Source organism: Aotus nancymaae, unplaced genomic scaffold (genome assembly GCF_030222135.1).
Source record: "Aotus nancymaae isolate 86718 unplaced genomic scaffold, 86718_ANA_hifiasm-v0.15.2.pri h1tg000016l, whole genome shotgun sequence".
Lineage (NCBI taxonomy): Eukaryota > Metazoa > Chordata > Mammalia > Primates > Aotidae > Aotus > Aotus nancymaae.
In genome coordinates, this window is record NW_026988428.1 from 64,940,782 (window position 1) to 65,184,781 (window position 244,000).

Sequence of the window (244,000 nt, forward strand, 5' to 3'; positions counted from 1 at the left end):
TGGCAGAAGGCTGAAAGGGAGCCAGGCTTCTAACATGATGAGCAAGGTGTGCAGGAGGTGCTACACACTTTTACATAACCAGAACTGGCAGAACTCTATCATGAGAACAACAGCAAGGGGATGGTGCTAAACCATCAATGAAGGATTCACCCCCATGATCTAATCACCTTCCACCAGACCCCACCTCCAATTCTGAGGATTACAATTCAACACGAGATTTGGTAGGGACACAAATCAGTAATACAAAGAAAAAGTGAAAACAGAGAAATGAAAATACATCAGCCATAGCAGTTATTAAAGCATTTTATTAAGCTACAGTAATTCAAATATTTTAATCCTTATGAAAGAACAGACCAGGTACTCAATGGACTAGAATAGACCATTCAGAAACTAGCCTTAGTATACATGATAATTTATTATGTGATAAAGGAGGCATTGTTTATTTTATTTATTTATTTATTTATTTATTTATTTTGAGACAGAGTCTCACTATGTCGCCAGCTGCCAGGCTGGAGTGCAGTGGCGCAATCTCAGCTCACTGCAACCTCCACATCTCTTCTTCAAGCAATTCTCCTGACTCAGCCTCCCGAGTAGCTGGGATTACAGGCACACACCACCACACCCAGCTAATTTTTGTATTTTTAGTAGAGACGGGGTTTTACCACGTTGGCCAGGATGGTCTCAATCTCTTGACCTCGTGATCCGCCCACCTCAGCCTCCCAAAGTGCTGAGATTACAGGCGTGAGCCACCACACCTGGTCCTTTCTTTTTTTTTTTTTTATTAGCAGGAAAAGATTGAATTGGTTAATCAGTGTTAATAGGACCATTAGAAAGCCACATGGAAAAAAAGTCAATTTAAATACTCACTTACTCACCACCCAATAAACAAGAAAATAATTTGAGATGGAATTAAATCCAAAAATCGGAAGCAGGATTTTGCTTCCACACATGCAGGATTTCATCACCACAAAAACTCTTTAATGCTACCCACTTACAGTCACACCCATAAAAGAAATCATACAGACTGTGACCTTTTGGGATTGGCTTTTTTTTCCCCATGCAGCCTAACGCTTCTGAGACGCACTCAAGTCGTTGTGTATGTCAGTCGTCTGTTCCTCTTCACTGTCCAGCAGAACTAGTTGTAAGGATGAGCCACAGACTGCCAAACCGTTCATCTGTCATGGACTTATAGTTGTTTCCAATGTTTGGAAAAACCATTTTCTTTTTCCTTTTTGTGGGTTAGTTGACATTTTTTTGATTTCCACTTTAATTCATCTGTAGCATTTTTGAGTGTACCTCTTTGTATAGCTTTTTTGCTATTTAATAAATGCTATGGAGAATAGATACATATTCAAGAAAGGGAATATGATATTGATAAAGAACAAAAGAAAAGCTAGAGTTATAAATGCCATAAATTTATTCAACATACAAATTTTATATATTTCCAATGATCTTCCCTTCTTTCTCTTACTGTCCTCTCTCGGTAAGTCTGTTCTTCATTTCTGAAGAAGTTCATCTGATGAGATCCATAAGTTCCTGTTTTCAAGCATTTCCTTGTTGAGATTCTAAATAGTAAAAGAAAAGGGAGAAATATTAGGAAAATTCTGTGACCTATTCAAGAATAATTCTTTATATTTCAATTATAAATATTTGAACTTAGTAACTTTTAATGATAGGGATGTTCTCCGTTTTTTCATATTTAAAAATAGAGAAGCAAAGGTTTCATGGCAAATTCTGTGTCAAAGATGAACACTGTCAATCAGCCTAAAGGAAGGTCTTATAGATCACACCTTTCATGCTGTGCTATATGCATAATTACAGTGACAAATTTCTTGACTTTAACTAGTGTACACTTAGAAATATCCTAGAAAGGCTATTGGTGTGAATTTATCACCACTGGGTATAGAATGGAAACTACATATTAGATAATTTAGTTTTTATATGTGGCAAATTCTTGGATTCATCTTCAAACAAGTCATCGAAGACACCAGTAATTCTGTTTAACTTGCATTTTTTTTCTGAGAAATTCTATAATACATTTGATATAGTTCAATTTGTATATGGTACATCAGGGGATTTTAGGATTTGGAAAGAATACATTCATCACAAGAAGCAGCCGTATGCGGAGAATTGAGATGCTTATTTATTTTGAAGTTGGGATTAGACTTTACTGTTTAACTGAAACGCTTATTTAGTTTCTTTCAACTGGAGTTACATTGAACCATTTATACTTTACCAGCACTGCAAGGGGCATTGTATTCTTCAAAGGTGAATTCATCTGAAACACAGAAATTATTGGACAGAACGAGTGAAGACATTCAGGCATAAGCACCTAAGATGTGAATCGTAAATAAACTGTGTAAGCTAAGAAAGTAGAAAGCCTCACTATAGAGCCAATAAAAATGGCTTCTCTGTTAAGCTGTTTGGGATTGGTGGGAGGAAACTAAAGAAAATCTGGCTTGGGAACAGAATTGAGAGGCAGGTGCGCAGGTGGTGTGCCTGAGTGTAGTTACAGGACTCTGTAGATACTGCCTTTTCACAGCTGCGCTTTTCTCATTGGAATTGCACCTTCCTCTATGAACCTTTCCTTAATGAAAGAAGAAAAGTTTTAGCACTACCATCGCGCTACAATGCTGGTATTTTCTAGCTCAAAGCCATGAGTAAATGAAAATATTTCCTGCTATATTACAAAGTTCTCCAAATTGTGTGAGCCTAATCGAAGCACAAGTCAAAAACAGATTTAATTTTAGATCTCATGTCGCACATCAACACTGAGACATGTTTTTTCAGTTATTGTACTCTTCTTATCTCTTTGGAATAATTCAGCCCAGGACAAACAACTTTATAGGGAACTGTAGACAGAATGGACCCTCTCATTGCCTTATGGTCAATTCATAAGAATGACTCTAAGACTTGTTTGCAGCAGACATGAGAGGTTGATATACAAGAACATGATTATCCAGTGCCCACAAACTCACTTTTTTCCCCAGTGAAAGATTGTGAAGCTTTGCATTAGTTAAGGTAATCCTTTACTAAGTTAGTAGTTTGTTTGTTTGTTTGTTTTTTCATTTCAAAGCTCAGCATGTCTGAATCTCACTCACCTGTCTCATAATAATCATAGGCTTTTACCATAGCTGGTTTTAAATTCTTCACTTGGATGTCTTGTTCCACCAAGAAGGAAAAATGCCAGTTTTGATTTGTTAGCTGGAGAGACAGGAAAACAATTGAAATCAAAGATTAACTTAGTTGTTAGTTACTGTCCTCTCCTCATAAGATATTATCAAACCCTGTAGTTATGCTATGCATCTGTACCAAAACCTGTGAAAAGAAAGCAGAATTCTGGAATCTGCATAACATACTCAATGATAGATAAAAAAAGGACAAAAGAGACAATTTCGTGGACAGCCAAATGCAATAAATCAAGCCTGTTGACAGTCCACGTTTCATTTCTTTTTATAGCCACTTTGTCCTCTCTCACTTGTATATGTGAACAGCACTATTTGGAATCTGTTATGGTTTGTTAGAACTTCTAGGTGTTATTCCAGATCTAGCAGAGTCACAGAAAGTCTTACCTTTTCAAAGTAGATTAGGACATGGTTGGTGCTCACTTCAGTCCTCTGAATCTGGGGCTGTGTCTGGAGCTGTTGATCAAGAGGATAAGCCAGAAATATGGAATGAGAAAATTTTATACTGGCAGCAGTTTTCAGGTATTCATGATCTAAACAGCTTCTCGGACATCCAAATGGATAATTTTTATTTCTTCAAGAATAATAATGATAACAATAGTAATACTTATCGAACTTATATTCTCTATATATGCTATAAGTATATATGCAGATACATATGTGATATATATATGCATGTATACACACATATATCCTTTTCTCTTCTTATATATATCTGGAAAATAATTCAATACCATTCCACATAACTAGGTGTCTTGGGCCTGTTGGAACATTATTTATCGTGTTTCTGACTTATGCCTACACTTGACACCATATAACCAAGACACCCTATTAATATGATAGAGATGCCTACTAGAGAAGCAATTTTGAGGGAAAACACCTCTTGAAAAGTCCATCAATAAAGTCAAATTGACAACGATAAATGCCAGCATTTATCATGACTTTACTATTTGCAAGGGATCCAGGGATTACCTGTTTAACTGATTGTTTTATAGGAATGAAGCCTGATACCATCTTCACATCAACAATGACCATGTTGGAGCTGGGTCGGTCCCCAGTATAACTATAAAATCAAAGCATAGGAATGAGGGATTCAAACAAAATTTTTTGGGATTCATTCAAGACAAACTCTCTTTACCTTTTATTTCTAACACTAAGTTACTACATCTGCTGTATCTGTTTCTGTTACGGTTGTTTGGAAAAACCATCACTTTAAGCTCACACTCATCAGATATTGCAATATCATATTCTTAATGTGAAGGCTTTTCCAGAAAATTTTCTTGTTAATAAACACTGCAAGAATTCCATATTCATTATGTGTGGCTTAGTGGAGTTTCCCCACATAAGAAAATCAATTTCTCCATACTCTATTAGGTTGGTGCAAAAGGTCTGGTCATGATCTAGGAGTTACCTAATGTTGATGTGAATCTGGAACTTTCTGTGAGCATCCGCTCCATCACAATTCGTGGGGAGAGTATTAACCTGCAGAGCGAAGGGTTCTTTGTCTTTTTTCTTGGGTAGGATGTTATATCTCAGGGATATCTAAAACAAATGAAAAAAATCCTTCATTTTTTACACTCAAATTGTCTCATAATCTGTTCCAGATAATTCATACCTTCCCTTAACACACATTTCTTTTTCTTGTTCTGAAATTCAATTATAACTCTTGAGACTTTCTCTCCCATTTGCAGCATATCCTAAATCCCAGAGTCTCACCTGGAGGTACACACACCCTGACCCTGACACGGTTGTGGTGTACTCCCCTGGAACCTTTGGCAACTGGACCTTCTGCAGCAGCAGGCAGTTGGCATCATCCACTTGGAAGTCTTTAGAGAAGCCTTCGCTAAAGTAACCTTTGACAGTAACCAAAGCTGCTTTCTCACTGTTGGTGAAAGTTGCTGTTCCATATTTGGAGAGGGCTTGAAGAGCCACCACTGTGTCCTGAAAAAATAATGGGTATAGAAATCACAGGTGAGGAAAGTAACAAACCCACACTGGATGTAAACCAGAACTACACTTATTTTTCAGAATTATTTAGTCACAAACACAGTCGACTAACTCGATTTCAATTCAGTTCAATCTGGTTAGTAATGACAAACTATTCTAGGTACTTTGAAGGTAAATTTATACAAAGTTCAGCTAGTTTTTTATAGCATTCAGCTAGATTTATACATCATTCAGCTAGTTTACAATATACATATGGAGATAAGACTCAGATATTTGACACAAGCCCAGGCTATTTCATTTATGTAACAATTTATACATTTATGTAACAATATTTGTTATAAAAGTTCAGAAAAGAGAGAAGAAAATATGGATTAGAACAGTAAGAGAAGACTGAAGAAGGTGAGAAATAGGATTATCTCTGAATAATGAGCAGGGTTTATGTAGACAGAAGAGAGGCATCAGGGTGGGGAATGCTCTATGCGAAGTCATGTAAACTGCAGTGAGCCAATTCTGGAAAAAGCAAAGGGATCCGCCTCATCAGGTTGGTGCACTCATGTTTACCGGGGGGAGAAAATATTTTGGATAAAATACTAGGTAATTTTAGGCTTTGGGTGAAAAAGAAGATTTATTTTCTAAGGGAAGTAATCCCATGAAGACATTGGTTTGTCAAGACAAACCTACCTGCGTGGCTGGGGGTCCACTAGAGAGTTAAGAGAGGAGGGAATATAAAGAGGACAGAGCAGTAATCCATTTATAAGATAGTAAGACTGAAACTTGTCTGCCAATGGAGGGATGGAGAAAGTGTGAATTAGAAATACGATGTATTCCATTAGTCAACTCCCAGGAGATGCTTATGTCTTCATATTTGTTAATAAATTTATGTTTCCTTCTAGAGTCTTCCCACAGACCTGAGTGGAGGAGAAGCCCCCATGGGGGTTTTGCTGCTTGGTAATCCACTTCACAATACGTGATGCCACAGACAGGTCCTCTGAAGATGGGGCAGGCTGGACAGTAACATAGGCAAGGAGCACATAAGATGCCATCTCCACTTCCACAGAGGGAGCCCGGAATTGAGAATAGAGTGTCTCAGCTTCCTGAAGTTTCCCAGGATGTTGCCAGTGGATTGAATCCTCTTTGACATGGAAAAGGGTAGAATTTTAACTTAAAGAATGGTTTCAAAATCTAGTCCATGAGTGATGATTATCATTATAGTTCACCTAATAAATTGACCTTTCATTTTAATGAAGTGAAAGCATTAGTCACCATCAAATAAATCTTTATCAAGAAAGTAAAGTTCCAGAGAATAACATTGAGCCTGTGTGTCTGTTACATGTATGTGATATTAGAAGCTGGGACTGTATAGAGTCTATACTGTGTAGATTACTAAAATGATCCATGCTATCTAAATAATTCCAGTCTTAGATCAATGATAATTATTCTCACTGTCACTAAATTAAGGTAGCATGATAGGCCTGAGCTCAGTAGAGGTATCCTCCCTTCTTCTGGTCACTGGTGGTTGTTAGAAGTAAACTTTGCAGTAGCAGCTCTTACCTTCTTTCACGGCCTCTCTGTTTAATGATTCAAGCAGCTCTCTTCGCTTGACCTGGTTTCCTGCTAGGGCAAAGGCATAAGCCAATAATGCTTTGGTATAGACAAGACTTCCTTGGGCCTCTGAGGTGGATCTCCAGGCCGTTTCAAGGCAGAACAGGGCCCTACTGACCCTTGGGCTCTATGAAGAAGATGAAAGGCTGTTGTTAAATAGCAGAACCAGGTGAATGAGCTTCCCCAGGCTAACTGTAGATTAAAAACCCTAATGTGCCTGTGTAACCTCACAGTTCTGACCAGAGAGGAGTTTCCTCTGCTGCTTCCAAAAGGATCTGGTCCTTTATATTCCAGTGAAATATACCAAAATTAAATTCCATAAAAATCACAATTAATTTGCCTCAGGGATCCATCACATCATAATTTTGCTTTTTACATGTGTGAAGGTGGTACAGGGGGTGTGTGTGAACATACTGTGGCAGGCAGTCTCATCTCCAGCATAGCAATGGTGATGTAGGCAGAGAGTGTCACCTCATCGTCCACCCCACCCTGTAGGGATCAGAGGCAGAGAGACTCAAACACTTCAACAGTCATGAGGCAGCATCTGCTAAAACTTCTTTTCCCTTTGACATCTTCACTAGACGGTTTCTTGTCTTGTGCTAGAATGTTGATTTTCTCCCCTTCCTCCTCTACCCTAAAATTCTCACTTTTTTTTTTTTTGAAACAGAGTCTCACTCTGTTGCCAGGCACCAGACTGGAGTGCAGTGGCACAATCTTGGCTCACTGCAATCTCCGCCTCCTGGGTTGAAGCAATTCTCCTGCCTGAGTCTCCTGAGTAGCTGAGACTACAGGTGCACGCCACCATGCCCAGCTAATTTTTGTATTTTTAGTAGAGACGGGGTTTCACCATGTTGACCAGGATGGTTTCGATCTCTTGACCTCGTGATCTGCCCGCCTCGGCCTCCCAAAGTGCTGGGATTACAGGCGTGAGCCACCACGCCCGGCCCTCACTTTTTATAATGTGTTCGACTTTGGAGTTTTTTTGAACACTATTTTTATTTAATATAAAACTACTAAGGTACTGCTAGATTGCAGCAGATTTAGAGTCCACCATTCTTCCTGAAATCTATGTCACTAAGACAGGAGGACTCAATTCAGACATCATTTCCTCCCACATATCACTATCTTCAGGGACCAGAACAAAAATAGAGAAGGCATCACCATAATAGCATTGTTCAGCAGTGATCCAGAGCGTTGGAAACAGCCATTTTCCTTTTGTCTCTCTGAGAGCCACATGAAGGCATCCCTGAGGTGTGAGTCATCCACAAAGATGTACGATCGGGCTTGAGTAAAGGACTTGAGCACAAATGCAGTGAGCCTGTCCAGCAAAACAGAGACGCAGACATGAGGACCACCTCATTTCCACAGCTGACTTTGTCTACTGCCTCCAGACACTGTTCTTCACAATTAAGCAGAGAAGATCACTGGCAGGAATTGATGGGGAAATAGTATATAAGAGCTGAATATACTCTAGTCCAGCAAACATCTCAAAATCTTTTATTACCTCTCAACTTTATTGGTTTCTCCGAGTTAATGCTTTTTAAATTTTTTGTTATGGATCATTTGTCGGAGCCTCCAAGCCTCCCCACCATCAAAACTGCATTTCCAGAATGACCTGTTCTGATTTTCCTGCTTCACAGCCTCCTTCTGTCCTCTCCCTTCTCTCCTTCTTTAATGCAGAGTGTAGAAGCTTCTTCCTCTGTCATTTTATAGAATGACATTTTCTGCCTTATATTTCCATTTAGAAGATTCTTATTTCACTACTTTCAGCTGTGTTAACACAGCAGGTAAGCTTTCAGAGACGTCATGTTGAGATTACCCAACAGGAATGATACATACAGCACATGTGTTATTTAAAGACTAACAATTTTCCACAAAAACTCCAGATATTAGAGAGTAGCTATTTCTAGAATCCTGGAATGTCATGGATCTAGAGAGAGGACAGGGAAAGAATAATCTTACCAAGTGTTTCCCTTGCTGCTACCATCATGGTCCCCAAAGGTGCTGTAGGAACCATCTATGTGCTTATAATTCAATTGCCTTTGGTACCCTGAAGAGGAAGTGTTCACAGATTTACTAAAATGGCAAAGACATTGGAGGATTATTAAGCTTTTTTTCTCAGTGCTGTTAGGAATAACAGGGTAACTAATATTTAATTAAAATTTCTCCCAACCCCCAGCAACAGGTTTGATGATACTATTGCATTTTCTACTTGTATATTGGGACATTTTATTGAAATTCACAACAATGGCTATCAATCTTAATGAAAGAGATGTTGATTTTAGTTCACCATAAAATGTCTAAGAGATTAACTAAGGCTCTTCCTTTTGAGGTAATCTCTCACCACTGATGAGGTAGTTGATGGCTTTGGCCTTGATCTCCTCTGTCAGCTGTCGTGTTGTACTCAGATAGTTCAGAACATAAATGTTGGGAACAAAAAGGACCATATTCTGCTCTCCACAACCATAGGGCATCTGGAGAAGGTTCTGAAGGTTTTGTACCACAGAGCCTAGTATATCACCTGTGGAATAAAAGTTGTAAAGAAATCAGAGATGGTTGGTATTGGGCTAGGAAAACAGATTGTTAGCTGACTGAGAGGCCAAATGACCTATATAGGGAAGGACAAGAAGACTTTAAAAAGTGAAAAAACAAGAAATATGGAGGAAAACAAAAGGTGAGAAAATAAAGTAGATGGTTCAAGGATGGAGAAAGCAGGGAAGAAACTGAATGGTAGGTGATCTATCTTTCCTCATGCTCCACGTGCCTGGTAAAACTCAATCACAACCGTTTTCAAATTGACTACGAAGCAATATCACCTAGTAAATTGCTTGAAGATGAGGGCCCAGAGAGGTGACCCTTTCCTTTTAGAGTATTTCAAGGCATAATATGTAGAACAATATCTATTCAACCCCCTTTCCAACTGTAACATAGTATAATCCCTAGCTTAGTGTTTTCTCTCAATTCAGTGCCTATTGTCAGAGACCTCATGAATCATGGTTGGTGGGGCCCATGCACTAGAATTATAGAGCTAGACAGCTGCTTCCCTCGGGCTGAAAGACTCACCCAAAACTGAATATGTTGCCCTGGGAGATCCTTCAACCACATTTGAAGGAACATTCAGTGACACCTTTTCAGATACTCCAGTATCTAATGAAAGACAAACACATGTAAAGGAGGGGAAAATGAGAGAAATGTTCTATTTTTGTCATGAATCCTTTTCCTCTCCATCATCTAGATCCAACCTTGTATTTTCCTTGGTCATTATATAACGTCTTCTTCTTCTTTTTTTTCTTTTTTTGAGATGAAGTCTCACTCTGTCGCCCAGGCTGGAGTGCAGTGGCACGATCTTGGCTCACTGCAACCTCTGCCTCCCAGATTCAGGCAACTCTCATGCCTCAGCCTCCTGAGTAGCTGGGATTACAGGCGTGTGCCACCAAGCCCAGCTAATTTTTTATTTTTAGTGGAGACGAGGTTTCACCATGTTGGTCAGGCTGGTCTCAAACTCCTGACCTCGTGATCCACCTGCCTCGGCCTCCCAAAGTGCTGGGATTACAGGCGTGAGCCACCACGCCTGGCCTTTTTTTTTTTTTTTTGAGACAGAGTCTCACTCTTGTCACCCAGGCTGAAGTATAGTGCCATGATCTCACTGCAACCTCTGCTTCCCGGGTTCAAATGATTCTTGTGCCTCAGTCACCTGAGTATCTGGGATTACAGGTATGTACTACCATGCCTGGCTAATTTTTGCATTTTTTGTAGAGAGGCAGTTGGCCCAGCTGGTCTTGAACTTCTGGCCTAAAGCGATTTGTCCACCTCCATCTCCCAACGTGCTGGAATTACAGCTGTGAGCCATCATGCCTGGCTCAGTTATTATATAATTTATTTGAAGCAATCCAAGTTTCCCTTAAAGCCGTGATTCATCTCTCAGTGAAGTTCATATTCATCACATACGTTTGTGCTAAATTTCTACAGCTTTTCTTCTAGGCAGATACTTAGGGTATACGCGTTTCCTTCTCTTCATGATTTATATTAATTTCTACTATTGTTAGTGCTTTTCAAGAATTACACTCCTTCCATTCATTTGTATTCAGTATATGCTAGGTACCAGGTTCTGTTTTAAGTACAATGCTACTGAAACTTTCAAAACAAATATCCTGGCCTCCTGGAGATTTCGTTTGTAGGGGAGGAGTAAGATGAAGAAGCAAGAGTATATTTAGTATGCTAGATGTTGGTAAGTGTTTTAGAGAAAATTAAAGCAGGGTAAATATTTCTATGGTGAGCTAGTAAAACAAGGCAGGTCAGGAAGTGCAGGATGTGGGGAGGAGCTCCCTATGGAAAACCTCATTGATAAAAATTCCTATATGAGCAGAGACTCTAAGTAAGTCAGGGAGCCCAGATTTGCTGAAACCTGGGAGAAGATACTTCCAGGAAAAAGGAACAAAAAGTAAAAGGACTCCAGAGAATGAAGCATGCTGGTTGTATTCCAACAGGAAGAAGGAGGTCAGTGTGGCCGGCACGGAGTGAGCAAAGGAGAGATTAGGAAGATGTGAAGTCATGGGAGTAGCAAGGGTTTCTAAGTGGCATTAAAAACTGAGACTTTAACTTTGGGGGATAAGGAAGATTTCTGAAAGGGTGGAGAAGAGGAGGGACATGATCTGACACATGCTTTAAAGGATCCCTCTTGCTGAAGGAGAATAAGAAGAGATGATCAGTAGACCAGTTAGAAAGCTATTGAGAGCCTGCAAGTGAAAGGACTAGAGTAGCAGAGATGGAGAGGAGCGGGCAGATTCTGGATACAATTTGAAGGCGGAATGGACTAGATTTGTGCATGGATTGGGTAGGGAGTGTAAGGGAAAGAGCACAGTAAAGAAGAACTCTGAAGGTTTCTCCCCCCCAAGTAGAAGAATGGACTTTTCATCATCTGAGATGAAGGAAATTGAGGGAGGAGCCGGTTTGTGAGGACGAGCAGACACTCAGTTTTAAACTTGCTAATTTTGATATGCCTATAAGACCTACAAGCCTGTAAATGGATAGGAGTGTGCAGTTGACTACGTGAGTCTGAGTTCAGGAAAAAGGTGGGAATCACAGTTGTAAATTTTGGACACTAATACATAGTTGTTATTAAAGCCATTGACTAGATGGTTTTACCCAGGGCTCCTCATGTAGAGAAGAGAGATCTGCAGACTGGTCCCTATCCACAAGATGATTGAAAATGTCACAGAGTTGAATTTTTAATGATCTCTTAAATAAATTTTTACAAAGTGTTAGCTTTTCCCCTTCTCTTTCAATATAGTGGTAATTTTTATATTGTTATGTTAATAATATTAGTAACATATTAGTTTTCTATACAAGTTAGTGACCTGGAGTTCCTTTTAAAATACTTAAGTAAAAACATGAGTACATTTAAACTGTTAATTGAATAATAAATCACACTAATGTCACCCAGATATTTCAATATTTTGAACACCGTTTAGGAAAACATTTGAGAAACACAGATGTATTAGAAAGAACCATGTCCTGAGGTCAACAGCCTTAGTCCTTATTATTAGGCAAGAGCTTTTCAGTGTCTAAGCAAGTCTTTCATAGTGTCTATGCTCATTTCTTTATTCTTAAAATTTGATAATAATACTTTATCCTAAAAAGCACTCTCTGTTTATTCCGCTAAGAAAATGCAGCCTCGTTCCAAGTGATTTTCATCAGGACAACGGTTTTCATCAAATGTCCTTAGATTTGGAGGAGGGTAAGAGTTTTTTTCTCTCTCTCAGGGAAAAGCATGTCCCCAAAAGACATTCCACAACTATATACTCTGGCAAGTTACTTAACATGAAAATGTTCTCTATTTATTACACTTACCTGATGCACAGAGTAGCGTGTTGAAAGTTTCCTCCTTGGCTATTCCTTCAGGCTTTATGTTGACAACAAAAATAAAACAGTAAAGCGATACTGAATGTGCAGGAGAAAAATTAAACACTTGAAAGCAAAGGAGAAAATGTTGGTGAAAAATTGGACTGTAGATCTACCCACATTCTTGGGAATGAAATGTTACTGTCAGGTGCATATTAGATAATGCCATATGCAGTCATAAGGCCTCTGAGACTCACAGAGAGTAAACTCACGTACCTCAACTAGTAAGGGCTTGACTACAGTGTCCTTTGGTGCATGTCTTGGGACGTCAGTCACCTGATTGTCACACATTTCCTGAAAATGCACGGCTTCTGCGGTAGCTGTGAAATTCACCTTTCCTGGGGAATAAAGTTCTCAAGCAGTTAAATGGTGATTCTATATTGAACAGTTTCTTCTTTTTAAGTTTCCTCAATGTGTCCAGGGGTTGGCTTCCTCTTGATTAGTATTAAAGGAAGAGAAAAAGCATGTATTGGGGTCAGTGCAGAAAACAAATCATCTCAGCACATGAAGTGGAATTTGCTAATAGCGTTACTACTCACCCAGTGACTTTGGGGTCACAGTCCAGGACACGGTTTTCCGTCCGTTTCTACAGATACAGTGAGGTTCTTCATTCTTCTCTACTGGGACAGCCAGGAAAGCAGAAGAGACCTCCAGCTGCACAACGACCTGTCCCCCACACCCAACCACAAGTTTGTGAAGAGACACGGAACAGGGTGAACACTGGGGAAGACGCTGGGATGGACAATGTCTGTCAGTCCAAAGGCACTGAGAAGCTGAGCAAACATGGTCAACTCTACCGGACACCTTGTCGTTTAGGTGTTTGAAATAGGAAAACTGAAAAGCTGACAGGAATTAGGATAAGTGTTTAGGGTTTAGCCTTGTGCAAACGGAAGAAAGAGATGTTTTCTTTAGTCAGAGTGAAAAACATGAAGCAATCAGGTGGACATAATGTCTGAATTTAGGAATACACAGATATAGGAGCCTGAATGAATATAACCTTACCACCTTGGACCTGTCAGGTACCTTTGCTCTTAGCATCAGGTCTGTTCCAAAATTAAGATATATCACATGCAGTTCTGATTTCCTGGGTTACCTAGGAGACCTGGTAATGAAAGGTGACTATCTTCTATTCTCATTCACTTCCAGAGAAGTGCCCTTACCCGAATGCAAAAGGCCAAGTAGTTAAACACAGTGGCTTTGAGTGTGAAGGCTTCTCCTCGCACCACAGAATAAGGGAGGGTGAGTTCTAGGAAGAAAGGCTGGAAGACTTGAAGAGACACAGTAGGAGAGAGGCCAAGCCCTGTGGTTCCAGACAAGCAGAATGCGCTGGCCTTCCACTCCGTGATGGTGTCAGGGACCTGCGTCGCCAGCTCACTTCCACCTGCTGAGCTAGTGAAGGAGCAGAGAAGAGGACTGTGAGCAAGTCTTTTTTTTTTTTTTTTTTTTTTAACACAAACTATGGCTGATCCTGGAAAATGATAACTCAGTAACTAGTTTGGTAAATGCGGAACCTGATCTAAGCATTGGTGCTCCTAGTGAGGTCTTCAGGTGTTTCCCTTCCTCCCTCCCTTCCTCCCTTCTTCCCTCCCTCCCTCACTTTCTTCCTTTCTTCTTTCTTACATTTTTGCCTTCCTTTTGTTCTTTCTTTCAATCTCCCTCCCCTCCCTTTCCCTTTCCTTTATTTAAGAGGGATGGTAGCATCCTATTTCTACTATTTTAGTTATCTGTAGACCAAATTAGGAAAAAAATTATCACTGTTTATTGTGAGATAAACCAACTGTACACCTCAATGTTTACCAGAAAAGAGCAGAGCAGAACTAAAAGGATCAGGAATCAAGGATACCATCAGCCACACACAAGGATTCAAACCCTCTCCTAAACTAAATTCCAGGCAACACACAACTTACTCAACTACCACCAAATCCCAGATCCAGGTCTCAGGGAAGTACTTCCGGACTATCTCTTCCACTTGCATTCTCTGAAGTTCTTCATCGAACGTTTGGTACATAATTTCTGGTTCTGATCCCGGAAGACAACACACAGGCCCCAGTGTGAACCTCATTTTTATCATCAATTTCTTATAGCTGCCTTATTTCTCAAGTGGAACAAGGTCATATGCTTGGGGAATGTTTATTATTGGAACAATTTAACCTTCCAGCTTGTTATTTTGTTCACTTTCCTACAGAAAGGCTAACCCTATTTTTTCTTCACATAGAATCTAGAGCTAAATATATTGTTCTTTATAAATAAAAATAAATGAACTGTACACATACCTCCTGAATCTAAAATAAAAGTTGATTTAAAAAAGCAAATGTAGCTCTCTCTAAGATGGTTATTCAACTGGTGAAGGGCAGAATGAAGAGTAATTTAATACACCAAATATTGCTCTTACACTGAAATTATGGTCACATCTTTTCCATTTGCAGTGAGAATAAAACAAGAGGAATGGATATTAGCTAACCAAGACGATTCCGGGAATGATTTTTTGTTTGTTTCAACATTGAATGAATATGGAGACATAAACAATAAGCAAGAGGATAAGGTAAAGTATGTGGTTTAGACAATGGGAGTCAAGAATGAAAAGACAATCAACTTTAGATAGGCTGGAAAAGACTTTACCAAAGCAGAGCCTAAGGTGATCATTGATGCATGGGAAGCAGAGGTGAATGGGAAGGCATTCCCAGGAAAGGACTACATGAAAATATACACAAAGGTGGAAGGGTGCTTCATGGGGGTAATAAAAATTTATTCTCTAGGATTTTTTTTCTGATAAGGAAATATCTTTAATGACTTCTTTGTTTTCAACTAGAACATTACTCCTTGCCTTCCCAGCCAATGAATCTGCTGTATTAAAATGTCTTTACTTTTTTTAACACTTTTTACTGCCATCCTCATTTTTTTATTAAAAAATAAATTTAGTAGACATTCAAGCATGCAGAGAAAAATTTCTCTAGGCCTGATGACAGTAGAAAAGAATTTTGAAAGTTAGGCCCTTTTCAGCTTTTCCTCATTTCCAGGTATACTTGAAACACACTAAGAGACTATGCAGTAGTAGAGTATCTGCCAAAAGTTGAATTACTCTCTTTTGTTCAATGTTACAAAAATCACTTCAATTTCCATAAGAAGGTATGAGAGAGACCGTTAATATCCACATGGGCCTTCCCATTTCTCAGCCTGCTCTGCATTTAAAGCAGGAACATGGGCAGAAGTGATGTATACCGTTCCTGCTCCTGGCTGTAAGAGTCACATGCAACCTCCTTCTCCATGGGTATGACCCTGAAAGCCACATTGGTGATGGCAGAGTCACCATAGTAAAGCAACTGTTTCTCTCTGATTCACTGTTTGCCAGGGAACTGTTCTGGAGAGTGTCTGAGCTTACAAGTAGATTTTCTATGAGCAAAAATAAAACTATCATATGCTTACCCACTGAGATGTAGGAGTTTGTCTGTTACTGCAATTTAATCTAATTCTGACTAATTCAGGTATTGAATCTACCATAGATAAGGAAGATCTAAAATGTCAAGACTATTAAAGGCAAAAACAAAAAGGTAGTTGATATTGATGTCAAAGAGAAAATAACAATAAATGCTTAAAATCCTATATTTGAGGAAAAAATATTATTTGAGGTTAACTTACCAAGAAATTGCTGCAGTCTCAAGATGCAATACTTAGAAAAATAGATTTTTATCTTAAACCAACTCAATAAAGCACCATTTTTCTTCTATTCTGTCAGACAAATAAATCGCACACTTACCTCTTCTTGAGCCGTCTTGATGTGGACACAAATGTGACTTATGGATTTTTGAGTTGGTGAAAATATCTAATCCTACGGACTGAAAAAAAATAATTGTTAAAGCATACTGGCAATCCAATCTTGAGACTAAATAATTACTTGAATTTGTACTGTCCTTTCACTATTATTTTATATATGGTTTATGGCACATCATGAAAATTACACATAATGAGGAGAGCTATTTATAAATTTGAGAATTACACATAATGAGGAGAGCTATTTATAAAAAGTCATAGAGGGTGAAGTTCATTGAGCTAGTGTGTGAATAGGATTTGGAATTCAAACCCATTTCTGATTCTTATTGCTAAATATTGTCTGGTATACTCTAATACTCCTTAGTCACTTTTTTTGCCTCCATAAAACTGAGTATCTTAGACTTAGATATTTCCTTCTCCTTTTTTTCTCCATGAAACAGTATCTGTGTCTATGTATGCATACACAGAGCTCTCCTTATGGCTTTATTACAAGAGAGCATTTTTTGCTTGTTTCTTGTTATTTTAAATTGAAGGGTTGCATATTGGAGGTCGTTCTTCACAGTCTTAGTAAACTCTGTTTTGTTTATGTTTTATCAGAAGATATGGCTTTTCCTGAATGTCTACACTCCGCTCATTCCTGTGGTCCTTTCCTCTTTTTTCTGTTTCTTTTAATTGTCTCAGATGTCTGCATCTAAAACCCCTATTCAGATGCCCCCAGTTGTCTAGAGTCCACCTGTTTCCATCTTCCCTCTTCTTCAGTATTAGTCACAGATAAATATTATTTGCTATTTTATCTCAGAGTATTTGGGAAACTGTGGGACTCTTGAGCATAGTTGTCAGTGGGGGTTGTGATACACGACAGAAAGAAATAAACCATAAATAAATGTTCAATGATGAAACAGCTAGTTAATAAACTAGGAAGTGTTCTTTCCGTCCTTCTACCACCCGATTTACGTTTCTGGAAGGTCCAGAAGAGGGAGATTTAAATTGCTTTCAGCTAAGCTGTAGACCTCTATCAGACGAATGATATATCTTCCTGAAGGTATGATAGAAGTTGTTAGTGCTGTTTGATAGTGATAAGATTTAATTTCACAACCTGGATAATTCTCCTCAGTTATAGTTAATACTAAAGAATTACATTTTTAAGACATTCTAACATTTCTAATACAAGTTTTGTTAATCTTTTTTAATGAAAGACAACTTTAAGTTTTCCTGGAATTTTACTGCCCTGTGAGGACTAAAGTTTTGCACTTTATGTATTCAATCCTGAATTCGTTCAAGTGTTTTTTGTGCAAATGCTGAAATGATGGTCACCAACACAGTGCTCACCTTTCCGAGGGTGTCAGACACATTATGGAAAATATTTTGTTTTGGTTTTCTCACATATTGGAATCCCAGAGTCACTGAGAGGGCAATATGATGGTAGTAAGTAGCTTCGGGATCCATTTGGTTAAGGTTTGCAGCCTAAAAGTTAACCACTTTCTGTTTAAAGTGGCAGACAAATTCATGTGTGAATATCTGTGTGTCCACAAAGTTCTCCGTCTCTGAGATTTCTATATTTTTCTGTTACTTATCACTTTGTTGGAGGGAGGAAATTAAAAATCCTAGAGCTTAGAACCCATTGTTTCTCCACTTTAACAGAGGCATAGAAATTCATTTTTGTTGTTTTTAGGAAAAAGAATTACCATGAAGATACTGTAAAGTTCGTACCAATCCAGGACCCGCTCTGTTACATAAAGTGTTCCCTTAGGAGTTATGCCTTTTGCATTGAGACAATCTCCACCATAGTCAACCCCAGGACTTCCAACTCTAAAGGTATGTGAAGAACTCTTTACTGGTAGCAAATTATAGACCTGCAACATTGAGAGAACAAAGAAAATCTTTTTCTTTTGAGCAAATTTTAAAATGTGATAATCAAACACTGCATGTTCTCACTCATAGGCGGTGTTAACAATGAGAACACATGGACACAGGGAGGGGAGCATCACACACTGGGGTCTGTTGCGGGGGGCTAGGGGAGGGACAGCAGGGCGTGAGGAGGTTGGGGAGGGATACCATGGGAAGAAATGCCAGATATAGGTGACGGGGGGATGGAGGCAGCAAACCACATTGCCGTGTATGTACCTATGCAACAGTCCTGCATGATCTGCATATGTACCCCAGAATCTAAAGTACAATTTTAAAAAATTAAAAAAAAATTAAAAATGCCTGCTTAAGTTGAAAAGAAAAGGTGATAATGTCCCAGAGGGGATTTAAAAGATTATGGTGTTTATTTAACATTCCCATGCTTACATGATGAAAAGCAACACAGAGACTCATGGAATGATATCAAAGGTCATGGATCCTAATTCTTTTTGTTGTGCAAAAGAAAGTAATATATAGAGAGCTGAAATGAATCGGTCAAAATCTCAAAATTCATTTTGGTTGAGTAAAAATAAAACTGTCTCTATTTCCCAGAAAAAAATGCCTACTTTTAAAAAACATAGAAAATGTTGACATCACAGAGACATGTAATGAAAGAATAAAAGCCACTCCCAGCCCCCTACCTAAAACAATCCCTGTAAATACTTGTTTCATTTCCTTTTTCCATTTCATATGGCTAAGGCTGTACCAAGTTTTCTTTTTAGTCTACTATATTAGGACCAAGTTTAGCTTAAGAAAAATTGAAGTACAGGGACAAAGGAGAAATAATTCAATTCAATTGTGCTTTTGCCCAGAGTCTAGTGTAAGGCCACCTGCTGAGGTACACAGTGTTCAGGCCGTTAAACACACATGCAGATCTTCTGATCTGGCTTCTGTCACCTGTCATCTGTGCCACTGTAGTAACCTCTTAACTGTTCTTGTGCTTTCATTCTTGCTCACATACTTTCAGCAGCAAACATGATCTTTTCAATAGATTCATCTCAATTGTCCACTCTCCTGCATAAATTTCCTCATTGATTCACCATTGCACTTACTATCAACTCCAAATTCCACACCAAGTAAACAGAGCTTGCCACGATCTTCCCAGTTTTCCATCCTACCTGCAGCCTCTATCACCCTCCCCTCTCACTGCTACATATTAGGTGATTACCTTTTCCTTTTCAGTACACTCCAAATTCATTCTGACTCAAAACCTTTGGCATGCTGCTTCCATTTATTGGTAAGTCTGCTTTGGACTCCCCACTATTCTCCAATGTAAAAATTTTAAAATTGCTCAACTATTTCAAAAATTTCTCACCACCTTTATTCTTGATATCAATACTCTGTTTATTCTTTTTATAGTATTTATAAAAATCCAGAATTTTTATGTTTATATGTTTTTGTTGCTTGCTTGCTTTTATATCTCACAAGATCATAAATCTGTATTGGTAAAAGACCAAATCTCAATTGTCCTTCATTAGTAATCCTGCTCTCAAAACAATGTCCATCTTATAGTCAAGATGCAATAAATATTCCTTAAGTAAATAAGTGAACCATGAAGCCAGCAAAATATACGGCTGTTCTGAAAGTGCTTCACTGCAAGAGACATTTTTAGAGACAAGATTGAATGGAAATTCTCTTTTGTCCACACATAAAATCAGTGAATCAGTGCCTGGATTTTCAGAAAAGCATAACGATTTTGCATAGTTACTTGAAGATATATTAGTGGTGGGTTGGGAAGTGGACTTAAAAGAAAAGAAATTAGAATCAAATTCCTCCTTTAAAATGTATTGTTTTTATCATCAATGTCTTATAGCTGCCTTATTTCTCAAGTGGAATAAGGTCATATGCTCAGGGAATGTTTATTATTGGAACAATTTAACCTACCAGCTTTTTATTTTGTTCACTTTTCTGTGGAAAGGCTAACCTTATTTTTAACATATTGTAGTTGTGCTTTCCTCATTCATAATATTAAAGTAATAATACTCATCTAAAATAATTATTATTCATTTACTCACTCATTAAAAATGTGTTGATAATCTGATGCACATAAGATTCTCTGTGGGGCAAGATGGATAGAGTCAATATCTATCAGTATGCTGTCTTCAAGAGACCCATTTCATGTGCAAAGACACACATATGCTCAAAATAAAGGGATGGTGGAAAATTTATCAACCATATAGAAAACAGAAAAAAGCAGAGGTCACAATCCTAGTTTCTTTTCTTTCTTTTTTTTTTTGAGATGGAGTTTTCACTCTCGTTGCTCAGGCTGGAGTGCAATGGTGTAATCTTAGCTCACTGCAACCTCTGCATCCTGGGATCAAGAGATTCTCCTGCCTCAGCCTCCCAAGTAGCTGATATTACAGGCATGCACCACGATGCCTTGCTAATTCTGTATTTTTAGTAGAGATGGGGTTTCTCCGTGTTGGTCAGACTGGTCTTGAATTACCGACCTCAGGTAATTCACCTGCCTTGGCCTCCCAAAGTAACTTTGGAAGTGTGCCACCATACCAGGCCCCTAGTTTCTAACAAAACAAACTTCAAACCAAAAAAGATGAAAAAAGACAAAGAAGGGCATTACATAATGGCAAAGGGTTCAATGCAGCAAGAAGAGCTAACCCTCTTATTGGGGTGCATAAATATATATGCACCCAATACAGGAGCACCCAGATTCATAAAGCAAGTTCTTAGAGAATTATAAGGAGACTTAGTCTTCCACACAGTAATAGTGGGAGACTTTAACAATCCACTGACAATAGTAGGCAGTTCATCAAGACACAAAATCAACAAAGATATTCAGGACCTGAACTAAGCTCTGGATCAAGTGGATAGATATCTCTGGAACTCTCTATCCAAATATATATTTATGAAATTTCAGTTCTTTTCAGTTCTTTTGCATTTGCTGAGGAGTGTTTTAATTCCAATTATGTGATCAGTTTTAGAGAAAGTGTTATGTGGTGATGAGAAGAATATATATATATATAATATATATATTACATAGAATATTATATATAATATATAATAATTATAATTACATATAATATATAAACATAATATAATATATAATGTAATATATGTTATGTAATATATAGTATAGCATATAATAATATATATTTAATAATACAATACATAATTATATAATATATAATTATGTCATATATAAGATATTTTTGTATTATATATAATATATAATCATTGTATAATATATATTCTTCTCATCACCACATAGCACTTTCTCTAAAATTGATCACATAATTGGAAGTAAAACACTTTAGCAAATGCAAAAGAACTAAATTGTAACAATTAGTCTGTCAAACCACAATGCAATCAAATTAGAACTTAAGATTAAGAAACTCACTCAAAACCACACAACATGGAAATTGAATAACCTGCTCCTGAATGACTCCTGGGTAAATAATGAAATTAAGGCAGAAGTCAAGAAGTTCTTTGAGACTAATAAGAACAAAGAAACAACATACCAGAATCTCTGGGATGCAGCTGAAGCAGTGTTAAGAGGGAAATTTATAACATTAAATGCCCGTATCAAAAAGCTAGAGAGATCTCAAATCAGCAACCTAACATCACAACTAAAGGAACAAGAGAACCAAGAGCAAACCAATGCTAGCAGAAGATAAGAAATAACAAAGTTCAGAAATGAACAGAAGGAGATGGAGACACAAAAACCCTTCAAAAAAGTCAGTGAATCCACCACCAACCCCACAGAAATGCAAACAACCAGTAGAGAATACTATAAACACCTCTACACACATAAACATAAAATCTGGAAGAAATGGATAAATTCCTGGACACATACACCCTCCCAAGACTGAACCAGGAAGAAGTTGAATCCCTGAATAAACCAATAACGATTTCAGAAACTGAGGCATTAACAAAAACCTACCAACCAAAATTCCAGGACTAGACAAATTTATAGATGATTGTTACCAGAGGTACAAAGAAATGCTGATACCACTTCTAATGAAACTATTCCAAAAGACTGAAAAGGTGGGCCTCCTTCCTAACTCATTTTATGAGGCTAGCATTATCCTGATACCAAAACCTGGCAAAGATACAACAGAAAAAGAAAACTTCAAGCCAACATCCCTGATGTACATCAAAGCAAAAATCCTCAATTAAATGCTGGCAAACTAAATCCAGCAGCACATCAAAAGCTTATCCAAGACAATTATGTTGGTTTCATCCCTGGGATGCAAGGTTGGTTTAACATATGCAAATCAAGAAACGCAATTCATCACATAAACAGAGTTAAAGACAAAGTCACATGATTATTTCAATAGACTCAGAAATAGCCTAAAATAAAATTGAATATCCTTTTGCATTAAAAATTCTCAATGAACTAGGTATTGAAGGAATACACCTCAAAATAATAAGAGCCATTTATGACAAACCCACAGCCAATATCACACCAAATGGGCAAAAGCAGGAAGCATTCCCACTGAAAACCTGCACAAGACAAGGATGCTCTCTCTCACCACTCCTATTAAACACAGTATTTGAATTTCTGAGTAGGGCAATCAGGCAAACAAAAGAAATAAAGCATATTTAAATAGGAAGAGAGGAAGTCATATTATCTTTGTTCACAGATTACATGATCCTCTATCTAGAAAACCCCATCATCTCTGCCCAAAAGTTTCTTAGGTTGATATGCAACTTCAGCAAAGCCTCAGACACAAATTCAATGTGCAAAATCACTAGCATTTATTCCTATATACCAACAATAGACAAGCAGAGCCAAATCATGAACGAACTCCCATTCACAATTGCTACAAAGAGAATAAAATACCTAGAAATAGAGCTAACAAGGGAAGTGAAGAACCTCTTCAAGGAGAACTACAAACCACCGTTCAAGAATTCATAGCGGACACAAACAAATGGAAAAACATTTCATGCTCATAAATAAGAAGAATGAATATCATAAAACTGGCCATGCTGACCAAAGAAATTTATAAATTTAATGCTATTCTTATTAAACTTCCATTGACAACTTTCGCAGAATTAGAAAAAGCTATTTTAAAAATCACATGGAACCAAAAGAGAGCCCAAATAGCCAAGACAATCCTAAGCATAAAGAACAAAGATTGAGGCATCATGCTACCTGACTTCAAACTCTACTGCAAGTCTACAGTAGCAAAAACAGCAGAGTCCTGGTACAAGAACAGACACATAAACCAATGCGACAGAATAGAGAACTCAGAAATACGACCACACATCTACAGCCATCTGATTGATCTTTAACAAATGTGAAAAAAGCAATGGGGAAAGGATTCCCTATTTAGTAAATGCTTCTGGGAGTGCTCGCTAGCCATATGCAGAAAATTGAAACTGGAACCCTTTCTTACACCTTATACAAAAACTAACTGAAGATAGATTAAAGACTTAAATGTAAAACCCAAATCTATAAAAACCCTAGAAGAAAATCTAGGCAGTACCATTTAGGACACAGGCATGAGCAAAGATTTTATGGCAAAATCTCCAAAAGCAGCAACAACAAAAAATTGACAAATGAGACTTCATTAAACTAAAGAGCTTCTTCACAGCCAAAGAAACTATCATCAGAGTGAACAGACAACCTACACAGTGAGAGAAGATATTAGCAATCTATTCATTTGACAAAGATCAAACATCCAGCTCCACAAGGAACTTAAACAAATTTACAAGAAAAAAACAACCCCCTTAAAAAGTGGGCAAAGGACATGTGCAGACAATTCTCAAAGAAGATATTCATGAGGCCAACAAACTTATGACAAAAAGCTCAATCTTACTGATCATTAGAGAAATGCAAATCAAAACCACCAGGAAACACCCTCTCACACCAGCCAGAATGGTGAATATTAAAAAGTCAAGAAACAACAGATACTGGTGAGGTTGGGGAGAAAAAGGCACACTTTTACAATGTTGGTGGGAGTGCAAATTAGTTCAACCATTGTAGAAGACAGTGTGGCAATTCCTCAGAGATCTAGAAGCAGAAATACCATTTGACCCACAATCTCATTACTGGGTATATACCCAAAGGAATAGAAATCATTCTATTATAAATGTTCATTGCATCACTATTTACAATAGAGAAGACTGATAGACTGGATAAAGAAAATGAGGTACATATACTCCATGGAATACTATGCAGCCATAAAAAATGAGATCATGTCCTTTGCAGGGACATAGATGGACCTGGAAGCCATTATCCTTGGCAAACTAATGCAGGAGTGGAAAATCAAACACCAAATGTTCTCACTTACAAGTGGGAGCTGAATGCTGAGAACACATGGACACATGGCAGGCAACAACACACGCTGGGGCCTGTTGGGGCGGGGGCAGTGGGAGGGAGAGCAGAGGAAGAATACCTAATAGATGCTGGGCTTAATACCTAGGTGATGGATTGATCTGTGCAGCAAACCTCCAACCATGGCAAACGTTTACCTGTGTAACAAACCTGTACATCTGGCATATGTACCCCAGAACTCAAAAGTTAAAAAAACAAAAGATTCTGTGCCAGGCATGAAGGTTGTTTTGGCAAGCAAGATTGCTCCTTCAATGAGAATATAACAGAGAATACAATGAGATAAAATTTGTAAATTACTTCATGCAATTTACGCTTGTTGCAGAATTACACTATGCCTGTCACGCTGAAGAACTTGCTTTTTGCAAACATTTTTGAAGTTCCAAAAATGATCTTATCATGTGAGCATTTCATGATCCCCAAGGTTGAAATGGGACTCACAGATTGAGGTGAGAGTTCAGCTTCAGGCTTCATTAGCAGCACACTCTGGTCTACAGCACGGAGGGCACAGAGGGAGAAGGGGGTGGCTGTCACCTTCAGGCGGTTGTCTGAGGCTGGCAGGCTCTGAGCTGAGGAGAATCTCAAATTTACCTATAAAGAGGACATGATTAAAGCAGACGCTTTTATAATTATTACAGTAACCAGCCCTTCTACTCCAGAGTAAGAGCAGGCTTTTCTATACTTCCTTTCTCTTTGTTCATCTCAGAGCAGAATTAAGAGGTGAACAGCTTAGGAACTACCAATTCAGTGTTTCTGGAAAACCTGGGAATTTGATTCCAGTTAACCCAGGTTTTCCATTCCTTGTATAACTGGTGAAATATAAATTGACTTTAATCGTATAGAAATAGAACTCTGAATAGAATTGAAAACACACATACAAGAAAGATGCATCCCTTGCTATCACTGACCTATCTCTGTGCCGTGTTTTTGTCATGACTGGATGACTGTGTGTAGTTTGCACAGTGATGTGAAAATCACATTCCACCCCTGGGACCAGCCAACAGGCATCTCCTCCAGTTGGCAGTCTCAGTCATCTGAAATTCTAAAGCAGTGTGGGACTGTTCATCATGATTGGGGATTTATTGGTCTATTTAAAAAGTTAAATATCTAATATACAGCCTAAGAGTTAATTGGTTCAGACAATTCAAAAAATGGTGAATGAAAAACAACAGAAAATTGTACAGAATTTTCCCAAAGATTTGATTCCACTTTGGCCAAAAAAATTAATTGGTAAGTGAATCTATTAATTCCTTCTGTGGATATAGACATTTCTTGAGAAGAATCTGAGTTATATAGTTGTAGCATTGGGTAACTTCCTTGATTCTTGGACTGAAAACTGAGTTGTATTGGAATGAAATATCAGAATGTTTAGCTAAATTCGGTTGCTAAATTTCACTATGACAATCCAGCTTTGTGGTCTACCGAATTAATATAGCAGTTTGGAATCGCTTATCATAAGACATATATGAAAAATAAATCAATAATTATTTATCTTCAAGATGCAGTAGTATTCATCTTTCTAATTTAAAACATGAAAACCTTGCTTACAGAGAATCTCTTTGAAATATACTTGTTTTTATTTTTAGAAAATTTCAGTTCATTAAAATGTGTTAGTGACTATGTCAAAAGAACAAGTAATTTGCGATTATAATAAACTAGAAACACTATTAGCAAGAAGTGAACACTTTAGAACATAGAAAATGTTTTACTGATATGAAAACCGAAACAGAACTTTAAGGTATATTTCAAAGGAGTCTGTACCTCATATATTATATTAGTTATTACCAATGTTATTCTTAATGAATAACTATATCCAATTGGGTATAATAAACAATTCCAACTATTACATAATATTTAATGTGTGCACTAAATCTGTTGTTTTTAAGTGGAGAAATAAGTATATGGAGTTTGAATAGAAAACTATTTTCTCTGTCTCAGCAAAGATTTAAAAAAAATTTAAATGTATCATTTTGCAGGGATTCGTGTCTGACTTGGGATCTTTCCTCACATCCTCTGTGCACTGTTTATTTGCTCATCGTCTCACCAAGATGTCTAATTTTTAAGGTGCTTAATTTGTAATTTTAATAGATCTACTGTCTTTTTTAACTTTTGTGGTAGTCAACTTTCTTCTGAATCATCTTATGAATTTTTGTTCATGTTATTTTTTATAGCTGATCTTCAATTCTGATCAATGATGATTTAAAAGGTATTTAACATGAAGTAATTGAATATAATGTCCATGGGCTTTTGTTTCTCTAGTGAAGTTTTATACTGTTGCACAGGGACGATCAGATGTTTTGCAAAATCAGAAGTGTTTTTCAGACTGGAGTCTGGGGAGAGAATTACTTTTCTGCCAATTCTGTTTTATAATACTTCTCTAATTTCCAGAGTCTGAAGAGGATACTGATCCAGAAAGAGACTCCACTGCTAGAATGAATGAGGTGTGCTGAAAGCCAGAGCATAACATGGCCATTCCAAGACGGAACAACCAACTACCCACCCACCATTAACAGTAAAGGTATTGAAGCATGAAGGAGTCTCTTCTCAGTGGCTGTGAAACACACAGAAATCCAAACAGAACAGACACTATGCTTCTTGGACACACTGTCCAAGTTTAATAGCACTCTTTAGTAAAATGGAGTTGAAGGTTTACATCAGGATCTACTGTGTATTTTTCTTATTTCACTGTATATTTAAAACAAGATAATCTAAATATAGGTCTCAGGGCAGAAATGTTCACTTGCTATAAACATATTTTGTTTTAATTTCCACAAAGCCCATGTTAAAAAAAACATCCTTCCAGGTATGTTTGAAAACAGGCATCTAAAGTCAGCCAGCAACTGACTTTAGTACTCCCCGCCTTCGTACGGAAAACCAGAGGACGTCCTAAGCGTCAGGCCCTCGCCGCCGCGCCGTAGGCCGCGCATACCCGCCCCAGATCTTCCCCCGCAGGTGTGGATTCTGCAACGCTGCAGAGAAACCCGGTGCAGAGAAACCCACTGCAGCCTCAGACCGGCGGCGGCGGCCGCAGCGGCAGCTTCTCCCAATGCTGAGTAGTAAAGTGTTTGACTTAGTAGACTCCACAATGACCATTCATTAGGTGCTTGCTTATAAGAGAGGAGGCGGAATCTTTCTTAAAGGAATGGGTTTTGTTTTTCCTCTCCAGTATTGCTTCATAAGAGGCAGAGAGGGTGGAATCAGTGATTTTTTTTTTTGTGGACTGAGTAAAGCAGTACAGCTGTGGGAGGTCAAGGTTGAAATTAACTGGGTGATTGAGGAAGGGAGGCAACGATTTTAGTGTAAGTCAATGAAATGCTAGAAGCCCCAGTTTTAAAAAGCCCTGCTAACTTCAAACATTGGGGTTAATGGCAAAATAAAGCTGTATGCCTTGAAACTGATGAGTAATTTGTGCTAATATTTAATTTCCAATCATCGTACTAAAATGATAACTATGTAAAGGAAAGCTATTTAGTATTTAATTCAAGAATAAAAAGAGAAAGGAAGTAAAACTTGTTTATGTGACTAGGAGAAATGGATTCAAGTCCTACCTATAAGCTATTAAAATATGACGTGTCCACACATGAGAATCTGCATTATAACCTTAAATGTTATCTTTAATAATATTACTTGATTTAAGCATTGACCAGCTATGTTTTTTTTAACCTTACAGGTAAATGAAGAGATGTGATCTCAAAATATGAATAGAAAAAAAATACAGAAAATATTCTGCCTTTGATTTTCTTTGCATAGCCTTTGTTAATTATGTACCTGTGTGATCTTGACTAGTAAATAACCTTATTTGGTTCTTAGTCCCTATTTTGTAAAGTGAGGAAATTGGATTGGAATTTCCCAGGGTCCTTTAGCATTCCAAAATAGTGTGATTTTATGACATTCATATATTTATATTTTTGTTATTTAATGCAAGTATGTCCCTCTCTCAATTACTTTTTCTGAAAACTTGGATTAAAAGTAAATCTTTATTGTAAATGCTTAACCAGAGTATGTTACTTGCCACTATTCTGAAATATTTTGGCAAATTATTTTGTAAAAACAATTTTTTTGAAAAAAAAAAAGAAATCCTTCCAGGTATATTTGAAAACAGGCATCTGAACTAGGCAGCTCTTATCTGATTGCTAATGTTATGATTATGCTGCTAGAGGAGTGAAAATCAGATAAACAGCACCAAATTCTGTTGGAATAAAGCATACTTATATCTCAGAGAGCTTCACATGGCAGCTTTGAATTCCTTAAATAAAAAAGATGTCATTTGAACCTATGTTAAAATTTTAGGCTATCATTATTTTTTAATTTTATTTTTATTTTTTGGAGATGGAGCCTTGCTTTGTTGCCCAGACTAGAGTGCGGTGGTGTAATCTTGGCTCACTGCAACCTCTGCCTCCCAGGTTCAGTCATTCTCCTGTCTCAGCCTCTTGAGTAGCTGGGATTACAGGTGCGTGCCAGTATGCCCAGCTAATTTCTTTGTATTTTTCATTAGAGACGGAGTTTCACCATGTTGGCCAAGCTAGACTCAAACTCCTGACCTCATGATCTGCCCGCCTTGTGCTCCCAAAGTGCTGGGATTACAGGCATGAGCCACCACATCCATCCAAAAATATTAGTAACAAAATATTAAAAAATTAAAACTATTAAAAGTTTATAGATTACTTGATTTGGAAATCCATATGAATTTTATAACAAAACAAGAGATTTAAAAATTGTGTTTGTGGTGGCCTGTTTCAGATGTCAGCACTAGACTTCTCAGTATGGCATCACTCTGCCATTAGAGGTAGTTGGGAGGAATGTTTTAGGAGCACTGTGTGTCCATTTGTCTTATTTCTTTCTTTCCCACACATCACAATGGGAGAAGAATAAAAGGACTAGTCTTAAACAAAACAACCCACCTTGTTGGCAAAACAGTTTTCAACCTCAAACTTGTCAAGGTCTGCGACAATCTCTCCATTAGGTAAAACGGTGTAAACAAGCAGATGGGCACTGGGAGCGAGGACTGATTCTACTCGAAAGGAGAAGGAAAACACCCCTTCCACTGGAGAATTTAAAAAGAAGAACAAGCCCAGAATAACACATTAGGAACAGAATTATCAATTTTTTGTTTTAAAAAAAAGGCATTTCCAACTATGGACTTTATTTACATTTGGAGCACACTGAAGTAAGAAAAGACTTGCATTTACACCACTGTGCAGGAAATAGTGTTCAATGAATATATGCTGAGCTAATGACATTTTCCCTTAAAGATACAGGTTTAATTGTCCATTTCCTCTGCTTAAGTAGGAAAAAGACATTTAATGCATGTCTCTGTTTCTAAATTTAAAAACATTATTCAGAAAGCAGTCAAGAGAGAAGAAAGAACTTCTAGACACTTTTGGTTATAATTCTTGTGTATATGTAAGGACAATACAAACAATGCAACACAGTCTTTTCCTTCAGGCCACTTATAATACAGCAGGGATACAGATACAGATCACATACAAAGCCTGTGAGCCTTTGATTTTTAGAATAGAATTCTGTGTGTTCATCTTAGTGGTTGTCCTCTGTGTGAACTCCATAGTGCTTATGTAACATTCCCCTTGAGTTTTTTCATGAATGTTCTAAGTTTGATCTTTGTAGCATAAAATTATTCTCTAAAAATTGTACCCTTCCTATATATATGAAAGATTTGAAGACAGCTTTCATGAAAATACAGAGAAACAGCAGAGTCAAAATAAATCTGAAACAGTAAGATGAAAGCCAAATAAACGTGGAATTCTGGAGCAGGGTTAGACATAGGCGGGAGTTAATTTTATTAGGAAGCTGCAATAAATGGTTATTACACTAGAGTACTTAAGATTTTCATTGAGTTTCCTAAATCTCAAAGACAAAGTCAAAAAACCATTTACATAGCTGTCATTAAATAAAATAAAGTATATTTTTTCTTAAAAACAGGGCCACTTCGGCCGGGTGTGGTGTCTCAGGACTGTAATCCCAGCACCTTGGAAGGCTGAGGTGGGTGGATCACCTGAGGTCAGGAGTTTGAGATCAGCCTAACCAATATGGTGAAACCTTGTCTCTACTAAACATACAAAATTAGCTGGGTGTGGTAGTGCATGCCTGTAATCCCAGCTACGTGGGAGGCTGAGGCAGGAGAATCACTTGAACCCAAAAGGCATACAGTGAGGTGAGCTGAGATCGCACCATTGCACTCCAGTATGAGCAACAAGAGTGAAACTCTGTCTCACACACACACGCAAAAGAGAGAGAGAGAGACACTTCTCCCCACCCCACCACCTTAGTATTCAGTCCATACAGGATTTAAACTCTTCTGCAGAAACAAACTTTGAAGGCATTGCTTTGTGAGGCACTTTATTTTTCATATGTTATGAGAGACAACCTTACCTGCTCTAAAAATATCAATATAATGTTCAATAACATAAAATCAAAGATTAAATAGAAATTTAGAGTCAATGTTTCATATTTGAATGAACGTATTCAAATTTTATGCTTTATTTCAAGCAGAAAGAAAACAACCAGTAAGAGATTATATAGACCTAAGAGATGTTATAGACCTAAGAAGAACCTACGGTGAGCGGGGTTTCAGAGTGTGGGTTTTACATCCTTATCATGACCTTAGAAGCCTCTTGCTGGCTCAAAAAGACTGGGAGAAAGTCTATGAAAAAAAAAGTTTTCATCTAGAAGTAGAGTTACAGGAAATTTACTTAGAGGCTAATCTGGAGCTCAAAAAAATTACAAACAAACATTCATATTTTGAAATCAAACTTAAATTCATGATTAATTAAAAGAGTATTTTAATCAAACTTTACATGACTATTTAAAGGAAAAGTTGTAAATAATTGAGTTAGGTGACTAATTAAAAATCAATTTTTATTTGAAAACATGTACAGGATATTAGGGTATAAGTTTTGCTTGATGCTGCATTGAACTACTTAAAAGAGGCAAAGGGGAGCTAGAGAAATATAATGACTGAGAGGAGAGTCCTCTTGGCGTGGGCTTTTACTAAGTTGAGCACGTTGAGATACTTTTTTAGGTATCAACTTTCACACAAAATAAAGTGTACGGAAAACTCTAGGGTTTTATTTAGCTCTTCTATTAAGAGCATTTAGAAGAAATGGGATTTGTTATAACTTGTAAGTGTTTAGGTGCTTAAACAGAGGCAGCACCTCGTTATCTCTACTCGACTGTGGGCATCTTGAGGGCGTAGAGCATGCTTTATTAACACTGTTATCCAAGATTTCTATTACAGAGATGCATTAAGACAGGAATGTATACTCCCTTTGGATATAATTCTGGTGGATTTTTTTTCACAATTTGGCTCTGGTAAATTGTAAACCAAGAGATAACTTATCCTTGATTTATGAATTCATTTAAAAATATTTATTATCTACCCACTGTGTGCCAAGTGCTAATACAAGAAACAATGTTTCAGAGTTAAAATATAAAACACATGCCAAATCTTAAATATATATTCTTCACTTTTTCCTGGATATATTAACTGACCCTGGAGGTACAGGTGTTTTGATCTTTCTAAATGAGCTCTGTTAATAAAAGTTGCTTTAGTCAAATGATAGCTCATAAATATTCAATTTTGTTTTAAATTTCAAAACAAACTAACAAAAAGAAGTCTATTATTTCCTTATGAGATTTAACGTGGGGACAACAGGTAACAAGTAAATAGGTCAGCTGTACTTAGTTTTTGTTAAAAAGAAAATTTTACTTATCTTTCTATGAAATGTTAAACATTCTTCCCAGGATAACAAATTAATAAGATATTTATGACTCAAGGAAATAAAGAAGAAAAGTGTGATCTAAGATAGAGAAATTCTATTAACCCAGTTGATCTCAGTGACATTCAGAGAACACTTAACAGCAGCAGAATACGCATTCTAACATTTACCAAGATAGACCATATTTTCTGAGCTATAAAATGTCTCCATAAATTTAAAAGTAAAGTCATACAATCATAATGGCATTAAATCAGAAATCAGTAACAGAAAGATCTCTAAAATGTCTCCCATTTAGAAACTAAATAACACGCTTCTGAATAATTCATAGTCCAAAGAAGAAATCAAAAAGGAAAATAGAAAATGTTTTAAATTGATTCAAAATTAAAGCATCACATGTAAATGTTATGGGATGCAACCAAAGCATTATTAACAGAAAAATGTGTAACACTAAACACTACATTAGAAAAGAAGAAAGTTCTCAATGACCCCAGCATCCTCATGAAGAAAGTATAAAAAGAAGACTAAATTAAAATCAATCTTTAATTGATAAAGATCAGTGAATACCACTGATACAAAAATGAAAAAAGAAAATCAATTAAACCAAAAACTAGCTGTTTGAAATTACAATTGAGAAGCTTCCAGCCACACTGATCAAGAAAAGACGTAAATTATAAATATCTTGAATAAAAGAGGTGCTGTTACTATAGAAATTACAGATACTTTAAAACTATAAAAGAATGTTATGGGCTATTTTATGTCAATGAATTAAACAGTTTAGAAAAATAGACAAGATTTTAAATGACATATACAACCAAAAATTTACTAAAGTAGCAGCAAACTTATATTGCACTTAATTAAAGAAAATAAATTTGTATTTAAAATCTTCTCACAAAGAAAATTCTATGTCCAGATGGCTTCACTGGTAAAGTCAACAAAATATTTAAGAAAAAGAAATACCAAATGTTAATGAATTTAGATATTTAGGGAGAAGCTTTTAAAGAAAAGTGTTAAAGGGTTAGTCTGACTCTTTCTTCCTGTTTATAATAAAACTGGAAAGAAAAAACTTAAATTGAATGAGGAATTAGTCATCAAAAACGAACTAGGACTTGATAATTTGGAAATTTCTCAGCTTATCTAGAATCAGTAAAATTAAGACATTCACTGTCAGGAAATTGTGCTCTAGAAAAAAAGCTATGATGTGACTGGACAACAATTGTTTGCTAAAGATTTGCTTTGCAGAAAAACAAAAATGTCAGAGTAATTTAGTCACAGAATAGGGCTATTTGAAAATATTAAGGGCATGACTCTTAGATACCCTTACTCATCTCAGCAAAAGCCAAAATGGGAGATAGAATGATCCAGCCAAAATGGGAGATAGAAGAAGCTTTTTGTTTAAAAGAAGAATTCTCTGTGAACACAGGAGACCTACCTGGTTCTTGAAAAATTTATACTAACAGAAACACTGTCAGCTTCAGCTAAAAGGGACAGAGAGAGCATAGAGTAAAAGAAGAATGTCCTCTCATATTATGCAAGCAGGAAACAAGGTCTGATAAAACAATTCAGCTGCAAACACATTCTTCATGAAAAAGGGTGAATGATTCCAAGAGTGGATCCTGGCGCCCAGAGGACAGAGACGTGAACTAAAAGAGGATTATTCCCAGGTGTTGAAACTATGTTGTTTTCCCAGCCAGATTTCAGCACTTCTTGGGACTAATGACTCTTTTTGCCCTACGATGGATTATGTCCAGGGCCTCATTAACACCTAATTGAGATGATTCAGATGATGAGATTTGGATCTTTTGAGCTGATGAGACTGTGAGCTTTTAATCTTGTGTTAATGGTGTAATGGATTGAGGCTTCTAGGGATGATGGGTAGAGTGAATGTACTTTGCATGAGGGATGAATGTGAATCTTGGGCCAATCGGAAGATAGTGGTAAATAGAATAATGGCCCCTGAAGATATTCAATTTCCAAAACTTATGTATATGTTACTTTATATGGCAAAAGGGCCTTTGCGGAAATGATTAAATTGAGGATCTTGAGGTGTGAAGGTTAGTCTGGATTATCCAGGTGGGCCCAATGTAATCACAAGGGTCTTTCTAGGAGGAAGACAGGAAGGTGAGAGAGATTTGAAGATGGTATGTAGCTGAATTTGAAGATAAAGAAAGGAACCACAAGCCAAAGAATGCAAGAGGCTTTTAGAAGCTAAAAAAGGCAGGAACAGCCTCCCATCAAGCTCCAGCAGGAATGCAGTCGTGACACCTTGAGTTTAGCCTAGTGAGACTTCTGACCTCCAGAACTAGAATATAGAAGTGATGTTTCAAGACACGAAAATGAAGAACTAGAAGTATTGTTTTAAGCCTGTAAATTTGTGATACTCATTTACAGTAGTAATAGGAAATGAATATGCAAGCATAAGAAGTAAACTTTTTCTGTGGTTATTTTCCACAGTTTTTCAGTTATTTTCTGCCTTTTAAAGACATTTAATTATAAAATAAATATATATTAGTTTAGGAATACAATTTAAAATGTAGGAATGCTATAAAAGAAGAAAAAATCTTAACTGGGCTAAAGCGAACCCAGTATGTCATCCTATTACCTCAGCTTCTTCATCTTTGGATGAAGAGGTTGGTGACTGTTTCTTCTAATGTGAAAATAGCTCCAGACTGCTAACTTGTTCAGAATTTGACAAGGTGATAGGGGAAAGAAAAATGAAATATCAAAAATACTTACTATTTCCTTGTTCAATGGATAACACATGGATTCCTGATTGGGCGATGCTTCCTCTTGCTTCGATCTGAAGACAGAGGGAAATATGTTCATTACTGTTTTAAAAAATACATTTTAACCTAACTTTAAAACAGTCATGATATATTGGTGAACCATAATTGTATTACCCCAATCTATTTTGCTCACTAAACTTCCTTTTCAATATCTTCATATATGTGTCTTTACCTACTTTAAACAAAAAATATATAATTTTATAATGTTCTACTATTTAAAAATTTTCACTCCTAATAAATGTATTATATGTAAATATGTAAACAAAATTTATGCACTTTTTTAACAAACATTTCAAACATCTACCTTATGCAAACATATAGTGAAGGTAGACATAAAGTATACATCAATATTCTCTATTATTGCCTCTATTTTTAAAAAACTAAATGTATTGAGCATTCTCTATATGCCAGGAACTTAAGTAATTTAATATTAATTTGTGTAATTTACACTATAATTCCATGAAGTAGGTATTAATATTATCTACAGGACTAAGTTGAGATGACTGACATTTCTCTTTCCAGATGAAATTAGTAAACTATCCAAGGTCATATATCTAGGAAACAATAAACCTAGAAAATTCAAATTTATTGTTAATTTTTCTATTTTTCATGGAATGAAGAAAATGTTATTGATAATTAATGCTCTTATACAGAATTTCCTATATTTAACTTTTTCTTCTTAAAATGACTTAGTTGAGTTTTAGCCTTGGACATTTTAAATTTTGGGGCATTCATAGGAATATTGGCCTCAGAAGTTTCACTCCAACTTATAGTCTGCCTACTAATGTACATTTTCTCTGCAATCACACCAGTCATGAGCTTTGTAAAATAATTAGAATTGAATATTTTTCCAGATAATTGTTTAAAAGTTTTGTTTCCTTTTGAATTAGTTCATGGTTCTTAGCCTTTGGTTATTTATCTACTGAGTTCTAAGAAAAATTTTTCTCTTGGACTAAAATTATTTTATCCTAGGCTCTTTCCTCTCCTGCTCAATAAGTTGCTGTTGGGACTATGGAAGGAAAAATTCTAAAAGTTTTAGTGGTGACCAGAGCGTAGAGGAGATATTAAAGCATTCATACTTGTTAGGAAGTAACTTCTCTTCAAGCATAAAACAACAAAAAATGTATTATTGATATCTTGTAAATGGCATTACTTAGACAGGGACCCAGCAATTTTGGAGTCTATACAATCAGAAAGAGTTACAGTGGCTCTTATTCTTACCAAATAGTAGAAGGTGAATTCTTTTTCATCCTTGAGAATCTGTTTATTCAGGAGGTAATGTGCTTGAATCTCCTGGGTTTGCCCACAGATCAAAGTACCGATAATAGGTTTAAGGTGAATATAACTGTTGCTTGGGGAAACAAAATGCTTTGCAACATAATGTGTTTGTGTATGAAATTCTTGAACCCACCAGTTATCAAAACGATTGTCATTATCTTTGTATTTGACCTAATGGAAGGAAGAATAAATAAGCTGTTTATATATATGTATATATATGTAAATATATAAAGCAATATAACAAAGCCATATCAGAAGCTGCTTTCTTAAATATAGCATAATCTATAAACTGCTTCCCCTTGAGATCATTTAAGCTTATGCTATACTGATTTAGTAGATGTTATTCATTCACAAACAAGGTCAATTACTTTTTCTTAGCACCCTATGGCTGCAACTTGCATAAGGAGAACATTTAAACATTCAACACAAAACGAAAATAGTAGTATGCCAAAGAAACCAAGCAAGATCTAACTTGTACTAGAATCATAAAAATATTCAATTTTTCAAAGGAATACCAAGATGATATATTCAATGTCTCTTGAAGCTAAATCATATTGTCAACAGAGTTTACATACAAGTAAAAGATTTCTGACAGACTTTTCTGTTTTTTATAATTTCGGTCTCCACATGGCTTAATTTACATTTTACTCGTTATCACTTTTTTTTTTTAATTCCTGAAGTTCACGTGCTTCTCAAATATCTTTAATTCTAACCACAGTCATCTCTGTCTGTTTGATCCCAGATGCCCCTTTCCACTTACTGAAACTATAATAGAAGGTGATGTGTAGTTGGTGGTGTCGAGGGAAATGTTCACTAAACCATGCTCATCAGTAGTTGCACTGGAATGGTATCTAGCTTCCTCCACACTAACAAATACAGTTTTGTTGGGGATTGGCTGACGCTTTTCATTGGCTAGAAGAACCTAGAAATATAAAAGTCATAGCTGGTTAAAGTGTCATATGGCGATAACGTCTTCCACTCCGTCATGCTTACCTCCAGGTCACTCCCTGTTATTTACCGGCAGTCTTAGAATCTGAAAACAAAACTTTTCTGAGCTCTATACTTTGGTTTTTCTTTTTAATACTACTTCTTAAAAATCATTTTGAAGACAAATGGCAGTTTATTTTCTATTATTATTCTAAATTCACAAATCATAATTATATACATTTCTGGGGCACGATGTGATGTTTTGATATACTGTACAATGTGGAATGATTAAATAGACTAACATATATATCACCTCACTTATTTTTTCAGAGGAGACATTTGTAATTTATTTATTATCTTGAAATATACAACATATTATTACTGACTTTAATCATCCTGTTATGTGATAGATCTCAAAATCTTGAATCGTTTTCTTGGATATCTCATGGGCACTCAAATTGAGAATATCCAAAAGTGGGATCATCACACTATCATCTCAAACTTTCTCCATCTCCAGTGTTCTCTCTTTCAGTATATGGTTCATCCGTTAGACAATTGATGCAGGAATACTGAGGAGTTGGGTTTTTTAAATGAGTCATTTTCCTCTTTCACTGCTTGTTTCCAACTCATTGTCAAGTGCTGTCTCTTCTCCACATCTCCCATCAATACACGTTAATTCTATCTACCTCTCTCCAAATCTGTTGCTACCATTCTAGTTAGACCACAATATTTTTTCCCATCTGGTTTCCAGCAGCTTTCTATTTGATCTTCTGCATTTTCTTGTTGCTTCATTCTTGTCTGAACCATTCTATACAGCCTGAGCTAACCTGATCATGTTACTGTCTTTCTTAAGACTATCAGTCACTTCTCAATCCAAAATTCTTACCATATCTTAAAAGGCCTTAATAACTGTTCTTGCTTGCCTGCAATTATTCAGTCAATTCGGTCATGTTTTTAACCTTAGCGGTCATTACACTGGTTGCTTTTTGGTTCTTTGCTCTTGAAAAACTGTTTCATACCTAGAGCCTTTGGCATTCTCCCTTTTATCTTACATTTCTGGCCATGTCATACTCATCCTTCAAATAATCAGTTCTTCTCATCATCTTCTCTGTACCTGAAATGGCTATATGAATCTATATCTGTATATTTATTAATTTCTTGATAATTTGATATGAAGTACTAGGATAAATGAAGAAAATATAAAATCCAAGTATAAAATATCAGATATACAATTCAAAATATAACCTGAAGCATTTGCTCATGAATTGTTAATTAAAAGATTAGTTACTACAAAAGATAATTTAAAATACCTAGAAATCTTACATCTCTTATATGAAAGAAAATTGATAGTTTACTAAATGATTGGCTCTAAAATGTGTCAATATTGATATCTGTTTTAAACTTTAAAATGAAAACTACTTTAAAAAGTACCAGTAATAAAACATTCAATCATCTAGACGAATGTTTGAATTCTTCCTGTAAAAATTATGTTATAAAATCATTGTTTATAAAGAGACAATCAAACAGTATGCAGCTGAACTACACAAATGTATAACAGAGGCATGTGAGGAAGTTAGTAAAACATGCTTTGTTTTTCTGAATTTTGCACTTATATTTGCTTTTAAAATTATAATTTGCTGTACTTTTTTCTATTTGAAATACTATTTTTTAAAGTAAACTTTGATTTTGTGATTTAAAACTTAGTTTCTTAAAAACCTCATGCCCTGAACACCAAGTGAGAATTTATGCTGCCTTCGCAAACTGTTGAAAGAGGCACTCCCTAGGGAGAAATAACTTTTGGCACATTGCATAGCAAAGCTAAAGTTACAAAAGCAGGCTAAAATAGCTCTTTCACCACACATATATTTTTATTTCTCCCATGTCCTCTATAGGAAGTCGAGTATGGGCACAAGAGCTGTCTCAGAAGATCCTGACTTTAGGTTCATAGTCTGGAAAAGTTTTAAATTAAGTATATGAAGTTTTTTTTTTAAGGACTGTTTCCATGTCATTGAAAATATATTAACAAAACTCCATATTGATTCACTCAAAAAAAAAAACACACAGAAAATAATTATCAAGAGTTTCAAAGACTCTGTAGTCCTCCACACTATGAAAAATAATATAGCTGTCCTTTTGTGTCAAGAGGCTGAAAGAGTGGAAAACAATGATTTTATGTGACAGGAGAAGGGAGAAAACTAACCAGGCACTGTTAATTATTTTATGGTTAGTATTTTATTTAATCCTCCCAGCAAATCTAAAAGATAAGCATTATCCACGTTTTATTTGCAAATGAGAAAATTCAATCAAAAAAAAAAGATGAATAATTTCCCCAAGGTCAAACGCTATTAGTTGCAGACCCATAATTAAAACCCAAGTCCAAAGCTCTTCCTGCTATATACACACACTGCTTCTACTAGAGGAGAGGGTGGGGAAACAGCTTTTAGTGACACAAATTCCCATGATTCCAGACCACATGGCAGTTTCCCAGGGGTGGCAGAAAAAGCCTAAAATGTAAAAAGTACAGGCTGACACCGAGGCCCGTGGTAAATGCCTCATTGTATTGTGGGAAGTCTGATGGACACTTGGTAAATGGGGAGGAAGACGCATTCCCTTGCCTAGGGAGACGAATGTGAGAGCGCCTTCCTTTAAACTTTTCGTCCTAAGTACGTCTGCTCGTAGAAAAAGCAGAATAACATCTTCTAGAAAAATCGCACGAGAGAAAACCGCAGCAGAACTCCTGCCGCTAATATAAATGCCCTCCCCCTAGATCTACCCACAAATTTCCGTTAAAAAAACAATACAGCAAATGGAGCAGCCATTCAACCCACCGAAAATGAGATATTTATCAACAATAAAACTGCGGAGACTAATCAAAATATCTAGGTTCTCTGCAATCAGTTGGAATTGTGTCAACTCATTTACTGATCCAACAAATACACACTGAATGCCTGCTACGTTCCAGTCACTGTTCTAGGTGCTGAGGACACATGAATAAACCAAGTAAATGAAGATCCTTGCCCCCTTGGAGCTGATGTTCTTAGACTGACCATGGTTGCACAGAATCCCTTCATGCTAATCAGAATGTGAAAGTCATATTTTTTATTAATAAAAAGAAAATTAAAAAAAAAAGCCTCATGCCCCAAACTGTGATCATGTTAAAAATATTTTTTTTTTACCTGTCCATACCAGGGGAGTCCACGTCTGTAGTTTGAATTTGCTTTAGTAAATTTCAGTATGCTTAAGTTATTTGTGATCCCACATGATCCATACCCAGTTAATTCCAGCCCTGAAAAAGAAATGAAGTTGAACCATTCTGTGTATTAAAAACTCTCCTCCTACTTCCCCCCCAGCCTCACGTCATCATAGCAAAATACCATCCACATTCTCTTTTCTTTATTCTTCCCAGAGTTTCCCACACTTACAAGCTATTTGAATAGCAACTTGACATTAGCCTCACCTGCACATGAAACAGTATTGGTACCCATAATCCCTAATTCCTCTGGTTTTCCACCCATGTTATTGATTTTCTCATCTCCTCTATGATCTTGCTCCATCTTGGTTTCCCCCTCTCTCACATCCCTGCTCTCCCTCCACAACTTTCTGTACACGATTGGATTCTTCACAATCACACTGGCCTAAAATGTGCTTGAATTTCTGATACAAACTTTGTTTCCAGAAAGACCTGTCGTTTCACTGCATCACCTATCCAAAGGATGGTGGACATCTGGTGCTTTTCCATTCCGTGACGTGTACTCTGCATCTTGTTCTCATCAAACTCTTAAAAGATCCCTTACTTGCCCTCCATGTTGAATTCTCATCTCAGACTTCATCATGGATAAACTCTCAGTAGTACTCCACACTGAGTATCACTGAAACTCTTCCTTTCAGGGGCTTCCAAAAAATTATCCTTTTTTTTTTTTTGCCCCAGCTCTATGATTCTTATTTAATTATGCTGATTTATTTGTTACTTTCTATCTCCGAAATTCAGTTGTTTCTGTCCTTGGACAGAAACCTCTTTGTCCTGTCTCTATCCTAAATTTAGCAGTGCTGAATGAGCTCACTTTCAGAGTATTTGCACTTACCCTTAAGAAGACATAGACACAACGAGAATGGATTTAGATTTACATCTCTGGTCTTAATTTAACTCTGGCTCTCTTTTAAAATTATCAGCTAAATACATCCCCTTGCATTTTGATATTCCAAATTACAGTTAATTATCTTTAACACATCTCATTGCAATAGTTCTTTTTCATCAACTCAATATCCTGGTTAATGGCATTTCCATTTCCCAGGCCCCAAATTTAGAATCTTTGGGGTCACCTTTATTAATCTTCTGATGTACCACATTGTAGCACATTTTTTCATCTAGCCTATCGTCTTCAGGTCTGCTAGACTTACTTTTAAAGAACATCAATTTATTCAGATTATTCTTCTCAAATATATTGAAAGATATCCAGGCTTTTCAGAATAAATTTAAACTCTTTAGTGTATGATTTGCTTTTCTTCACATCTTAGCACCAGCCTACATTTTCAGATTCTTCTGAGATCAAACACGGTTTTTGATGCTTATCACATTTTCCCCGTCCATCATTAATCTTTCAAAATATTACCTACCTATATAAATCAGTTGAAATGCTATTTTATCTATAAGGTTTTCTTTGGGCTCCAGAAGGTATACTAGAATTAATTACCACTCTTCATATTCACTTGGCCCTCATTTTTGCATTTCTTGCAGAAATTTTATTGTGCCTTTGTGCATACACACACACTTAATTTCTGTGGTTAGATGCATAATTCCTTGAGGGCATGCACCATGTTATTTTCATAACCTCCAGAAACTATAGAGTGCTTTACATGAAATGAAAGTTTGATAAATGGGTATCACATTAATAAATATTTAAAAACAATACAAACCAGTTCCTTCCTCTTTGACTTTGGCTTCCACTTCTATTTTCATGTCATACCCTTTTTGTTTCAGCTGAAATTTTTTAGTTTTTAAGAGTTGTGTGAAACATCCTTCATTGTTTGCCTGAAGAGAAAGGAAGAGAATTCTTGGGTCTTCCAATTTGCTACTTAAAAAGTTAGCTGTCAATTTATGAGAATTTTTCATTGGTCATAAAAATAAATGTAACAAATGTTCTGACCATCTTTTGGTGCTTATCGTTTCCCAGCCCAAGAATGACATAATGTTTCTTCATTCATCATCGATTTACTCATTATCAACCTTTGGCTTCTCCCCTCTCTTCTGAAAACTGATCCCATTTCTGCCATATTAAACTTCCCAGAGTTTCCAAATGTGCCGTGATATTTCATAATTCTATCTTTTTGCATATGCTGTTCCACAAATGATAAGTTTCTTTCTCCCATTCTTACTTTAACCAACAGTTAGGCTCCTCAAAACTTAGAGATAACATATTCTGAGAAGGCGTTCATAACCACCATTACCTAGATATTGACTAAGGATTGCTATGTTTGTTTTTTTTTGTTGTTGTTGTTTGTTTGAGACAGAGTCTCACTCTGTCACCCAGGCTAGAGTGCAGTGGACATGATCATGGTTCATTGCAGCCTCAACCTCCTGGCTCAAGTGATCCTCCTACCTCGGCTTCCCAAGTAGTTGGGACAACAGGTACGTGCCACCACACCTGGCTGATTTTTTATATTTATAGAGGCAGGGGGATGTCACTATATTACACAGGTTGGTCTCAAACTCCTGGGCTCAAGCAGTCTTCCCATCTCAGCCTCTGAAAGTGCTGGGATTACAGGTGTAGGCCACTGCACCCAGCAAGGATTGTTATGTTCTCAACTGTATATTCTCAATATCTAGGACATTAATAGGAAGATATACATTTATTAAATAGATGAATCCTTGCCATAAACAAGCTTTCAACTAAACTTTGGGGTACATGTTTTAATAAAGATTTGTTTTCATTTAAATGTTTTTATAGGAAAGTATTGCATAATAAAATATAATCATATTTAATTTATTCTTATATAGATGTCATGACTCACTTGAAAATAGAAGTTAATCCTAGTCTCCCTGATACATTACAGATTTGGGCAGCTAGATTCCTCCCATGGATCTTGCTTATCAGTGTCTGCCTTGGTGTTCATTATTATATTGGTTACTCTGGCCTCTCATTCATTTGCTCTCTGCAGCTTTGATAACATTCTTTTCCATACCCTTGAGGTAAGAGGTGGGACTCAGCTTTGGAAGTGGGTCTCACACACTGGACCAAATTGAGAACTCACTAAAACAGGGATGCAGGGGAGGCTGCTTTCCATAAGACATGCCCATCAGTGTGCCAGGTCAGTTTACCGTTGCCATGGCATCACACAGAGGTAATGCCCTTTTCCATGGCAATGGCCTGATGACCCAGAAGTTACCACCTTTTTCCTGGAAATTTCTGCATAATCGGCCTCTTAAGTTCCATGTAACTAAAAGTGGGTATAAATGTGACTGCAGAACTCCCTTTGAGCTACTACTGTGGGCACACTGCTGATGGGGTAGCCCTGGTCTGCAAGGGGCGGTACCTCTGCTGCTGCTGTGCACTGCTGCTTCAGTAAAAGTTTTTGTCTCTAACACCTCTGGCTTGCCCTTGAATTCTTTCCTGGGTGAAGAAAAGAGCCCTCTTGGGCTAAATCCCCATTTGGGGGCTTGCCTGCCCTGCATCACCCTTCCAGTGTCTGTGCATACTGCCACACCCTGGACTTTTACACACTCTGCCTCTGAAATCAGGAATTTTTGCCCCTTTAGAAAAAATACATCACATCCTACTTTCAGCTGTTTCCCTTAATTATTCTTATTTCACTTCTTCCTTATGTGTATTGGGCCTCCGATCTATAGTCCATCGAAGTCTTCTTCTCTTCAGCCTTAAGCCTATACTGGTTTAACATTCCTTCCTCCAGTGCGGTTTACATTCCACGGCATTGCCATTTGATTCTCCCACTAGCCAAATTCTTAACACCTGCCACATATATTTTTCTGTTATCTGTTTGATAAAAGCCAACTTTGGATCCTTCCATATCCTTCTATGCCCTTATGTCTGGCATTTTGACTGCTGTTGGAAGGAAGTTACCAAACTGACCAAATAAATACCACTCTGCACCCTGGAGCCTAGCCCTCAAGGAAGCCCCTAACACTGTCAGGCGATCTTAGAATTTTTCCCCTACTCCTCCATTTTGCCTGATGAGTATTTCAGATTCTCTGTTGTATTGTATGCACTATTGTAATCCATGAGAAGAGAAAACCTTGGTATTAGTGTCCCGAGGAGAGCAGTTTCCACATACCTGTTGACTGAATTCTTCACAGATATCACATGAATAGTTATTGTTGCAGGTTCGTTGGAATGACAAATATTTTCTGCATACACTAAGTGTCACTAGACCAGGGACAGGCTCTCCGTATGTGTACCTATAACAATAAGGTGGTCACGCAAAAAGCTATTTAATACAAATAGTACAGATGTTTCTTCACCTGATTTGATTCATTAATACATCCACCGTAAGCAACTCTATTGCCTCCCATATTATTTGCATTTTATAAACACTTATTCTGAGAGACTGTGTCTTAATTGTCTATAACTCTAAGAAAAAATACTGGAAGAATCTTTTTGGAACAGCTCCAAATGGAAAATCACCAATTTAGTTTTTCTCAGATCTTTCTTCCCTCTCAGTAGCTGTTTTACTATTAGATGGTCCTACTTCCCACTTTCTCTGCTGTCAGACTATCTCAATCCTGATTTCAGCTTTGACAACACCTCCTACATTGTTTTAGGGCAACATATTAAGAATATGTAGAGAGTGTATTTCTGAGTTCTCCTTGATTTATAAGTACTTTAAGAGGGTAAATGAGAAGTTAGATGGAAAAGCAGTAGCTATAAAACAAAAATGTTATATCATAATGAATCAGTTTAATTCTGCCTAATATGATCGGAGAATATGACACAAAGCCATAACTAATTTGTTGTTTCTCAAAGCACATTTTGTGGACCACCAGCATTGAAATGATCTGGGATATGTGCTGACACGTGGATTTCTGAGACTTTCCTCAGATGTATAATTGGAATCTTTGGACCTGGGGCCATGGAATCTGCATTTTAAGTAAGCACACACCCTCACCCATAGATTCTGATGAATATTGATGTTTGAAACTATTGCCTTAGCCCAAATGGTGGGGCAGATAAGTTTACGGTCAGTTCCCCAAGCTTCCCCTTTGTATTGTTTTTTTCCCTGAATTCCAGTAAGTGCTGATAAAGTCATAAATCATCTACTAAATTTCAGTTACTCTTGGAATCTTTAAATCTGGATCAAAAGGCTTTCCTTTTGATGAAAAAATTTAAAGCACTGAGTGTAGTGAGAAGGATGAAAACATGTTGTTCATACTACTCCCAAAAGCAAGAGGGGACATTTCTCTCTTGTGTGTGGAGGATGCTATAGTGCACTAAAAGGCAGTAAAAGGCAATCAAAGGAAGAAATAACTACAATACCTATTTTTAACTCTATCATATGCATCCAGGACTTGAGCCTAGCTTCCTCCCAATGATTTTCCACCTTTTCTAATAGTTTAAGAAATTAGAAGCAATAAAGAAAAGGGAGATAACAGCACACAGAAGGCGTGAGCATGAGATCCGTAGTTGGATGGACTAGATTCGGTTTAGCACTGAGTCTAGGATACATACATGCTTCATAAAGCTAGATTGCTTTTTAAATTGCAGAAGCAATATAGAATAGTGATGAAGAGTTTGGGGTCTGGTTCCAGAACATTGGATTTAAATTCCAGTCTGCCATTTACTACCTGCTGTAATGTGAGCAAATTTCTTACTCTTTAAATGTTATAGTTTCCCCATTGTAAAGTGAGGATAACAATCCTTCCCATCCCACAGGATTACCTTCAGAATAAAAATGTACGTAAGCACAAGGCACTTAGAACATTGTCTGGCACATTTTAAACATCCAGTAAATGGTTTTATGATTAGCAGACATGTCATCTGCAACCGTCCCTGCTCCCTACTGTGAGCTTGGGCCAGCTACGAAATACTTCCAAGTTTAATAACTGTTATGGACAATACCTCCCCTCAAATAGAGTATGGAAATAGAAATGAGATGAAAAAAATGCAACTCACAAGGCACAGGCGATTACCACAAATTCTTCATCTAGAAGACCAATAACCTTGGGCATTTTTACTTGGACCTCAAATTTAGGCAAAACTGTTTTCATAAAAGAGAAAAAAAAATGGTGAGAGTGGGCAGGAGATCTTGCGAGTATTAGTAATAGATGCTATGACAGAACCTTTACTATGTGATCACATGAAATGACTTCAGCTGCACTAGGGAGCCCAGGGACAATACTGAGATGGAGATGACATCATTACCATGAGCAATCTGTACTACGTTCACTTGGTTAAGCTGATAATACATTACTCTCTTTCTCTGAATTTGTGCAAGATTTCCCAAAGAGAGGGAAAGCAGCACCATTAGTCCCTGAAGATCATCACAGTTAGATGTGGTAAAAAGGGACCAATAGGTTCCAATATATTCTTATTTGTTCCCTCCCTAAGCCCAGCTCTTCTTCCCAAATACTAGCCCTGCTGACTAACAGAGGTCGCAGGCCCACCATCTGACACTTGGCTATGAACCTACTGAAGTGCTAGCTATGCAGAGCGCAGAGGCAATAGCCTCGCATAGATTCTTCTGTCAGCGCCTCTGCATGGTTGGTCCACTTGGGCAGCTGAGAGTACCCGTCTTCCTAGACCTTTAAAAGCTCACATTTACATATCCGCAATCATGCTTCAGAACTGGCTAGTAATTTTCTCTCATCTGTCAAATCCTCCTGTTGGCCTCTTACTTTTCTAGCTTCTCTCACAGTTTTGTAAGGTGTTATTCCTATAATATATTCCTATTCTGGGATTCTGATGGCAGTTCTGGTGAGTTTTGGGAACCATGTTTTGTGATAGGACTTCTCAGCCATGGCATGAAACATTTCATTTACATTACAAAATACACATAACTGATGACTAGTAAGATGGCTTCAATGTCTGACTTAGTAATCGACTATGGTCGAGTATTAACTAAATCAACTGTGTTAAAGTTTAGTTGATTGCTACACTTATTTGAACTATAGTTTAGTTGATTACAAAATTCTATGATTTAGGAATCATAGTTGATTAGAGTAGCATAGGTGTAGGTTATAGACAACCATAAAATAATCCCAGGAAATACTTTCAGTTATAAAATATAAAAAACAGGCCAGGCACGGTGACTCACGCCTGTAATCCCAGCACTTTGGGAGGTTGAAGCAGGCAGATCACAAGGTCCATAGATGGAGACCATCCTGACTAACATGGTGAAACCCCGTCTCTACTAAAAACACAAAAAATTAGCCAGGCATAGTGGCACAAACTTGTAATCCCAAACTACTCGGGACGCTGAAGCACGAGAATCATTTGAACCCCGGAGGCAGAGGTTGCAGTGAGCTGAGATCGTACCATTGCACTCCAGCATGGGCAATGAGCAGGAGTCCGTCTCAAAAAAAAATGAAAACCCCCCAAAAACAGGTACATAGTGTATGTAAGTGACACAATGTATTGGTTAACAACTTATGTTTGAGAGGGACAGCAGGGGGTGGGGAGTTGGGGAGAGATAGCATGGGGAGAAATGCCAGATATAGGTGATGGGGAGGAAGACAACAAATCACACTGCCATGTGTGTACCTATGCATCAATCTTGCATGTTCTTCACATGTACCCCAAAATCTAAAATGCAAAAAAAAAGAAATAAACAGAAAAAAAAAGATCAAAGGGATCTATTCAAATCTTTCTGCCTCTTAATGACTCTGGATTTTTGTAAGTTACTAACTTTCCCAGTACTGATACGGTCATTTGCAAAATGGCATAATAGTAGTATCTGCCCCAGAGGGGCATTGTGAGAATTAAATGAGGTAGTACACAAAAAGCACTTAGCAAACATATAGGTACATTTAAAAGCTTGCTAATTTTCAATTGTCATATGCTAGACCTTTGATTCCTACATATATGTAAAAACTATCTAATATTAAATACTCTGATGTTATAAATGCCCTACACATGTAGCATTCTTACCATATTCATTCACCTCAAATGAGTGCTTTATATCCTTCCCTGACTTTCTCTGCAGTATGATATTGTAGGAACCCAGAGACGGCTCCACTGATAGCGGGAAAGAGAGTTGGCTGAGTCCCGTTTCCAATTTGAGACTTTGCCAGTGGAAAATTCGGTCACTCTTGGGGTCCTATAGGGAAAAATAGTATGAGATCATAGAAACAATTGAAATATATACCTTTCAGTAGAACGGCAGATTTACAGATAAGAATGGTATAGGGAGCTATATCACAGGTGGTTGGTAAACTGGCCCAAAGGTATTAGCAAAGGTTTATAGGAATTCCAGCTGGAGATAAGGCCAATAAGTTTACTAGCTCTGAGATATTACAGATAACATTCCATACTGATGCCGGTTTTTGGTATTATGTATGTTTAGGTTGGTCAGAAATATTGGACGAGTCACTGAATTGCATCATCTCAAGAAAAGTTCCTCCATTTATATCTTATCCACTTAGAATTTAAGGTGGTTAGGGAAAACAGTATTTGTTTAGCTTTGGTGAAATGGGGAGGGGAGAAGGGAGAGAGGCAGTTTAATGTAACTTGTAGTGAATCCTCATTCCAGCTGTAATGTACAGTATAACACTTACCTCGATATAAACCACTGGAAACTGAAAAGAAAAGAAGCTAGTATGAGCACGTGGTAGAATACAGAAGGACAAAGACATGACACAAGCACTGACAGAGCGTATGGACAGAGAAAGTGAATTTCTGTATTCCAAATGAGGAAATACCTTGTTTGCTTCACAGCACTTTATATGTTTAGTTTGGGACTTACATCTCTCAGGAAGTCATGACTTTCCTGTTGTTAAATAACGTACAATTGAGGAAACCTATTTGGATAAAAAGGTCTGAATAATAAGTTTATTATTATTTCACAATGATGTTCGTGTAAGAGGGAAATCAAATTCACACTTTTATTCAATGAAAGTAACTGGAATCTTTACGAGGACCTCAATTGCATGCTGAATTCATTTTAAGAATGCAGTGTATGGAGTACCTTGATTCTGACCTCTTTTATTCTTCTAGCAGACGTACCCTTATGAAATCTTTCTGTAGTGGGTTTAAAGTACCTCTTTTATTGGTCTCAAGTTTCCCAAAAGAATAGGGCTTACATTTTCCCTCAACCTTCACCTATCGTTATGAGACTCACCATTTCATCAACAGGGTGGAAATTGACATCCACAGAGACAATACGGAATTTCACTGAAACAGAGATATTTTCCTGTGAAATACCCCAGTGGAGCCTGAGGGAGTAACAGCATCCCTGGATTCCCAGGACTGCAGAATAAAGTAATGAAGAAGCTCCTCCCCTCTCCCAAAGGTCCGCTTGCTCATTCGATTCCCCATACCTGTTTGTCCTGGTTTGTATATGTGTTTGTCTGTCTGGACAAAGACTAGGTTCTCTGGCGTGGTTACGTATACTGGTTTCCTCTTTTTGAAATGCAGAGTTGGCCCCTTTACCTCCACAGCAATGTCCGCCCAGGAAAATGCTAATTGTGGAATCTGTAAAACAGAAATGAGCTGAAGAATCTGCCCAGACTCACTTCCAAATTTCTCAGCCATTAGGAGTTTCTGTCTTCCTGGTTATTCCCTAGAATTAGTAAGGGACAAAGTCAAGGATTATGCTCCTTGTTTTAAAAGTAGATTATTATGATGTTGTAACGTGACAGTAACAAAATTGAAGGAGAAAATATTGCAATAAAATGAGGTAGTTCTTCAAGCCAGTTATGACTGAAATGGGATGCTTGCACTTTCATAGCAAAATGGTGATATTAAAACAATTATTAAATTTTATTTTTCAAAGGTCAAAAGCATTATATATTATCTGGCTAGGCATGGTGGCTCATGCTTACAGTCCCAGCACTTCGGGAGGCCAAGGTGGGCAGATTGCTGGAGCCCAGGAGTTCAAGACTAGCCTGGGAATCATAGTGAGACTCCCACCTCTACAAAAAATAAAAAAAACATCATCTAGGCATGACAGTGCATGTCTATAGTCCCAGCTACTCAGGAGGCTGAGGTGGGAGAATCACCTGGGCCTGGGAGGTCAAGGCTGCAATGAGCCATGATGGCACCACTGCACTCCAGCCTGGGTGCCAGAAAGAGACCCTGTCTCAAAAACAAAAATTATATGTTATTATTTGTGATAATCACGTATAATTAAACACTTAATACCTTAAGTAGTAAAAGGTCAAAAGGACAATACATCAACTATCAACCATTGGTGAGATCTTAGATAATAAGTCAGTCATTTGACTTTATAGATCTCAGCGTTTCTGTCTGTAATGGCATGAATATTATTTATCTCAGAAGTTTAAGATCAGATAAAATCATTTCTGTAACTACTGTTACAGTTTATGCATGGCACTCTGTAAATATTATGTGAGCATATTCAGTAGAACTTCCATTCCTAAAATCTAATTTGAGATTCACTCTGTATTCCTTATTTTTCCTTCATTATGCAATGTTATTTTCAAAGGATCAGAAACAAAGATATCAGCTAATATGCTCTTTCTCTACCCATCTCCCTTATTTCAAGGAGCAGTACTGACAGTGAAGGGACGGCAGTAGAAAGAGTTTCTTCTGGTCACCCGGTCTGTGAGGAGGGGCCTGCTCTGCATTTCATACTTCAGAGTTACTTTCAGTGTCACCGTCTCATTCAGGTGATTAAGGATGACACAGGCCTGTTCAGGAATTCCACTGTAGAGGTGAGATGGGACCAGCAGTAGGTACTGCCTGTGGAGGAGAGAGGTCCAGATTAACTATGGAGGGGTCAAAAAGACATCATTATTATGACCATATTCTAGATAATCTTTGCTTTTGTCACCAGTCACGGAACAGAGATGTGTTTCAGCAGGAGTGTATTCTCCAAAGGCCAACCCAAAAGATCTGAGGAACTGAGAAAACCCCAAATTAAACCCCAGATATGCTTCTCTTCTGTTGTGGAAATATTCACCCACATAATATTAGAAATCCTGTTGATAGCCAGGGGTAAGTAATCCATGAGTCACTATATATTTTGAATACAAATTTCAAAATTTTAAGATATGAATTAATCAACAAATCATCATTGAAAGCATTAAGAACCTCTCTGCATGTGGTCTTGGGTTTGGCATGGATGATACTACAAATCTCTTTGTTCCAGGAAACTACAAAAAAAATACGTTTAATACATTGGGAGAAGCTGAATTGCTCATCACTGCAACTTTGGGAGTAGCCATAACTTTTCTTTCTTTAGCTCTTTGGTGATGGAGACAAGGCATGCTGGGCTAGGCTTACCACCAGATACATTGCCAGATACACCTGGAAGAAAATACCACTCTCCTGTCACCAATTGCCTCTCACAGTCACCCAAACAGACTACATCTTGGGATGCTGTAGGTGTGCACACTCTTCTCTCTCTTCTTGAGTGTCCCTGTCTACCTGGAAAACTTCTATGTGCTTCATTAGACTTATCTCAAAAGTGACTTTCTCTGCGTGGAATTTGGTGAAGCCCTCTCTCTTACATCAGGCCTCACGAAGAGTGAGGTTTCTTTGGAAGTAGTCTGTCAGAATCCTGCAATGCCTGCTTCTGATTTGTTCTATAGTTCATTCTCTGTGCACCATCTCTCTACTTTTCCATACTGTGAGGTGCTGAGAGCAGCTTCTGACTTTTGTTAAACTGTAGAATCCCAAGACCTAATGCCAGCTCCTAACGGTGTGCCAAGGATTGAGTGAACTGCCACAAAAATCCTAGCTTGTCTGTAGATCATGCATTCATCTTGACAATCCTTGACTTGAGAAACACATAGTTACTGAGTCATTTCACAACTGTTACAACATGCAATCCATTTTATGAATCAATAAAAAATGTGTCCCTTTTTGGGTAGGAATTCTGTTTTCTTTTTTGGTAAATGTTTCATAGATGTTACTGACCTATGTCTGTGAGTTTCCTGAAATTGGTGAATGTCTCTTTCCACATGAGCAGTAATGACTTAATGATTCTTCCTAGCTCTTTTGACAGCAGATAATTGTGTAGGGAATTAGGAAATACAGATCAAAGAGATAATACAGCGGGAAAAAAGGAGGACAATGTAATTTTCTGGAAATAGTGCTTACGGTTCTGCAGCAGCTGAAGCATCGCTGGGAAGGAGCAGCAAGAGCAGGATCAATACCGGCTGGGGCAGTTGATTTCCTGTCATGGTGCCGCGAGGAGGAGGGCAGAATGGGAGTCTGGAGCCCTCAATTCTTTGAACCATGTTCTTATTCCAACTCGCTGGTTTTTATTTTACCAGATGGGCAGTGAAAGTAAACTGCCAATCATTTATTTTTGTAACATATTAACTACTTCCATTATATAAAAAAAAAAAACAATTCTAGATAATTTTTATGACCATGTCTATTATTTTATTTACTTTCCAAAATTTTCTAAATTCCTAAAAAATGGTAGTTTGAGGCTACCACTAGCTCAGGTCATTAATCAGATTTTAAAATAAATCTCAAGAATTATCAAAACTTTATCATCTTAATTTTTAATTAAAAATTTTAGATGATGCATTTGAAATACTTGACATTACAGGGCAAAACAATAATTTCTCAACACTGTCAGCTAAGGCATCTATACTCTTGTGATCTTCAAACATTTTCCTTGTATTCCTTAAAAGCATTTTATTAAACATGCAATATCTTACATATACTTGACATCAAAAATTTTTAACCATTAGCAAGATGATAAAAAAAGTGTAGTACAATACTGACATTTGAAAAATAAAAGTGTAATATCACTTTTTAAATGTGTCTAACGAAATGTAAACACTGCAGATTTTTTTTTTTTTTTTTTTTTTTTTTTTTTTTTTGCCTACTACTGTTCCTGTAAAACACACGTGCATACTTTTTTCACCAGTAAGAAACTTTATATCACTCTTGTTTCTTTTTGATCTTGTGTTTTCATTCAGCTTCCTCAGGTAATTTTATCCTGGAGTTGCATACTTCACTATATTTTATTGATTACCCTATTATATGTTTCTGGAATTAAATATCATCAAAAATTATCATAAAAAATATTCTTGACCCTGTAAAGTTCTAATTAGTAATAAATGTTTTCTAAATTGCATTATCATTAAAATTATTATCAATATACTGTTTGTAAAATTATATATATCTACTATAATCTTAATAGATATTAAAAATGAGAACATGTTGTTCAAAATATTTTTTTTAGTGAAATAAATTGTGTATTTCAGCTGGCTCCCTCAAGTAAGATCGTGTATTCTTGGATGAATATTGCTTATTACTGGATTAAAATGTTTCACTTATTCTCTATTTTTTCTACTCTGCTCTATTTCAATTCTAGAATAATTCTATTATCTTTTCTATTGTATAGATGTAAGCAGTAAGAAAATTTATTCACATAAAAGGAGAAATAGAAATAGAGGACATTCTATTATAACAATGTTGTCTAATTATTTAGGCTTCCAAGTTATAAGCCAAAGATCACATCATAATCATTAAAAATTGTTTTAATGATCTATCAACTGATAAATCCTCTGTAATTTTATTGAAAACAAAGTGCTAAACCAGGTCAATTGCAAAAGGATTTGGAAATCAGTCATTATGATCATTCTTATTCTCGGTTCCTAGAAAGTATTCAATAAAGGCTTAAAAGGACTTATAAATGGCCACCAATCATTACTCTGCTACTTAAAAACACAACTTTTACCATATACTCAGAAAGTTTGGAAATTTTGTAATATCATTAACCTTAATATACTTTTGTCAATATAAAGCCTCATAAAAGTCTTTCATCTGATCAAAACCATAACCTGTACATTTAACTCATTTCATTTAAAGAAAGTGTACACCAGTAACCTAATTTACAAAACCCGTCCTTATTGTCAAAATAATCAGTCAAATTAAGCTCATTTCTGACAGGAAAAAATGTTGTTTTATTTTTAATTTCAATAAACCCACTAACATATATTCCTGGGATGACTCTCCCGTTTTGCAATTCTAAGATAAAGAGTTTGGCTGAATATTTGCGACTTAGATGAAGTGAGACAACCCTACCTTGATATTTCTTTCCATGCTGTCTGCTTAATTCTTACGGGACTCTCGGGGGAATATAAACATTGACAAGTTGGAAAAGAGAAGAGGGGATTTTAAATGTGAATTCTAACCGTATCTGTCACCTCCACAACACGTACGAGTACAGAAAGTTTCAGAACAGGCCAGAAGAACCCATTTCTAACATCATGTTTTTCTTACAGACAGATGGGTATTTGAGACCTACAATGGGCTTATGATGCTTTGATTAAGAGAGTTTGTGCAAATATCACCATTTTGATTAATCCTTTTGCAAGACATTTTTCACTCCAAGCTACATCTAAAATAGATATAACTGCAAGAGAAAATTGTTACATTAAAATGAGCTCATAAGTTATGCCTTGATTATATTACAGCATGATGACGGTGATTTTATGTCATTACCTACTACAATCGTGGGATTATTGATCATGCACAATTTCAAGGATCCCAGAAATGACATTGACATAAACTGAGGGCAAAGCTGACTGTAACTAAAAGATTTTAGCCAAATGTCAAAGTCAAAGATAAATGTCACAGTGCCCCAATAAATAGTATGTGTTTATCAAAAGCGATAAACCTGAAGACTTCATCACAACATCAAAGACAAGACAAAAGCTAATTTATGACCATAATTATAGCATTAAATATAGGGACTAGAAGAGAAGAAATATATGTGAAAAAGGTTGACTTTGTAATTACAAATAGTTTTGATATGTTAATTGTATAAAAGATTTTTCAAATGGTTCAACATAAAGCTATTTTTCAAAGGAACTCTACATTACCTTTGGACATGTTTCTAAACAAACTTTATTTCCAAAGACAAATGTGTTTACAAAGCATTGAGCAACTTTGAGTGGGTTGAGAATGAAAGTGTCCTTGCCACCTGAGTATACACTGGGGAAGGCAGAGTTGGAATCATTGGCATATGTGGAATGAAATTAATGCTTACCTTAGCACATTTGGAATGTAAATAGCAATACTTTTAACAAATTTAAAAAAAGCAGGATTCTTGGTTGTAAAATTTATCTACCATGATAATATGCTGGTTAATCCTGTATGTTTTCTCTTCTTGTGAATACTTGGTCTGGCAGAGGACAGGCTGGAAAAATCAGGAGATTGCTGACTATGTTTCCATCCTTAAAGTATTTCCCTGTATGGATTCTGAGAGGCAGAACAAATGATTTAAAAAATGATGAATGTGCTTTTTATCTTATAAGAAAGACTCACACTTAATATGACACTATGCCAATATTCAGAGATCAGGCCAGAGGGCTTGTCAGCTGAGCTGTAATTCCACCTGCCCGCTTTAGTCAATACTGAAGTAGCGCTTCCTTCTGTACACATTATTAAAAACTGCCCTCGTGGCAAAATAATATTCCACCAGCCCAGTCTTCTTTATTATATTAAAATTAAATTTTTGATTCATTAAAAACATTATTAGGAGAGCTAAAGGAAAAGTCACAGAGAAGAAAATGATATTTTCTGTACATATAATTGACAAGTGCTTATATCTAGAATATATTGAAGACTTCCAGAAATAAATTAGAAAAAGTTCTAGCATCTTGCACAAAAGAATACCCAAATAGCTAATAAATATATGCAAAGAAAAGTACTTGGTCTCCAGAGAAATGCAAATTAATACCACAATGAAACACTCTACATACCCTAAAAAATGGTTAAAGTTAAGATTCATAATGCCAAGTTTTAGTGAGCATGTGGAGCAACCGAACCTCTCATCCAATTGTGAAAATGAATCATCATTATCTACTAGAATTCACCATCACATGACCTCTGCCGCAGCAATTTTTACCACTACGTAAACATCAAGGAGAGTGACAGCAAATGTGCAAAAAGTCTCGTATAAGAACATGTATATTTGCATTATTTGTAATGGCTCTAAATTGAAAAGAACTCAAATGTCCAACAACAGGATATGTAAATTGTGGTATATTCATACAATTAAAACTATATAGTGTTTTTCAATAAAACGGAATAATGTCATTTGAATCAGTGTCAAAGAATCCCATGAATATAGAACTGGGCATAAGATTCCACACACACACGTATACACAAACACATTACAAATCATATAATCCACTTATAGAAACACAGGTGTGTTCATTCTAAGTCATTCCAGACTAGTCTTTCTTCTTCTTAGTAAGTCAGCAATCGTAGTTTGGCTCAGGCGAATGAAATGTTCCACATCTGCACATGCATACCCCGGGATGCCCAGTTACCACAACCCCAACCTGCTGACTCTTCTACCTTCGATGCCTCAGCCATACGAAACTTCTTGCTTTTCTTCGGCAGTTGAGAATCTTTCTACTTGACTTGAAGCCTTCGCATCTTTTATTATCTTCTCCTGTATTGTTCTTCTGCAGATGTTCTGACAGCTAACTTCTTCACCACCTTAAACCTTTGCTCATATATCAGCTTCTCAATGAGGTCTACCCTGATCACAGCATTTAAAATGTCAAAGTCTAACTCCCAATCTTGTGGTACTCTTGATCTTCCTTGCTGTGCCTTTCAAAAAATAACACTTGTCATTTTATGACATATTATATAATGAACTTACTTATATTTCTTATTTATTGCCTATCTCTCCTCTCTAGAATATAAGGCAGAGATGTCTTGTTTTTCACTGTTTCTTGTTATTGAAAAGTGTATTCACTAATAACGAGCATTCTATAATTGTTTGTTGAATAAATAAATGAAAGAATTATGTGACCATGAGACATAACACTTGTTTTTTCTCTCTTAAAAGTATATCATTTGACCCAGCAATCCCATTACTGGATATATACCCAAAGGATTATAAATCATTCTATCATAAAGACACATGCACACGTATGTTCATTGCGGTGCTGTTTACGATAGCAAAGACCTGGAACCAACCCAAATGCCCATCAATGATAGACTGGACAAAGAAAATGTGGCACATATACACCATGGAATACTATGCAGCCATAAAAAATGATGAGTTTGTGTCCTTTGTAGAGACATGGATGAATCTAGAAACCATCATTCTCAGCAAACTGACACAAGAACAGAAAACCAAACACTCATAGGTAGGTGATGAACAATGAGAATACTTGGGCACAGGGAAGGGAACAACGTTCACTGGGCTAGGTGCGGGGGTGGAGGGTATAGGATGGCAGACAGCGTTGGGGGGCGGGGAGGCTGGGGAGGGATAACATCGGGAGAAATGCCTGATGTAAGCGACAGGGGGTGGGAGGATGGAGACAGCAAACCAGCATGGCATGTATGTACCTATGCAACAATCCTGCAGGAAGCAGGATGTGCACATGTACTCCAGAGCCCAAAGTACGATTTAAAAAATAAGTATATAAAAAGATCAATGGATAAAATGAATTGTATGCACATATTTAATAGAGAAAGAAGCAATAATATTTCGAGAAGAATGAGCTAGGAATAACTAAAGATGATATGAAGTCAGTCTTTGTGCAAGCAATCATATAACAGAGTCAATTATATGGTTTTATCAGCATATCACAGGGCCTTCCCCTTTTATTAGTGACATAGATGAATATGTATATATGTATATACACACACACACACACACACACACACACACACACAAAATATATTCTGCAAAATCATTAAAAATATTACTTAATATAAGAAAGAAAGAATGCCATTCTCTTTTACATTCTTCTAGTTTATTATTATTTCTCGAAAAACCTTGCTGGGGATTTTATAGAATGGTGCCTGTGCTGTGTGCTGAAGAGGGCTTTGCACAGTATTGATAATGGCAAGGCTGCAGTGAGCTAACTTGCATTTTTCTATTAGCTGAGGGTGTAGTGATAGCTGGGCACAGAAAGATTGTGAGTTAGTTGAGCAAGAGGGCTATATGTCCTGGACCAAAAAGAAAGGCAGACACAGAGCTTATCGGCTTTTTCCCCTTTGCTGTCTCGTTCTCCTGCCAGCCTCTTTCTCCTCAGTTAGGACTCCATAGATAGTATTAAAATAAGGATTTTTCTTTTACCAAGGACCTGCCAACTTGGGGCATGTATCACCACACCTGGCTAATTTTTGTATTCTTAGCAGAGATGGGTTTCTCCATGTTGGTCACACTGGTCTTGAACTCCCGACCTCAGGTGATCTGCCCGTCTTGACCTCCTAAAGTGCTGGGATTACAGACATGAGTCACTGTGCCCAGCCTTTCTTTTTCTTTGTTTCTAATGGAGAGGGAGGACGTAGCTAACACCCAGTCTCTGGGTGGATACTAACTTTGCACACAGGAATGGAAGGAGGAATCCAGAGATGGGGGTGACCCTGAGAGCCAGTGGCCTGCCGAGAGGATCCGTGCAACCTCAGAGACCCAGAAAGCCAGCGACCCCACCCATTAGAGCAAGTTTCTCGCCCTATGCACTTTTCTTGAAGAAAACAAACCTGGATAAGGTGAAGCCAGTGGGCTTAATAGTTTCATTGCCAATCCGAAGCAAGGGCCACAGCTCCTTGTTAAGCCGAATAAGCATTGCAAAGAAATAAAGAAAGGTACTAAGAACAGAGTTATTCAGTGATTACGGGGCCAAATTGTGAAAAAATAGTAGAAACACAGCTCTTCACTTCATCCATTACTTCATGCAACATTTTGAGAAATCTTTTCTTCTTTTTATGGTGCAAGATTACCTTAATAAAAATATAAATAACACCCATCGTTCAATTATATTTAATTTAATGTAATGTTAACTAAATTCCAAAACTGTATGACTTCATTGTCCATTTTATATCACTGTAAATGTTCTTGTTTGTGTATTCTCCAGATTAGAACTTTGGGAAATTTCAAGTATTCGGAACCACTAGCTTTTACTTCCTAGTGTTACCAAGTTGGGAGCAATTCTGTCATGGAGGCCTCTCTGCTGCCATATAGATGGGTTCCATTTTGGGCGATGACTCTGACTCACCAGTGGCTGTTGCCTTACTTCTTTTCTAGCACTAAGCAAGTTTTCCTTAGTATCCTCTCTGTTCTCAACTCACACCCTCCATCGTAGTCACTGTCAGAAACCAAGGAATTCTTTTCCACGTCCTGATTGCCTGGCTTTAAATTTGGTCCTTCAAACAAATCAACCCTGGTGGGGGCAATGGCGGGTGTCTATTTTTCCTGACTCAGTATTAGTGATATTTAAAACGAATAGGAGTTTGAAATGTGTTTCTCTGTATTTTTGGACTGTCGCGCTAATATATGCTTTATTTCAATCCTAGTCTGAGGCAAATTCCTCCATTTGTTCAATCACTTTTCCCTAGTTTGCTTACTTTTTCCATGTTTTTTCTCTTTTACACCTAAAGGTAACCTTGAAAAACTACATGTGACATCTTCATTTCTACAAGTGTCCCTTGTTGGGGAAATATAAATGAAAGTAAAAGGTACCAACCCAGAAGTCCTCACCATAAGGGTATTGGAGAAGGAAAACACTTTTATTATTGAAAAATCATTAAGCCAGAATGTGATGTGCATCACAGGCAATCTGCTAAGAGTTTGCAAAGACAGAAAAATATCTCAGTCTTTTGTATTGCTGAGCTGATGCAGCCCATTACATACATGTTCTTAACATAAGCTCTAACTAGCCTTCAATTATGGGGATTTGACTGCACCATTTATCACACATAATTCGTCCTAGATTCACGTGGTTTTGGGGGCGATCGTGTGTGTTAATGGGATTTATCTAAATGAAAAATAAACTCCTCTTATCTTCATGATAAGAGGTAGTTTAACTTGGGACAAGATGCCCATTGAAGTTGGCCTCTTACCCTTCTGCAGAAATTGCAGATAGGGATGCTATCTCCTCTGATATTGATGTTTCAGAGAAATAGCTCCCACATTCTTCATAATGCTGACGAAAATCCTACCCAGTGTTCAAAAAGGTTTGTATACATTTCAAAGAGGAGAAAAGACTTAAAGTAACAAGTTTTCTAGGAAACTAAAAAAGGGGAGGGAAGATTTGTCTCTTCCTTTGTTTTCAACAGGGAATTAAAACTATTTAGAATTTTTATTTGTCCTTACACCCTGCAATAATGGATGCTTTTTTGTTTAATTGACAAATGGGATTGCCAATCCCATTTGATGAAGTAGCATATTAATGCTTGGAAATATATTCAATCATACTTTTTGTAGTAAAATTTTCTTTAACATGGTTTATTCTTTGGAATCACCTCTTTATTTTATTGAAAAATCATGGATAGGTCCATGGTGATGCCAATGAGGATTAAGGAAAAAATACATTAAAAAGCTGACCAAAGAATAAGTGTTTGGGAAGGCACAATTTTTAGAAATTGATTCAGGAGCTACAGGCACTCTTTATAACAACAACAAAAATGGTTAAACTGTATTTAATTAGCATTCCTCTATGATAACGCATGTCTGCTACTTAACGACTGACATATTTACCCATCTCTTACACAGAACAAGTCAAGGCTCTGTACTCAGGGCCTTTGTAGTAGTTCCTTGTCATGGGATGACAGGTACATGGATCAGACTTAAAACCAATCATCATTCTGGGCACAAGGTTAGCTAAGTCCAAGTAAGCCCAATGTAGCCACATCTGATCCATAGATCAATGAGAGGGAGAAATAAATACTTATTGTTGGAAGCCACTGAGGTTAGGGTTGGGTTTTAAAATCTCCATTATTGAAGCAATAATGAAGATACCCTTAATATCTTTTTAAAATATATTTTGTTTATAGAGTAGTTTTAGTTTCATAGAAAAATTGAGCATAAAGTGAGAGAGCTTTCATGTGCACCCTCTGTTCCCATATGGACAGGTTCCCCCACTATCAATATTCTGCACCAGAGTGGTCCATTTGTTAACAGTTGATGAAGTTACTTAACACATCATTATCACCAAAGACCATAGTTCATATTCGGGTTCACTCTTGGCGTCGTACATTCTATGAGTTTTGGCAAATGTGTAATGACACATATCCAACATACATTATAGTGTCATGCAGCGTAGTTTCACTGCCCTAAAACCTTTTGTGTTTCACCAAATTATCTTTTCCTCCTTACAACCCCTGGCAACCATTGATCTTTTTACTGTCTCCACAGTTTTGCCTCTTCTAGATATTGCATGGTTTGAATACTTGAATACAGCCAGAACTGAAAGAAGACACTGAGATTTAGTGGGAAAATGGAATAAAATAATATTTGACAGATAAACAGGGGCTATTTCATTTAAAACCTTGTACACTATGGTAAAGCCTTCATTGCTAGCTGATGTACAGTGGAAAGCTACTGAAGAAGAGATCTAAGCAAATGAAAAGAAAGTTTTAAAGCTCTGTTTTAGAACATTGATTTTGGAAGTATAAAAGATAGGTATTACTGATGAACGTAAAGTCTGTGAGCCAGGGAGAAATAAGCATAATACACAAGTCTGGGACCTGCACCATAGGATTCTGGTGGATGAGACTGCCACTAATGAGATGACTGGGTGACCAGGTATGGAGTGAGATTCTCTGTGATAGGGAGCAGCCAGGAATGACAAATGACATTTGAAATGTTTAAGTTCGTTATGTTTGAGATATTTAAGTAACTATCTCATACTTTGTGGCTCACAACAACATACATTCATTCTTTTATTTTAACAATTACATATAAGTAAACACTTTAGGTACATGTATAAAAATAATTTTCTAAAATATATCTGTTTAATAACATACTAATGAATATTTGATCTTATAATTAAATCAAGTATATAATATGTTATTGCCAAGAAAACTTTACAAATATATCTTCAGAAATGATACTCTAAGTGATTGGCTTGGGGAGGAGATCAGACGTGTATTTGTTTCATGCTAAACTTATCTGGAAAGAGAAAATACAGTTTTAAAATGGAAGTTAAAAATACATAGGTGCTTATTGGAAAAAAACAACAACCATGAATTCTGATCAGGTTTTACTAAACCGTAGTTGCCAAGGAAAATAAACATGTTTACGTTTATATAACATGAGTTCTTACTTTTTCACAATTCCCAGAGAAATTATTCAGAAACACGTACCAGAACTAAAGTATCAACACATTAGAATACTCCTTATCTAACAAAGCATTTTCTTTAGTCATTCAGTGATTGATGGGATACGCTTTCTCTGCTTGGATTGTCCTGAAGGTAGAATTTGAGGTAAGGGCTTGGATGCAGATAATTCATTTCAGAGGGGATCCCAGGAAACATGAGTGAGAGAGCAGGGAGACTGTGACAAAAACGGAAAAAAGCTAATTTATGGATTTGTTGAGGAGGCTGCTTCCTGAGAATCTGGGAGATGGATTTCAAGGGGACTTCATGAGAAGCATTTGGAATGCCTCCCACTATTCTTGACTTAAAGGCAGGGGCAGGAGCGTTTGTCTACCGGCCCTGGTCTCTGCCGGTTGAAGCTTTTGGGAAGTGCAGGCTTAACACTTCCGGAAGCAAACTTGACATGTAGCCCAGTTACAAAGTATCTTCTTTTACATCTCATTTTTCTTATCCTAGAATGAGGAGTTTTCAAAAGACATCTGACCACAGGGTGTGCTATATTCTGCAAGTGCAAATTCATCTGAAAGATAGTAATTGTTATTAGAAAGTTTTACAACATTATTCAAGAAGAAAATATCTTTATTTCTTATCTGTTTATTCTCCTAAATCTATGCTACTATAACAGTTTCTTTACTTAACGACTTCCAAATATACTGTATTTTTATTCTTCTGAATTACATCACATTGCATCCATACCTATATGATTATTCTTAAGAGTTTCAGGTATGATGTTTTGTATATGATATATATTAAAACTTAACAGAGGTTAGGGCTTTGTCTTCTAGAATAAAGTGTCTATGTAGCTGGCGGGATAGTGAAGACTTAGTTCCATCATCCAGGTTTTTGTAAAGAAGTAAAGATGTGGCCGGGCGCGGTGGCTCAAGCCTGTAATCCCAGCACTTTGGGAGGCCGAGGCGGGTGGATCACGAGGTCAAGAGATCGAGACCATCCTGGTCAACATGGTGAAACCCCGTCTCTACTAAAAATACAAAAAAATAGCTGGGCACGGTGGCATGTGCCTGTAATCCCAGCTACTCAGGAGGCTGAGGCAGGAGAATTGCCTGAACCCAGGAGGCAGAGTTTGCGGTGAGCCGAGATCGCGCCATTGCACTCCAGCCTGGGTAACAAGAGCGAAACTCCATCTCAAAAAAAAAAAAAAGAAGTAAAGATGTACTTACCAAACATGAAGGCACTCAAAGTTTGTAAATCACTGTTGATTTACACTAAACACTTAATAGTTTGTATCACTATTGATTCACTTCCTTTTTTTGGCTGAATATTTATCAAGATAGTATGTATAAAACAGGTTTTTTTTTTTCTCTAAAAGTCTGAGTCATTTATTGGCTGAGGTAATCTGACTTGAAAATAATTAACTTGTCCTTTTAATTTTTTAATTGGTAAACTTATTAGACTTATATTTTAGTATATTCACAGACATAATTTTTATCTAAGACAAGTACAGTGTTCAGATAAGCTTCGATTTCGAAACAGAAGACTTCATTTAGAGATCTTATTCTTCTACTTACTTGTTTGGTGTTATCAGTAAGAATTTACCTTCCTGAGTCTTGGTTGAAACAATAACAACACAATAAGAACTTGGCTGTAAATAAAACAACAACCAGAAACCCAAAGTTGCCTGACCAAGTAGCTCTGATTATAAATTTTTTAATTTAAAAACTTCACTGTGCTGAGCAATATATAGATAGGTGATAGCTAACTAGATAAATATAGATAGATGCCCAGCCTAGCCTGTTGAAGGATGAGAGGCAACAGTAAGTTGCTTCAGCTGGCAGTCAGCCAGCCTCCAATCAAGAGCCAGTCCAATGCTAAACGTATGAATGAGGCCTCCCAGATCACCCAGCTGGCCAACTCACCAGGTGAATTATAGGTGCAATTCAAAGAGGGAAGAGCTGAATCAGCCCAATCGGTCAGCCTAAACCAAAGGGCTTGGCTGATCCATAGAACCGTGAGGAATAATAAATGGTTGTGGCTTTAAAAATATATTTCATAAGAATATTTTCACTAACATATCTCTGTCATCTCCAATAGTGTATGTCTCTTTCTCTATTCAAATAAACATATAATTTCTATATCCTGTAATTCACACTAATACATAAATAAACCATATGGCAACCTTCATAGTCATTAACTTTATTTTGCCTAAATCTATATTCAGCCAGATAGCCTACTTCACATTTATTTTCCAATAGTTTTAATGAATATTTTAGTGAAAAGACTGCTTGAGAAAAATCATGCCAGTAGTGTCCACATAGATAGAAAAACCCTCAAATTTTGCTCTTGAAATTCTGATGCTTTTTGTATTAGGTAGTATGAAAAGTTACAAAACATCAAATAAGAGAAAAAGATTTCAAAAATAGGAACACCAGTAGAGAAATTGAAGATTGGTTTAACTATGTAGGCTGGTGCAAAAGTAATTGTGGTTTTTTCTTGAATGTAATGGCAAAACCCACAATTACTTAATGATAAAAATCGCAATTACTAAATACAATTCTTACCAGTTTCATAATAATCATAGAGCTGAACAGATGCTGGCTTGATGTTGGATACGACTGCATCTTGTTTGACAGAGAATGAGAATTGAATTTCTTTTTGAGTAACCTGAGAATAAATTAACATTGTTATGCATATTGAGATGTATTCCCTCAATTTCTCTCCATTTCAAATATTCAGAATTATTTTAGCAACACTATTTTGATACTTATGCCCTTAGGAAAACTTTTTTAAACATCAAAAACAAAGACAAAAGTAAAATCACATTATGCATCAACCATATACATCAACACACAAACCAAGTTATGACAGTAAACTTACATTCTCCAGGTAGAAAAAGACATGGGTGGTTTTGATTTCTACTCGCTGTACTTTGCCATCTTCCTGAAGCTAAAAATAAGAAAGAAAACTGTGCTGAAAATTCAGGGAATTTGGAATACAAACATCTAGTTATCCAAAGATAAAATATTTGATTTCAACTTGGTAGTTTTCCTGTATCTTTATAAAACTTGCAATGTTTCCATAAAGCTTCAACAACAAACATTAATTTTGAAGATTTATTCATTCAACATTTTTAAAGCATCTGTCTGTATAATATTAGTTTCTAATTTTAAATAAATAGAATAACAGAATGAATATAACTAAACACTAACTCAGCTACCTGTTTTTTAATGATTCACTGTTTTGACAATATAAGAATATAAATTATTTTGAGAATCTCATCGTTTTACTTTTAGATACACATAAGATTTGAATTCACTACTTAAGAATAGAAAATGTATTCCTCTTTTAAAAATAAACTTGTGGCCAACCTCTAGCGTAGAACAGGCCCCAACACATTTCATCTATTCTGAAGTTATTTCAGTTGACAACATTTAAATCTTTACCTTCTTGACTGATGATCTATCGGGTACAAATCCTGAAAGCATCTTCACATCAATGATTGCCATGTTGGAAGAGTTGCGCTTTCCATGATAACTTTATTTTTTTAAAAGCACAAAATTTAAAATTCAGATAAACTTTAATCATTACTTAGGAAAACAAATTGAAAATAAAACAAATTTTCATGCAAAAAAAGTTTATTTTATCATACCCTTTATAGAGGTTATTGTTCTGAGATCAAATAATCTAATTATAAATTGAAGTCAGTGGTGCTCAGAAATGACACAACATCCATCTTAATTCATTCTTAAGTAGACCCACAGAATTCAAACTGGGTCTGATAGTCTTATTTTAGAATTTGATGTTTCAAAATTTAAGAGATTTCAATGTGTTGATTTGCACACTAGAAACTAAGAAAACATACCTCTCCAGGAGAAATTTATAGAACTTTTTTCCTTACAACTTCCTTCTCTTCCATATTTTTACAAAGCCAGATTTATTTTTGCACCTACTATAATCTTAAAAAATTTTAGGCAATTTAAACAAGGTAAAATACATTTTCCAAGAAGATCAAGACAGGACAATCTTTCACATACAATAATTGGGATGTGGTTTCACTCTGAGGCAGAGAAAGACACTAGGCTACCTGAACTAGAGGAAGAAGGATATCTATGATTACCGAAAAAAGAATAGTTACCTGGCTGAAACAACAAGGTCAAATTTTGCATCAAATAATCCTCTGCAGAAAACATTGGCTGTATACACAGAAAGGGAAAATCCAGATGACTTCTTAGGGAGCAGGATGTTATATCTCAGAGTAGACTTGAATAAATATAGAATATGTTATTTATTAACTAAAGGATTAATTTTAAACTTATTACCTCTACATGAACATTTCAACTTGAAAGTTAATTTTTACAACTCTGCTTCTTTTTCTCTATACAATTAGTAACACTAGTAACTTTAGTTGACATATTGAACATATATTCTGTAATTACTTTTAAATGCTTTTTATATAATATTTCCAAAAACCCCTTGAGGTAGATACTATTTTTAACACCCATTTTACAGATGAGGGGAATGAAGGACAGAGAGATGAGTAACTTGTCCAAATTTATACAGCTATGGAGTTGCAGAGTTAGAATATATCTATGCTATGTTTGGATAATAATTTCAATCATCTGATTTCAGCCTTAAGCAACTGATAAAATTACTATAATGTCCGAACTTCAGGAATCGAGGTAAATATCATGAATACAATGAATAAGTTAAAAGAGAAATTATAGAATCTAAATCTAAAATAATATGACTTGATAATAGGCTTGGTTAAAGACTTAACTTGACCTAATAATCCCAATTCAAGTAACATTTCCAGAAGATATACCTGTTCAAGTATGAAGTAATATATGCACATTATTAATTTCAATTCTATATATACTAGTCAAAGAAGGGAACTACTGCAACTGTCCAGAAACATTTGACATATTGAGTATACTCTGGTATATTGGACTATACAGTATGGAAATGCCAGCTAATAAAAGTAGAAGGTGTGATAGAATTAGAAAATCACCACTTTGTAGTTCTTAATGAAATGGTTGATCAGGTAAAGGTCATCAATGCATGTTAAGACTTTTAGGTAAAAATTGATGATGAACTCAACATTTGCATGATCCCGATGTAATATTTTAAACGTTAATTGCTGGTGCAAAGAAGAAAAAAGCAGCAACATTAATGGGGAAGTATGGCTATCACTACCTTTAACCCAGGGATCAAACTTAACATCACTAATCATGATGCACCTCTGGATGTGATACAGTATATATAGAGATCTAGCGTTTAGTTACAGAAGACACAGAATGAGACAACAAATTTAATGGAGAACAATCTGATAAAGTCAGAATTATGGAAATTCTATACTACAACTGGCCTGATCTCTTCAAAAAATTAATGACACAAAAAATACAAAAAACCTGATAGATCTGTCAGGTTAAAAGAGACTTGAGAACCATGACAAATAACTGCAAAATATGGTCCTTGATTAAATCCTGGCTTGAAAACCATAAAGTATATTTGGGGATAGAGGTTTGATAATTAAATCATACCATAAAACAAACTATTGTTATTTATTTATTTATTTAGAGACAGACTCTAACTCTGTTGCCCAGGCTGGAGTGCAGTGGCATCATCTCAGCTCACTGCAACCTCCGTCTCCCAGGTTCAAGCAATTCTCCTGCCTTAGCCTCCCGAGTAGCTGAGATTACAGGGACATATCACCATGCCCAGCTAAATTTTTTATTTTTAGTAGAGATGGGGTTTCACCATGTTGGCCAGGGTGGTCTCAAACTCCTGACCTCAAGTGATCAGCCTTCCTCAGCCTCCCGAAGTGTTGGGATTACAGGCGTGAGCCACTGTACCTGGCCAGGCTATTGTTAATTTGTGTTTACTCTGACAACGTCATTGCAGTTACGTAATGGGATATCCTTTTTTTTTTTTTTTTTTTAAGAGATGCATATACAACATATTTAGGAGTGGTGTGATATCTCTAATTTACTTTACAATTCAGCAAAACAAGGTGAAGCAAAAATGACCAAATGTGAACAAACTATTGAATCTAGTTATTCAATATACTATTCTTTCTAGTTTCACTTAGATTAATAATTTTTGATAAGTTGAGGGTAAACAAGCCCCAAGTTACCTGCACATAAACACAGCCATTGCCATTCACTTCCACCATATACTTTCCCTTAGTTGTTGGCAATAGAATTTGTTGTAGCAACAAACGATTCTTATCATTCACTTGGAAGGCTGTATTGAATGCTGGGTCAGAGAAAATCTGCACTGAATTTTGTCTGCTCTTAGAGAAAGTGAGCCTCTGGAATAGAGTCAGAGCTTGGAGAGCCACAATGGTATCCTAAAATAAAAATGGCAGATTGTATTAAAGCATACCATGGGGTTTAGCAATCAGTCAAATGCAGCTGTGATTCATTTAAAAATAATTTAAAATGCCACTATATTTTTTCCATGCATTTTGCTTTATTTGTTAACTATGCTGTCTTGGGTGCTGTATAATTTTAAAAAAAATGTGGTTTGTGGCAATATTTCTATTCAATCATTTAACACAGACAAAACATCATTTAATAGAATAAAAATGTAAGAAGTGCCAATAAATTTTTTTAAATGCCTACCAAATAAGGCTTTGTTTTACCACATATTAAAACATACAAGGCTAAAACATCAATGGAAAGAACAAAAAGACTAAAAAGATGACAAAATATATATACTTTATATTTCAATAACAGCAGCATTTCAAATCATTGGGATAATTAATCATTACATAAATGACATTGAGACAACTAGTTCGCCATTTAAAGTTAGGTCTTTACTGTAAATCTATCAAAATATATCCTATAAAATTACATCTCATAAAATTATATTCTATAAAATCAAAATATATCCCATAAAATGAATTAGTAATTGAAATACAATGAATTCATAGTACAGAAAAGTCTGGTTAATATTTATATAATTTTTTGTGTGTTGAGTATTACTCTTAGTTTTAAAGTGAGAATCTTCAGTAGAATAATTACCTGGACTGAAAATGAAAATAATCTATATATTTAAAGCATGATAAAAATTGGAAGAAAAATAAAAAATTGACAAGGATAAATTTACTATATTCAGAAGTCTTATACATAAGGAAAAGATTAATATCCCTATTAGGAAATGTGCAAATCATATGACCAGGAAATTTATAACACATGAAATAAAAGAGATCTTCAAAAAATGAAAGCATATTCTATCTAAGTAGAAAACAGGAGATTCATTTTTATACAGAATAAATTATTACTTTTATTGTGAAATGATTTTGAAATTATATAATGAAAGGTACTCACACACTGCAGATGATAATGCAAATTGGTGCACCTTTTCTGATAAAATTGTAGCTACTTTTACATAGAACATTTAGTAGGTTAGTACTTAAGTTTTTATTTTAAAAATTAAAGTATCTTTGAATAAGTATTAAGAGATTACTAGATAAAAATGCTACACCTGTAAAAAACCTAAAAGACAGCAAATAGAAAAATGATAGCAAGTTTAATTGTGACAATAAGCTCATTTAATTCCATAAATGCAATATATAAATTTAAAGACCAATGCCACCAATGCAAAGCAGGTGCTCAATTTTCTTGTACTTATAAATTTAAAAAAGATATAGAGTTACCTTTGTGGAAGAGAAACCTCCACGGGAGTTTTGCTGCTTTGCCACCCAGTGTACAATCTGAGAGGCATAGGAAAGTTCTTCTGAAGTTAGCCGTGGCTTGGAAAGAAGAGCCAACAGCCCATAACAGGTCGTCTCTATATCTGCGGAGGAAGCCTGAGGATAGTAGAAAGACGATGATCCTTTCGTAGAAAACCGCTCTTCCAGTTCCCAGTACACAGAGCCACCTGACCAAAAAGTGAAAGGAATTCAACAGTGTCTGTGTCAAAGCATGGGATATACCTGTGTGTGGTCAGATGGGTGGTATTTGAGGGAGTGTAAATCTTACAACTGGTAATAAAGAAACCGAGGGAATGATAATTATCCCATTGCCAACCATTCTACTTATCCTGCATGTTACTCGAGGAAAGGTCAAAAACACTCACCTTCTCTTTTTGCTTTTTTGCTCAGCTCATTGAAGAAGAATTCCCTTTTGTCTTCATAGCCTACCAAACTGTAAGTGTAGGCTAGGAGAGCCTGTTCATAAGTAGTCATGGTTCTCTCCCTAGATACAGTCTCTATGCACTGGAGACCCTTTTGAATAACCGTAAACTGCAAAGATTAAAAAGGAAAAAATCAAATGTGCACACAAAAACACATACAAAAACACAGATGTAGACATGATCACTGCTAGAAAAAAATCAGGAATGAATCTTGTCTGTGCTGAAATGTTCAAAGGGCAAATGTAACACATTCATTTTAATTTCTATATAGTTCCATCTGCACAGTGTAATTTGACTATTCAGAAGGGTATTGATTCAGCATTATTCAGCATATGTGGTAGCTACAAACATATAGTTATAGTTCCTATTACTATATAGTTGGCATACAATGTTCTAAGTATCACCAGCGGGCTACATACCGAGACTGGGTGGCCAGCTTCAAGCAGGGCACTGATAACATAGGCAGTTAGAGAGATGTCATCACCTTCTTTTCCCTGAATGAAGTGTATGGATAACTTGTCAGTCTCATGGAATTCAGAGGAAGGGTTTTTCTAAATCTAATACATTTGAAATCTCAGATCGGTTGTTTTTTCCTACATTTTTGAGAGGTGAAGTTTTTCACATGCACAAAAGATACTGTTTATGAAAATTAGAAAATAGTGAGCAAAAATCTGAAAAATTTATAGAAATGGGAACATCACTTGTAGAAATAACTTGTGGGCCTCAAAAGGCATTTAGAATCAAAGAAGGGAGAGAATGTTCTGCAAAGTTTGAATTCAATTCTCACCCTCATATTTACCCTAGAAATAATATAAAAAGTATCATGAAAAAAAGGCATGCTATGATATTACAATGATTAAAAGAATATAGTATAAAATAGAAATATTTTATAGTATTATAAGTAGCAGACCAATCAATAGAATAGGTAGAGGAGAATGAAATCATATCAAGTATAGAAAATAATATAACAAAGTTAGCCTTGAAAATCAGTAGGAACAGAAAGCATTAAATAACAAGAGGTGGCATAAGTGGTGAACTATTTAGAATATAGAAGTAAATTATATATAAATTACGTGGCATACTGAAATAAATTCTAGCAGGTCAATAATATTAGCTATAAAGAAAATCAAACTAGTTCCAAAAGATTAAAGGGCAATTACAAAGGAGAAAAATTAAACTAAAAATAATCATACAGGCTGGGTGAGGTGGCTCATGCCTGTAATCCCAGCACTTTGAGAGGCCAAGGTGGGTGGATCATGAGGTTCAAGTGAATGAGACCATCCTGGCCAACATGGTGAAACCCTATCTCTACTAAAAATACAAAAATTAGCTGGGTGTGGTGGCACATGCCTGTAATCCCAGCTACTTGGGAGGCTGAAGCAGAAGAATTGCTTGAACAGGGGAGGCGGAGGTTGCAGTAAGCCAAGATCGTGCCACTGCACTCCAGCCGGGGCAACAGAGTAAGACTCCATCTCAAAAAAAAATATGAAAAATATTTTACTTTTGAATCAATTAACCTATATGCAAAAATAGACATTAAATATATTTTTCTATATTTTCAAATATTTTTGTTTTCATACTTATATTACTTAGAGTTAGCAGTAGTGCTATGAATCAGATACTCTATATGTTAAAAGAATCAATACTGTATAATTAAAAAATTACACTTTTATGAGGCTTTGGAGGACAAAAAGAATACCTCGCTAACATTTTTATACTAATTACATGTTGAGATGACATATTTTGGACATGTTGAGCTAAATATATTATTATAATAAAAATTACAGTTTTAGATAGCTATTCTAAGTCAATAATGAGCTAGGGTCATATTTACATATAAAAATATAAACAAAACATTATGCTGAGTTTATTAAGCATTACTTAAAGCTCAAGCAAGAGTAATAAACACGTTTTGGTTTATTCATACAATCATGTATAGGGAGCTATTAATTTTATGTTTTTTAGTTATTCTAATGACATGGCAGAGTTATTATAAATAATGTTAGGTTTCAAGAAAGGAAGACCAAAAACTCATGCAGGATAATCTCAATTATGTTTATAAAGCATAGGTAAAAAGACTGAAGAAAAATATTGCCAAAACATTAATGGTGATTATTTCTGAGTTGTTGACATATGAATAATATTTTGGTTAATTCCTTATATGAAATCTCTGAGCTACTCTCAACAAATAAGTACTACTATAACAATTATGAAGAAAATATAAGTTTTAAAAAAACCTTAGAAATAAAAGGCATATTCATTATGAACACTTAGGGATATTAGCAAGTAAGAGTGAAACAAATTGAATTCTAATAATAAAACAATATTAGTAAAGAGTTTCTTAAATTATAAAGCACTAAGCTATTAAGAATTATCCAGATTCTGTTATTTCTTCATTCACACTTTGCTAATAATCTTGTCACTGCACCCTGCCCCTAGTCACCACAATTACTGTTAGAATCTTCTAGAGGTTTTGACCTGATTGAAGGAAAGAAAATGTTCCATTTGCTATAGAGAAACATTTTATTGGTTTTCAGGATAATTTGTTTATGCTAATAGAAATTCCAGTTCAATAATTTTTACCAATTTCTTCAGTAGTACTTTGGGATTCACTAAACAGTATGATGAAAGAATAGGAAACTGTAAGGTAGAATTTCATCAGTACCTTCAAAGCATTGTTGAAGACTTTGCCAAAATTCAGGAAGCAGCCATCTGGTTTCTGAATATTTGAGAGCCAAATAAGGGTTTGGGATTGAACTTTGTCATCGATATAAATGTAGCGTTTAGCCTGTGCAAATGACTTGTAAACAAATGCAGTGAGCCTGGAAAAAATGATATACAGTGCATACTATAACAACCATTGAGAGGCAGGTGAATTCTCATTAAAATGTGTGACTTGCTTCTTGCCAGACTCGGTGGCCGATGCCTGTAATCCGAGCACTTTGGGAAGCCTAGGCAGGCAGATCACAAGGTCAGGAATTCAAGACCAGCCTGGCCAATATGTTGAAACCCTGTCTCTACTAAAAATACAAAAATTAGCCATGCTTGGTGGCAGGCGCCTGTAGTCCCAGCTACTTGGGAGGCTGAGGCAAGAAAATTGCTTGAACCTGGGAGGTGGAGGTTGCAATGAGCCGAGATCACACCACTGCACTCCAGCCTGGGCAACAGAGCGAGACTCTGTCTCAAAAAAAAAAACAAAAAAAAAAACTGTGACTTGTTTCAGTTAGATTTTTTAGTTTCACATCCTGAAAATCCCTTTCTCAAATTCAAGCCGAATGTGTCCATCCATCCAGCCCTTTGGCTTGAAGGATGATTTCAGTTATTCTAATGACTTGGCAAAGTTATTATAAATAATGTTAGGTTTTGAGAAAGGAAGACTAAAGTCTCATACAGGATAATCCCAATTATGTTTATAAAGCACAGGAGAAAAAGAATGAAGGAAAATATTGCCAAAATATTAATGAAGATTATTTGAGTTGTTGAAATATGAATAATATTTTATTAAATTGCATATTACTGATTTGTTTAATTTGTATATTACTGATTTGGTAATAATTTCTATATTGCTGATTAATAACTTAAATCAAGTCTCCATCCATCTGAGTTAAATTCTTTCTCTGAATTCATCATTCATGTCCTCAATGAAGAGTCACCTTCTCTATAATGTCTTTCCAGATTCTTTTATCTCTACCTGTAGTAAAACTAGAATTCCTGCACTTGTTCTCTCTCAACATCTAACAGCTTCTTGGGAAATTATAGAATGTTGTAACTAGAAAAATATTTTAGAGGCCAAGATGAGGTATGTGTGCCTTATTATCATTTCATGATAACCCGAGGTCTGCAGGGTTTAAATGGCTCATCCAAACAGGAGCTATAGTGTATGCTTAGTTAACTTCTCCATTGTAAACTGGCATTCCTAACAGGTAAACACTGTCAGATTTATCCATGTGTGAATATGCATTGCATTTAGTCCAAACATGTCCTCATATAGTTGCTGGAAAAGTTGCCATGCCTATATACTTCCATAGGATCATGTGCATATTTTTATTGCAACTTTCATCACGTTGTGTTTTAACTTTTTTTTTTAACATGCCTTTGCCCACTATATCCTACACTTCCCAGAGTCAAGGATCATGCACTATCAAGAGGCAAAATAATGTAGTGAGTGAAAGCTCGCATTCTGGAACAGACATTCAAGTTCTGCCACAAAATTGGCAATGTGAACTTGCACAAATTATTTAACCTCTCTGTGGGTTACGGGCAGAATTGCGTTGCCTCCTAATTCAAATTCATATGTTGAACCCCTAAGCCTCAGTACCTCAGAATTCGACTTGTTTTTAAAGATAGAGTCTTCAAAGAGGTAAGTTAAAACGACCTCATTTTAGTAGACTCTAATCCAATATGACTGGTGTCCTCACAAGAAGAGGAAATGTGGACACAGATATGCACAGAGATAAGACCATGAGAAGTCAGGGAGAAGACAGCCACGTCCAAGCCCAGAAGACAGGCTCAAAAAAAAATCAACCTTACTAACACCTTAATCTTGAATCTCTGGCTTCCAGAATCATAAGAAAACAAATTTCTGTTGTTTAAGCCATCTGGTCTGTGGTACCTAGCAAAGTATTACATAGTGTTTCTGTTTCTTTATATGTACAATGACTGTTATGATGCTATCTGCTTCACTGGGTTATTATGGAGATTTTCTATCCTCAATTAGAAAAGAAACAATAATGATTAATAAAACTGGCATTTGTCTTCTTGTATTTCAAGGATGTATTACTGTTTCCAGGATATAGCAGCTAGGCGTGGATATGTATTTGTAAATAAAAGTTAATAATATAAGGAATAAGGTTTAAAATTTAACTAGCATCTCATTAATCACCCTGTCTTTTAGGCTTACAATAATAATGTAATCTTTGCTTAATTTATTTTGGTTTCAGTACTTATTTCACCATTTGTAGCAACTATGGTTCTGCTCCCATATGGGTTTTTAATGTCTCATTAAGAGGATTCATAGCTACACAACATGATTTCTGGGTGGCACTATCAGTTATCATAAACAATCTTAAAGCTATCTTTAGGTTAGGTTGGGATATTAATTTTTCATTGGAATAATTTGCTTATATAATAAATGTAGTTTCAATACTTTTATCCTGCTCTATTGAATTACTTTGTCTAATAATTTGCTTATTTATCATATATATTTTTAAGTAAAAGATAGAAATATCATACCATAAGTCTTTAATCCAAGAGCCCAAGAATCCTACTAAAAGAATGTGCATATGTGTGTGGAAATTTGTATATTTAGTTTGTGGGGGAAGATCCATAGTTTTTATAAAATTCACAAAAACCACTTGAAAAAAATAAGTAGATTAGAAATAATTAGAAACAATTAATTAAACTGATATAAATAATAAACATTCAAACCACGTATGTCCATGTTGATCTTTATGTCCAAAGGTACTATATGATCCATCTAAGTGTTTATAAGATAGTTGCCTCTGATATCCTAAAACAAGAAGAGATATTATTTTTCAAACTAAGTCATCCAGAAGAAGTTGGATAAGTTGAATATCTGTGTTAGTTATAAGTGGATGTATACATATAGACAAATACATTCATGTACTTAACAGGCAAAAAAGCCGGGATTCAGGGATTTCACTGAGTTAAGCAAAATAAAGCTTCTAAATGCTTTACCTGTGGTCAGGTATCCAATAGCCTTGGATTTGATCTCTTCTGTCAGTTGCTGAGTCTGATTCAGATAGTCCAAGATGTAAATGTTGGGAGTGAATAGGGCCATATTCTGCTCTCCACAACCAAAAGGAAGGTGAAGAAGATTCTGTAAGTTTTGCATGGCAGAACCAAGAAGGTCTCCTGAAAAATCAATCAAATCAATATGAGGACTTTATAAAAATTGATAAGATAAAGAATATTAGTTTGTATTCAAGATCTCTACGTTATAGATATTCAAAATAATTATTTTTAATATTATCTGGATTTTACTTTCTCTTCTATTTGTGGGGCCCACACTACAGAATCAGCAAGACACCTCAGGGCCTTGTTTTCAGAACTACAGTGGAGATATGTTATCCAAAGCAGCACAGCCAAGAGCAGAAGAACCCAAAAGTCAGTGGGAATCAACATTTCTTGAGAGCTCCCGGGTGAAGTAGAAAACTCCAGGTCCATCACCAATTCAAAAACAATAGAATTTAGGCCCAAAATAAGCCTTTATAAAGTGTTTACCATTTATCAGATACTGTTCTGAGCACTCTGCTCATATTAAGTCATTCAATGCTTATAATAATAATACAAATGGGTACTATTTTTCTCATCCGTAATAAAATTGAGGCACAGAGAGGCTGAAACTTTTCCCAGCATCATCCAGAAAAGACACAGCAGAGTCAGGAATTGAGCACAGAAAATAGGTTTTTTTTTGTTTTCCTTTTTTTTTTAATTGCATTTTAGGTTTTGGGGTACATGTGAAGAACATGCAAGATTGTTGCATAGGTACACAAATGGCAGCGTGATTTGCTGCCTTCCTCCCCTTCACCTATATCTGGCATTTCTCCCCATGCTGTCTCTCCCCAACTCCCCACCCCCTACTGTCCCTCCCCTATTTCCCCCCAACAGACCCCATTCTGTTGTGATGCTCCCCTCCCTGTGTCCATGTGTTCTCATTGTTCAACACCCGCCTATGAGTGAGAACATACGCTGTTTGATTTTGTGTTCTTGTGTCAGTTTGCTGAGAATGATGGTTTCCAGGTTCATCCATGTCCCTACAAAGGACACGAACTCATCATTTTTGATGGCTGCATAATATTCCATGGTGTATATGTGCCACATTTTCACTGTCCAGTCTATCATTGATGGGCATTTGGGTTGGTTCCAGGTCTTTGCTATTGTAAACTGTGCTGCAATGAACATTCGTGTGCATGTGTCCTTATAGTAGAATGATTTCTAATCCTTTGGATATATACCCAGTAATGGGATTGCTGGGTCAAATGGAATTTCTATTTCTAGGTCCTTGAGGAATCGCCACATGAAAATAGTGCTTCGGATACTTGGACTTGACCACTTTCCTACATAGTTTCTACCAATACCAAATAGTTGTGAAGCACTTACTACTTATCTGGAGATGTCTAAGCATCTTAACTCATTTATTTTTTATAACAATCTTATGAAATAAGTAATACTATTATCTTCACTTAAGGGATGAAGAAATGAGACACAAAGAGGTTGAGCAATTTTGCCAAGTGACACAGCAAGTGGTGAATATGGAATTCAACGCAGCCTTCTGGGAAAGTCAGTTCTCAACCACTATGCTTTGCCTCTGTAAAGAACTTCTGCAGTCTGAAGGCTGATATCATATCAGGTATCTTTTTGAATCACAAGGGTATGAAACTAGAAATAAATAACAGGAAGAAAATTCACAATAGGTAGAAATTGAACACATGCCTGAATACCCACTGGGTCAAGGAAGAAATCATAAAGGAAATAAAAAAATACCTTGAGACAAAAGAAAATGGAAACACAACATACTAAAACTTATGGGATACAGCAGATGCAATCTGGAGAGAAAAATTTATCTTAATAAACTGCTGTATCAAAAACGAAAAATTATCTCAAATAAATAATCTAATGTTACACTTTAAGGAAAGACGTAACGTTGTTTTTTAGAAAAAGAACAAACTAAGCCCAAAGGTAGCAAAAGGAAATAAATAACAAAGATGAAAACAGAAATAAATAAAGTAGAGCCTAGAAAAAAATCAATGAAATTAGTTTTTTGAAAACATAAATGAAATCAACAAGCCATTACCTAAGATCAGAAAAAAAGCGTGAAGACTAAAATAAATAGGACCATAAATGAAGGATGAAACATTAGAATTTATACCACAGACAAAACAAAACAAACAAACAAAAATTTTAAAAAAGAAAAAAAAAACTAATGCCACAGAAATACAAAGGATCATATAAAACTACTATGCATGATTATATGCCATCAAACTGATAATCTAGAAGAAGTAGATACATTCCTACACACACATAACCTACTAAGACTGAACCATAAATAAAAAATCTGAGCAGACTAATAATAGTGAGTAAGGAGATTTAATCAATAATCAAAGGTCTCCCATCGCATAAAAGTCCCAAACTGGATGGCTTTCCTGCTAAATTATCCCAAATATTTAAAGAACTGATATCAATTGTTGCCACACTCTTCCAAAAAATCAAAGTAATACTTCCAAATTCATTTTACAAGTCTAGTATTACTCTGATACCAAAGCCAGAGAAGGACATTCTGAGAAAAGAAAACTACAGACCAAGATCCCTGATGAATATAAATCCCCCAAATCCTCAACAAAATACTAGCAAATTGAATTCAACAGCTCATTAAATAGATGAAAATTGAGCCATTTGCTATTAAGTACCCTAAAAATAAGAAGGGTTTAGAATGATGGTGCTGGATATAATAGCATAGCATCTGTGACTTATATTTGTTGGACATCATTTTGGTAATAAGACTTATTTGCTCAAAGTGAAAAGCTCAAGTAAGCGCAGGTCGTCTTTGGTTTTGATACTGGAAGATGTTTTTGATATAAAATGAGTGTTCGTCCCCTCTGTCATGAGTATTTTTCTGGTCTATACTACTTCTACTGCAACAGTACAAGATATAATGATAATGCCACATGGAGTGCAGCATTTTTTCCACTGTACAGTATTCTTTAGATATCCATCTTAAGTCTTTAATCTGGGCTGTGTATAGATGATGATTAGAAGGCAGGGGCTAAACAGTCCAGAATTGTTTTAAAAAATGATAGAAATAGGATTGGAGATCCAAGATGGCCGCTTAGGAGGAACTCGGGAATGCAGCTCCGAGAGAAAGCACAGAGGGTGAGTGGACGCCGTATTTCCAGACTGATTTTTACTGCCCACAGAACAGGAGATTCACACGCAGAGAAGCCACACGGGTCGCCAGCGCTGCTGGCGCCGCTGGCTTGAACGGCGCAGCCGCTGGGCCGGCACCCTGAGGCAACGGCTCACGGTACAAAGTGAGAGAGTCTGAGTCCCCTATAAGCCAGCAAGGGGAGCTGAAACGGGGAGCCAGGCCAGCGCCACGAATCTCAGAGCCGCGGCTTTAGCCAACGCAGCGGCTCCGGAGGCAGATCGGATGAGACGGTGTCCCCTCTTACCCAGCAAGAAGACCTGAAACACAACTGAAACCGGGACGGTCCAGCTCTGTGGAGGAGGGGCGTTCTCCATAGGCACCCTGCTGTTCTGTACCAAGGCAATCCGCCACTACAGAGACTCCGTCACTACAGGGGCGGGCCAACATAGCGGAAGCAGTTCTAACTACACCCAGAAGTTCACACGGAAGCTGGGTGGAGCCCACAGCAGCTTAGCGAAGCCTCTGCAACCTGAGTGTGACTAGGCTGCCACCTTGTGGGCAGGGAAAACAGCAACCGCACAGGGGAACATCAGAAAACAGTAACTCCCTGGGACAGAACACCTCGGGGGAAGAGCAGGGGGTTTATGAGTTCTGCCACAGCAGACTTAAAATTACCAAAATCAGAAAGACAACAACTACAAAGTCAGCAGGTGGAAAAATCCACAAAGATGGGAAGAAACCAGCGCAAAAAGGATGAAAACACCCAAAACCAGAACACTTCTCCTACAAGGGATCACAACTCCCCACCAGCAAGGGAACAAGACTGGACGGAGAATGAGTGTGATGAAATGACAGAATCAGCTTTCAGAAAGTGGATAATAAGAAACTTCCGTGAGCTAAAAGAACATGTTCTAACCCAATGCAAAGAAACTAAGAACCTTGAAAAAAGACTTGACGAAATGCTAACAAGAATGGACAACTTAGAGAGGAATATGAGCGAATTGATGGAGCTGAAAAACACAACACGAGAACTTCGTGAAGCATGCACAAGTTTCAACAGCCGAATTGACCAAGCAGAAGAAAGGATATCAGAGGTCGAAGATCAACTCAATGAAATAAAACGAGAAGGCAAGATTAGAGAAAACAGGGTAAAAAGGAATGAACAAAGTCAACAAGAAATATGGGACTATGTGAAAAGACCTAATCTACGTTTGATAGGTGTACCTGAATGTGACGAAGAGAATGCATCCAAGCTGGAAAATACTCTTCAGGATATTATCCAGGAAAACTTCCCCAACCTAACAAGGCAGGCCGAGATTCAAGTTCAGGAAATACAGAGAACACCACAAAGATACTCCTCTAGAAGAGCAACCCCAAGACACATAATCATCAGATTCACCAGGGTTGAAATGAAGGAGAAAATACTAAGGGCAGCCAGAGAGAAAGGTCGGGTTACCCACAAAGGGAAGCCCATCAGACTCACTGCAGATCTCTCAGCAGAAACCCTACAGGCCAGAAGAGAGTGGGGGCCGATATTCAACATCCTTAAGGAAAAGAACTTTCAACCCAGAATTTCGTATCCAGCCAAACTAAGCTTCATAAGTGAAGGAAAAATAAAATCCTTTGTGAACAAGCAAGAACTCAGAGAGTTCATCACCACCAGACCAGCTCTACAAGAGCTCCTGAAGGAGGCACTACACATAGAAAAGAACAACCAGTACCAGCCACTCCAAAAACACACGAAAAGGTAAAGAGCATCAACACAATGAAGAATCTGCATCAACCAAAGGGCAAAACAGCCACCTAGCACCAAAATGACAGGATTGAATTCACACATAACAATATTAACCCTAAATGTAAACGGACTAAATGCCCCAATCAAAAGACACAGACTGGCAAATTGGATAAAAAGCCAAAACCCATCAGTGTGCTGTATCCAGGAAACCCATCTCGCATGCAAGGATACACAAAGGCTCAAAATAAAGGGATGGAGGAAGATTTACCAAGCAAATGGAGAGCAAAAAAAAGCAGGAGTTGCAATTCTCATCTCTGATAAAATAGACTTTAAAGCAACAAAGATCAAAAGAGACAAAGAAGGACATTACATAATGGTAAAAGGATCAATGCAACAAGAAGAGCTAACGATCCTAAATATATATGCACCTAATACAGGAGCACCCAGATACATAAGGCAAGTTCTTAAAGACTTACAAAGAGACTTAGACTCCCACACAATAATAGTGGGAGACTTCAACACACCACTGTCAATATTAGACAGATCAACGAGACAGAAAATTAACAAGGATATCCAGGACTTGAACTCAGACCTGGACCAAGCAAACCTAATAGACATTTACAGAACTCTCCACCCCAAATCCACAGAATATACATTCTTCTCAGCACCACATCACACCTACTCTAAAATTGACCACATAATTGGAAGTAAATCACTCCTCAGCAAATGCAAAAGAACGGAAACCATAACAAACAGTCTCTCAGACCACAGTGCAATCAAGTTAGAACTCAGAATTCAGAAACCAACCCAGAACCGCACAGCCTCATGGAAAATGAACAACTTTCTCCTGAATGTTGACTGGATAAACAATGAAATGAAGGCAGAAATAAAGACGTTCTTCGAAACCAACGAGAATGAAGACACCACATACCAGAATCTCTGGGACACATTTAAAGCAGTCTCTAGAGGAAAATATATAGCAATAAGTGCCCACATGAGAAGAAAGGAGAGATCTAAAATTGACACCCTATCGTCAAAATTGAAAGAGCTAGAGGAGCAAGATCAAAAAAACTCAAAACCTAGCAGAAGACAAGAAATAACTAAGATCAAAGCAGAATTGAAGGAGATAGAGACACGAAAAACCCTTCAAAAAATCAATAAATCCAGGAGCTGGTTTTTTGAAAAGATCAACAAAATAGACAGACCACTAGCCAGACTAATAAAAAAGAAAAGAGAGAATAACCAAATAGATGCAATAAAAAATGACAAAGGCGATATCACCACAGATTCCACAGAAATTCAAACCATCATCAGAGATTATTACAAACAACTCTATGCACATAAATTAGAAAACCTGGAGGAAATGGATAAATTCCTGGACAGCTGCCTCCTGCCAAGCCTAAACCAGGAAGAAGTCGAAACCCTGAATAGACCAATAACAAGGTCTGAAGTCGAGGCAGCAATTAAGAGCCTACCACCCAAAAAAAGCCCAGGCCCAGATGGGTTCACAGCCGAATTCTACAAGACATACAAAGAGGAACTGATACCATTCCTACTGAAACTATTCCAAATAATCCAAAAAGAGGGAATCCTTCCCAAATCATTTTATGAGACCAACATCATCCTAATACCAAAACCTGGCAGAGACTCAACAAGAAAAGAAAACTACAGGCCAATATCCATGATGAACATAGATGCAAAAATCTTCAATAAAATAATGGCAAGCCGATTACAACAGCACATCAAAAAGCTTATCCACCATGATCAAGTAGGATTCATCCTGGGGATGCAAGGCTGGTTCAATATACGCAAGTCTATAAATGTAATTCACCACATAAACAGAACCAAAGACAAAAACCACATGATTATCTCAATTGATGCAGAGAAGGCCTTCGACAAAATTCAACAGCCCTTTATGCTAAAAACCCTCAATAAACTAGGTATCGATGGAACGTATCTCAAAACAATAAAAGCTATTTACGACAAACCGACAGCCAATATCATACTGAACGGGCAAAAACTGGAAGCATTCCCTTTGAAATCTGGCACTAGACAAGGATGCCCTCTCTCACCACTCCTATTCAATATAGTACTGGAAGTTCTAGCCAGAGCAATCAGGCAAGAAAAAGAAATAAAGGGTATTCAATTAGGAAAGGAGGAAGTCAAATTGTCTCTATTTGCAGACGACATGATTGTATATCTAGAAGACCCCCTCATCTCAGCCCAAAAGCTCCTGAAACTGATAAGCAACTTCAGCAAAGTCTCAGGATACAAAATCAATGTGCAAAAATCACAAGCGTTCCTATACACCAATAACAGACTTAAAGAGAGCCAAATCAAGAACGAACTGCCATTCACAATCGCTACAAAGAGAATAAAATACCTAGGAATACAACTAACAAGGAATGTAAAGGACCTCTTCAAGGAGAACTACAAATCACTGCTCAACGAAATAAGAGAGGACACAAACAGATGGAGAAACATTCCATGTTCATGGTTAGGAAGAATTAATATCGTGAAAATGGCCATACTGCCCAAAGTAATATACAGATTCAATGCTATCCCCATCAAGCTACCAATGACCTTCTTCACAGAACTGGAAAAAACCACCTTAAACTTCATATGGAACCAAAAGAGAGCCCGCATAGCCAAGTCAATTCTAAGCAAAAAGAACAAAGCGGGAGGCATCACACTACCAGACATCAAACTCTACTACAAGGCTACAGTAATCAAAACAGCATGGTACTGGTACCAAAACAGAGATATAGACCAATGGAACAGAACAGAGGCATCGGAGGCAACACAACATATCTACAACCACCTGATCTTTGACAAACCTGATAAAAACAAGCAATGGGGAAAGGATTCCCTGTTCAATAAGTGGTGTTGGGAAAACTGGCTAGCCATATGCAGAAAGCAGAAAATGGACCCCTTCCTGACACCTTACACTAAAATTGACTCCAGATGGATTAAAGACTTAAACATAAGACCTAACACCATAAAAACACTAGAAGGAAACCTAGGCAAAACCATTCAGGACATAGGCGTAGGCAAGGACTTCATGACCAAAACACCAAAAGCATTGGCAACAAAAGCCAAAATAGACAAATGGGACCTAATCAAACTCCACAGCTTCTGCACAGCAAAAGAAACAGTCAATAGAGTGAATCGGCAACCAACAGAATGGGAAAAAATTTTTGCAGCCTACCCATCTGACAAAGGGCTGATATCCAGAATTTACAACGAGCTAAAAAAGATTTACAAGAAAAAAACAAACAAGCCCATTCAAAAGTGGGCGAAGGACATGAACAGATACTTTACAAAAGAAGACATACATGAGGCCAACAAGCATATGAAAAAATGCTCATCATCACTGGCCATTAGAGAAATGCAAATCAAAACTACATTGAGATACCATCTCACACCAGTTAGAATGGCAATCATTAAAAAATCTGGAGACAACAGATGCTGGAGAGGATGTGGAGAAATAGGAACACTTTTACACTGTTGGTGGGAGTGTAAATTAGTTCAACCATTGTGGAAAACAGTGTGGCGATTCCTCAAGGACCTAGAAATAGAAATTCCATTTGACCCAGCAATCCCATTACTGGGCATATATCCAAAGGATTATAAATCGTTCTACTATAAGGACACATGCACACGAATGTTCATTGCAGCACAGTTTACAATAGCAAAGACCTGGAACCAACCCAAATGCCCATCGATGATAGACTGGACAGGAAAAATGTGGCACATATACACCATGGAATATTATGCAGCCATTAAAAACGAGGAGTTCGCGTCCTTTGTAGGGACATGGATGAACCTGGAAAACATCATTCTCAGCAAACTGACACAAGAACACAAAATCAAACACCACATGTTCTCACTCATAGGCGGGTGTTGAACAAGGAGAACACATGGACACAGGGAGGGGAGCACTATACATGGGGGTCTGTTGTGGGGGAGTGGGGGGGACAGCGGGGGGGGTGGGGAATTGGGGAGGGATAGCATGGGGAGAAATGCCAGATATGGGTGAAGGGGAGGAAGGCAGCAAATCACACTGCCACGTATGCACCTAAGCAACAACCTTGCATGTTTTTCACATGTACCCCAAAACCTAAAATGCAATAAAAAAAAAAAAATATATAAAAAAAAAAAAAAAAAATGATAGAAATAAATTATGGAGGTAACTATCTTTGAAATCTTGAATGAACAAGAAAGTAGTTTTCCCTTTTTAACAAGGAAACAATGACAGGAATATATTCTATTTAATTTTGGCATACATTTCATGCTTCCATGTCTAAACATGTCTTACAGTTGTTCTTATTATCCTTAAGCTTGTCCAGTTGTGGGCATGTTACTGGGGTTCTAGGCTTATAGGGCCTATAAGTTATGAGTAAGAAGCTTTGCCTGGCTTTGATCATTGTCCCACAGGGACCCTTGCCTTTGTGTGGAATGCTGTTAGCTCCTACCTGTCTGTACAATTTCAGTGCAAAAGGAGTGAAATATCAGTGTCAACCAGTTCAGCGTCCTATGCTGTAAAAAACACTCATTTGTGAGAAAACATCAAAGTTTTTCTTTACTGAGGTAGCCTTAAATGAGACATTAGCCAGAAATGCTAATGACAGGAGTAAATTTGTATGTGTCAGAGATCAAATGGCCTTTAAGAAAGGAAAGTGAGTGTGTGCTTTGGAGTCTCTGATGCTTAATTTCTTGATGTGGTTGAGTATTTAGTCATATATACTAACCTCAATTATAAAATTCTAAGGATAGAAATGGAGTCTAAAAAGATGACAAAACAGAACCATGGCAGAAATAGGTAAAATTTTTCTCTTCTTTCCAAGCCTGTGTATTATAACCTTTGCAGACTTACCAAGGACAGACCAGTAAGCTCTAGGTGAATCTTCTACAAGATTGTCTGGTAAAGTTAGCACTACTGGTTGAGATACTGTGGATCCTAGGAAACAGTAAAGTGAAATTATTAATTCAGATCTCTCATTTATTTTAAAACCCATGATTTTGACTTTGATTATAATTTATCTTCTTGATTAGTAAATCACTTCATGTCTACTTACTGACTTTTCCCAACTCTAAAATAATCAGAAAAAATGTCAAAGAGATTCCTATATTATAACTAATCATATTTACTTAAACTCTTCACAGTTACAATTTAACATATAATAAAACCTTAACTTTGGTAAGTTTACATTCCAATTTACTTTTGCACATATTATTCAATTGGATTTTCACAAAACAACTTATAGCATGAACAAACCAGATGCTTTTCCTGCCTTGGTATAGAAGAGTATGCTTAGGCCAAAAGAAAATAAATTTGGGACATCACCTAATTACAAGTAATAAAACACTGAATCTGAACCCAGTCCTTTTGAACTGGGTTCAATGTAATTTTCATACTGCTATTAAAATACTCCACTACCTGAATATGCTCCTTAAGCTGACAAAATATTGGAAAATAAAATGAGATCTCTGGCTTCTCTTAACTACAGGAGTCTCTAGTATTTCTAACATTCAAACAAATAAATAAATAGTGGCGAAAGCAAAATACATCAGATAACAGAAATAAATCCTGTCGCAGTCTGCTACTATTTGTAGGGCAATTAATTGTTGCAGTGTTGAAAACAGAAATAGTTTCAGGCAACGGATGTGAAACAAAGCCCCAGATAGGTAATGAACATCAGAAGATGTAGTAATCAGAAAAAAAGACTTATCAGAATTTGGCTCAGAGGTGGGAGGATAAGAGAAAGCTCTGGAAATGATATACATTAGGTAGAGAAAATTTTTCCCTGGTTGGGGTCTTTTGACAGAACTTTTAGAATCACAGTTATTATTTTTAATGACAAAATTAAGGTTTGGATGGGGAGAAATGAAGAGGTGGAGATAAGGGTTAAAGTCAGGGATACTTGAATACCTGAACTAGGGAACAGTCGATAAGGAAGAGCTAAAAGTTTAAAATATGCTTTGGCTTGTGGAATTATTAAATTGTATTACTTGAAAGTAATTTACTCTTTCCCAGTAGCCATGTTCTGAGAAGATAAATAATAAAACCCTTCATTCTAAAACAAACACAACAGTTTCATTCAATGTTGCCATGTCAGCAAAACTATGTAAAGGTATCTACTTGCCATTTGTACAAATAAGTGAGCCCTGTGTCATCTCCTTTTCAATACCTTCAGGCTAATTGTTGGAAGAAGAAAAGAAAGTAGTCATAATTAATCTCATATATCAACAATATTCTGAATATTCAGCATATTCATAAATTAATAATGCCTAAATAGAACAAATCACCTTCAAAATTTATTCCAGATAGTGAATCTATGAATTATTAAGCCCAAGATAATACAGAAATGAACCATTTGATTTTGCATGCTATACAATAACCTGTGTTACCAAAATGAAAGTCAAGGATTTTCATAAAGATCCTTCAGCCTCCAAAGTTCTGTCACTCTATTTCAAGAATACTGTACAGTTGACTTAAAATATTCTTTGCATAAGTGGATGAAATGTCTGTCTCTGGCCTTCTTTTCCAAATATTTGATCGAAATACTGTGTTTTTTTAATTGCATTTTAGGTTTTGGGGTACATGTGAAGAACATGCAAGATTGTTGCATAGGTACACATGTGGCAGTGTGATTTGCTGCCTTCCTCCCCTTCACCTATATCTGGCATTTCTCACCATGCTATCTCTCCCCAATTCCCCACCCCCTGCTGTCCCTCCCCTATTCCCCCCAACAGACCCCAGTGTGTAGTGCTCCCCTCCATGTCCATGTGTTCTCATTGTTCAACACCCGCCTATGTGTTTTATCTTTGGATAAGTGGTTCACTCCTATTTCCATGGGCTCTGAAAGCTATACTTCACACTTCTTAATGGAGATAAACCTTTGAAATATAGACAGACTGTTTTCCTCAAGGCCCATAAGTTTTACTCTGAGGCCATACCTCTACCAGCAAGGGTTTGATCAGTGTATCCCGCCAGCCAATGTCTGGAGCTGTGGATGACCCATTCCTGCAGCCACTATTTTGGAGGGTTTCAGCAGTGACAGTGAGGTTGACTGTACCTTAAGTGGCAGAAAATGTAAATGGAAGTTATTTGAATAAAGATACAAGGAGGCAGAAATTATTTTGAACTCTATGTTGAGGTAAATTGGTAAAATAATTGAAATTTGACAGGGAAGAGAATAATATATGACATGGAAAATAAGAACTCTTAAAGTCAAGACTTGACTTCAAGTCCCCACCCCTGTCCCCAGGCATATTGGTCTTGGGCTGTGAAAGAGTACTGTCATAAGGAACGAAAGAATGGATAAGCGATGGTAGTAAGTAATGGGTAAATTGCTTACATAGAGAAATAGTCCGACATGAGCTCTTAGGGGGATTTACAAAAGGCTGTAAAAACATATAATAACTGCAAATCTTACCCAGTGTTTGGGGGGTAACCAGCCAAGTAAAGGATTTTTTCTCATTGCCACATATACAAATATTTTCGTGTTCAGTTGAGAGAAGTCTGGCTTGGTAAACACTAGATGATCTTAGTACAGTATTTACCTGTGAGGGCCAGATAAGGAAAGAGAGAGAAAAGGGATTTAATCTTTTCCATATATAAACATAGCATAGTCATGCATGTCTGAGAAGTTAGAAAGGAAGTTCCCTACCATTCATATTTTCTGTTGTGGAAAGAATGGTTTCCAAACCTTCAAAGTCTTCCTACATAGTTATAATTTGACCTTTGGCACTTAGTGACTAATTACTTTGAAAAACCAGTACTTCGGTCTTATATAATAATGCATTACTTTATAGAACTACAGCAGAATAAGCAGATGTTTTGGCCAATTTGGGTTGCCCAAGTTATCATAAGCTCTTAGGAGCCTGTTTGCTTTTTCTTTTCTGTAAATTGAGGCCACTGTCATCCATAGCTCACACTTGTGTGTGCTACAGCAAATAACAGATACGAAGCATCTAGAAGAGCGCATCACAACTCAGGCTTACAAATAAAAACTTTACTAACAAGGAAGCAAAAACAAACTTTCCTGAATATGAAAAAATGTACTTTATTTTATTCCTAAAAAATCGCTTCCTGATAAACTGAATAGTTTTGCCTGCTTGATTTTTAAAAATAAACTGTATCACTTAAAGTAAAATGTGTTGATTAGGTCCATTACTTGGCACTTTGGATATGTCATTTTGTCACTACTCTCTACTCATGCTCACCAAATAATTGGACATCAACAAAAGGTTGGGTTTGTGGATCATATTATATTGAAAATAATTGAAAGAGATGAGCTAATGCAACAATTAAAGGCCATATTATTATTATAGATCTAGTTGAAATTTGTTATTTAGGTAGAAGTTAAAGAGAAGGGGAACAAATGTGAATGCCTATTATTTGCAGTGTATTAAGGCTCATGATTTACATTACCTCATTCAATTTTCATAAGGACCCAGCCAAATATGTATTATTAACACCATTTTACACCCGATCACTGAGGCTGATGGAGGGTAGTACCTCGTTCAAAGCAACGGAACTAGACAGTCTAAAAACCAAGATATGAACCTAGGTATAAATGTTCGTGCTTTTTCTGTTGTGAAATTGCTGTTTTTTTTTTTTTTTTTCCACAGCTATTGGCCAGCTCTCAAGGGCCTATGAAACCCCTAAGCTGTCATGTATCCTTAAGTATCCCAAAGATACTTAAAATCTAATTTGATAATATCCAGCTTAATTATTCACAATTCCTTCTGCTTCAAAAGGGTCTTATACATAAAATTACTGAATATGTTGAAGAATCAAGAGTTCTAGGGATCTTATCACCCAATCATTTCCACCGACCCTCCCCTCACACACAATAATGAAAACTGACTTACACCATAGAGCTTGTCTTAAGTTCTTTTATGGTCAGCCTGCCACCTAGATATAAGAATTTATACTTCTAAACCACACATTGAGTGGTTGGCAGAGCTTGTTAACGTTTTCTAAAAACTTAGGAAGGAAAGACAAGTTCTTACCAGGTTCTGATTATCAGACAACCAATATTTGAAGATAATTTACATAGGGAAGAACTTGCTATTATAAGAAGAGCTGGTACCTGAATACATCTGTTCAGGTAGTTGAAGACATTGGCCTTCAGAGTAAATGCTTCTCCTCGAATCACCGAATAGGGCAGAGTGAGGTCCACAAAGAAGGGCTGAAAAGCTGTCATGGAGACAGTTGGTGAGAGGCCAAATCCAGCTTTGTCATTCATGCAGAATCCGCTGGCTTTCCATTGTGTAATGGTATCCGGAACAGTAAGCTTAAGGTTGGCTGCACCTGCGGAGCTAATAAAGGAGATAGCATACAGATTCAGAGAGAAGCTGTCACCGTATAATACATGTGTAATTAGATCGTATCACTTCTTGGATCTTTGTATTTCTTCCTTTGACTGTTCGACAGTTTGCTAAACTACAAGAGGCAAATTCTCTTTTCTTTATCCCATTCTTCCTCTGTTTAGCTCTATGTCATGCCTTATCTGTAAAGAAGCTAAACTATAAGCTTTTGTGTCCAGTGCGTTAGCTTTCCTTCCCTTTGAGTCATCTTTGACTCTACTGTTTCTTCATTTTGAGATCTCATTTTTTAATTCTATTTTAAATTTTTTATTATGTCTTTTCTTATAATCCCTGAAAAATTATAAACTCTTTAAATACTTGACATAGGCATTAATCTTTTTCTTTCTTATAAAACACTGAGAAAGATACTTTCATCTCTGTGTATTTCTGTCTTTCGTTATCAGTAGACACTGAGAGTGGTCTTTAACACCAAAATATTTGGCAATGTTTGAGTGAGCAGGAGACATAAATTAATGACTCATTTAATGTACTCAGAATACCTAAATTAGCAATTTGTTTTACTTAAGCTTACTTGTAAGTAATTGCTATCACATTTATTTAACTTTACTGATAAGTATAGAAACGTGAGCCAGATAATACAGTTTTTAAGTTTAGAGTGTGCACATTAGCCTTTACTTGACATTTTTATGGCCTCTACGTAGAAATTTTTCCAACCTCCTTTTCTCCTCTTCTTCCTCCTCTTCATTGTTTCCTTTTTTCTTCCTCTTTTAGATTTCCTTTTCTCCCCTTTCTTTCTCCCTTACCTCTGCATGTATTTGTTGAGTATTATGTTCATCATGTCATACAACGGTAACAAAAATTTCAGTCTGTTTTAAGTCTCCCGTACAACTTTTCTTCCAACAACATCCAAGTTCTTATAAAACATAAGTGATATAAGGTCAGGAGTTCGAGACCAGCCTGGCCAATATGGTAAAACCCCTCTCTACTAAAAATACAAAAGTTAGCTGGGCATGGTGTCGTGTGCCTGTAGTCCCAGCTACTCAGGAGGCAGAGGCAAGAGAATCGCTTGAACCACGGAGGCAGAGGTTGCAGTTAGCCGAGATTGTGCCACTGCACTCCAGCCTGGGCAACAGAGCAAGACTCTGTCTCAAAATAATAATAATAAATAAATGACAAAAATAAGAAAAAGAAATAAGGAAAAAATAAAAGGAGAAAGTGAAAGGATGAAAAAAGAAAAGCTACAATCCTATCACAGGTGCTGCAGAACTTTTGACACACTCTTTTAGTTTTCAGTCTTTTGGACACATTTATTTTCATAAGGCTGGCAAATACAACTATCATCTTTTACTCAGATAAAAAGAAAAATTAAATGACAAAAAACACAATTAAAAATACTCACTCAGTTGTAATAAGATTCCAAACCCAAGTTTCAGGAAATGATTTTCTCAGAGTTTCACCATAAAATTTACTCCCAATCTTTGAATCTGTATAAGCCTCTATACAAATATAAAGAAATATCTATAAGAATGTTATCATCACAGAAAAATATTTGCACTAATGGAAATGCTAATTAGCATGATGTAATCATTTCACAATACATAAATGTATTAAAACATCACATTATACCTTATAAATATATACAGTTATCTATTAAAAATAAAATAAAACTTTAAAAATAAAAAAGTAAAATTTTATCTGGAGGAATGCAAAGCAACATAAAAAGTAATTAGCTATTTCATATCTAAAAAGTCAAATTTAACTTCTTAACAGATGAAGTTATGTTTTGAGGGCAAGATTTAATAATAATTGTAGCCATCATTTATTGAATTAATGCTATTTCTCAGTCATGATTGAAAATGTTTTTTAATATATAAACTCATTCAATCTTCATAATAATCTGTGAAAAAGCTCTAGAAGTCCATTTAGATATGTCTTATGTTTGGTGAATAATATATGAATATTTCACAGATGTTTATTAAAAATTAAGATATTATAAATTATTCATCCCTGAAATAATCTATAAGAGATATTTTGTCATATTGTACCTAAAAATACATTATACAAGTAATATGAAAATACACTATCCTATACAATAATTAAAAGATTAAAAACAAAATCAACTTTCCCTTGACCTCTACCACCAATTCCCACTTCATCTGAATATCTTAATAATATAATGCTCATTTTAATTTATTTTTCTTATTACTCAGTTGCCCATTTAGCCTCCAATGTAAATTCCCTGGGTTACTGTTTGTGTACCATCTTTCACAGTCTTTAAAAGTATAAATATTGCTTAGAGGTCTATAAGGCTTCACTGTGAGAACTTATTCAATAGGAGATTGCACATGTAAACTTTAAATTGCAACAGCCTTATGATTCTTTATTCCCAGATTTGGCTGTGGGCCTGCAGCTATTCCACAGTTCCAGACCCCATCATGTGTAGAGGTATAATGGTATATTTCTGGTCTCAATCACAATTGGGTTGCACAGTTTCAGCACTTAATATTGGCCTATTGGATTTGTTCAGGATTACTGCAAATCAGTGCTAGCTAGAGCTATTACTTATTTGCTGGTTTTAGGAATAACCTTGTATACAGACTATGATCTGTGTTGATTTCTTTTTCCTAATTTTTACCCATCTTTATATTTATGAATAAACAAACATATGTATATTATACATATTATATATAACATATTTAAAATATATATTATAGTATATAAAATATATTTTAATATTTTATATATAAATATATAATACATATAATTTATAAATATTTAAATATTATCTTCTCCCCTCTTCCTGAAGCATCCCTCCTCTTCGTTTTCTAGCACTCAAATGTATTTTGTATTTAACCTGGATCTGTATATGTTTTTCATCAATACGTAATTTTGCTTATTGAGTTTCTTTTAAACTCATATAAATGATCTTATAATTTAGCCATTACTATGTTTCTTACTTTTCCCACTTAAAACTTCATTCTCAAAATTTACTTATGTTATTTCTTAGTGCTTCCCAATATTCCATAGCCTGTATTCACCACATATTACTTAATCCGTCTTTTAGTCATAGTCATCTAGCTTATCTTCATCACATGCTAGCACAACCAGCAATGCACCAAATATTACATAGCGTGCATGTCCTCATATACTTGAGTTGTAGGCCTTAGTGTTTATGCTAAGAAGTTTAATTGCTGTGTTGGAAGGTATACACCTAGTAAGTACTATGAGACCCCACACAATGTCTGTACCACCTTATAATCCCATTAGTAGTACACACAGTGCTCCCATTTGCCTTGTTTGAATAACAATTACCATTTGATTTTTCTTTCTTTTCACCATTGGCATATGTGTTAACTGGTTTCTTGATGTTCATTTAGATTTTTTCCGATTATTAGTGAAGTTAAATATTTCTCCCTACAGTTCTTATCTATTTGGTTCCCCTTCTTTATATCATGTCTTTATACTTTTTGCCTATTTTTAAATATTACCAGGCTTTCTTGTACAGTCTTTAATCAGGTTTCTGATTGAAGGTCACTTCTTCATAGAGGTTTTCTCTATCTTATTTAAAATAGCATCCTGATGTTCTGCTCTTTAACTTGTTTTATTTTCTTTACAGTAGTTCTTTGAGAGGTAGTATCTCATGATAGAGAAACATAGACTTTGGGATCAGAATGCATGGATTATAATCTCATCTCTGTTATTTTGCATCTGTTGCATTGGACAAGTAACTTAACCTGCGTAAGCTTCATTTTTCTTATTGATAAATTGCAGATAATAGCTTCTAATCTATAGACTGTGATGAATGAATGGGTTAACATTTGTAAAATGCTTAGAACATTGCTTGGCACGTAGCAACAGTTCAGTAAAGATTAACTATTGGAGCACTTATTACCATCTGAAATTATGCCATTGATATAGTTTGAATATTTATTCCCTCAAATCTCATGTTGAAATGTAATTCCCAGTGTTGGAGGTGGGCCTGGCAGGAAGCGTTTGGGTCATGGGGGCGGATCCTTCATCACTTGGTGCTGTTCATGCAATAGTGAGTGACTTCTTGTGAGATATGATTGTTTAAAAGTGTGTGACACCTCTCCTCTTCTTGCTCCCATACTGGCCATGTGAGACACTTGCTCCCCCTCATCTTTCATGACTGTAAGTTTTCTGAGGCCTCCCCAGAAACTGAGCAGATGCCAGCACAATGTTGCTTGTACAGTCTGCAGAACTGTGAGCCAATTCAATTCTTTTCTTTTTCTTTTCTTTTTTTCCTCTTTTTTCTTTTCTTTTCTTTTTTTTTTTTTTTTTGAGATGGAGTTTCCTCTTGTTGCCCAGTCTGGAGTGCAGTGGCGTGATCTCGGCTCACTGCAACCTCCGCCTCCTCAGTTCAAGTGATTCTCCTGCCTCAGCCTCCTGAGTAGCTGGGATTACAGATGTGCACCACCACATCAGGCTAACTTTTGTATTTTTAATAGAAATGGGGTTTCACCATGTTAGCCAGGCTGGTGTCAAACTCCTGACCTGAGGTGATCTGCCTGCCTCAGCCTCCCAAAGTCCTGGGATTACTGGCATGAGCCACTGCACCTGGCTCCTATTTTCTTTACAAATTAACCAGCCTCAAGTATTTCTTTATAGCAACACAAGAAATGTACAAATGACAATATGCAGTCATTTGTATATTGTCTGCATCCCAAATTCAATGTAAACTTCATGGGTATTACCTCCATTATTCTCACTGTATTTCTAACATCTGATATGACAGGCACATTAAATGAATTAAAAGACGAAGCAAAAGAAAATAATTAACCTCCCCTCTTTTCTGAATCAGTTTAAAAGCATTAAGAGATCATAACCTGTCACCTGCCCTTCATATTATACTGTGACTTACCTAAGGAAACGTGATCAGCATAGTCAGGATGGTTGGAATCCTTGCATAATACTGGCTTCCGGAGGTGAGAGTTGGTAAAAATCTTTAATCCCATTGCCTTTCAAGACAAAATCAAGTGTAGATCACTTAACAATATAGACTAACAGTTTGGACCGATTTTTTCTTTTATGCATATTTTCAATTTTCACTTATTTATTTCTCCATTTCTAATTGCATATATGTAGAGATACTTTACTGACATTTCCTAAATTTTATGTCTTTGAGTTCCTTAGTATCTCTAATTCTAATGGCTTTTGCTCTATTTTCCTAATTAAGAGCACTTGATTAAAACCTTTAAATAAGGAAGGACAAAAAAGATATCTCATATCCCATTATACTTTCACTACTTTGAATCTGGCATTTTTGTTGAACTAGGGATTGTATCTCACTTATAAACACTTTAAATATAGTAGAATACTTTAAAGTAGTAGAAATTAAATTTGAGAGTAGGCGTAGGAGCAAAGTGAGGATTTATATTAGACACCAGTATATAATGTACACAATACCGTGTCAGGAAAACTCATAATTACATCATGTATTACTTCTTTTCCTAATATGATAATATTATTAGTTATTTTAAATATGATTATAGCTTTATAATAGTTATAATAACTTTATTATAACTATTATAATCATTAATAACTTTATAATAACAAATAAAAGTATATTATTATAACTTTAAAAAATATAACTTTATAATAGTTTATTATAACGATATAAAATAAAAACTTTATTATAACTTTATTATATAATTATAACTATAAGAAATTTATTAGTTTTTTGCTAATACAATATTCTTTGAGATATTATTTATCAGACATTAGTAATAATTATAAATTAGTATTCTAAGAATTCTTAGATTAAAAACCCACACCATGAATATTTCTATTTATTTATATATTGTCACATATATTCACCATTTTAAGACATAGTTGTCTTACCTTCACAAGGTCATAGGCGTCTTTTCCAAAGTCCGCCCACGCAGGTGTGTAATAAATTCCATTGTAAAGGACATGTTCATCTTTAAGACATGGCATTTTAAGGCCATCTTCTAAGTTAAGTCCTTTGAAATAATAACCATGTAGTTCCCTGGAATATAGCTTATTATACACCTAGATGGTAGAAGAGAATCAACTGTATTTTTTTTTTGAGATGGATCCTCACTCTGTTGCCCAGGCTGCAGTGCAGTGGCATGATCTCGGCTCACTGCAACCTTTACCTCCCTGGTTCAAGCAATTCTCCTGCCTCAGCCTCCCAAATAGCTGGGACTACAGGCACGTGACACCATGACAGCCTAATTGTTTTTGTATTTGTAATATAGATGGGGTTTCACCATGTTAGCCAGGATGGTCTCCATCTCCTGACCTTGTGACCCATCTGCCTCAGCCTCCCAAAGTGCTGGGATTATAGGAGTGAGCCATCGTGCCTGACCCAACTGCAATTTTTATAGAAAACAATTCATTTTTCCACACAAGCAGTGTATAAATAACCTATATAATCCTGTGGATATCCTATGTAAAACTGTCATAATACCTATACCAAATAAACACATTTTGAGAAAGTATAGGATCTTAGATCTATAAAACCTTTGAAATACTATTCAATCAGTTAAACAATTGCTCACTAAATCACACTAAAACTAACAAAAAAATACATGAGATTCAATTGGATTTTAATACAGTCCAGATAAAGGCACTGCTCAATATTCTTTGCGGACTCATTCAAGGACACTCTTAGACAACGCTCTCGGTTAATTTACTCAATCTCCCTAAGCCTAAGAATAGACGTTAGTCAAAATGGGAATACTGCATTAGTTCTACAGGGTTGATTAATATGATTAAAATTAGATAATAGATATGGGAATATTCACTAGAGTAAGTGTCAAACAGTAGACATTTAGCAACTGTTACTTGTTTCTAAAAGTGTTACTCTTTCTATTGGAGAATTAGTATAATCGGAGTAGAGTCCTTTTACATGATTTCTAATCTAAAATATTTTTTATGCCTGGAACTCTGGCCACTTTCTTTCTTTTCTAGTTTATTTAAGGTATCCTGCTTTTATCCAAAGGTAAAGACATAAAGCTATACCGTTGATTGTAAACAAAGGTGGCTTTTATCACTCACACTTTGTGCCGATAGCTGACCATAATTCCTTAGTAGCAATACACTCTGGTCTACAGCCCAAAGAGCACAGAGAGAGTTTGAAGCAGCCGAGACTTGAAGATCAATACTGGATCCTGGTAAACTTCTTTCTTTAGAAAAATTTAAGCTGACCTGAAAATGAAAATAAACAAAAGGGCAAAAAGATGGCAAGCTGTATGAGAAGAATCATCTTTTAGACTACTCTTAACTTTTTAAAAACACACATAAGTTAGAAGGGCTTTCTGTGACATACCCACCTAATGATAGCCACAATTTAGTAAAACAGGAACAACACCTAAGGTGAATGCTATAATTCTGCTACTCTTCAATCATCTAACATATTAACTTTTCCATGATAGCTTTCCTTTATTTTTCATTTTGCAATTCTATGAAAAATTGGGAGTTTAAACCCAACACTCCCTAAGTTCTCCTTAGTTTTCCCCAAAATTGAAAAAGAATCGTTTTTGTCTCCCACCTGATTTTTGAAGCATTTCTCAATTTGGAATCGGGCGCTGTCCATGACCATTTCTCCTCCAGGATGCAAGCTATAGACAAGCAGATCTACTGAGGGCGCTAACTCAGGGCTAACAGCTATAGAAATGGAAAATGTGCCCTTCTTCCCTGTGAAAAGAAAATTTCAAACTGAAAAAGTGCTTTGATGAGATAGTTAACCGTCATCTTGCAGAAACCTGCCACTGAATTTCTAGCGATCCTACCCACTGCCAATGAAAGAGACTGCTCCGACCCACTAAATTTAATTTGTAAAGCATTTCTAGGGGGAGTTCATAACCTATTCCATAAATTATGAAAGAAAGAGACAGTTGAACATTTCTTAATACCTCAAACTTCAGTCTAAATTTGTTTCTTTTTAAAAAAAATCCCTTCTCTTTGGAATACAAAAATACTTGCCTGTCTTTCTTGGAAGAGAAAGGGAAGAACCAGTGACCCTTTTCCATTATAGTAGTGTTTGGAATATAATTAACACAATATTAATTAATTATTTTTTCATTTGGCATTGTACCTAGTCACATGTCTTTACATGTTCCCCAAGGGCAGTCTGGGGGGCAGTAAAACGGTCCTAAAATGGGAGGACAGTGACTTTTAAAGAAAAATATAAATTATATCACAAAGCATTCTGTTTTTATTAAATTATATGATAAAATTAGAGGCCTCACCGTTATCATTGATCTCAATTATCTGTTGCCCATGAAGAATGATTACACCTTTTGAAATCATCTAGGAAAATGAAAACATGATAAAGTTTGGAGAACAGAAACTAAATTTCATTTAATTATAACTAATGTGATTTACCTCCTTTTCTTGTCTGAACAATACTATTGACATGTTTACTAGTAAACTCAGGTTATCAGCAAACAAACATATGACTCTAATAACTATATTCAAGATAATTTAGGAGTCATAGATAAACTTGCTATAAAGCAATTTAATGTTCCACATTCCAAAACAGTTTTCTAAGACCAATAAACAACTTTTTATTTATATTGGTAAATGCAGAATTACATCTAAATGTATTTACTTTAGTGAAACAAAGTTACACAAAGAATTAGGAGGGTCCCAGCACCGAAGGGTTTTCTGAAAGGTGTGTTTGATAAGCAAGGTATAAGAAGGCCTGTTCATGTATCTCCACCCAAAATTTAAAGAAAAGAAAATAAAGTAGCAAGCAGGGGGTACTCCAGAAAAATGCTTCTCTCACTTCACCTTTATCAGCAACCTTGTGCAAATTTACATCAGCAGACTTCTATTACGATCTCTAAAGTGCAAACAAAGGCTGGAGACTTGAAATCTAGTAAAAACTCCTTGAATTTTTAAACTAAAATTTTAGAATGTTATTTTAAAAGATGCTGAGACTTGCAGAAAACTTAAAGCTTCCATAAGATCTTGCAGCTTGAAATTGCTGGAGCTGGTACCCCTACTCTGTTTAATATTTCACTGAATATTAAAATTGCTTTAAATCTCTGAAGTGCCAAGTTCGGGTTATTAGTTCATAAAAAAGAACTGAGCCTCAACTAGCTGGAAGATATTGTTTTTGGAACTAGAACATTTGCAAAAAGGCATAAAGCTCATTGTTTAATGAGGCTTAAAGATCTGAGTACTATTGGCTATATTAACTTTGACCTCTCACAACAGAAAGACAGCTCTTGTAACAGACAAGTAAACTGAAGAGGCACACAGAGGTACTGATATTTGTCGGTTCGCCCAATTTAAATTTAGGCCAGGCGTGGTGGCTCACGCCTGTAATCCAAGCACTTTGGAGGCCAAGGTGGAGAGATCACATGAGGTTGGGAGTTCAAGACCTGCCTGACCAACACGGTGAAACCCCCATCTTAAAATAAATAAATAAATACAAAGCTTAAAGGCCTGAGTATCGAATTAATTCTAAAAGCCTGAGAATCAAATTAATTCAGCCTCCATCCATTCATTCCAAAATATTATATCGAGGGTTCTTTCTGTGATGTGCACCCTCCTAGGCAGAAAGTCCATTCAGCCTATTATGAAAGAATACGTAAGAGAAGACTTGAATTGTCTAGGAGATTAGAAAGTTTCATTTAAGCCAAGAGGTGAATGCTGAGGAGGAATCAGCTAGGAAAACAAGGTGCAGGCAGGTTGGGAGTTGTGGTAGCAAAAGGGAACGAAGGTAGTTATGGGCAGAAGAAAAAACCTGTGGGAGGCTTCTGAGCCGGAAAAGCACGTGGCTTATTCAAGAAAATGAAAGCCCTTTGTGTCTACGATAAAGAAGGCTCAAGTGTAGAATGATGCAAAATGAAGCTGGCGAGCTGCACAGTTGCAGAGCAGATAAAGTCTTGCAGGCAAAAGAAAGGAATCTGGTATTTGTTATAATAGAAATAGGCAGTCATTAACTGTATTTAAATTAGGGGAGTAAAATAATCCTAATTGCTTTTGAAAAAAGCACTCTAGATTGCCAGAATAAAGAAAGAAAGAAGAAAAGGAGGGAGGGAGGAAGGAGAAAGAGAGGAAGAAAAAGTCTTTAATTGTATTAGGAGACTCATTTAAAATGGAAATGAGACAAAGTAATTGTAAAAGCTTTATCAGATCAGAGTGGGGGGCAAATATAAGCTATTTCAAGAGGGAAGCTGATGACAAATAAATCAATTAACACCACAGACCTGCAAAATGGCTCAGCTCTGGATTGGGAGGTATTGGATATTAAGATGAACCATCATTCTCAGCAAACTGACACAAGAACAGAAAATCAAACACCGCATGTTCTCACTCATAGGCAGGTGTTGAACAATGAGAACACATGGACACAGGGAGGGGCGCATCACACACTGGGGTCTGTTGTAGGGGGGGTTAGGGAAGGGACAGCAGGGGATGGGGGGATTGGGGAGGGATAACATGGGGAGAAATACCAGATATAGGTGATGGGGGGATGGAGGCAGCAAACTACCTTGCCATGTATGTACCTATGTAACAACCCTGCATGATCTGCACATGTACCCCAGAACCTAAAGTATAATTAAAAAAAAAAAAAAAAGATGAGCAGAGGCATGGCCAGAAAAGAGGAAGGCAAAAGTCAAGGGCATGTGGGAGTGTCTTTATAAAAACTAGTTAAGGCCGGGCGCGGTGGCTCACGCCTGTAATCCCAGCACTTTGGGAGACCGAGGCGGGTGGATCATGAGGTCAAGAGATCGAGACCATCCTGGTCAGCGCCTGTAATCCCAGCTACTCAGGAGGCTGAGGCGGGAGAATTGCCTGAACCCAGGAGGCGGAGGTTGTGGTGAGCCGAGATTGCGCCATTGCACTCCAGCCTGGGTAACAAGAGCGAAACTCCGTCTCAAAAAAACAAACAAAAAAAAACCTAGTTAAGAGGTTCGGCTTTTTACCCCGAGGATGCTCGGTATTTCTCACCCCAATATGGCAATATTATTGTTGACATGTTGAAGAATTTCTGAAAAAAAAAGGTCGGGTGTGGTGGCTCATGCCTGTAATCCAAGCACTTTGGAGGCCAAGGTGGGTGGATCACCTGAGGTCTGGAGTTCAAGACCAGCCTGACCAACATGGTGAAACCCCGTTTTTAAAAAAAATAATAAAAATAAAAAGAATTTCTGTACCGATTGGTAAAGAGACACTTCCCTGAGCTCCCCAGAGTCCCTTCCCTGCTTCCCTAGAACCTCTCCTCCACAACCAGCTCCTCTCACCCGCACCCTTCTGCCCCAGTCTAAATGAGCCATGCTTGGCTTAGCTAAGAGCTTCAGTGGAATTATGACTCATACTTTTTCTGACGGTTTGGTGCCCATACCTCGCTAGTCTGAAATATTTTAATATTTGTGGAAATGATGAAGGAAAGAAAAAGTGTGAGAGATAATATAATGAAAAAGTGATAGAAACTGATGATGCAGTAGTGTGAAAAAAGAAGTATCAAAAGATTACTCCAGAATTCTAAGTTTGAAAAATGTGGGAAATCATGTGGTACTACTTTCACTCTTCATGTAGATGTACTCAAACACCTTTAGTTCTCAGAATAATACACTTCACACATCTTGGACCTCATATGTTATTTTCTAAAATAAGCTTAAATGTATTTCTCATATCTTCTAACCATCCAGAAAACTCCTATTCATCCTACAAAACCCTATTTAGGCATATTCTCTTTATGTATTTTTTCCTATATGTCTTTTCCTTAAAAATATGTACATACATATAAGTGTAAATATATAGACATATATCTTTTTCATAAACTAGTGTTTCTCAAATTTTCATTTGCTTCAGAATCACCCGAAGGACTTGTTAAGACAAGATTTCCAACTTATTTCCAGAATTTCTAACTTATTCCCAGGCGATGCTGATACAGCTACTCTAGGAACTATACTTTGATAATCACTGTCCTAAACTCTAGCTAGAGTTAATCATTCATTTTTCTGTAACACTTTAGTAGCCATACGTGTCATTTGTTATGTTTATGTCATTATAATTTATGTTTTGTCCCCAGTTACACTTTTTCTATTTCTTCTATTGTTACAATTATTAATACAGTTCCTGGAACATGAAAAAACATTCAATAAGTGTTGGCTGATTGAATTAATTCATTTTTCATTAATTTTATATCAATGAAGTATCATGCATCCATTTAGACAATATAAAATAATCCATAATACCAATCTAATATAATAAAAATTAACACAATATCTTTTGTGTGCCAGAAGTTGGGCAAAGGGCTTTATGTGTATTATTAAATAATTATCTTAACAATCCTGTGATTAGACATTATCTTACAAAAAAATTAAGATTCTCTAGAGATTTAAATGGCTTTCAAAAAGTAACACAAAGCTAGTAGTAAGTATCAGAACTATGATTTGATCCCAGCTGTGTCTAAATAGAAATGGGTAACTCTGAAGAAAGGGTCTGAGAATGACCGAGTGTTGTATGGGCTGTGGTGGCATGGCCTTTTTCCTCCTTACTTAAAAATAGAAATCAGTTTTATAAGTTTTATCATTTATGTTTACTTTGAGCTTCCTCGTGGCCTATAGGTAAAAGGATTTCATTAGGTTCAAAGAAGTTTTAAAGAAAAGAAACGATTTTGGTTGTGGAAGAATATTTTCAGTTCCTACCAAATAATTGAAGTTTGCTGTGTAGGTTTTGTCTTCAAAGTCTTCCATATTGAGAAGGTAGTGCACTAGCACCCTCTTCTGCTGGTGGCATCTCAGTTCTTCCATCTCTTGGACAATCTTTATGAAGCTGTTAGTCTTGGAGTAAAATCGGTATACAAAGTACTCGGGTTGAGGGTATTGAGGCAACACCCAGCCACGAGCCTGGCAATTTTCATTGGCCTTGTAGGCTGCCTAGACAAAAAATCAAATTTACAGGAATTTTAAGATAAAGAGAAAGGATGAGTGAAAGAATATTCAAAAAGATGGTTTATTGTCATCCTGCTTTATCTCTACAAGAAAAGTTTATAGCCATTCTACATTAAGTCTAACCCAATTCTCCATTTTCTAGTTATACTCTAGAGCAACCACTATGGTTTTTACAATTTAGTCTATTTGAGTCCTAGTTCAATAATATTACATTAAATATTTTACTGTACTTGTTACTATAATTATACTTTTGCCAGCATGTAGATTGCTATATCTCCCTCACTATAACATGAAGAACCTGTGAGTGCAAAACTTTACTTTGCTTCTGATACAATATGAAATTTTGCTGAAAGATGGACAAGTTTTTATGAAATACCAGCAAGGTGTTTATTCTAATCATAGTAATTTACCATTATCAACACAAAAAGTCTGAGGAGTCCTTTAAAAATATCTAGGAAGGATTGATATTTAATTATTACAGATAGTAGTTTCTGTCGCTCTTGAACATATCCAGAGAAATTCTTTACATTATTCCAAGGTAATAGATTACAAGCCTTCTCACATATTTCCTTCTATAAAAATTGCAATTCTCTTTCTATTTCCATAATAAAAGGGAAGCGTTGCTTATTTTCAGCTAATTATCCTCTATACACTTTATGCTATCCTTCTATCTTTTCCAGGGATTCACAAAATAATTTTTAATCTACCTTTCATAGGCCCTATTTTCTTAATATTTAACCATTTTTCGGTACTCGAGATTCATACCAAGATATATCCTTTCATTTCTTTTCCATAAATATCGTTTCGTGTAGACCTAAACCTTAGCTAGCCGGTGCAGTTTTTTGTTTGCTTGTTTGTTTTTGTTTTACTTGCTTTGGTTTAACTTACTTTCAAAGTGATATTTGGGTATGTAAACATAGATGTGTCCAAGAAAAACTGAGCAATGCCATTTACATCTGTGGTGTAGTTGCCCACAATTTTGTCCTTCAGATGCAACTGGACAACTTCATTTGGGATTGGAGAGTTGTCTGGATTAAGCAATTTAATCTGTACAAGAGGAAGAAAATACATTTCTGAAGCATTTAGTAAATCTGGGAATCCATTTTGATGGCATTTGCCAAGGTTCTATCATGGGCACTCCCCTCTCCTTGGTACGGATGCACTTCCTGGGCGGTTTCATCTACTCCTGGTGCGTGCATGACATGTACCATTCATATACTAATGAGCCAAAACTCTGATTCTCCTACCCACAAAGATCTCTGAAAACTCATGCCCATATAATTATCCTGAATATTTTTTATAATAAAAATGCTACAGAAACCCTCAAATTGGAAAGATTTATCACTGTCCAATCGTCCCTTTTTTCTCTTTCTCTTATTCATCTCAGTGAATAGCTCAACCACTCAGGCACTGAAGTCAAATATCTAGAGGTGTCCTAGACTTTTTATTTTTGTTTTCCTATAATTTCAATTGTTGATAAAGTATTTTCGATTGTATCTTTTTAACATTTTCTGTTTGCAACTGATCATATTCATTGCCGTTGCTATTCCTTATGTCGATTTCTTATCTTTTATACCTCATACGTCTATTTTTTCTTCCCAGTCTCTCTCTCCTGTATTGTTTTTCTTGTTCTTTCTCTATACTGGCATCAAATCAAATTTTCTAAAATGCAAAATTTAGCATTATCCTCCCTAAAACATTGTAGTGACTGCTCTGATAAGTCATGGTTATTTGCTAGAAATCTCTTTCTCATTGTCTTACTAGTACAGGCAATGATTGCTTTAAAGAGTCCCTTCTGAAATTGTAATATTTGTAGTAGATACAATGCTGCATCCGTATCTATGCCAGTTTGAAGCCTTTAAAGGCAACCTTCTTAATAACATCTAAGGCCACAATAACCAGAAAAAAAACTGTCTAAGACATACTCTTTTTTTAGCTCAGTCAGTTTCTGCAAAACAACTTCTGCTTTTGAGCCTTTCATGCTATTTCTGTCACTTAGCATTTTCCTGCTGGCCCAAGCAAACACAATCCTTTTTTCTTGCTCAGATCTGCAGACTGATGCCTCATTTGCACCATCTCTACAGCTTTTGAATTTATTTCATCGCAAGGCTTGATCTTGTAAGAAAAATTCAACTTGTCTCAGCAATCCACAGGCCACAGACACATGACACCATGCCTTTATGATCACACAGAGCTTTGCTCTAATTTTAGTACACCTCGGCTGAAAAGATCCTTTGAGTAATTTCTAGTCACAGAAAAACGAACAAGCCATATGATTTCTGGGCACTTTCCTTTCTTTCTTTGTCCCCAAATGCAAATAGTGCCCAAGTGATGATACCAGGCCCGTTATGAACTGCAGGGGCCAGGCATGCAATGCTTCATTAGCAGATGTTTCTTGTGGCAGTGGTATTTGTCATACGTCCTCCAATTTTAAGCAGTTATCATTTCAGTCATCCATGGATGCTGCTGCATCACTTATGAAGAAATTCCCTTGTTAGCCCACAGCCTCGCCCAGCTTTCTATGTTCAAATACGCTACTCCCGGAGTAGCATACCTCCAAAGTCTTGAAATTTGTAGGGGACATTAAAAAAGCAGATAGTACCTCTATTCTGGCAATAAAGTTTACCCTTCAAAAGTGCTCCCCAGCAATACTGAGCCATGTGTCTGATGACCTCATTACACAAGGCACGGCCAGATAAACCATTTTTAATTTCCAGTAATGCAGCTACCATAGTGACTCACTGTATCACTGAGAAACCAGCCCCCTTTCCAAAAGTAGACCAGAAATGACTTGTTTCTCTGGCACAAATTCCTGGAAGTGATCAGAGCATTTACCACTGTGAAATGGCCACAAACCTAAAAGATACTACTTTATACAACCGTATTTTTGAACTAAAACATTGTATTGTTTGAGACTTACATCTGTTTATAGCTGCCATTGGTCATCCTAAAATGATCAAGGAAATGAGAGCTCTTATGTGAGTTTTCAAGAACTAATTCTTTCAAATGCTAATGAAGAGGGTGTGTCCAGGCAGGACATTGTACCTGTATTATAATATATTAATAACAGACTACTTTGTCCTAGGATGCCTGATTCATGTCGGTACCACCTATTCCCTACCTCCATGATAAATAATTACTAACCTCAGCTTGTTTTCCCAGCTCTCCTCTATAGGAAAAGATGTCTTGGAGCTCCTGATTATAGGGTAAGATAATACTATACCTTGAAGTGTCAAGAAGCTTTGAGAGCTAATGGGAAGGAGCTGGGCCTTAATGACTAGGCCAAGGCTTAAGTTCATGTGTACACACACCACACACACACACACACACACACACACATACACACACCCCTCTCAACCAGGTCTTATCTGAGAGAAGACAGAAATAAAACCCCTGAGCTAATCTGGAGTATGACTGACTGGCAGATTTTAGGGAATTATAGCTAATTTTTTAGAGTGGATAACAGAATTTAGGTAACGTTTTTAAAAACATTCCAAATCATCCTTCATTGAGAATCACTATTCTAAGAGTGGCAAATCCTATTTTATCACTTTTTAACTTATTAGCCAATAAATTTTGCCATTTGGCAACGTCTGCAAACACTTTGGGCTATCACAAATAGGAAGGGGATGGTGCTACTAGCATTTAGTAGGTAGAGACTGGGGATATTGCTAAACTCTTACCATGCACAGGGTAGCCCTCACAGCAAAGTATTATCTAGCCCAAAATTTCAGTTGTGCCAAGGCTAAGAAAGAATGGTTTAGAGAAACAATGCATCTGAGTAATTATCGTCAATGTCTGCTAACATCTCAGTAAGAGCAGAAGAGTGCTTTCTGTGAAAAGTACACAACACTACCTATATTATATTCTTGCCTACTGCACCCATCAAAAATGAACTTGAATCTGATCAAGCTTCTGAAGCTACCTACTGGTTTATATGAAACACAGGGGACTGAAAGTAGTTACTTCTGGGGAAGTATTCACAAAATGAAGGGATTAAGGGGAGAGGTGCTCATTGTTCTTTGTATTTTGATTTATATTGTTATTTTTCTTTTTAGTATATACGTTGTCTGCGATTAAAAAATTACTTATTTTCCTTCCCGGTCATGGTAGCTTTCACAGAGCACGATGCTGACGACCGCGTCTGCAGGAGTCCCGGCGACTGTGTTGGAAAAGCAAGAGTTTTACCAGCTTCTGAAGAACCTGATCAATCCAAGCTGTATGGTGTGGAGGCAAGCAGAGGAAATCTATGAAAATATCCCAGGATCTTCATCCAATGGTGAGGGCTGCAGCCTGTGCTACACTTGGACAGATAGCTACGGGTTTTGCACCTAATTTCCAAAAGAAATTTCATGAAACAGTGATTGCGGCTCTGTTACGTACCATGGAAAATCAAGGTAATCAGTGTGTGCAATCACATGCAGCTTCTGCTCTTATTATTTCTATCGACAACTGCCCAAATCATTGCTAGTTCTGTATTTGGATAGTATGGTGAAAAGTCTACATTCCATCTTGGTGATTAAACTTCAAAAGTTGATTCAGAATGGAACTAAGTTGGCCTTGGAACAACTTGTGACAACCATTGCATTGGTTGCAGATACAATAGAAGAAAAATTTATCCCGTATCATAATATATTCATGCCCTCACTAAAGCACATCACTGAGCTTGCTGTTCAGAAGGAACTCAAGCATTTGAGAGGAAAAACTATTGTGTGCATTAGCCATATTGGTCCTGTTGTTGGGAAGGAAAAATTTTTGCAAGATGGATCAAATGTGATGCAGCTGTTGTTGAAGACACAATCAGACTTAAATAATATGGCAAATGATACCCTCAGACCTCTTACATGGTTTCAGCATGGGCTAGAATGTGTAAAACTCTTGGAAAAGATTTTCAACAGTATCTTCCACTGGTTATCGAGCCTCTTACTAAGATGGCTTCAGCTAAACCTGATGTTGCTCTCTTAAACACACAGGATGTGGAGAATATGAGTAAGGACGATGGCTGGCAATTTGTAAATCTTGGAGACCAGCAAAGTTTTGGAATTAAAACTTCAGGACTTGAAGCAAAAGCAAGTGCTTGCCAGATGTTGGTTTACTATGCTAAGGAGTTCAGGGAAGGGTCTGTGGGATATACAGAACAGGTTGTGAAGCTGATGGTTCCTTTACTGAAATTTTATTTCCATGACAATGTTCGAGTGGCAGCAGCAGAGTCCATACCTGTTCTCCTGGAATGTGCCACATCTGTGCAAGTAGAACAGTGGCCCAGAGTATCTTGCACAGATGTGGCAATCCATATGTGATCCCTTAATCAAGTCTATTGGTACTGAACTGGATAGAGATGTGCTCTCAGAAATAATGAATTCTTTTGCAAAGTCCACTGAAGTTATAGGAGATGGTTGCCTTAAGGATGAATACTTGGAAGAACTGAGAGGAATACTGAAAGCAAAACCTCAGGGCACTTTAAAACCAAGAATTGAGACAGGTTAAAAGGAAGAAAACTAAGATCAATAGGTTGAGATGTCTCTGCAAGATGAGGATGAATGTGACATTTATATTCTGAACAAAGTATCGGATATTTTGCACTCTTATTTAGTACTTACAAGGAAAAGAGTTTACCATGGTTTGAACAACTACTTCCATTAATTGTAAATCTAATTTGTTCAAGTACGCCATGGCCAGACAGACAGTGGGGATCGTGCGTATTTGATGACATCATAGAGCACTGCAGTCCAACTTTACTTAAATATGCAGAATATTTTTGGTGGCCAGTGCTTCTAAATATGTAAGATAACAACCCTGAAGTAAGGCAAGCTACTGCATATGGCCTGGGTGTCATGGCAATTTGTTGGAGATGACTATCGTTCTTTATGTTCAGAATTTGTCCCACTGCTGGTAAAAGTTATTAAGTATGCAAATTCAAAAAAAAAAAAAAAAAGTCATTGCTACAGAGAACTGTATCTCAGCAGTAGGGAAGATTTTGAAGTTTAAGCCTAACTGTGTAAATGTAGATGAAGTTCTTGCACACTGGTTATCATGGCTTCCACTGCATGAAGATGAAGATGAAGCTATTCAGACTTTGGGTTTTCTCTGTGACCTAATTAAAGGTAACCACCCAGTTGTAATTGGTCCAAATAATTCCAGTCTTCCCAAAATAATCAGTATAATTGCAGAAGGAAAAATTAACGGAACTATTAACTATGAAGATCCTTGTACCAAACGCTTAGCTAATGTTGTGTGTCAGGTACAGACGGCTGAAGATTTATGGTTGGAATGTATATCTCAACTTGATTATGAACAGCAGGAAGCCTTACAGGAGTTTCGAAATTTTGCTTGAAGCACTTTAATAAAACTTGAATATTCTCTACCGTAAAAGTAACTACAAATAAGTGTTGTGAATGGATTTTATTATAAATCAGAGAACTGTTCTGTCCCTGCTAAGCAACAGAATTAGTCAATGTTAGTCCTCTGTTTATCTTGCATGTTTTATCTCCCAGGCACAGACCTTGGTGATAACCTGTGCTTCAAGCTGTCTTACAGTGTTTGTCACCTTTCCCCTAGTTGATGTGAAGTATACAAAGTGTTGCTATTTGTTTGATGCTAGCCAAACAAATGCTATTATTGATGTAGCCAAGCAGTATACTCGATGTGAAGATGTCATGCTATCACGATATGCCAAGAGCTCACGAAAATAAGATAGAAGTTCCAGGACAAACGTCTTTGGAATTGTGAGTGAGGGATGTAGTGGAAGGTTGTCCCTCTTTGATTAATACTCTTGGTATTCGTGGTGTGGGAGGATGCTGGAACTAGGAGAGAGTTTTGAGATATTACAGTGGAATGTGGGATGTATGTGAACTTTTTCATAATGTATTCCCGGGAACTAGGTGGGATGTATCCATATTCTACTTCCCAAGGTGTCCAGCTCAGAGTCAGAGAACTTTTAAATTTCTTTAGCCAGATTCTTATTTTTTTAAGTTATCCAGGATTTCAAGAACCATGGTTACTGAAAAAGGAGTCCTGATGCATCTAACATTGGTAGCATGTAACAGTGTTTGACAAATAGTATGTAATCAATATTCTTGGGAGTCAGTGTTGTGTGTTTCAGCAGAGTATTATTTTGTAAATGTATGCCATTTCTCCCCTGCAAAGCAGTTCAATAAGAAGAGAAGCTCTGATTAAAGGGCTTAATTGATTTCTATTTCCAAGAATTTCCTAATAGATTCTAGAGTAGCACTGAAGAGTATTCCATTGTAAAAGTGAGAAGAAAGCAAATGTAATTTTCTTTGAACATGAAAAAGAAAGCAATTTTGAAAGTAGTCATTTAGCAGTAGATGTGCATTATTATGAGAAAACAGTTCTGTAAATGCAGGGTTAATTATATTAATTGGAATGTCGGTCTTTAATGTTGAGCTTATTGTAGGGTAGAAAAGAGCTTTTACTCAGCTAATTGTTAATCATGGATCCAAACTTAAATACACCTATCATTTCCTGAAGCTATTGTGAATACTGTGTATGTATTTAGCAAATACTTAAGACCTAATAAGTACTCAATAAATTGTAGCTGTTACTGAAAAAAAATTACTTTTTTTAAAAAAATACAACCATAATTACACATACTAGAGAAGAAAACTTAAAACTCTAATTCTTAGGTAAAAACAAAAATAATACAATCATCAAAAATGATTTTAATTGAACTTAAAATTGTTGAGATGGTAAATTTGATATTATGTGCATTTTTCCATAATTTAAAAAATAAAAATAATATAGAAAAACACCAGTGAGGAGGAAAGTTGTACTTAGGAAAAACTGTATAAATTTGAAAACATAGAAGTTCAAAATCAGTATTTATAACAAGATGCTAGAAAAAAAGTAGAAAAAACATATAATAAAAATAAATGATGAAATGAAAATCATTTAAAATAACATTAAAAATAAAGATATTAACAAATGCCAAAACTAATGGGAAAAAATTGCAAACACAACTAGGAATAAAAAAGGGGAAACAAATTATGGTAGATTTATTTTTCAAATCATAAGTGAACATAACTATCTTATGCCTCCTATTTTAAAAACTAAATTTAATGAGAAATATCTAGATATAGAAACTAACACATTATAGAAAATTCTTAGTAAATTAAAAAAGGAAAATTTTTTGACTTGGTAGAGTATATCTCACAAAATTCTACAGTTGCTTAATAGGCTTATGGATTAAATTTTAAAAAGCATTCCCCAAAATATGCAAAACACAACCAGAAAGTCTATTATCATCTCTAATACTCAATTTGGAGATCTTTGCCAATCGAATAAAACAAACTAATGAATAACGAAAACCTTAGAAGATTAAGTTCAGAAAGGAAGCTAAAATATATCATTTTCACACAAAATACTCTTTACACAGAAAACACTTTTACATATCACAAAAAAGATACAAGTGACAAACAGGAACCCAAGAAATCATCTTGGGTAACAATAACATAAGGGGGAGGAAATGTAGAATTCCCAAGTCTAGAGAAAATTATTTTATATTCGAAAAAAATTTATATTCTTCGAAGGTATCATATTTCTCAGTTTTATGTATTTAGTAACAGAACATGGAAATATATAAAGCAAAAATGTACAAAGCAAAGAGAAAGGTTAGAAAAAAATTATGTTAACATTATCCACAACTATTCAGTAATGGAAATTAACATATATCAAATTATCTATTTGCCAAAGCCATACTTCAATCTAAATTGGCTCATAAAATGACTTTTACTGAAATTTGTTTCGACAAGTCCCTTAAGTGATGCCGATGCCGGTTTGAGAACCACTGCTCTGTAAGATCAAAGCCAGGTTACCCACTTCTGTATTTCTTTTTTAGTGTTCTCCTGTCAACCTGAATATTACTTCCTCAGAAAAACTTTCCATGATCATTTAGTCCAGATTTTAGCAAACTTCTTTCAGAAAGCACCATGGTCTCTGATATATATTTGAATTGTTTAAAAATAATATTTAAAAAATGTTAAAATAAATCACTCATAGCTCACTGGCTGTACAAGGCAGGTCTCTGTGGGATTTGCCTATGGGCTGTGGTTTGCCAGCTCCTGAAGTAGAGTAGTTAAATGGTTGGTATTTCACTGACATAGCCCCTATCATAACTACAATAAAGAATTATTTGTAAAATTGTCTGTTAAATGCTTATTATCTCTGTTACACTATAAACTCCATAAAAGCAGTGATAAAAGTGCCTCTCTACACCACCATTTAATTCCTAATTCTGACATTGACTATATAATTTATTGTCATTTTGAGGGTAAAGCGGGATACTATTAACAGGCACAACTTGATAAAACGTATACACCAGGACAGACCTGTGAAAGTCAACAGTGGAGGACATCCTACAGTGCTTAACACAGATTCCTACACAGTAATTTCTGAGGAAAAGCTGTCGGAAGATTAATCGATAAATGAAAGAACAAATGAATGAATGAGTAAGGTATGTTTAAAAAAAAATGATTGCTTCTCTTACCTGGCCAAAATAAGGGAGGCCCTGTTTGTAGGACATATCCATATTCTTAAAACTAATCTTCACCATTGATGAGTCTATGTGTATGGACTTGGAGTCTGTAAGCTGTACACCTGCAGTCAAGTAAGCATTATTAAGAAAATGTCACCCCCAAAAATATCCAAACAGAGCTTCTGAAAAAAAAAACCACAAAGGCTCACCATTCCTTCTAATGGTTTCCCTTTGCTTTCCCAAGCAGTTTTAATATACAGGTACTTCTTCAGATGTCTTTTATAAAGAAAGTTAATCAAGATGGCACAAAACGCTTGTGACAACTGGTGTTGCTGCTTTTTATAAAATATTCAACTAATTTATCATTCCTTCATGATGGATTAGTAAACGTTAATTTCTCATTATTCCTAGGTAATTGCTTAACAACATTTCTTTTACTCTCTGCTTGCTTAAAACATGTGCTTTAATTTATTAATAGTAAGAATTGTAATATATATATATATTATTAAAAAGGGAAGTGCTTAAAGAAAATACAAAGTGCCAAACATCAGCTATCCCCAAGAGAACCAAAATTAACATTTTAGTCTTTTTCCTACATGTTCTATTTACCTTGAAATTTATCATTTATATTAATATATTTGAGATTATGTGTGTGTATATGTGTACATGCACACATACAATCAATATGTGCAAAGGTATACGTAGTTTTACATGTTTTTTAACATTATTTTATAAGGTTTCTGTAAAACTTCCTTTCTCTCTCTCTTTCTTTTTTTCTTTTTTCTTTCTTTTTTTGAGACGGAGTCTCACTTTCGCCAGGCTGGAGTGCAGTGGCGCGATCTCGGCTCACCGCAACCTCCGCCTCCTGAGTTCAAGCCATTCTCCTGCCTCAGCCTCCCGAGTAGCTGGGACTATAGGCGCGCGCCACCATGCCCAGCTAATTTTTGTATTTTTAGTAGAGACGGGGCTTCACCATGTTGACCAGGATGGTCTCGATCTCTTGACCTCGTGATCCGCCCTCCTCACCCGCCAGGCCCTTTCTTTCTTTCTTTCTTTCTTTCTTTCTTTCTTTCTTTTTCTCGTTCTTTCTTTCGTTCGTTCCTTCGTTTTTTTTTGTTTGTTTGTTTTGTTTTTTTTTTGAGATAGAGGCTCATTTTCTTGCCCAGGCAGGAGTGCAGCGGTCTGATCATGGCTCACTGCAGCCGGCCTCAACCTCCTGGGCTCAAGTGATGCTCCCACCTCAGCCTCCTGAATAGCTGGGACTATAGCTGCATGACACAACACCCAGCTAGATTTTGTATTTTTTGTAGAACGGGGTCTCACTATGTTGCCCAGGTTAGTCTCAAACTCTTAGGCTCAAATAATTATCCTGCCTCAGCCTCCCCAAATGCTGGGGTTATAGGCGTGAGCCACTGTGCCTGGCTATTTTTTTTTATTATTTATTTATTTCAGTGTGACAAATATATTTAATTATCAATTAAACATTTGTCTAATACTTGAATTTCCTCTGGATGTGACAGATACCTCTAAAACTTTGAATACTGATACAAGTACATTAATAATTTAATATTTCATGAACAGAAAGTTTGCTGAAATATCAGTTATTATGCATAAGTTTAAAAACACTATATTAAGAGAAAGAAAGTGGTCAACACAGAAAAAAGCATTTCAAGGAATAACACTTAGTATTCTGTGCTTATGGGAAAAGGGGCATTAGGTCCAGGAGACACAAGAAATTAGTCATTAGAAATATTTTTGGCCGGCCGGGTGGCTCACGCCTGTAATCCCTGCACTTTGGGAGGCTGAGGCGGGCGGATCACGTGAGGTCAGGAGTTTGACACCAGCCTGGCCAACGTGATGAAACCCCGTCTCTACTAAAAATACAAAATACAGTTGGGCGTGCTGGCGGGCGCCTGTAATCCCAGCTACTCCGGAGGCTGAGGCTGAAGAATCGCTTGAATCTGGGAGGCGGAGGTTGCTGTGAGCTGAGATTGCATCACTGCACTCCAATCTTGACAACGAGAGCAAAAACTCTGTCCAAAAAGAGAAGGAAGGGAGGGAGGGAGGGAGGGGAAATAAAGAAATATTTCCTAGTCATGAGATAAATATTTAAATAAGTATTTTTCTGGTCAGGAGGGTAGGTACTAGATTTATTTTCAGAGGCTTGGTAAAATATTCTCCCCAAACTATTTTACTTACCATGTTCTAATTCTATGCTCACCAAAAAATTTTTTATAATCCACAGCTACATGTCTTAATTATATTTATCCATGGAATAATTAAGGAAAAGGAATATGCTTATATCTAAAACCAAATACTCCCATTATAAATCAATAAATTGGCATTCTTCTATAGTAGTCTTATTTAAATTTAATAATTGACCATCCATCAACAGCTGTGTAAAAATTTTGGTTTATATATGAAACATTCAGAATTTGAATCAGATGAATGTAAAGAAGAGCCCTTGGAGAAGAAATGACTGTATTAACCAGGTAAGAATTCAAATGAGGCAGTGATATCCTTTGGGGTCTGACCTCTTAGAGAGCATTACCTGTTCCATCTTCTGTAACAAGAGCATGCACTTTGAGGAAATTCCAGTATCCTTCCCGATTTAACTCAAAAGCATCCGTGTTAATAAACTTGGAGACACAGCCATCTTTCCCTAACTGAAAAGTTAATGAATAGAACAATAAAAAAATTTAAATTTTAAAAGAAGACTGTAAGAAATAGTTCTAACAGGGAAAATGCGTAACCTCACTGAAGCAATTTTAAGAATATTGTATTACCCAAATTTTAGTTTTATAAAATAATCCATTGTGTTTCTATCATTTAAATTTTCAGTTCATGTATTTACCTCTAACTACATTTGAATTTTTTTTTTTTTTTTTTTTTTTTTTTTTTTTTTGAGACAGAGTTTCACTCGTTACCCAGGCTGGAGTGCAATGGTGCGATCTCGGCTCACCGCAACCTCCGCCTCCCAGGTTCAAGCAATTCTCCTGCCTCAGCCTCCTGAGTAGCTGGGACTACAGGCGCGCACCACCATGCCCAGCTAGTTTTTGTATTTTTAGTAGAGACAGGGTTTCACCATGTTGACCAGGATGGTCTCGATCTCTTGACCTCGTGATCCACCCGCCTCAGCCTCCCAAAGTACTGGGATTATAGGTGTGAGCCACCGCGCCCGGCCTTACATTTGAATTTTTAATAAATATATACTCTTACAATATTGTGTTTTAAAAAACTCTTCATGGTGACATTATTTTGTTAATGTACACAATAAACATATTCATCACTAGTCACATGTATTCACACATGATATTTGCAATTTTGGTAATTTCAGCCATATTCTTTTACAGTTTTGAAACTGAGTTTTATATTATATTGTTACTGTGCCTTGGACATTGATGGGACTACTTACGTAGAAGTTAAGAACATACGTTTTACAGTCAAACACCAGGATTTGAACCCTGGCTTTGCCACTTATTACTTCCTACAAAATGGGATGTTAATAAAGAGCTTGTAGAATTGTATTACATTAGATAATAACTGGAAAGTGCTTAGCACAGGGCCTGCCACTTAGTAAACATTCAGTAAGTAGTTGATTTTTACATTAGATTCCTTTAAATTTCTCTCAGTGTCTAGACAAGGGAGAATGTCTCACTAAGTGAAATTTTAAGTGTCACAATTAATAAACAAAGTTAAACAGGAGGAATTGGCAAATATTTTTAAAACGTGTGATAAATTGTATCCATAGATTACGGGACTATGATACTGGGGAGAAATGGAGTTCTTGTTCTACTCCACCTTATGATGACATGAGGAAATCTAGTTCTCAAGATGTGGATGACGTGTCAAAATCATGTGCCACTTCAGGGGATCCTTGAGAGTGTAAGAAAAGGTTTAGAGCCATTTCCACAAAGTTAAAGGTCTAGAAAAATTTCCACTATACTGAAGATGAATAATTAGATAAATTATTTAGTTCGCACTCCTGCTTGGCATGTGTAATTTTATTTATTTTTTTAACTTTTATTTTAGGTTCAGGGGTACATGTGCATGTTTGTTATATAGGTAAATCGCGTGTCATGGGGGTTTGGTGTACAGATTATTTCACCACCCAGGTAATAAGCATATTATCCAATAGGCAGTTTTTTGATCCTCACCCCTTCCCACCCTACATGCATATTGTAAATTCCCATATCTCTCAAGTCTCCTCAAGGGCATCTATATAACGTAGCCTTCTTTGATAATGCATTCTGGGATCTACCTACACTGTGTACTTGACTTGTATTGATTTATTCCCTTCTAGAGTGTGCATCTTTTAAAGATTACAACTGCTTCATAAAGTGCAAAACCCATGAGGATAGTACCTGATCTGTCTTGCTCAACACTGAAGCTTCTAAATAAAATTATCCTTACATATTAAAAGACCTCAAAATTTATCTGTTTAATGAATTTGTGGATAACATTTTTGTATTATTGATATCCTTAAAGATACATCCCCACTAGTTACTTAAATATTTATATGATCTTGGTTGGGTGCACTGGCTCACGCCTGTAATCCCAGCACTTTGGGAGACTGAGGCGGGCAGATCACATGAGGTCAGGAGTTCAAGACCAGACTGACCAATATGGTGAAGCCCTGTCTCTACTAAAAAATACAAAAATTAGCTGGGCATTAAAGCCTGTAGTCTCAGCTTCTTGGGAGGTGGAGGCATGAGAACTATTTGAACCAGGGAGGCAGAGGTTGCAGTGAGCCAAGATCACGCCACTGCACTCCAGCATGGGTGACACAGCAAGACTCTGTCTAAAAATACATATATTTATTGATATGCAATGTATTTAACCTCTGTCTGCTTTAATTCACTTATCAGTAAGGGTGCGATAATAGTACCCCCTCACAGTGTACTATGTGTTTTGAGAATCAAATGCACATAAACTACTTTGCTCAGTGACTGACATAAAATAAGCATCCATTAAATGTTAGCAATTATTACAATTGTGACTACTGTTAGTGTTTATTGTCCAAAATTTTTTTTAGAGAATGAGAAGGTTCTTAATTATTTCCAAACTAAAGTATTCTCTAAGAAGAACAGGAATATATGACTCTGTATGCGTGCGTGCCTGTGTGTGCACATGTGTGTGTGGATAAGTTGTATCACACTGTTCGTAGTAAGGGGATTGCAGCTGACAGTTGTATATTAGCCAGTCAGACTCTGGCACGATTATAGCTGAAAGCCTTGCTACGTCCTAGACCAGCCTGTTTGTGTCCATTTTCTGAATGTTTGTTCTCCGACCTTCCAAGTAGATCCTTTAGGAAATTCCTCCTTTGTAAGTTTGGAAAAGTTGATGTTTCTCTTTTTTTTTTGAGACGGAGTTTCACTCTTGTTACCCAGGCTGGAGTGCAATGGCGCGATCTCGGCTCACCGCAACCTCCGCCTCCTGGGTTCAGGCAATTCTCCTGCCTCAGCCTCCTGAGTAGCTGGGATTACAGGCATGCGCCACCGTGCCCAGCTAATTTTTTTTGTATTTTTAGTAGAGAGGGGGTTTCACCATGTTGACCAGGATGGTCTCGATCTCTTGACCTCATGATCCACCCGCCTCGGCCTCCCAAAGTGCTGGGATTACAGGCTTGAGCCACCGTGCCCGGCGTTATGTTTCTCTTTAGTGGTTAGAAACCCTGACTGATAGAGTTCTCATCTGGAGCTCCTATATACACTTATTTCCAGTGAAAATAGATTAAGAGAAAAATAATTATGCATCGAATACTCTTGAGTACACACAAACATCATCATATCTCCCTGACTAAATCCACAAAGTATAAAATAAAGAACAGAACATATGTTCCTAGTAAATAGATACGGCGTAGATTTTGATATGAAACCAAATCCATTTTTAATTAAGAATCAAAATTTACTACTTAGTTTCTGATACTATAATTTGCTTTTTGTCAATCAATAGAAAATGAAAATTATCATGAAAAAAGAAGACTATAAAATTTACAAATAGGAAAAGAAATTCAGAATAAAAGTATGTATTTTTAAGTGTAAAGAGAGAAATAAGAAGAAAGGAAGGTAAATGGAAGGTGAGGATAAAAGGTTAATGCAAACTTATTTATAATTTTGCAGATATACCCCTTACCTGAATGGTAAAATTTTTACAGAGTGAACTGAGAAGATGAGCACAGGAATGATAAGCAGTAGATTCTCTGCACACACTAAGTTGGACCTTCCCATCCACAGGTTCACCATAGGTATATCTAGTAGAAGAATATAATAACAATAAATTACAAAAGAACCAGCAATGTAACAACATTTAAATAGCTACTTTAAATTTTATTTTCTGGAGAAAATCTAAAACAATGATAATTACTAAAATTGAGTTGAATGCTTTAGGCAAAGATGTATTTTAATTAAAAAGGTTGAAATAGACAACAAAATTGCTTGTAAGGAATAACAGTAGGTTTCTCTGGGCTACATTTTATGACAATTCCTCAATTTCATCTTCCAAATTACTAATTCTCTCTTCAGCATTATCCATTCTTCTAATCAGCCCTTCTATACATATATTTTTAATTAATAATATGCTTAATTCCAAGGTCTTTAATTATTTTAAAAGTTATACTTGACTCATATCTGAGTATATAAATTTAACTTATTTCTAAATTTTTGTTCTGATTGATGTTCCACTATTTTCTAAGGTATGTATTGCTCTTTTTTTTGTTTGTTTAATACCTTGATTTCAAGTCATTAGAGTCTTCAACCATTTAGTGATTCATATTTTTGTGTTTTGGGATTCCCAACCATTTAGTGTTTTGGGATTCCCAGCTGGCTTGTCCTAGAGTGCTTTATTTTGCTTATGCAATACTTTTCCAGTAAAAATGACGAAGGAGCCAACACACAGCCACTGTGATAGGGAAGTACCTAGACATTTGGGCTTTGGGAATTTCTGTAACTCAGGGGATTTTCCAGCAATGCTGAAAATTCCCTGCCTCTATGACCCAACTACAATGAGACTTTTTACTCACTGCCTTTTCTGCATTCTCCCACTCCATCTCCGGAGGTGAAGCACAAGGTAGTGACATCAAAAAGTTAGCTATAGACTTCCAGCCTAAAGCAGACTGAGGCTGGAGGACAGGCGGAGCTTTCACCTTGAAGTTTGGCATGGAATTTTAGATTACTCTAATGAAGATCTTCTAATAACTAGAAATTACCAGGTTGTTGGGGGAAACAGCAATGGAGGAAGGGCTTACAGAGTGTCTACATAAAATGGCTACAAGTACTGGGAACAATAAACCGCAACTAACTGTGTCAGACCTCTGGGGAGGCAAACTTCCCTAAGCCTTCATGTTCCAGGTGCAGAGTGACCTTGACTCTGTTACAGTACATAACATGCTCAAGGACTTAAAACCCCTTTTGTAGCAATACCAAGTAATCAGACTTGTAGGCTCCCTGTGAGATTCACTCCCTCCAGCTGCACCTAGAATGCAATCTACAGATAACCACATGCTTCTGCTTTTCAGTTTCCCACAAAGCTGCCACTGCTAGCAATCTTTAGAATGATGCATCAGTTTCTGTTCACCGAAGAATGTTCCACCATCATGCCACCCCCTCCCCACTATTACCTCACCTTCACCCCACCATCTGCTGACTGCTCAAAGTGATTGTAACCAATAAATACTGTGGGTAACCTAAGCTGGGGGCCTTCACTGCCTCCAGTACAAAGTGATGGTCCTCTCGTCCCACTTTCATTCTTAATCTTTTTCTCATTTCTTTGTCACCACCGAACTCAGGGTGCCCACCGGTGGGGTGTAGGGGCTGGTTCCCTACACCAGGTCACTTTTTATTTTTAAATATGCAAAATTAAAAGGAAAAGTAGTACACATGAGTCAGAGAAAGAATAAATCCTCACATCAGGTTTGAGGAAACAAAGTTTTATGTTTGCACCCTGGCTGTAATTGCTGGTTACATAAACTCTTGTCTATGCTGCTTAACTTAGTGACAAGAAGAGGGGAAAGCAACCTGACCTGCCTGGCTGCTGCTCCTGCCACATGTTATTTCTCACTATTTGCCCCTAAGTCCCCGTCTGCCCTTAGTATCCTCCACAGTATGCACCAGCATTACCCTAGAGCCACTTCTAACTCTAACAGCAGTTTTCTCCATCATATGTCTTGAGCTTCAGTTTTCTTCTATAATCATGTAAAATATAAAGATTGAATCGAGAGAAGTCATTGTAAACACAGGACATTGTCCAATGGAACTTTCTGGCAGATGGAATGTTCCACGTTTTATGTCAATGCTCTTCAATTCAGTGGCCACTAGTCACATGTGACAACTTGAAATGTGGCTAGTGCAACTGAATATTTAATTTTAACTAAAACTTAAATACTCACATGTGGTCAGTGGCTATTGTATTAGCTGGTCTAAAACAGTGTGTAAGAAAGACAGTAGTCAGTTGTCTTAAACTGTTACCTAAAACCATGTGTTTTATTAAAATAATTATTGATGCATGAAAGAATGTATAAAATCAGCAAAGAAATTTCACACCTTCCTTTTTCCTTACCTTCTATACATTTATATTTTACCTGTTTTTAGTTATCTATCCCATTCTAATAGCTTTCTATGAATATATTATTCTATTGTGTACAATTTCAACTTACGAGGCACAGACATTAACTTTGAATTCAGGGTCCACAACCAAGATACTTTCTGGTGCATCCACAGTCATTTGAAATTTGGGTAACACTGCCAGTAAAAAGAAAAGTTATATATTATATTATATATGATAATGAATATATTACATATTATTAACATAAATACATTCACACAAAATAACTGTTTCTCCTTTATAAACCATCAATCTTTGCTTATGTTTGCCGTTAACAAACAGTGTGAGGAGGACACTGAAGTACGTAAGAACTGCATTTTGGAATTGGATAGAAAAATGCATATTTTGAATTTCAAATTCATCACTTCTCAGGTGTTGAACTTGAGAAAGTGTTTCTCAATATCTTCATCTGTAAAACAGGAATAATGAAACTACAATAGAAATTTCATGAAGATTTTATGAGAAAATATAAAGGGACTAATGGCTAACATATGACTAATGACTAATGTTAATTCCATTCTTTTCATAAGAAGTGCTTTACATCCCAGAAACCATCATGTAAAATAGATTCCAGATACCACAAAAGGAAGATAAAATAGATAGCCTAGGTTAACAGAGAATAGCAAAAAGATCATGGGTTGAACTAGGGGATAAAAAATCAGAGTAGATTGGGAACGCTAAAATAGTAACAGAGAACAGGGAGAGAGGAAAGGAAGAGATACTCACTTAAGAATACATTATTTAATAATCCCGCCCTTGCAAAACTGGAATGATTTTGTAATTTTTTACTAATAGGTAACGTTTTCATTGCTATTATTTACCATATTCTTCCACAGAGAAGAAGTGATATGTTTTCTTCTCATTAAGCATCTCCACAGTGATTTGATACCATCCGAGGATGGGCTCTGAGATTAACTGGAAGGAGAGTCGTAGAATACCTCCCACAGACTCCTTATTCATCCACTGTTGTATTCGATTGCCTTCTGCATCCTAAGAATAAGAAAATGTATTCTGTTTCATGCTAGATGTTTTTATTCATTACAAAGTTTCAGCAGGGTATTTCCTACTTAGAATTCTAAACTTACTTAGGATTCAAAACATGAGTGTGTTCTCACATTCCCCAAGGAGAATTGGTCACTCTCCTCTCTGGGGTCACACAGCTGCATATTACGGCACTTAGTATATTTTAGAGCTAGCTGTGATTTTTTACATTTATTTTTTCTATCAATCTCTGCTTTCTTAAGGGCAAGCCATATTTTATCCCCAGTGCATAAAACATTAAGTATACATTTATACACATTCAATAACTAAGCATTAAATGAAATAAAGTCATGTTTGCCTATTGTCTATATTAGTGGGTGGATGCAAATTGAGTCACATGGTGGCGGGGTCGGGGGACAGAAACCCACTTCTGTCCTCTTGAGGCTGTCTGCATGAAATAAATAATTCTGTGACAATTTAAATAGGCAATCTTCCCTATGAGCTGCCTTTTGATTTTGAGGTTTGGAGAGATGTTCAAAATATTAGAAACCAATTCTTCAACTAGCTTACCTTAAGGGTGATCACTGGGTACTGAAATAAAAATAAAAATAATGTTAATATATGAACTCAAGGGTTTTTTTCTCTAGATGAGTGAAGAGATTAATTACAAATCTATTATTAAGCTAAGAAATATAAACACATTTAGGACAACCCAAACAAACACTGGTTTCTGACTGAAAGTTTGAGTATCTATTGATTATATTGAAACTTATTTGCCTAGTTTTTGAGAATTTTCATTTACTTTTCTCTCTTTCATAACACACAGTCTGCAGTGTCAGTACGCAACCCTGGCCTTAGGTCTCTCGAACATAATAAAAATGCTCTCTTACGTGAATAATAACTTCTTCTTCTTCTTCTTTTTTTTTTTTTTTTTTTTTGAGACGGAGTTTCGCTCTTGTTACCCAGGCTGGAGTGCAATGGCGCGATCTCGGCTCACCGCAACCTCCGCCTCCTGGGTTCAGGCAATTCTCCTGCCTCAGCCTCCTGAGTAGCTGGGATTACAGGCGTGTGCCACCATGCCCAGCTGACTTTTGTATTTTTAGTAGAGACAGGGTTTCACCATGTTGGCCAGGATGGTCTCGATCTCTTGACCTCGTGATCCACCCGCCTGAATAATAACTTCTTTATCAACAAATTCATGGTCAGTCTTCACTCTGGCCACTGCAACGTTCTACACTGCTGGATGTCTCTTTTTTAAATACTCCAATTTTGATTTCTATATCTAGCACTAATTTTTTTGTCTTAGATTTTTGACCATTCCTATACTCCACCATTTCCTTATCAGACAAGTAAAAAAATGTCGGCATTTGCCCAAGTTCCCCTTGCTGAGTCTTCTCTACTTCTTCCTTCTCCTTCCAGCTCTTTGTATCCTCTCAGTTCTCTCCAGTGTTTACCACTCTTCCCCCCTCTAAACCTACAGAGTCAACGGTTTGACTTTCATTCCTTAGCGCGTCCTCTCAGGACCCTAAAACTGACAAGTCGAAATTAAAGACTCCTAGGTCAAAAGCCCTCATGTGAATAGGCAGATGAGAAGTTTAAAAATGAGCATGTAGGGTCCTTTGCCCATTTCCCGAGTGGCTAAGTGCTCCTTCCCACTAATTGCAGCATTTATTCATGAATAAAACATAATGTGTCTAGAGATAGGAATATGATTCATAAACTTTGTCCAGAATTCTTAGAACTGAGAAACATAACAGTTGAATTAAGGGCCCCACTTGTCGTTCTAAATTCATGGAATTGAATCTCAGTGAATTATTGAGATGGTATTGAAGAAAGCTACTGCTGCATCATTAACTCAAGCATTAAGAGAAGTCGAGCTTCTCATGATTTCCTCATGAGAAGGAAATAAAGAATATATTACCTAAAGGTGCCATGGGAAGACATTAACCATTTGTATAAGACTCTCATAATGAGAAATGAATTTAGAGTACTGTCCCTTTTTGTTTTCTATTTGTTATACTTCCAATGCAGATGGCTTCAACTGTGTCCAACAAATTTTTTATTACTTAATTTGTCTTGTTGTTGTTATTTTTACTGAGCTTGGTCTATTTAAAAAAACTAGTGAACAAGAACCTACTAAAACCTTATGTTCATTGTTCTAAGCTGCTTGATTTTCCCCCAAAAATAATTATTAAAATGAGGCTGATTCTGCTCTTGTTACTAATGACTGTCTGCACTAAATTGTGTATGAACCAGCCAAGAACCAATAATACAACTCCTTCATGTTCCCTTCTGATTCATACTATGTCTCTCTGTCCATAGACAGGGCCTCTTTTTAGAGGACAAGTAGTTCCAGGTCTTAAGATAAGTTTAAAGAAAGATTTGAAACTTCTCGATGCAAGTAAAACTGTCTGGAAAAAAAAATGTTTCAATATTCTATAAAATACTGACCTAAAGGGAAAGAAAGGCACCATCAGTAAAAAAATTGCAGAAAATGAAAGAAAAGACTGATGGGCAGAAGAAACTAGGTATATGCTTTATATCTTGGCTCATTTCATAATGAGCCAATTTGCATCATTACTATATTTTGATTATGTAGTCAAATTTATTATGAATGCCCAAACCTCATAGGCCAGTCATGCATTGAATCTATTTATTTAAATGGAATACCAAACTGGATAATGTCCAGCGATTAGAAACACTGGCTTGGAAAGATAAAACCACATAATCTCTTAGCTGTCATCATTTTTGGAAATGCTACATCAATTTCTGTCTCTATACATAAGCACATGCAGTTTGCTGTGCCATGGAAACTCCTTGCCTTAAACATTCGGTACAAATGATCTTCTCATCTATGACCCATATTTGAAGGAACAGCCCGGTAATCCTGTTGTTCTTATGCAAATGTAGTTATTACTGAAGCAGGGAGTTGGATAATCATATTTGGCCTAATTGACAACACTAAGTAATGATGGGGGGCGGTGAGAACTAATAAGGGAGTTATATAATGTTGCAACTGCTTTTATTTTCAAGAAGCCCTTTACTTCCCCAAGGTGCTTCCAATCAAGGATGATTGTCAAAGGATTGCAGTAGAAATTCTCCATGAACCAAGGAGAACCAAGTTATGCTATCATATGGAAGTGATTTAGGATTTAGATTAATACAAGGCCTTTGGAGCACTAAAAATTAGATTCCTGCTCTGGGAATTAAAATGAAGCAACAATCTAGTGAATGTGGCATAATTATAGAAGATAGGGAAAGGAGGTGGATTAAAATTGATGATGTCTTAACTATGTTAAGATGAAGTACAATTTGGAGGAGGAAAAGGCAGTAATGGAGAAACCATTCCCACAGCTTCTGTAAGCTTACAAAGCTTCTTCGTAACTGCACTTAGTTGACAGATTGACCTGAGAGACCACAAAAGAATGCTTAGTTCTAACAGGTTTCTAAACTACACGAAATGAACTTTGTTAAGTATCCTGTTGTAAAGACCTCAGTCTTTCCCAGGTCATGATTCGTTGTCTTTTGACATTTTCACTATTAATCACTTTTGTTCTCAGGTTGTCTCTAGCAGGATTGTAGTCTCCTGCTTATGTCTTAGACTACCATCACCATGTTCCCGCTATATATTTACTTCCTTAACTGTACATCAGTATCTATGAAATAACTTCTCTGAATTTCCCATTAGGGAAAGTGACGCTGCCTCACTTTCCCTAATGGGTAGCAACACTTCCCCCTTTACTACGCCGGTGTAAATAAAGAGTAGAATCTAGAAAAATTGGAAGGGGTCCTGAAACACATCCCCAGTCAAGTTATTTCTTTACTCTACACACAAACTGCTCCTCTATGACCAATTGTAACTCAAGTGCCTTCACAACATGGCACCAAGCTTCCTTTCCAAATTGTTTTCCACCGTGACTTTCTATGTTTGTTTTAAGTTTCAGCAAAGCTGGGTTATGACTATTGCCTAAATCCTGATTCTCTACCCACATGCCTTCACTAACATTTTTTCTCTGCCTACAGTATCTTTTAGCCCTAATTTATACATTTGATCATCTCTGGTCTCTAAGGAGTGCCTTGATTTCACCTACCCTGTGACATCTGTATCAGGCATGGCCAATGCTTCCCCCTTTAGATCCCTTCTTCTGGTTCTTTGTAACCTCCCCGGCTCCATTGTGTTTTACTTCTAACAGCTTTCACCTCTGAATTTTTTGAGAGGCCTCTTTTGGTACCATCTGTCAAGTTCCCAGGGGTTTACTTCTATGTTAGGGGGTACCCAGAGCCAATAACTACCTGTTGCTGGAGTACAAAAGCCCAGCTTCAGTTCCTAAAGTGGAACAAACTCTGAAGTGTAACTTATGCTCCAGAGCTTCCTGCCAGTCAGGCTGAAGACTGTCCAAAATCAATTGCACCCATGCTTGGCTTCTTTCCCTCCCGTCTCCTGCTTCTCTCCACTCTCTTACTGGTTTCTCCTGGCAGCACTTTCTTAATAATTCAGTTGTCCATTATTCCCTCTCTCAGAATCTGATTCTGGAGAAGTTGACCTAAGATAATACCTCTCCTGGTAACTCCAAATACGAAGCAGCCACAGTGCTTTCATTCACTGGTTATATAATTCACTCTTTCAGTCATTATAAAATATTATTGTGGCTCAGCTCACTGGCTCATGCCTTTAAAGTCAGCTCTTTGGGAGGCCAAGGCAGGAGTATTGCTTGAGGTCAGGAGTTTGAGAACAGCCTGGGCAACATAGCAAAACTCCGTCTCCACAAAAAAAAAAAAAAAAAAAAAAAAAAAAAAAAAAAAAAAAATTAGCTGGGCATGATGGTGCTGCTGGTAGTCCAAGCTACTTGGGGGACTGCGGCAGGAGGATCGCTTCAGCCTGGAAGTTAAGGCTGGGAGTTATAATCACACCACAGCACTCCAGTCTGGGCAACAGAGCAAGACTCCATCTCTAAAATACATACATAAATAAAATATTCACTCTATATAACATTATTAATTCACTCAATACATAATTTAATAATGGTATAATATTAAGAGCCTACTATCTGTTGTATCCTATTCTTCCAGATGTCAGGAATATAGCGATGCATGTTGCTTCATTTGTGTTCTTCTCCAACAACCTCTGTTCTAATGTAATCATTCTGGGGACTGAAAGAGTATCTTCGGTATCTTTGACTCTTGGCTTACTTAGCACAGTGCTTTATAAGCAGTAAGGATTCAGTAAATTATAGACTTTTACTTGTAATTAGGAAATATGTTTAATTGTGTTGACCAAAGAAAGACAGAGTGAGAAAGAAGAAAAAAGGAAAAAGTTTGATGATAAGGGAGGAACACATAGGCTAATAAGAATGTAGAAATAATAACGTAGACTGGCCTGCCTCGTTTTCATGGATTAATTTTAAGAAGCAAAAACATGCACAAATATCTACATATTTCTAGCTGTAACTTACCATTTCATCAACTGGCTTCAAATGATCATCCAGAGACACAACTTGAAACATCACTGAACAAAGAAAGAAAGATGATGTAAAGAAAGTAATTAATTTTTGTGTCATCACAGCTTTCTTCCTACATTGATTAACTTAGGTGGAGCAAAAAGCACGAGGTTACTACCATCTGTGATGAGGAGTTACATGCACATTTCAGGTAAGACATATTGGATTCCAGGGTTACCAGGTTGAGCTTATTAAGTTATACTGCCAAGAAAGGGTTCCGTAAAAGAACTTCCTGTCTTTCTTTTGTACTTCCATCCCTGCTTTCTCTTTCTCCTCTTACTCATTATCACAACATGTGCTCAGTCAGCCTAATGACTTCATTAAAGAAAGGAAAGAAAGACAGAGGAAGCAGGTCACTTAACTGTTAGTACAATTCCTCACAGATACTGCACACATACCTATTCAATGTGTGCCTTTTCTGTGTATCCCTCAACAACCAATCTTCTTATTCCCTTAACCCGCAGTGGAGGCACCTGCAATCAGTTGTACTCTCCCACTCTCATATTCTTATCCATCTGTGTCCTATCCCCAAGTTGGTTCGCAGCCTGATGGACCTTGTCAAACTCATGTTACTGTGTTGTCAGTAAAATTCATTCTCTTTTGAAGATGTTTCTCTATGCCCCATTTGTCTCGCAAAACACTCCACCCCTTTTTTGCCCTGAAGTTGCCTCTCTCTCCCTCTAGGTCTCTACAGTGGAGACCTCTCATCTTCCACATGGCTTGAAAAGGGAAATAAGTAAATTCCTGATTCACAACTCCGACAAAACATTTTTTTCTTGCATTTTAATTCAAAAGAGAGAAATTATTATTTTAGATGCCATTCGTTTCAGAAAATTTATTCCTGTTGATGTCATCTAATGACTTTTTGGTTGCTGTCATAGAATGTCACCTAGGTAATGGTCATCCTTTCTGTTGCTTAGATGTCAATGGGAAATTTTGACGTGCTTTAAGAGAAATGAGGATTCATGTCAAAATTGGTATCAGTCATCATACCGAGCTATTGTACTTTGGAAAAAATGTCAATTACTGATTACAAGACTCTGTTATCATCTGTCTATACATACTTTCTGTCTCTTTGTGTTTTCAGGTTCCTTTAGAGTTCAAATTTGTTAATCTCATTCTTCCAGATTATTGACTCTCTCCTAGTTTCATTTATTCACACATTAATTTAAAAAGTCTTTATTTTTAACCTATTTCATAAGTCTATTCATATGTATATGCGAGTATGGGTGTCGATGCTAAAATTTTTTTTAAAAAATGACTTGCTATTTGGTTATCACAGGATTTATAAGATTGGGAAATGCTGATCCCATTATATCTCATGGTTTTAAATGTGATCTCTACATTGATGGTTCTTCAGATTCGTATCTTCAGCCCTTTCTTTTTTTTCTTTCTTTCCTTCTTTCCTTCCTTTCTTTCTCTTTCTTTCTTTTGAGACAGGGTCTCACTCTCATTGCTCAGGTTGGAGTGCAGTGGCACAAGCTCAGCTCACTGCACCCTTCACTTTCCAAGCTGAGGTGACCCTCCCACCTAAGCCTTCCAAGTAGCTGGGACAACCTGCCCCACCACGCCTGGTTACGTTTTTTATACTTCTAGTAGAGATGAGATTTCGCCATGTTGCCCAGGCTGGTCTTGAACTTCTGGGCTCAAGTAATCTGCCTGCCTCAGCTTTGCAAAATGCTGGAACTACAGGCGTGAGCAACTGCACCCAGCCCGACCCCTTCTTCTTATCTAAAGTTTCATAAATACTGCTTCCTACTTGACATATCTGCTTGAGAATTTAAAAGATGTCTCATCCTTAGGGTGCCCAAACATGTAATCTTGATTTCTTTCCCCTTGCCCTACGCTTCCTTATAGTAAATGGCAATTCTGTCTTTCCAGGTGTTTAGACTAGAAATTTTTGACATTCTTATTCCCTCATTCTTGTCATTCCCCTATTCTCATTCCCTCCTTATATTACGCTTTACATCAAAACATACCTTAAAGATATTACCTGCTGTTTCTCTTGCCCAGAATGATTTTCCCCACGCATGATAGACATCCTCACTTCATTCAGGTCTCTGTTTAATTATCTTAAAACACTTTTCCCCTCTAATTCTAATCTTTTTGCCTAGTTTGTTAGCTCCGTCATTTAAAAATTGGCTTCTGTTTAACTCCAAAACTGTCCCTTTCTTTGTTCAAGATGTAATCATCTTTTGTTTGGACTCTCATAACTGTCACTAACTGGCTCTCTGCCATCGGTGTTGCCATAACCTAGCTAATCTTTCTATGATTATCAGAGCTACTTTCTGAAGACTAAATCTTGAATCTTGAATTTTCGTTGATGAAAACTTCCCATTGCACAAAAGTCAGTGTCTTCATAACTTAATGTGTAGTTATCATTACAAGTCACACATTACTTTTGCCTAAGTCCTGAGTTGGCCTTCTACCATAGCCGCCTCTCCAGCCATTCCCTCCGAGGCACCTAACCTGAAGCCATACAGCATGCCTTACCTGCAGTTATTTCACCATGAGCACTGTCATTACTTCTGGCATGGTTATTTCTATAGTAGCCCTTTCCTTCCCACACAGAGGGGTTGCTTTTCCTTCTAACCTGACACTGGAAGCTTGGATAGCCCTCCTTTAATTCTCCCAGACATAACTAGAATCTGTTTTGCTGAAGACCTTGTGTATCAGTCAAGTACCTTATCCCCTCTTACTCTAAATGCATTCCTATATATCCTCTTTGATATACTTTTTTTAAATACCTGAAGAATTAGTCACTTTCTATTCTATCTATTTGCTGTACTTTTTATTATATTGTGTTCATGCCACTATATAGCAGTTAACACATTGCGTTATAAATATGTGAACTTCCTGGGTCAGTTTCCCATTTATAAATTTTGTATTACTCTTCACTTGTACATTGCTACAGTGTATCAGATTATCCAGGTTCAATATCCACAAAGCAAGAGTTCAGTAAGTTGTAAATCAAATGGACTTTTAAACTGTATTAAAATATGAAGATTGTACCAGATGTTTTACTATCATATAATCTACTATTTATTTGAAGGGCAGATTTTTATGGAATCAAGAATCAATGTCTCCTAAAATGTCAAATAGTTTAGGTAGTATTTTAATTCATGGTAGTTTAATGTAAAATAACCTGTGCTCATTAAAGAAAATTAAGAAACATTTCCTGATATAGAAACAAGTTGAACTATAAATCAATTACACACACAAATCGAAAAACATACTGTTCATGGCTTGTGTGTTTGCATCTGTATGTGTATTTTCTACATAGGATGTCTTTAATGATAATATATTTTCCCTATTTTAAAAAATTCACACAAGCTACAATAGGTGTTTTAGAATTATGTCAATCCCTGGAAAATATTTGTGATAGTTGCACAGTATTAAGTCATGTACAGATAGCTTTTACTACTATTCCTTTTATAGGTAGGGTACCCTTATTATGCAATATGTATTCTTGAAAATCTCAGCTTAAAACTATTTTATTTAGGAGTTATCTTGTTAAAAGATTATATGTATTACTATAAAATATAGCCCTCATGTAGCCATAGCATAAATAAACGAAAATGCACTCAGCTTGCCCACTTTAAAACTATGACAACTGTGAATTTTCTGTCAGTTAAAACATTGGGGAAATATTTAACTAAAATTACATACAAGAGTGAGATTATAAAAATATACTTTCACATCATAAACTTTCAAAGCCATATAATTTAAATTTACATAATTCACAAATATTTCTAGTGCACTGTCAAAATAGCAAAAAATTGTCAAAACAGGACAAAACTACTTTCTTAATAGAATGACAGTGGTTGTCAGTGTAAACAATATACAATATTCTTTTCTAGATAATGGGAATGCTATTGCTTTCTCTGGATGAGGAGGTAAATTAAAATCACTTCCTCTCTGTAATTCTCGGAAGTTGAAGTTTGAGTTTTATTTGAGAGCTTAAAAAAATCTTTTAGATTTTTGGTGATTCTTTTTTCTCTATTTAGGTGCCTGGTGTCTTTTATAGATTTACCTGTAAGTATGTATTTTCAAGAAAAAGACTAAAAATTTATTGAGTTCAGTGTTTAAATAAAGAACATGTTTTACTGTTCTAAATCTTGCATTTTAGCAGGGATAAATGCTTTAAAGAAATGCAATGAAACTCTTAAAACAAAATTTCAAGATACAAGAAGTAGTTGGCTATTATTTCGGGGAGAGACTTTTTGCAACCTGAAGTTATATGAGGTAAAACCTACTCCAAATTTCTTAAGGGCTACCTTGTGCTCATGGCTCGCAAGATAGCAGAAAAACTAATTGGCTGTCCTGCCTTTATTTCTGATCTCGGAGTTAAATTTCATTATGTGCCATATATTTGATCTTGGGCACGTTTGGGCAGAAGTGATAACAATGATAAAAGCCAGTCAAACAAGTACCCAGTTTTCAGTCAGGCAAATACTTCTGGTCAAGCCAGGAACTCTAAGAAGGTGTTAATTGCAAATGTAGGAAGCTGAAGAACAAAAAGTTACAGAAACATATCTAGACAATTTCTGCATCCTCTCTTTAGAGTTTCAAATGCCTACATTTGCAATACCACAGCCATCAATAGTTTTCTACAAAATCGTTAGCCTGTGCTGACCTTCTATCTCCTGTAATTTGTCAAAGGGAGGAGGGGAGATGGATATACAAATATCAAAATGCAGGTAGCAACTTCCAGGCAAAATACAGGTAAAGGAATAGGAACAGTTCCAGCCTCCAGATCCCAGTGAGATTGACACAGAGGCGTGTGATTTCTGCATTTCCAACTGAGGTACCCAGTTCGTCTCATTGAGACTGGTTGGACAGTGAGTGCAGCCCACGAAGGGCGAGCTGAAGCAGGGTGAGGTGTCATCTCACCCGGAAAGTGGAAGGGGTTGTGGGATTCAACTCCCCTAACCAAGGGAAGCCCTGAGAGACTGTACTGGTAGGAACGGTACATTTCGGCTTAGATACTGTGCTTTTCTGACAATCTTCGCAACCCTCAGACCAGGAAGTTCCCTACAGTGCCCATACCATCCAGGCCCTGGGATTCAAGCATAAAACCGTGTGGCCTGGATACACAGTGAGCTAGCAACAGGAGAGTTTGTTGTTCATACCCCAGTCACATTAATAAAGAAGAAAAAAGAGAAGAATCAAATAGATGCAATAAAAAATGATAAAGAGGATATCACCACTGATCCCACAGAAATACAAACCGCCATCAGACAATAGTATAATCACCTCTGTGCAAATCAACTAGAAAATCTAGAAGAAATGGATAAATTTCTGGACACATACACCCTCCCAAGACTGAACCAGGAAGAAGTCAAACCAATAACAAGTTCTGAAATTGAGGCAGTAATTAATAGCCTACCAACCAAAACAAGTTCAGGGCCAGATATAACAGAATTCTACCAGAGGTACAAAGAAGAGCTGGTACCATTCCTTCTGAAACTATTACAAACAATACAAAAAGAGAGAATCCTCCCTAACTCATTTTATGAGGCCAACATCATCCTGATACCAAAACCAGGCAGAGACACAAAGAAAAAAGAAAATTTCAGGCCAATACCCCTGATGAACATCGATGCAAAAATCCTCAATAAAATACTGACAAATCAAATCCAGCAGCACATTAAAAAGCTTATCCACAATAATCAAGTCAGCTTCATCCCTGGGATGCAAGGCTGGTTCAACATACACATATCAATAAATGTAATCCATCACATAAACAGAACCAACGACAAAAACCACATGATTATCTCAATAGATGCAGAAAGGCCTTTGACAAAATTCAACATTTCTTCATGCTAAAAACTCTCAATAAACTAGGCGTTGATGAAAAATATCTCAAAATAATAAGAGCTATTCATGACAAATCCACAGCCAATATCATACTGAATGGACAAAAACTGGAAGCATTCCCTTTGAAAACCAGTACAAGACAAGGATGTCCTCTCTCACCACTCCTATTCAACATAGTATTGGAAGTTCTGGCCAGGGCAATCAGGCAAGAGAAAGAAATAAAAGGTATTCAGATAGGAAGAGAGGAAGTCAAATTGTCTCTGTTTGCAGACGACATGATTATATATTTAGAAAACTCCATTGTTTTAGCCCAAAAACTCCTTAAGCTAATAAGCAACTTCAGCAAAGTCTCAGGATACAAAATCAACGTGCAGAAATCACAAGCATTCCTATACACTAATAACAGACAAACAGAGAGTCAAATCATGTGCAAGCTCCCATTCACAATTGCTACAGAGAATAAAATACCTAGGAATACAACTAACAAGGGATGTAAATGACCTCTTCAAGGAGAACTACAAACCACTGCTCAAGAGAGGACACAGACAAACGGAAAAAAATTCCATGCTCATGGATAGAAAGAATCAATCTTGTGAAAATGACCATACTGCCCAAAGTAATTTATAGATTCAATGCCATCCCCATTAAGCTACCACTGACTTTCTTCACAGAATTAGAAAAAAACTACTTTAAATTTCATATGGAGCCAGAAAAGACCCTGTATAGGCAAGACAATCCTAAGCAAAAAGAACAAACCTGGAGGCGTCACACTACCTGATGTCAAACTATACTACAAGGCTATAATAACAAAAACAGCATGGTACTGGTACTGGTACCAAAACAGATATACAGATCACTGGAACAGAATAGAGGCCTCAGTAATAATACCACACATTTACAACCATCTGATCTTTGACAAACCTGACAAAAACAAGCAATGGAGAAAGGATTTACTTTTTAATAAATGGTGTTGAGAAAACTGGCTAGCCATATGTAGAGTAGAAAGCTGAAACTGAATCCCTTCCTTACATCTTATACAAAAAATAACTCAAGATGCATTAAAGACTGAAACATAAGACCTGGAACCATAAAAACCCTAGGAAAAAACTTAGGCAATACCATTCAGGACATAGGCATGGGCAAAGCCTTCATGACTGGAACACCAAAAGCAATGTCAACAAAAGCCCAAATTGACAAATGTGATCTAATTAAACTAAAGAGCTTCTGCACAGCAAAAGAAACTATCATCAGAGTGAGCAACCAACCTACAGAATAGGAGAAATGTTTTGCAATCTATCCATCTGACAAAGGGCTGATATCCAGAATCTACAAAGAACTTAAACAAATTTACAAGAAAAAACAACCCCATCAAAAAGTGGGTGAAGAATATGAACAGATACTTCTCAAAATAAGACATTTATGCAGCCAACAAACATACGAGAAAAAGCTCATCATCACTGGTCATTAGAGAAATGCAAACCAAAACCACATTGAGATACCATCTCAGGCCAGTTAGAATGGCAATCATTAAAAAGTCAGGAAACAACAGATGCTGAAGAGGATGTGAAGAAATAGGAATGTTTTAACACTGTTGATGGGAATATAAATTAGTTCAACCATTGTGGAAGACAGTGTGGTGATTCTTCAAGGATCTAGAAATAAAAATACCATTTGACCAATCAATCCCAATCCTGGGTATATAACCAAAGGATTATAAATCATTCTGCTATAAAGACACATGCACACTTATGTTTATTGTGGCACTGTTCACAATAGCAAAGACTTGGAACCAACCCAAATGTCTGTCAATGATAGACTGGATAAAGAAAATGTGGCATATATACACCATGGAATACTATGCAGCCATAAAAAAGGATGAGTTCATGTCCTTTGCAAGAACATGGATGAAGCTGGAAACCATCATTCTCAGCAAAGTAACACAAGAACAGAAAATCAAACACCGCATGTTCTCACTCATAAGTGGAGTTGAACAATGAGAATAAATGGACACAGAGAGGGGAGCATTACATACTGGGGCCTGTCAGGTGTGGTGGGCAAGGGGAGGGACAGCATTAGGAGAAATACCTAATGTAGATGACAGGTTGATGAGTGCAGCAAACCACCATGGCACATGTATATGTATGTAACAAACCTGCATGTTCTGCACATGTACCCCAGAACTTAAAGTATAATTTTAAAAAAGAAAGAAAAAAATGCAGGTGACAGTCATATATGAAGCAACAGCAAACTCAATGTGCAATGAGATTTTAGCGTACAGTCATAGTTAATATCACACCATGCTTTTTCTCCAAAAAAAGAAGCATGATGCTGAGTATATTATGAATTATTTGTAGCATTATATCTCAGATTATGATGATCAATTTTTTGAAAACTGAATATCTCTCAATTGTATAAGACTTCTGGCTCAATTTCTTTGCTATGTGATAACCTTTCATCAGTACATTAGACTCTTTACCAGAAAGTGGATGGATAAGAAATAAAAAACAAGCATTCATTTTATTTTATTTTTTTTTTTTTGAGAGGGAGTGTCGCTCAGTCGCCAGGCTGGAGTGCAGTGGCGCGATCTCGGCTCACTGCAACCTCCGCCTCCCGGGTTCAAGCGATTCTTCTGCCTCAGCCTCCCGAGTAGCTGGGACTACAGGCAGCATTCATTTTAAATTAAGTTTTAATGTTTCTGTGTTGTTTGAAGTGGTAGTCCCCTTCCTCACCTCTGCCTTCTACAGCTCACCTTAGCAAGAATCCTAGAAGCCTTCCTTAGACATCCTCTTGTGTCGACCACATTGTGTCCTCCCCCTCGTAAGCACCTCCCACCCCAGCATGCATTCGTGAGGGCTGGGGACAGCACAATGCATGCAGTGCATCCCTCCATCTCCAGCACATATCCCTCACCTCCGTCTGCTTGTGTTCTGGGATCACAGTGTGTTGGTGCCTAAGCAGGCTCTGATTACACTGATTCCCAGTTCAGCCATGACTGCCTCCTCAAGGCATGATCCCCACCTCTGTAGTGACTCCCCATGGGTATTCCTTAACTGCGTGAAAATGCCTCTTTAGTTCTATATTCAGGGCTTTCCTTGAACTCTTTATTCACTTCCGCTTGTTTTCCTTCCTTTCACTTGTTTTCTTTACTCTGAATAAGTCTATCTACTTCTCATTTTATGGCACAATTTTTAAATTAATTTTATCTCTATGCTTTGTTATGTACTGTTCGCCTCATCAGAAACGTCTTGCTTTGACTGCTGTAATCTGTATTTATCAACTCCTTCTGCACCCAAGAGAAGAGAGGAGGCTTTTCAGCTTAATTCAGTGTCATACCGATCATTCTATTACTTGGGCAATTCTCTAGTCACTAAGGGTATCTCATTACATGTTCATGACATACTTTGTTGCTGTTTTGTTTCTATGTCAACTATAACCTTGTAAGTTTGCATAAACTAAAATTCAAAATTCCCAAATATGTGATTAGAATGTTATTAGAATAATATGAATATTATTAGACTATTATTAGAATAATATGGATATTATTAGAAAATAAGAATAAAGTGCTCTTTAAAAATACAGTTTCTGAGGCTTCTCACCCCAGACTCACAGAAATGAAATCTCTAACATTTAGGCTATGTCATCTATATTTTTATTTTGTATTTTTAAGCAGGCTTTCTAATCAATGTTAATGCAATAAAATTTCTGAGCTTGTATTGTGTACCATAAATTCAAATATCATATAAGTGGTATTAGTTGAAGATAACCTGATTTAGGTACACTCACATTTCTGTCCAGGCTTGTAGAAAGGTTTATCAGTCTGTATGAAGACCAGATTCTCTCTGGATCTGATTGCCACAGATCTCCTCTCTTCCAGATTGAGAGTGGCTCCTTTAGCAGAAAATGTAATAAAAGCCAGTGGGTCAGATCTGGCCTGAGGAACCTAGGGAGCAAATAAATACTCCATGAGATTGATTTTTTTGTCAAGAAATCTCTATTACTGTGTGTTGGTATAACTAAAAGTCTTAATTCATAATTTGTCATATCTATTTCTTCAATAACCAACTTTCTTTATTTCTCTTGCTTTGTCACTTCCTTATCTCACCATTTAAATGAATAGTTTGCCTTTCTTAAAACTTCTATTTTCTGTACATGAGTCATTCTTTTTATATATCTTATTCCCTTCAATAATTTTCTATCATAAAATCAAACTTTTTGGCTGTTGCCCTTGTTACCATTTATGACTGCACTTACATCATCTCAAACTGAGGACTATATTATTCTTTTAAAAATTAAAATAACTTTGCATGTACAGTCATATAGCCTGATCTCTGTCCCTGAAAAGTCAGTTATGTGGGTGATGTTCATGCACCTGTAATATTCTTTTCTATATTAAGCAGAAAGAAGCATTTACCTCAAAGCTGATGCATTTGAAGAAATTTTCTCCAGTAACATTCTCTTCAAATATTTTGGTCTGGACTTCACCATAGTTGAGGGAGACTGCCAGAACAGCAGATTCGGTGAGATTAAAAAGCTGGGCACAAGCTTTATCCAAAGAGCCTTCTTGTAGAACAGAAGGAATCAGCAGAACATACTGCCTACAAAATTAGAGCAAGATTATTACAACTGAATGTGTCAATGATTCGTTACTTAGCAATTACTGTGTTAACTGAAGAATTTTTTAGTTTAAGAAAAATATGTTATTTTTAAATGTTAGAAGTACATCAAATGGCTAAATCTGTATAAAACAGAAAGACACTGGCCTAGGAATTAAATTTTATAGAATCAAAAAGGAAATCACAATTAAAAATCAGCAAGTAATTTGTCATTAGTTCTATAAAGGTTAACATCATCAGTGTTCTTATACAATGATTTTGCCCCCAAACAGACACAGCACATTCTGTTTTGTATTTGCCTACTGTCCATCCAGTTCCTTCCCCAGCAGCTGTCAGACACCTCTTTCTCAATATAAATATAATGCTGTTGTAGCTCTTAATCAGCATTCTGGATATCTACAAGGCAGAGCTGATGGTGCCATTCAAATTTGAAATTTACTATTCCCATGGGCATATTTTGAATTATATTGTTAAATGGTAATACCATTTAAAATCAAATTACTGCAATAAAAATGAAACACTTGAATATTTTTCTTTTTTTTTTTTTTTGAGACAGAGTCTCCCTCTGTCACCCAGGTTGGAGTGCAGTGGCGCTACCTCAGCTCATTGCAACCTCTGCTTCTCAGGTTCAAGCGATTCTCCAGCCTCAGCTTCCAGAATAGCTGAGATTACAGGCACGTGCCACCATGCCAGCTATTGTATTTTAAGTTTTCACCATGTTGGCCAGGCTGGTTTTTAACTCCTGACCTCAGGTGATCTGCCCATCTCAGCCTCCCAAAGTGTTGGGATTACAGGCGTGAGCCACCGCACCCGACCCGAATTTTTAAAATCAAGCTCTATTTGCCTTCCATGTGAAATAATAAACTGTGTAATCACTTACACGTTTGGAGACTGAGAAAGAGTCAGATGAAAGAGAAAAATGCCCAGAAGTATTCTCTTCCACATCATGATCCAATTAGATGAAGAAGAAGTCAAGAGGCTGTGTCCACTAGATCCATGTACAGGTCAACGTACTAGGAGCCCAGACAGTCTCAGTAGTCAGGGAAGCCGTGTGTGAGACTATATATCCATGCAGGAAATTTTGCCAGTATTTCCTAAGTCATTCTTAAAGTTTAAGGCATGTTACTTAACTAAATGCATTCTTTAAATTTTAGCCACCTCCCAGTTACATGTCATTAGGTGTGTCATCTAGTTTACAAGACAGAATTGCATCAGCACTTCCTAGACATAATTTATGATGCCTATGTGTGAAAATTTCAAGAACAAATTAAACGTCATTTCAATAAATTCAATTATTGTAAATTAATTTGTATCTCACTATTATTTCTTGGTTGAGAGCTAAATCTATTTTGAGAACTCAGTACTAATTTCTAGTTGGCAATAGTTTCATATAGTTATTACAATGGAAGCAATTTAAAAATAATAAAGGCTTAAGGAAGCGCTAATACAAAAAAAGATTAAAATATTACCATGTATTTTTATTACTAATTGTTGACGTATTTTCCGTATGACATATTTTTGCATGTCAAATATATACTTATGGTTTGAAATCCGTGAGAAACAATTAACTTCAGATCTTGAATTTTTAATATGATAAAAAAAAAAAGCTAACAAAATTTATAGTAAGAATTACCTTTTATTGTTCCAAATTGTTTACAGATAAAACAAGGCACAAAATAAAGTAGCAGTAGCACTTATTTATTAATTTATTTAGCAAGAGAAATGGTCATATTAAAAATATCCTTAGATTTTACCTTGAAATACAGATATAAGGCAAGCTGGTACTCCATGTGAGGCAAGAGAATAGGGTCTGGAGGAAGGGAACATAAGGCTGATTCACACTGACTTCCTAGAACTACATCAAATGGAAACACTTCAGCGATGACAGGAAATATCCTCTCATTTACATACAGCGTACACCGAGTAAATGAGTTTGTAACTTTACTACATTCTCTTCATTTACATAGGCCGTACACCAAGTAACCAATGGGAACCTCGAGAGGGCATTTAACCCCCAGAAAATTCTGTAATGGGACCCTTGAGCCCCTCTGCTTGGGCCTGCTCCCACCCTGTGGAGTTTACTTTCATTTTCATTAAATCCCTGCTTTTGTTGCTTCATTCTTTCCTTGTTTTGTTTGTGCATTTTGTCCAGTTCTTTGTTCAAAACGCCAAGAACCTGGACACCCTCAACTGGTAACACATGCAACAAAGCATGGAAAGAATGCAACAAAATATTATTTAGTCATTTTTTGTTACCTCCTGGGCTCCCTGACGTTACTTTGTCAAGGTTGCATCTCTTTTTATACCAAGGTTGCAGAACCCAGGGAAGTAGTGGAACAATTCATCTTAGGAGCGTAAGAAGTCATCCGGGAGACAAAGAGTTGACTTCTAACATTTGCATCTTGACATGAACAAGTGAAGCTTGTTAAGACTAATCTGAGGTAGGTAAGCCTCTATGGGTCCATGATATAAAGGTATCCTGGTAGGAAAGTTTGTTGAAGCATTACTTTTTCTTTTTTTGCATTTCATTTTCTTCTTTTCCTTTACCAAAATTATTGCCAGGTATTTTGTGTTTGTCTTGAGAGTTTTGACCAAATAAGATGCTCTTAGAAGACAATCCCATGATTGCTGTGACCTTATTATGTATCACAAAGTGGTCTCATTGGGCTTTGCCTCTGATATTGCCCTTTTACTGAAAACAGTAGGAAATCTATTTTACCAACTCTTTCTTTCTCTAAAATTCAAGCTAATTATATCACATCCTCTTTTAAAAAACCTTTAATGGTCCACTATTACCTATAGGATAAATCCCAAACTCTTTAGAAATGAAAGTTTCTTATGGTTCTTATTTACCTTTACCCCAGCCCAGCTTGCCCACAGACGTTCTGCTTTCTTCCCTGAAAACACCAGCAATGTGCCACACCCTTTCATCTCTCCATGTGTATTTGTGAGCTTAATCTTCTGTCTAGAACCTCTCTTTATATGACTTCCTGTCTATCAGGTATATATATCCTCCTTGTTCATTTATGATTCTGTTCAAACTTTCATAATTCCCAAGCTGAAATTAGTTGCTGCTCCTTTTAGCTCACGTAGCTTTACAGGATGTCATGTCACCCTGCAAGTATTTGTTTCCCACTTAGCTGTGGGAATCTCAGAGACAGCCTGAATGTTTTATTCATTGTTGGATTTCCAATGGAAGGAATATGAATGCAAGCACCTTTGAGTCATTCATGACTTTTAGTCAGTCTCAGGTTTTCCGTAGAATCTTGTGTCTGTGTACAACTGACTGTATTCTTAGGGAGCAAAATAGAAGAAAATTAACCCTCCCAGAGGAGAGCTTCTTTCTTTTCACTGAACCTATCCTATGCTGCATTTGAAGTAAGCACTCTTGACTCCCAGACTTTTAAAGCAAACCCATTATTGGAGTGCTACCTTTCTATCCAGGGAGTGTACATGGGCTTTGTAATGCGGTGAGAAGCAGATGCATCTTTCTGACTAATAATGTTTTCTGTTGGGTTCCCGCTTCTATATATTACAGAGAACTAGAAAAGATTAAAGCTAATCATCATCTGTATTTAGGGTATGGTCAACTTAATGAGGCATTAGTTTTTATTTTATTGTTACTGTATTTTCACCTAAACCTTTCTAAAAAGCCTGGTATCATGCACTTCTTTACCTATGAAGTTTTGGCCAAATCTAAAGACAATTGCCCTTAATCATTTGACTAAGATAATGAATGTTATGCTTTCAATCTACTACTTCCTCTTTATGTCCCAGTTGGCTAACAGTCTCAGATAAGTGACTGCTTGTGTTATTCTTTGTGAAAGCATCACCCAAACCTACCTCTCTTTATGTTTGCAGGTTACTGATTCCTTGGGCTTTCCTTGCCCCTTGCCACAACACTCATTTCAAAGTGTGAATCTAAAATGATCACTTACTATTGAAGAACACAGTCAGGCCTGTACTTACAGATAGAGCATCTTTATCAATTAAAATGCAGAATATAAATCATACCAGTAGTAGAGATCAAATGCTTCCTAAGACTTTATTAACCCATCACAATTTAGAAATCCAAATCTAACATCAACAACAGGAAAGCTAACATAAGAAATTTCTGAAAGACAAATTAATACATATGTTTGAATTTGTTGAGTAGAAAGCAGATCTTGCAGAACACTTATCTTTTAGAAGGAGAATTAAATTTACATTTACAAACACACATACAATCTCATGTATCTGATTTGATGGAAGAAATCATAATTATTAAATATTTGAATAATATCCCTCTGATAAATATATGTCACCTTTGAGCATACTACATTGACTTGTATATATGAGAATTTTCTAGATTGCCAATTAGCATCTAAAATTTGAAGTAAATGCCCTAACCTTCTGAGACTCATGTCTAGAATTATGATTTATTTTCTTGTTCCATGAAATCATAACACATGTGGAATGATTCTATTAATATTATTTATACTTGCCTCTGACTCTCTAAGTGACATCTAACTTAGGGTATGATTGCTTATTTTTTTAGATTTTCCCCCAATCTCAAAAGTGAATTGTATACATTAGACATTATCCAGATTGAAAAATAGGTATAAATATAGACCTCCCTAATACACCTTCTATTTATAGAAGGTGTATTAGGGAGGTCTATATTTGGTAAAAGTCTTCTAACTGTTTAAATGTGAAACAGTACAAATAACAGGAAGACATATGTACACATGAACACAGACATACATAAGATTTTTAGGATACAACGACATACAGGAGACAGAGCAGTTTTTTCTAATTCTCAGTCTATGCATGGGGAAATCCCCTTCTATTGTGGGAAAAGATTTCATCATTTACTAGAGAGGATCTGATTAATAAAGTTAAGGGTGTGGAGAAAGTGAGAAAAATGAGGGTGTGGGTTGTCTGTTAGGCAAACTGGGAATGCTGTTTCCAGCATATGGGAAAATCCCTGTTTATTCACACACATTCCATTGTTCACTTCCTCATCCTGTAAAGCAGAGATGCGTTTCATTACAATGATAAAGGTACAATGCTGGGTTAAGGCCTTCTTATAATTATTATAAAAAAGAATTCTAAACAAAATCTAAATCAATGTTTCTAACCTAAGATCAGTGTTCTAATGATCTTCTAAAAGACATCAGGGATGCCTTTTATTATAATTTATTTAACAGGAGGAATTTATTTTATGAAATTTTAAAAAATGAATTCAGTAATTGCCAAAATAAAAGACAAATAAGACATAAGTCCAAGTCTGAGTATATTGTGAATACATTGGAATAATGTTATTAATAGATATTGTCTGCTTTTATTTCAGTGAATATTCATATATTTAATATAAGAAAATATTTTATATTCAAGATGCCTTTCCCTACAATACAAAGTAACTGAAGAGTTTATAGGTAATATATACTATTATGGGGGAATGAAGGCAGCAAACCACCTTGCCATGTATGTACATATGCAACAATCTCGCATGATCTGCACATGTACCCCAGAACCTAAAGTACAATATAAATAAATAAACAAATAAACAAACAAACAAGTCATATATACTCATGAAAAGTAAAAAGAAAAAGAATAAATTATGCTTCCAAACTTAGAGAAGATCTATTTATTCTTCCAAGGTCAGTCTCAGAATATAACTTCTCTCCTATGTTTTCACCACCTTTCTTGCTTCATTTTCTTTAAAGTATGATTCTTTAGGTAGTATTGATCATTTTTGATATTAAGAAAATATAAAACTTCTGGGAATAACTCAAATCATTTTGCAACCTTTGGCTGTCATAACCTTGCATAGCATGCAGTGTTTCTTCGTAGGCAGTAGATGAAGGGCTTTGGGAAACTTGCCAGGAGCTTACCATGAGTCATGGGACAAATGGGAACTTGTCTTCTCTGCAGAACCTGTTCCTGAGCAGCCCTTTGTCCACAGCCTCAGCAGGCAGCTGGTTCATACCACCCAATGGTAAGCAATGCTCATCCGTTCTCTCCCTTAAGCCCTCTCTTTGTGTGAAGACCCACAAGCATAAGTGTCTATGGCGGGGCTGTGTCAGGAGCTCACAGTGCCCTCTGAGTTATCATTACCAAACATAATCAGGGTTTTAAGCCCTGTACCCGAATAAACTTGTTTTATTTGGCATTAAAGCTGTCACAACAAGTTATAAACATTCCAGAGCTTTTTGCCAGTAGAAGCAGAGGTAGTCTCTCAGGCAGAGTGTGGTCAGGACTCTGTTGGAAAAGGTCTGTGGTAAATGCAACCCCTTGGCACAAAAAAGTTATACTTTTGTTGCAGTGTAAACAAAAAGTAAAATTCTAAGCCCCCAACCAATGGAATGAACCCCTTCTGTCAGCCAAGAACTTTCTAAAGTAAATCTGAAACACTAGTTCAGGCCATCCTGGGAGTGGGAGGTCAGATGTATCTGATTATACCTTCCCCCTTTGGAATCCAGGCACTGCTGGCCAGCACTAACATTAAAACAGAGACCTCAAGACAAAATATTTTTTGTAGCAACAAGACACCAACATGACAGATAGCAGGTCTTGAAAGAAATTGAAATATTTTACTCCAAAATATGTTTACTTTTTTTTTTTTAACTCAAACATGCTGTTCCTATGGTAGTGAGTTTTCGCTAGATCTGATGGTTTGATAAGGGCTTTTCCTTCACATCACTCTACACTTCTCCTTGTTGCCACCATGTGAAGAAGGACAGGTTTGTTTTCCCCTTCCACCATGATTGTAAGTTTCCTGAGGCCTCCCCAGCCATGCTGAACTGTGAGTCAATTAAACTTCTTTCCTTTATAAATTACCCAGTTTTGGGTATGTCTTTATTAGCAGTGTGAGAATGAACTAATACACTGATTGATAGAGAAAAGCAAATCAAAACCACAATGAAATACCATCTCACACCAGTCAGAATGGCTATTCCCTTTGAAAACTGGCACAAGACAAGGGTGCCCTCTCTCACTACTCCTATTCCACATAGTATTGGAAGTTCTGGTCAGGGCAATCAGGCAAGAAAAAGAAATAAAGGATATTCAATTAGGAAGAGGAAGTCAAATTGTCTCTCTTTGCAGATGACATGATTGTATATTTAGAAGACCCCATCGTCTCAGCCCAAAATCTCCTTTAGCTGATAAGTAACTTCAGCAAAGTCTCAGGATACAAAATTAATGTGCAAAAATCACAAGCATTCCTATACACCAATAATACACAAACAAAGAGCCAAATCATGAGCAAACTCCCATTCACAATTGCTACAAAGAGAATAAAATACCTAGGAATACAACTAACAAGGAATGTGAAGGACCTCTTCAAGGAGAACTACAAACTGCTGCTCAAGGAAATAAGAGAGGACACAAATAGATGGAAAAACATTCCATGTTCATGGTTAGGGAGAATCAATATCGTGAAAATGGCCATACTGCCCAAAATAATTTACAGATTCAATGCTATCCCCATCAAGCTACCTATGACCTTCTTCACAGAACTGGAAAAGAACACCTTAAACTTCATATGGAACCAAAAGAGAGTGCACATAGCCAAGACAATCCTAAGCAAAAAAAAAAAAAAAAAAAAAAAAAAGCTGGAGGCATCATGGTATCTGACTTCAAACTATACTACAAGGCCACAGTAATCAAAACAGAGATATAGACCAATGGAACAGAACAGAGGCCTTCGAAGTAACATCACACATCTACAACCATCTGCTCTTTGACAAACCTGACAGAAACAAGCAATGGGGAAAGGACTCCCTGTTTAATAAGTGGTGTTGGGAAAACTGGCTAGCCATAAGCAGAAAGCTGAAACTGGACCCCTTCCTTACACCTTACACTAAAATTAACTCCAGATGGATTAAAGACTTAAACATAAGACCTAATACCATAAAAACTCTAGAAGAAAACCTAGGCAATACCACTCAGGACATAGGCGTAGGCAAGGACTTCATGACTAAAACACCAAAAGCAACGGCAACAAAAGCCAAAGTAGACAAATGGGATCTAATTAAACTCCAGAGCTTCTGTGCAGCAAAAGAAACAGTCATTAGAGTAAACTTGCAACTAACAGAATGGGAAAAATTTTTGCAATCTACCCAGCTGACAAAGGGCTAATAACCAGAATCTACAAAGAACTTAAAAACAACAACAACAACCCCATCGAAAAGTAGGTGAAGGATATGAACAGACATTTTTCAAAAGAAGACACTTAGGCAGCCAACAAACGTGAAAAAACGCTCATCATCACTGGTCATTAGAGAAATGCAAATCAAAACCACATTGAGATACCATCTCATGCCAGTTAGAATGGCAATCATTAAGAAATCTGGAGACAACAGATGCTGGAGAGGATGTGGAGAAACAGGAACACTTTTACACTGCTGGTGGGAGTGTAAATTAGTTCAACCATTGTGCAAGACAGTGTGGCGATTCCTCAAGGACCTAGAAATAGAAATTCCATTTGACCCAGCAATCGCATTACTGGATACGTATCCAAACAATTACAAATCGTTCTATTATAAAGACACATGCACAGGTACATTTATTGTCTTACTGTTCACAATAGCAAAGACTTGGAACCAACCCAAATGCCCATCAATGACAGACTGGATACAGAAAATGTGGCACATATACACCATGGAATACTATGCAATCATAAAAAAGGATGAGTTCATGTCCTTTGCAGGAACATGGATGAAGCTGGAAGCCATCATTCTCAGCAAACTGACACAAGAACAGAAAACCAAACATTGCATGCTTTCACTCATAAGTGGATGTTGAACAATGAGAACACATGGACACAGGGAGGGAAACATCACACACCTGTTGAGGGTGAGAGAGCTAAGGGAGGGATGGCAGGGGGTGGGGGATTGGGGAGGGGTAACATCAGGAGAAATACCTAATGTAGATGATGAGAGGATGGATGCGGCAAACAACCATCGCATGTTGTAACAATCCTGCATGATCTGCACGTGTACCCCAGAATTTAAAGTATAATAAAAAATAAATAGAACAAAATAAAAGAAAATGTCAAAAAATAATAGATGCTGGTGAGGTTGTGGAAAAAAAGGGAATGCTTATACGCTGTTGGTGGGAGTGTAAATTAGGTCAACCATTGTGGAAAGCAGTTTGGAGAATTCTCAAAAAGCTATAACCAGAACTACCGTTTGACCAGCCATTCGAATACTAGGTATATACCAAAGGAAGATAAATCGTTCTGTCATGAAGACACATGTACATGTATGTTCATTGCAGCACTATTCACAATAGTAAAGACATGGAATCAACGTAAATGCCCATCATTGGTAGACTGCATAAAGAAAATTGGTACATATACACCATGGAATACTATTCAACCAGAAGAGAATGAAATCGTGTCCTTTGCAGGAACATGGATAGAGCTGGAGGTCGTTATCCTTAGCAAACTAATGCAGGAACAGAAAGCAAAATACTGCATGTTCTCACTTGTAAGTGGGAACTAAATGATGAGAACTCATGGACACAAAGAAGGGAACAACAGACACTGTGGCCTACTCGGGGGCGGATGGTGGGAAGAAGGAGAAGAGTAGAAAAAAGGAACTATTGGGTACTAGGCTTATATAGTGACAAAATAATCTGTACAGCAAACTCCCATGACAGGAGTTTACCTATACAGCAAACATGCACAAGTACCCCTGAACCTAATTGTTTGTCTTGCCTGTCTTCTTGGTGACTAGAACATGAACACGACAGCTGGGCCTAAATGTCTATCTTAAACTATCAGGAGGAAGTAATATATAATATTTAAAGTGGCAGAGCCAAAAGATAGAAGGAATCTAGATTACTTGTGGTAGCTCAGCTGTTCATCATTTTGGGCAGCTTATCTTCAGACTTTGTTGATATGAGAGGAAGGGAGCTTGAGTTTTTTGTCACAGGCAAACCCAATCCTAGTGTATGTACTTAATCTTTCAACATTGCTGTAAGCATTAAAGAAGATAATGGATATAAAATGCTTAGCAGTTTGTCTGGCATGAAGTCAGAGGGCAACTTCTTTTTTTTAAATGTAATGAAGCATTTAGGTTATCGGAACTCAGTTCTGAGCATTTTGAATGATGTGGAAAGACCAAAGAAGTTGTTTCCAGTTTGACTAAAACTGGCTGATTTTATGTCTTTGAAGTTGGCTATGGTCAGAATGGTTTTGACTGCTTTTAAAATTTATGCACCTTTAGATAAAACTTTTCTGAGACTGACTTTCCTGATGTTTATAAAAGACAGTATTTAAGCTTACTTTATAGGCTTTACAGAATTAAATGAAACAGTGCTGAGTAGTTGGAATATAGCATGTGCTTAAGCTGAGTGTGTTGGTTCATGCCTGTAAACTTAGGAGGCTGAGGCAGAAGGTTCACTTGAGCCAGGAGTTCAAGGCTGTGGTGAGCTATGATCATGCCACTGCACTCCAGCCATGGTGACAGACTCCAAGCTTAAAAAAAAAAAAGCTTAATAAATGGCGTTGGTTATTACTTAGGTGTGATGGATGATTTGTCCACTTGGCTGGGCCATGGGGCCAAGAAATGTAGTCAAACGATATTCTGGATGTTTCTTTGAAGGTGTTTTTGGAATAGATTAACACTTAAATCAGTGGAATTTAGGTAAACTGTGGATAAGCTTCATCTAACCAGTTGGAGATTTGTTTTTTGTTTTGTTTTTTACTTTAGGATGATCTTCATTGCATCTTCATTGCGTGAACTGCACATGCTTCCAGGGGTCTAGATGGGAGAGAAATAGCTAAGAACAGACAGAAGAGGGGATGTGCAAATCAAAATGATAGAAGAAAGCTTCATAGATGATGAGACCAGCAAGCTTTGCCTTGGTGCCCCACCTCTGGCCACACGACTGGGCAAACGACAAAGCAGCACCCAGCATTCAGATCTGAGGGTGACACAGCTCTTTCCACTTCCCCGCGTGGCCACCGTGTAGGTGATGGGTACTCACTATTTGCTGCTTGGACTATAACTCCTGACTTCTAAATCCAGCAATATGGAAGACAACCACCTTCCCACTCTAAACACCTTGAAATGCTATATAAAATATACACTATGTATATAATATATAATATATATTTTAACATAATATGTACTTAATATATGTATTTTGTAAAAATTATTAAAGTATATATTTAATATATTTTATTAAATATATTATTTACTATTTAAATATATATTAAAATTCCTATTTTTTAATGCACAGCTGAGCTTGCAGGAAAGAGAAATCTCCAGGGAGCAAAAATGAAGAGTTTGCCAACACTCCACCTGCTCTAGGGGTTGCAGGACATGACTGGTCTCAATAACCTAGGGGCATGGCCTGGAGTATCTCCCGGGATCCCCAGCCTGCAGGCCAGGGAACCAGAAACTGAGATGTAAGTACCAGGACACAGAGCTCCAAGAAAATCCCTCTAATTTGCATTCAAGGAGTCAGAAAATTAAGCTCAAAATGCTCAAACAAAGTGGAGAAATCCCTCACTTCCTTTCCTCTCCAGGCTCTCAGGCCTCAGCCTGCAAGGAGGATCCTTGGGAGACTGTATGTGCCAGTGTTCTGAGGGGGTCTGAGGCAGGGGTTCAGGAGTGTGAAGCTGCAGTGAGCCATGGTCCTGCCACTGGACTGTAGCCTGGGCAGAGCAAGACCCTGTCTGGGGGGGGAAAAAAAGTGTGCTTAGCAGTTAGGGCATTCTCCCGTGAGAATTCCTGCCTCTGCTTTCCCACAGCTTTGAGAGTGTGCAGTGCTCAACCTGGGCTCAGGGACTCTAATCCTGCCCTTGCAGAGCTCACTCAGACACTGGTGCAGTGAAGACATCAAGTAGTACCTCCCCTTTAGGAGACACCTCCTCTGCAAACAAAACAACAGCACTCTTTGGTTCGCTAAAAACCATGGTGGCACAGTTCCCTAGACTCTTATTTCTCCAGCCTGAGAGTTGCCGTGTAGGTGAGGTAAGCGAGGCCAGAGCTCCCACCCCTTATACTGCTAGGACCTCGGCCATACCAAGAAAAGATACATCTGTCCTATGTGTTTAAAGCCTTTAAGAGAGCCCCAGCTGCTGCTCTGTTGTGCATCCAATTTCCTGGCTAAAAGGTTTCAATTCTGTCTGGTGAGTTGTTTTTTTTTTTCCTTTTGTTCAATCCTTAGTCAAGGGGGTAAGAAAAGGCAGGTGCTCAGGGCATTTGTCCTCTTCTGATGGGTTCCTCACTGTGCTCCCCTCCAGGCCAAGCCAGCTCTCCCCTGCACCCTGCCCCGCAAGGTCAGCTTCCCCACTGTCCACTCATTCCCGCGCCTTTCACCCTCACCTGTGGGAAATTCAGAAGGATGGTCCCTGTCGTTTTGGGAAGAAAAGGCTGTTGGTGAATTGGGGGATGATCAGGCTGCACGACAAATCACTCCTGATGCTGAACGTGTGCTCACAGGTCTTGCCCTTCCACCTGGGAGAGGAGTCGTGCTTGTGGTTTCAGAGTTTCTGGGAGTTGCTTGAAATTCTACAGAAAACAGTGTGGCTGGTGGATATGCCAGTGTGTCATGAGTGGTGCAAAGTCAGAAATAACAAGGTCCATGCATGCTTGTGTCTTTCCACAATGTCAGGCTTTTATTGACTCGATTACAATCGCAAAAGCCACGAGCTCCATGGAATTCCCAAGCAGGCAATTCTCCTCAGTACTTAGTACTTCCCATTTACTCAGGAGTCAGGGCTGTACATATACAGGCTTAAGACACTTCACAAGTCAGTCAGTACTGCAAACCATATATATTAGTATGCTTAATTAATATATAAATGTTAGAGGTTAAACATTCCCCAACAAACACAGTCACATTAATATCAAGAGGAAAAGAGATAGGAGAAAGCGTAAATGAACCAGTCCAGGGGGAGTAAAGGAGACAGAAGGAGTCCTGGTCTGGGCTGGGAGCTTTGCCGGTCTTGCAAGGAAGCGCCTTTGAGGAGGCAGGGCCTTAGGCAGCAAACGCCAAGTTTTCATCATGAGTGATTGCAAAATGGTGTCAGTGAAGATGGTTTTGAGTTGCCGAAGGCCTAATCTTTTATAATCAGAGTCTGCTGTCAAGAACTGATAGTGGAAGGGTGTGCTTGTTCGTGTTTTTATCTGGTCGAACAAGCCTTTTTGTTTGTTTATTAAACAAAACATCTTATCTTTGTTGACAGAGTGTCCTGTGAAATGCTAAGATGGGGTTAGTTATAATGTGTTAGGTTATTTTTCTATTTATTTATTTACTTGAGACAGAGTCTCGCTCTGTTGTCCAGCCTGGAGTGCAACGGCACAATCTCAGCTTACTGCATCCTCTGCCTCCCGGGTTCAAGTGATTCTCCTGCCTCACCTCCCAAGTAGCTGGAATTACAGGCGCCTGCCACCATGCTGGATAATTTTTGTATTTTTAGTAGAGACAGGGTTTCACCATGTTGGTCAGGCTGGTCTCAAACTCCTGATCTTGTGATCCGCCCGCCTCGGCCTCCTCAAGTACTGGGATTATAGTCATGAGCCACCGCACCCAGCCATTAGGTTATTTTTCTTAGGAGGGGGATCCATAGCTTTCATTAGACTCTCAAATGGGTCCATGATCCAGAAAAATGTCATAAACACTTCATTTCGTGGCTCCATTTTCTAAATGAACCATCCCCGGAGAGATCGTAGTTTGGGGCATCAAGAACGTTGGGGCCGGAAGAACTGCAGGCAAAGGGAGGCTACCATTTCCCACTCAGGGGTGGCGCGTGGTGTAGCATCCCTGGAGTACTTGGATGTGGTCATTGGAAACGTGGTTTAAACGAGGAAGGAAAGCACACTTACTGAGAACCTAGCTAGGGGCCAGGAGTTGGGCTAAACAGTTTGTATTTGTCTTCCTGCTTCAGCTTCAGTTTCCCTGTGAGGTGGGACTTAATATCCTCATTTTACAGATGTGAACTCAGGCTCAGAGAACTTAGGGGACTTCCCCTGTGTCACACAGCTAGCAAAGAGACAGAGCTAGAGATAGACCTGGGACCACGTGGTCAAAGGAACGTGCTGTTTCCAGGGCATCATGCAGCCCTGTCCCATCTATTGTGTCACTGAGGGGTGTGGCGGGGGTCACTGGCACAGACACGTCACCTGACCTCTTGGAGGGTCATATCTCATATGTTGAAAACGGAAATGCAGTCCTCCTCCTTCACCCCACTTTTTGTCCACTTGTTAAAGAGCAATTAAGAGCCAGGAGGACCAAGCCAAATTAGTTTAGTAGGCTCAACCCCACCTCCTGCTGACCCTCCAATCCTGGGAGAGGGTTCTGAGGTGAAGGCTCTTGGCCAGGTCTCCTGGGACAGAGACCAGAGAGCAGCCTGCTTCCACTGCTTCCTCTGTGCACACTGGGGTGGTGGCCAGGCAGCCTGCTCTGGTGCAAGTGTTTAAAGCCCACCTCAAGCTTTGTGAATATCAGTTTCTTTGATCAAGGTGGCAAAGGGAAAGGGTTCGAGTTAATTCACTGGAGGGAGGAGGAGGAGGGCAGAGCAGCAGTGAGGACAGACCCACTTCTGGAGTGGCTCCCCCTTCACTCCGTCCTGTCTGCAGACCCTCTTCACCTCAGGATTTCTGCCCCTCATGCCCAAGCTAGAAGTCCCCTTCCCTCGCCCCCATCCTCCACTTCCAACCTGAAGCCACCAAAGGTGCATTAATTCATCTGGTGCTTTTGGTGAAGGGCTGGAAGCCCCTCTTTAAACTTGGTCTCCCACTTGAGAAATGCCAACATGCCACTGTCATCCACCCTCTCTTCCATGGCCCCTGCTCCTCCCCTGTCCTCAAGGGCTGGCCATGAAGGGCTTCCTTTGCGGCTGATTTCTCTTCCTTTCCAGACCCCGACACTCCTTCCTCCAAAGCGCATTCACATAAGGCGGTCTTTCGTTAGCGTCGGTAATTCATTCCCTTCAAACTTTAAATACTGCCCATCTGGAGCGAGTGATTCTGACTTAGATGGGAGCCGTGGCGTGGCCTCTTTTGCTCCCTGTGGTACTAATACCCTGGCAATAGGCTTCACGTGGGGCTGTGCCTGAGCCGACAGCAGCCACCTTGAGGGACTCAGTCCTGCAAGTCCAATCACAAGCTCCCTCTTAGGGAGTCAGAAGACGCGGTTTCAAGAGAGAGTAAAACAAAAGCCAGAAGACACACGGAGGCTGGCATTAAGCTGCAGGAGACTGAAGAGATAGTGGGGCTAGGAGCAGAGACAGAGCCAAGTCCCACGGCCATCGGTATTTGACCCCAGGCCCCTTTGAGCCCCATGGTGCTCCAGTTCTCTAGACGAGCTAGGCTGACGCCCGCATTGCTGTGCCTGACCTTACCACAAGCCCCGCGCCCTGAGGTGACCCAAGCACATCACTGCTTCTCGAGACCTGACAGAGCTCGAGGTAAATGTGCCATGGGGAACACACGAGGTGCCTCATGTTGAGCGCTGACGATGAGGCTGCACCCCAGGCTAAAGTCATCATTTTCAATCACCAGAGCAGGCAGGCGTGGGAAACCCAGACCTAGGCATAAGCTAAGAAACAGACACAGCGGGCAGGAGGACAAGGGGTCCACAGTCAGCCCACGTCAGGGCACAGACCATAGCGGGCCGCAGATGTGTGGGTGGAACAGACAGAGAGACAGCCAGCATGGCTGGGCCTCAACACCCAGCCGATGTTCAGGGGCTCAGCTCCAGACCATGTGGTGGGGGCGCACGGCAACATACAAGCTTATGTACAAGGCATTTGAGGTCAGACATGGAAAAATACTGAGGCACTGTGTGTAGTTTATTTGTGCGTTGAGAATAAACTCCTTGACCCTGAAAACAAGACAGGGAGTGGAGTGTGTGGTGTGATAAGGAACACTGAAAACAGCCTCCTGAGAATGCAGTTTGAGTGTGTACCAGGTCACACGCGCCTCATTAACCCACCTCAAATGGCCATCTAGTGGATGTTTGTAGTTAGTACAAGCCCTTTCAACAAATACTTGGAAGACAGATGCTGGGGCGGACTCTTCTCAGAAGAGCTACCTCCAGCCCTGCTCAGCTGGAATTGTCTGAGTACTTCATTCTCGGCGTTCACTGCAAGCTATAAGCTCTGCAGACCGGCCAGAACAAGGCCTGGGGACCTCCGCTACAGCCCACAGTCAAATTTTAAAAGTTTCTTTAGTGCTCTTATCTTGATGGTGTGCTCCCTTAGTTTTTGTTTGAAATATTATCTTACTGTCATTCTTGAAAGATCACTGTTGACTCAATTCTAGAGTGACAATTGGTTTTCCTTGGCACTTTGAAGGTATCATATAGTATGGTTTTCTGGCTTTCTTTGTTGCTGTTAAGAAGTTTGGGGTCTTTCTAATTTTTGTTCCTTTGTAGGTGATCTTCTTTCTCTAGGTGGTTTAAATTTTTCTTTTGTTTTCTTTTTATTTATTTACATTTATTTTAAGTTCATTGGTATATGTGCAAGCTTGTTATATAGGTAAACATGTGTCACGGGGGTTTGTTGTACAGATTATTTCATCACCCAGGTACTAAGCCCAGTACCCAATAATTATTCTTCCTGGTCCTCTTTCTCCTCCCACCCTCCACCTTCTGATAGGCCCCAGTGTGTGTTGTTTCCCTCTATGTGTCCACGTGTTCTCAGCATTTAGCTTCCACTTATGAGTGAGATCAAGCAGTATTTGGTTTTCTGTTCCTGTATTAGTTTGCTAAGTATTATCGACTAGCTCCATCCATGTCCCTGAAAAATGCATGATCTTGTCTTTTTTTAGGGCCGCAAAGATTTTCACTTGTGTTTTCAGTGCTCTACAGAAGTATAGAAAATGGTGTCACCAACTCCCATGCGCTCATTCCCCAGCTACAGCAACTCAACCTCACCTGTGTTTTTCTATCTCCTCACCTACACTGTCTCCCTGCCAGAATTATTGTGAATCAGGTCTCAGACTTCTTATTGTTTCATCGATAACTATTTTGGCGCAGATTTCTAAAATCATATTCTTTTAAAATTGAAACATTTAAAAAAGTTGTAGTGGACAAATTATAGGGTAAAATGCAAGCTAGGCACAAATTTCTGAGATAAAAGAGATTCCGAGATTGTTTAGAACAGAGAGGGTGTGAGCAACTCATCCAGACACCAGAGATTGCCAGTTCACTCTCATTTACCCATCCTAACTTCCAACCCTACCCATTTCAGAGGCTGAGCCATTTGTCCGAGGTCACATAGAGAATGACTGGGAAAACCAGTAAGAGAATCCAATTCCGGGCTCTTTCTACAGCCCATGTTCCCTACCTAACATCGTTTTTTCATCTTCCCAAAGTCCTGAGAAAGAAAAGAGGTAGGGAGTGGGAGTTGTGGCTATGGAGAAGGAGGAGCTGATACTTCCAATGTGTATCAGAAGCGAAATTTGAACTCATCTTTCATGGCCTTCCTTAGCACCAAGAGCCAAACACCAATACCTGTGTTTTATAGAGTGCACTTCTGCTGACTCCCACCCTTGCGGTTTAATTTCTTAATTATTGAAACCCTCCTGTGTGCCAGGTGCTTCTCTAAGCCCTGGAGACACCACACTGAATTAAGCTGATGTCCCTGGCCTCGTGCAACTTACATTCTAGCCAAGGAGAGGGAGCAGGCCCTCAACAAGGACATCCATGTGAGGGAAGCACCACGGAGAAAATAATGCAAGGGGAGGGGCTGAGCAGTGTATGAGGGTGAGGTGACAGAGATGTCGTCTCCAATAAGGAGGCATTTCACCAGAGACCTATGTTAACCTAAAGGACTCAAGAAGGTCAGAATCTACCTTAAACAGAGTTGACTCAAGCACAAAGGTTGAGGACAGGCCTGTCCAGGAAGCCCAGATTCCACAGAATGGAAGTCTGTGTTCCAAAGTGAAGTTTGGGATCCTTTACACAGAGGAAGCTTGGGAAAGCCTAACAGAATTTCAGCATCTTCCTATGTAAGGCTTAATGCATTGTTTAAATGATCTAGTAAGTCAAGGTGGTCTTTTTCTTTGGGGAAAGCTAGATTTAACCTTCCTCACTGAAGATTTAACAGTCTTGGCATCTCAGGTGTCATCTGGTCTGAGTTAGGTACAGGACAGTAAAGGAGGCAGTTAATCTATAACAAAGATACAGGTTTCATAGTTGGGAAGGCCTGGTCTCTTGTCTCTCCTAGTCATTCACAGAAGGGTAACAATGGGGAAGAGAGTTCCCCTCTAATCAGAGAAGCAGAATTGGAAACAGGTGGTGTGACTCAGTCTCAGGGCTTAACATCCCTCTGGGTGTAATAAACTTGGAGGGTCCTGAAACAATATTTTCTTTGACACCTGAAGGAAGTGAGAAAGAGAACTCTATGGTTCTCTAATGGAAGAGGCCTTGGCATGTTCAAGGATCAAGAAGTCAGTATGATGATCACGGAGAGAGCAAAAAGAAGCGCAGAAGATGAGATGAGAGAAGAGCAGTGGGGCCAGAATCCTCCTGGGTCTTCTAGGCACAGTCAAGATTGAGGGTTTTGAGAGGGATGGGAGCTCCAGGAAGCCCAGTTGTTAACTCCTCTAAGCAGGAAGGGAGGGGTGACGGGTGCTTGTGATAGGGTGTGAGGGTAATCATTTCATTCTCAGACCAAACAGAAATGGGTTATAAATTATTTGTTCCTGTTTTCCATGTGACAGTTTCCTTCCTTTGATGTAGAGACAAAACAGAAAGAACGTTTGCTTCTGTAGATCATCTTCAGAGTGCCTCTGTGCTTAAAGATGCATGTGCACATTGGAATGTCCCAACACGAGTGTCCAGGGTGCTGCTGTTGCCTTTTTTGTTGCAAACACTTGTCCTTGAGGTGTTCGCCTTCTGACTTAAACCTAATCAGGGAATTGAACGCCATGCCTGTTAAGAGATCATATTTTGCATAAGCTATTTTTGAGAGAATGGTGAATGACTGATTCCTCAGAGGGAATGCCTAGCTGACCTCAGTCCTTATTTCCTGTATGTATCACTATGAGCTCTTTGACCAGACAGTCGAGTATTGAACTAAACGATATTTCGGGGTCCTTTCTCTCCTCCAAGTCAGTGGTGAAATGGAAAAGCAGGGGCTTCAGAACCAGCCAGATCAGTTTCCACACCAGCTCTATGAGTCAGAAGCCTGGGGACGTGGACGTGTGACTTAATGTCTGGGACTTTCCTCATCTGTGTCTATCAATATTAGGGTTTTTTTTTTAAAGGACTGCAAGGACAGGTATCAAATATTAGCAGTGTTATCTCTGGGGTGAGTGATTTTTCTTCTTTTCCTTAAAAAAGTTGTGATTTAATTATTTCCTACAGTGAAACAAATATTGCTTTTATAGTGGAAACATGATTCTAAGCAAAGCTGTGCAATGCTGATGTGGCATGGGGTGGGAAAGAAGGGGGTTGGGGAGGCGGTGTTTAGGGTTCAGAGTCTGAGTTGGCCTCATTCTGGTTTTAGCTCCAGGAGTCAAGAACAAGATCCCAGAGCCCATCCCATCCCTCATGGATGACAGACTGAGGGCTCAGGAAGATGCCCCCTCGCAGCCTGCCCCCGTTCCAGGCTGAGTCACCTGAGTAGCTTCCTTCAAAAAGCCTCTTGTGCCACAGGCACACCCAGAAAGAAGTATATCTTCAATTGAACAAGAAATAACATGAATAAAATATAAGTAAAATGTAAAGAATAAAAAATGCACTACCACACTGGTACGGCAGGAGGGTGAAAGTCAAGCCCCTCACAATAGGTAATGTCTATAAACGGACAACTGAGGCCAGCGGCAAAATCCACCTGCAGAAGGCGGGACTGTCTCAACACCAGTCACTGTGAACCTTTAGAACTGGGGCTGAAGCTTCTTCCAGTTGCTTGCCCAGATGTCAGGGAGACCACTCCACAGCAGATGGGGGGAGCTGTGTGTCAGGAAAGTCCCAGCCACTAGGACAAGGTGCACCCCAGGTAGACGTTTCTGCCCTTGTGCAAAGAACAGAGGAACCCATTCAAGTTCACAGCGGCAGGTGGCACTTGAAAAGGTAGGGGTCAACTTGCAGAGCAGAAGTTAGCAGGGGAAGCCTTCCTGGGGGAGTGGGAGAGCCCAGCAGAGTTTAGAAGGAGGGAGGGGCAATATTGGGACAATCCTCTGAGTCCCTCTTTCCTCCTCAGGCAATGTTCAGGAAGACCCTGCAGTCTCTGTAGGTTCATGGGAGCGCCCAGAACTGAGACAACACACAGATCCAGGCCACTCTAAGGTCTGCCTCCATTTGTACAGGGCACATTCGTGTGTGTGTGTGTGTGTGTGTGTTCTCTTCTTAATAAAGCCAGCAATCACTGGACTAGATAGGGCCCACTCTAATCCACTGTGAGCTCCCCTTTCCTTAGTAACATCTGCAAAGACCCTATTTTCAAACAAGGTCACATTCCGGGTTCTGGATGGACATGAATTTTTTCAATCCAGTACGTCTGGGAACAGAGCCGTCAAGGGCAGAAGAGATCAACCCGAGGATGAGGCTTGGATGCAGAGTGTTGAGAGAAGGGTGATCAGAGCTAGGGTCTAAGCAACATTGGTCTGCTTTCTTGGAGGAGAATTTTCCCTTTTTCCTTCTGCCCTTCAGCCGGGGCTGCAGCCCCCTCCTCTCTCGTAGCTGGCTTTTAAAAGCCAAATGGATGCCACAACCTTCTAACGCATCTAGATCTGCAGCTAAAATATTCCAAAAATTCCAGCAAGGGCAAAATAATCTCAGGCCTAGATTTGCCACCAGTGCCCTCTTCTGGGCAGCTTTATTTTTAGTAGTGTCATGAAACACTTGTTTAATTGTCAATATATGTATGTGTGCACTGTCACCAGAAAATATATTTATGTCTGTTGGTTATAGCCTAAAAAGTTTAAGAAACCATGGTTAGATGTTTTCCTGGTCAGGAAAGGCCAAACTAAAAAGGGCTCTGTGTGTGTGTTTGTATGTGTAAGAGAGAGAGAGAGAGATGGGGGCTCCCATTCCACTAAGGAGGTGTGTGTGTGTGCGCGTGCATGTGTGTGTGAGAGAGAGATGGGGGCTCCCATTCCACTAAGGAGGTGTGTGTGTCTGTGTGTGTGTGAAAGAGAGAGAGATGGAGGCTCCCATTCTACTAAGGAGATGACAGAGGCTGTGCAGGTGTTTTCTCTGTGATCTCCTCTCCTCCTACAAATCATGCCCAGAGGAGGGATCTCGAAGATTTGCCCCTGCCTCCCCAGACCCATCTCCACACCCAGGCCAGCCTGGGCAGAGGGCAGCAGAGCTCACATCTCTGTGGACAGCAGGCTGGGCTCACTGCAGGCCTCTGTGTCATTGTTCATCTTCACTTCATAGGTCTCATTCTGATGCCTCTCCTGACACACCATGGCTATCTGGCTGTCCTGGGAAAAGCATCTACAATATTCAAGATAAAGAAAATCATCAGGAACTGCCAACCCACCTCCCCTTCCCTCAGCAAGAAAGGCATCACACATGCACATATACACACATGCACAAACACATGAACATGTGTACACACATAGGCGCACACACACATGAACATGCCTGAAATTTCTGTGGCCTCATTTTCCTTTGATGGAACCATGGAAGCATTAAGATTAGGGAGAGGGTTCCATGTGGGAGGATGTCTGCTGCAGATCCAAGGAGATCCGAATCCTGACTCCAATTCACTTACCCTCTGGCCCAAGTCACTTAGCCCACCCCATGCCTCAGTTTCTCTTTCTATGAAATAGAAATGACATATGCCCTGCCTGACTCAGAGGCCTGTTGTATAAGACGGCGCTTTGAGATTGGGAAGAGCCAGCTTTGACCAAAGGGTCTTGGGCTGTGCCATAAAAGGTAAGGTAGGCCTGTGAGGAGGCTGCCCTCCCACCCCCAGCTGTAATAGCCGGGCCTTTGGGTGTTAGTTTGGCGTAACTGAGATGTCTGTGGCATCCTATTTTGATGGTGCCCTTGATACTGACACCAGCTCCCTGAAGTAAAGGCACATAGAAGAAACCTCACTTAGGAGGGTTTCTTCTCCTGAGCAGAGGGCAGAGTCTGAGTCCCTACTGAGCCTGAATCCCTCCTGAACTCCAGACCCTCCCACACCAGAACATGTCTTTCCCTATGGGTCAAGGTTCCTCTGCTCACTGGGTCCTATCTTCTTTAGCTCTGAGCCACGAGCTCTTCCTTTTCTTGTCTGTGCTCAGCTCAGTGCCTCCCTCTGTCTTTATCCTCAGACTCCAGAAGGCATCAGGGAAAGATCCCAGTCCATCCTCTCGGAGCTGAGTGCTGGATTAGTGCCCCTAGCTTGGAGCATCTCAGGCAGGGTAGAGGCAGTTCTTTGTCGGGGACGCCTGCAGATTCCCACCTGCCCTGCAGTGGGAAGGAAAGATGAGAGGTGGGAGCTCCAGGTGGACTGGGAGGGGAGGGAGATGGAGTGGGCTTTGGTGAGGCACAGGGGGATGAGCTTGAGATGCAGAGTGGTAGCAGGCAGGCAACAGCATTTCTGGGGACCACAGGGCACAGGACGTGCTGGCCTGTTCTCAGTACAAGCAATGCCAGGGCCTGAGCTGCCCTTAGCCTTGAGGACCAGCCCCGGGCATTGGAACGTGGGCTATGCTTTTCTTCACCAAACTTAACGCTTGGCACCCTGAATGTTGTTTGTACCAACTGCAGTGGGCAGAGAGAGAACCAATGCTTTATGAGCACTGACTGTGTGTTGTGCACTGTGCTGGGTGCTTTGTGTTTTGTTTCATGGAGAGATGTATTTCTGGGGAGAGGGAAACCCCTGAGAATCCCCCCATCTCTTCTAAACCCTCCCATCCCAGGTCCTCTAAAAATCCCTCTCCCCTTAAGTCACAGAGAATAAAGCTTCACAGGAAAATGCCCTTAGAAGGAGGGGATTTAATTTGCCCTGAGATGCTAAAGATGGCCATGGAGCCCTCCTTAAGAAGAGGTTTTCAGGAGACCAACAAGGAATAAGGCAGTACAGGGACCCAGCATGTCCTCAACTTTGGCTAAATAAACTTGTAATCAATTGAGACATGTCACAGTCACTTTTTGGTTAACAAGGTCAACTGAGCCACAAGCACCAAAGCTCACCTGAAGAAGCTGCGTCTATCTATGAACCAAATGTGAGTCACTGTGACTATTTAGAACTGGGGGCTAAAGCTTATTCCAGTTGTTTGTCTGGATGTCAATGAGGCCACTTCACAGTAGACTCTCCCACCTTTGCTGTCATGGGATGGAAAACTTTGGATTAGGACAAAGGAGGTAGATTTGATCTTGGAAGATGCCTTAGGCTTCTTGTCTCTTATCTCCCTAGGAAACTGTTGGGTGTCAGTATTTATACTAGGGGTAAGCCTGAGTGACAGGAACAGCTCTGGAAGTATCTCCTTGAGTTTTCAGGAAAGGTTTCACTGACACATGAAGAGAGTAGGGCAGCAGAGCAGCATCAGGTTTACTTTTCAATTCCCTTTTCCACCTCCACACGTGGTGGGTGAAATTCACAGGGTTGCCACACTCACGTGAGCATATCTGGATTACAGATGAGAACATAAGAAGATGGGCTGTGGGTTACATACAGTGGAGTGCCGCTGACTGCAGGCCCGTCATGTAAGAAAGGACATCAGATTGCCATAGAGCATGTTATGTTATTGTTGGAATAACTGGAGTCCATTGTAATTTATTTTTTAAACTTGTTCTGAAGCTTTGTCCTGTCTACCACATAGTAGTTGAAGGGTACCCTGTTTTCCCTGACTTTTTCTGTCCTAACTGAGAAAGACAGGGTGCCTCTATTGTTCTGTGACCCCACCAGCTGCACATTTTGCCCTGCAGACTGGAACCCAGGGTGAGGATTTGAACATTCCCAGACACCTATAAAGATGTTTAGGTTTTTGCCCCAAACACTGAAAGGAACTGGCCAGGCCATGAGCCAAATGCCTTAATCGCTCATCAACTCCATTCCCTGATCCCTGTGCTGCAGACCTCACCAGGTAGAGCACTCCCTTCCCTAACTGCCTATCTGGAGGATATGGCGAAACTCAGTTTCTACCTAAGTTTTCATAATAAAAGCTTTGAAACAATCACCCTGGCATCTAATGCTTCTTTCTTTGGGATTCCAATTGTCCCCATCTTGGGATGGATTGGGGTACTCCCTTGTGGGAACTCCCCTGATGCCAGATGCCACCGTTGGGGTGACTCCAGCTGTGAATCTGCCAGGAAAGAACACAGGCATTACTGACTTGTTCTTTATGCTCCTTCAAAGGTCAGAGCTTAATTTCCTTACACCTGATTTCTCATCTACGAAATGGTATTTATAACACCTCTGTGGAACTGTCCTCCAATATCCTTCTTCCTTTTTAAAAAACCATGCATTTGGCTGCCTGGAATGGAGAAAATGTTTTCCACCCTCCATTGCAGCTCAGTGAGGCCACGTAACCAAGCTCTGACCAAGCAGTGGAAGGCAGAGTCCCACATGGCACTTTCAAGAAGTGTTCTTAAAGAGCATCCATTTCTGTCCTGCCTGTCTTCTTCGTGACTAGAATGTAAACATGATGCCTGGGGCTAAACAGTGATCTTAAACCATCATGAGGAAGTGATACATTAAAAGGTGGAAGAGCCAAAAGACAGAAAGAACCTAGATCACTTATGCTAGCAGAGATGTTCATCATTTTGGACAGTTTACCTTAAAACTTTGTCCACAAGGGGGCAAGGGAGTGTGAGTTTTCTATCACAGGCAAACCCAATCCTGATGGATTCACTTAATCTATCAACATTGCTGTGAGGATTTAAGGAGATAACATAAAGTGCTTAGCAGTTTTTCTGGCATGAAGTCAGAGGGCAACTTTTTTTTTCTCAAAAGTAATGAAATATTAAGGCTATTGAAACTTGGTTCTGCGAACACTGAAAGATGTGGAAGGCCCACAGAACCTGTTTCCACATTGGCCAGAATGGACTGATATTATATCTTGAAAGTTGGTCATAATCTGAATGTCTTTCACCGCTTCTAAATTTTATGCACTATTGGATAAAACTGGAACAGTACTGACTCCATGTTAGAGAAAATCTTGTTTGCTTGAATATGGTTATTGCTTTTCTTGAGATTATAGATTATTCATTAAATATGGCCTCAGACATACAGGACCTTCAGCGGAGATAAAATACACTGCCAACTCTGGGAATGGGCTAAGCGGCTTAATAAGAATAGCCTGACAGCACCTGCAGAAGGTCACACAACATTAACTGAGAAAAGAATGACTGCCTGCCTGCCTGAGACTGCACATGTTTCACAAGAATGCTTTGATCAGTCGGTACAGTGGTTCAGACTGGTATTCCCAGCACGTCAGGAGGCTGAGGTGAGAGGATTGCTTGAGTCCAGGAGGATGAGACCAGCCTGTGCAACTCAGTAAGACCCCGCCTCTACAAAAACTAAAATAATAATAATAGCTAGGTATGGTGGTACATGCCTGTCATCTTATCTACTCAAGAGAATCACTTGAGTGCAGGAGGTCAAGGCTGCATTGAGCCAAGATAACACCACTGCACTCCAGCCTGGGTGACAAAGCGAGACCCTGTGTCTAAAAAGAGAGAAAGAAAAAAGCTAAGGCTATTTTCAGGTTAGTTCAGGTTTCATAACAAAAACTTTTTATGAAATGCTTCGATCACTGTTTGCACTTCTCCAAATTTCCCTTAAAACCTCCCAGATCAGAGAGGTGGTCTCTGAAAATGCGTTCACAGCCTCCCTTGAGTTTTTGGCTTTCTGAATATAGCTAACTTTCCCTTTCACCAACATTTGTCTCTAGTCTTTTGGCTTGCCAGCAACAGGTGGCCTAGATCTGGGTTTGGTTACAAATTTTGGTAAGCCCAGCCGGAAGCCATGTGCTCTGGGCTGTTTGCACCCTCTCAGCTCCCAACAGACAAAGCAATTGATCACAGCATCATACCAGGGCTAACTCATCCATGTTGTTGGGAGGACTTCCTGGTTCCCAAGAGGTGGAGCAATTGATGATGGCAGCAGGTCAGTGCTAACTCACTCACATTACCAGAGGTTAGCAGCAAATGCTCCGTGGCACTGGCTACTCATGGTTAAAGGGAGCTACAGAGACAGCCCCAAAGTCTGCCAAAGAGAGGCTGCCAAAACGCTTTCTGCTTCAGGGAGACTTTTCCTTTCCCCCAAATCAGTGCTGACTGCCTACTTTCGCTTTTAGTTGATGAAAGAAAACTAGCTTTTCGGATGAGCTGGTGAGGTCTACCACCAGGTAAGTCTACTGGGGTGCAAAGTAGCAGTCTACTTTCTTTACTGTTTGGGCCTTTGGACCATTTGTGGTACGACTGGTAGAAGAAATGACTCATAGTGACTACATACCAGTCTATTCAGTCTATTCCTTTATGAAAGCTTGGGTTTGAAAAGTGCTTCATTTGTTTTGGTTGTGTTTGTTTGTGTGTCACCATGGGAGGTTTTTCATCAATCCCCTCTCAGAGCCCGCTGTGGTTCATATTGGCTGACTGGTCAGCCTACAGTGATAACCCTGTGACAAAAAAGATAATCTACAGCAATACAGTGTCGCCAACGTATGTGTTAGATGAGGAACACAGGTGGCCATTACATGGTTCTTTGAATTTAATGTTATATAGCTTGAACAGTTCTATCTGAGATCAGGAAATTGGGACCTCATACCTTATATTCAAGCTTTTATGTTGGTACATATTAAGCATGTTTCCCAGAAAGGATGCTGGCTGATGGTACAAACAGGACCAAATCAGGTAAAACCTCTTCACTCTCCATCATCTGAGAAGGAACTGGAGTTTATAGGTTTGTAGTTTTGTCAACTATAAACCCTCCACAGGCAAATGATGCTGAGGCTTTGCAGGTGCTTGGCCCAACGCAGCCTGCTCTGATGCCTGTGCAGGCTCCCATGGAGGCCCCAGCTGCAGTACCAGCACTGTATCCTGAGTCACCCCCACCCTCTGCCCCCTCCAACAGAGGATTATCCAGATAACTCAGACTTACAGGGTGTGGTGGACCCTCCTCTCTCTCTCTCTCTCTCTCTCTCTCTCTCTCTCTCTCTCTTTTAAGAGATAAGAGTCTCACTCTGTCACCCCGGCTGGAGTGTGGTGGTGTGATCTCTGCTTACTGCAACCTCTGCCTCCCATGTTCTAGCAATTCTGCCTCAGCCTCCCGAGTAGCTGGGACTACAGGCGCACACCGCCACGCTGGGCTAATTTTTTGTATTTTAGTAGAGATGAGGTTTCACCGTGTTGCCCAGGCTGGTCTGGAACTCCTGAGCTCAGGCAATCCATCCGCCTTGGCCTCTCAAAGTGCTAGGACTACAGGCATGAGCCACCATGCCCAGCCCTCTCCTCATTTTAAAGGTAGCCAAGAAATAGTCTAACCTTCTAAGACCTGACAGGGCAACAACTAAATTTGGCCAGAGCATACACCTGCATGGGGCAGAACAATTTCTGTTATGCCAAATTTCTGCTGGAGGATTAAATGCACAGAGCCATGCTCCCAGACTATTATAGTTATTTACTGTTTTCCACCTTTGACTAAGTAAATTGAAAAGATTCAAGCCCATCTAATAGGGATGATCTACACCGATGACTGAAATATTCAGTATTTTTTCTACTCATGATTCCACAAGAGCAGGTGTACAAGAATTCTTAAATTTTTTTTTTGAGACGGAGTTTCGCTTGTTACCCAGGCTGGAGTGCAATGGAGCGATCTCAGCTCACCGCAACCTCCGCCTCCTGGGTTCAAGCAATTCTCCTGCCTCAGCCTCCCGAGTAGCTGGGACTACAGGCGTGCGCCACCATGCCCAGCTAATTTTTGTATTTTTTAGTAGAGACGGGGTTTCACCTTGTTGACCAGGATGGTCTCGATCTCTTGACCTCGTGATCCACCAGCCTCGGCCTCCCAAAGTGCTGGGATTATAGGCCTGAGCCACCACGCCCGGCCAGCATTATTAAATTTTATGATAAAAGGAGGTTATTTTTCTACAAGGCAAATGATGGAGCTAGAAGGCTATACCAGGAAGACCCTGCTGGGCCCTCAACACCCAAGAGGCAATTTCCTTAGTGAAACTCAAATGAAACCTTAATAAGGAGACTATATCTTGACTGGAGGACTACTTCTTAGAAAGGGATTGCCTAAGCATAATGCCTCAATAAAAAAATCCATGACTTCTGGTAGGAGGCCAATGAAAACCCAGCCGCTTGGTTGGAACAAGTATATCAGGCTTACAGAAAATATTCAGATATTGACCTAGAGGCTCTGAAATATAACTTCCATCAGCCAAAGTGCTTCCGACATTAAGAGAAAATTTAAAAAGCAGGAAGGCACTGTTGGAATGAACCCTTCCCAGTTTGCGGATATTGCTTACAGTCTTCAATGATAGAGAAACAAGAAAAGCTAGATAGGCAACCATTTTGTGGAGACTGTTCAAAGAGGCAGAAGAGAGCCTGAGAAGAATGAGGGGTGAAATAGAAAGGAGCCCCTAGACAAGGACCAGTGTGCCGACAGTAGGGGAATCTGGACATAAGAAACGTGCCCTCATAAGCTACAGAGAAAAGATGGTAACTAAAAAGACAAGGGAGAGAAAAGGGAAATATAAGCCAGAAGCAAATGGTGGAGCAGGATCGTGACTCTGATTAAGACTGACGGGGCGCAGGGCCTCCGCCTGATTTAACAGAGCAATAATAATTTTCCTACAGGAGCCCTGGGTACAATTCACAGGGACAAAATGATTGATTTATTGGTTGATACTGCAGCAATGTTTCCAGCCAAGACTGGAGTCACTGTGAAGTTACAACAGATACTCTTTCTTAAGCCCTAAGAATATAAATTGGGGGATATACAATTGAGGTATAGCATTCTGCATATGCCAGATTGCCCTATTCCATTTGTTATGTATATTAAACGCTGAAGTCACTTTTGCTCCTGAGAAACAACATCTAAGAATCCAGGTAACACCCAAACATGTCCTGTGCCTACAGGCACTGGTGATTCAGCCAGACAAAATAACTCAAGAACCATTCCTGCTGGAAGTCTACAATAGAGTGAGTAGCACTGTTTGGGAAGACAGGGAACTTGAACTAGCAGTCAAAGCTTAGCCTGTGCACACTGAATTTAAAAAAGAAGCAAGCATTCCACATAAAAACAACACTGCTTAAAAGGTAAAGAATTAGAAGGCATACAGGGGGATTACACAGGTTTCTAAAGCAAAGACTTATTCAATCATTACAGTCTCAATACAATACCTCTATCTTGCCAGTGAAGAAACCAAACTCCAATTGGCATCAATTTGTACAAATTTGAGAGCTATTAATGATATCGTTCAAGATACCCACCCAATAGCGGCTAACCCATATACCCTATTTACAGCTATCCCAGGGGATTATGGCTCGTTCTCAGCATAGGAATTAAAGGATGCTTTTGTTCTGTGGCTACTAATTGAGGAGAAAGCCCAGTTGTTTTTGCATTTGAATGGCAAGATTTGGAGACTAGAGCAAACTTCCAAAACAGCTAGACTGTACTGCTCCAAAGATTTAAATATTCCTCTACCATTTTTGAAAAAAATCTTACTAAAATATTTGAGAAACTTGCAATTAAACAGGGAATACTATTACAATGCATGGATAATTTGCTCATTGCTAGCCCCACTTATAAAGACCCTGTATACCAGTTTTTTATTTGAGACAGGGTGCTAGAGTGCAGTGGTATGATCATGGGTCACTGCAGCCTTGCCCTCCTAGGCTCAAGCAAGCTTTCCACCTTAGCCTCCCAAGTAGCTGGGACTGTGTATGTGTACCACTGCATATGGCTAATTTTTAAAATTTGTTGTAGAGTTGGAGTCTCACAATGTTGTCCAGGCTGGTCTTGAACTTTTGTGCTTAAGCGATCCTTCAACTGTGGCCTCCCAAAGTGTCTGGATTATAGGTGTGAGCCACAGCACCCAGCCAGTATTAGTTTAAAACAGCCTGGTGGAATTGGAACATAAAGTATCTCTTTGCAAATATGCAAAGGGCAGGTAGTCTATTCAGGGGTTTGCCTGCAATAAGGTAGACAGAGTCTGATACCTGACAGATAACAAGCAATAGCAACTATGAAGGCTCTCAAAAATCATTCAACTGAAAAGATTCTTAGGTATGGCTGGCTTTTGTCACATCTGATCCCTAATTTTGGTCTTATAGTAAAGTGCTTATCTGAGGCATTTAAAAAGTCAAGAGTCAGAACCTTTGTATTGGGCTGTGGAGTGCCAACAGTGATTCAATAACATTAAAGAAAAACTAAGAAAATTCTTCATGGGCCCCCAAGACGTTTACCCTAAAACAGTTCTGTTGAATTTCACCCTGATCATGTACACTGTTGACTTATCTTCAGGTATGGAATACGAGACAGAAGTCATCTCTCTTTTCACCTGAGACAAATGCGTATCTGATTGCTTCCCCTGCCCTGTTTGTAATCTTATGTAAAAATGCAGATTCATTGAGCTAGAAGAATGCTTAAGTGACTGTTCCCCTCCCCTCTCTTACATGGGAAGGCTAATCAAAGACTCAAAAGAATGCAACTGCTTGCCTTTTATTTACCTACACCCTTTAAAAAATGTATCTTCTTCTTTCCCCAATACCTGGCTTTTTCCCTTTAAATATTGGGGTCCCAAGACCCTCTTTGGAAAAAGCATGAAACACAATGTTTCCTGTGGATCTGTGTTCTTTCCTGGGCATGTCCTCAACCTTAGCAAATAAACCTACTAAAAAGTGATTGGGACTCACCTTGGTCGTTTTTCTTTGGTTTACATTTTCTAAGCTACAGACCTGTGCAGCATGTGACTATACTGAATACTGCAGATAACTGCAACATGATGGTACTTGTGTCTCTAAAGGTCTCAACACAGAAAAGCTACAGTAAACATATGGTTTGAAAGATAAAAGTGGTGCCTCTAAAGGGCACCACAGCATTATAGTATTTGTCTTTGTCCAAGGTTCCTGGCTTATAACTTCTATAGCCCTCATTATAGTCTTGTTATAGTGCTGGAACACTTTAGGCTCAGAAAACAGACTCTCTTTCTCTGACTTTGTCCTGCTCTCCTTTCACCTGCCCAAGGCAGGACTCTAATTTGATTGTGCATCATAAGATCTTCATTCCAGAGAGGTTCCTGCCCCATCCTCAGGAGGAGGGAATGCTGCACAGAGAGGCCAAGAAGAATCTGGATAGGCCTTGCTGGGTTTCCTCATCTCAGTCAACTAGTGTTAGATCATCCCCTCTGGTCCAGTTGCATTTGTATATGGTTGTCAATCATGCCTACCCAATGATGACTTCCATTGAAGGCTCCAAAGGACAGGGCTCAGAGAGCTTCTGGAAAGCTGAACACGTGGACGCTGATAGGAGGCTGACAAAATTCATCCCCAGGCCAGGATGGTAGCACACTCCAACCCCATAGAAGACCCTGGGCTAGGGACCCCTCCAGACTCACCCTATGTATCTTCTCATCTAGCTGTTTATTTGTATCACGTAAAATACCCTTTGTAAGAAACCAGTAAACAAGTGTTTCCCTGAGTTATGTGAGCACTCTAGCAAATTAATCAAACCCAAAGAAGGGTTTACTCACTGCTAGCCCCACTTGAAGCTGGTCGGTCAGATGTTCTGGAGGCCTGAACTTGCTATCGTGGGAAGGAGAGGAGTCTTGGAGACTAAGCCCACAAGCTGTGGGATCTGATGCTATATCCAGGTAGACAGTGTCAAAATTGAACTGGAGGACACCTAGCTGATGTCCCCTCCAAAACTGCTTGCTTGCTTGGTGTGTGGGGAGAAATTCCCCTATATTTGGTCACAGAAGTCTTCCATGTTGATGGTGGTTGTGGTGTGAGAGCAGAGGAAAAACACATTTGCGTTGGTTTTTCCACACACAGGCACATACCATGAATGGAGCTTGCAGGACTGGAAGTTGCTCTGGGTGAGACAGGGAGTGACTGTTGCATGCATGTGAAAGCCTAGGACATTAATGCATACTACTGTGGACTTTATAATAAACAGTGGACACTTAGGCTACATCAAATTTCTTAAAATATTGCTTTCTTCAATAAATTAACCTTAGTTTTCGTACCTTTTTCACTTTATAAACCTTTTAATTTTTTAAACTGTTTGACTCGTAATAACAATTAAAAACACAATTGTACAGATTATATAAGCTTTTTTTCTATTTAAAAATATTTTGTTTTAGTTTTTAAATTTTTCTGTTAAAAATTAGGACACAAACACACACATTAGTTCAGACCTACACAGGGTCAGGATCATCAATATCACTGTCTTCCACATGTTGTCCCATTGGAAGGTCTTCGGAGGCAATAACTTGCATGAAGCTGCCACGACTTATGATAACAGTGCTTTCTTCTGGGATACCTCATGAAGGATCTTGCCTGAATCTGCTTTTCAGTAAGCTTTGTTTTTAGAAAGCAGAGGCTGGGCATGTGGCTTACACCTGTAATCTCTGCACTTTGGGAGGACAAGGCAAAAGGATCACAATAGCCAGGAGTTTAAGACCAGCTTAGACAACAGAGCAAGAACCTATCTCTACAAAAAAAATAAAATAAAAATAATTAATTGGGTGTGATGGTACATCTGTTGTCCAGCTACTTGCTAGGCTGAGGTGAGAGGATGGCATGAGCCCAAGAGTTCAATACTTTAGTGAGCTATGATTATGCCACTGCAGTCCAGCCTGGGCAACAGAATGAGACTCTGTCTCAAAAACAAAACAAAACTAGAAAGCGTACACTCTAAAATAACAATAAAGGTATTGTAAACACAAACCAGTAACAGTCATTTATAATCATTATCAAGTATCGTGTACTGTATGTAGCTGTCCAAGCTATATTCTTATACACTGTCAGCTCAGGTTTGTTTATACCAGGACCACCACAAACATGTGTTTTTGTTGTTTTCCAGGGGCGATCAAATCCATATATCCAGCTTTTACCACCTTCCTGAGTTCTAGTCCCCCATTTTCAAGCACCACTGAAAATTTAGTTTGACTAAGTATTTCAACCTATATTATGTGAAGAAACAATAGGTCCCACACCCACTATGGTGTGGCTTAATGAGCTAAAGTATATCAAGATAGACATCATAATCTAAGAAACTAGGGTTGAGAGAAGCAAATATTATTAGGGTGCATCTTGTACTGTTCCAGAGTGAGGCATGTGGGGTCTTGGGGACAGGAATAATCTGGTCTCTAATGATGTTTTCTCTTATAGCACAGGCACATTTCATGAACCTTTCCCAATACCTAGGTGCTATAGTTTGGATGTGGTTTGTTTGGCCCCACTAAGTCTCATGTTGAAATCTGATTTCCAGTGTTGAAGGTGACATCTGGTGGATGACGTTTGGACTGTGGGGGTACATCCGTTATGAAGGGCTTGCTGCCATTATGGCAGGAGTGACTGAGTTCTCACTCTTAGTTCCCTCGAGAATTGCTTGTTGAAAACAAACTTGTACCTCCTACATGCTCTCTTTCTAAAAGAAGATCTAAGGAAATTTATTATAAAAGCAGAGGAATGCTGAAACCAAACCCAATTCATACTGGTAATAGCTACCATTGGTTAAGCTTCCACAATGACATGTAAGGTGCTAAGGCCTTTGTTACCAGGACTATCTCATTTATCTCATAAGAATTCTAGAACATAGGTCCTATTATTATCTTTATTTTATTGATGAGAAAAGCAGAGACTCAGAAGGCTTAAGTTATACACCAAGGTCATTCAGCTAGTTGAATGGTGGAGTGGGGAATGTGGGTGCAAGCAGTCAAGACTTTATTAGAACATGTACTTAAAACCAGCAAGAAGGAATGAGAACAAAAGAATTTTAAATGCTGGCCAAAGAAAACTAAAACAACGTACAATATTTAGCTCTGAGATCACTAGTAGTGAAGACAAAGAAGAATACATAATGGGTTTCTATGGCTCTCACTGTCCGGTTATATATATGTACTAATATAGAAAACATTTCTGCCGGGCGCGGTGGCTCAAGCCTGTAATCCCAGCACTTCGGGAGGCCGAGGCGGGTGGATCACGAGGTCAAGAGATCGAGACCATCCTGGTCAACATCGTGAAACCCCGTCTCTACTAAAAATACAAAAAATTAGCTGGGCATGGTGGCGCGTGCCTGTAATCCCACCTCAGGAGGCTGAGGCAGGAGAATTGCCTGAACCCAGGAGGCGGAGGTTGCGGTGAGCCGAGCCGAGATAGCGCCATTGCACTCCAGCCTGGGTAACAAGAGCGAAACTCCCTCTCAAAAAAAAAAAAAAGAAAACATTTCTATATTAGTACAAGAACTTTTCTTCCTAGCCCTGAGTTTTGAGGGGAATTTTTGAAGACGGTCTTTGAGTTCAATCAATGGCATCATCTAAGGCTGTTTAATAATAAATGCAGACGTAGTCCACATTAGAAACTTTTGCCTTTACCTTTGAGACAAAGCCCAGGGTCTCACGTTAGGAGTACAGCTCTCTAAATATAAGCCTCCAGGGCAGAAGTGAGGGGAGAATGGAGGGACACAATCCAGATTTACAGTCTGGTGGGAACGGCCTTTGTCCTCTCCATGTCTATTGCCACTCTTGAGGTCCAAGCCCTTACTGCGTTGTCTGGTTTACTGCACAACCCAACTTGGCAGCTTGCTTCTGGTCTCTCCCCACCAAACCGTCCTTCACACTGCTTCCTGATTAATATTTCCAAGACATTGCATTTACAAATCCACTCCTCTGTTTAAAAATGTTTCAGTGACTTGTAACTTGTCTACAGCATGAAATCTAAGTTTATTAGAAGTCTAACTTTATTAGACCCAGACCTCGACCGAATTCACATGCTGTCACTTTCTATTCCTCCAATGGTGCTGCTTAAACTGGAAGATTCGTCCCCTGGGAGTGTGCGTGTGTTGGACGGGGTTTGAAGCAATAGGGTAAAAAACCTAGCGTACCTTCTATTCTAGAGGTGTCAATTTACCAGACAACCGTTATTTTAAAACACTGTTTTTATAAGAAAACAAACACAGATATTATAGGATGCAATGCAACATTTTTATGGGTCTGTGAGCCATTTGTACATCTTCTTTGGAGAAATGTCTATTTAAGTATTCTGTCCATTAATTCTAAACTTAAAACTAAGAGTTCAAACACCCTCTAAGGATTTTGCTGGTCCACATCCCAAGATCCAGAAGGGTATTACTTCCTCGCCCTCTCTAAACTGCCCAAGTTGGAAACAGGTGACAAAAAAACTGACCTGGAATCATCTTTTGTAAATTCCCACCTCCAAGCTTTCGACAGCTTGTAACACTGGCTCCTCTCCCCAAAAGCCTTTCCTTCAAGTCCCGGTAACTCTCCCTGACCTGCTGGGAAGGCGCACCAGTTACCTGTCATTCCAGGAAAGCTCCTAGCATAAGATGGTCCCATTGATCATCTCCCAGAACCAGACTTTCCGAAAAGTTCTTAAGAACCAGCTAGTCCAATCCCTCATTGAAAAAAGGAGAAGCAAAGTCCAGGGAGGCGAGGTGATGCGTTGTTCTCCTAATTAGCAGGTGAGCTGCTGGCAGGGCTGGGGTTTCGTCTTCTGGGCTCCCTGCAAGGACGTGCCTGGCACGGGGCAGAAACGATTTCATAAACTCGTCATCTAGACGGCCTTTCACTGACACCATTTCTCCGCGTGGAGGAGCCGCTGGGGTGGGCAGGGCAGGTGTCGTCCGTTTCAGAGGTAAAATAACCGAGCTGCAGACCTCCAGAGGCCGACTACAGCCGGAACCAGAAGACAGGTTTCCCGTCACCGGGACAGCGCCCGTCCCTGGGAGTTACAACCGTCAAGCGCTTCGTACACCTGGCGCTAATCGGCGGGGATTAATCACACAACCCGCAGTTGGCGGACAGCAGCGGGAGGATGCACCGAGCCCTGGGGTTGAGGTCCAAGTTCCTCAGCACAGCCACCAGTCACCCGTCAGACTCAGTACTTCAATTGCCTAACTCTCCACTCTTGAGGCCGCTGCGCAAGCGCAAAGGCGCGGAAAGCGCGCAAACCACGCCCCTCCAGATTCCGGCGTCTTCTTGCTCGCGAGCGGTCCGGAGTGCGCGTGCGCAGCGGCTGGGGTGGTTCCGGCTGGCGTTCAGTGAGCAAAGCCGCCAGTTTCAAATTCAGCGGCGTTTGCCCTGATTCCCTGGACCTGGCTTCAGCGAAGCAATTTTGCCGGCAAAGAAGGTGAGTGCAGTGCTGCATGGCGGCAGGGCTGAGGACTAGGAGCAGCGAGACGAGGAAGGGCGGACTCTGGTGAAATCGCAACTAGGAGTCTGTCCCAGCGCGGGACCCTTGTATGTAGAGGGGCGTGGCCAGTCCAGAGCGGGAAAATGTTCCGGAAGTGGAGGGCGGGGCCAGCGTGATTGACAGGCGGGAACCCCTGTGCGGAGACCGGACAGGCCCAAGAAGGTGGTTCCTGCGGTGGAACTGGGCAGTGCGCAGGAGTCGGCCTTAAAAGCAGCTATGCGTTTGAGTCTTACATTTGACCCAGCTGTGCTGAGGTTTTCATCGATTATCTTATTTGGATAAAACATTGCAACAGTGAGTGAGCACTCTGACCCACCTCTCTTAGGAATGCGGAGACTGAGTCCCAGAGATACTAACTTTAGCAAGGATACAGCTGGGATCCCAAACTTGGCTATCTGAGCCCAGAGCCAATAAAGTTAAGGCCAACATGGTTCTAGCTTCCTCTAGGGCGGGAATCGAGGAGGGAGGAGCAAGGTCCAGTACAGAGGCCAGGGATGAGTGCGGTTGACCAGATTGTTGACGGAAGTGTCATAAAAGTGGACTTGAATGTTAATAAGCAGCTGGTTGGGTTTCACGCCGTATGCGAGCTCAGGATGCAGATGGGAGGGGAGACAGGGCCACAGCAAGGTGGGAATGTGGATATTATGGGCTAGGCCATCCTCCAGCTGGTGGAGCATCGCAGCATTGCGGCGTGTGGCCGGGGCTTAAAAGCAGGGCAGAAAAGCTTTTTTCTTGGGGCCGTGGTGCTTTCTATGTGTGTGAAGTTAAAGCATTTTAGGGCCATAGTTGTTTCGGCAGCGCTGGCTGCCATAACAAAATACCATAAACTGGATGGCTTAGACACAGAAATGTGTTTTCTCACAGCCCCAGAGGCTTGGGACGTCTAAAATCCATGTGGGGAGGACACAATTGAGCCTGTAGCAATAGTCTGTACTCAGTAATGAGTGATAATTGGGGGCTGAAGAAAATGAACACTTTGAGAACTAATAGGTTCCCGAAGTGCTTTCACAACTCTTACCTCGTTTTATGAGCATGCAATTTGCTGTCCTGGTGTGTGCCTGTGTGGAGGTTGTCCGCTACACAGCCAACCCGAAGAGGGCTGAACAAGTCACTGCAGATGTTTTTAGTAGGGCTTAGTGAATCTGTTATTCTCAGATTTATCCAAACCTCTGTAATTTAGTCTGTGCTGCCTCTGGAATAACGAGATCCATAATTACCACTGTCGGGGAAGTGAAATAATATTTTTCTTCCGTATTGTTTAGTGTTGTCATTCTAGAGTTTGGTAACCAAGTCTGTTTTTTATCCCACTTACCCCGGCGGGAGGAAAAGTGAGGAAATACAGAGTTGCAGGTGGCTTAGGGGTCTGGCAGATGTTCAAATCCTGGGTTCAAGCACTTGCTGAGTGACCTTGGGCAAGTCACTTAAGTTTACTGAGTTTCAGTTTCTTTATAAAATAGAGCTAATAAAAGTACTGGCCACACAGGGTTGTTGTGGGGTTATGTGAAAACAGTTTGAAACCATTTAAGAACTGACCCTTTAACTAGATAGGTATTCAAGTCATGGAACCTTCTTTACCCAGCCTTGGAACAGAAACCTTTACTTAGAGCCCCCGTGTCTGACTGGCTCCTCATTTGTTCATCAGATTTTTGTTGAATGCCTATGAGGTGTTGAAGCACCTAGTTCTGAGTCCTGGAGCCAGAGAAGAACAAAACAGACAAGGTTTCTCCATTTATGGAATTTATATTCCAGTGAGGAAGAATAAATAGGTTCAGATGGTGCTAAGAGCTATGAATAAATTAAACACAGAGTAATGTGATTTTTAAAAAGTGACTTAGAGCAAGCTAGGGGGTGAGGGATGAGGGTGGTGTTTGACCACTATCCAGTGACCAGACAGCCAGAGAGGCTTCTTTGAGGAGGTGAGCTGGGGCCTGGATATTGAGGACTCCTCCTTCCCCAGGCCAGCAGGAGCAGCAAGTGCAAGGCCCGAGCTGAGTAGATGAGGCTGGGAGCCTGATCGGTCTCAGGCTGACCAGTGCTCTGTCTTGAGAGGAGGTGCTGGTCAGCTTTTCTCTTGTGATTCAGAACGAGGAGACATGAAAACTTCTTATTTGGCAGTGGGAGCTGAAGCTGAAAGATCCAGGGGCTGATGAGGCCACGTGCAAGCAAAAGTTTGGGGTAAGCAGAAACTAAGTGCACTGAGGGAGTGAGATCGTGGCTGTGTCCAGCACCTGGCTGAGCAGGGGAGTCAACCCCGTGTGTGTTTGCTGGTGTTCCTGGAGCTGTCTTGAAGTCTGAGCTACCTTGCAGCTCTAGTCTGCTTCTGTTTTTGGCTTTCCCAGATAGTCTCAATTCTTACTCTTAGTTTGTGAACCTCCCTTCAGTGAACCTCCCTTTACTTGTGCTGGTTATCGCCTGCAACCGGATGGGCTTCACTGAAGCACAGGCATTTGGATCTGGATTGGAATCCCTGGTTTTTCACTTTTTAGCTGTGACTTTGAGCAATTTTTTAATTTCTATAAGCATCAATATCCAATAGCTGTATCCTTACAGTGTTGTACAGATTAAATGAGATAATTGTTAGAAGTAAAAGTGCTCGGTGCTGCAAAGTGTAACTAACACTCAGGCAAAAGTGTTCTTAGCAAGGCAATTTTCTTCTATAGAAGAGCGCTTCCTGCACACAAGGCAGAGGCAAGGGAGAGCACTCAGAACAAAGGAAGGCAGGAGTTTTTATCCTTAATGCAGATCTTGTTCCTGTCTCCTCCCCCTGTAGTCTGAGGTCAGACTACACAATGTAGGCTAATTCCGATTGGCTATTGTTGACATCATCAAAGGAGGCAAAGGTGGGCTTTTACAGGAAGAACAGGTACATAAGTGATAAGAAATGCTTAGGTATGTTTAGTCACAGCAGAGACCCTGTAGTGTGTTTAATACATAGCAGGTGTTCAAAATTTGTTAGGTACCTTTCTTCTCCTTTCCTTCATGTGTTAAAACTTTGTCAGTACATAACTCCCTCTCAGGATTGAATTGTCATAGTGTTTTTAAATTACCCTTCCTGTAATAATTCCTCTACCTCTGTAATCATGTTTTTCTTTTTTCATTTTCTCTTATCCCTAGAATGTCTAACAAAACAGCCAAATACACCTCTGTAAAGACATGTAAAATAATGCTAGCTCTATGAGTTCTCTCTTCTTGTGCAAATCCATAAACTACCACCAATGTGCAGTCATTTTAATTGCCCCTAAACTATAACTAGGAGAGCATCATGGCAACTACCTTTCCCCTCGTAAATACAGTGATGCTATCACTAGTCTTATTGAGGCCAAAGTTATAAAGATGGGCTCTCAGTCTACTAATATTAATAAAAACGGGTTTTGGGCTTATTAACATTTGTGCTTAGAAGAGACAGACCTGTCAAATAGCTTGGAGAAGTGACTTCCAAAGAGAGAGGTGTGGGAACCAGGATGGAAGAGTAAGGGCTCCAGATGGTGATTCGAGGAAGAAAGGAGAGGAAACGCTATCTCAGACATAATTAGGTTCAGAAGAGGAAAAAAAAAGATGATGTCAACACGAGGCAGTTTTTCGTAGACTTTAGCCTAGCAAGGAAAGAGAAATGCTTGGTCTCAGTACTGGGAAGCCATTCCAGCCAGAGCTCTGTGGCTGTGAAGACAGCTCTCCTGTCTGGAGCCAAACAGAAAGCTCATGTCTTGAGGCAAGAAAAATTATTAGGAGGTAGCTCTGGTTGAGTCTGGAAATGGAGGCTAGGATTAACTAAGAAGCAAACTAAAGATACCTGTGAGGTAGGGGCGTGCGTGTTAACTTGCGCCATCCAGACAAGCTGTGCTCGTAATTCTCTGCCTGTGCATCATGATTTTCCAGGTCTTCACAACGGGTTAAAGTGAAGTAGCTTCGGCTTGTGAATGTGCATCGGGAGAATAAAGCTGCGAAAGTAATTATAAGCAACACCCTTGATCCTAGGGGTGCATGTCTTTGAGAAGAGAGCTCTAAGCCTTTTGTAGAGGCATTAGAAAGGTGTCCGAGCAGCAGTGAAATGGCAGGGGAGATTCAGTTTAGGGGCTTTCCTGGTCTGCATTCTGTTAGAGCCATTAAATGTCCCTACATGGATTGCATGATTCTGGTATGGCCTTATGTGGACCTGTGAGGGATGGAGGCAATATGGTCTTGCTTCCAAGAAAAATATACAACCAAGGAAAAATTCGGTAAAAAGTGTGGAGACTGCTCTTAGTTACTGCTCCAGATTTCAAGCCTCTTCTTCCTGGATCGTGAGAGAGCTACCATATTTTATTTATTTTTCCTAGGTCCATGGCTAATGAAACACAGAAGGTTGGTGGCATCCATTTTCCTTTTCCCTTCACGCCCTATTCCATCCAGAAAGACTTCATGGCAGAGCTGTACCGGGTTTTGGAGGCTGGCAAGATTGGGATATTTGAGAGTCCAACTGGCACTGTGAGTATGAAAAGTGAGAGACAGTGATGAAGACAACTTAAGGGCAGCTGTGCTAGCTTTTCCTGTTTGCCTGTCTAGAGATTTTCATGGTTTGAAGTTGGGCAGAGTAGTCTCAGTTTATCTTTCCGGGTAATGGTTACTTCCTCTATTAAAGTCTTAAACATAGCTCCATGGTCTGAGAAAAATTAGGCTAAAGTCATCAGTGTCTTCCTATTACAATAGATGAGACGGCTTTATTATCATCTCTTTTCCTTCCCTTTCCCCATCCTATAAATATAATTCCAGGTTTTAGTCTCTGCTGAGTCAACGTGTGTATTATGATTATGTTTTGAACATAATTTTGTCTTGAACAATATGTCTTAATATTTTGTTTTTCTAGAGTTAATAATTGCCTTATTAAAGTTACTTAAGTTTTTAGTATACCTATGCCAATTCCTCCCATGTCATCCAGTGGCCTCTCAATATGATTTTCCATCCAGAAAATTACTGTCTTAGTTGGCCAGGACTGCCATAACAAAATAGCAGAGACTGGGTGACTTAACAGGAATTTATTTTCTCACCATTCTGGAGGCTTGAAAGTTGAAGATCAAGGTTCTGGCAGGATTCTGGTTCTGGGGAAGGGGTCTCTTCCTGGCTTGCAGATAACTGCCTTCTTGCTATGGAGCAAGAAAAAAAGAGGAGGAGAAAAACAGATCTTTGGTGTCTCTTCCTCTTTTATGAAGACAAGGCTTCCTCCCTTATGACCTCCTTTACCCTTAAACACCGGATCTGTAGTACAGTCACATAGTGGGGTTAGGATTTCAACATATGATTATTTGTTAAGATGGGGAGTCTCACTGTGTGGCCCAGCCGGTCTTGAACTCCTAAGCTCAAGCAATCTTCCCCTCTCAGCCTCCCAAGTAGCTGGAGGCTGGCAAGATTCTAGATTACGGGTGCACACCACCACACCCAGCTTCTTTTGTTTCATTTTTGTTCTCAACTTTTTTTAACATGCATTTTGGTGGGGACACAACTCAGTCCACAGCAGTGACCAATTCCATTTTACCTGGGAGCCTTCCTGGAATCCTCCATCCTTTCCCTGTCATCTTTCCCTGTCATTTGAATTAGTTGCTCCTCAGACTGACTGACTTGACAGATTTCAGCATGAGTGTTGGTGGGGACAGATAGCCACACCCACAGCACAGCAGGGTATATGTCCGTTTGGAGGCTTTCTTCAAACATCCGGTGGTCCTGGGCCGCCTGTGTATGCTGAAGAACAGGGCATAGAAAGGCTGAGTCTGCAGGGCAGGCTGGCTGTGGCTGCCAGGCTGGGCCCCTTTGTTGGGGGCCTCTAGTTGCCAGCACTTCTGTGAAATTTTCCCTAGAGCCTTGGGTTTCTCCAGGGCAGGCGCCTCTGAGCTCTGGCCCAGCAGGTACAGGGGCTGAAGCCTGACAGCCAGTCTTCCTGGAAGTGGTCTGGGGAAGGGGCTCCAGGTGGAGAGTCCCTCTCAGTGCCTGCTTTCAGCCTGGCCCTCCTCCTCCTCCTCCTCCTCCTCCTCCGTCTTCCTCACTCTGCCTGTTGCCTCCAGAGCTCTCCTAGCCCAGCCTCCACAGAGAATCCACTTCCTGTCTTCTGCAAGGAGCAGGATCAGGGACTGCAACCTGGGGATCTAATTGTTCTTGAAAAGAATTTCAATCTGTCCCTTTGTTTTCAGTGGCCTGCCATGTTCCTACCAGTTCCCAAGTCTTTCTGAGAGTCAATGGGGGAGATCTTTGGGGACACTTGAGCTTGAGTGTCTCTGCCGAATCACTTCCATTTCTCTGTTGTCTTTCCTTCTCTCCTGAAACGTATTACTCCTTCCACTTTCCTTGTTTTTGTGGGTGTAAGCCTCCATATTACTTTGGTTAATTTTAGTGTGCTTTGGAAAAGAATGCAGATGAGTGCATGTTCATTCCGCCTTGTTTATTTTAATTTTAGAGACAGGGTGTCGCTCTGTTGCCCAGGGCAGAGTGCAGTGGTAAGATCATGATTCACTGCAGCCTCAACCTTCTGGCCTCAAGTGATCCTCCCACCTCAGCCTCCCGAGAAGCTGGCACTACAGGTGTGTACCATCACACCTAGCTAATTTTTTAATTTGTAGAAATGAGATCTCACTATGCTGCTCAGACTGGTCTTAAACTCCTGGGCTCAAGCAGTCCTCTGCCTTGGCCTCCCAAAGTGCTGGGATTATAGGTGTGAGCTCCTGCACCTGACGCCTTTCACCTTGTTTTGCCTGACAACCCATCATCTCCCTTTCAAGTCTTTCCGTCTCAGTTTTCTGCACTCCAGGCTTCCATGTCTTCTTCCTCTGCTCAGCCTTTAATTGTTGATGTTTCTCGTTCGCTAACCTCATCTTCTTGTGTGCACTCTCTATGAATGTACCCTGTGACTTTATTACCTTTGACATTCTTCTGTCTTCTAAATCATCCCCTGAATAGAGTGTGTTCTCCTGTCCCAGGTGTCCTGTGGCCCACAGGAACAGCCATGCTGTGGGACACCAAGTGGGGTTTTTGTTACATGTTGTGCGTTCCATGCCTTTCCCTGTCTTGTATGCACAGGTGCCCCAGCTTAGCTGCCCGAGATGCTGTTTATCCTTAATAGTCTTTTTTTAAGCTTCATACAAGTCTATCAAGTTGAGTCACCATCACAACTTGGTGTGTGCTGTGCCCTGTATAACACTCCAGTTCTGGGAGTCCTCAAACCTAGATTCCACTCTTTGCAGGGATCTATGATGCCCTCGAATTATATGTCACATGTGGGCCTGTGAGAATTTCCTAGGGACTCTGCACCTTTGTGTCCTCAGCTTTGAGCCCCATGCTTGGGACAACCAGCAGGTGTTCAGAGTGAATGAATTTGCTTATCTTGGCATAAATCCTTTAACTGTGTTATCTGGGATGATACCCAGGAAGGTGAGCCTTTGGTGATGCATCCTTTTAACATTTTCCAATCTCAAAGTTTTGTGGTCTTATTACAGGATAGAAAGCTGTGGACCTCAGTTATTCTTTTGTTATTGTGCCAGCATATACCCACGTTTGTTTTTAAAAGATAACTTTGACCATACCCTCAGGAACTTCCTCAGCTCACTTTCAAATGGAGGGCACTGGCTTTCTAACCATGGTGTCTCCCAGCTCAGTGACAGCCAAAGCTGACTGCTCCTGGTGTCACAGGCAGCACCGAAGAGCTGCCCTCTGGGTGCTGCTGGGGAGTTTTGCCTGAAACTCTTTGCCATTTAGTGTCTATCAAAAACAGGAAAATGGCACATATGGGGCTTTTCTAAAAATATGGGATCCATCCATTTGTCAGCAGTGTCATTCTGTCCTATCCCGGGGCCTTTCAAAATTCTAATGAAAACTAATAGATCCCATATCCCAGAATAATACTATTAATACTTTTATTATTACTTAATGATAGCAAAAAATTAGCTAAATCCAACTGGTCACTTGTTATTTGCCAGGCAATCCTCTAATCCAGAGGATTTGGCCTTTTGTATGTGTTAACTAATGTCTTGCTTGCACCAGCTCTGTGAGGAGGGTGCTGCTGTTGTCATTCCCGTTTCTGAACTTGTGGAACCAAGCGCAGTGAGGCCAACCTGAGCCACAGAACTGCAGGTGGGGGGTGCAGCTGGAACCCTGGCACCTGGCTGTGGAGTTTGAAGCTCTGACTCTTATGCCATGCTGCTGCCCCAACCCTAGTCATATGAGGTATTTCACTCCACCCTGGATTCTCTGCAAACCCCTCTGGGTTCAGCAGGCTGAAGAGCTGACTGCCTGGAGCAGAAGGCATGGGCTCCTCCAGAGACTCCCCTGAGCCGAGTCCCCTTGTGGACACCAGGGCCACCACTTGGTGGCGCTGGCTGCAGGGTACTCTCTGAAAGAACTGTATTGGTTCCCTGGGGCTGCCAGAGGAAAGCTTCACAAACTTGGGCTTAAACAGTGGAAACTGATGTCCCACAGCGTTGGAGGCTGGAATCTGAAGTCTGAGATCAAGGAGTCAGCAGGCTTGGTCCCTTCTTATGGTCTCGAGGAAAGGATCCCTTCAGGCCCCTTTCCTTGGCTTATAGGTGGCATCTTCTCCTTGGGTCTCATCACATCGCCTGCCTCTGTGCATGTCTGCATCCACGTGTCCCCTTTCTAATAAGGATATTAACCCTTTAGGCTGGGGCCCACCCTAGTAGTCTCAACTAACTACATTTGCAGTGGTCCTCTTTCCAGATAACGCCACATTCTGAGACACTGGGTGTTAGGACTTCAGCACAGCAATTTGGGGGAATACAATTCAACAAGGCTTACGGAAGATTCTCGTCTTAAGAGTAGTGTTCTCCAGTCTGTGTGCGGAGGCGCACACCTATGGTCCCCAGCCACTTGGGAGGCTGAGGCCAGAGAATTGTGTGAGCTCAGGAGTTCCAGACCAGCCTGGGCAACATAGCAAGACCGCCTCTCTAAAACAGACAAACAAAAAGAGTGATGTCCTCCAGAGTGATTAGTTTGCTTTTAAAAACAAAAACAAAAACAAGGCTGGGCACGGTGGCACACACCTGTAATCCCAGCACTTTGGGAGGCCGAGGCGGGCGGATCACGAGGTCAGGATCAAGACCATCCTGGTTCAACATGGTAAAACCCCATCTCTACTAAAAATACAAAAATTAGCTGGGCGTGGTGGCGCGCGACTGTAGTCCCAGCTACTTGGGAGGCTGAGGCAGGAGAATTGCTTGAACCTGAGAGGCGAAGGTTGCAGTGAGCCGAGATGACGCCACTGCACTCCAGCCTGGCGCCTGCCGACAAAGTGAGACTCTGTCTCAAAAAAATAAAATAAAATAAAATAAAAACAAAAACAAAAAACGTGAACACTGGCACTCGTGACTGATCATCCTGTATCTGCACGTGAGCTGCATGAGGGCAGAGCGGCCACTCTGGCTCTCTCTTGGCAAGTACGTGGAATTTCTTGCTTGACATTTTGGGGCCTTAATTCTTAGTTTTTTTTGTCTATTGTCTCACCTCCTTCTAATTATGTGCAGTATTTACACATGAGCTGGATAATTAAAGAAGCTCTTTCCTGCTTCTTGGGCCCAGTTTTCATTTGTTCCATTTTTCTGCTTTTCCTGGCTATTCTAGTGCTAATTTCCTTCCTTTCCTTCCCTAGGCTAGTCTTAGAGCATCCTCTTATATGTACAGCCAGACCTTCTTTCAAGCTTTTATTAAAATAGGGAGAGGTCGTTTGGAAGGCTTTGTTATTTTCCTACTCCTAAAGATCATTTTTCTTCCTGCAGGGAAAGTCCTTAAGTCTTATTTGTGGGGCCCTCTCCTGGCTCCGTGACTTTGAACAGAAGAAGCGTGAAGAAGAGGCACAGCTCCTTGAAACTGGAACTGGCCCCTTACGTCATGAGAAAGATGAATCCCCGTGTCTGTCATCTTCCGGCAAAGTGACTGCAGGCACCCCGAGGCCTGCTGGAGAACCGGCCTGGGTGACTGAGTTTGTGCAGAAGAAAGAAGAGAGGGACCTGGTGGACCGACTAAAGGTGAGACCTGGGGTAACCAGAAGTGGGAGTGATGGAGGAAACAGGCTTCAGCGATTGTTTTGGGGTGATTCCGAGACTCAGGTAGTGTGTGTTCCTCTGCCATTGCCATGCCTCTCAACTCTTCCATCAGCTCCTTGGGTTGATGCTGTCTTTTGTGAGCTGGATGTCAGCAGGCCTTTTTCACACGAGGAGCTGGTGGTTCCCATTTATTACTCACCTGGGAAAGGACCTGATCATTGCCATTGGCAACATGGTTCAGTCGCTGTAATGCAGTTAAGGCACAGATCTGATGGAGAGCATGTGGCTTTGGGAGGAGTGGGCAGCTTTCCTCAGTGAACAGCGAGGCTGGGACTGCAGGGGTGAGGTCCGGGGAGGGGATGCGGCAGCCCTTGAGTGCCAGCCAGGGAAGGAGACCTGCCCCCAAGTGAGGAAGCGCCAGGCTGAGCGGCCCAGACACCTTAAGAGAGGCCTGGTTTGGGGCTTCCTGGTGAGTTTCCTTTGTGTCTGCCTTCCCCTTTAGGCGGAGCAGGCCAGGAGGAGGCAGCGAGAAGAACGCCTGCAGCAGCTGCAGCACAGGGCACAGCTCAAGTATGCAGCCAAGCGCCTGGTGAGCCTTATCTCGGGGGTGGGAACGTGTCCAGGCAGGGTCCCGCTGCTTGGAGGCTCATGGGTGTGTGGCCAGGGCGTCAGTCTCCCCTCCGTGACCCTCCCTGGCTGTGTGCTCCCATGCAGGAGCTGGGCTGTGAGTGGCTGAGGCATGGATCCTAGGAGTAGATCCCTCTCTAGCCAGGCAGCCAGGCCCATGTGAATGGGCGTGGTATGCATTGTCCCCAGCACGTGGGGAGGTGGGTACTGGTGCTGAGACTTCTTCCTCTCTCCCCATGTCCACTACTCCTGTCCAGAGGCAGGAACAAGAAGAAACAGAGAACCTCCTCCGCCTCAGCAGGGAGATGCTGGAGACAGGCCCGGGGGCTGAGCGTCTGGAGCAGCTGGAGTCTGGGGAGGAGGAGCTGGTCCTTGCCGAATACGAGAGTGACGAGGAGAAAAAAGCAGCGAGCGGGTGAGACAGCGGTGACGCCACCCTGCCCCTGCCCCTGGCTAGGGGACACCCTTGAAGACAGCTCTTTCCCTTGTACCACAGGTGCCATGAAGCACCTTGCAAGAGGCATGGTGGCCTTTGCCCTCTGCTCTAAGCTGGGTCCTTCTTAGGGTCCATGAGTGCCAATGGCAGCGATGACAGTCACCGGCCTGTCCTGTGTCCACTCAGCTGTCCTCATGGCCGCTCAGGCAGGGCAGGAACATTTGTGTCTGTGCTTTAGGCACAAGGAGGCTGCAGCCCAACCAGGGAAGACACCTTGGCAGAGGCCACAAACCTCAACAGTGGAGCTGGGCTTGATTTCAGGAAGCCTGACTCTAGATCTTAGGCTCTGAGGCAGCTGGCTGCACTGGGCAACCCGTGAGGTGCCACCCGTCAAGGCCGCCTTAGCCCAAGCTTTCCTTTTCCCCTAAGGCCTCTGTTGGTCCAGACTCGGGGTTTCCACTTGATAAGCCATGAGCTGCGGGGTGACTTAGCCCTGAGTAGGACACCCAGGCCATTTCTGGCCCACAGGATCCCTGGTGACAGTCCCATTCCATTCACACTGGAACCTCACCACCACCCCTGCATGTCTGCTCTGGGTGTGGCACTAGCCAGATGCTGTGGACATAGAAGGGAAGAAGACATGGAGGGGACAGTTAATAGACATGAAAACAAATAGCACCTAGGTGAAATCAGCATGTTTGCCTACACGGAAAACAAAACTGGGTGATGTGGATGGTGTCGGGGGCTGCACCTGATGATGGGTCCCATGTATCCCGTGACACCCTGGCCACATCTGTTGGAGGGTAACTGCAAGACCACAGACCCTCCGTGGATGTTCTGAAGGTTCATCCCTGGCCATCAACAGTCTGCAGGGCTCCTTCTGACGCCACTTCCAGCTGCCCTCCCCCAGAAGCCAGCTTCCCCACTGCCCTGACCTTCCTCTAGCACGCCAGGCCTTTCTCTGTCCTGTCCGAGGATTTGCTCATGCAGCGTGCTCCATCCAAACACCTTGGCGAATGTCTTTCTCTCCTTTGAGGCCTGGCTCAGGCGTTGTCTCAATGGCCTTGGTGTCAGCCGCTCTGTTTCGCTCACACACCCGCTTGTGCTCCTGTTGTTGCCTCCCCTCCCTGGCTGAGCTCGACCTGCTTCAGGGCAGGAACCACGTCTTTATAGTTTTATGTTCACAAAACTGACCCAGTGTTTGGCATAGGGGTGCGCTCAATAGAATGAAATTGACCTGAATGAGCAGATGCCGGCTCGTTCCAGTCCAGTAGTGTGATTCCAGGCTGCCCTTGTGGACCTTGACTTCTGCCCCTGCCCAGGGCAGAGACCACCACACTGCTTTATGCCTCACTGGCGAGAGGGGCTCATAAATGGTTTGTGCTCAATGAACCCTTTCTGCCTGCTTCCAAGATCCTGTTTCTGCTCCCCTTCTTCTTCCTCAGAGCCCATGGAGACAAGGCAGAGAACTTGAATAGGGGTGGAGTGGTGAATATTAGAGGAACAAAGTGCTCCTTTGGGTCTGGGCAAGAGCCACGGATCCCTTAGATCAGCTTCTGGGGGCTTCCCATGCCCTGACATTTCAAGAGATATGTGAGCCTTGGAGGACCTGAGTTCTGAATGGAAAATTTTTGCTCTTCCTTTCTTCAAATGCCCAGCCTCTCACTGAGCTCCTGCTGGCTTTGTCCAGCATGCAACATAGGATAGAATCGAAGCCTTTAAGACAGAGCTGCCTGCTTTTTAATGACCATGAAGCCAAGCCTGTAATAACTGCTCTTCTGATAGCCAAAGGCAATTGCGTTCTGCCTTTTTAGAAAGGAATTTCGAGGTGAACCAAAATGTTTTCTTTTTCGTGTGTTATTCCCATAGGTAGCCTGCACCTGTCAGATGGTAGAGGGTTTTGTGTTTTCTGAAGAGTATAGGCTAGTAAAGCTGGCTCAGCTTCAGGCCACGGGATGCAGGGTTGGCCTCCCTGCCAACCCCCAGTGCTGATGGGCTCTTCCTTCCTGCATTGCTGGAAAGGGCAGACTGAGACTGAAAAGAGAAGAGGTGTGACTGGTCATAAGTGACAGCATCTTCTGTTCACTCGGTCGGTCAGCTGTGGCTTCATCCAGGAGATGTGCGTGGGGTTCCTGCTGTATGCCAAGCTCTAGGTGAGGCCACAGGAATGCAGCAGAAACAAAGCCAACCTGGTCCTCCCTTGTGGACATGACAGTCTGAGGGGAGAGAGACGGAGGGGAAGCGATTTTGAATGGCATAGGTGTTAAGAGCAGGTGCCATGAATATGTGTCAGAGCAACCAGACCTACCAGGGAAGGTCAAAGAAGGCTTCCTGGAGGAGGTGACCTTTCTGCTGTGATCTCAGAGTTGTGTGGGAGCTGGTGAGGAGAGACAGCATTCCAGGTGCAGAACATCCAAAGGCCCAAGGTGATGAAGAGCAAATATCCCCCCAGGTGCCTCAGAGGGGTCCCGCTTGCTGGAGGGAGGACAGAGAGAGGAGAACAGCCTGCCATGACTACTGAGGCTTCCAACTCAAGACTTGGGTTGGGGGTGCTGAGCCCCTTTCTTCTTTCCACATTTCCCCATCCAGAGACCTGAGTAGCCATGGGAAACTGGGGTTGGCATTTGCCTGGGGGAGTTTCTGAGCAAGCAGCACCTGCTTCCTTGGTGAAACCCGTTGCTACGGATGTCCAGGGCTCGAGACCAGCGCTCAGCAGATGCTCAGTGTTTTTTGCTGAGGGAAGACTGTTTTGTGTTTTCTCTCTCTCACACACAGAGTGGATGAGGATGAGGATGACCTGGAGGAAGAACATGTAACTAAGGTAACATGAGTGTCCTCTGCTCGTGCTGTTGGGGCCTGTGGGCTGGGCTCTGCACCCCTGGGGGAGGAGGCTGGAATCACTCAGCTGCTTCTCACCCTCCTGTCCACAAAGGAGGAGCTTCCAGCGCTTGGACTCTGTGGCTTCCCAGATGCAACCCTGGAGAGACCTCTCCTGGGTTCGGGGCCTGGGGAGACCTCTCTTGGGTTCGGGGCCTGGGGAGACCTCTCCTGGGAGCAGGGCCGTGCTTGCCACCCCAGGGCATGAGGAGCAGCTGTTCTGGGCTGAAGTCTGTGTGGTTTCTGTCTCCACTGAGTGGTGCTGGTAGGACACACGAGTGCCCTGCCCTTTGGGTCTCTCATGGTGTGCTTCTCCTCTTATCCATGTTTCCATTTGCATGGAGGGCAGTGGGATGTGTATGGTCTGACATTTCTCAAGTTTAAACATACTTGGTTTCATTGATTTATGACTTTTGTTTTTTGTCAGAAGTAGATATTTTCTCTGTATTTTTCTGTTTTCCTCCTTTCACTCTTGTCTTGGAGTAGAGAGAGGGTATTCTGCTCAGCCTTCCTTTTTCCCCTTTGGGGGATGGATGTGTGTGAAACAACCCCACCCTGCTGACAGCCCCCTCCCCAAATGGGGACTTTTTGCCATGGTTAAGAGTCACCACTTGGGAGATGGTCACCACTGTCCTAAGATTAGCCAACCCTCCGAAGCGGTTGATGAGAGGCTGGACGTGACTCGTGGAAGGAGCTTCCTCTGGGGCATTCCCTTGAATGTCTGGATCTGCGGGTGATTCAGGAACCCCTGGGTCCCTCAGTAGATGCGACCTGATGTGGGACATTGCTGTCCTGCCTCAGCTTTGTGAATTTGGAGCCACCCCCTTTCCTCAGCCTCAGGCCCCAGCGTGCCTCGATGTTAGAGAATAGAATGCTGTGGGATGTTTCGGTTCCCTCTTTGAGCACCTTTCTTTTTGTCTGCTAGGTTTATTACTGTAGTCGGACACACTCCCAGCTGGCCCAGTTTGTGCATGAGGTGAAGAAGAGCCCCTTTGGCAAGGACGTCCGACTGGTCTCCCTCGGCTCCCGGCAGGTAAACAGTGGCCAGTGTTTCCACCAGGGGCCATCCTGCTCCCTTCCCCACAGCTTTGTCCTCCTCGTCCAGGCCTGGGAGACGCTGGGTCTGCGACAGGTTGAACAGTGCGAGGAGCAGCCCCCTCCCTGGCCTGGCCTGGCCAACTGATCACTGGAAGGCAAAGGAGAAGTGGGCAGGGCAGGTCCTCGTGTGTTGGTTGGGTGTCATTTAGCCAGCACTGTCTCTTTGCCTCTTCCTTTCTCCTTTGTTGCAGAACCTTTGTGTAAATGAAGATGTGAAAAGCCTAGGTTCTGTGCAGCTTATCAACGACCGCTGCGTGGACATGCAGAGAAGCAGGCACGGTAGCCACTGGGACCATGGCATAGCCGCAGGTGGTCTGGGGAGAGAGAGGCAGGGGTGGCAGTGACTGAAGACCGTTAAGTGTCTTGCATAGAAAGAATGGCAGAGGAGGCCAGGCGCAGTGGCTTACACCTGTAATCCCAGCACTTTGGGAGGCCGAGGTGGGTGGATCACGAGGTCAAGAGATCGAGACCATCCTGGTCAACATGGTGAAACCCCGTCTCTACTAAAAATACAAAAAATTAGCTGGGCATGTTGGCGCACGCCTGTAGTCCCAGCTACTCGGGAGGCTGAGGCAGGAGAGTTGCCTGAACCCAGGAGGCGGAGATCGCAGTGAGCCGAGATCGCGCCATTGCACTCCAGCCTAGGTAACAAGAGCAAAACTCCGTCTCAAAAAAAAAAAAGAATGGCAGAGGAGACCCCAGTTCCCCAATTCCTTCCTAAGGCTCCTCTCCTTGGGAAAAAGTGTTCCTGCTTTCTGGGTCAGTGTCTAGCCCAAATCCATGGCTTGGAGATCATTTTCCAGGCTCTTTCTGGAGAACAAAAGTAAAACCTTAGAGTGTTCTGAGGAGACCATAGTCGGCAGTACTTGGGAGGGTCTTACAGACCCCACCCAATGGAAGTGGGTCTCAGCATCACAGAACCCTCTTTCGGGCCCATGGACAGTTGCTGTCCCCTCTCTTTTCTCTCCTTGTGTGTGTGCCACCCTCAGAGAAGAAAAAAGGAGCTGAGGAGGAGAAGCCAAAGAGAAGGAGGCAGGAGAAGCAGGCTGCCTGCCCCTTCTACAACCATGAGCAGATGGGCCTCCTCCGGGATGAGGCCCTGGCAGAGGTGAAGGACATTGAGCAGCTGCTGGCCCTTGGGAAGGAGGCCCAGGCCTGTCCCTATTACGGAAGCCGCCTTGCCATCCCTGCAGCCCAGGTGAGGGCTCTGCAGTGCTGGAAAGCCACTCTTGGCTCTCACTGTGGCCTAGGCCATGAGGGGAGTCCTCATCACACTGTAATTTGGGGGATGCCACCCACTGTGGTCAGACTGATGGCACTTAACCCATTCTCGCCCGATGCGTGAGTTGGAGGAGGTGCATAGGATTCCTTGGGGGAACCAGGCGGCAAGGCCAATTAGTATTACTGGGGACAGTGTTTAGGAGCCAGGAAAGCATGTGCATTCCTAGCGAAACCACAGGGAGAGGATGCCAGGAGCTGAGAAGAGTGCGGTGTGTAAATCTATTTCCAAATGGCTTTTCAAGTGACGGTCCCAACTTCCACACCTGTGATGTGATGGAACGTGTCAGTGATGGAACCATTCAGTTTTCCCATTTTTCTTTTTTTTTTAAATAATAGTACTCTTAACTGGAAAGCAGTCCTAACATACACCTACCTGCAGCATGAGAGAATACTGTCTTCTCTGACTCAACTTCTCTTAATTTGTAAACAGAGCTGCTGACATAGCAGGTCAAAAATGGTATCTCATTGTTATTTGGTGGGTGCGATTTCACTATTACCTTGCTAATTCCTTAATTTGAATGACTTTGGAAACAGGATACCACTTGTGGAAAATTCTGTTTAAGTAGATTTTAAAAAATATGAGAAACTAACTGTTTTGCACAGCAGCTAAATGCTCACCAGCATAGGGTCTGAGCTGTGTGGGCGCTGGCAGAGAAATAGAGGAAAGCTGCCAGCCGCCGTGATGTCCCAGGCCTTCCCTCCGGTCTGTTTGCCTTCAGAGCAAGATTAGTGCTATAGGCATTTATGCACAAATATCATAACATGACCCAAAACCTTTACGATTTTTGAATTTTTAAAGCACTTTGACCATATCTTGACTTTATGTTAATAGTTTTCTGGTGAAATTCTGTGCATGGGGACACTGGAGCCCAGAAGGGTTAAGTGACTTATATTTTCTCATCAAGAGTAGGTGATGGAGCCCTTCAGTTTCTGGTTTTTCATTTTTTTAATATGACTATTCCTTTAACTGGAAACTTTGCTAACAACAAACACCTAAAGATCTGCAGTTGCTTTTATTTTTGTTGCCCCAGCTCCATTCCTTAACACTCGCTTGAGATAGGATGTATCAAGCCTATTTTGCAGATGAGGAACCCGAGGGTCAGAGAGGTTGGACAACTCTTCTAGAGTCACACAGCTGGGAAGTAGCAGCTCCAGGAGCAGAAGCTGGGGCCGCTTCCTGGTACACCAGTGGTTTTCAGGGTGTTTTGCAGAAACCTGGGGGCCTCCGGGGTGACCTTGAGGACATGGACAAAGCTAAGCAGGGGTTATCCTCACCCAGCCTTGCCCCGGTTCACTCAGGAGTCAGACCAGCCCTAGTTTACTGTATTTCAGATATTTGATTTTTCTTGTAAAACTCTTGAGGAAAGCTTGTCCATTGCTACAAGCTATTTCTTGAATGTCTCTACACACAGTCCAGACAGGAAATAGAAGCACTCACATCTGGAGCTCAGTGTTGGGCAGGCCCAGCTGCTGCAGGGGAGCCCCGCCCTGCTAACGTGGCCTCATCTCCCTCCCAGCTGGTGGTGCTGCCCTATCAGATGCTGCTGCATGCGGCCACTCGACAGGCTGCGGGCATCCGGCTGCAGGACCAGGTGGTGATCATCGACGAGGCACACAACCTGATCGACACCATCACAGGCATGCACAGTGTGGAGGTCAGCGGCTCCCAGGTGTGTGGGCCTCCCCTCCCCAGGCCAGGGCCTGCCGTGAGACAAAGGGATTTGAATGGTTCCTCCAGACGCCTGGACCAAGAATTTCTCCAGAGGTGGGGCTTGCTAGAGGGTACACTAAGTCAAGGCAGTGACCTTATTGGAGGCTGACTGTGGCTTTCCAGCACATCCCAGAACTCTGGGGACCCCGCTCTGACAGAGCAACTGGTTTCCCTGTACCTTACCTGCCCCCGTGCTCCTGAGTCCCTCCGGCCCTGGATGCCAGCAGTCAGTTCTGTAAGCTGGTTCGAGACCAGCCTGACCAACATAGTGAAACCCCCGTCTATACTGAAAAATACAAAAATTAGCCAGGTGTGGTGGTGCATGTCTGTAATCCAAGCTACTCGGGAGGCTGAAGCAAGAGAATCGCTTGAATCCAGGAGGCAGAGGTTGCAGTGAGTCGAGATTGTACCATTGCACTCCAGCCTGGGCAACAAGAGCGAAACTCTGTCTCAAAAAAAAAAAAAGATGAGTGCAGGCTCCTCCTGCACCATGTATGGCACCAGGTGTCTGGTCTTTACACTGCCATGGGGGTGGTATTCCTATTTTACATTGGGCACTTGGAGATTCAGAGATAGATGGTCAAGCTGTGTCCTAAGATCATACAGCTCAGGAGTGTGGAGCTGGGGTGTAGCAGCTCTAGGAGCAGAAGCTGGGGCCGCTTCCTGGTACACCAGTGGTTTTCAGGGTGTTTTGCAGAAACCTGGGGGTCTCCGAGGCAACCTTGGTCTGTGACTGTGAAACACCCATGGCATCCCACCAGCTCTTCTGACCTATCCCTGGGTTGAATTGAGGCTGGGATGTGATGGTGACCTTGAACCATCACTCTTTGTAGGTCTTTTCTTAACCTTGTAGAAACTATCAGGGAGACTCAATACTTGAGGGTTTCAGCCTCCTGCTTTTCTCTGACCCACAGTGGACACTGGAGGAAAACTTCCCTTCCTTCCCCTCTCGCTCAGCTCCCACCAGCCTAAGGGCTGTGGAAACCCATACCTTTTGTCTGCACCCAGCCCCCTCTCCTCCCATTGGTGGCTTCCTGTGTGTCCAGGGCCAGCATCTTCTAGGCGAATCTAAGATGTCAGCAGCACAGCCCTCGGCTGCTTGCCTAGAGCCTGGTTTGTGTTCTTTCTGCAGCTCTGCCAGGCCCATTCCCAGCTGCTGCAGTACATGGAGAGATACAGGTGAGATGTGACCCTCTGAGATAGTGTGACAGTCTCTCAGCCTCGGTGGCCCCCTGCATCAGCCCCTTAGAGGCAGCACTTTGGTTCCCCTCTGATCCGGGTTGCGGCATGGTGGAGCCGCGTGCCATTCACATCCTGGGCACATCATGGTGCGTGCTTCACACAGACATGGGAGGCTGGGGACTGACCGCTGGCTCTGAGGCCTGGAGCCATGGCCAGCCTGCTTTCTGGGAAAGGATTTGTAGATTGTGACCCAGTTTGAGAGGCATTGGGCAGCAAGGCCCCTGCTGGGGGTGGGCGGGGTGAGTCACCGTCAGGGCACCACCGCTTAATGTCCAGTGGCTTCTTCTCAGGAAGCGTTTGAAGGCCAAGAACCTGATGTACCTGAAACAGATCCTGTATTTGCTGGAGAAATTTGTGGCCATGCTGGGAGGTAAGAACCCTGTCCCCCTGCTAACCCCAGGCCTGCAAAACCTGCTAGGCTGCTGTTTCCTTGGATGCTCATCAGAACCGCCTCAGTTCTCTGTATTTTTAAGAACAGTCTTGATCATTGATTCAGAAAATTCTTGTTCTTTGTAGCTTAGTTGAGTTGTCTGACTTGAGGTTTATTTTAGACCCACAGGGTTCTTTGCCTGTGTTCTGAGGCCTTTTTATTTCAGGCCCCACTGCGGGGATAGTAAGGTTACAGCATGTCATGAACATACAGTGTTTCTGTGATAGGCGTAGTGCTGTGGGGTGTTCGAAGCACTGCATACGTGGTTTTGCGTGCCTTGTGAAAACGCAGTGCTGGCTTTTGAGTCCTCGTTGACAGACGTATAAACTAGAGCTCAGAGCAAGAGGCTGCTTACAATTCACAAGCCCAGCAAGGGAGCCTGGGATCTTCTGGCTTCAGCTTCCAGCCCGCTTTGCATGACCTGGTCTCGTCCCCTTCTTTTATGATGGGGCAGCCCCTTGGAAGGCATCTGTGGAAGCGGAAGTTGCAGAAAGACTGTGGGAGCTTCTGGTGGAAGCTGGTCTCGTGTTGCTCTGAGCTGCCAGCTCTACTTTGCCTCAGGCTCACCACGTGGCCTGGGCAGCTCCTCTGTGCTCCCATGCCCTGCATACATTCGTCTGGCCACTGTGCACTGTGTCCTGGCCTCCTGGAGGAGGGGTGAAAACCATGAACTTACAGGGCTTTGGGTTCCATGTGTAAGCACAGGAATCAGATGTGGGAGGCTCCTAGACCCCCCTGCCCTCTCAGTGGGTCCTTTGTATGCTATAAAGAGCGAAAAGCAAAACAAAAAAGCCATTGAAATACAGATGCTCTTGATGTGCAGTGTAGGGGGAGAGAAGATAGGGAAGGGTTGGGAGGTGCAGAGAACCACCTTCCTGACCTATTTCGATTCTCTTTCTTAGGGAACATTAAGCAAAACCCCAATACACAGAGCCTCTCACAAACAGGTAAGAGAGTTGCTCTCAGAGGTCCCAGAGCTGCTCTGAGCCACTTCTGAGCTTAACCCTGGGACTGAAAGCCGATGCTCAGGGTGAAACTCCCAAGGCCCTTCCTGTGTTTGCCCTCAGGGACGGAGCTGAAGACCATCAACGACTTCCTCTTCCAGAGCCAGATCGACAACATCAACCTGTTCAAGGTAAAGGTTTCCACCCTTCCACCTTCCACATCCAATTTCCTTAAAACCGTCTGTGGGTAGAGTACTACGTGAAGACTGTGGAAGGAAGAAAAAGCAAATTCTTTCTGTCCTCAAGCAGTCTAAGGATCTAAAACATAGAGGTGTAATTACTTAACCCTTAACACAGTGTGCCTGCAAGACAAAAGTCATCTTCCTCTAGGGCGAAGGCCACAGGGATGGGTGAGAAAGGCACCTTTCTTGGTGCCCCATAGAACAGGTAGAGACTCTAGGTCCTCGCCGCCTCATTCCATCTTCCGGCACAGTCTCCCTCAGGCTTATGGACAGGAGCAGGACATTGATGTGTTCTATGTGACCCCTTTCGCATCTTCCCAATTGAGTCTGGTTGCAGCCTCAGACGTCTGCTCCAGGCCTGCGTACCTGGTGCTTCTGGCCACTGCTGCCTGAACCCCACCCTTGTGGCTCAAGGCAGTAACAGTGACTGCCCCCGGGGACAGGGTCCTGCCTGTGTTCTAGGTGGCATGCCATGTGCTGTGGCTCTGAGCTAGGATATCTTTTCGCCCCTGGCAAGCCCAGGGAGGTCACTTCAGGAGGGTCGCGTGCACAGGCTTCCTGAATAGGGCACTGCATTACGGACAGGGGCAGTAGGGGAGGAGGTGGCCTCAGAGAGGGGATGACAGCATTGTTGGCAAGGAGGCTCCAGGTGCCTCAGAAGGTATCACTGCGTTGTGGTGGAGGTGGTGGGATTTTTTTTGTTTGTTTAGATTACAGCTCACTCAGTTTGCACACGTGCCTACAGCTGGGCTTGGTTTTGCAGGTGCAGCGGTACTGTGAGAAGAGCATGGTCAGCAGAAAGGTACCTGCTCCCATCTTGTGGTCCTGAACGGGACCCAGCTACACCCCAACCCCCCTGCCCTTACCATGCTTTCCTCCGCTGCCCTCAAGAGTATTCCAGAGTCCCCTCTGTCTCCACCCTCCTTGGTGCAGTGGGCCTTGCTGAGGCGGTGGGATGTGCGCTGCAGGTATCTTCGGCCTGGGAGAGCCTCCGATCCACCCAGCCTCTCTCTCATGGCTGTTCCTTGTTCCTCTCCACTGCTCGCTGTCATCCCACCCAGCTCTTTGGCTTCACAGAAAGGTACGGAGCAGTGCTGTCGTCTCGGGAGCAGCCCAAATTGGCTGGGTTTCAGCAGTTCGTACAGAGCCTGCAGCCCAAGGCAACTGAAGGTGAGGCAGGAGGGTGGGCAGGCAGAGCCGGCTGTAGGCCTGGGCAAGGGCATCTGTTCCTTGTGTGTGGACCTGTCCGCAGGGCGGCCTCCTCCCCATTCTGCTCTGTGCAGCCCCTGCAGATGAGAGTCAGGCCAGCACCCCGCGACCAGCTTCCCCACTGATGCATATCGAAGGCTTCTTGGCAGCTCTCACTACGGCCAACCAGGACGGCAGAGTCATCCTGAGCCGCCAAGGTAATCAGGTGCTTCTTGGCCAGGTGCTCAATTCCCAGGAAGGAGCTAAGCTGAGCCAGGGAGCTGCAGTGTGAAAGGATTCTTTCCTTCCATCCTGGGAATTTCCTGGGTTAGGAAGAAGCAGTGCACTGGGCACTGGCCTGCTGTGACTTGGGCAAGCAGTGGAGGAGGACGGGAGATAGAGGGGCTGGGATAGGGGTCCTCTTGGGCAGGGGTCCTAGGGAAGCTTGTATTGTCGGGTAGAGTGGACTTTGGTTTGGGTCATCGTTTGGGTCATCTATAAGCTTTGTGATTTGGACTATTTTCTTTTTTAACTTCAGTTTCCTCGTATGAATATGGAGAGGATTGTATGGTCCACCTCTGTGGGCTGGTTGTCTTAGAGATTAAATGGTCTTTAATTTAAAGAGAAAGCACTAGCACTTATGCCTCAGACCCGGACTCACCTGGGGATCCCCCTTTGCTGGGATGATAGAAGTGTCTGTTGGGCTTGCACTCACCTCTCCACTGGTCTCTTTTTCCAGGCAGCCTCAGTCAGAGCAGCCTTAAGTTCTTGCTCCTGAATCCAGCTGTGCACTTTGCCCAGGTGGTGAAGGAATGCCGGGCAGTGGTCATTGCAGGGGGCACCATGCAGCCAGTAAGGACACCTTTCCCAGCTCCTGTGCCCCATGTGTTGGGATGGGATGGGGGCTGGGGAGAGATACATCATCAGTCCTGTTCACTCCTGGGGCCCCAAGCCAGGAGGGGTCAGCTCGAGCAGGCCCAGCGGTGTCCACTGGGTGACACTGCTATTCTTTCTCACTGCCGTGCCTTTTAGGATGGAGGGGCAGTGGATATTCCTCTGTTGCTCTATTCTGTAGCCCCAGGATCACAAGTCTCCCAGAGGAAGCTGTTCAGTAGTTTCAAACTCTCGAGGAAAAAAAAAATCATGATCCCACTTTTAACAGGTTTATTTTGGTGTATATGATTATAATAACCTTTGTAGGCATAATTTTCACTTATGTGCATACCTATTTTAAAAACAAAAGTGCAGCTCCCTCCCTGCACTGTTGTTGGAACTCGTTCTTTTCATACATTCACTTGGCAGCAGAGGAGTCTACTGAGAAGATACAGCCTCAGCCGCCAAGGTAATCAGGTGCTTCTTGGCCAGGTGCTCAGTTCCCAGGAACCTGCCTCCTTATCAGCAAGCATGCACATATTCCAGTACCCCAGCTGTGCTGGATTCCAGTTACATAGATGCATAGCATTTCATGCAGCTGCTCCTCTTTTGTTAGGTGTGCAGGCTGTTTACAGTTTTCGGTTTTGAGCATGACTGCGATGAATATAACCACATCTCTGCACAGTGGTGATTCCTACCTCGCAAAGGGCCTACTGGATGAAAAGCTGCTGGGAGTCCTGAAGCAGTGCCTCCCAGTCCCAGCTGCCCTAGCTCTTGACTTTTATATTTTTGTGTGCACAGATTCATAGTTTTATTCATTCAGCATATTAAAGTTGTTTATAGTCATTATTGTTTCTGACGCTCACATTGTCTCAAAGCTGATGTGAGAGCCCCTTCCTGCTAACTCAGGTCCTCGCCGTGGCTCCGTCAGTCTCGCCTCCAGCACAACAGAACGTCCTGGGCTCACCATGGGCGTCCTTGCCCCCACACTGGATTCATTTCTCCAGGCTGCCCTGGTTTCTTTTAATCGGGAATAAGATGTAGAAATCAAGCTGTGGGAGCTAGGGTGTTTGTAGTGTTCCGGGAGCATTTCAGTAGACAGATCTAGGAAATGTTTTCTGAATGAATCCATACTGGTTCCGTACTGGTGTTTCTTTTATTTATTTATTTATTTGAGGCGGAGTTTCACTGTCACCCAGGCTGGAGCGCAGTGGCCCTATTGCAGCTCACTGCAACCTCTGCCTCCCAGGTTTAAGCAATTCTCATGCCTCAGTCTCCCCAGTAGCTGGGATTACAGGCATGTGCCACCACACCCAGCTAATTTCTGTATTTTAGTAGAGATGGGGTTCTACCATGTTGGCCAGGCTAGTCTTGAACTCGAGTGATCCACCTGTCTTGGCCTCTCAAAGAGCTGGGATTACAGGCATGAGCCACCGTGCCTGGCCCATGTCGGTATTTCTAAGTATAAGTCATAGGATTTGTTTACCTGACCCTATATTGTACCTCTTTTTCTCTTAAGCCTGAACATTTGTGGTACATTAACATGCGTATCTGCTCTATCCCATAATATACTCAAAAGTTTCCAAATCATAATACCAATATTACTTCTAACAATAAATCTTATTGAAATTGCCTTTCCTCTTTGCCTTTCACGTCTAACCCACTAAGGATGTCTGATCACTAGGCTATAAAGTCACTTGAACCAGACTTTTCTTGGTGTACTTCTGTTTTCAGTCTGATAGAGAGCTAGGCTGTTTTTGTTTCATTTTCTTTTCAATTTTAGAAGTTGCTTTTTTCTTTTTTGACTTGTAGTTTTAAAATATGTAAATATTTGTGTGGTTCAGAAGTCAAATTTGGCCGGGCACAGTGGCTCACGCCTGTAATCCCAGCACTTTGGGAGGCCGAGGCGGGTGGATCACGAGGTCAAGAGATCGAGACCATCCTGGTCAACATGGTGAAACCCCGTCTCTACTACAAATACAAAAAATTAGCTGGGCATGGTGGCACGTGCCTGTAATCCCAGCTACTCAGGAGGCTGAGGCAGGAGAATTGCCTGAACCCAGGAGGCGGAGGTTACGGTGAGCCGAGATCGCGCCATTGCACTCCAGCCTGGGTAACGAGAGCGAAACTCCATCTCAAAAAAAAAAAAAAAAATCTATTCAGGAAAGTCTCATTCCTGTCCTCTCCAGCCGGTTCCCCACCCACCCCCATAGGGAACTAGTTTTACTTGCCTGTCCTTTCAGTTCTTCTTTTTCCCCAAAATAAGCAAATATGTGTCTTCATTTTCCCTTTCCTATTTTATTTACATGGAAGGCATCTTAGTCGGTTGTCCCAGCCATCGCTCCTCTAGTGGGCTGTGTGGTTCTCTGTCAGGCAGATGTAGCGTTGCTCATTCAACTAGTACCCTCTGGGTAGGCAGGCACACAATTTATAGGAAAAGGCCTGGGCATGTGCTGTTTGGTATCTGTGGGCTGTGTCTTCTCCGTAGACTCCTAAATATGGGATTCCTGGGTTAAAAAGTATAAATATGTTTAATTTGTTAACTACTGTGAAATTCCCCTTCGTAAGAATTGAACCATTCTGTATCCCACCAGTAATGTCTAGGAATGCCTGTTTCTCCACAGAGTGTTACTTTTGGATTTTTCCCAGTCTAACAGGTGACCGCCTGGAGATTCTTACTCAGTAGTTTGGGCTGGGGCCTGGCCACATGTATTTCTGAAAATTTTCACTGGTGATTTTGCTGCATGCAGGCCAGCAAAATGACTTTGCCAGATTTGCTGGATTTCCTTTGCTGTTCTGCACGCAGGTTAAGCTGGCACTGGGTATCAGTCACTGTGTTTGTTTTTGTTAATTTGCCATCAGCCTTTTCTTTGACCTTTTCTTTCTATTTGTGTGTACTTGCTGCCTTTTAGCCCAGACTTCTCGCTTTTTTTCTGCTGGGCCTCTGGGAGGTCACGGGGCCGTGATACTGGGGTCTTGGTCTGCAGGTGTCTGACTTCCGGCAGCAGCTGCTGGCCTGTGCCGGGGTGGAACCTGAGCGCGTGGTGGAGTTTTCCTGTGGTGAGGAGCCATGCCCAGGGTGGGGTGGGCTAGAGATCAGGTTCTGGCCCGTTTTCTGTGTATAACCTCATACTGCAACCAGGCACAGGGGCGGAGGAGACCCGGGGATGGGAGCCTTGCGCTTTGTGCATTCACCCAGGCTCTGCTGCTCTGCTCCCTGCTACCCCGTGTGACTGTGGCAATAGTGGGTGGGTGAGCACTGTCAGTCACTGCTCCTGAGCTGGAAGATGGGGTAGAGAAATGCCCTTCCTGCACTGTGCCTTGCAGCAGGCCTGCATCTCCAGTTTTTGGCCCCTCCCTGGCTCTTAACAGGTCACGTGATCCCTCCAGACAACATCCTACCCCTTGTCATCTGCAGTGGGATCTCCAACCAGCCGCTGGAATTCACGTTCCAGAAAAGAGAGCTGCCCCAGATGGTCAGTCCCAGCCAACTCGCCGCGCCACAGCCTGGGCTCAGGCAGCAAAGGGTTTTCCGGGGCATGGGCGCTCTGGCCCACTCTGAGTGATTTCAGGCGTTAGGGAAATTGTATGGGGACACCCGCTATAGAGCCATACAGGATGAGCAGCATCGATGTAGATGCTTATGGAGGAAGGTCTGAGCTTCCCCACCCCTCACCCCTTAGGCTGCTAAATATGTATTTTTGAAACCTCCAGGCATCCCCTGAGGATGCCACATGCAGAGGAAAGCTGCTGACTCCCTTTGGCTCTCTTGCCCTTTGGTTATATCTGCTCCTGCCGGTGGCAGGGATGTGGGGCTTGGGAGGCATCGCCTGAGGTGTGCAGTGCCTGATGGTCATTGTGCCTATCAGGACCCTGGAGTGAAGAAGGGAGGAGGCAGTGCCAGGGCAATAGGAAGGCCCCCCCGAGACACTAGTGCTGTAACGTGTCAGAAAGGCTCAGCAGCAGCGGCTGGGTGTGTTTGGTGGGAGGTGGCACCTTCCACCGTGTGGTTCCCACCCAGGGGAGCCAAGTCCTCCCCGCTGGCTGTAGTCATGCTGTGGGTCTCTCCTCAGTTTTGAGCCTCAAGGTTAGGACGCCGTTTGTGGGTGGCTGAGGGTTTGCTCCATGGGGGATCCCTCTCTTCCTTCCTTAGATGGACGAGGCAGGTCGCATCCTCTGTAACCTGTGTGGTGTGGTTCCTGGAGGGGTGGTCTGTTTCTTCCCCTCCTACGAGTACCTACGCCAGGTCCACACCCACTGGGAGAAGGGTGGTCTGCTGGACCGCCTGGCAGCCAGGAAAAAGGTGAGTAGCCTGTCAGCCAGCCCTCCCACTCAAGAGGACTGTGCCTCTGAGTCCTCCTGGGAGCTCTTGTGCTCATCGAGTCAGGACAGGCCTCTGGCTCCTCATCCCCACTGCTCCCAGTCCCTGACTACAGAGAATTTTCCCAAAGCCCTAGCTGTGAGGATCTCCAGTTCCCTGCCAGAAAACACAAGGCCACGAGCAGACCCGAGACCCAGCGCCCTGAACCCATCTCTGGGAGATGTTCTCTTTCTCCAGATATTCCAGGAGCCTAAGAGCGCACATCAGGTGGAGCAGGTGCTGCTGGCCTATTCCAGGTGCATTCAGGTGCGAGCCTAATGCTGAGCTTGGATCTGAGACCGTGTGGGGTGGCAGCTGGAAATGTTGTGGGTGACATCCAAGCTTCGACTTAGCAACTCTGGGTCTGCGTGTCTTCTGCAGGGCTGTGGCCCGGAGAGAGGCCGGGTGACAGGGGCGCTGCTCCTCTCTGTGGTTGGAGGAAAGATGAGTGAAGGAATCAACTTCTCTGACAATCTAGGCCGGTAAGCAGTGCTTCTGTTCATCTCCTGGGCTGCTACATTTGGCTGGCCCTCGCTCCCAGCAGCTGGGCCCCTGCCTGGCGTCTGCTGCCATCGGAGCCCACACCCGAGCTTCAACTGCTCAGACCAGCTAGCTGGAGGGAGGGGCTCAGCAGCTCTGGGTTTGGCCCTGGGAGAGTAAGTGGAAAATCAGGCCAGCCATTGCTGTATCAGGACCCAATCCTTTGGCCTAGATGGGATCTCTCAGCTGAACAAGCCCTCTAGGTGGTAGCTGCAGAGCAGGGAGGGGCAGAGCTTTGATCACAGATGGAGAGGGCTGAGGAAGGGGTAGAATAGAGCAGCTGGTGACAGGTGGGTGACGACATGGGAGGCCCTGATGCCCACCCGCCCTGGCTCCTGTGTCCCCCAGGTGTGTGGTGATGGTGGGCATGCCCTTCCCCAACATCAGGTCTCCAGAGCTGCAGGAGAAGATGGCCTACTTGGATCAGACCCTTGTGAGTGACCCCAGTGTTGCAGTGGGTGAGGAGAGAGTGGGTGGTGGGTGAGAATGGCATCGCCCCCAAGGCTGATACAGCCGGGCCTTCCCCGCTGTGCTGGCGTCTCCTGGCCCCTCCAGAGGCTTGGATGCCCCTCCACACCCTCTTGATCTTCCCTGTGATGTCACCTGGACTCCTGCTGCTGGATTTGGCCACAAAGCCTCCTGGTCTGGCTCCAAAGCCTGGCAGGGTCTTTTCCCAGGGAGAGCTGCAGGCATGAAACAGTCCTGATGGGTCATCTTTCACCCCCCAGCCCAGAGCCCCAGGCCAGGCGCCCCCAGGGAAGGCTCTGGTGGAGAACCTGTGCATGAAGGCTGTCAACCAGTCCATAGGTGAGCCTGGCTGCCTCTGACTAGGTGGACAGATGGGGGCTTTAAAAGGGGAGAACAGGAAAGCGAGGTTGCCTGCTTGTCTCCTCCATGAGTCTGAGGAAGGGGAGGGGGATGCCATGGGAATGTGCTGTGGGGGAGGCAGTTGTTACTCGGAGCCCCAGCCTCTTCCTACACAGGCAGAGCCATCAGGCACCAGAGGGATTTTGCCAGCATAGTGCTCCTGGATCAGCGATACGCCCGGCCCCCTGTCCTGGCCAAGCTGCCGGCCTGGATCCGAGCCCGCGTGGAGGTCAAAGCTGCCTTTGGCCCTGCCATTGCTGCCGTGCAGAAGGTCAGTCCTGCCTTTTCCTTTCCCGAGAGCCTTCCTGTGCCGAGATCACATTTCTCACTGCCCTTTGTCTGCCTAGTTTCACCGGGAGAAGGCAGCCTCTTCCTGACGGGCAACCACACCACTGCCTGGTGCTGCGCCCTTCCTTTGCCCTGCCCGCTGGAGACGGTGTTTGTCATGGGCCTGGTCTGCAGGGATCCTGCTATAAAGGTGAAACCAGGAGAAAGGGTGGAGTCCAGAGTGCTGACAGGACCCAGGCACAGGCATTAGATCCCGCAGGAGAAAATGGGGGAATCCTGAAGAAACAGTGGGTCCTGGCTGTCCTTGGGGCCTTCCAGGGTAGCTCCCTCCTGGAATAGAATCTTTCTTTCTATCCTGCATGGCCAAGAGGCAGGCTTCCTGCCTGGTCTCTGCAGGAGGCTGTGGCAACTGTGTGGCCTTCACTGGGGCATCTCCGTCCTGTCTACCTTCTTAGAAGTGAGATGGAGCAGGCCCGTCTGCCTCTGCCCTTTCTAGCCAGTTAGCTGCCCTGAACAGCTCACTCTCTGGGCTCAATTTAAAATGATCCCATGGCCACAGGGCTTCTGCCCAGGGGCTTGCCACCTTCCCCATCTTCCTGAGTTACTCTTGTGTGGTGGGTGGGAGTGGTGTCACCCCCAGGGCTGCTACAGCCAGGCCTTCCCTGCTGTGCTGGCATCTCCTGGCCCCTCCAGAGGCTGGGATGCCCCCACCATACCTTTTTGATCTTCCCTGTGATGTTTTCTGGACCCCTGCTCCTAGATTTGGCCGTGAAGCCTCCTGGTCTGGATCCAAAGCCTGGCAGTGTCTTTTCCAAGGGAAAAGACCTATAACCCTGCTCCTAACCGGCCCCACAGCCCTGCCTGAATTTGTATCTCCCTGGCTTGGTGCCAGTTCTTCCAAGTCAGTAGCACCTCCCTCCCTCTCAACCACTGGAGCAAACTCCAAGACACCTTCTACCCCAACACCAGGAATGATGCCAAGGGCCATTGGGCTCTCAGCATGACTATTTCTAGAGACCTCATGTTGTCACTGAGACCTTTTTTCCTGTGGGAAAATGTCCCTCCCACCTGCAACAGCTGCCCCTGCTGACCACTTGTCTTCTCCCTCTGCCCCAGAGAGAGGGGCCGTGGTCTGCTGGGATCTTCTGCCCCCATTGCCTAGAGACCAACAGGGGCAGGAGGAAAGTCACTGGTCCCAGGTGTTTGCATCCTGCACAGCTACAGGTCCTTAATTAAAAGTGCACTGTTGGTTTCTGCTCAGTTCTTTATTGATTTGTGCTGCTCTTTCCTCTGGAAGTCTCTTAGGGAATCAGAGTGCACCGATGCAGGGGCTGGGTGGAGCCATCCCCCAAAGCAGCACAGGCAGCAGAAGCTCCCGCCCCAGACGCCAGCTTCCTGCTCCTTGAAGGTGGTCTCCACATGCACCTGCGATATTTCCATCCCTGCCCCTTCCAGGGCAGCAGGGCTGAGGAGCCCATTCTGGCTCTGTCTACGTCAGGGCCACGGCTAGAGTCTGAGTTTGGGGAAGGAAAGCGTGGCGGAGCCCCCTAGGATTTCCAGTTGTCCTCTTCTTCCTCTGCCTCTAGGGCTGCTGGGGTTGGCAGAGACAGTTTAGAGTCTGACACACAGGCTAAGCCTCATCCCAGCCCCACACCAGCCCCAGAGGTGAAGAGGCTGGAGGGAAGAGGCTGAACGAGGGAGGTCATTGAGGAACTCTGGTGCCCCTAACCCCGAGAGACTTAAACATGGGAAGAAAAAGGCAAAAGAGAATTAACAACGCCCCAGCCCATGGCAGACAGAGGCCCTGCCTCCTACCCTTGCATCTCAGGACCAGCTTGTTGAAGAGATCCCACATCAGCTCCCCACCTTGGCTTATGGCTCTCACTGCAACAGGAAAGCCGCGGAGGGGGGTGCAAGGATCAGTCACATTCGACCCCCAGCTCCCTGTTCCTGCTCCCTGTAGGGTTCTTGTTATTAGACCCTTTTTCTTCCTTGGTTTAACTAGGAATGGGGGCCCCAGGGCCACACTTGTCCAGGCTCCCTCTATTTAGAGGTGAAAATTCCAGGGCTCTACACTTTGAAAATCACTATTTTATGAGCAAGTAGAACAAGAAATAACTATTCAGAAAATTAAGAACTGCTCCCACCTGAAGGAGATGCTGCTGTCCTGCCTGCCACCTTGAACTGCAGTGGCCGCGGCCTGCGCTGGGAATGAGGGTGCCCTGACCAGCACTGCAGCACAGCTTGGGGAGATGAGGGGTGCTGTTAGCATTCCATCTTCTAGGTCTGAAAAGGAAATGGAAGAAAGTGTGAGGTGCCTAGGGAAGGAGGTATGTGAACAGGGAGCCCAGCTCCCATCCTAGCATCCAGCTCACTTGGGTTGAAAGGCTTGAGCCTGGTGCCAGGGTAGAGTGCATGATGCTGGGGCCTAAGATGGCACATTACATGAGGTCTGCAATGCCAGGCAGGTCGGGCAGGTGGGATGGTATGTCAATCTTGGGCACTTGGCCCAGGTCTGGCATGTAGTTCTCTGGGACCTGCAGGACAGCCAGCGAGGCCTCATGTGCAGCCTGCACAACTGTGGTGGCATAAGGGGTTCAATAGAGCCTCTCCTGGAGAAGAGCCTGGCAGGGCCCCTGGCCCCTGCACCTGCCCCCATCCCTGTGCCCTCCTCCACCTGCTGCTCCAGCTGCTCTCTCTTACTGATGGACAAGGCAGCACCAAACAGTTCCTCCTCTGTCTCTGCCCCCAGCATCATGTGGGTCTTTGTTATAGCACCAGCAAATCCAGGAAGACATCCTTCCTGTACCTACAGGGATGACATGGAGGTCAGGCAAGCCAGCACCTGCTGTCCCGGGACCATGTTCCTGACCTATCTCTTCCACATCATCAGGGACACTGCACTGAGGGGTCCCAGGCCACTGAGCCAAGCTACCCTGGTCACCTCCTGGCTCCCGCCTCTGTGCTGCCCCTGAGTGTGATGCCCTGGGTCCCTGTTAAGCCGAGTCTCACACCCATGCCCTGTGACCCTGTTTTCTGGCAATGCAGATCTCTGTGGTGGTGAAGAGCAGTATGGAGACCTGGGGAGACCCCCGAGCCCCTCCTTCACGCCATCCTCAGGCTCCAGCTTGGTGCTCACACACACAGGAAAGGACTTCAGCTTCTCCTAGGAGGGCTGGGTGACTGAGAAATGGTGGATTTTGGAGTCAGACCAGCAGCTGGCCTAGAGGCTTCTGGGGAGGAGGGACTCCTGACCCAAATTCACTGCTTCTTCCCTCGCCTCTGTCATGACTGAAGAGAAGCAGATCCTGAACCTGGGCTCTTGCCTTCACCTTTATCCTCTCCATTCTGGGATAATTCAGAATGATTTGCTAATTATGCAGGCAGCTGATCCAGTGCTGTGTAGCCTTGGGGGTCACCAGATGCTAATCAGTAGAGAAAATGTGGGAGAAGGAAGGATGGAGGAAGTGAGGATGGGGGGGGCAGGAAGCTCTGTCCACGTCTCTTCTGTGCAGGAGATTTCCAAGCAGAAGCACGTCTAAGTGGGGGGAGGTTCCAAGTTGGTCACGTCCCCACCGAAAAAGCCCACATGCTTGTCCATTGCCGCAGGAGAGGGGCAGGAGGAGCGGTGTTGGCATTCCCACCTTACTCTCAGTCATCGATGACTCCCCACTTTCCTTCATTCTTGTTCCCAGTCTGTCACCATGTCCTGTCGTTTCCTTTGTCTCACCCGTGCAAGTCCCCTGACTGCTGCCTCATCCCTGTCACCTCCTGACTACAGTTGGTGACAGAAGAGGAGGCTGCACAGTGAAGGAGCAGGGACTCCAGGTCTGGCAATAACCAGGGATGTGGGGGTGACCTGGACCAGGAGAGAGACCTGAGTCGGGGTCACATACTTCACGTTGGGGTCCCTCATGTGAGGCACAGCCTGGGCTCCAGGGAAGAAGACGAAGCCTCATTTCAGGTTGCTTATGGCCGAAGACAGAACCTGTGTACCCGACAACCCCTGAGACCTTTGCCAAGAAACAGCAAACATTATTCACTCCAGTTAGATATACACTGAGTGAAAAGTCACTGGAGCCCAAGGACTGTGCGAGTCAGCGCCACCAGTACAAGAAGCTGCCGCCCTCCAGCTTGGGTCCCTCGACAGCCTCTCCCTGTTCCAGCCACCCTGGCTTCCTTTCAGGTCCTCCACCTCCAGGTTGTAGCTCATGCACTTCCTTCTTTCTGAAATGTTCTTCCTGACTTACACACTCACCCTCAAATTTTACTACAAATGCCATTTCCTCATGTCCACCTTCCCTGACCCCTGAGACCAAGCCAGGCCTCCCATGACGAGCCTCGCAGCACCTCATCTCCCCTCCACAGAGGCAGTAATAACCCACAGAACCCAGGGCCACAATCCCTGGCTTAGGCCACTTGGCCAAGTCTCTGTCTTTCTGTGCCTCAGTTTCCTCATCTATAACATGGAGATAACATCAGTGCCTGCTCATAAAATGTGGCAGGGGTTAAATGAGTTAACACACTCAGATCAGTGGTGGAGCATGGTCCATCATCCATGAAGATTAGTGATTACAAAATACTATAAATAGGCCTTATCACAACTGTGATTAAATAACTGATCATTAATTGGCTGTTTAGGTCTGTGTCTTCTGCAAGAATATATACACCAGTTGGACAGGGATGCTGCCTTACTCATCACTGGATCTACAGTAATTTGCACGGTGCCTTCCATGTAAGCACTGTTGGGTAAATATTTTCCGGCTGCAGGAAAGAGCGAAGGATTAGGTCCCCCTGTGTGAGGAAGAGCATGAGTTACCAAAGCAGAGCCACCACATGAAACCAGGAGGCGAAGTGGGGCAGAAGGGGGTGAGCTCTCGGGCTCTCAGGAGCAAAACCTTCCAAGCTGGGCTCTCACTTTGGCCCCTCCTACCCAGGGAAGCCAGCTGGGTCCCCCAGGACCAGGAATCCCCAAAGGGGCTGCTCCCAGAGGATGTGTTGCTGGGACTGGAGAGAGAACTTCCCAGTACAGGGGGCGGCCCTCTGATCAGGTGGAGCTGAGTAGCAGCAGAGCATTTGGTGGGAGGCCAGGATTTTATAGGAGATATGATTCTGCTGATCCTGCTGAGTGTATAAGGGAGGGAGAGGGCAGGACCAGGGACTGGGGACTTGGTAGGGACAATGGAGGAACTCAGAAAAGGGGCCACGTTTCCTCACCCACATAAGGTGCCTGGTACCTGCCAGGAACCGTGTCCATACATTGATCTCAGGTCAGCCCCCCACCTTGGGTACAGATGAAAGAAACCCTGGCTGCAGAGGAAAACAAGAGGCTGGAAACAGGGATACACGGGCAGGGCGGTGCCGGTGAGAGAATTGCCCGAATCAACTGCCAAATGGTGCCCAGATCTGGAAAAGCACAGCAAATGTGCACACGTGGGTTTTTCCCACTTTAACCCTGAGGAACTCGAGGACTGCTTCTGAGACAGACTAGGCAGTGGCTAGTGACTCTACATATAGGAGTGTCCAGGCCCTGCTCACCCAGGATAGAGCTTAGGGAGCCAGAAGGAAGGAGGTGCATGTGGGGGTGCAGGACAAGAGGGAAAAATACTCCTGGAATTGCACGGTGAGGGCAGAGTCTATTTACATTGGGTTGAATTAACTCCTCCCCCGGATGCCACCAAAGCAGGAATCACACTGCAGACGGCACTGATTTGATTGGCAAGAGACATGCCAGGCTGAATATTAAGGGACCAGGCCCCTATAAATAGGCCTAATCGCAGCCTGTTGCTTGAAAACAGCATAAGGGAATTCATCGGGCCTGGCACTGTGCCCTAGACCTAGAGCTCTCCTAGGCACTACAGTGGGGTCCTCCACTGCAACAGAGGTGTGGGTGGGGCTGGGTAAGTGTGGCAGGAAGGGCCTAGGAGGCTCTATTTGGGCTTGAAGGCTGTGTGGCCTTGGGTAAGTTGCCTTCTCTGAATCTCTGGTCCTTTCCATTTCCAGTTCTCCAGGCTGAGAACTGCACTCTGATACGTGGTTATTCCCAATAATAATAATGTGTGTATCATACATAAGGCAGCACACCAAAGTCTTCACTACGCCAGGACCTACTCCTCTGCTCCTCCTGCTGGCTTCCTCAGCCTCTGCATCTGCTCTGATGGCGGCCCCGGCAGGGAGGGAGGGGCGGAGCCGAGACTCCCCAGAACCCTGGGTCCCCGCCAGCGCCAGGAGGGTCGGGTACAGGGCGCGGCTTCAGGGAGGAGGCCTGGGAACGGGACGGAGACGCCTTCGGGGCTGCCTGGGCCCAGCGGCGGCGTCGGGATTGGAACCAGGCCACAGGCTTGGCGTGAGCCCCCCAGCCCAGGAAGGGTCCCGGGCCTCCCGCGCGCCTCCCGCAGCCGCGCCCGCTCACCTGGGACGGAGCCACGAACCGGCGCGGATCCACGCGCACCCACAGCTCCCGGCCGGCACGCGGCTCCCACCTCCTGTCTTCGGAACCCCAGGCCGCCCCCGCCCCCACCCGCGCCCCCATCTCTGCAGACTTTCTTCCCACGCCCTGTCTTCTGTCCCCTCGCTGCCTTCCCCTCGGGCCCCGGGCCGGGCTGTGGTCAGCCTACGCTCCTCTGGGCAGTCCTCCTCCCTGGCAGTGCCCCGGGGCAGGACCTCCAGCCCAGGCCCCGAAGCCGCCCCTGCCCTCCAGCCCTACACCCTGACCTGCTTTCCTGAGTCTCTCAGCGCACCCGACGTTGTCTTCACCTCCACCGGCAGCTCCTCTGTGGCCCGCTTAGTTCCCACCCGCCTTTAAAAATTACGTAGAAAAGCCAGGCGTGGTGAGGCGGGAGGGTCGACAGAGACCAGGAGTTCGTGACCAGACTGGGCAACATAACGAGACCCCGTCTCTAAAAAAGTTGTATTTGAAAAAATTAAATAGAGAAGCCAGACGCAAAAGGACAGATATCGTATGAGTCCACTTACGTGAGGTGCCTACAACAGTCAAATTCATAGCGGCAGCAGCGGTGGCCGCCAGGGATGGGGAGGCAAGGCGGGAGTTGGGCAGCTTGTGTTTCAGGACTGGAGTTTCAGGTAAGGATGATGGAAAAGCCCTGGAAATGGCTGGTGATCACGGCTGCACAGCGGTGTGACTGCTAATACCACTGAACTGTGTGCTTCAAAATGGTTTCCATGGCATATTTTAGTTTAGGTCTATTTTATCACAATAAAAAGCTAGGAAAAACTGGTAGAAAGAAAATGAAGGAAGAGAAAGGAAAAAAAGAGAAAGAAAGAAAGGAAGGAAGGAAGAGAAAAACAAAGGAAGGAAAGGAGGGACGGAGGGAGGGAGGGAGAGAGGGAGGGAGGGAGGGAAAGAAAGAGACAGGGAGGAAGACAAGAGGCTAAAAACAGTTAAGTGTTATAAAGCGAGCATCAGTCCAGAAACCCAGCAGTAGTCCCTCCTGGAATCCACTGGCTTGCCTCAAGAGTTTTTGGTCCTTTTCTTTTAGAGTTGCCAGATAAAAATACAGGATGCACAGTTAATGTGCATTGGAGAAAATAATTTATTATAGGAGAATACATAATTTCATTAGCATAAATATGTCTTGTGCCATGCTTAGTTTGGGACATACTTATGCTAAAAAAGTATTTGTTCCTTATCTAAAATCAGAATTAACCAGGCATTTTATATTTTTATTTGCTAAATCTGGCTATCCTATTCTCTTCTTAACATTCTTCAACTCTCCCAGCTTTGCCCTCCTTCCCTGCCCCTCCTCTTCTAGGGGAGTCGGATGGAGTTGTAAGGAGAACATGCCCACTGTCTCGATGGCTGCAGAGGCCCTCACAGGTGGTGAGGAAGAGATGGGTTTCCACCCATGCTGTAGACGGAATGTCTGTGTCCTCCTCAAATTCTTGTTGCAACTCTGACCACCAACGTGATGGTATTTGGAGATGGGCCTTTGGTAGATAATTAGGGTTACATGAAGTCATGGCGTGGGGACCTCATGATGGATCTGATAAGAAAAGAGAGCTCTCTCTCTCTCTGTCTCTATCCCCGTCCCTCACCAAGTGAAGATGCAAAGAGAAAGTGGCCGTCTGCAAACCAGGATGAGAGCCCTCACCAGGAACCAATCTAGTCGATACCTTGAACTTGGACTTCCAAACCTCCAGTATTCTGAGAAATAAATGTATTTTTTTGTTTTGTTTTTTGTTTTTTATAAATGTATGTTTTTAAAGTCATCTAGTCTATACTATTTTGTTTTGAGTAATACGACCTGAAAATATGTTCTACCCTCATCCCACCTGAGTAACATCTAAGTTAAAGTACCCAGGGCACATCAAAGGAGAAATGTCCCATGCACAAGGCACAGCCATGCCCAGGAGAAGCAGCCTGGCACAGATGGGAACGCACAGGCTCGGGGCTCTGCACTCATTCTTCCTGTGTCCCTGGGCAAGTCACTCAGGGGGGCTTTAGCTGACCCGTTTGTAGTAGGCTTGATAATGCTTGCCCTGCCTCCTGTGGAGGGCTGCAGAGAATAGATATCAAAGCACTTTGTTATCTGTAATGTTTATGTGAATGCAAAAGGAAGTGTGCATATGCTCCAGGGCGTCTGTGTATCCACAGACAGACACACGCACGCACACACACACATACGCACACACTCCATCACATACCAAGCATGGTTGTGTGTTCTCAAAAATGTGCTGCGAGGCACCACCCCCAGTTCTAGAACCAGTCCAGGCGGCTCACCCTCCCTAGGGTTCACCCTCAACTCTATAAGAGTTCTCTACCTAATCTACTACTGACAGGCTCTTACCACACCTAATTTAAAGATTTCCTAGGAGCTGGATTGCAGACTTTTACCCTCACCCCTGGAGTTGCAATGGGAATCCTTCACCTCAGCCTAGGCAAAGAACAGCTGCAGGTCATTCTCATGTGTGGACCCGGAGGCCCTGTGTGCCTTTGCTGGCCAGCTGGGCTGAGGGGGCCTGGGGAAGGAAGGCTGCAGGGTTGGTCCCAGGCAGTCTTGCTGAGGCTTGCCAGCATCCCCTGCCTCCTGGATTTCCCAGGATCCATAAGCATGGCCTTTAGGAATTCTGGTGGAGGGGTGAAGAGCCTGTAGCAGGGTGTCCTGAGCCCTGACCTACAGGAAGAAAACTGGAAATAAGACTAAGGACTTAGTTTAAAATGTTCCTTACCCCAGCCTCCAGCTCTTGTGCCACAGTTCCTGGAATCGATTCTCCTCTCCTGAACGCCACTTTCCTCTCCAGCAGTAAATTTCTCCAAGGTGTTTTGCTTTTTGGGAAGGTTTCCAAGGATACCTGGAGAAAAGAGGAAGGAACATTTTCTAAACTGTTAGACAGATGCAGCCAGACAGAAGATACAGCCAGCTTCTCTTGGAGTTTCTAATGTATTTGAAAGAAGCTTGGGTCCAGAACTCCGCCAGGGAGCTCTGTGCTGTGCAGGCAAAGACAAGCACTTTCCCCGCTAGGAACTTTGGGCTGAAGTCATCACTGGTGTATTTGCACCATATTTTCTTTATCCAGTCTTCCACTGATGTGCATTTGGGTTGATTCCATGACTTTGTGTGTTGAAGCATAGCATAGCATTTCGTATGCCTAAAAATATGGAAATAAGTGTGTAGTTCAATGGATTATCCAAGGCAAGTGCGCAGTAACCAGTACCCATAAGAAACAGAACACCACCAGCCCTCCAGGAATCCCCTCATGTCATCATCCCAGGCCACTGCACTCTCTTCTCCAGTAGTAACAAATACTCTTATTTCTGAAGCAAGAATTTTAATATTTTAATTTCAATATTAGCTTAAAATTTTAATTAAATGAAATTGTACAGAATAAACTCTTTTAGGATAATTTATTATATTTGAAATTCTCATGTATGTTTCTAAATGCAGCTATAGTTCACTTTTCTGTATAGCTTCCATTATATGTATGTGTGTTTATGTATACGCAATATCTTATTTTATGACTTTTATATATACATATATATATATATAACATTTCATTTATTCTTATTATTGATACACATGTGAGTTGTTTCCCGTTTGGAAAAATGCCAAATAATGTTTTGTAGAAAAAGGAAAAATAGTCTAAGGAGATACTACATTAACCCACAGCTCCAACACTGAGAATTTACCTCCGTTACCTCCTGTAGTTCTGGACCTTTGTGGACGTTCTTCTGTGTGTTGAAGAGATGCAGGCATTTCTAATGGATCTGTACCTAAGAGTTAAATTGCGGGGCCATAGAGTGTATCTGCCCGTCTTTAGAAGATATTATCAAAGGGCTTTTGAGAGTGGTTGTGGCAGTTCACACACACAGCAGCATATGAGAGTCCCAGTCGCTCAGCCCCTCCCCAACACTCGATACTGCTTTTTAAATAAAATGTCATCCATTGCACAGCATTATCACATTGTGTGTTTTCTGTTTTTTTTTTTTTTTTTTTTTTGAGACGGAGTTTCACTCTTGTTACCCAGACTGGAGTGCAATGGCGCGATCTTGGCTCACCGCAACCTCCACCTCCTGGGTTCAAGCAATTCTCCTGCCTCAGCAATTCTCCTACTCAGTCCCGAGTAGCTGGGACTACAGGCGCGCACCACCATGCCCAGCTAATTTTTTTATTTTTAGTAGAGACGGGGTTTCACCTTGTTGACCAGGATGGTCTCGATCTCTTGACCTCGTGATCCACCCGCCTCGGCCTCCCAAAGTGCTGGGATTATAGGCTTGAGCCACGCATCCAGCCCACACTGTGGTTTTAATCTGCATCTCCCTGATGACTAAGAATGTGCAGCACTTTCTGTATACCTGTCGGCTGTCTGGTCACTCTTTGGGAAATGCCCGGATTGTTTACCCGTTCTCCCCAGTGTGTTGCCTTTCTTCTTCATTGATGGGATTAGTCCCATATCCTAGATGTCAGGCTTTTGTCACATAAATGATAAATGTTTCTTCACACTCCGTTCTTGCCTTTTAATTTTATTGAAGGCATCTTTCGATGAAGAGAAGTTATTAATTGTAATTAAGTCCAATTTATCAAATTTGACTTTTGTTATTAGTGCACTTTGCGTTCTAAGAAATCTCTACCTGTTTCAAGATCACGAAAATATTCTCCTGTTATTGACTATAGATATATTTTTTAAACTTTCACGTTTAGATTTAAAATTCCCCTGGGATTAACTTTCGTGCACAGTGTGAGGTAGGACTCAAGTTTGATTGACTTTCCATGTGGATGCCCAGTTGCCCGGGCCGTTCACTGAGCAGCCTTTCTCTCCCCACTGCTCGGTCATATGCAGAATGTTGGGATCCGTGGGTCTGAGCGGGACCCTCCATTCTTTCTTCTCCTTGTGCCTATTCCTGCACAACTAAACCACAGGACCTTGATTCCCGTAGCTTTGATCTAAGTCTTAATACCTGACAGTGTAAGTCCTCTAGCTTTGTTATGAATGTCTTGACGGTTCTTGACTCTTATTTTTACATAAATTTTGAAACTGGTTAATCAGTTTTCAAGAGGTATTGGCTGAGTTACTTTATTGTGGTTGTATGAACTTGTAGCTCAATTTGGAGAGAAGTGACATCTTAATACTACATAGAAAATGAAACAAAGCAAACAAAACACCAAGAAAATCCATCCAAACCAGAGCTAAACACCACAATGAAAAAAAAAAGAAATAATAAACTAGGAATAAATATTTGCAACTCTTTTCACAAAGGGGCTCACATTCCCATTACAGAAAGAACTTCTAGAAATGGATAGAAAAGAAACAATTACACTGTAGAAAACTGGACAAAAGGCAATAACCCACAGATGACACAAAAAGCGATCTCAGTAGCTGTAAGTTCAGTGGCATGTGCTGGGGCTCAGTAATAATATAATAGCCTTGTCAGATTTGGAGTTTGACCACACACTGTGAAGCTGTGAATCAACAGGAAAACGGCTCCCTCTGGTCCAGGCCCACCAAGCCTAGTGCCCCGCAGCCCCGCCTGAATGCACCGCTGGTGCCCCTGGGCCCCGAGGGTGTGGGACACAAGAGCAGTCAGAGGCTGGAGGTGGAGGCTCCCGTGGGACTGGCCTCCAGAGCAGCACTGTCGGTGCCCTGAGCATGCCCATTCACCTCTCACAGGGTCCCTGGCTTCCTGTGCTCCATATCTGCAGCTCAGGCCGTGTCAGTAGGCCTGTGCACCCACGTGTGACTGAACCCAGCCACGCTGACACCCTGTGTGGCATTAATGAAGACTGACCCCATGTCCTTGGTGAGCATGCACTTATTCAGCTCTTTATTGTACAATTGGGAAACTGAGGCCCAGAAAGAGGGAGAGAGTGGCCCAGACCACAGCAGGCAGACAGGGCCACAGCGTTAGGAAAGACTCTGGCTTCCAAGGCCTTGGCTCCACCTTCTCCCATTACATTTGCTTTGAAAATGGAAGCCTCTTTGGTCGGGCGCGGTGGCTCACACCTGAATCCTAGCACTTTGGGAGGCCGAGGTGGGTGGATCACCTGAGGTCAGGAGTTCAAGAAAATGGAAGCCTCTAAGATCCCAGGGACCCCTGCCCACTTCTCCACCTGGGGCCACTTTCCTTTCCACAACCCAAGTGAGCTCAGACACACATGACACACACAGGCATAGTGACTCTTCAGGTGGAGACCATGGAGGCAGCGGTCACAGAAAGAGTGGACATCAGAAAAGTGACAGGAGAAGAAGAAGAAAGAGGTTGGGGGCAGCTCTGTCACGGGGCAGCAGCATCCACTCTTCTCCTAGCCACGTGCTCAGGAGCCCGAAGCATAGGCAGGAGGATCCACAAGGCTCCCGGGGCTCAGCCAGGGCTGGGGCCATGCCCAGCACAACCTTGAGAGGACAGGACTGGGTCCTGCAGCCCACATCTGTGGACGCCTGGAGCTAAGATGGGCCCACCTGCCCTGGTGTAGAGAAGGGGCTGCAGGACAGAAGTGTCTGTTTTCTCCTGTGTGAATTGGAGTGTTTGGCCTGACCCCAAGGCATCCATGCTAAGTGCCTAATTGGCCCTGGTTCTCACTGGTGGCCCACTGTGCTGGGAGACTCTGGGAAAATGCTTTCTCCTCCCCAGAGGTCCTTCAGAGGGGAAAAAAAAAAATGGCTAGGGGCCTGAGCAGATGAGGGCTTGGATAGAGCAGAATGTTTCAGGACGCTGGACCCCAGGTGTGAGGTCTGGGGACAAGACCAGGCCCAGCTGGGTTCCTGAGGTCCCCATTGGGAAGTGGCAGGAAATCACTGCCCTGGATGAAGTAAGGGTCCTCAAGAGTGAACTGTACACCCCAACAAGTGGAGGAAGAGTGGTAAGGAAGGCTTCTGAGGTCCCTCTTACTGACCTTGGAGGCTACAGATTTGGCTCCAGAACCTGCTGGGACCCTGGAGAGCCACTGTCATAAGGACCTCCAAAAGCACCTGCCTGTTCTCTTCTGTGATGCGCCTGCCTGGGGCTGCAGTGCTAGTGCTGGTCACCAGGGGGCAGCAGCCTCCCATGTCCCTGGTGTCCTCTGAGCTTCGCTCGAGCACCTGGAGCTCCGGGATAGTCTCCTGAGACAGGCACCTCCCGTTATTATCAATGATCCTCACACTGCAAGGACAGCAGAAACAGGAAGGGGGCTTAATCACTGTCCCCCCCGCACCAACTTATTCGCTTAGCGACTCTGCCCTGAGCACTCACCTTGTGCCAGGTGCCCTGGTGGGCTCAGCATTGCTGCTGAAAATGACAAAAAGCCTGTCTTCACCCCAGGAGTTCACAGTCTCAGGAGAGCTGGACAAAACCACTAGAGCAAGTCCACATGAAAGAAAAGAGCAGGTGCTGTGATAAAAATACGGTGGGCGATGAGAGGGCTGGGGAGTCACTGTGTGGGGAGAATCCAGATGCCTCACTGAGGTGACATTTATGCCATGGCCAGAATGACAATAAGGGACCAATGCTGCCCAAGTCAGGGACAGAGGTGTCAGAAAGAAGCCACCCTGGGGCAGAGCCTCACAGGTGGACCTGAGTTTGGCAGAGGAGGTTAAAAAGGGGCTAGTGTGGCTGTGGGGGGAGGCTTGGGGGAGAGGAGCAGAGGGAGGGAGGAGTCTGGGGCCTGGGACATGAGGGTAGAGACCTATTTGTCTCTGACAACATTGTGCCTCCAAGCTTAGCAACTTTAAACAACAAATACTTAATATCTGACGATTTGTGTTGAGCAGAACCTGGGCACAGCTTAGCTGGATGCCTCTGCCTCGGTGCCTCTTCTGAGGCTGGGGCTGTAGTCTCAACTGAAGCTGGACTGGAGAAGGATCAACTTCCAAGCTCACTCATGTGGGTATTGGCAGGACTCAGTGTGGACTGAGGGCCTAAATTCCTCCCTGTCTCTTGGCCTGGGCACTCCCTCAGCCTCTGCCACGTGAGTCTGTACATAGAGCGCTTCGTAACAGCAGAACTCGCTTCTGTAGTTTAAGGAATGCAATTGAGACACAGGGAGACAGAGAGAGAGAGACAGAGACAGAGAGAGAGACAGAGACTGAGAGATTGAGGGAGGAAAAACAGAAGAGAGTGAAAGGAAGAAAAATGGCAGCTTTGGGGATAATAAAAGCCTAACAATTGCAATAGACTGAATATCTCCCCCCTCCAAAATTCATATGGCAAAACCCTAACCCCCGATGTAATGGTATTTGGAGGTGGGAGGTAATGAGGTCCTGAGGGGGGATTCTCATGACTGGGATTACTGGCTTTCTAAAATAAACCTCAAAGAGCCAAGCAAGCCATTGACTCCAGGCACTCTCTTTGCAGAGCTCCATGCAGGAGATGAACAAGGAACTGTTTGCTGGGTTCAGTGACACCATCTTTTTGAACACAGGCCAAGTGCAGCATGCCACCAACCACGGCCAGTGCTGGGGTAGGGTCAGAGCAGGCACAGAGGGGTTTCCACAGACAGCAAGAATCCAGGGTGGCCCATAACTCAGACCCCCAAATGGGGACTCCCCGGGCTCTGTCCTTGGGCTTTCCCACTTGAGTGACCCACAGTCCCCTCTCAAAGGAATCTGGCCTCCATTAGTCCCCAGTGGCAACTTGGTTAGGTGGAAAGTCCCTGCTCACCTCCTTGTAGGAAGATGAGTGTTGTTTTCATTTTACACAAGGCCGTGAGTATCTTCGCATGCTGCTGCTGTTTTTATTGTTTTGACTACCTACCCCAGATTTCTCCTGTAGCAGGCAGCTCCACTGCCTTGCCAGACCCTCTTTAAACTTTACAAGCTGTCAGTCTTATTGGCGAGGTTTCTTTTCTTTTCTTTTTTACAAAGGGTTGGGGTGTCACACAAACACAGAGGGTTCAGCTCCTCTATGCATCTGTCTGCAATATGTCATCTCAGAGAACTCACCCTGTAGCACTATCAGAGAAGAGCTGTGTCTTCGCCTGTCTTCATAACTTTCCACAAGGGAGGCCTCTCAATGCTGCTGAAACCCCACCTTATAAAATTCTATTTCCACATCAGCCATGTTGTAGGGAGCCTCCGATGCGCTTTGGAATAGGTGTAGCAGCTCGTTAGCGCTTCCATCACACAGCACCACAGACTGAAGGGCTTTAACAACAAAAGTGTAGTTTCTCACGGTTCTGAAGGCTTGACATTCGACATGGAGCTGTGGGCCGGGGTGCTTTCCCTGAGGCCTCTCTGCATGGCTAGTTGATGGCCTTCTGCTGTCTCTGTGTCACAGGGTCTTCCCTGGTGCTGCACGGTGTCCTTACTGCCTTTCTCTTATAAGGACGTCAGTCGTCTCGCATTAGGGCCCACTCCAATGAATGTAGTCTGAATCACCTCTTTATGGACGCCATGTCCAAATACAGTCCCTTTCTGAGGCACTGGTGTTAGACATGAACGTGAGTTTTGAAGAGTGTACAAAATTCATTCTGTAACATATGCTAATGCCCCGTGGAAGACAGAGCCCCAGGAAAGGAGTTACTTGGTGAGGAATATGCATACATAACATTTTCATGGCTTAGTCAGATGACTTTCCAAAAGGACTGTGGTGGGTACATTGCCACCAGCAGTTCCTAAGGTAGCTTCTTCCCAGCATCCAGCTTCCCCTGGGTGTCAAGTCTTTTAATATTTTGTCAATCCGGTGTCTGTGTGACAAATAAAATCCCATTGATCTTTTCATTTCCAAACTGATATGTGTGTGTCACCTTTCAGCTGTGTAGTCCGCATTTGCTCCTCCCCGAGTCATGGCTCAGATCCGTGGCTGTGATGGGCTTTCTCCCACCCAATGAGTCTCCTGACATTGGCCCCTTTGCCAGGTCTGCAATGGCACTAGCTGTTTCTCAAGACTCCCTTTATATTAAAGAACGAAATTCAATTACTGGCTTTAAGTCCAAAGGGTTCTACTAGTTTCTTGCTGTGTCCCTGTCTCTACAATAGAGGAGGAAATGAGGCATCCCCAGGTCCTCTTCCTCCGTGTCAGTGAAGACCAAGCCTCGGGAAGTTCAGAGGGAAAGTCACGCAGCAGTTCCTGTGGGCAGTTCTCGGTTCTGACCTGCGTGCCGTGGAGCTGTCTTCTTACATCCAAAAGCTTGTGTTTGCTCATTTTTAAAATGAGGCTGTGTTTTTGAGGATTTGCTGGGATAATGCTCTTTTTACAGGCTATGAATACTGGTCCTTGGGTGGCTAGAAGAGAGGCCCCAGGCACACTCAGTCATCTGGGAAGGTTCTGGTTGGTGTTCATTAGTAAACACACATATATTCAGCATTTACTTTGTGCAGGCAGTTTTACAGATGACTTGCATATTTTAACAAACAAAGAAGATACCCACCCCTGGGCCTCAACTCCATCTATTCAGGGAGTCAGATCCTCATTGGAGACATCCAAAGCAGGGCACGTCCACAGGGTGGGAGACGTGATGCCCTCCTGGCCTCCAGTAAGTATAGAAACTTCCTCCCAGATTCTGACCAGGGTGACAGAGCCCAGGACCAACTCTAAATTGGGTGGACTCCGGGTCCAGAGGAAGGACTTCCTGTTACCCCCAAAGGATGAGGATGTTACCTGACATCATGGCATCTGCTGCATCCTCTCCTCACCTGAGCCCTGCAGCAGGAAGCTGCGGAGAAGGAATGACCAGTGGGACCCCCGTCCCCAAACCCCATGCTCCTCCTGATCACAGACATAGGGGTTGCCACAGAGGTGGAGAGCAGAGCAGGCGACCCCAGCTCCCGGGCCTCTCTGAAAGGCTTCCCAGGGGCCAGGCTTGGTCCCAGTGTGTCTGGGAATTGCCCCTTTTCTCATAATTGGTGCAGGCTTTGCCTTGTTCATGGCAGGCTTCCTGGCAGAAGGGGTAGGCAGACAGGGGAAAGAGCATGCCAAGTGGGACTCCAGCAGCTTCTCCTGCTTCCAGAGCCTGCTTCTTCCTCCAGGGACTGAGGTCTGGTTTCAGCTGAGCATCTGGACTAGGGTCCTCCTATATGCTGCCCAAAACAGGCTCTTTCTAGCCATCAGGTGGGTGGAGGTGTGTGTGGAGGGGTGCAGACTCCATAGGGCACAGGTCCAGAAGCCTCCGAGAGTAGCAGCTGTGCCCTGGGGTCTCCATGCCTCCTTCCTCCCCAAACATCTGTTCATATTGATAAGATTTCAAATTTCTATAATGACTTTCAAATAGAGAATTTGACTTTTCGATGAAAACTTCCATGTCTTCTATATTGTTAGATAGCATTGCTAACGCTATCCTGAAAATACCTCACAGTTTCATCTTCTTGCTGTGGTTGTTTGTGTGATTGAATTACCATCTAATCAGTCATTATTGTAAATCCTTCAGGTTTGGCTTTTAGGGGTCTTTGACTTATATTTGTCATTTTTTGACTCTTAGGTTTATTGAGCAAGGAAGGATCATGTAGATTCATTTTGAGTCAGATCTTAGCACCTTTTGCCATTAAGGATTTAGCATCAGAGTTTCCAGAAACTGTGTGTGCCAGTTGATAGTCTGGGTGGCTAAAGCAGCATACCATAGACTGGGTGGCTTATAAGCAAGAGAAATGTATTTTTCCCACTTCTAGAGATGGTGAAGTTCAAGATCAAGTCTTCAGCAGGTTCAGTGTCTGGTGAGGCCTGGCTTCCTGGCTCATAGACAGTCATCTTTTTACTGTGTCCTCACATAGCAGAAGGGATGAGGGAGTCCTCTGGGGACCTTTCTATAGAGACCTCCCCAGTCATGAGGTCTCTGGTGTCACAATCTAATCACCTCCTCCCAAGGCCTCACCTCAAAACACCATCCTATAAGGGACTGGGTTCCCACATATGAATTTGAAGGGGACAAAAGCATTCGGTCCATAGCACCAGGTAACTCTGAGCCATTCGCACTCAAATAATTCTGTAATCTTCTGTGAATATTCACTGGTCTCCTCTTGATTTAAAAAAAAAAAAAATCTTTAGTTGTAGGTTTCAATTCAGCTGGGTCCAAAGTTTGACTTCTACAATTGCCGGCACAACTTGTCCACAGGACAAAGGGCACTTTAGAAGCAACTGGGCATTTGGAGTTTCAGGAAAGTTGTTGGGAGAATTTGGGATCTGGACAAGGAGAAGCAGAGGGAGGAGAGGATGAAGGTAGAGCAGAAAAGGGATCAGAATGAGGAAAAGGAGGAAGGACCCCTGGATGTGAGGGTCCACTGGAGGACAAGGAAAGGGAGGGTTTCCTGAGAAGATAAGTTTAGTTGTTGCTTAAGTTTACCAAGTTGCCCCTTATGTTTGGTTAGAGAAATATTTAATGGGATTCTTTTTTTTTTGAGACAGGGCTTCATTCTGTCTTGCAGGCTAGAGTGCAGTGACACCATCATAGCTCACTGCAGCCTCCAACTTCTAGGCTCAAATGATCCTCTCACCTCAGCCTTCTGATTAGCTAAGATTACAGATACATACAACTGTGCTTTGATAATTTTTGGTTATACATATATACAGTAAAGACAAGATCTTCCTGTGTCGTCCAGGCTGGTCTAAAACTCTTGGCCTCAAGTGATTTTTTTGCCTTAGCCTCCCAAAGCTCTGGCTTTCCAGGTGTGAGCCATTGTGCCTGATCTAATGAGACAATTTTTGATTCCAGATGTCATTTGGAAGCCTCTGCCTACCAACCAAAAAGTACTACTCACTGAGCCTGGGAAATCTTATTTCCTTTCTTGTTGAGGCACCTCTCAGTTGAGAAATTTTGTTTAAATCCAGCATACCCCAGAGTGGCCACAGAAGGCCAAGTCTTGATCAAGTGATGTCACTTAGAAAGATGAGCACGGGAATGAGCATTGAGAGGAAAGCACACAGAAGGAGCAGGAGTTTTTCCTGGAAGCACAGAGGACTTGGGCTTAGCCGGCCCCAGGGGAGCTGGTGACAGGCAGCAGGGGCAGGATGCTTATGCACCCCATGTCCTGGGCCCTCAGCCTGACAGCTGCTCACCACTAAAGACACAAAACTTTGTGTCTCCGGCAGGTAGAAAAAACAACCATGCACTCTCTGGATCACAATAAGAACGCACAGAAGGAAGGAGAAAGGAGAAACGAATCCAGTTTTATTGGTGACTCACAGCAGAATGTGGCCAAACAGATGCCTGACCAGTGAGAACCCCAAACTCACCGGCACGTGAGACTGACTCAGAAAACAGCCTTATAAGGCCTGTGACTATGTTCTACCCTCTGATTCTCCTCGTTATGACAACAGTCCTTGATGACACAACACAAAACAGAATCATAAAGTCTGGTGAAGTCATAGTAGAAACCCTGTTCACGATGCATGGTGCCATTAGAGAAGATGCATCACCTTTGAACCGGCACTCTTGTATTTTGGCTCTAAGCAGCGAAAGAAGAGAGACAAGCATCCATCACCTCATGCAGGCCACACCAAATGTCACAGCAACCAATCCCTCAGGGAGGCGCAGGCCAACTGCAGCAGGGGAGCGTGGGAAAGAGAATGCAAGGATGTTCATGTGAATCTGGAGACAGCCACGTGGTGGTAGAGAGCAGTGAAAAGCACTGCAAAAGTAATGGAATGATGGCTTTTGTAGTTAGCTGTGCGTTCTCAATAATATGGCACTTGAAATCTTGCTTCCAACCATTCCCCCGACCTTTCTATTTAGATATAAAATCTTCAAAAACAGAAGCGATGTTTATTTCAGCTGTATATTTTGGAAGTGGTTTGTGGAACATAACACTATAAGTGATCACTAAGAGAATCAGAAAGCATTTATAAATTCCTATTTGCATATAGTAGCTCATGCTCTTCAGCTCTGATTCCTTTCTTCAAAAGCTTGCAATAAACCTGGAAAAGAATTGTATGGTAGTATCTATCGCTCTACTTTTAAACTCCCTTAAAATGTATTAAAAGGTGGATTAGCCAGAATATGTAGGACTTGACCTATCCTGGGATCACAGCATTTCTGAAGCTAAGGTTCCTTAACTTCAAAAAAAGCACCATAAAAGAATAAAAGAAGAAAAGCCGACAACTTGATATAACATATGTTTTCATGTAATTGCAGTGTGAGGTCTTGAACAGCTGTTGCCTGCTAAAAATTGTCAAAGAAACAAGAGCAGCTGCAGGCCACGCACCACCACTGGGATCGTTGTGACCTTACTGCCTTGCCCTTGGGTCTTAAATCACCAAACTCTATGGCTCACACTGGGCTGACCCGGCCGACCTTACAGCCTTGCAGATGATGTCATCACCATACGTTCTTCACTCATTACATGGCATGGATTCTAACGAAGGCACGATCATGTTTAAAATAAAAACCCGTTATGAGAGTTCTCTTGTGCAATGCTCTCAGTGTTTAGGCACTACTGGGTCAATTTTGTCATTATTCACATAATCTTGCATTTCTGCCTTAATAACCCATCGTTTGGGTTATTTCTTATGGTGCTTATCGCATTCAATCTCATGTTAGAGCAAACTGCACACTCCCATCCTCTCCACTAGTTTGTAAGCTCTTGAAGCAGGGCTGAGTCACACTCATCCATAGATCTCCTGAAGTGCCTGGTACTCTCCAAGTGAATAGAGGCACTTAATAAACATCAGTAGAATCAGATTTAATTTAATGGAAGTTTATTAAATTCACTTTTTCCTCCTCCTCCTTCACTGCACAGAAAATTCAAGCCAGATTGAGCTGAAGAGCATCTTCACCATCAAAACTGAAGAGGATTGTTCTTCGGCTTCTTGCTGTAGCTGTAGCGAGGTGACATGATGGCATTTAGTGTTCCAGGCCTGCACTTGAAACGTCAACATTTACCTTAACACCCTAGGTGACCCTGAGCAAATGTTTTCACATCAGTAAACCCTGGTTTCCCCATCTGTCAGCTTACAGTACAGTTGTAAGGATTTTTAGTAGGATGACGTAGGTACCAAGCATGCAGCATAGTCCCTGGATCACAACAAGCATATGTCTATCAAAGTTACCGACCACATCCTGTGGCTAGAATGAAGCTTCCCTGTGATCACCTGAACCAAAACTTCACACTATGAAATAGTACTGTATAAAGATCACATGCCCAAATTGGAAACTCAACATTTAAAGAAAAAAAAAGACTCTCACACTTTTTAATTGAGAGGAAGTTAAAGAATATTGACCATCACGTTCAATTGGTTATAAATTGGCAAGGATGTAGAGTGGTGTGTGTGTGTGTGTGTGTGTGTGTGTGTGTGTGTGTGTGTAACAGGTTTATAGGCGGACTGCACTTTTTTTTTTTTTTTGACAGAGTCTCACTCTGGTGCCCAGGCTGGAATGCAATGGTGCAGTCTCAACTCACTGCAACTTCTGCCTCCTGAGTTGAAACGACTCTCATACCTCGGCCTCCCGAGTAGCTGGGATTACAGGTGTATGCCACCACACACAGCTAATTTTTGTATTTTTAGTAGAAATGGGGTTTCACCATGTTGCCTTGGCTGGTCTCAAACTCCTGACCTCAGATGATCCACCTGCCTCGGCCTCCCGGGTTGGGGCCTCACCCACCTGGGTGAGTGTAAGCCACCACACCTGGCCAGGAGTGCATTTTTAAAACAGAGATTGGTCCACTAATGTGAATGTAGAAAACCCTGCAATATGGACAATGTGGTTAGGGGTTGTTACATGTAGTAAATGGAGCAAATGCTTTACTTCACTCAAGATCTAAATGAACACACTTCGTTTTTCAGATGTTCCTTGATAGGTTTCACTCTTACTCATTGTAACTCAGACTTCCACTCCTCTATTCAAACTCACCACGCTGCACCCTCAGTCTCAGCTGACACCTCTGCCATATGCGTCGTCATGAAGCTTGAAGCCATCCTTAGCTTTACCCATCCCCAATCTTTCTCTCGCTGCCCTGTGTGTGATGTTCCTCTTTTCAAGAGGAGGAGCAGAAGCTGCTCACCTGCCTTTTCCTTCATCAGCTCCTGCCACCTTCAAGACCACGCCCTGTCAGCTATCATCTCTCTCCTGAAGTTTTACCTTCTCTCTTTTTCCTCTGCCAGATACATAACCAAGTCTGTTGGATTAACCTATAATCTCCTTCCTATTTCAGCCTCTAGCCCAGTCTTGGCTTCCCCCATTGCTTCACTCAGGACATCCCCAAATCTGCTGTTCTCACCACTCCCCTGACAAAAACTTTCATCTGAGATGAGTCTTTCAGTGTAGATGGAGCTATCATGAACTTGACAGCATCAGGAACAGGGCCAGTTGCTTGGCAGGGCTAGAGAAAGCTCTTGAGGAAAGGGATAGATAGATGAGCACACACCTGCTGGCCCATAGGGTGCTCTGCTCTAGGGAGGTGGTGTTCATCTGACACACTCCATTTGTGGTTCAGCCCACGTGTGGAGTCATCTTCTCCTGCCTACGTTCCCAAGAGGGCTCAACACTAACCTTCAGAGTCAAGCAGTTGTGGATGGAAATTGACAGGAGTAAGCATTCCATTCATTCCATCAATATTTGACAATCACTAGGCTAAATGCCAGGTTTATAACAATGAATAGAACAGGTGGGATGCCTACCATGGAGTTTACTGTTTGCCCATGAGCCTTTTCCCCCATTTTCTACTTCCAGTGGCCTTAGTGCTCTGGGGTCTATTCTATGCTCCCACTGTCACTGGCTCCATGCGTTTACTCTCTGCTGCCAGGCTTCCTGCTGTTGACAGTGTCCTCCCCTTGTCATCACAGTTACAGACCCAGGAGCTTTGACTGGAGCAGGGAGGGCTTGGAGGGTCCCAAAAAAATACTATTAATTATAGGGAGGTTAAATTGTTTGCTCAGGTTCATTCAGTCAGACAGTAGCAGAGACAAAAACTCCCCAAATCCCCTAGATTAGGTCAAATCCTGCCATATGCACCTATAGCGCCTTGCACCTCTTCTTTTGTAACAAAATTCATCATTCTTTTATCTATTTTAGCGCCTGTGTTCACCAGAGTCCAGGCTCTACTAGAGCAGGTATCACGTCTGTCCTTTTCACTGTGCATCCAGCACACTCTTGGTGCAAATTGGTGGACAAAATATTTGATTTTGTTTTAGATTTTTAGGCACTTCAAACATTTAAATTAACTGGTTTTTTTAAAGTGGTTTCCTAAATCTGCAACCATTTCCCTTGCATAAATGGGTTTTTTTTAGTCTGGAGATCAGGTATTACTGCAAAAAAGGTAAGGCAGATTTAGGGAAAAGGAAATGTTCTAAACAAAAACAAAAAGCAATGGACACAGAGGTGTGGATAAGAGTGTCCAGGTATTTGATAACCTGTGTGGACTTGGAGGTCCTGGGTGTGTAATAACACAAGATTTCTTCCCTACTGCACAAAGCTGCTTGTGTTCAGGTCCGCCACTTGACAGAAAGCTCCCTTGTCTTGTGGGTGCTGCGTTATGCAGAAAGAACAAAGTAAATGCACAAGGGGTTATGGGCAAGGTAAGGAGGGAAAGACAGTTGCTTTGAAAAGTCACTAGCAGCTAAAAAGGACTGCCCTTTCAGACCTGGTCTTACTCATTGGGGAGGTGCTTGAGAGTGTCCTTTAGGAGGAAGCAGTAGGGGGCCAATGAGATTTTGAGGACAAAGCAGCTGCTCACACTAGAGAGGCCAGAAACCCTGAGGCTGGACAGAATTTACGTTCTGTCCAGAGACTCAGAGAGAACCATAAGGACATGGCCTCTTGCTGTAGGGTGTCATGTAGTGGCGCTGGAACACTGTCTTTAAATGTGCCTCAGCAGTCCGCATGTCGGTGTATGCACATTGCTTTTCTCTGCAATCTCTTCAACATCAGTTATTATTATTATTATTATTTTTACTTTTTCATAATAGCCATTCTGACTGATGTGAGATGATATTTCATTGCGGTTTTGATTTGATTTCTCTAATTATCAGTGATGTTGAGCTTTTTGTTCATATGCTTGTTGGTCACTTGTATGTCTTCTTTTGAGAAGTGTCTGTTCATGTTCTTTGTCCATTTTTTAATGGGGTTGTTGTGTTTTTTTTTTTCTTGTATATTTGTTTAAGTTCCTTATACATGTTGGATATTAGACCTTTGTCAGATGCATAGTTTGTGAAAACGTTCTCTTATTCTGTAGGTTGTCAGTTTACTTTCTCGATAGTTTCTTTTGCTATGCAGAAACTCTTTAGTTTAGTTAGATCTCATTTGTCAATTTTTGCTTTTGTTGAAATTGCTTTTGGTGTCTTCATCATGAAATATTTGCCCGTTTCTATGTTAAGAATGGTATTGCCTAGGTTGTCTTCCAGGGTTTTTATGATTTGGGGTTTTATATTCAAGTCTTTAACCCATTGAGAGTTGGTTTTTGTAGAGGATGTAAAGAAGAGGTCTGGTTTCCATCTTCTGCAAATGGCTCACCAGTTCTCCCAGCACCATTTATTGAATAGGGAATCCTTTCCCCATTGCATGTTTTTGTCAGCTTTGTTGAAGATCAGGTGGTTGCAGGTATGAAACCTTATTTCTGGGCTTTCTGTCCTGTTCCATTGGTTCTGCATCTGTTTTTGTACGAGTGCTATACTGTTTTAGTTATTGTAGTTCTGTAGTATAGTTTGAAGTCAGGTAGTGTGATGCCTCCAGTTTTGTCCTTTTTGCTTAGAATTATCTTTGCTATTCAGGCTCCTTTTTGCTTCCAGATGAATTTTAAAATAGTTTTTTTTTTTAGTTCTGAAAAGAATGTCACTTGTAGTTTGATAGGAATAGCATTGAATCTATAAATTGCTTTGGGAAATATGACCATTTTAATGATGTTGATTCTTCCTATCCATGAGGGTGGAATGTTTTTCCACTTGTTTGTGCCATCTCTGATTTCCTTGAGAAGTGTTTTGTAGTTATTATAGCAGAAATCTTTCACCTCCCTAGTGACCTATATTCCTAGGTATTGTGTTCTTTTTGTGGAAATTGTGAATGGGATTTCATTCCTGATTTGGCTCTCAGCTTGATTGTTGTTAGTGTATAGAAATGCTAGTGTTTTTTCTATGTTGATTTTGTATCCTGAGACTTTGCTGAAGTTGTTTATCAACTTAAGGAGCTTTTGGGCTGAGACTATGGGATTTTCTAGATATAGAATCATGTCATCTGCAAAAAGGGTTAGTTTGACTTCCTGTCTTCCTATTTGGATGTCCTTTATTTCTCTCACTTGCCTGATTGCTCTGGCCAGGACTTCCAATACTATGTTGAATAGGAGTGGTGAAAGAGGATATCTTTGTCTTCTGCAGGTTTTCAAGGGGAATGCTTCCAGCTCTTGCCCATTCAGTATGATGATGACTGTGAAACTTATTTTTTATTTTGAATCTGCTATTGTTTGGATGGTGCTTCTTGAACTTTTATTCTTTTTCCCCCTGGGGGCATGTTGTATATTGTTAATGATTAAGTGGCTTGATTTCTGAGTGCTTTCAGAGTGCCAAAGTTTTGTATGGGTTCCTTGGTTGCAAATACGTTCATGCAGTGACTTTCTCAGACACTGCTTCTTGTGATATAATTTTGTTCGAGGTGTAATTTAGGCCACATTCTAGTAGACACCATTTAAGAACAAGAACTGGCAGGTAGGGGTGGGGACAAAGGCAATGGAGAAGTGCATGTTTGGAATTTAAAGAACTTCTAGAAACTGTGATATTATGAAATTTATATCTGGTCTTCATCTTGTTTCCTGGCATAAAATTCCAATAATCCTTGGAATCCAAAATTTTAAATCTAAATTGGAACTGTAGGAAAATAACATGGTGCTGCTTTTCATTCTGAATGGATTTTGGGTGACAAGGTTGAACAGAGTAGAATCATAGGAATTATTTTCTAATTTCTCAAAAGGAGATCATTTTTAATCTCGAACCACCCCAAAACATTGAAGAACCCTTTCTTACGTGGATATCTAAATAGTTTACAGCACAATGGCAGAGTTTATTTCCCAAATGGTAAAACAAAATCACAGAGAATCTGAGTAACCTTGGTTTGTCCTACTTTAGCCGCTTGGCAGAGCCCAAGCTTTCTAAGCCAAGGAGCCAGACAATCACAGCGTTATTGGGTAAACTGTAGCTGGCCCTGTGTAAGCCTTCTCTGGGGCAGCATATGACCATAAGCTTATAAGTTTCTCACACTTAATCTTATCATCAACACATAATTTCCTACTTTTTTGGTGTGTTTCCTGTTGTCCTCTTTACAAAAAGTTAAAGGCTTTTTATTTGAGAGGCAGCACCAGGAATTTACCATGGCTGAACGAATCATTCCTAAGCTGGTTGTAGCAGGACAACCTGTGAACAAAGCCACTCAGACACCGGAGTGAGGAAGGAAGAGACCTTTCACCGGCCGTGGAGTCTTGGCAGACTTACGTCCCAACAACCAAGCTCCTAGAAGAACAGTTCCTTTCCATTTTTAAGGGGTTACCACTCTAAAGAGGGCACAGAGGTGAAACTGTGTCATTGCCCATTGATCTCACAGTCTTTGGCTTTTATTGATTTGCTAATTCATATTTGGCGGGCACGGGAAGGGAAGAAGGGAAAGGGTTACAGGAACCGAACGAAGGCAGTAATCATTTGGTGGCAGATGCAACTCTAAGGTGGGTCTGGATTGTGCAAACATGGAGTATGTGACTGGGGGCAGGTTCCTGGGTCAGAGGGAGAACATTCCTCTGCTGCATTCTCAAGGTTTATAAATAACATAAACACCAGTTACAGAATGGGAGTTATTTTCCCAGCCCTCAGGCCTCGCTGCGGCACGGCCACTGGCATCACCGTCTCCTGACTGCTGACTTCAGCTTCTTGCTATTTTACTTTTTCTACCAGCAAGCAACAGGCAGGACATAAATGGCTTCCCCTCACAGTTCCACCCTTTCTCAAAACTCTGCAGGGCTCTCCCGTTCCCGCGGGAAGGCTTCCTGCTGACTTCTGCCCTGCAAGTTGGTCCTGCAGCGTTTTCATGTGCTGCCTGCCCCCGTGAATTTGAATGGATTGCTCTGTTCTTTGCACAAGAGCAACAACATCTGCCTGGGAGGCAGCTTGTCCTAGTGGCTGGGATTTCTCTGACACACAGCTCCCCACACCTGCTGTGGGATGGTCTCACTGACATCTGGGCAAGCGACTGGAAGAGCTCCAGCCCCAGATCTACAGGTTCCCGGTGACAGGCAGCTGGTGTTGAGACAGTCCCGCCTTCTGCAGGTGGACTTTGGCGCTGGCCTCGGTTGTCCTTTTATAGACCCTACCTAATGGGAGGGGCACGACTTTCACCCTCCTGCCCAACCAGTGTGGCGGTGCATTGTTTATTCTTTTAAGCAGGTTATTTCTTGGTGTTCCTTGGCATAAAATGTGAACAGAATTAAAGGTATGCTTCTTTTAGGGTGTGGCTTTGCATGAAAAAGGTCTGTGGGCTCTTGAGGAAGGCAAAGCTCTCGTATAATAACTGACCCATAAGCTGTCTTTTGCCTGTCTTATGCTGCCAGCAGTGCCAAGCTGTCTCTGGCTGTTGGGCAGCTGATAAGCACTCTCATGAAAGAGCGGGGCTGAGACACACTGCAGGGGGAGTGTCACTGAGGCAGGAGCTCTGCCTGCAGAGCAGGGGCTGGGCTCCCTCCTGGCTCTGTCACTTATCAGGTGCAGGCCCTCGGCCAGTCCCCTCTCCTCTGCCAGTTGTGATTAACTCACCCTATCAAATGGAGGCTCGGACTCCATTTTCTCTGTGGTCCCACTGAGCTCCAGCTTTTTAAATTCTCACCTCCCGACTGCCTCCTGTGCTGTGGGCAGGTTCCTCAGTTACAGCACCCATGTGCAGGGGCGTGGACAGTGGAGGGCCTCATAGGCAGGGCCCAGGGAAGCCTGCGGGGGCATTCATGCTGTTTTCCTGGGGCAGCTGGGGGCTTAGACTGAAAACCAACAAGCCAGTGGAATGACTGTGACCTTGGAATGCTTTTTCTTTTTAGATAATCATGCTAAAATGGGAAAAAATTGCTTACAAATCTACATTTCCCACTTCACTGAAATAACGTTAAAATGGGGTCACTTCAAACAAACTGGACTCTCTCACACTTTCCTCATCTGAGTCTCCTGACACCCCTGGCCTTCGCTCATTTAGGTGACTTGCCTGGTGTAGCTACTAGAAATGGAAGAATACTCTGAGGGCATCTGGGAGACATTGCTCTGTAGTGGGCTTCCCAGAGGCCAGTGTTAGGGATCGGAGGGCCAGGCCAGGGCCTTGCTGCCCCTCCCGCAATGCCAGCTGTCTCTGTAGTTTTGTGCTTGGAAAGTTGATCCCAGCTGAGAATGGCAGCCTTAAAATGTCTCCAGGAGGGTCTTGCACCTCTTGAGTAACCCGAGAAATCTGCCAGGACTCTGGGGCCGTGGACAGGGTTTGCAGTGGGCCTTGGCACCAGCTTCTGGAGTTCCTCCTATGGCCCCTGCTGCTCTGGTCTCTGCCACCCAGAACTGCCTTGAGAAGTGAGTCTCAGGCAGGACTACAACAAGGCCCCTTGAGTTTGGGGAGCTGGTAGAAGAGGGACTGGAGGAAGCCAGAGAGAAAAGAGTTAGGGAGACTTCTTGCAGCTCTGCCTGCAGATCCAGGGAGTTGTGCTGGGTGTCCTGGAGCAGCTCAACTTGAAGCTGGAGCCCAGCATGGAGGAGGAGACCCTGCAGGCCATGTGCTCACTGGCAGGTGGCAACACCCAGACCATCATCCCCATCCTGTGCAGCAAGCCACTGCCTTGGGACAGGTACCTCTCCCCTGGCCCAGGGCACATTCTGCAGCCCAAGAAACCATCTCCTGCTGTCTGGCCCCAAGCCCAAAAGTCACCCTGAAAAAATGACTTTTCTCTGTCCCTGCTTTTCTTGGATGCCCATCAAGCCTCATCCTTCATGTCCTCTGTTCAATTCTTCTTTGGTCTCACTCCCTCTAGTCCCTGAAAACTGGCTCTTCATGGGCCTGAGACCAGACTAGTTTTAGGGGCTAGTCAGCAAGGCCCATGACACAGCTGTCCCTAGATCCCGCAGAACCACTTTGGGCCTGTGGAAGGCTTTCGACACCCAGTAAGAGACCGCCATTGGTGTCCCACAGCTGCTCCTTGGCATCATGGAAAAGACCCAGTCCAGGCAGGAGGCTCGGGAGATGGACTTCCAGCCTGTGGTGCTTAGTACAAGGGAGGAGAGGGGATCCAGGGCTTCCTGTTCCTGGAAGTTGGGGGTAGAGGGAAAGATTGGTCAAAAGATTTTGTAACCAGGTGACAGAAGTGGGGCTGTGGGGACATCCCTGAGACGCTCGCTGTTCCCCGATTGGATGTGCTTTTTCCAGGTCCTTGGGCTCTCACTCACCCAAGAATGGGGAGGAGAGCCAGGCAGCATGGTGATATTGTTTAAGTAAATATCAGACTCAAACAGCTTTGCAGAAAAGCAATTCATTAGGCAGAGAGAGAGAGAGAGAGAGAGAGAGAGAGAGAGAGAGAGAGAGAGAGACCTCCTATGCTATCATGGTAAGAGATCCAGAGATGGAGTCCACACAGGTAAAGAGAGTGAGAGAGAAGGCTCCCACGCTGCTGTGGGAGGCATCCTAGAGAGGGAAATCCATATAGGTAAGGGAGTAGGGGGAATTTAACCCTGGAGTTACTCCCACCCCATTCAGATTCTCATCCAGTGAGAGGAGCTTTTCCAGACTTCCTCTGGAGTGATTGGTCTTCAACTCTGATGCTAAATTGGCTGCCTGGCTTGCAATAGAGCCCCTCCTTCCAAGGCTTTTGGTGGTCTTTTTAAACAAAGGAAGCTCACCTGGCTGTCTACCTTCCCACGCACCGGAAAGTTAGACAAAGAACTCTAGGCTCCCGGATAGGGGGTGGATAGAGGTACGGCGCTGGGAAGTTCTTGCCTTTGAAACCAAGCCTCTTGTGGACCCGGGAAGAGAAGTTAACATAATCCCTTAGTGGCCCTCTGAACAGCAAAGTCCAACTGCTGTTGGGACATGGGTGTTGATCACTCTTTAGCTACTTCCTGCTGAATTGGGGTGTAGAAAGGGCCCTGCAGTTAAGGTTTCCTGCAGAGGGGAGTCTTTTAGGGGTGCAGGTTGATTGAGAGGTCCATGATAGAGTTCAGGAGCAAGGACATTCAGGGTTCCATTTGCAGGATTATTTGAGGCCTTATGGTTTTAATTCTAGAAGAAACAAATGTGACAAGAAGGTTAAAGATGAGAACCTTCTTGTTCTCACCTTTGAGACGGCCAACAATAATGGAATGGTTATAAACAGGCCTAGGAGAGGATAGAGCCAGGACAGCCAGTTGTTAAACAAACTCCGCGATACTGATTTTTGAAGGTTTTTAGCCCTATGTTTGATTGATTCTTGAGTTTTTTTTTTAACTTTGAGACAACACTCAGTTGGTTTATAAAGTAGCAGCCTTCTCTTCCTAGGAAGAGACAGGTTTCTTCTCTCTTGGCTCTTAGCAGATTTGGGGCCGTTCTACTTTGAAGAGCTATGGCAGCTAAAGAGTTAAGCTGTTTCTGCAGAGTGAGCTGCCTCTGCAGAGGGAATTAGCAACCTTTTCATGTTATTAACTCCTGAGATGGCTTATATTAAAATTGAGTAGAGGTAGTAAGTTTTCTTTTTTCTTTTCTCTTTTTTGTTTTTGAGACGGAGTTTCGCTCTTGTTACCCAGGCTGGAGTGCAATGGCGCGATCTTGGCTCACCGCAACCTCTGCCTCCTGGGTTCAGGCAATTCTCCTGCCTCAGCCTCCTGAGTAGCTGGGATTATAGGCACGTGCCACCATGCCCAGCTAATTTTTTTTTTTTTTTTTTTTTTTTTTTTTTTTTGTATTTTTAGTAGAGACGGGATTTCACCATGTTGACTAGGATGATCTCGATCTCTTGACCTCGTGATCCAGCCGCCTCGGCCTCCCAAAGTGCTGGGATTACAGGCGTGAGCCACCGTGCCTGGCCCAGAGGTAGTAACTTTTCTAATGCCGGCACCAAGTTTTCCTATTATTCCGGCTTCCCCTCCCCTACTATGAAAGGAATAATTGGAGACAGCAAAGTCAACAGTGATAGTCCCGTTAATGCCAGGATGTAAATTAGACTCATGAGCAGTTACTTTCTTGGGGATCTTGTCAGAAGAGCAAATGTACATCCTCGAATGGCTCGCAGGTGTACAAAGGGTCATCTCCTGGAACTTCAGGCTGAGGAGTGGAGGGCCTATGATTTTCTTCAAGTGTCCAAGGCTTTAGCCAAGTGTGATTAATCCATGAGTCAATTCCCACAACTTTAACTGCCGTTGGGATAGATGGAATAACCAAAAATGGTCCTTCCCAAGATGGGTCTAGAGAGGGAGAGTCTGAGGGGAGAGACTTAACAAGCACCAGGTCTCCAGGCAGAACAACCCTTTGCCTTTTCCCTAGGGTGTTCTTCAGATAAGGTGCTAAGAGCCTGTTTGTACTTAGCCAAGAAGGTTATATCTTTTATTAGATTTGCTGTTTCCTTGTCTAATACAAGATTGTTGGTAAGAAAAAGCCATCCTTAAAGCATCTCATAGGGGCTGAGTCCTATTTTCTGAGGAGAGTTTCAAGACCTTAAGAGTGCTATTGGTAATGGAGAAGGCCACGGGAGGTGGGTTTCCTGTGCCAGTTTCTTTAGGTGTCTCTTAAGAATTTCATTTATATTTTCCCCTTTCCCTGAGGACTGAGGCCTCCAAGCACAGTGGAGATGATACTGTATTCCTAACGCCCTGGAAATTCCTTGGGTCACTGCAGCTTTGAAGGCAGAGGTATTATCACTTTGAAGACAGCAGGGGAGTCCGAATATATGGATTATTTCATTAATCAGGACCTTTATTACCTCTTGGGCTTCTTCTGGTCTACAGGGGAAAGCCTCAGCCCAGTTTGTCTAGGTATCTACACATACTAGCAGATATGGATATTTCTGAGACTTAGGCCTATGGGTAAAGTCCATTTGCCAGTCCTCGGCTGGGTAATGACTCACTGTTCCCCGGAGGAGCTTTGCGATGTGCCAAAGGTCTATTTTTCTGGCATATTTCATAACCTTTGACTATTTGTTGAACAGCCTTGAAGAGACCTTTCTCTGTAAATATAGATTTGGCTATTAGATGTGCATTCTCTATACCCATATGGAAGGTTTGATGCAGGGTTTTAAGTACTTTTCACTAGCCAGCAGCAGGTAGGAGTACTTTCCCTCCTCAATAGCTAGCCACCCTGAAGGGAGATGATCACGTCCCTGGGAGACTGCCCACTCTGCCTCTGCTGATGAGTACTGAGGTCTAGTTCCCTGGAGAGGGTTTTCCCATATTAAAGGTCCTTCTCTAAATTCTTGTCTAGCTGTCTTTTTTGCCTCTAGGTCAGCCTGGTGGTTGCCCTCTGCTTCCTCCTTATTTCCTTTCTGGTGACCCTGGCAGTGTAAGACTGCTACCTCTTTGGGTTCTTGGACAGCTTGTAATAAGTCTAAAATTTCCTTATGATATTTGATGGGAGTTCCTGCCAAGGTTAGGAGCTCTCTTTCCTTTCACACGGCAGCATGGGGATGCAGAAGCACATTTGGAATCTGTGTACATGTTTATTCTCTTTCCTTTTCCTAATTTCAGAGCTTGAGTGAGGGCTACTATTTCTGCCAGCTGGGCACTAGTTCCAGGAGGAAGGGAGTTACCTTCAAGCACTGTTTGATCACTGACTACTGCATGTCCTGCTTTGTGAACTCCATTTTCCATAAAGGAACTTCCATCAGTGTATAGGTTAAGGTCAGGATTGGCTAGAGGAGTTTCTAAGAGATCCTCTCGAGCTGCATAGTTCTGAGCTACAACCTACTGACGGTCATTTTCTGTGTCTGCTTCTTCCTCAAGAAGAAAAGTAGCTGGGTTGAGGACTGCACACGTGCGCAGCTGAAGCACAGGCCCTTTGAGCGCTAAGGGCTGATATTTGAGTAGGTGATTGTTAGACAGCCATAAGCCTCCTTTAGAGGCCAGAATTCCAGCTACATGATGTGAAGTCTGTACAGTTAGATCTTTCCCTTGCACTATTTTAACAGCTTGTGAGACCAGTATAGCCACTGTGGCTATGACTCACAAGCAGTGTGGCCAGCGTTTTGCTACTGCATCAATTTCCTTACTTAGGTATGCCACCAGATGTGGCATGGTCCCCTGAGTCTGAGTGAGAACCCCCAGTGCCACTCCTCACTTTTTCATAGCATATAGGGAGTTGTTCCCTGTAGGAAGGCTGAGAGCTGGAGTCTGCGGTAATGCCTGCTTCAGGGTCTGAAAGGCTGCCTCAGCTATAGGGTCCCATTGTATTAGATGGGTGTTAGCTTTTTGGGTTTCCTTAATCAGAGTGTATAATGGTTTTGCTATTTCACCATATCTGGGAATCCACAATTGGCAAAAAATAGTTATTCCCAAGAATCCCTGCAACTGTTTTAAGGTCTTTGGATGGGGGAAGGCCAGTATGGGTTGGAGACATTCTTTATTAAGGGCCCGAGTGCCCTTAGACAGGACAAGCCCTAGGTATTTTACCTCTTGCCTACAAAGTTGGGCTTTGGGTTTGGAAACCTTATATACACAGGTAGCAAGGAACTTTAGGAGGTCCTGGGTGGCCTGCTGACACTGGGTTTCTGAGTTTGAAGTTAAAAGTAAGTCATCCAGATATTGAAGAACCAGAGTACCTGGATGTGAAAAGTTACTAAGGTCCTGGGCTAAAGCCTGGCTAAACAGGTGGGGGCTATCTGGAAAGCCCTGGGGTAACACTGTCCAGGTGAGCTGAGAACTCTTGTCTAAAGGGTCTTCAAAGTCAGAGAGAAACTGGGAGTCAGGATGCAAGGGAACACAGAAAAAGGCATCCTTAAGGTCCAGGACTGTAAACCATTGTGCCTCTCCTGGTATTTGAGAGAGCAAGGTGTAAGGGTTGGGTACAGCTGGCTATAAAGGAATCACAGCTTCCTTAATAAGCCTGAGATCTTGCACCAGCCTCCATTGTCCATTAGGTTTTTGTACTCCTAAAATTGGAGTATTACAAGGGCTGTTACAGGACTTTACTAGACTCTGAGCTTTTAAGTTCTTTACAATATCCTGTAGCCCCTTTTTGGCTTCCAGTCTTAGGGGGTACTGTCTTTGATAAGGAACAGAGGTGGGATCCTTTAGCCTTATTTGAATTGGGCATGCATTCTTTGCCTGTCCAAATTGTCTGCCCATTTCCCAAACCTCAGGATTAATCCCTTCTTGAATAATGGGCAGCAGAGAAGAATTTCCTCCCTGATGAGGTTTATATAGATAATGGCTCCTGCTCTGGCTAACAGGTCCCACCCTAGTAAGGGAGTGGGACTTTCTGGCATGATGAGAAGGGCATGAGAGAAGAGTATATCTCCCCAGTTACAGCTTAGGGGCTGGGGGAAATACAGGGAGACTGCTTGTCCTAGGACTCCTTGGACAGTCACAGACTTGGGGGACAACCATCCAGGTTAGAAGAGTAAAACTGAGAAGGCTGCACCAGTGTCCAAGAGGAGAGTAACCTCCTGGCCCTTTATGGTCCACTTTACCAGGGGCTCATTGATGGTGATGGCTTGCACTGGTGCTTGCCCTGGGAACCTTCAGTCCTGCTGTTGGGTTATCTGGTTAGACACCTCAGGCCCTGGGAACCTTTGTCACCTGGGACAGTGTGCTTTCCAGTGATCCCCTTGGCATGGAGGGAAGGACGAGGTGGTGGTCCATTTCTCTGGGGACAATTTCTTACAAAGTGTCCTGTTAGGCCACAATGGAAACAAGCTTTGTCAGACTGGTGGCTAACCCAAGACTTTCCCTCATTTGAGCCCTTTGGATCTGCTTGCCTGAAGGCCATGACTAGGGCTGTGGTTTTTCTCTGGTCTCTCCTATTCCTTTCAGCCTGTTCCTCCTGGTCTCTATTATAAAACACTGAGGTTGCTAAGTTTAGTAATGATTCTAGACTCTGTTCTGGCCCCAGGGCCAGCTTCTGGAGCTTCCTCTGAATGTCAGCTGCTGATTACATAATAAACTTGTCCTTTAGTATTAACTGACCCTTGATGGAGTCTGGAGCTTCCTCTGAATTTCAGCTGCTGATTGCATAATAAACTTGTGCTTTAGTATTAACTGACCTTTGATGGAGTCTGGTGACAGGGGAGTATACTTTCTTAAGGCCTGCAATCACTCGAGGAAGGCTGTTGGGTTTTCTTCCTTTCCCTAAGTTATGGTGGATAACATTGCATAGATCATGAGCTTCTTCCCAGTTCAACTTAATCCCTCAAGTATGCAGGTTAAGAGGTGCCTATGACTCCAGTCCCCCTGTTCTGAGTTAGGATCTCAGCAAGGGTCTGTACTAGGGACTGCTTGTCTACCTGTAGGAAGTCAATCCTTTTCCTCTGGCTTCATTTGGTTATGTATTTGACTAAGGTACCAGGTGTTCCCAAAGTCTTCAGCTGCTGCTAGGGCAGCCTCTGTCTCATTGCTTGTTAGGGTTTCACTAAGCAGTAGCATGATATCTTTCCAATGTAATTCAAAGGACTAACCCAGGCCCTGAAGAACATCTATGTACTTTTCTGGATCATCTGAAAACTTGCCTAAGTCCTCCTCAATTTTCTTTAAGTCAGAAAGTGAAAAGGGAGTGTGCACCTTAGTCAGACCAAATTCTCCTCCTACTGCCTGTAGGGGGCAGAGTCTGGGCATCCTAATAACCTGAGATGCCTTGGCTGTTTCAGCCTCCCCTGGATCCTTTTGGGCTATTGGAGCTAAGGAGGCCTGGTCAGCATTGGTGGAGGTAGGAGCCACAGGGAGTCCTAAATGTGGGGGTAGTCCTGAGGAGGAGTTAGTAGGGTATGAGGAACAGGCCTTACATAGCTGAGGATTATTCTTTAGAGAAAATAAAACTTGCACATAGGGGACCTCAAACCATTTAACTTCACTCTTATAAAACAGGTCTAATTGTAGAATGGTGTTATAATCTGTACTTCCCTTAGGAGGCCAGGTTTTTCCACTCAGCAGAGGGTATTTCAGCCATGCTGTTTGGGAGAGAAAAATGAGCCATTTCTTCAAAGATTGTGTGTCAAATTGGTCCCAGTTCTCCAGGGTACATTTTAAAGGAGACTTTATCTTGGGAAGAGTAGCACCCATCTGAAATCGAACACAGGAATGCCCACATCCCTATTTATTAATTGCAATCACTAGATCTGGGGCATCCCCCAGTTATGGTGCCAGTCCTGGGGCATTCCCAAGTTATAGCACCTTGTAATTTTCTTGTGCCCAAGATGCATGATCATCTTTTGGGGTCCCCAATGTGCTGGGTTTAATCATGCTTAACAGCATCATGGGTACTCACATTCACTGTTTACATGACTCCACTGACCACCATAAAGACATGTGCACTGCTGGGATGGGTGGTTTGTATCAATGAGTCCCTGATCCAGGCCAGTGAGGCTTGGGTGATGGGTACCAATATTCCCTAGCAAAAGTTCCATTAATATAGGCCTGATTATAAAGCTACCCTAGGAGTATAAACTTCTAGGGAGGGACCTCTGAGCAAAACAATCCAAAGAAGGTGGAGTGGCCATGTGGCTGAGGCTGAAACAATGACCTTAGGACCCAGGCCTCCTCTCCCACCCCACTTTCCATTATAGGAAAATGCACTAGGGTTGTGGGGCCTGTAATTGGCTACTGGAGCCTTGGACCTGGTTTGACTATGGTCTTCTAGATGGAGAAGTTCTGCCACAGGGTGAGCCGATCCACTCCATCATCTACAGCTCCTGGCTGGCTCACCATAGATGTAACCAGGAGTCCCAGGTTCTTGGCCTCCCCTGCCCCAGGAATGGGAGAAGAGGCCCTGGAGGTACAATGGGCTTGTTCAAGTAAATATTGGACCCAAAGAGTTTTGCAGAAAGTGATTTATTAGGGGGGAGAGAGAGAGAGAAGAAGAGAGAGAGAGAGAGAGAGAGAGCGCTCCCATGCTGTCATGGGAGGGGATCCAGAGATGGAGTCTGTATAGGTAAGGGAGTAGGGGGGATTTTAACCCCAGAGTTACTCCCACTCCCTTCAAGTTCTCATCCAGTGAAAGGAGCTTTTCCAAACTTCCTCTGGAGTGATTGATCTTTGACTCTGATGTGGGATTGGCTACCTGGCTTGCATTAGAGCCCCTCCTTCCAAGGCTTTTGGTGGTCTTTTTAAACAAAGGAAGCTCACCTGGGCTGTCTACCTTCCTGTGTATGGGAAAGTTAGACAAAGAACTCTAGGCTCCCAGTTGGGGTGGGGTGGGGGGTGGATAGAGGTATGGCACTGCAAAGTTCTTGCTTTTGAAATCATGCCCCTTGTTGACCTGGGTAGATAAATTCAGGAAGACAGTGAGAAACCTGCACAAAAAGGCTGAAAATTCCAAACACCAAAATGGCTCTTCTCCTTCAAAGGATCACAACTCCCCATCAGCCAGGGAACAAAACTGGACAGAGAATGAGTTTGATGAATTGGCAAAAGTAAGCTTCAGAATGTGGGTAATAACAAACTCCTCCAAGCTAAAGGAGCATGTTCTAACCCAATGCAAGGAAGCTAAGAACCTTGAAAAAAGTTTAGACAATTACTAACTAAAATAAACAGTTTAGAGAAGAACATAAATGGCCTGATGGAGCGGAAAAACACAGCATGAGAACTTTGTGAAGCATACACAAATTTCAATAGCTGAATCAATCAAGTGGAAGAAAGTATATCAGAGATTGAAGATCAACTTAATGAAATAAAGTGAGAAGAAATGATTAGAGAAAAAAGAATGAAAAGGAGTGAACAAAGCCTCCAAGAAATATGTGACTATGTGAAAAGACCAAACCTGTGTTTGATCGGTATACCTGAAAGTGACAAGGAGAATGAAACCAAGTTGGAAAACACTCTTCAGCATATTAACCAGGAGAACTTCCTCAACCTAGCAAGACAGACTAACATTCAGGAAATACAGAGAACACCACAAAGATATTCTTTGAGAAGAGCAACCACAAGACACATAACAGATTCACCGGGGTTGAAATGAAGTGAGGAACTATGTTAACTTCTCTTCCCAGGTCAACAAGGGGCATGATTTCTCTTTTCTTAATGTCTCTTTTCTGTTTCAGGATCTAATCCAGGACATCACATTGCATTTAGTTGTCCTGTCTTCACAGTATCCTCTGGTCTATGCCAGTTTCTCAGTCTTTTCTTATTTCTTATGACCTCGACAGTTTTGAAGAGTACTGGTCAGGTGTTTTTTAGAATGTCCCTCACTTTGGGTTTGCCTCATGTTTTACTCGTGAATAGATTTGAGTAATTGGGTTTGGGAAAGAATACCACAGAGGTAAAGTGCCCTACTCATCACAAAATATCAGGGTATACATGATATACACATGTCATCACTAGGGATGTCACCCTTGATCATTTGTTTGAAGTGGCATTTGTTAGATTTCTCCACTGTAAAGTTATTTACTGTCTTCCATACTCTATGCTTTGGAAGTAAATCACTAAGCCTAATGTAGGTCTGCTTGTAATGAATCCACTCAAACTTTGTTTAAGGGTTTTTCATTTCTCCTTCAGTTTTGAAATATATATTCACGATGCAGAGCATTCTTGGTTGACAGGTTATTTTCTTTCTTTTACCACTTAGTAGATGTCATCTTCATTGTCCTCATGAACACACAATTTTGACAATAAGTCATCTGTAATTTTTTTCTCTCTTTATATATGCAATGCCCCTTTTTCCTCTGGCTGCCCCCACCACCACCTGGTATCTCTCTCTCATGCCTGTTATACCTAGGTAGAGTGTGTGTGAGTGTGTGTGTTATACTTTCCCTACTTGGTGTTCTTTAAGTACATTGTACTGTGGTTTGGTGTCTGTCATTATTCCTACCCATTATTTCTCCAAGTATTTCTTCTGCCCTATTCTGTCATCATTTTTCTCCTGGTATTCCAATTATATGTCTGCTACATATTGTCCTATAGCTTTTGGTTTCTCTGGTCTAGTTTTTGTTCACTTCTTGTAGATTTCTTCCAAAATTGTTCCAAATTATGCCTGCCTTCATTTATTCATGCCCAGTGTAATCTACTTTTGTGTGTGGGCTGGATCTAGTAACTTGCTTCTAATGAATAGAATGTGGCAAAAGTGCTGAGGTATCTATTTCGATATTAGGTTAGAAAGAACTGCGACTCCATATTCCTCTCTGCAAGATTTCACACTCTTTCTGTTCTATGGGGATGTCCTCCTGGCAAAAAGCTAAGGGCAGCTTCAGTCCAACTTGGCAAGAAACTGAGCCCCTCAGTACAACATTCTGTCAACCATAGTGACTGTATTAGTCTGTTCTGGCCATCATAACAAAATACCACAGACTGGGTGACTTAAGCTACAGAAATTTGTTCTCTTACAGTTTTGGAGGCTAGAAGTCCATGTTCAAGTGCCAGCAACTTTGGTTTCTGGTGAGGGCTCTCTTCCTGGCTTGCAGACAGCCACCTTCTCTCTTTGCCCTCACATGGTCTTTCTTCTTTGCATGTGTGAAGAGAGAGCTCTCTGGTGTGTCTTGTTTTGTTCTTATAAGGATAGTAATCCCTGGATTAGGTCTTTACTCTTATAACTTCATGTAATGTTAGTTATTTCCCTAAAGGCCCTGTCTTCAAATATAATTACATCAGGGTTTCAACCTATGGATTTTGGGAGGGAACAAAATTCATTCCGTAACATTCCACCCTCCACTCCCAAATTCATGTTATTCTTGCATGATAAATATATTCACCCAATTCTAATAACATATAGGACCTTAACCCTTTCTAGTGTCAAT

The 244,000-nt window shown here is 41.1% G+C and overlaps 3 protein-coding genes, 1 long non-coding RNA gene and 1 pseudogene across 5 annotated transcripts; 3 read left to right on the top strand and 2 right to left on the bottom strand.

Annotated features, from left to right (window-relative positions):
* Positions 1 to 761: 761 nt before the first annotated feature.
* LOC105731139 (pregnancy zone protein-like) lies at positions 762 to 52,696 on the bottom strand. The gene is made up of 36 exons (XM_064377478.1): positions 52,558 to 52,696; positions 51,012 to 51,195; positions 49,812 to 49,965; positions 49,613 to 49,665; positions 49,050 to 49,070; positions 48,424 to 48,592; positions 46,450 to 46,534; positions 44,615 to 44,738; positions 42,242 to 42,356; positions 40,504 to 40,613; positions 37,161 to 37,322; positions 36,344 to 36,571; positions 35,073 to 35,136; positions 29,505 to 29,647; positions 25,045 to 25,194; positions 18,089 to 18,256; positions 16,390 to 16,468; positions 14,543 to 14,654; positions 13,796 to 14,024; positions 13,175 to 13,301; positions 12,852 to 12,973; positions 12,585 to 12,636; positions 9,798 to 9,881; positions 9,079 to 9,255; positions 8,697 to 8,784; positions 7,896 to 8,052; positions 7,149 to 7,223; positions 6,684 to 6,861; positions 6,041 to 6,264; positions 4,902 to 5,126; positions 4,597 to 4,727; positions 4,158 to 4,248; positions 3,573 to 3,641; positions 3,102 to 3,204; positions 2,237 to 2,278; positions 762 to 1,565 (listed from the first exon to the last, which is right to left on the bottom strand). Exons 1-36 carry the CDS (start codon positions 52,638 to 52,640, stop codon positions 1,543 to 1,545), a joined length of 4,401 nt encoding a protein of 1,466 aa, XP_064233548.1. The 5' UTR covers positions 52,641 to 52,696; the 3' UTR covers positions 762 to 1,542.
* Positions 52,697 to 62,418: 9,722 nt separating this feature from the next.
* LOC105731140 (ovostatin-like) lies at positions 62,419 to 174,498 on the bottom strand. Of its 2 annotated transcripts, none has more exons than XM_064377479.1 (36): positions 173,897 to 174,498; positions 159,781 to 159,906; positions 138,309 to 138,492; positions 137,681 to 137,837; positions 128,033 to 128,085; positions 123,150 to 123,170; positions 122,420 to 122,588; positions 121,651 to 121,735; positions 119,133 to 119,250; positions 115,549 to 115,663; positions 113,010 to 113,119; positions 104,393 to 104,551; positions 103,259 to 103,489; positions 98,843 to 98,903; positions 98,143 to 98,288; positions 97,650 to 97,799; positions 96,468 to 96,638; positions 95,488 to 95,584; positions 92,005 to 92,101; positions 90,368 to 90,596; positions 88,706 to 88,832; positions 88,227 to 88,345; positions 87,413 to 87,464; positions 86,143 to 86,226; positions 76,342 to 76,518; positions 76,072 to 76,153; positions 73,310 to 73,466; positions 71,064 to 71,138; positions 70,588 to 70,753; positions 70,166 to 70,389; positions 68,639 to 68,854; positions 66,641 to 66,765; positions 65,949 to 66,039; positions 65,383 to 65,451; positions 65,067 to 65,169; positions 62,419 to 63,070 (listed from the first exon to the last, which is right to left on the bottom strand). In XM_064377479.1, exons 2-36 carry the CDS (start codon positions 159,876 to 159,878, stop codon positions 63,003 to 63,005), a joined length of 4,386 nt encoding a protein of 1,461 aa, XP_064233549.1. In that variant the 5' UTR covers positions 159,879 to 159,906; positions 173,897 to 174,498; the 3' UTR covers positions 62,419 to 63,002. The 2 variants fall into 2 exon arrangements, with proteins under 2 accessions (XP_064233549.1, XP_064233550.1); XM_064377480.1 differs by lacking the exons at positions 159,781 to 159,906; positions 173,897 to 174,498 and adding exons at positions 139,391 to 139,614; positions 140,265 to 140,695.
* LOC105731157 (ran-binding protein 6-like) lies at positions 107,633 to 109,838 on the top strand (annotated as a pseudogene).
* Positions 174,499 to 174,994: 496 nt separating the features above from the next.
* Positions 174,995 to 203,984, top strand: DDX11 (DEAD/H-box helicase 11). Its single transcript, XM_064377482.1, has 28 exons — positions 174,995 to 175,086; positions 176,875 to 176,967; positions 179,109 to 179,256; positions 184,542 to 184,790; positions 185,311 to 185,397; positions 185,693 to 185,850; positions 188,647 to 188,692; positions 189,674 to 189,781; positions 190,038 to 190,125; positions 190,836 to 191,044; positions 192,645 to 192,797; positions 193,971 to 194,017; positions 194,371 to 194,450; positions 195,413 to 195,457; positions 195,578 to 195,645; positions 196,460 to 196,498; positions 196,758 to 196,866; positions 196,980 to 197,102; positions 197,624 to 197,736; positions 200,745 to 200,817; positions 201,130 to 201,233; positions 201,911 to 202,060; positions 202,316 to 202,384; positions 202,499 to 202,599; positions 203,006 to 203,090; positions 203,386 to 203,464; positions 203,641 to 203,795; positions 203,872 to 203,984. The coding sequence occupies exons 2-28, from the start codon at positions 176,939 to 176,941 to the stop codon at positions 203,899 to 203,901; spliced, it is 2,745 nt and encodes a 914-aa protein (XP_064233552.1). The 5' UTR covers positions 174,995 to 175,086; positions 176,875 to 176,938; the 3' UTR covers positions 203,902 to 203,984.
* A 6,669-nt stretch (positions 203,985 to 210,653) lies between these two features.
* LOC135275416 (uncharacterized) lies at positions 210,654 to 212,003 on the top strand. Its single transcript, XR_010343032.1, has 2 exons — positions 210,654 to 210,895; positions 211,552 to 212,003. It is a non-coding gene; the product is annotated as an uncharacterized LOC135275416 (long non-coding RNA).
* The last annotated feature ends 31,997 nt before the right edge of the window (positions 212,004 to 244,000 follow it).

Coding starts and splice junctions, on each gene's coding strand:
- LOC105731139 (XM_064377478.1), bottom strand. CDS start 52,640: ATGACAGGAAATCAACTGCCCCAGCCGGTATTGATCCTGCTCTTGCTG. Junction 37,323..40,503: donor GACTCCCCTGGTATGGACAG/GTAAAAAAAAAA, acceptor TTATATTTCTAG/GTTCTTCTAGCCAATGAAAA. Junction 12,974..13,174: donor TGTGACCCCAAAGTCACTGG/GTGAGTAGTAAC, acceptor TTTATTCCCCAG/GAAAGGTGAATTTCACAGCT.
- LOC105731140 (XM_064377479.1), bottom strand. CDS start 159,878: ATGGTGTGTCAGGAGAGGCATCAGAATGAGACCTATGAAGTGAAGATG. Junction 98,904..103,258: donor CAGCAAACTTCAATTATTTG/GTAGGAACTGAA, acceptor TCATTTTCCTAG/ATGATTTCAAAAGGTGTAAT. Junction 70,754..71,063: donor AAGCTGGCCACCCAGTCTCG/GTATGTAGCCCG, acceptor TAATCTTTGCAG/TTTACGGTTATTCAAAAGGG.
- DDX11 (XM_064377482.1), top strand. CDS start 176,939: ATGAGGCCACGTGCAAGCAAAAGTTTGGG. Junction 176,968..179,108: donor CGTGCAAGCAAAAGTTTGGG/GTAAGCAGAAAC, acceptor TATTTTTCCTAG/GTCCATGGCTAATGAAACAC. Junction 192,798..193,970: donor TGGAGGTCAGCGGCTCCCAG/GTGTGTGGGCCT, acceptor TTCTTTCTGCAG/CTCTGCCAGGCCCATTCCCA.